The sequence below is a fragment of the Oryctolagus cuniculus genome, chromosome 10 (assembly GCF_051225735.1).
Source record: "Oryctolagus cuniculus isolate XC-2025 breed Fujian yellow rabbit chromosome 10, ASM5122573v1, whole genome shotgun sequence".
Lineage (NCBI taxonomy): Eukaryota > Metazoa > Chordata > Mammalia > Lagomorpha > Leporidae > Oryctolagus > Oryctolagus cuniculus.
Window position 1 is genome coordinate 54,940,499 of NC_142876.1, and position 288,358 is coordinate 55,228,856.

Sequence of the window (288,358 nt, forward strand, 5' to 3'; positions counted from 1 at the left end):
ATCCCAATCTGGCTTACGTCTCAGCTTCTGGCTTCAACTTTTCGCCCCCCATTCCCGGGCTAACTTGAGAACCCCAAAGTGGCTTTCGTTTCCGCCTTGGCCTGCCCTCCGCGGCTTCAATTTCCCTAACATTTTTCTCTACCCGGTATGTTTTCCCAAGCTTTCCTCCAACAATATTCCTCCCTCATTTCTCCTGGCCTCTCCCCACAGTCCGCGTCCGAGTCTGTTTGTTCTAGCTTTCACTTTCACTTTCGACCTTAGAGATTTCTCCCAGCTTCCCCCCGTAGTCCGTATCCGAGTCTATGCCTAGGCTTTCAACAGCTTCCTCCGGCACCTCTTTCGTCCGGCTTTTCCCTAGGCTGTTTGCTAGTCTCTCTCTCCGATATTTTCCCAATTCTTCCCGGTCTTTCCCTCCTAAGTTTGCTATCCGAGCTAGGTTTCCTATCCGAGTCACGGCACCATTATGTCGCTCCCCCTCTTCGCGGAGGAACGACACAGGACCCTGCGCTGTTCTTTCGTCTGCTCGGCCCTCCCCGGGTTTGCTGCTGGTTCTTCCCGGGTTGGCTACTCTCCCTTCCACCTCCGTGGAAGGGCAGTTCCCCCTGGCCACATTCCCCACTTCCGCAGGGGAGCGGCACACCACCGGCCGGTTCTCTCGGGGACTGCACGGGTTCCCTTAGATGTTCCCCATAGATGTTCCTGGTGCATGCCGTCTCTCTCCTCCTTTATAGTCCTCCTCCGCCAATCCCAACTCGGCTGAGTACGCTGCTCTCCAATCAGGAGCAAGTCCTACAGTTAATTGGTTGAACTGGAGGCAGCTGTGCGGAAGCTGTTTACTTCTCTCCCAGCGCCATATTGTGGGAGAGCAGATGCATAGAATAAGTCCTAATTCGAGTAACAGTCTAGTCCGGATTGCTCCCCACACTCCTCCACCCGGGAATTCTGAACAGAGCACCCAGGTCACATCCAGCACACACCTCTTGGAACTCATTAAAAGTACAGATGTCCCACTAAATCACAAAGACACAAATTAAAGAGAAAAACAACCAGACAAAAAAAGAAAAAATATACAAATGCCAAAAAATAAAGGAAAAACCCTAAGTAAGAGTAAGGAAGACACTATAAGCCCCCCAAAGGAACACTACAACTTTTCAATAATAGAATAATAGAAGATGAAGATGAAGAGATTGAGGATATGCCAGAAATGGAATTCAGAAAATTAATTATCAGATTACTTAGAAGCAATCAGAAGCAAATTCATGATCTAAATAAAAAGTGCTCCCAAGAAATTGAGATATTAAAGAGAAGTCAGAATGAAATACTAGAAATGAAGAATTCAATAGCTCAAGTAAAAAATGTGGTGGAAAGCCTGATCTACAGAATAGGTGAGACAGATGAAAAAATATCAGAACTAGATGACAAATTTCTGGAAATATTACAGTCAAACAAACAAAAAAAGAAATTAGAGAAGAATTAGAAGAAATTAGGTTGGAGGTCTACAAGATATTATCAGACGACCAAATCCTAGGAGTTCTGGAAGGCATGGAAAGAGAGAAAGGATTAGGAGGGCTTCTTAATGAAATAACAGCAGAAAACTTCCCCAATCTGGAGAAAAATGACATCCAAGAACAGGAAGTACACAGAACTCCCAATAGACACGACCAGAAAAGATCTTCACCACAACACATTGTAGTAAAACTCTCCACCATAAAACATAAAGAAAAGATCTTAAAATGTGCACGAGAGAAATGCCAAATCACATTCAGAGTAAAACCAATCAGACTCACTACAGACTTCTCATCAGAAACCCTACAGGCAAGAAGACGGTGGTGAGACATATTCCAAGTCTTAAGAGAAAAAAACTGTCAATACAGAATACTGTATTCTGGAAAGCTCTCATTTATGAGTGAAAGTGAAATAAAGATCTTTCACAACAAACAGAAATTAAAAGAATTTATAACTACTTGCCCAGCCCTACAAAAGATGTTCAAGGGTATGCTACACACAGAAACAGGAACATCACTAGGAAAGAAGATAGTTGCAGAAAATGACCCATTAGAAGTACAAATAAAACCCAAAATACAATACTAGAACTATTTACGGATACATGGCAGGGCAAAGTCAGTACTTAACAATCGTCACCCTCAATGTAAATGGTCTCAACTCCCCAGTTAAAAGACACAGACTGGTTGAATGGATTACAAAAGAAAACCAATGTATTTGCTGCCTATAACAAACAAAACTTGCAAACAAAGATGTGTGCAGACTGAAAGTGAAAGGCTGGAAAAAGATAATCCATTCTAACAGAAACTAAAAAAGAGCTGGTGTAGCCATCCTGATATCAGGCAAAATAGGCTTTACACAAAAGCTACATTAAAAGAGATGAAGAAGGACACTATATGATGCTTAAAGGATCAATTCAACAGGAAGATCTGACTATTATTAAAGTATATGCACCTAATTACAGGGCACCTGGCTATCTAAAAGAAATATTAATGGATTGAAAGGGAGATAATGACTCCAATACAATAATAATGGGGGACTTCAGTACCCTATGTTCACCAATCGACAGATCAACCAGACAGAAAATCAACAAAGAAACAACAGTTAATTGACATGATAGACCAAATAGACCTAGCAGGTATCTACAGAGCCTTCCACCCTACAGCCACAGACTACACATTCTTCTCAGCAGTACATGGAACTTTCCCTAGGATTGACCACATACTAGGCCATAAAGGAAGTCTCATCAATTTCAAAAAAAAAAAAATTGAAATCATACCATGCATCTTCTTGGACCACAATGGAATGAAGCTGCAAATCAGCAACTCAAGATCTCTAGAACATATGCAAACACATGGAGACTGAACAACATGCTCCTGAATGAACACTGAGTCATAGAAGAAATCAAAACAGAAGTAAAAAACTTTCTGGAAACAAATGAAGATTACAACACAACATATCAAAACTTATGGGATACAGCAAAAGCAGTGTTAAGAGGAATGTTTATAGCAATAGGTGCCTACATCAAGAAATTGGAAAGGCACCAAATAAATGAGTTATCAATAGAACTAGACAAGGATGCCCACTATCACCATTGATATTCAATATGGTCCTGGATGTTTTAGCCAAGAAAAAGACAAAGGGGGGGGGGGCTGGCGTTGTGACTCACTTGGTTAATCCACCTGCGGCGCTGGCATCCCATATGAGCACTGGGTTCTAGTCCCAGTTGCTCCTCTTCCAGTCCAGCTCTCTGCTGTGGCCCAGGAAAGTAGTGGAGGATGGCCCAAGTGCTTGGCCCCTGCACTCACATGGAAGACCAGGAAGAAGCACCTGGCTCCTGGCTTCGGATTGGCACAGTGCTGGCCGTGGCGGCCATTTGGGGAGTGAACCAATGGAGGGAAGACCTTTATCTCTGTCTCTCTCTCTTACTGTCTAACTCTACCTGTCAAATAAAAAAAGAAAGAAAGAAAGAAAAATACAAAGGGATTCAAATTGGGAAAGAGGAAGTGAACCTATCCCTATTTGCAAATGACATGATTCTATATACAGGAGATCCAAAAGACTCTACCAAGAGACTTGGAACTCATAGAAGAGTTTGTAAAATAGCTGGATATAAAATCAGCACTCAAAAATCAGCAGCCTTTGTATACAGAGATAATGCCACAGCAGAGAAAAAACTTCTAAAGTCAATCCCATTCACAATAGCTACAAAAAACATCAAATACCTTTGAATAAATTTAACCAAGGGTGTCCAAGATCTCTATGATGAGAATTACAAAAATTTAAAGAAGGAATTAGAAGAAGATACAAAATAATGGAAAAATCTTCCATGTTCTTGGATTAGAAGAATCAATATCATCAAAATGCCAATTCTTTGAGGAGCAATTTACAAATTCGATGTATTACCAATCAAAATACCAAAGACATTCTTCTCAGATCTAGAAAAAATGATGTTGAAATTCATTTGAAAAATATAGGAGACCTCAAATAGCTAAAGCAATCTTATACAACAAAAACCAAGCTGGAGGGATCACAATACTACAGGGCAGTTATAATCAAAACATCCTGGTACTGGTACAAAAATAGATAGATAAACCAATGAAACAGAATAGAAACATCAGAAATCAATCCAAGTATCTACAACCAACTTACATTTGACCAAGAAGCCAAAACCATTCTCTGGAGCAAGGACAGTCTCTTCAACAAATGGTGTTGGGAAAACCAGATTTCCACAAGCAGGAGTATAAAGCCAGATCCCTACCTTATACCTTACACAAAAATCCATTCAAAATGGATTAAAGACCTAAATCTCTGTCCTGATACCATCAAATTTTTAGAGTACATTGGAGAAACACTGCAAGACATTGGCACAGGCAAAGAGTTCCTGGAAAAGGCTCCAGAGGCACATGCAATCAAAGTCAAAATTAACAAATGGGGTTACATCAAATTGGGAAGCTTCTGTACTGCAAAAGAAACAGGAAAGTGAATAGGCAACTGAATGGGAGAAATTATTTGTAAACTATGCAAGTGATAAAGGATTAATAACCAGAATATATAAAGAGATATAGAAACTCCACAACAACAAAACAAATAATCCAGTTAAAAAATGGGAAAAGGACTTAAATAGACTTTTTTTTTAGAAAACTTTTATTTAAAAAATATAAATTTAAAAAGTACAGCTTTTGGATTATAGCAGTTTCTTCCCCCCATAACCACCCTCCCACCTGCAAACCATCCCATCTCCTACTTCCTCTCCAATCTCATTCTTCATTAAGATTCATTTTTAATTATCTTTATATACAGGAGATCAATTTAGTATATACTCAGTAAAGATTTCAACAGACTGCACGCACACAGACACACAAAGTATAGAGTACTATTTGAGTAGTAGTTTTACTGTTAATTCACATAGTACAACACATTAGGGACAGAGATCCTACATGAGGACTAAGTGCATAGTGACTCCTATTGCTCATTTAACAACTGACACTCTTATTTATGACATCGGTAATTACCCAACACTCTTGTCATGAGCTGCCAAAACTATGGAAGCCTCTTAAGTTCACAAACTGCGACCTTATTTAGACAAGGCCATAATCAAAGTGGAAGTTCTCTCCTGCCTTCAGAGAAAGGTACCTCCTTCTTTGATGGCCCATTCTTTCCACTAGGATCTCATTCACAGAGATCTTTCATTTAGGTCATTTTTTTTTTTCATAGTGTCTTGGCTTTCCCTGCCTGAAATGCTCTCATGGGCTTTTAAGCCAGATCCAAATGCCTTAAGGGCTGCTTCTGAGGCCAGGGTGCTATTTAGGGCATTTGCCATTCTATGAGTCTGCTGTGTGGCCTGCTTCCAATGTTGGGTCATTCTCTCCTTTTTAATTCTATCAATTATTATTAGCAGACACTGTAAATAGACATTTTTCAAAAGAAGAAATGCAAATGGCCAACAGATACATGAAAAAATGCTCATGATCATTAGCTGTCAGGGAAATGCAAATCAAAACCACAATGAGGTTTTGATTCTCACCCCAGTTAGAATGGCTTTCATACAGAAATCAACAAACAACAAATGCTGGTGTGGATGTGGGGAAAAGGTACCCTAATCCACTGTTGGTGGGAATGCAACCTGGTAAAACTACTATGGAAGAAAGTTTATTTATTTATTTTTTAAGATTTATTTTTTATTTATTTGAAAGGCATAGTTACAAAGAGGTAAAAGGAGAGAGAGAGACAGAGAGACAGAGATAGGTCTTTCATCCACTGGTTCACTCCCCAGATAGCTGCAATGGCCCTAGCTAACCCAATCCAAAGCCAGGAGCTAGGAGCTTGTTCTAGGTCTCCCATGTTTGTGCAGAGGCCCAAGGACTTGGACCATCTTCTGCTGCTTTCCCAAGCCATAGCAGAGAGCTAGATTGGAAGTAGAGCAGCTGGAACTTGAACTGGCACCCATAGGAAATGGTGGCACTACAGGCAGCGGCTTTACCCCATACTTCACAGCAACGGCCCCTGGAATATAGTTAAGAGATACCTCAGAAATCTGAATATAGTCCTACCATATGATCCAGCCATCCCACTCCTGGGAATTTACCAAGGGAAATTAAATCAACAAATAAAAGTGTTATCTGCACCCCCATGTTTATTGCAGCCCAGTACACAACAGCTAAGACATAGAATCAACCTAAAATGCCCATCAGCTGAAGACTGGATAAAGACATTATGGGATATGTACTTGATGTAATACTACACAGCAGTTTTAAAAAATGAAATCCGGTCATTTGCAACAAAATGGATGAATCTGGAAAGCAACATACTTAGTGAAATAAGCCAGTCCCAAAGGGACAAATACCATATATTCTCCCTGATCTGTGGTAACTAACATAGCACCTAAAAGGAAACCTATAGAAGTGAAATTGACAGTTTGAGAATCGAAGACTTGAATAGCCCTTGTCTTGACTGTTGAGGAACAGTTTTTTTTCCTTCTTAATACTATTGGTTGAACTCTTTACTTAACATATTATTAATCATATGTGTATAAAGTCAATTTAAAATAGATCCCAGTAAAAAATAAGAGTGGGAACAAGAGAGGCAGGAGCTGTATATTTCTGCATACATTTCTGCAAACTTAATTCTAAAGATACAGCTAAAAACTTTCCATGGGACTCCTAATCCCATTAAACTGGGTGGTAATAATGCCATCTTAAGTGTTAAAGTGATCATATTAAGTGTTAAACTGATCATATAGATAGGATGAAGTGTTAAAAGGAACATATAAATAAAATCAAGTGTATAGTAATAAGAATAATTAGAATTAAAAAGGAAAGAACATTCCAACATGGGAATCAGTCCACACAGCAGACCCATAGAATGACAATTGCTGTAAATAGCACTCTAACCTCAGAATCAGCCCTTAAAGCATTCTAGTCTGGCTTAAAAGCCCATGAGAAGGCCGGTGCCGTGGCTCACTTGGCTAATCCTCTGCCTGCGGCGCTGGTACCCAGGTTCTAGTCCTGGTTGGGATGCCAGGTACTAGTCCCGGTTGCTCCTTTTCCAGTCCAGCTCTCTGCTGTGGCCCAGGAGGGCAGTGGAGGATGGCCCAAGTGCTTAGCCTCCTGCACCCGCATGGGAGATGGGGAGGGCCCCGGCTCCTGGCTTCGGATCGGTGCAGTGCTGGCCATGGTGGCTATTAGGGGAGTGAACCAGCGGATGGAAGACCTTACTCTCTGTCTCTCTCTCACTGTCTATAACTCTCTCTCTCTATCTCTCTCTCTCACTATCTAACTCTGCCTGGCCAAAAAAAAAAAAAAAAAAAAAAAAAAAAAGCCCACGAGAGCATTTCAGGTATGGAAAGCCAAGACACTGTGGCAAAAAATATGTCCTACATGAAGGATCTACATGAGTGAGACCCCTGTGGAAAGAAGGGGCCATCAAAGAAGGAGGTACTTTGCTCTGAAGGCAGGAGAGAACTTGCATTCTGCTTATGAGCTTGTCTAAATACTGATGTAATTGTGGACTCAAAAGGCTTCCATAGCCTTGGCAGCTCATGTCAAGAGCCTTGGGAGATCACTGATGTCATACATCAGAGTGCTAATTATTATAGTAACAACAGGAGTCACTGTGCACTAACTCTCCATGCAGGACCTCTGTCCTTAATGAATTGTACTATGTGAATTAACTGTAAATCTTTTTGGCCGGCGCCGTGGCTCACTTTTCTAATCTTCCGCCTGCGGCGCCAGCACCCCAGGTTCTAGTCCCAGTTGGGGCGCCGGATTCTGTCCCTGTTGCTCATCTTCCAGTCCAGCTCTCTGCTGTGGCCCAGGAGGGCCATGGATGGGCCCTGCACCCGTATGGGAGACCAGGAAGAGGCACCTGGCTCCTGGCTTCGGATAGGCGCAGCACGCCAGCCACAGCACGCCAGCTTTAGCGGCCATTTGGGGGGGTGAACCAATGGAAAAGGAAGACCTTTCTCTCTGTCTCTTTCTAATTGTCTGACTCTGCCTGCCAAAAAAAAGAAAGAAAGAAAGAAAGAAAGAAAGAAAGAAAGAAAGAAAGAAAATGAAAATGTTGAATGGGACTGGGAATGGGAGAGGGAGGAGGAGGTGGGGTGAGAATAGTGGTGGGAGGATAGATATGGTGGGAAGAATCACTGTATTCCTAAAGTTGTACTTATGAAACTTGTACTTATTAAATAAAAGGTTTCTTTGGAAAAATATGTATGATTAAATTTCAAAGAAGTTACATCATTTGATGTCAGGAAATTGGAAATAAAAAGAATTAGAGGTAAATATCCCATTTTACCTTTGCATTCAAATGGCAAATCATTCAGTCTGAGGTCAAGAGCTAAGCCCAACAAAATTCATTGGCCACTTGGCCTTTCAGCATTGGATCATTTTTACTTGAGAGAGAAAGAGAGAGGCTCTGAGAGCAGGAGAGAGAAAGGGAGAGAGAGAGTGTGGGAGAAAGGGGAGGTGGAGGGGGGAGAGACAGAGAGAGAGAGAGAGAGAGAGAGAGAGAGAGAGAGAGAGAATCTTTCATCCATTTCTTTATTCCCCAAATGTCTGCAACTGATGGGACCAAGCTGTTGCCAGGATCCTGGAACTCAATCTGGGTTTCCCACATGGGTGGCAGAGACCCAAGTACTTGAGCTATTACCTGCTGGTTTCGAAAGTATGCATTAGCAAGAAGCTGGAATCAAGAGCAGAGCCAGTCTGATATAATAAGTGCCTCTCGTGCAGTTACTTAACCACTACACCAAATGCCCTCCCTGTTTTTGTATTTTTACAAGCAAAATTAAACATGGAATTTAAACATTTGCAAAATTTGCTTTGGTTAATTGATTGAGGTTTGTTTAGCATTGTAAAAATAGTGTAGAATAGGTAGTGTAATACAGCTTATAGTATTTAAATCACATTTACTGTGAATTGTTATTTTCACTAAATTGTACATTTTTATTAAACATTTCATGTTTCAGTTATAAAAAAGAAAACTGCAGTGACTATATTAATGTTAGACAAAATAAGTTTTAGGTTAGAGTATATTACAAAAGATAAAAAGGACCATTTTTAGATGACAGAGGGTCACCTCGTCAAGGAAACCTAATAATCTTACACATTTATGTCTCTGTTAGAAATAAAAATAGGTGAAGCAAAAGGTAACAGAACTGAAAGAACAGGTCAAATCCAAAACTGTATCTCCTAGTTGTATTTTGAAACACTCCTGTCTCAATAATTGATAGAATAAGTATACAGAATACCAGTGAGAGTATAGGAGGCTTGACATTATAAGCCTATTGGATGTAACTGACATTTTAGATTACTTCACTCTAAAACAACAGAATATATATTCTTTTGAAATGTACCTGAAACATTCACCAATTTAGATTATATTCTGGGTCATAAAATAAGTCTCAAATTTGAACAGATTCAAATCTTATAAAGTATGTTTTCTGACTACAATGGAATTAAATTAGAAAACAATAACAGGATGAGATATGGGGAATCTCCAAATATTTATAACCTAACTCACTCTGAAATAACTCCTGTATTAATGACAAAATCATACAAGAAAGTGCTTTAGACAAATGATTATGATAACAACATGTTAAGATTTGTGTGATGTTGCTAAGGCCAGTATGTGGTGCGAAATTTATAATACTATGTTTGAAAAAGATCTCAAATCAATTACTTCAACTTCTACCATAAGAAACTAGAAAAACAAGATAAAGAAAATTATAAAAATAAGAATATGAATTAGTGAACTTGAAAACAGAGTAATAGAAAAGAACAGCGCAGCCAAGAGCATGAGATACTTCTTTGACAACAACAATAAAACTGATGAACCTCTAGCTGCCCTGATTAGGAATAAAAGGACAGGTTAGAGAGTAGGGGAGGAGAAAACACAAACTGTAAATTAGGAATGAGAGAAGTGATGTTGCTACAGATACAATAGATATGAGCAATAAAATTAGGGGATGTCATGAACATCTTTGTGTCCACTGAGTCAACCTCCTAGATGAAATGGATGCAGTTACTTGAAACACATAAGACATCAAAACTCACTCAAGAAGAAATAGTTGTTGTTTTTTTATTTAAGGGAAAGGGTTTTTGGGGGAAACACGACAGACCGGAGGGAAGGGACAAAGGAAAAAGAGGGAGAAGGAGAGTGTAACGAGAGAGCAAGAGAGAAAGATCAAGAGACAAAGAGAGTGAGAGAGAGAGAGAGAAAGAGAGAGAGAGACCCCACGTGCTCAGGAACAGGTCTTCTTAAACCTTTGCTGTGGGGGCAGGCAGGGAAGTAGGAGCAGTGAATCCCATTAGGTTGGGTGTGGAGCTGACACTGGTGGTTGGGCCATGTGGACACCTGGCTTCCAGCAATGGCATAAATAGCTTTATTAAAGAATTCTAGGCCAAGGGTTTCACTGGTGAATGATTTCATCTGTGAATTCTTAAAAATGTCTGAGGAAGAAATAACACCAGTCATCTCGAAACTTTTGTAGAAAATCAAAGAAGAGGAAATATTTCCCAACTCATTTTACAGGGTCAGCATTATTATTTTATTAAAAATGAAACAGACAATACAAGGACTGAAAACAGATTTGTATTCTCATGAAATAGGTGCAAAATTCTAAGTTGGAAATGAATCAGAACATTAAAGGATTATATATAAAAATAGAAATCTTATGTACTGTTTTTTAATTTAAAGATATAACTAAATTGTGGCTCTGGGGCTAACTACCACATCCTTCAATAGGATATTGCCAAACCCTCCGCATTTGGTCTTTGACTCTGGCCACCATGGCATTGCTAGCCTGTCCTATTCTGTGTCCCAAGCTAGTTCATTCTGGACTGGTCACTTCTCTAATCAGATACTGAAAATCTAGAAAGTTCTCAGTCTGTCTTGGAAATTGATAACATTAAAGATTTTACACTAGCTCCTTTATAATAACAACTAGTATTTGTGGATGTTTGCCACTCCTAGGTACTTTTTATCTAGTAACTCATTTAATGCTCACAAAACCTTATAAGATGGGAATGATTTAGAGATGAAGAAATATTTACAGGAATATTGGCAGCCTGGCTCCAGAGCTCATGACATTATTATATTATTCTGCCTTAGAGATGAATCAGATTTCATCCTCAGATTGATATTATAGCTATTATTTTAGCTACTTTCACTTATACTTATTACTATTGAGGAGGTAATGACTTTTTAAGCTCTCTTCAATAGCTTACCTTCTCTTTTCTGCCACTCAGAGGGCAGAAAAGGTTTTTTTTTATAGTCACCTCCTCTCAAGAAAGAATCTCCCTTACTGCTCTGAAGCCCTTTCTTCTGTGTTAATTTATCCCAGGTGTATCTGAGTTCAGAACATTCTTTTTTTTTATAGCATCCTTATTAACCTCTCCACCTAAAACTGTATGGAGTCTTCTACAGGATGATAGTTGGAAAAACAAGACAGTGCTATTTACTCACTGTATTTTTTTTTAAAGATTTATGTATTTATTTGAAAGTCAGAGTTACACAGAGAGAGGAGAGGCAGAGAGAGAGAGAGAGAGAGAGGTCTTCCATCCACTGGTTCACTCTACAGTCAGGAGCTTCTTCTGGGTCTCCCACACTGGTGCAGGGGCCCAAGGACTTGGGCCATCTTCTATTGCTTTCCCAGGCCATAGCAGAGAGCCGGATGGGAAGTGAAGCAGCTGGGTCTCGAACCGGCGCCCATATGGGATGCTGGCGCTGTAGGCCAGTGCATTAACCTGCTGCATCACTGCGCTGGCCCCACTCGTTATATTGTAGTATCAAATGTCCTACCTTGAAATACAGCCAGTGATTAGACCTTGGTCTTGCTGTTTATTCTTCCTGCCCCTTTATATGTATATTATACAAACCTTAATTAAAGTTCCTTTAGTCACGGGTGAAACTAACATGAGTTACTTTAACCCCCAAAAAAGGCAGGGATGTATTTTTGGGCTATAAAATTACCCTAAGAAGAGTATAGGGATGTAAGTATTTCAAGAGCAGTCAGTCAGTCTGGCAAACAAATAGAACCAGGAAACAGAAAGCCTCCTTACTCTCGAGCTCTATCTCGAGGAAACTTGGTCTTTATTTCTGTGTCTACTTGTAAGTCTACTGCATTTTTCCTTCTTTGCAGGTCCAGATGGCAGCTAAAATATCTCAGCAGTTTGAGATTTAGATAATATTGACATGAGCTATATTCCATGCCCAGCAAGACTCGGGGCTTCTGTGAGATTTCTGTAGGCTTCTGACTGAGACAGTGGGTAGGGGAGTGCTGGGCTGATGTTCTCCTGGTCACCTCTGGCTCTGGTCCCTGTTTATGTATGTAGTAGATTTTTCTGAAGATTTTTGGGTTTATATCATAGCAATTAATCTGCACTTACTACTGGGGATACTTTCAGAGACTGAGAAATTCTTTTGTGCCTGCCTTTACGCAAAATGACCTTCTTCTTTAAACTTCCTTCCTGTGATTTTTTGTCCTCCTCCTTTCCTCAGGAGGGAAACATTTTTTTCTGGTGCTGTCTCCTTTGTTTCTGTTGGCTTCAGTACCTATGCCCTCTGGGTCGTGCATTCTGTCCTAACTAGCCCAGATAGGGCTGTGTCCCTTGATGATTGTATGAATTTTCTAGGGCTGCTGTAACAAAGTACCACTGAGTGGGTGGCTTAAAAACAGAAATTTATTTTCTTACATATTCAGAGGCCAGAAGTTCAAGATCAAGATGTCAGCAAGGCTGTATTCCTCTGACGTCCGTGAAGGAAGGTATATTCCAGGCCCCTGTGCTGATAGATTGCTGTCTTCTCCCTGTGCATTCACACCATCTTCCTTCTGAAAGTCTCTGTGTCCAGTGTTCTCATCTTAACAAGGACAGCAGTCATAGCAGATTAGGGCCCATCCTAATGACCTCAGTTTAATTTATTTACCTTGGTAAAGACTATATTGCCAAGTACAGTTACATTCTGGAATCCTGTAAGTATTTTGAGGAAGCTGGGGCCGGCACTGTGGTGCAGCAGGTTAAGCCATGGCCTGCAGTGCCAGCATCTCATATAGGTGCCCCACTTCTGATCTAGCTCCCTGCTATTGTGTCTGGGAAAATAGCAGAAGACGGCTCAAGTCCCTGGGTCTCTTCAGCCACATGGGAGACCTGTAAGAAGCTCCTGGCTCCTGGCTTCTGTCTGGCATAGCTCTAGCCATTGTGGCCATTTGGAGAGTGAACAAGGAGGTAGAAGATTTCTCTCTCTCTCTCTCTCTCTCTCTCTCTCTGAGTGTGTGTGTGTCTTCTTCTCTTTATCTGTAAATCTACCTTTCAAATAAATAAATAAATCTTATAAAAATAATTTGGAGGAAGGGCCACAATTCAGCCCATGGTGCTTTTTGTTAAGATAATATAATTTTTACTTTTGGTACACTTGCTTCAAAAAGGGGAAAAAAGTTCTCTTGCAGCAACCTAGTTTAAGTGAACGGCCTTGCTATTTAGAATTAGATCCCAATCCCAAATCCACAAAATGGAGAATCAGGTTAATATAGATTAGATTATATTTAAACTCTAGAACATCAGTTTTTTCCAAAGATCAGCTTATTTAGTACAACCAGATAGATGGCTGGGGTGGGGTGGGGAGCCTATCCTTATTCACTAGACAATTTCCAGTGAAATGAAATAGGAAGGGTTAGTCAGCTTTAGCATTATCTACCATTAGAAATACAGTGTAGGAGTAGGTGTAGTGATACTGCACTTGCTGCTTCGGGACTCCTATATTCTGTATCGGAGTGCCTGGGTTTGAGTCTTACCTTTGCTTCAGATCCAGATTTCTGCTAATATGCACCTTGGGAGGCAGCAGGTGATGGCTCAAGTCCTTGGGCCCCTGCCACCCATGGGAGACTGGATTGAGTTCCTGGCTCTTGGTTTCCCCCTGACCCAACCACAGCTGTTGTGGGTAAACTAGAGGTTGGAACATTCTTTGCCTTTCAAATAAATGTAAATTAAAAAATTTTAAGCCAGTAAACAATGAAATATATTTAAAAATTTTTAAAAAGAGCACTTTGGTATATTTTCCAATTTTACAAGTTAAAACTAACTTCTTTGGTAGAATGTACCCTTGAGAATTTATTACTTAGAAAATTTTATGATTGATCAGACTTAAAAGAAAAAGAGCTTGAAATGGCTATTTTATATCTTTATTTAATATCAAAGTAATTTGTGTATTTAAACTTCTAATATGAAGTCACAGAACTACAAAGCAAGATGAACTTATAGTTAAATATTGCAACTTACTTTGTCCAAAATTACCCAAGTACCATATAGATGTTAATGAATTCTCCAACTTGAGGAGACTTGTAGTAAAATTGCATCACTCTTTGCTTCTGTGTGCTGCTGTTAGAAGTGCTTATTTTTCCACCCATAGTTTTTTCCTTTAAATTGCTACCTTGTACCAAATAAGGAGATATGAATTTGCAAATGGCTTCATTTTACATGCCAGCAATAATTACACTTGCCAAGGAAAACTAACCTCAGCCACCTTAACAAAAATCAGTATCTCATATTTCTTCCTCTCACTTTATATTGTGTCTTTACAATTTATTTTTTTCTGTGACACATGTTAGAGCTTTACTGTGTCTGAGAGTGTCATGACGGGTATCTTTAATGACAGAGAAGTCATAATTATCTGGAAACATGGCCAGAGGTCACATATTTCTAAGTAGCAACATGCCATTACTTCTGGCTTGGAAGGCAGAGGCAAGCCCTTATGTCTCTGTCCCCCTCCAGTCCTTCCTTGCCTCGCATTATGGGTTGGTTGTATGGGTTTCAAGAAAGAGAAAGGCCCTGGTTCTCATTGTATATAGCCATGTACTAGGTGTAAGGTCTCGGGCAAGTTACTGGGCTTGCAAATTTGGTTTCTTCATCTGTAAATACAGTGAGTAAGATTATTATACTATTAAATGGGGTAGTATTTGCAATGTGCTTAGCCAAAACCTGGCATACAGTCAATGTTTAAAAAGTAGTATCAATAATTAATTGTAATCATAAGCATGATTTTCATTGAAGGCTTAAGGAAACAAGTTGTAGGGCGCATGGTCCTTGTCTTCAAGAAACTTACAGACTGAGTATGGGACTCAAAAAGGATCACTGGAGAGGGGTGGAAGGATTGGAGAAATACTGATAGAGGTCACCAAATTTCAATTAGATGGGAGGAATAAGTTCAAGAGACCAATTGTACATCACTATGACTGTAATTAATGACAAAAGATTACATACTTAGAGAATGCTAAGAGTAGAATTTTAAGTGTTTCACACAAAAATTATGAGGTCTGAGGTAACGTATATGTTAAATAGCCTGATTTAGCTATTCTACAACCAAAGCTCAATTATACACTATAAATATCTACAATAAGTGTTAATTGAAAAAAAGTGTTAGTATAAGTGTCTCTTTATAATAGGAAGACACTTGGTATTTAGTAGCTGATTCTTGGCATTTCCACTAAGTTCTGTGTTGTTCTTTTTAAAATTACGTAGTAAAGTTGATTCTTAACTTTGTATTTTAAGAACTGTATACCTGGAGCAAGGTCTTATACATGACTCCTGAGGATTACGGGTGTTAGCATTTTCTGCCCTGTATTTATTTCTGTCCCAACACTATGGACTGCCAGAGTCTTTATAGATGCTAGGAAGAGGACAGCCACGTGGGTATCATATCCCCTAAGATGGAGCATATTCGAGCTAGACAAGTGGTCAGTGCTTTAGCTCAGTGGTTTCTGAATCTTTCTGAATGCTGGTACTTAAATGTATCGAATATTTATATATATAATATACATCTCAATGTATAGTATGTTACATAATATCTCATTGTATAACAAACTTTATTATTACTGATAATTATAATTATTTTAAATAGTTTTAAGATAATTTCAGATTATTTTGACTAGCATCTGTCCAGAATTTTATAATATTGTTACTGGTTTTATTTTATTATTTATTAATTTATTGGAAAGGCTGGTTCACTCCCCAAATTTCTACAGCATTCCCTCACTGGGGTTGAATTTGGGAGCTAGGAATTCAGTACAGGTCTCTATGTGGGTGGCGTGTACCCAGCTACTTAAGCCAACGTCTGCTGGTTCCGAGAGTGCATTAGCTAGGAATTGGGAGCCATGACTCCTAGGAGCTGGGACTTGGACCCAAGCACTTAAATATAGGATGCAGGTGTATGTCCCAAGGGGTAGTCTATCCACTATACCAAATGCTTGCCCCTTGTTACTGTTTTCTAAATGAAGATAGGGCTGCTGCCAAAGAAGTTCTGCTATTTTATTTTTGTTTGGTGTTGTGCTTGCATTATTAGCAGTATCTTAAATTTGCCCCTGCTATGTCTTAATGTGTCTGTGAATTAACTTAGTAATCCATAAAGGTACTTAAATTGGGCACAAGTAGACAAAAATACAGTGTATATTGAAAACCAGTGAAAAATGAGAATGCCCTGTTCTTTTTCTACTTTCTACTAGAAAACTCCTGCTCCTCCTTTAGATTACCTTTGTTTGTTCGTTTGCTTTTTTGACAGGCAGAGTTAGACAGTGAGAGAGAGAGAGAGACAGAAAGAAAGGTCTTCCTTTTTCTGTTGGTTCACCCCACAAATGGCCACCACGGCTGGCGTGTTGCACCGATCTGAAGCCAGGAGCAAGGTGCTTCCTCCTGGTCTCCCATGTGGGTGCAGGGCCCAAGCACTTGGGCCATCCTCCACTGCCCTCCCGGGTCACCGCAGAGAGCTGGACTGGAAGAGGAGCAACCGGGACAGAATCTGGCGTCCTGACCAGGACTAGAACCTGGGGTGCTGGCACCACAGGCGGAGGATTAGCCAAGTGAGCCGAGGCGCCAGCCGTTTGTTTGTTTTTAAAGATTTATTTATTCATTTGAAAGTCAGAGTTACACAGAGAGAGGAGAGGCAGAGAGAGAGAGCTAGGTCTTCCATCTGATGGTTCACTCCCCAATTGGCCACAACGGCTGGAGCTGTGCCTATCCAAAGCCAGGAGCCAGGAACTTCCTCTGGGTCTCCCACGTGGGTTCAGAGGCCCAAGGACTTGGGCCATCCTCCACTTTCCCAGGCCACAGCAGAGATCTGGATTGGAAGTGGAGCAGCCGGGCCTTGAACAGGCATCCATATAGGATGCCAGTGCTTCAGGCCAGGCCGTCAACCCACTGTGCCACAGCGCCGGCCTCTGTGGGTTTTTTTTTTTTTTTAAGATTTACATATTTATTTGAAAGGCAGAGTTACACAGAAAGGAGAGGCAGAGAGAGGTCTTCCACCTGCTGGTTTACTCCCCAATTGGCTGCAACAGCCAGAGCTGTGCAAATTCGAAGTCAGGAGCCAGGAGCTTCCTCCAGGTCTCCCATGTGGGTGCAGGGGCTCAAGGACTTGGGCCATCTTCTACTGCTTTCCCAGGCCATAGCAGAGAGCTGGATTGGAAGTGGGGCAGCCGGGACTCAAACCAGCTCCCATATGGGATGCTGGCACTGCAGGCAGCAGTTTTACCTGCTACACCCTAAAGCTGGCCCTTAGATTACTTTTGGATCACATGGAACATATGTTCTTCCCTAATGTTGTTAAGAGAAATAGTCACAACATAATCCTTCAGTTTTTTTTTTTTTTTCTGAATTATTAACAGAGAATGCTGGAAGGAATTAAGAAAGTATCATTTTGTTTCTTGTAACAAAGAGAGACAAAGTGATGTATAGGACTGTGGAAGAGAAAGGTGGAAGTGAAATAGAGAGGTTGATTACCAGAGGAGGTGAGTCCTGGTAGAAAGGGATTAATAAGATCTTTTGAAGAGGTTTTACTATGTGCAGTTGAAGTGGCCTGTCCTCTGTATCTCACATTTTTTATTTTAGCTATATATTTTTGACTGAATAAAAATGCTACACTCTTTTAAATGTCTCAGTAACAGAAAGCTTATAGCAATATACACTCAAAATGACCTCCCTCGCTACTTGCCTAACTAAATCCTGCCAAGATCCAGATCCACTTCTTCCAAGTAGCTTGTATCAGACTGTATTTTCTAAAAATGGCAGTAGTAATATTTTCCATCTCACATGCTTTTCTTACAAGGTGACCTTGGTACTCTTCCTTTCACCAAAAAGGTTACACAGATGCAAATAAGTGCTTGAAAAGATGTTGACCATTTGTAGCTACTAGGGAAATGCAAAGTAAGACCACAATGAAATATTCCCAACATCCTTATTAGAACAGATGAAATGTAAAAATTATGACACCACCAAATGCTGGTGAAGATATAGAGAAACGGGATCTCCTCTACGTTAATTATGGGAATGTAAAATGGTACAGTCATTCTGGAAAATAATTTCGCATTTTCTTTTAAAACTAAACATATGCTTAACATACCCCTCAATCAAACTCCTTGGTATTTACCCACTGGAGTTGAAAACATGTTCACACAAAAGCCTTCACATAGATGTTCATGGTTGCCTTATTTGTAATAGCTCCAAACCATAAGCACCCAAATGTCCTACAATAGGTGAGTAGTCAGCAAACAGTGGTATATTCATCCTAGAAAATACTACTCAGTAATAGACAGGAATGGACTGGATGGATGGACCCTAAGGACATTCTGCTGAGTGAAAAACACTGATCTCAAAGGGTCACACACTGCATAACTTTGCTTCAATAACATTCTGGAATTGACACAATGATAGATATTGAGAACAAATTAATGGTTACCTGGGGTGAGGGATGGGGGTAGTGATCCGACTATAGTCTCATGGTGAGAGGTCTTTTGTGGTGATAGTTCTGCATCTTAATCTCAGTAACAGTTCCATGAATGTACACATGGAATAAAGAGGCACAGAAAATGATGATGTCAATTCCCTGATTTTAAGTAACTATGGTTACAAAGATATATTTATTGAGGGAAGCTAAGTGAAGATTATATATGGCTGTTTTGTACTATCTTTGCCATTTTATTTGATTCTTTAATTATTTCAAAATTATGTTTTCCAAGGTATCTACACTATTTTACATTTCCAATAGAAGTATATGAATGTTCTGGTTTTTCCAGATCTTTGCTAACACTTGGTGATTGTGTATTTTACTTTAGCTGTCTTAGTGGTGTGAAGTAGTCTCTCATTGTCATTTCGATTTGCATCCCAGATAGCTTGGGATATGGAGTATCTTTTCTTGTATATATTAGCCACTTGTCTGTCTTCTTTAAAGTCTGTCCATTCAAATCATTATTGAGCTCTCTCTCTCTCTCTCTCTCTCTATATATATATATATATATGTATACCTATATATATATATATGTTCTCTATATATTCTAGATGTAAGTCCCTAATGTGATTTGCAAATCATATAATCTCCCATCCTGTGGACTTTTTGCTTTTTCTTTAAGATTTATTTATTTATTTATTTATTTGAGAAGTAGAGTTACAGACAGAGAGATGGAGACAGAGAGAAAAGTCTTCCATCTGCTGGTTCACTCCCCAAATGACCACAATGACTGGAGCTAGGCCAATCCCAAGCCAGGAGCCATAAACTTCTTCCAGGTCTCCCACATGGGTGTAGGGACCCAAATACTTGGGCCATTTTCTACTGCTTTCCCAGGCCATTAGCAGAGAGTTGGACTGGAAGAGGAGCAGCTGGGACTTGAGCCAGCACCCATAAGGGATATGGTGCCACAGGCAGAAGCTTTACCTGCTACACCATAGCACCAGCCCATTTACTTTCTTAATAACGATCTTTGAAGGGAATATCATATGTTCTTAGAACTGTATCTACAAAGCACATTGAATCTGTTAAAAACTAATTAAAAATTAAAATTTAAAAAATTTTAAAAATTGTGTCCTTTGAATCACAGAAGTTTGATTTTAATGATGTCCCTTTTATCTATTTTTTCTTTTGTTGCTCATCCCTTTGATGTTATATCTAAGAATACACTACTTAAAGCAATGAATTTTATTTTTTTGTACTTTATGTTTATACCTTAATATTTGTTATTACTTGTAAGGACTATATTTTCTGAACATATTTTCCTATATATCATTGAATATGATTATAATAGCTTCTGCAAGTGTTTACTAAATGCAACTTCTGGGCCATCTCAGAGTTGATTTATGTTGATTATAGTGTCTTTTAAAACATATTGGTTTATTTATTTGAAAGGGAGAGTGATGGGGGCAGGTATGAGGGGAAGAGAGAAGAATCTTGGTTCAGTGGTTTACTTCCCAAATAGCTGGACCTAGGAAAGGCTAAAGCCAGGAACCAAGAGTTCCATCCAGTTTCCCATGTGGATGGCAGGTACTTGAGCACTTGAGCTATCATCTGCTGCTTCCCAGGAGCATTAGCAGAGTAGCCAGGACCTGAACTGACGCTCTGCTACAGGATGTGGCTGTCCCATGCAGCTGCTTAACTGGCTGTGCCACGATCCCACCCCTGCTCTTTGGTGACTGTAGGTCACTTTCTCTTATTTGTTCTTCTAGGCAGGGTCTTATAATGATGGACTGTGTTCTCATCTAGCACTTCAAGTCCTCTTCTTAGTTCATTTGTTTCCCTGTGGTTGTACCACTGAGATCTGCTGCATTTCCTTGCTTCTCTTCGATCAAAGGCCACTTTCAATTCCTAGAGGCCACCTGCATTCTTTGCCAAATGGCTCTTTCATTTGAAAGCCAGTAACGGAGCACTTTTTTATGCATTGTGATCTCTTCGGGCTTTAATCTCTGGCTTCTTCTGTCCCTACCTTAGGCCCACTTGGATAACATCCCTGTGTAAGTTCAACTGATTGAGGAGATCAACAAAATTTCTTTACACCAGTACATAGATTAGTATTTGAATAACTGAGTAAAGCTGTGCTTATGCTAGGCCTGAGGATCTTGGGGCCGTATTCAATTTTGTTTACCACAATTAGTACAGTTATACCCACTTTTAACTTTGTTAATGATTGCCTGGTATACCTTTTTCTTTTTTATTATTTTATTTTATTTTATTGACAGGCAGAGTGGACAGTGAGAGAGAGACACACAGAGAAAGGTCTTCTTTTGCCGTTGGTTCACCCTCCAATGGCTGCTGTGGCTGGCGCACTACAGCCGGTGCACCGCGCTGATCTGAAGGCAGGAGCCAGGTGCTTCTCCTGGTCTCCCGGAGTGCAGGGCCCAAGCACTTGGGCCATCCTCCACTGCACTCCCGGGCCACAGCAGAGAGCTGGCCTGGAAGAGGGGCAACCGGGACAGAATCCGGTGCCCTGACCGGGACTAGAACCCAGGGTGCCGGCACCACAGGCGGAGGATTAGCCTATTGAGCGGCGGCGCCAGCCACCTTTTTCTATAATACTGATTCCAAGAGGCAGCATTGTGGCATGGCAGGGAAAGCTGCTGCCTGAGATGCCAGCATCCCATATAATGCTAGTTTGTGTCCCAGCTGCCTCACTTCCCATCCAACTCCCTGCTAATGGCCTGGGAAAAACAGCAGAAGATAGCCCAAGTGCTTGGGCCTCTGCCACCCATGTGGCAAGTGAAACCCTTGGCTCATGGCTTGTGCCATCAGCATCAACAGAATACGGCAATGAAACATCTTTTTAAGAATTGTGGTAAATTAATTATCTACTTAAAAAACTATATATCTACCAGAAATATCATTTAAGAACAAAACTCTTGAATACTAAATGACATATGTTGATGAGAAGAAAACGGAACACTTCAGAAGAAAGGAGAGTGGTATGAGAAGTAATATTAATTGAAGAGACTGGTAAATATACTGGTGAATTTTTATAAGTATGAACTGTAGGAAGTAATACTAGAAATAATCTTGTGGGATGGTTATTTCCCCGTTTTGACAGATGAGGGTAAGAAGGGAAGAGAAGTGAAGTGTTAAACTTGTGTGAGGTCACACAGCTAGGAGAGTGTCTTTTTGTTCAGAAATGGTCTGCAACTCAAAAAGTACTAGCAATCTATGCTAATTTTTTGAGCCAATTTGTAATCCAAAGAGTTCTTGTGTCTATGCATTCTAGAATGTATAAGAAAAATTCAGTCAGGTCTAGCCTTTGAATTAAAGAGAGTATGGAGCAAGAAGGTCCTCTAAAAGTAAATTGTAACAACTTCTGTTACTTGGAATCCCAGTTGCACAGAATGTTTTTTTCCATCACTAGCACGATAACATAAACTTTGAGAAATATTAAATAACTGATGGTGATAAGCCCATGTTAAGAAATCAAAGGCTAGAAGAGAAACCAAACTGAATCAACAAAATTGCTCTTAGTATATAGCAAAATGTAGAGTTTCTCTATATTTAGGTATAAATTCTAAATAATAAAACACATGTGATGTTTTGTTTTTTAAAAAAGATCACCTGATTTGTTCTTTAGCCAGGCTTACAAGCTATAGTGTAATCTTTTAAAATTATAGGTAATTACAAAAAGGCACACTAAACCTCAGTTAATCACAGTTGTTTCAAAAATATGTCCCTTCTCTTAACAAAGCAGTAAACCAGCCAAAACTTGGATAAACTGGCATTTCCCTAGATCACATGTTTCATTCCTAAACACAATGCCCCTTGTGTTTCTTTCAGGTGTCCATACTTTCTCTGAAAAATAGAGCTCCCCTTCCAAAGCTTGAGCTTTATCTGCTCTTTGTTTGAAAATAAATGCATTGTTCATGTGTGGACTCGTAGCACAGGTGTTTTACCTCTCTTTTCCCAGTCAAGCAGATTTTTAAGCCTTCCTTGAAATCAGTGCAGTTCAGTTAAATCTCTGACATCCATTTTTCATTGCCATTTCCCTTTATGGTCATAGTATGTGCCCCAAATGCAACCAGATTGTCTTTCATTCCATTATGTTTACATTTTTAATTAATATCTTAAGAATTGCCAACATTCTGCTTCTTTCTCAGTTCTCAAATGCTAATTCCAGGACAAGCCAAAGTTTGGAATAAGCATTAGCTGTTCTGGCTGCTTTGTTTTTTCCCAAACTCCAACTGCTGTCTTAAGATACCCATTTGCTTCTGTGACTGGAAAGCACTGCCTGAAAGCTTTGCATGAAATTAAACTCCCTGGGGTGTAACTGAGCTAAATAAACCACAGAAGCCAGTATTGAAGCAACTCTTCCTGAGCAGGGCATGTGAAACACTGACGTTCTTAACACAGCAAGGATTGGTATTGGGTGTCAGGTAACTGATTCTGTCTTTCGAAGTATAGGGTTTCAACCCCTCATTTTATTTTCAAACAGTCACTTTCATGTTATTCCCCGGAGAATGCAGAGGGCATGATCTCACATCACTGGGCAAGCTATAGCTGAGAAGGGAGAAAGGGAGCAGAATTAAAGACTTCAGCTCTTCATTGCAAAAGATAGTAATTGATATTATTTGTCAAAGTGTCTCTGTTCTAGTTGTGACACATGAAATATCAAGAAATTTATTATTGTAATTCATGTCTCTAGGATTTATGCCTAATCTTTTTCTGTATTTCAGTAAAATATAGTGCATATTTTAGGTTTCATTATTCTTGTTGCTTTCATGACTAATGATTTTTAAAACTCATCTTCACTATAAATGTTAGAAATTTTATATGAAAATAGTAGGCAATCAATGAACACTTTAGCTTCTTTTTCTAATTGCAGTGTTTTACTTAACATAACAATGTACTCTGTTGTTTCAAAGAATATAACATTCCAAGTGTATATTTTTGATTCATTGTCCAATTTAGCAAACATAGCCAATGGAAACTTAATCCTGAAATATACTGTTCCATTTGGAGTGTCTGTAGAGTTCCTGTATAATACTGCAACTTCATTTTCTCTTATTGGATTTTATTTTTAAAAATTGGAAAGTCTCTGCACATTGGAGCCCCCACTGACTGGCTCACTAACTGAATGCCTGCAATGGGAGGAACAGGGTACTGAAGTCATCTCCTGCCCTCCGAAGTAGGAGCTGGAACTCAATCCTAGTCTCCCACATGGGTGGCAGGAACCCAGTTAGATGAGTTATCACTGCTACCTCCCAAGGTCGGTGTTAACAGAGTGCTGGAATTTGGAGCTGGAGCCAGATCTTTAACCCAGGCAAACTAGAAATCAATATTAAGATGATTTTATTGTATATTTTTGGATTGATAATTCTATGGAAAAGTTTAAATTAGAGTTTGGTATTCATATTATATACTGGCAATTCTCTGAAATGCTGTGGGCTATAGTTCAAGTATACTATAGAATGGAAGTCAGCATTTTGTGAAGGTATTAAAGAGATTTTATTTACAAGAGGTATATCATGCCCCTGACCATAAGAAAAAATGTTAATCAAGACATTTCAGTGTTTATAGAGATTTTGATATTGATGGCTGAGGTGAATTTGCTCATAGCATAATGTTGTACCTATACTCAAGCATTGTCTATTTTCTGTAGTTGTATGTAAGCATAGGTCATTTATTTATGTTAGAGCCAGCTAACACATATTTTGTATTCCCTTCAGACAGCAAAAGAAATATCTACCCACTACATGTGGGAAATATCACTATGAAATCCCTTGCTTGAGACAAAGAAGGGGGAGAAAACAGTTTTTGCATATTGAAGTTAAATTTTGCAGATATAATTTATCTAAAATGTCTAAAGAGTTTTAAGCTGTGAACATGTTAGTGGATTGATTCAACAAATGTTTTGTTACTTTTCAACTTTATTAAGGCATAATTAATTCATAATAAATTGCATCCACTTAAAGTATATAGTTTGTTGAGTTCTGACAACAATCAGAACCATAATTAGAACACAGAACATGTTTATCCTCTCCAAAGATTGCTTGTACTCCTTTGTTGTTCCCTTCTATCTTCTGTCCTCTATCCCTCTATATTCTATGCCTCAGCTATATTATGAGTATGTCCTCCAAATAATATGTGTTGAAAACTTAATCTCCAATGCAATCGTATTGAGAGGTGGGACCTTTAAGAGGTGGTTATTTCATGAAGTCCTTGCTCTAGCGGTCTTGTTATAAAAGTGAATTTGGTTTTCTTTCTCTATCACCCATGTGATTTTTTTTTTTTTTTTTGGACAGGCAGAGTGGACAGTGAGAGAGAGAAAGAGACAGAGAGAAAGGTCTTCCTTTTTGCCGTTGGTTCACCCTCCAGTGGCTGCCGCAGCTGGTGCGCTGCGGCTGGCGCACCGCGCTGCTCCGATTGCAGGAGCCAGGTTCTTCTCCTGGTCTCCCATGGGGTGCAGGGCCCAAGCACTTGGGCCATCCTCCGCTGCACTCCCGGGCCACAGCAGAGAGCTGGCCTGGAAGAGGGGCAACTGGGACAGAATCTGGCGCCCCGACCAGGACTAGAACCTGGTGTGCCGGCGCCGCTAGGCGGAGGATTAGCCTGTTGAGCCGCGGCGCCGGCTACCCATGTGATGTTATACACCGTGTTATGATGTACCAAAAATGTCCTCACCAGATGAAGCCCTTCAGTCTTGAACTTCCCAGCCTCCAGAACTATGAGCCAATGACATTTCTGTTCATTATGAATTACCCAGTCTGGGTATTCTGTTATAGCAGCACAAAATGGACTAAGAAACCCTTTCTCCTCTATCCCTTTAACCTTAACTTCTACAGAACTACCTTTTATTTGTATTTTATACAGATGAAATCATATAATATTTATTATTTTGCATTTGGCTTCTTTATTCCATATAACGATTTTAAGACTCATCTATATATATATATATATATATATATTTTTTTTTTTTTTGACAGGCAGAGTGAACAGTGAGAGAGAGAGACAGAGAGAAAGGTCTTCCTTTGCCGTTGGTTCACCCTCCAATGGCCGCCGCGGCCGGCGCACCGCGCTGATCCGATGGCAGGAGCCAGGAGCCAGGTGCTTTTCCTGGTCTCCCATGGGGTGCAGGGCCCAAGCACCTGGGCCATCCTCCACTGCACTCCCTGGCCACAGCAGAGGGCTGGCCTGGAAGAGGGGCAACTGGGACAGAATCCGGCGCCCCAACCGGGACTAGAACCCGGTGTGCCGGCGCTGCTAGGCGGAGGATTAGCCTAGTGAGCAGCGGCGCCGGCTACTCATCTATATATTTTTATATATATTATAGCTCCTCCATTTATATTGCTGAGTATTCCATTATGTAGATATACCACATTTTGTTATCCATTTACCTCTTACTGGACATTAGAGTCATTTCCAGTTGGGGGTTCACTCAACACATACTTATTGTGCACACATTGCTGTCCAACTAAATGTTTTTTTTAACAATAAAGGGAGATCATGATGAATGAAACAGAATCGAGGCCCAAATGAAGCTTTTTGAGGGGAGACTGAGAATATTATATAAATATGCAAGTAAAAAATAAACTAGGATAAGTGAGAAAGGAAGTCCTGCCTTGGTGGCAGATTCCCTTTTATAGAGGATGGCCAAGAAAGGCCTCACTGATGAGGTGACCTTTGTACAAGTCCTCAAGGAAGGAAGTGCATAGTCTATGCAGACATCTGGGTAAAGAGTACTGAGATATTTTTTCTCTATTCACAAAGAAAAAGCTCCAGTCCATCTTTTAAATTTTTTGAAAAATTCCTGACATTACAGAACTAAACTGAAATGTATTAATATTCCACTCTTACATTTCCGTGACAAACAGAAAAACTGGTGAGCCAAAAAAAAAAAAAAAAAAAAAAAAAAAAAAAAAACCCAAAAGGAAAAAAAAATAGGGAGAAGCTTATAAAACTAAATATGAATCTCAGTATTAACAGCTGAACAGAGAGAAGAATTAAAATGCTTTTAATTTAAAAATCACGAATAGATGATAAAAATGTGTAGAAATTGAAAATTTACAAATTATTTAAAACCTGGAATTTCTGACTGTTCAGCAACTACACAGATGGATCATGGGTGGTGATGAACAGCAGAAAGGGATTATGGATGAATCTGCATTGTCCTCCCCCCCAAAAGAAACCTTTTATTTAAGGAATACAAACTTCATGCATTTCATATGTACAACTTTAGGAATATAGTGATTCTTTATCTGCTCCCCATGACATTGATTAGCTATTGAACCAGGCTAATGCTGGCAGCAGATCCGGTGACGATAATCTGACTGGGTTCACAATTTTGACCTGCACCCCAGACATCTGACGGATCTCATTGATTTTGGCACCTCAATGCCCGATTATGCAGCCGATCAAATCATTTGGAATGGTGAGTTCATGAGAAGTAGTCTGGGCAGATGCATCTGGACCTGTCCAATAGCCTTTCACCTCTGGGAGCTGGAGTCAGTGCCACTGAATCCAGTATTGCCATGTGTCTTGGGAAAATGAGACTGGTGCATTGCCAGCTGGTACAGATTGGTCAAATCTGGCTGTTGAATGGCATACTGTCCTTGAATGGTATAGACCTCTAGAGATGGGCCCTCCAGGTCAGGGTTGAGACACATGGACTGGGTGGTGTGGGGAAAGTTTGCACTGTCGCTACCTGTGTTGTACCTGTCTTGACCACTTGCAGAGATGACTGAAGAACTGGACAGCTTGTGCAGGTACAGGATGGCCACACCCTTCCGAGGGACTCCAACATGACCATGCAGAGATGTTTGTCACACTCAGTGATGGATTGTGGGATGCCAGCAATAGTGATGGCCTGCTCAGTTGAGTTGGGGAGCATATCCTTTGCCGCCTGAACCTGAGCCCCTGTGCTCTCTTGTATTTTCTTGATCTTGCAACCACCTTTACCAATGAGCCACAGTGACTAGCAGGAACCACAGCCTCAGGGTAACTAGAGTTCTACTGGCAGCTGTGCTATTGGTCATAGAGCTGCTGATGTCCTTTTCTAGTTTGTCAATGATCATAGCAAATGCTTTGAAGATGGCATTAGTGGGTCCAGCCAAAGTGGTAATTTTCAGGACAAGCCCCTTCTGAGATGCTGATACGTGCACCATTCTCCCTGTGCTTCTTAAGCTTCTTAACAGATTTTCCTTTCTTTGCAATGATACTGTCAACTTCCTGACCATGCAGAAGTAGCAGGATGGTGAGGTGACGTTTAATCCACCTTCAGTCGTATCCCATACTGGAGTACCTGGGTTTGTATTTTGGCTCCCAGCTGATTCCAGCTCTCTGCTAATATGCACCCTGGGAAGCAGTCGGTGATAGCCCAAGTGCTTGGGTCTCTGCCTCCCACATGGAAGACCTGAATTGAGTTCCTTCTCTTGGCTTTGGACTGGCCTAACCCCTAGCTATAGTGGGCATTTTGGGAGTGAACAGCAAATAAAAGATCTCTCTGTCTCTATGCCTTTCAAATAAAGTTAAATTAAATTTAAAAAATTTTAAAAGGCAATTGATAGAGAAAATCTCAGTGTAGAGTCATCTACTACAACATTCACAAAAGGGGGCTCTTCACATTCCCTTGCTACAAGAGGTAATCTGGGTAATCCAGCACACCATCTGCTAGAGTATTTGCAAGTGTATTTTTGAAATGAATTCCTACAAGTGGTACTGCTGGATTAATAGGAAAATATATGTGTATGTAATTTTACTAGATATTACTATTTTCTTTTCTGAAGGAATATTATCTTTCATTTTTGCCAGCAATGTACAAGGCCTGTTTCTCCACTGTCTTGCTAATAGAGTATACTTTTTTTTTTTTTTTGACAGGCAGAGTTAGACGGTGAGAGAGAAAGAGAGACAGAAAGAAAGTTCTTCCTTTTTCCGTTGGTTCACCCCCCAAGTGGCTGCTACGACCGGTGCGTTGCGGCCGGCACGCTGCGCCAATCCGAAGCCAGGAGCCAGGTGCTTCCTCCTGGTCTTCCATGCGGGTACAGGGCCCAAGGACATGGCCATCCTCTATAGCACTCCCTGGCCACAGCAGAGAGCTGGACTAGAAGAGGAGCAACCGGGACTAGAACCCGGCGCCCCAACCGGACTAGAACCCGGGATGCTGGCGCCATAGGCGGAGGATTAGCCTAGTGAGCTGCAGCACTGGCCAGAGTATACTTTTAAACTTTTTGATTGCTGAAGCCAGCATTGTGGTGTGTGGGTTCAGCCATTGCCCGCAACACCAGTATTCCGTACGAGTGCTGGTTCATGTCCCAGCTGCTGCACTTCTGATCTAGCTCTCTGCTAATCTAGCAGTGGAAGATGGCCCAATGGAAGACCTCTCTGTCTGTCTCTCCCTTTCTCTATAACACTGTCCTTCAAATAAATAAATAAATCCTTAAAAAAGAAAGATATCTTTTTGATTGCTAATGCAAACGCTGAGAAATGGTATTTCAGTGTTGTTTTAATTGAAAATTGCCTTTAATATTAGGAAAAACTTAGAAGCAGCCTGTCAATCAAGAAGGGATGAATTTAATTATGGTGACTATAATCTGTGTTAATACATTCTGTGGAGTAGATCTATATGTACCATAATGATCTGTGAGATATGTTAAATGAAATAAAAAATAGTAGATCACTATAAAGTATGATCTCATTGTATATAAGCAAAGACTATTCATGTGTCTTTGAATTTGCACAGAAAATGTCTGGAAGATTACAAAAGAAAAACATATAAAACTGTACTGGGAAATGTGATTACAAGCTGAAGAGAGAGGTAAAGTTTCTTTACTTCTCATTTTATGTCCTTTTCAAACTGTTTGACAATTTTATGACAAATAGTATTGAATTAATTTGACTTATTTATTTGTTTATTTAAGTCAGCATTACAGGGATGGAGGGAGAGAGAGAGACAGAGAGAGAGAGAGAAATCCTCCATACTGGTTCACTCCCCTTTGGCCACAATGGTCAGGGTGGGCCAGGCGAAGCCAAAAGCCAGGAGTTTCATCCAGGTCTCTCCACATGGGTGACAGGGGCCCAAGCACTTGAGCCACCCTCTGCTGCTTTTACCAGGCTGTTAGCAGGGAGGTATTCCGGAAGTGGAGTAGCTGGAACACGAACCTGTGCCCACAGGGGATTCCAGCATTGCAAGTGGCAGCTTTATCCACTATGCCACAACACTGGCCCAATTTGATTTTTTAAGATGGTGTTGTTATCTATCTAACAGTGATCATTTCTCACTAGAGGTTTTTCTCTCATTGCATGCCTCATTCACTTGCTGAACCTCTTGGGGAAAAAATAATAGCTTAGAAGTGGCCCCCATATCTCAGGTACTGTAATGTACACTGATTCACAGTCTCACAGCTTCCCTTTAGCCTCAGTTCCTTCTGGCCTTACGTTCCACTGTGGAGACTCCAATATACCTAAGGCTCATGGTTACCCAAATGATGGCTAGGGCCTTATTGTTTCTGTGCAGTTACAGAAAAGCCTCTGGTTTAGGAGGAACTGGCAAATGAAATTGTGCATCTTTGGACTGACTTAATTTCTTCTATTTGACCAAATAATCTGGTACATTCATTGTTTTTCCATTTTATACAACACTGTTATGATCATAATCCAACTTTTGAAGAACAGTGTTGAAACCAATTTCACAGTTGAACATATGAATGCTAAAAGAATTAATAGAACTTATTGGATGGTCTCAGTGAAATAATTCTTTGGTTTGAGTATTAAATTTTCCTATAATAAATAAATACAAAAAGAAATACATGAATAACTGGAGAATATGCAGGTTCAGGTCTGCCACCTTCTTTCCCCCAGTAATATAGCAAATAGAATTCTAATAATGGATTTAAACCTCATCTTTTTCTTCGAATGGCAGTCAGAGAGAGTGAGAAAGAAAGAGAGAGAGAGAGAGGTCTCCTATCTGTTGGTTCACTCCCCAAATACAGTCAGGCTGGACCAGGCTGAAGCTGGGAGTTAGGAGCTCACGCTGGGTTTTCCATATGGTTAGCAGGGACCTAAGTACTTGAGCCATCACCTGTTTCCTCTTAGACTGTGCAACAGCAGGAAGCTAAAATCAGGAGTGGAACCAGATCTCAAACCCGAACACTCCAGTGTGAGATCTGGGTGGCCCAAGCAGTGTCTTAAGTGCTATACCAAATCCCAGCCTCTAAGCTTAATCTATTTCTATCTCATCAGCTTTTTTCCCAGATAAAGCAGAAAAAATATGCGTACTCCTCAAAATTTTAATTAACAGAATCTCACAAGACAAATACAAAAATACTGTGTACTCATCTACTGAGTAAATAATTTAAAGTGAATGTGAAGCACCTGGTGGAATAAATAAGATAATTATGAATTGGTGTGTTTCTTGAGAATTTTTGTTTTGTTTTGTTTTGTTTGGAAGACAGAGAGATAGAGACAGAGACAGACAGAGATCTTCCATCTGCTTGTTCACTTCCCAAATGTCTACAAACAACAGCCAGAGCTAGGCTAGGCCAAAGCCAGCTTCTTGGAACTCAATCGAGGTCTGCTGTGTGGGTAATGGGGGCCCAAATATCTGAGCCATCATCTGCTGCCTCCCAAGGTTAATATTAGTAGGAAGCTGGAATCTGAAGCAGAGCCAGAGCTCAAACCTAGGCTCTACAGTATGAGATGCCAGTGTACTAAGTGGTATCTTAACCACGGCGCCAAATGTCTGCTCTAATACCTTTTTGTTTCTCATAGAAGTTAGGTGTTCTGAAATCTCTGCCAGGAAATGGACATAACCTTTTCACTTTCAAATGCAGATTAACACTTGTCTACAAATTTTCCTAAATAGGTCATTCATTAATCTGACACTCTGTTTTATTTACACAGAGCAGGGTAAAATTTTAGCTTTTAGTTTTACATTCTACTTCGGCTCTGCTAGGAAGTATTCCATAGTCTTTAGCATAATCTTATTGTTGGTCTTTAATGAAAACACAATATGGACCAGTAATAGCGAACTCTGTATTATGATTGAGAAATCATTCAGTTCAGCTTCCTATTTTAGCTACTGCCAAGTCTTGATTGATGAGCCCACTCACCAAAAAGTTAATAATGTTTTCTTATAGTCAGAACATTCATATGCATCTATCGTAGATTTAGCATTGAAACTCAATTTTCTAGATTTTCCTTTACAAATAGTACCTTAGGCTCTTGAACACAGTGGCATAAGGAAAATGCAGGGCTCTTTCCTGCCACATCTGTCACCACCCTCCTTGCAGGCACCATCCTGGTTGGTGAGAGCCGTCTAGACCAGATATTGTCTGAAATTTGGGGCTTTTAAAAAAAGGGGCTATTTAGAAGGTATGTTGAAAATACTTTAAGCTTTTCTCTGCACCAAGACAACAAAGTAAACCTTTTGACAATCATAGAGAGTGAAGCACAACAAAACAAAACAACAAGACAGCCATTAGAGGCAGCTATTTGGGGATAAATAAGTCCCTTGTCCTCACACCAGCTTCTGTTGTTCCTGTGCTGGATGACTTCCAATTGTACACTGTACCCTTCTCTACCCAGTTTTCTGCCCAAGAGGACGACCTGTTTAGATTAAATCTGGTTTTCCAAGTGTGACCCCTGGACAAGCATCATCATCCTCACCTAGAACTTATTGAAAATGAAGATTTTTCAGACCTACTGAATAAAAAACTCTGGAAATGGGCCTGCAAATCAGTGTTTTAACACACTATCCAAGTGATTCTGCTAGATGCTTCACCTTTGAGAATCTTTTACTGCATGGTTAAGCTCTCTTGCATCCTCTGGTTGGATTTTGTCAGTGGGGAGCACCAATAGGAAATCTGCAGGAAGGAGGAATGTGCTGTTGGGCATTTATTTTTCCAGCTCTTTCCCTGTAAGGCCACCACTGATTGCTTGTATTCCTCTAAGAGGGCTACTTCTCCTGTCAGGAAGCCCTCTGATACATTATTTTCTGCAGGTAGTAGTAACCATTCTTCCTTTCAAGGCTCTTATGGTTGCTGGGCTCAAGAGATTCTACATTAGCTCTTACTAGCTTCTCTAAAATCTGCTCACATTTTTGTAAACAGTCCTTTTAATGTACTTTTCTCAATTGTTCAGTTTGACTATGACTGGACCATGACTGATCCATTTCCCAATGGCAATTGTTTGTACATCCATTTAAGCGACTCACTTTACTTCCAAGAATACCTTCCTTTTCATCATAGTGTTGTTGTGAGGGCTAAGCAAGTTAGTATGCTTATCACAGTGCATGGCTCATAGATGTTCGATATGCAGTAATTATTTGTAAAAGTATTACAGAGCCCTCACTGTGTGTCTCATGAATTAACAATATGTAAATGTCCTCAACTCCACTGCTTTCTCTCAACTGTTCACCTCTGCCTCTTGATCTCCCACTATTAAAGTTGATTTCCTTATTGATTAACTAATTTTAGGTAGAGGAATTATCAGCACTTCAAAAGAGGTCAGCAGTTTGGGGATCACTGATGAGTTAAACATTAAATCTTTTTTAAAAAGTACCATTAAGCTCAGTGATTAAATGTTGATTATTTTTTAGATGATGAAACATGTAGAAAGGTTTTCATTTCCTTGTGAACAGGTGTTGTTCGTTTTCATGGACTCAGAGTATGCTGGCACTACGGTGAATTTCTCCTCATAGGAAGTAACACAAGATGATACATATGGTCATCCAAACAGGCAAGAAGTTAGAAGAAAATGGGTGAGTCTTAACAGTGACTTTTATCTCAATATGTCTGTTCTACCCAGGCCTAGCTTCACTGGTGTGTGACCTGTGCTCAGAAAGGTTCAGGACTAATGTAATGATCTGTTTTAGAATTTTTAACTATTTTTTGATAATGGGCACCACGTTTTCATTTTGCACAGTATTCTAAATTATGTGTTTGGCTGTTGCCCTGCCATATTTACACTTGTTTGCAGTGACCTAATAAATATGGTCACCATCAAAAGTAAGGTCTAGGGGCCGGCATTGTGGTGCATAGCAGGTAAGCTGTCTGTTCCACCTGTGATCCAACACCGTGCTATTGGCCTGAGTAAAGCAGCAGAAGATGGCCCGAGTGTTTAGGCCCCCATTTCCCACATGAGACACCTTGATGAAACTCCTAGCTCCTGGCTTTGGCCTGGCCCAGCCCTGACCGTTATAGCCATCTAGGGAGTGAACCAGCAGATGGAAGATCTCTCTATGTATCTTTCTGTCTTTTTCTCTATATATCTCTGATTTTTAAATAAATGAATAAGTCTTAAAAAGTAAGGGTTACTACTATTATTATAGTTATTAATAAGTGCTTTGTTGATATGGATCTCTGGATGAAAGGTTTTGAACTCTCTCATCATATTAAGCAAATATATTTCTCTCAAATACAGAAAAATAGCATCATCTATATTATTATTTCTAATAAAATATAACAGGTAAGGAAAGAAATAAGACCTAAGATATACGGTCTTCAGGGTTATGTTGGAAACACTGAGGCTAACTTTTGGCTCTAAGAGGAATTGCTCTTCTATTGTTCCAGGAAACGAAGCCTTTAAGACCTTGACTCAAAGCTACAGACACAAAGAAAAAATTTCTTTCTGTGGAAAGTTTTTCTTTGAGAATAAAATAAGAAATCATATGTATCTATTATGGCTTGGCAACAGGTATATATATTACCTAAACAATAATAAAAAGAGACTATTTTCCCTGAAGAATCTAAAATCATTGAGGGGAATTGAATCTCTTTGGTTTGAAGAGAAACTTTCCCTACAGGCTGATACTTGTCTTTAGAAATGGAAGTAATTTCTGGTTAAAAATTATTTCCTGAAGGAATAAATATCTAATACCTGACATAAGGGTGCCTCAGAATGTCATTATTTCCATTTTTGACATCCAATGTACAAATCATGTGCCAATTGGGAGCCTTTCCCCAACATAGTGAAGAAACAGTCTCTTCAATTATGGTTTGCAGGTTAGGCTAACCAGTCCTTGTGGGACATAACACATGATATAATAATATAAATAATATACAGTTGGGTCCTTTCAAATAACTTACCCAATTGTATGTTCACAATACACAGAACCTTGCCATGGCAAGTCAAGAAATCTTACTACCCAAAGCAGCTGTGGGCTAAAAGAATGCCAGGGCTTGCAGAGACAGATATATTGGAGGCTTATAATGTGTGGGTAGAACTGCAAGACCTCATGCTGATGCACAGATATCACATCTAGAATTAAATGCAGAGGGCCTTTAAGTACCTTCTTAGCACCTAGAAGGTTACCCTGTACTCCTTTTTTTAGAGCAAATATTTCATAAAGCTATTCTCTCTTTTTTAAAATATTCATTTATTTATTTGAAAGAATTACAGAAAGAGAGAGAGAGATTGATTATCTTCCATCCACTGGTTCATTCCCTAGATGACTGCAATGGCCAGGGTTGGGTCAGGCTGAAGCCAGGAGCCAAAAGCTTTTTCCAGGTCTCCCACATGGATGCAGAGGCCGAAATACTTGAACTTCTACTCTACTTTCCCAGGACTTAAACCAGTGCTCAAATGGGATGCCAGAATTGCAAGCAATGGCTTAACCAGCTATGCCACAATGCTGGCTCCAAGCATGAAAGTCTTATAATTCGGGGTGGTGTTGTGGCATAATGAGTTAAGTCCTGGTTGCTCCTCTTCAGATGCAACTCCCTGCTGATGGCCCTGGGATGGCTCCTGGCTTCGGCCTGGCCCAGCCCCAGCCGTTGCAACCATTTGAGGAGTGAACCAGTGGGTGAAATCTCTCTCTCTCAGCCTTTCAAATAAATAAATATTAAAAAAAGAAAGTCTTGTAATTCACTGGGCATCAGATGGAATACTCAGAAAAGATGCTGTCTCAATGATGTGGCAATTTAACCTAGACTAACATCTATTCTGATCCAACCTAACAAAGCTTAAATGTGGGGTTGAAAGGATCAAATCATTTTCAAGTAAGTTAATTGGATCTCAGAACAGAGTTCAGAATTAAATTATGAATACAAACATATCCAGTATTCAACAAAATAAAATCACAAAGTATGGCATATTAGCATTGGACAGTAAAGATCACCAAGCATGCAAAGAATCAGACAAATATGACCCATAATAAGAAAAGGCAGTTTTAGGAACAGGTATATCACACAGCAGATTAAGCAGCTCATACCAAAGTGCTTGAGGTAGAGTCCCGCCTCCACTTTCAAATCCAGCATCCTTCTAATGATCCTGGGAGGCAGCAGATGACAGCCCAAGTACTTGGGTGACTGTGATTCTGGTGGGAGTCCTTTATACAGGTCCTGGTATGGCCAGCAAGTAGAGGATCTCTCTTCCTCCGTTTCTCCCTCTGTGTCACTCTGCTTTTCAAATAAATAAGTAAATAAATCTTTTTTTAAAGACAGTTATTAGGAACAGACTTAGAAATTATAAAAGTTAGAATTAGGTAGAGACATTGAAATAGTTATAACTATATATGTTTAAAAAGGTACTGAAAATAGTGGCCATGTCAAGTGGAGACAATACTAAAAAGACCCAAATTTGACTGCTATAACAAAAGAATGAATATCTCTGAGCTGAAACATGCATTGGATGAGAATAAGGACAGAATAGGCTCTGTGGTAGAAAATGTGGGCAATACTCATGAGAAAAATAATGCAGAGTGAAAAACAACACCGGACAGAACAGTATCCCACCAAATTCACGGCCACTTGGAACCTCAAAATGTGACTTTATTTGGAAAAAGAGTGTTTGCATAAATAATTAGTTAAGATGAAATCACACTGAATTAAGGTGGACTCTACCTCAGTGATTGGTGTCATTATGAAAAGGCCACGTACAGACATAAGGATGTGTAGACATAGAGGCAGAGGTTGGAGTGATGCATCTAAGCCATGGAATGCCAAGAATTGCTGACAATGACCAGAAACTGGAGACAGGCATGGGACAATTTTTTCTCACAATGTCCAGAGGAAACCCCCCTGTTGATAGCTTGATTTGAGTCCTCATGACTTAAACCTAAACCTTAAAATTTCCACCTCTTGATACCATTGCATTGAAGATTATGTTTCCAACTCATGAAGTTTGGGTGACACATTCAAACCAAAGTTTATACACAGAATCTTGGCAAAGAGTTGCAACTAATATAACAGCCAGGAGATAAAATGGAATTGTAAAAGACAATCCCCCCAAAATTTTAAGACAGGAAAAGAGGAAAATACGTACATAGAATAGGTGGGCCAGAGGCTGGAGCTGTGGCGTAGCCAATAAAGCCTCCACCTAGCAGTTGTGGCATTTCATATGGGTGCCGGTTTGAGTCCTGGCTGCTCCACTTCTGATTGAGCTCTCTGCTATGGCCTGGGAAATCAGTAGAAGATGGCCCAAGTCCTTGGGCCCTTGCACCCACGTGGGAGACCCAGAAGAAGCTCCTGGCTCCTGGCTTTGGATTGGTGCAGCTCTGGCCATTGCAGTCAACTGGGGACTGAACCAGCGGATGGAAGACCTCTCTCTCTGTCTGCCTCTCCTTCTCTCTCTGTGTAACTCTGATTTTCAAGTAAAATAAATAAATCTTTTAAAAATAATATGAAGATTAATGGAGATATTGACCATTTTTTGTTTAATGCAGATATAGTACATGCCAATTTTTCCATGTTGTACTTCTGGAATTATTGTGTTCTCTCAAAAATCAGACCAACTGAAAAATTGTTCTTCCTAGGTTGGAATAGAAATCCTGTTAAGACATTATGACTTTATTCAGGCAGAGTTTTTTGGCTTTGTTTTTTAAGCAAACAAAGCATAACACAGGATTCAGTTGAACTCTTAGCCTATTTTAAAACTTCTGCTCTATAAGTTTTTTATTGCTTTGTAACAAATAGCTACAAATGTGTTTTCTTAAAATAATATAGTTATTTTCACAGTTTTTTCCCCAAGATATGACCATTTCATTACTATATTCTATATCTGAGAAAACATATGCAATGTGTCTTTTTTATTTTTTATTTTATTTTAATTAATTAATTAATTAATTAATTTTTTTTTGACAGGCAGAGTTAGCCAGTGAGAGAGAGAGACAGAGAGAAAGGTCTTCCTTCTGTTGGTTCACCCCCAAAATGGCTGCTACGGGCTGGAGCTATGCCGATCCAAAGCCAGGAGCTGGGTGCTTCCTCCTGGTTTCCCATGCAAGTGCAAGGATCCAAGCACTTGTGCCATCCTCCACTGCCCTCCCGGGCCACAGCAGAGAGCTGGACTGGAAGAGGACCAACCAAGACAGAATCTGGCACCCCAATCGGGACTAGAACCCGGGGTGCCAGTGCCGCAGGCAGAGGATTAGCCATGTGAGCCGCAGCACCAGCCTGCATGTGTCTTTTTGAGACTGGCTTATTTCACTAAGCATAATGGTTTTCAGATGCATCTATTTTGTTGCAAGAAACAGGACTTCATTCTTTTCTATGGCTGAGCAGTATTCCAAAGTGTATATATACACCACTTTTTCTTTATCTAGACATCAGTTGATGGACATCTGGGTTGATTCCATATTTTAGCTATTGTGAATTAAGCTGCAATAATTATAGGGGATACAAATTACCCTTTAATATGTTCATTTTATATGGGTAAATTCCCAGGAGTGGGATTATTGGGTTATATGGTAGATCTACTTTCATACCTCTTCCATAATGGTTGTACTACTTTACATTATGACAAACAGTGGGTTAGGGTACCTTTTTCCCCACAGCCTCGTCAGTGTTTATTTTTGATTTATGGATGATAGCCAACCTAAATGAGATGAGGTGACATGTCATTGTGGCTTTTATTTGCATTTTCCTGATGGCTAGTGATCCTGAGCATTTTTTCATATGTCTGTTGGCCATTTGAATGTCATCCCTTAAAAATTGCCTGTTTGTGTCCTTTGCTCATTTCATAACTGGATTGTTTGTTCTGTTGTGGAATTTCTTGAGCTCTTTATAGATCCTGGATATTAATCCCCTACATGTTGCATAGTTTGAAATATTTTCTACCATTCTATTGGTTGCCTCTTCACCTTGTTGAGTGTTTCCTTTGCAGTGCAGAAGCTTCTTAGCTTGTTGTAATCCCATTTGTCCATCTTTGTCTTTATTGCCTGTGCTTCTGGGGTCTTTTCCAAGAAGTCTTTGCCTATGCCAATGTCTTAAATATTTTCCCTGAAGTTTTAAGCTAATAGCTTGATGTTATCATGACTTGATAACATCTACAAACAGGAATAATTTCATTTCCTATTTTTCCATTTGTATCCCTTTGATTTCTTTTTCTAGTCTAATGTCTCTGGCTAAAATGTTGAGAACTAATTGAATAGAAATGGTGAAAGTAGGTGTCCTTTTCTGCTTCTGGATCTTAGTGGACATGCTTTCTTTTTTTTAAAGATGTATGTGGGGAGCAACTCGGACTAGACTAAGTTACTGGAATTAAGACTTATTCTATGCATCTGCTCTCCCACAATATGGCGCTGGGAGAGAAGAAAACAGCTTCTACACAGCTGCCTCCAGTTCAGCCAATAAACTGTAGGACTTGCTCCTGATTGGAGGAGAGCAGCGTACTCGGCGTGTGGGCAGCCAAGTTAGGATTGGCAGAGGAGGACTATAAAGGAGGAGAGAGACGGCATGCACCAGGAACATCTAAGGGGAACATCTGAGGGAACACCTGTGCAGCCCCCGAGAGAGCCGGCCGGCGGTGTGCCGCTCCCCTGCGGAAGTGGGGAATGTGGCCAGGGGGAACTGCCCTTCCACGGAGGTGGAAGGGACAGTAGCCAACCCGGGAAGAACCAGCAGCAAACCCGGGGAGGGCCGAGCAGACGAAAGAACAGCGCAGGGTCCTGTGTCGTTCCTCCATGAAGAGGGGGAGCGACATAATGGTGTCGTGACTCGGATATGAAGCCTAGCCAGGGTTTAGTGTCATTCCTCCGTGAAGAGGGGGAGCGACAATGTATTTATTTATTTGAAAATCAGAGTTACAGAGAGAAGGAGAAGCAGAAAGAGAGAGGTCTTCCTTCCACTGGTTCACTCCCCAACTGGCCACAATGGCTGGAGCTGCATCCATCTGAAGCCAGAAGCCAGGAGCTTCTTCCAGGTCTCCCACGCTGGCGCAGATCCAAGGATTTGGGCCATCTCCTACTGCTTTCCCAGGCCACAGCAGAGAGCTGGATCAGATATGGAGCAACCAGGACTCAAACCTGTGGGGAGCAACTCGGACTAGACTAAGTTACTGGAATTAAGACTTATTCTATGCATCTGCTCTCCCACAATATGGCGCTGGGAGAGGAGTAAACAACTTTTACACAGCTGCCTCCAGTTCGACCAATAACCTCCAGGAGCTGATCCTGCTCCTGATTGGAGGAGAGCAGCGTACACGGCATGTGGGTAGCAGAGTTGGGATTGGTGGAAGAGGACTATAAAGGAGGAGAGAGACAACATGCACCAGGAACATCTAAGGGGAACATCCGGATAACATCTGAGCAGCCCCCGAGAGAGCCGGCCGGCGGTGTGCCGCTCCCCCGCGGAAGTGGAGAAAGTGGCAGGGGGAGCCGCCCTTCCACGGAGGTGGAAGGATCAGCAGCCAACCCGGGAAGAACCAGCAGCAAACCCGGGAAGGGCCGAGCAGACAAAAGAACAGCGCAGGGTCCTGTGTCATTCCTCCACGAATGGGGGAACGACAAAACCAGTGCCCATATGGGATGCCAGCACTGCAGGTGGTGGCTTTACCAACTACACCGCAGCGCCAGCCCCAGGAAATGCTTTAAATTTTTCCTCATTCAATATGATACTAGCAGTGGATTTATCATATATTGCCTTGATTATGTTGAGGAGTGTTTATTCTATTCCCGAATGCTTAAGGTTTTTATCATTAGAGGATGTTGTGTTTTAGTAAATGCATTCTCTAAATCTACTGAGATAATCATAAGGTTTTTATTCATTACTTTATTAATGTGATGCACTACATTTATTGATTTGCATATGTTGAATCATCACGCATACCAGGGATAAATCCTAATTGGTCTGGGTGAATGATCTTTCTGATATGTTGTTGGATTCCATTAGCTAGTATTTTGTTCAGGATTTTGAGTCTGTTCATCAAGGATATTGGTCTATAATCCTCTTTCTTTGTTTTATCTTTTTCTGGTTTTGGATTTTTTTTTAAAAAGATTTATTTATTTATTTAAAAGTCAGAGTTACACAGAAAGAGAAGGAGAGGAAGAGGCACAGAGTGAGTTCTTCCATCTGCTAGTTTACTCCCCAGTTGGTTGCAATGACTGGAGCTGTGCCAATCCAAAGCCAGGAGCCAGGAGCTTCTTCTGGTCTCACACATGGGTGCAGGGACCTAAGGACTTGGGCCATCTTCTACTGATTTCCCAGGCCACAGCACAGAGCTGGATTGGATGTGGAGCTGCTGGGACTTTAACTGTTGCTCATATGGGATATTGGCATTGCAGGTGGTAGCTCTGCTCACTACACCACAGTGTTGGCCCTTGGTTTTGGTATTAATGTGGTTCTGGCCTTATAGGAGGAGTTTGGGAGGATTCCCTCTGTTTCAATTGTTTTGAATAATTGGAGAAGAATTGCAATTGATTATTTTTTAAAATTTTGTTAAAATTAATTACTAAAGCCATCCAGTCTAGGCTTTTCTTTGTTGGGAGTGTGTTTATTACTGATTCAGTCTGTCTTGGTTATTGCTCTGTTTAGTTTTTTAGATCTTCATGACTCAATTTTGGTAGGTTGTGTTTGTCCAGGAATCTATCCATTTCTTCTAGATTTTCCAATTTTTTGGTATTTAGCTGTTTGTAGTAATTCCTGATGATTCTTTTTATTTCTGTTGTTACATTGCCTTTTTCAACTCTGATTTTATTTATTTGGGTCTTTCCCCCTTTTTTGGTTAGCTGGGCTAGTGGTATATCAATTTTGTTTATTTTTTCAAAAAACAAGCTCTTAATTTCATTGATTATTTTTGTATTTTTTGGTTTAAATTTTGTTTATTTCTTCTCTAACTTTAATTATTTTTTCTACTACTAATTTTGGGTTTGGTTTGTTGTTTTTCTAGGGCCTAGGATGCATTGGTAGATACTTTGTGTGATGCCTTTCCAATTTCTTGATGTAGGAAAATAATTGCTATAAACTTCTCTCTTAACACTGCTTTTGCTGTACATAGGGGTTGTTTTAGATTTATTTTATTTATTTGAAATAGTTAAAGAGAGAGAGGTGGAGAGAGAGAGAGAGAGAGAGAGAGAGAGAAAAGAGAGAGAGAGAGAGGTCTTCCATCCACTGGTTCACTCCCCAAATGGCCACAATGGCCAGAGCTGAGCTGATCCAAAGTCAGGAGCCAGGAGCTTCTTCAGGGTCTCCCATATAGGTGCAGGGGCCCAAGGACTTGGCCATCCACTGCTGCTTTTCCAGGCACATTTGCAGGGAGCTGGATCCAAAGTGGAGTAGCTGGGACATGAACTGGTGCCCATATGGGATGCCAACACTGCAGGCCGGGGCTTTAAGCTGCTGTGCCACAGTGCCGACCCCTCCCATAAGTTTTGATATGTTGTGTTGTCATCTTCATTCATTTCCAGGAATTTTTTGAGTTCCCTTTTGATTTCTTCTATGACCCACTGTTGATTCAGCAGTATGATGTCAGTCTTCATGTGATTGCATATTTTCTAGAGTTTCATAAATTATTAATTTCCAACTTCATTCCATGGTGGTCAGAAAAGGTACAAGGTATAATTTCAATGTTTCTGAATTTGCTAAGACTTGCTTTATGGCTTCTCATATAGACTATCCTAGAGAAAGTTTCAGGCACTGATGAGGAGAATGTATATTCCACAACTGTGGGATGAAATGTTTTGTAGATATCAATTATATCCATTTGGTCCATAAGGTAGACTAACTCTGTTTTTTGTTTGTTTGTTTGTTTTTTGCTTCTTTTTTTTAACTTTTATTTAATGAATATAAATTTCCAAAGTACAGCTTATGGATTACAATGGCTCCCCCCCCCCATAACTTCCCTCCCACCTGCAACCCTCCCCTTTCTTGCTCCCTCTCCCCTTCCATTCACATCAAGATTCATTTTCAATTCTCTTTATATACAGAAGATCAGTTTAGTATATATTAAGTAAGGATTTCAATAGTTCGCACCCACATAGAAACACAAAGTAAAAAATACTGTTTGAGTACTAGTTATAGCACTAAATCACAATGTACAGCACATTAAGGACAGAGATCCCTCATGAGGAGTAAGTGCACAGTGACTCCTGTTGTTGACTGAACAATTGACACTCTTGTTTATGGCATCAGTAATCACCTTAGGCTCTTGTCATGAGTTGCCAAGGCTATGGAAGCCTTTTGAGTTTGCTGACTCTGATCATATTTAGACAAGGTCATAGTCAAAGTGGAAGTTCTCTCCTCCCTTCAGAGAAAGGTACCTCCTTCTTTGATGACCTGTTCTTTCCACTGGGATCTCACTCACAGAGATCTTTCATTTAGGTCATTTTTTTTTTGCCAGAGTGTCTTGGCTTTCCATGCCTGAAATACTCTCATGGGCTTTTCAGCCAGATCCGCATGCCTTAAGGGCTGATTCTGAGGCCAGAGTGCTGTTTAGGACATCCGCCATTCTATGTAACTCTGTTTTTTTTTTGTTGTTGTTGTTGTTGTTGATTTTCTGTTTAATTGATCTGTCCATTGATGAAAGTGGGGTTTGAAGTCCCTCATTATTGCATTGGAGTCAGCATCTCCCTGTAGATCCATTAGCATTTGTTTTAAACAGCCAGGTGACCTGGCATTTGGTGATATACATTTATTATAGTCACAGCTACCTGTTGACTAACTTCTTTGTTTGTCTCTTTTAGTAGTTTTTCTGTTAAAGTCTATTTTGTCTGATATAAGGATGAGTAATCCTGCTCTTTTTTGCTTTCCATTAGCATGGAATTTCTTTTCCATTCTTTCATTTTCAGTCTGTGTGTATCTTTGTTGGTGAGATATGTTTCATATAGGCAGTAAATGGGTTTTGTTTTTAATCCATTCAGCAAGTCTATATTTTTTAATTGGAGAATTTAGGCCACTTACATTCAAGGTTATAATTGATAAGTAATGACTTGGTCCTATTGTTGCTCCCCCATTCGCAGAGGAACGACACAGGACCCTGCGCTGTTCTTTTGTCTGCTTGGCCCTTCCCGGGTTTGCTGCTGGTCCTTCCCGGGTTGGCTGCCGACCCCTCCACCTCTGTGGAGGGGTGGTACCCCCTGCCACTCTCACCGCTTCCGCGGAGGAGCGGCACACCGCTGGCCGGCTCTCTCGGGGGCTGCTCAGGTATTCCTTCAGATGTTCCCGGTGCATGTTGTCTCTCTCCTCCTTTATAGTCCTCTTCCACCAATCCCAACTCTGCTACCCACACGCCGAGCATGCTGCTCTCCTCCAATCAGGAGCAGGATCAGCTCCTGCAGTTTATCAGTCAAGTTGGTGAGAGGCAGCTGCGTAGAAGTTTACTCCTCTCCCAGCGCCATATTGTGGGAGAGCAGATGCATAGAATAAGTCTTAATTCCAGTAACTTAGTCTAGTCTCAGTTGCTCCCCACACCTATGATTTTTCTGTAAGTATTCCTATTGTTTGCTTTGGATTTCCTTTGTACTTTTAATAGGATATTTTCTGCCTTCATATTCTTTCATCATTTTCTGTTTCTGTGTGTAGCACATCCTTAAGAATCATTTGTAAGACTGGACAAAAATTCAATTTATGTTTATTTTGGAATGCCTTTATTTCACCTTAGTTCATAAATGAGAGTTTTGCTTGGTATTGTATTCTTGGTTGATAGTTTATTTTAGGACTTAGACTATGTCTCTCCATTCTCTCCTAGCCTGTAGGGTTTCTAATGAGAAATCGGTTGTTAGTCTAATTGGGGATCCTCTGAAGGTAATCTGGCATTTCTCTCATGCAAATTTTAGGATCTTTTCTTTATGCTTTACAGTTGAAAGTTTGACTATAATGTGTTGTGGTTAAGATCTTTTCTGATAATGTCTATTAGGACTTTTATGTGCTTCCTGTACTTAGATGTTCCTTTCTTTTTCCGAATTAGGGATGTTTTCTGCTACTGTTTTACTGAATAGGCCTTCTAATTCATTCTCTCTTTCCATGCCTTCAGAAGCTCCTAAGACATGTATGTTTAGTTGTTGGATAGTATCCCATAAATCTTGAACATTTTTTTCAGTTTTCTCTAATTTCCTTCTTTTTTTTGTCTATTTCTGACGATTTGTTTTCTAGCTCAGATATTCTTTCTTCTGCCTCACCAAGTCTGTTGTTGAGGCTTTTCACTGTATTTTCTATTTGTCATATTGAATTCTTCATTTCTAATATTTAGTTTGATTTCTCTTCAATATCTCTATATCTCAGAAAAATTTTTTCATTCATATCATGTATGGATTTCTTTATCTCATGAATTTGTTTTTCTGAGTGTCTGAGTAATTTCATGATCATTCTTTTGAATTCATTTGCAGGCATTTCATCAATTTCTTTATCTTCATATTCTAACCTTGAAGTGTTGTTGTATTATGTTTGGGAAGTGGTATTTTCTTCCTTGTTTTTGTTTCTTATATTTCTGTATTAATTTCAGGCATTTGTGGAAACACTTGTTGGTTTTCTCCTCTGATGGCTTTTGTCTTTGAATTATGTCTCTGTGGCTTAGTGGAGTGTCTGCTCCTTTGGTGGATATCCAGAGATGTGTGCTGGGTGGGGCCAGGGAGCTCTGATCAATGCTCAAGGGTGGGGTGAAAGTCTAGGGTAACATTCAAGTTGGGTGTGGTAGATCTCCTTTATTGTCAGCAGTAGGAAGGGTATGATCATATCTGTTGGCATAATCACGGCCTCACTTCCTGTCTTCCAAGGTGATTGATCCCTGGGGTTAGCCCACAGTGGCTACAACCACTGCCCATACAGGCACCTGAACCACACAAAGGATCTGTGTGATTCTCATTGTGAGCATGGAACCCTCTGCAATGACCCATCCCAGGCAATCAGGGAGCTTTTAGCCTCTGAGGCCAGACACAGTGATTTCCCAGAGACTCACACCCTATTGTACGGTCATAGAATTCCCACAGTCATAGCACGTAAGGATCCCACAATCACAGGGTGCAAAGGATCCACTCTCAACCATGTGGGCCTGCACCGTCCTTGGATAGAGCAGAGGCATTCCTAGAGACAGCTGCCTGTGTTGCTCTGCCTTGGCAGTTTGATCCTTGGAGTCTGTGATAGGGTGGGGGTATGGGAATGCCTCACAGTCCTGTGTGGGTGCCCAACCCCCTGCCAACCCTCCTGGGCAGACTCAAAGTCAGGAGGGAACATGGATTTTTCCCTTTGATAAAATGGCTATTCATACAAAAGAGAGCTGCTGCAGCCTGAACTGACTCGTTCTTCCTGCTTTTTGGAGGATGGTGAGAAAAAAAATTCTTTTCTTTTACAGGGCCCTACTAGGGCTCCAGGCTGGACTCAAAGTCAGTAGGGTCCACAAAGTTCTTCCTCAGGCAATGTCCCTAGGGAGCTGCTGCAGTCTGCTCTCACCTTGCTCTCAGAAGCTGGCATCTCCTCCAGTTTCCAGCTGCAGGAATCGTGAGTATGTCCCTGCTTGCTGCAGTGTGTTTGTATTGTCCACGCTGCTCCATGGGATCTCTCTTCTTTCTGTAGAATTTCCACTGCACACTTCTCTCCAATTCTCCCCTGGGAATGCACTTTCTCCATTTTTCTTCTGTTACCTTCCCCTGGTCAAAATCAGCCCGTCTTTTCTCTATTAAGATATCTTGGAAACTCTATCTCATGGCTTTTGTGTATCGAGAGTCTGGGAATGGATTAACTGTGTCCTCTGCTTAGGGTCTCACAAAGCTATTATCAAAGTACTGGGGAGGTGATCTGTTTTCAGGCTCACTCAAGTTTTTGGCCAAGCTAGTTTCTTTGTGATTGTAGCACTGGTGATCCTGGATCCTGTGTGATGTCAATTGGAGGCTTCCCTCAGCTGCTAGCAACAGCTTGCAAGTCCTTGACGCTGATCAGAGTTCCTTGCTATGTGAACTTTCCCAACATGGCTGTTTAATTCACAAAGCCTATAAGGAAAGTCTCCAGTGTAAGTCCACCAGCAAGACAGAGTGGTATATAACATAACATAAATATAGGAATGACAGGACTTCCCATTATCTTTGTCATATTTTATTGGTTAGAAGCTCACACTCAAGGGGAGGGGATTAGATAAAGCATAAACTCTAGAAGGCAGAGGTCATGTGGAATCAATTCACAATCTGTCTACAATATATACTTAAGAGGCATCAGGAAAAGCAGACCCTTAAATAAAATAGATAGAATCTAGCAATTTGTAAAAAGAGTTATACAATATGATGAAGTGGGATTTATTTCAAGTATAAAAACCTAGTCTAACATTTGAAAACCAAGTAATGGCATCCATAACATCAACATCCAAATGAAAAAGATCCCATAATCACATCAATAGATGTAGAAAAAGCATTTGAGAAACTGCAACACTCCTCCATGAAAAATTCTTAGTAAACCAGGAAGAGAGAATTACCTCAACTTGATAAGAATATCTGCAAAACATCTACAGCTAGCCTCATACTTACTGTTAAGGAACTGGAGGTTTTTCTACTAAGACCAGGAAAAAGACAACGATGTCCCCTCCTACCATGGCCTTTCAACATCATACTGGAAGTCCAATGTGACAACACAAGAAAAGGAAACAAAAGCCATGCTGACTTAAAGGAAGAAATAACTGTTCAGAGGAGACATTCTTATCTCTGTAGAAAATCTGATATAATTGACCAAAACCATTTCCTAGAACTAATAAGAAAGATTTCAGGACACAAGATTAATATACAATCAATTTCCTGTGTGCCAGAAATAAACAAGTGGAATTTGAAATTAAAAACACAATATTATTTATATTAGCACTTGCAAAAGTGAAACACTTAGGTATAAATCTAACAAAATATGTCTGAGATAGTCTGTGAGGAAAATCACAAAACAATCTATAGAATCAAAGAATTATGTAAATGGAGAGATATTTCATGTTCATGGCTTGGAAAATTCAATAATCTTAATAAATTAGTTCTTACCAACTTGACCTGTAGATTTAATGCAATCCCAATCAAAGTCCCAGCAAATTGTTTTGTGGTTTGTGAGAAATTGATTCTAAAGTTTACATGTAGACCCATAATAGCCAACATAACATTGAAAGAAAAGATCAAAGTAGGAGGATTGACATTACCCAATGTCAGAACTTATTATGGGCTTACAGTAACCAAGACAGTGTGGTATTGGCAAAAGAATGGATCAATGGACAGTATAGAGAGCCAAGAAATATACCCACATAAATAAGTAATCTGATCTTTGACAAAGGAACAAAGGCAATAATTGGAGGAAAGATTGACTCTTCAATAAATAGTACCAAAATGACTGAATGTACATATGCAAGAAGGATGAATCTAAACACAAAACCCCCACTCTTCACAAAAATTAACTCCAAATGTATCATGGATAAAGTGAAACATAAAAGTACAAATATCATGGAAGATAATAGGAGAAAACCTGTATGATCTTGGATTTGGTGATAACTTTTTAGATATGATATCAAGAACATTGATAAGCTAGACTTCATTAAAATGAAAAATTTCTGCATTTTGAAAGTTATTATTAAGAGAATGAAAAGGCCTGGATTATTAAGAGAATGAAAATAGCCTGGGAGACAATATTTGCAAAAGATATATCTGATAAATTACAGGTATCTAAAATATATAAAGAAGTCCTAAAACTTAACAATAACAAAGGCAGTGTCTGGTGCAGTGGTTAATACACTCCGTGGGCCATCTGAGTTTCATATTGGAATGCCAATGTCCCAGTACCAGATCCACCCCTGATTCTAGCTCCCTGCTAATGTACACCCTGGTAGGCAGCAGGTAAAAGCTCTCTGCCACCCATGTGGGAGACCCAGATTGAGTTCCAGGCTTCTTGCTTCAGTCTGGCCCCGGCCTAGCTGTTGTGGGCATTTAGGGAATGAACAAGGGATTAGGAGATCTCTATCTTTTCTGTTTCTCTGCCTTTAAAATAAAGAAAATTAAAAATAAAAATTTTTAAAGGGAAGAAAATTCAATGATTAATCACCTAATGATTTAAAAATTAGTCAAAAACCTTAAAACAGATACATCAGCAAATATGCATATGTCATCAGGGAAATGCAAATTGAAACAACAATAAAATACCACTGTATACCTAATAGACTGGCCAAATTCCAAAGCAACAGTAATTCACACTCATTGCTGGGGGAATGCAAGTTGTACAGCCAGTTTGGCAGTTTCCTACAAAATGAAAAATTCCAGTAGTTGTGCTTCATGGTATTTACCCAAATGAGTTGCACACATATCTGCACAAAAACTTGCATACAGACATTTATTGTTCATGCTTGCCAAAATTTGGAAGAAACCAAGATGTTCTTCAATAGAGGAATGAATAAGTTAGCTGTAGCACATGCAGAGAATGGAATATTATTTCACACTAAAGCAAAAATGAGCTATCAAGGTATGAAAAGAAATGGAGGAGGCTTAATTGTGTATTACCAAGTGGAGGAAGCTTATCTTAAGAGGCTACATACAGTGTGATTCCAACTGTATTGCATTCTGAAAAAGAAAATACTATGGAGAGAGTGAAAAGATAAGTAGCTGCCAAGTGTTAGTAAGGAGAAAGGGATAAATAGGAGGAGAACAGAGAATTTTCAGGGCAGTGAAATGATTCAGTGCTGTACTCATTATATAAATGTCATACATTTGCTTGGATCCATAGAATGTACTATAAGAGTGAAGTCTAAAGTAAGCTGTGAACTTTGGGTAATAATGATGTTGTCTCATTACATGTAACAAATGTATTGCTCTGGTGAGGGGTATGGTCTATACCTTTCCCTCAATTTTGTTGTGAACTTAAAATTACTCTAACAAATGAAGTCCAATAAAATTATTTTAAACAAGTAGTAATAACATAGCTATAATTCTAAACAAATAAAATATATGTAAGAATATGTATCGAATGATAAATTGGTTTGGTCACTTTTGTTTAAAGATTATTTTTAAACACACAAACTATTTGACTTAAATAATGTGTATATTAATTTATTGAATAATCGGACATTTTTGTGCTCTAATTATTTCCTGTGTAAATCTAATGTTTCCATTTTGGCTGTAAGTTTTGAAGACAGATATCTTTCTGATATGCACAAAATCTTTTACCTTATTATTGGAAACATGTGGGAATTCTGTGTTTAGAAGCCCGTGATGAATTAACTTACCACACTCCCCAAATGGCCACAGAGACTGGGGCTGGGCCAGTATAAAGCCAGGATCCAGGAGCTTTTTCTGGGTGTCCCATGTGGGTGCAAGGGGCCCAAGGACTTGGGCCATCCTCTGCTGCTTTCCCAGATGCATTAGTAGGGATCTGGATCAGATGTGGAGCAATAGGGACTCGAACTGGCACCTATATAGGATGTCAGCATTGCAGGCCATGGCTTAACCTGCTGTGCCACAGCAATTTATTGCACATTTAAAAATAAAAGTAAGAGACAGGTGTTATGATACAATGGGTCCCAAGCTGCTAGTTGGGATGCTTCCATCTCATATCAGAGTGCTGGTTTGCAAGTCCTGGCTACTCTGCTTCTAATCCAACTCCCTGCTGATAAACCTGGGATGCAACAGATGATGATGACTCAAGCACCTGAGTCCCTGCTACTCACAAGGCAGACCAAAGGGAGTATCCTGGCTCCTGGCTTTGGCCTGGCCCAGCCCTGGCTGTTGTAGACATTTGAAGAGTGAATCAATAGATAGGTGATTCCTCTCTGTCTCTCTCTCTGTTTCTACCTCTCTCTCTTTAGTCTGCCTTTCAAATTAATCAATCTTAAAAAAAAATGCTAAGGTGTTTTGGCTTCATCTATTTTCAATAAAACATTATTAGGTTCAACTCGGCTTGAAGTTCGGTAAAGTAATATGATTTACGATTTATTATAACAAATCTTTTAAATAGGAAAACTAAATGGTTGTATAAGGTTTTATGTTTGAAAAATTTTTTAGTTGTAGAAAATTTTATGTTAGTGAGAATCCATTATTATTGTTAAACGTAATTCATTTCCATTCTTAGAAGCTTTCTTTCTTTTTTTAAAAAAGGATTTATTTATTTATTTGAAAGAGCGACAGAGAGAGATAGCTTCCATCAGCTGGTTCACTCCCCAGATGGCTGCAATAGCCAGGTACCATAGCCAGGTGCCAAAATAAGGAGCTAAGAACTTTATCCTGGTCTCTCATTTGGGTGGCAGGGGCCGGCCTTAGTACTTGGGCCATCTTCCGCTGGCTTTCCAAGTACATTAACAGGGTTCTGGATTGAAAGCAGAACAGCCATATCCTATCTGAAATGGGACATCAATGTCTCAAGTGGTAGCTTAATCAGCTGTGCCACAACACTGGCTCCAGCTTTCTTTTTCTTTAAAAAAAAATTTTTTTTTTGACAGGCAGAGTGGACAGTGAGAGAGAGAGACAGAGAGAAAGGTCTTCCTTCCGTTGGTTCACCCCACAATGGCCGCTGCAGCTGGTGTACTGCGCTGATCCGAAGCCAGGAGCCAGGTGCTTCTCCTGGTCTCCCATGGGGTGCAGGGCCCAAGGACTTGGGCCATCCTCCACTGCACTCCCTGGCCACAGCAGAGAGCTGGACTGGAAGAGGAGCAACTGGGACAGAATCCGGTGCCCCTTCTGGGACTAGAACCTGGTGTGCCGGTGCCGCAGGCGGAGGATTAGCCTATTGAGCCACAGCACCGGCCTTTTAAAAATTTTTTTAAGAAGATTTTTTATTTATTTATTTAAGAGAGAGAGTCACAGACATAAAGAGGGAATGAGAGAAAAGTCTTCCATCCGCTGATTCACTCCCCAGATTATTGCAACAGCTGGAGCTGGGCTGATCTGAAGCCAGAGCCAGGAGCTTCTTCCATGTCTCCCAAATGTGTACAGTGGCCCAATCACTTGGGTCGTCTTCTGCTGCTTCCCCAGGCCATAAACAGAGAGCTGAATTGGAAGATCAGCAGCTGGGACAAGAATTGGTACCCACAAGGGATGCTGCTGCCTCGGACAGAGGCTTAGCCTATGGCACAGCACAAGCCCCACAGCTTTCTTTCTTGAAGGAGAGAAAGTTGTGTTACCAGAAATTGCACTTGAACTATTATCCTTCTTCTCCCTTTGCCACAACCTTTGGCAACTAGCCATATTAGTTTTTTTTTTTTTTTTGTGAAGTTTTTATTATGGACACTTTTTTTTTGTATTTAAAAGTAAGATTTATTTAAGTCAGAGATCTCCAGCCAGAGTGGCCTGGAGGGGGGATCCAAGAGAGGCAAAACCCAAAGGGGCTGGTGGTACTGGGGTTTTTAAACACAATTTTTTGGGGAAGAAAAAAATCTTATCAGTTACAAGACAAGGGCAAAATCCATCGAAAGACCTGATCTGTAATCTTTTTATCCTGTCTGAAAACAAAAGAGCCATCAGAAGGTTGGGATACCTAATTTTTTTTCTTACAGTAAACTGAGAACTCAGAAGAGTGGAGTCACCACTACCTTGATACTCTCTATATAAGACTGGAAGCTCCCAAGGAGTGGGGCAGGTGGTGCTTTGACCTTGCTAAAGAGAACTTTTGGGGTAAGAAAGCATTTTGCATCCTAAATTTCCACTGGGACCAAGCTGACTGCCTATTAACTCATCTGACTCCTCACATTATTATACTTAAAAATTAGTAGAAATTCCTTAATATCATCAAATATTCAATCTATTTTCAATTTCTCTAGCTGTCTCATTAAAACAAAAACAGAAACAAACAAAAAAATAATTGGGACCAGCACTGTGGTGTGGTTCATAAAACCACCTCGTACAATGCTGGAATCCCATATGGGCTCCAGTTTGTGTCCCAGCTGCTCCATTTCTGATTCAGCTCCCTGATGATGACCTGAGAAAAGCAGCAGAAGATGGCCCAAATGTTCAGTCCCCTGCCATCTATGTGGGAGACCCTGAAGCTCTTGGCTCCTGGCTTTGGCCTGGCCCAGTGGTGGCCATTGCAGCCATTTGAGGAGTGAACAAATGAATTTAGCTGTAAGGCTACCACACAACACACCAAACACCAGAGTTAAAGGAAAGGGTTATTGTCAGGTTGGGGGAAAACTGACAGGCTGGAGGGAGAGGGTGATAGAGGGCAGAAAATAGGGACTGAGAGAGAGAAAGAGGACAAGAGAGTGCTTATGAGGGAAGCAGGTCCTATTATAGTTTTGCAGGAGGTAGGGAAGTGGGGGCAACAAATCCTGTTACAGTGGTGGTGGAGCTGACGCTTATTGTAGGGCCATTAGTCACCTGACTTCTAGCAAGCCAGGCTGGGCTTAGGACCAAAGCTACTGTACAAGATGGCGACTGGGACCAGAGCCTAAGATGGTGCCCAGGGTTTAAGACGTGCCATTTTACTAACAGTATCAGGATTTGTGTACTAAGATAAGACACCTCTTCACAGGGAATAGTCTTTTATTATGCCAGAATAAGACTCAGATGGAATTTCTTATCCAAAATCCTGAGCCCTGAAAAAAGAAGGTGTTTTTTCTTATAAATGGTTTTAACCTCTTTGAATCCCTTATATGGTTACCTATATACATTTGATTGAATATTCTGATGTTATATGGTGGCCACAGTATTGATAATATACTGAGGTTGAGAACATAGGTACTGAATGTTTTTTTAAACATATACTGAGCCTAAGCTATCTGGCAAGGGTTAACATCACTTCTCTGTATTAACAAGCAGACCTGACATGGTTACATATAAGTAGATAGTAACTACAGTTGAAGCATTCATAGGAAAGCAGATAACAACTACATTTCATTCCCAGGACAGATTCCTCCCTTTTTCTTCTGACCTTGGGCAGGATTTTACTACAACTTTAATCATGTCAGTTAGAAACAAGGTTAATTAAAAGACAAAGGCCTCTCCCACAGAATGAAAAATCTCTCTGTCTCTGTCTGTCTCTCTGTACTCTGACTTCCAAATAAATATATAAATCTTAAAAAAATTTCTTTTAGTTATGTTTCAAACAAGGTTCATATATTGTACTTTCTTGGTGCATTTCAAATATATAGATCCCCTTTAATTTTTAAAATTATTAATTTTATTCATTTGAAAGGCTGAGCTACAAAGACAGAAGAGAAATGGGGAGAGAAAAAGATCTTCCATCCACTGGTTCACTCCCATATGGCCACAAGCCAAGGCTGGACCAGGCAGAAACCAGGAGCCAGGAGTTCCATCCAGGTCTCCCACATGGGTGACAGGGGCTCAAGCCCTAGGACATCTTCCACTGCCTTCCCTGACATACTAGCAAGAAGCTAGATTAGAAGTAGAGCAGCTGAGACTCTGACTGGTGCTCATATGGGATGCTGGCATTATAGGTGGTGTCTTTATCCACTGCACCGCAGCACTGGCCCCTTGTTTTATTTTAGATACTTTAATAGAATCCCTACCTTAAAATGATTAGAGACCCGGGGAAGTTGCCTAATCTATTCCATAACTTTCTTGTCCAACACCTAAATTATTTTGGGTAGAGATGTGCTCTCTGAGAAAGTTTTCGTTTTGATGAAATCTGATGTATTGCATTATCTTTTTCGTTGAGATACCTGAGATTGTGGAGTTATCTCCATGTGTAGAAAGGAGATGCCTTCATTTCATTACTGTGCACAATTGATTTAATGGCTGGAAAGTCCTCGTGTTCCAACTCCTTTAATTAGGACTTACTTTCACTCCTTACCTGCCAACAAGAGATTTTCTTTCTGAAATGTGAGGATTTACTTGAAATTTCAAAGAACTCATCTCAATGGAAGAATTTGTCTAGGGGAGTGATGTGTCCCTTCTGAGAAAGGACTTCTTTGAGATTCTTAGCCTCATCAGAAATCCAGTTATCCAGTGTTTATGTACTACTTTATATTGTCAAAGAGTAATTGGTGTTTTCCTTAGAACCCTGGACAAATTCCAACTCTGATAAATACATTCTACTTCCCTAAATTTCCCCTGCAATGTCAAATGGATTCAGTATCCTTAATTACCTGTCCCAACCTGTTGCTTGGTGCTGAAGTTCACCTATTAAGCAGCTTTTGCTTTTGGCCCTAGAGGAATCCAGGTAAAGATGGAAAACAACTGTGTATGTATGTGGTATGAAGGACTTTGAGTGTTCTAGAACTTAAGTTTGTCCTCTGATATGAAGAAACTAAAGAGCGACAGAGATAGACACACACGCACACACACACAGAGAGAGAGAGAGAGAGAGAGAGAGAAAGAGAGAGAGAGAGAGAGAGAGAGAGAGAGAGAAATATAGTCATTACAGAATTATGGTGCCTTTTATTTGGCCAATAAACTTTTATTAGGAAGTTTGTATGTGTGAGACATTGTTTAGGTATTTTGGGTGATCCAAAGATGAAGTTCTTGCCTTAGAAAATATGTACTTAATATTAGGCAGTGTTAATTATTTTTTTAGAGTCTTCCTTCTGGTAGACAAAACCTTGGCAAGTTACTAACTACTTTGATTTAGGTTTTATCATCTATAAAATGTAAGTAAATATCGATCTCAGATTATTTTGTAAACATGTTATGATTTAAAGCATTTAAGATATTGCCTGGCAAATGGTAAAGTGCTCAAAGGCTATTATTATGGATTTTTAAATGTATCACCTGGGTCAGCTGCTAGGAAAATGTTTATGTTATGGAAGATTGTGTTGGGTTGAGCATACAGATTGAGCTACCTTGACTCTGTTACAGAATCCTGGAGGGACAGCTCACTCACCATAAATGCCAGGGTTTCTGGAGAATCCCACACCCAAGTGCCTAGCAGACTGTCCATCTTGAATTTACTAGTTTTCTCATAAAGATCATAAAGTCAGGAGAAGGAATTGGTGTGTCCTCCTGTTCTCACCCCATTATCTAATTTAAAATCCTGAGTGGCGTTAGGGACTGAGATTTGGAAATTCAGACCTTTTAAAGCTGTTACAACAGGAGAAAATAAAAACTTTACTGTTTGACATTGGCACATATTCCAAAGTCCCTCCCTGTTTAATGAGCTTTTAGCTTTCATTCGAGACATGAGACACTTGAGGGAAAAAGTATTGCCACAAGGCTAATGATGACAACAGCTGCCAGCACACCTTCCATCAGAAGCAAGTGAAGACTTGAAACAAACCTGAGCACTGGTTTGTTTTAGAAGCATCACTGTGACATGCCTGTGCCGGCAGAAGTTCAGGATGCATTCCTTAACACTAGGGTTCTGAGAGAAGTGCTGGATGCCAGAAGCACAATGGTAATGAGAGCAATTGTGAAGCTGCCTTTAGATGGTGTTTTCATTATAGGCATGCTGGCTCTGAAAGTTTGGTGCAAGGAGCTATAAGAATGAACAGGATAATTCCTTTCATTTATCAGAGGTTATGGTCTGGCTAATTCATTCATTCATCCCCTTATCCCCTCTGTATTCAAAGGTTCTGTGTTGATGATTAAAACAACTAAAATGGTATCTTCAATGTTAGGTTATAAACTTCATATCCTATTCTGTGAATATTTTATAGAAAATCTCCTGGGATAATTTAAATCAAACCAACCAATCTACATATCCATTATCTATTACAAAAAGTCATGAACTTGACTTTCTCATATTGAGAATTTGCTATGTACAGAATACTAATCTATGTACTGAGGAAACCCTAAAAAGAAAATGGCTGGACTCTAATTACTAGATCGATGTGGGAGAAGATGAATTCATCAGCTTCACAAAAGGGAATCTGGGTATTTTTTTTTTTCCTGAAAAACTTACTTTGGGCCGACGCCATGGCTCAGTAGGCTAATCCTCCGCCTGCAGCGCCGGCACACCAGATTCTGGTCCCGGTCGGGGCGCCGGATTCTGTGCAGGTAGCCCCTCTTCCAGTCCAGTTCTCTGCTGTGGCCCGGGAGTGTAGTGGAGGATGGCCCAAGTGCTTGGGCCCTGCACCCCAAGGGAGACCAGGAGAAGCACCTGGCTCCTGCCTTCGGATCAGCGTGGTGCGCTGGCTGCAGCGCGCCGGCAGCGGCGGCCATTGGAGGGTGAACCAACAGCAAAAGCAAGACCTTTTTCTCTGTCTCTCTCTCTCACTGTCCACTCTGCCTGTCAAAAAAACCCAACAACAACAACAACAACAACAACAAAAACAAACAACAACAAAAAAAAAACCACAGAACTTGCTTTGCTTATAAACATGTGTCCCTTTACTAGGTCTTTCTTAATACCTGTGTACCAGGTACCTGTTTTTTTCTAAAAACTCTATATTGGTGAGTTATGTTCTGACCTTCATGGTGGTTTGTGGTCTTTTTTTTTAATTTGACAGGTAGAGTTATAGACAGTGACACAGAGAGAGAGAGACAGAGAGAAATGTTTTCCCTCCCAAATGGCCACTATGGCCAGTGCTGCGCCGATCCGAAGCCAGGAGCCAGGTGCTTCTTCCTGGTCTCCCATGCCGGTGCAGGGGCCCAAGCATTTGGGCCATCCTCCACTGCCCTCCTGGGCCACAGCAGAGAGCTGGACTGGAGGAGGAGCAACCGGGACTAGAACCCGGCGCCCATATGGGATGCCAGCGCCGCAGGTGGAGTATTAACCAAGTGAGCCACGGTGCCGGCCCAGTTGTGGTCTTTCCATAGAGATATTTGCTGTGGTCATTTTCTCCCCTTTGCTTTGAGTTACTGGTCGAAACTCATCTTCCCCCTTTCAGCATTTTAAAAGGTTATCATTCCGTAAGTATCTATGGAGATAAACAGTTTATAATTAGTATCTCCATTTTAAACCATATTTATTTTTCACATGTAGAATTAGAGAGTGCCTTGGGAACATTTGTACAATCCTGTTAAGGTCTGTGTTATTTATCAACGTTTTATTGGATAAGGAATGCTTTACATAGTGAAATGTGCTGGATTTCTAACTTGTAAAATATCTATGAACAAATGGGTTTTATTAAACTGTTAAAATCAATTTGATTTACTAAGAGAAAACTACAAATTCTATTTGTCCTCTGAAAAGCCGTTTACATTAGTTTGTAGCCACTCTTTTTTTCCTACCATGTTCTTAAGACAATAGGTAAATTTCATTCGACCTCTTTCCACATATAAACTATTCATTGTGTTTTGAAATATATGAAATTTACTCTTCTCTGTCCTTTCTATATGATCTGTCTTTATGTGTCTCCTTTAATATTTAGGCTTACAGTTCATATTCCTTTTTTTAAAAAGATTCTATTTATTTGAGAGAGAGACAGTTACAGACAGAGAGGGAAAGAGAAAAAAGGTCTTCCATCCTTTCTTTTTCTGGCAGTTTCATTTACCAGGCATTATACTTAGCCTTATAGCATACATCAGAGTAGCTGGAACTCAAAGCAGTGTCTCAAGTGGCACCTTAATCTCCTGTGCCACTATGCAGGGCCTCAAGTACTTGAACCACCATTTGCTGCCTTCCTAGGTGCATTAGCAGGGAGCTGGATTAGAAGTGGAGTAGCTGGGATTTGAATCAGCATTCTGATGTGGGATGTTGGGCTGCAAGAGACAACTTAATTCACTGTACCACCATGTTGGAATGAGAAAAAAAATTTAAATGAACAGAAGTCTATAGATGTGTGAGACAATACTGAAAGGTCTAATATTCATGTGATTAGAGTCTCAAGATTAGAAGAGAATGAGGAAGAAACATTTAAATAAATAATAACTGGAAACTTCTCAAATTTGGTGAAAGATATAAACTTCCAGATACAAGAAACCCAGTGAACCCTAAATGGAATGAACCCAAAGGAACAATGTATGCCTTGACATATCATAATTAAACTGCTAAAAGTTTAAGAGAAAATATTTTGAATGCAGCAAGAAGAAAGTAATATATTACTCAAATAGCTAGTTTTCTCATCAGAAACTGCTTGTGCAAGAAGACATTGAAAGTACATGTTTAAGCACTGAAAGAAAAGAATTTTCAATTCTGAATTCTATACCTATTGAAAATATCCTTCTAGGGTGAAGGTTAAATAAAGACATTTTCAGATGAATAAAAACTAATAGTTCCTATTAGTCCTATATAAAAGAATCACTAAATGAAATTTGTTATTAAATGAATACTAAGTGAATTTCATTATTCCGTGAAGAATTCTTGAGAGAGAAAGGAAATCATGCCAGAAACAAATGCTGAACAGGAATGAAGAGCCATGAAAATGGGCAAATACCTGGGTAAATATAATAGACTGCACTTTTCCTTTTAAGCTCTTTAAGGAATATTTAGTAGTTGATAGCAAAAACTAAAATATTATCTGACTGGTTTTCTTTTTGTTGTTGTTGTTGTTGTTGTTGTTTTATCTTTTATTTAATGAATATAAATTTCCAAAGTACGACTTATGGATTACAATGGCTTCCCCCCCATACCGTCCCTCCCACCCACAACCCTCCCCTTTCCCACTCCCTCTCCCCTTCCATTCACATCAAGATTCATTTTCAAGCCGGCGCCGTGGCTCAATAGGCTAATCCTCCACCTTGCGGCGCCGGCACACCGGGTTCTAGTCCCGGTTGGGGCGCCGGATTCTGTCCCGGTTGCCCCTCTTCCAGGCCAGCTCTCTGCTATGGCCAGGGAGTGCAGTGGAGGATGGCCCAGGTGCTTGGGCCCTGCACCCCATGGGAGACCAGGAAAAGCACCTGGATCCTGGCTCCTGCCATCGAATCAGCGCGGTGCGCCGGCTGCAGCGGCGGCCATTGGAGGGTGATCCAACGGCAAAAAGGAAGACCTTTCTCTCTGTCTCTCTCTCTCACTGTCCACTCTGCCTGTCAAAAAAAAAAAAAAAAAAAAAAAAAGATTCATTTTCGATTATCTTAATATACAGAAGATCAGCTTAGTATACATTAAGTAAGGATTTCAACAGTTTGCTCCCACACAGAAACATAAAGTGAAAAATAATAGATGATTTTTTTTAAATGATGATGAAATCAGATCAGACCTATTGATCTGACTGGTTTTCAACACATGTAGATGTAATATATGTCAATTACAACATGTAGTTTGAAAGGTAAAGGTATTTGTATTATGGAAAATGTTTTACATTGCATCTGAAATGGAAATATATTGATTATAAACATGCTAAGACAATTTAAGAAAATTTAAGTTTAAAAGATCTCATTACCCCTTGCCCCATTCATTTAACAAAGATAAGTTATAAAAATATAATAGAAAATTTTAAATGGGATACTAAAAAATGTTCAAATATGGGAGGGCATTTGGTACAGCAGTTAACCTGCTACTTGAGATACTTGTATCCCATATCAGAGTATCTGGATTTGGGTCCCAGTTCCACTTCCATTCCAGCTTCCTATTAATACACACCTAGGAGGTTGCAGGTGATGGCTTAATTACTTGGATTCCTGCCACCCATTTGGGAGACCCAGATTGAGTTGCCAGCTCCTGGCTTTGGCCTCAGCCCAGTCTAGTTGTTGCAGGCATTTTGGGAGTGAACCAATAGAAGACTGATCTCTCTCTGTTCTCTCTCTTTCAAATTAAATAAATGAAATTGTATAAATGCTCAAATAACCCAAAATAAGGAAAGAAAAGGTAACAGAGGAAGGAAAAACAAATTGATCTCTTTCTGTTCTCTCTTTTGAATTAAATAAATAAAATTTTATAAATGCTCAAATAACCCAAAATAAGGAAGGAAAAGGTAACAGAGGAAGTAAAAACATAGGGAACAGAAATTAAATAGTAAAATGGTATATTCAAATCAAAACATATCAATAGTAGCATTAAATGTAAATGACTTAAGCACACAAATTGAAAGACAAAGATAATCAGAATGGGTAAAAAGGCATCATTCAACTATAAGCTGACTACAAAAAACTTACTTCATGTATAAAGACATAGGAAGGTTAAATGTCAAAGAATGGAGATAAAGGATGACATTGTGATGTAGTGTGTAAAGCCGCCACCTGTGATGCCAGCATCCCTTATGGGTACTGGTTTGAGCCCTGGCTGCTCCACTTTTGATTCAGTTCCCTGCTAATGTGTGTGGGAAAGCAGTGGAAGATGGCCCAGGTGCTTGAGCTCCTGCACCAAAGTGGGAGACCTGGAGAAAGCTCCTGGCTCCTGGCTTCGGTCTGGCTCAGCCCTGGCTGCTGTAGTCATTTGCAGTGTGAACCAGTGGGTGGAAGACCCCTATCTCCCTTTCTCTGTCTATCCCTCTTTCTCTGTAACTCTGCCTTTCAAATAAATTAAAATAAATCTTAAAAATAAAGAATGGAAATAAGCATATCATGTGAATTCCTCCTCATATCTTTGAATTGCAATTCAGCTCACAGTCTTTGGGAAATAAGCCTTCTGATAACCTTCCCTTGCCATGTTATATCTTTATAGTTCTGTTTACATATATGTGACAAGGTAGTACAAGTATTTGTTCACTTGCCTGTTTTTCTCAATAGAATGTGAGCTCCTTAAAAAGAGGAACTGTTTTTTTTTTTTATTTCCATATCTTGAATCCTATCCCAGTATCTGACATAATATTCATCCATGCACGCTTGTGGAACAAGTGATTTACCTACTAAAATAGCTAATACACTTTTGATGATTTATCACTTATTTATGAGGTAAACACCTACCTTGGAGAATCTGGCACATGTTGTTCCTGATTTCATAAATTTCCCTTTATAATGAAGTGAGTGTCTGAAAGAAGTTGTGAAACTCTTGTGGCACAGCTTGTTCCCTTCTTATTCATAGACTCAGGCCCAGGCTCCAGAAACACTGGAATAAAGTTATGACTGTAATTATTAAGCAATCCTCTTAGAATTCCTAAGCATGACCAAGTGTTTGGCATACAGAATTAAATTTAGCTTAAAGCTCAAGGAATTCAAGCCCCCCAAATATTTTGGATTTTCTTTCCACATGTAATCAAATAAGTACTAGTATTTCTATATCATAAAAGTATCTCTTTGATAAAGCCTTGCTCAGAGTAGGTGCATAATAAATATTTGTTAAGTGAATTGGTTTCTGCCCATCCCCAGCATCTAGCAAAATTATAATAGCAAATGGCACCTACGCATAGATTCCTCTGTTTTTTCAATATATAAACATGATCCTGTAGTGCTTAGAGTGATAGACTATTAGACCTAGGATCTTTGAGTTTATCTTATTGAGCATCCCCAATTGAAGAAATTGAGGTCCAGAGAGATGAGAACTTGCTTGAGTTGAACCGTGTGAAACTGCTATTTTTATTTGTTAAAAATGGTCAATTTCATTTGTTGACATTTAAAAAAGTGTACATTACATATTAGGATACAGCACCCCTCCTAAGGGTGATAAAAACAAAAGAATTAATGTCTAGTGTAAAAATTAAAAATTAAACACCAAAAGGGCTAACTACCAAGTTGTAGAAGAGAGATTGTGTTCTTGTGGCTTTACCAGTTACACATGATCAGGGATTACATTTGAATCATAGGGGAAGATATAATGGCTTGCACTGAATATCAGGTTGGGAAGCTTGTAAAGAAATAATGGATTGATTGTGTTTTAAATCAATGAACTATGAACATTTCCTTACTGAGCTTTCAAAAAACTTGGTTTTAGAAGCTCATGCCAATTTAGCTGCTGTGGCTGTGTTTCAAAAGGCTAGAATTTCTCAAAACATTCTTGTTCCCTGAACCTTCTAGATCCTACCTAAAATAAAGAAATGTAATTAATTGAAAGTGAGGATTATTTTGTTTACTCTGTCCTGTCTTCATGGGAAGCTAGCCTTACCATGGAACTGCATTTCATTTTCAGAATGAGCTTTCAACAGGAAGCAGTGTGCTCATGCATGCATGACAGGAGAGGAATGTGCCTTGAGATGATATTTTCACCCAAGAAAGGGTTTTGGCTCAGGGATTTCTTTGGGAAATCTCATTATGATATTTTCCCTCTTGACACATGTGGTACAGTTGGCATTTTTCTTCAAACATGCATGCAATTCAACCCAAGCCACCCAGTGACCTTTTTCTCTTTTTTATCTCTTGTTTCTACAGTCTTCCCATCAAAAGAAATGTGACATTAGGTTTGGGGTCAGAGAAATTATCATGACTTGAGAAAATTCAGAGGTTTCTAATTTTAGAATCAGGGCCTATGAAGAACCACCCATAGATGAAATGGAACACAAATGCATTTTCCTGGACAGAGTAAATGTGTTTTTCTTTGTTCTTTACTTTTGGATTATTTAATTAGTTCAGTTCTTACCTTTGCCTCAAATGCTCAGGTAATTGTTTCTGCTCACTGTTTTTCTTTATGTTTACTGAAAAAAAAAATCAACACTGAGAAATGCTTTAAAAATGTCTCATGTTTCTAATTTTATTTTTGTTGTTTTTTTCTTTTATAAATTTCTTTTTATTTAAAATTCACCCATAGTAGTTGTTTATCTTTGTGAGTTTACATATAACATTTCAATACATGTATACAATATGTAATGATCATATCTGGGTAACTGGCATACTTATCATCTCAGACATATATTTTATCTATTTTGGGAACAGTCAAAATCCTCTCTACTAGCTGTTTTACAATATTCAGTTAGTGATTATCAATCATAGCTTTCATAGTACTCTATAGAATATTCCTATTATCCAACTGTATCCCTGTATGCATTAAGTATCTTCTGTCCGAACCTCCCCAGACTGTAGTAACCGCTAATCTCTTCTCTACTTCTGCTTCAGCTTTTCAGTTCCACATATAAGGGAGAACATGTGGCCTTTTTGTGTTTGGCTGATTTTACTTTACAGGGTTTCCTCCAGTTCTATCCATGTTGCTGCAAATGACAGAATTCCATTTTTTTAATAGCTGAATAATATTTCATTGTATTCAAATACCACCGTTTCTTTGTCCATTCATCAGAAATGGGTATTGGCTGGCGCCGTGTCTCACTTGGCTAATCCTCCGCTTGCGGTGCCCGCACCCCGGGTTCTAGTCCCGGTTGGGGCGCTGGGTACTAGTCCTGGTTGCTCCTCTTCCAGTCCAGCTCTCTGCTGTGGCCCGGGAGGGCAGTGGAGGATGGCCCAAGTGCTTGGGCTCCTGCACCCACATCGGAGACGGGGAGGAAGCACCCGGCTCCTGGCTTCGGAATTGCGATTTGCGCAGTGCTGGCCGTGGCGGCCATTTAGGGAGTGAACCAACAGAAGGAAGGCCTTTTTCTCTGTCTCTCTCTCACTGTCTATAACTCTCTCTCTGTGTCTTTCTTTCACTGTCTAACTCTGCCAGTCAAAAAAAAAAAAAAAAAAAAAAGAAAGAAAGAAATAGGTACTTAAGTTGATTCCACTTCTTACTACTGTGAATAACGGTGCAATAAACATGCAGAAAATGCAGAGGTTTCTTCAACACTGATTTCAATTCCTTTGAATATATACCTACTAGTGGGCTTGATGGATTATATGATAGTCCTATTTTTAGACTTCTGAGGGAACTCCATAATGGCTGAACTATTTTACATTTCAAGCAACAGAAAATTCCCTTCCCTCTGCTTCCTTACCAGAATTTGTTAATTTTTTGTGTTTTCTAAATGTCATTCCAAATGAGGAGAGATGATGCTTCATTGTAGTTTTGTTTACATTTCCCTGATGATTAGTGATACCAAACAGTTTTTTCATGTACTTGTTGGCTAGTTGTATATTTCTTTTTGAGTAGTGTCTGTTCAGGCAATTCACCCATTTTTAAATTGAATTATTTGTGAGGTTTTTTTTTTTGGCTATTGTTTGATTTCCTTATCTGTCTCTCTCTCTCACTGTCTAACTCTACCTGTCAAATAAAGAAAGAAAGAAATAAACAATTCAAATAATTAAAACAAAATAAAAATATTAATAATTCTAATCCATGAGCATTGGAGATCTTTTTTTGTGTGTGTGTGTACTTTTCAATTTGTTTCTTTTTCTTTTTTTTTTTTTTTATTTGACAGGTAGAGTTACAGACAGTGAGAGAGACAGAGAGAAAGGTCTTCCTTCCGTTGGTTCACTACCCAAATGGCTGCCATGGCCGGCGCTGCGCTGATCCAAAGCCAGGAGCCAGGTGCTTTTTCCTGGTCTCCCATGCCGGTGCAGGGGCCAAGCACTTGGGCCATCCTCCACTGCCCTCCCGGGCCACAGCAGAGAGCTGGACTGGAAGAGGAGCAACCGGGACTAGAACCCGGTGCCCATATGGGATGCTAGCGCCACAGGCGGAGGATTAACCAAGTGAGCCACGGCGCCAGCCCCTCAACTTGTTTCTTTACTATTTTATAGTTTTCAATGTAGTTATCATTTACTTCCTCACTTAAATTTATTCCTAGATACTTTATTTTATTTTTTGTAGTAAGTATGAATTAGATTACTTTCTCAGAAATTTTATTAGTTTTGTATAAAGAAGCACAGATAGTTACATGCTGACTGTGTATTTTGAAAGTTTATTGAGTTCGATTCTCAGTTCTGTTTTTTTGGTGGAGTCTTTAGGTTTTTCTATATATAAAATCATTTTGTCTTCAAAGAGGGCCAATTTGGCCTCTTTCTTTCCTATCTTGGTACCCTTTGCTTGCACTTCTTTTTCTTGTCATACTGTTCTAAGACTTCCAAATACTATATTGAATATGGATGGTGAAAATGGACACCCTTGTTTTGTTCTTTTTTTTAAGATTTTATTTATTTATTTGAGAGGTAGAGTTACAGACAGAGGGAGAGACAGAGAGAAAGGTCTTCCATCCGCTGGTTCACTACCTAAGTGGCTGCAATGGTTGGAGCTGGGCCCTTCTGAAACCAGGAACCAGGAGCTTCTTCTGGGTCTTGCACATGGGTGCAGGGACCCAAGCACTTGGGCCATCTTCTGCTGCTTTCCCAGGCCATAGCAGAGAGCTGGATCAGAAGTGGAGCAGCTGGGACTAGAACCGGCACCTATATGGGATGCCAGTGGGCAGGCGGAGGCTTAGCCCACTAAGCCACAGTGCCAGCCCCATTGTTTTCTTCTTGATCTTAGAGAAAACCACTTCAGCTTTTCCTCTTTTAGTATGATGTAGTCTTTAGATTTGTTGTATATGTATGGCCCATGTTGTGTTGAGGTACAGTCCTTCAGGACCTCATTTAAAATTTATTACTTTTTTTTTATCATGAAGGGATGTTGAATTTTACTGACTGCTTTATCTTTTGATTTGAATGTGTCATTTTTATCCTTCATTCTGTTGATATATTAAGTTTTTGATTTGCATGTGTTGAACCATCCTTGCATCCGTGGAATTATCTTTTTGATGTAATACTGGATTTGATTTGCCAGTATTTTATTGAGAATTTTTGTATCTGTGCTTCTCAGGAATATTGGTCTGTAGTTTCCTTTTTGTTGTCATGTCCTTGACTGGTTTTGGTATCCTGGTAGTAGTGGAAGAATGAGTTTGGAAAGATCCTCTCTCTTTCATAGCCTTGGAAAAGTTCGAGAAAAATTTGCCTTAGTTCTTTAAAAGTTCAGTGACATTCAGTAGTGAAACCATTGAGTCTTGAGCTTTTCTTTGTTGGAAACTTTTTGTTACTGATTTAATGTCTTTACTTGTTGTTGGTTTGTTTCAGTTTTCTATGTCTTCATTGTTCAGTTTTGGAAGGCTATATGTGCCTAGAATTCCATCCATTATCTCTAAGTCTTCCCATTTGTTGATATATAGTTGTTCATAATGATCCCTATGAAACCTTTACGTTTTTGTGGTTGTTTATGATTTTATTAAAGAAACTCAGATTTACTGGGCAGCCTATCTGATTAATTTTAAAGACAATAAAAAGGAATGTTTTATGGCTTCTTGCAAATATAGTCTATGTTTGTATGCACAATTTTATGTTCCAATAGTGCAGAACTTTCTGTTTTGTTCACTGGCAAATCCCTAGTATCAATATTCTGCTCGAAACAGCAGGGGCTCAATAAGTACTGATCAATAAGTATGGAAATAGAAATACTGACCTTGAGCTCTTTAAGAGGTAGCTATCTAGATTTATAAGAATTAATTTATGAAATATTCAATTATGGGGAATAGAGAAGACATAAAAAATTCTTATTCTGATGTAAAACAGAGAGGCAAATGCCTATGGGAAGATTTAACCCCAAGTCTGGCCTTTCAAATATGGGTGTCTTTCAGCCTTAAAATCTGAAGGAAATTGTAGAGCTCATTATAACAGGTGAATTACTTTTTGGCAAAAGGTCATCCAGCCTTCAATTAATCACCACTCATATGGTGGTTAAAGAATTCTTAGTAGTAAATAGTCTATTTTATGGGAAAATTCTGATTGCTAGAGTGTTTTATCTTTCTGAGCCAGACTTACTTGTCTGTTATTTCCATACACTGGCATTGATTCTTCTTTCTGAGACTGCATGTGATATGTCTGATGGGGGACCAAGCCAGACCTGATTTAAGATCTGATATCCTTTATGTTGGCACTAGTGTACATTTATTTTGGGATAAGGCTCAAACTAAATAATAAACCTTCCCAATTTTTGCCATATAATGTCTGAATTAATATGTTTAGCACCACCTAGTGTTTTTATCTCATTGTTTATGGGCATATAAATTGATAACACTTCTTTCCAGAGCTGTTTGTCCCTACATGTGAAATTGGCCTGTTGAATCCAGAAATTCCATTTTTAGAAATTTACTTTGGCCGGTGTCACGGCTCACTTGGCTAATCCTCTGCCTGCGGCGCCGGCACCCTGGGTTCTAGCCCTGGTTGGGGCGCCAGATTCTGTCCCGGTTGCCCCTCTTCCAGGCCAGCTCTCTGCTGTGTCCCGGGAGGGCAGTGGAGGATGGCCCAAGTGCTTGGGCCCTGCACCCGCATGGGAGACCAGGAGGAAGCAGCTGGCTCCTGGCTTCAGATTGGCGCAGCATGGCAGCCGTAGTGGCCGTTTGGGGGGTGAACCAATGGAAAGGAAGATCTTTCTCTCTCTCTCTCTCTCACTGTCTAAATCTGCCTGTCAAAAAAAAAAAAATAAAGAAAAAAGAAATTTACCATTAAGAAATACCTCCAAAATTGTACAAAAATAGAAAAATAAAGTGCCCATAGATGATCTGGGATACCCATTACAATTTTTTTAGGAACTTTCTTTTTATTGGTTAACTCATTTTTCTTAGGAACATGTATAGGTTTAGTATTTTTTTAAATTTATTTTTCAAGGAATACAAATTTCATAAGTAGAACTTTAGGAATGTAGTCATTCTTCCTACCATACCCACCCTCCCATCCACACTCCCACCTCTCGTCTTCCTCCCTCTCCCCTTCCCAGTCCCAGTCTCCATTAAGATTCATTTTCAATTACCTTCATTACAAAAATTTAAAAAAAATTTAAGTGTTCATCAATAGGAAATATCTAAAAAATTGAATATATTTACTCAATGGAAGAGAGTCATGAAAAGTAATGAGATAGAGCTAGGTATGATTATATCCAGTTGAACAATGTCCATGTTATATTATTAGTTCTTTGGAAAATTTTTTAAATTTCAAAAGTTTTAAATTTACATAACAAAAATTACAGTGTTGTACAAAGAGTTTCCATATACACCACACCCAGCTTCCTCTATTATATTTGTCACAATCCCTAAACCACTCTCAACTTCCCCTATATTTTAATCCAAACTCCCTGTATCCCTTCCACCACTCCCAGCCTCTAGTAATCAACATTATGTATTTATACAGATTTTTTTTAGCTTCCACATATGAGAGAGAATATGGGGTATTTGTCTTTCCATGTCTGACTTATTTCTCTCTCTCTTTTTTTTTTTTTTAGACAGGCAGAGTGGACAGTGAGAGAGAGAGACAGAGAGAAAGGTCTTCCTTTGCCATTGGTTCACCCTCCAATGGCCGCCATGGCCGGCACGCTGCAGCCGGCGCACCGCGCTGATCCAATGGCAGGAGCCAGGTACTTATCCTGGTCTCCCATGGGGTACAGGGCCCAAGTACTTGGGCCATCCTCCAATGCACTCCCTGGCCACAGCAGAGAGTTGGCCTGGAAGAGGGGCAACCGGGACAGAATCCGGTGCCCCAACCGGGACTAGAACCCGGTGTGCTGGTGCCACAAGGCGGAGGATTAGCCTAGTGAGCCGCGGCGCCAGCCCTGACTTATTTCTCTTAATGTGATGTCCTCTGGTTCCATGCATTTTGCTACAAATGACAGGATTTCATTCTTCTTTATGGCTAAATAGTATTCCAGTGTGTGTGTGTGTGTGTGTGTGTGTGTGTGTGTGACATTTTGTTTATCCATTCATCTGATGATGGACAACTTCCTTGATTCCATATCTTGGCTATTACAAACAGTACTGCAAGGCTGAAGGCATGGAGAGAGACAAAGGACTAGAAGGCCTTTTTAATGAAATACTAGCAGAAAACTTCCCAGGTTTGGAGAAAGAAAGAGACGTCCAAGTACAGGAAGCACACAGAACTCCCAATAGACATGGCCAGAAAAGATCCTCACAACACACATTGTAATCGAACTCACCACAGTGAAACATAAATAGAAGATTCTCAAATGTGCAAAAGAAATGTCAGATTACTTTCAGAGGATCTCCAATTAGACTCACAGCAGACTTCTCATCATAAACACTGCAGGCTAGGAGAGAATGGCGAGATATAGCCCATGTTCTAAGAGAAAAAACTGTCATCCAGAATATTATACCCTGCAAAGCTCTCATTTGTGAATGAAGGTGAAACAAAGACCTTTCATAATAAGCAGAAATTGAAAGAATGTGTCACCACTTGTCCAGCCCTGCAAAAGATGCTTAAAGATGTGTTACACACAGAAACACAGAAACACGGTCATCAATATGAAAGAAGGTAAAGGAAGAAAATCTCTCAGTAAAAGATCAAAGGAAGTTCAAAGTATAAATTAGGGATATCTTTGGAAAAATGGCAGGGCAAAGTCATTATTTATCAATAGTCACATTGAATGTAAATGGCCTCAACTCTCCAGTTAAAAGACACAGACTGGCTGAATGGATTAAAAAAAAAAACCATCGGCCAGCATCGCGGCTCATTAGGCTAATCCTCTGCCTGCGGCACTGGTACCCTGGGTTCTAGTCCTGGTTGGGGCACCGGATTCTGTCCCGGTTGCTCCTCTTGCAGTCTAGCTCTCTGCTGTGGCCCGGGAAGGCAGTAGATGAGACCAGGAGGAAGTACCTGGCTTCTGGCTTCTCATCGGTGCAAGTGTGCCGGCTGCAACGCACAGTAGCGGCCACTTGGGGGGTGAACCGACGGAAAAAGGAAGACCTTTCTCTCTGTCTCTGTCTCTCTCTCTCTCACTCTCACTGTCTATCTCTGCCTGTCAAAAAACAAACAAACAAAAAACTAGTGCTGCAGTAAATACAGTGGAGCAGGTATCTCTCTGATACAATGATTTCATGTCTTTAGAATATATATAGGAGTTCTGGGTCGCATGCTGATTTCCATAGTGACTGTACTAATTTTACATTCTTACCAACAGGATATAAGAATTTCCTTTTATCATTTCCTCACCAGCATTTGTTTCCTTTTGTCTTTTCTGAGAATAGCCATTCTAACAGGGGTGAGGTGATACTTCATTGTAGTTTTCATTTGCATTTCCCTGAGGTTATTGATATTGAGCATTTTTTTCATATATCTGTTGGCCATTTGTATTTCTGTTTCTGAGAAGTGTCTACTCAGATGTTCATTTCTTAACTAGTTTGGTTCATGATATATTACTAAATGAAAAAATAAATATCAGAAAAGTATGCATGACATTATTTAATTTTTTTAATTAATAGCATAATAATATGAGAGTACAGGGCCAGCACAATGGCACAGTAGGTGAATTCTCCACCTTTGTTGCCAGCATCCCAAATGGGCACTGGTTCTAGTCCCAGCTGCTCCTCTTCCAATTCAGCTTTCTTCCGTGGCCTGGGAAAGCAGTAGAAGATGGCCCAAGTCCTTGGGTCCCTGTACCAACATGGGAGACCAGGAAGATGCACCCGGCTCCTGGTTTCAGATCGGCACAGCTCTGGCCATTGTGGCCATTTGGAGAGTGAACCAGCGGATGGAAGACCTTTCTCTCTGTCTCTTCCTCTCACTGTCTGTAACTCTACCTCTCAAATAAATAAATAAAATATTTTTTAAATTATGAGAGTACTTCATGGAATGTAGAATTAAAAGTTCATGGAAAGTAGAATTAAAAGGTACATTTTTTTGATACAAAAAATTTTATGGTTTATTTATTCGAGAGAGAGAGAGAGAAAGAGAGAAAGAGAAAGTGAGAAAGAGAATCTGTTATCTTCACTTCCCAAGTGTCTGCAATAGCCAGGCTCTGCCAACCAAAGCTGGGAGCCTGGAACACCATCCAGGTTTCTACGTGTGTAGCAGGAACACAAATACTTGGACCATCATGTGCTGCCTTCCCAGGTACATTAGCAGAAAGCTGGATTGGAAGCAGAGTAGCTGATATGGCATGTGGGCTTCCCAAGCAATGGCTTAACCCACTGAGTCACGATGCTGATTCCTCCAAAATATCTTTTTTTTTTTTGACAGGCAGAGTGGACAGTAAGAGAGAGAGACAGAGAGAAAAGTCTTCCTTTTTCCTTTGGTTCACCCCCCAATGGCTGCTGCAGCTGGCACGCTGTGGCTGGTACGCTGCGGCCGGCACACCGCACTGATCTGAAGCCAGGAGCTAGGTGCTTCTCCTGATCTCCCATGTGGGTGCAGGGCCCAAGGACTTGAGCCATCCTCCACTGCACTCCCGGGCCACAGCAGAGAGCTGGACAGGAAGAGGAGTGAACGGGACAGAATCCGGTGCCCCGACCAGGACTAGAACCTGGGGTGCTGGTGCCGCAGGTGGAGGATTAGTCTATTGAGCCATGGTGCCGGCTCCCAAAAAATCTTGAAATCCATGCATATTGGGTATTCAAAAGTTCATGGAAAATATGTATTATGGAAAAACGATGCTGGGATTTTAAAATTATTATTTTTAATAATAATTTAAAAAATTTGTAAAAATTTTATTTATTTATTTGAGAGGTAGAGTTATAGACAGAGAGAGGTCTTCCATCCTCAAATAGCTGCAATGGCCAGAGCTGGGCCAATCTGAAACTGGGAGCCAGGAACTTCTCCTGGGTCTCCCATGTGGGTACAGGAGCCCAAGCACTTGGACCATCTTCCACTGCTTTCCCAGACCATTAGCAGAGAGCTGGATCAGAAGAGGAGCAGCTGGGACACAAACCGGCACCCACATGGTATGCCAGTGCTGCAATCAGAGGCTTAGCCCACTACTATGCCAGAGTGCTGACCCCTAAACTTATTTTGCACCAAAATAAACTTATATTTTAATTCCATTTCCTATTAATTTCTTGAAGTAAGTTTTTGTTGTCCATGTTGGAATATCATAGACAATTTTGAAAACTTGTATACCAAATGATTAATACTAGTGTCTGAGGGATAGCATTATGATGGACTCCTAATTTTTACTTAATATATTTCTGTATTCATTAAATATTTTTAAATGGGCAGATGTTATCTCTATATAGAGAATAAAACCAGACATTTAAAAATGTCACTTGAGGGGCTGGTGTTGTGGTTTAGTGGGTTAAGCTGCCTCCTGCAGTTCTGGCATTCCATGTGGGTGCAGGTTTGAGTCCTGGCTGTTCCACTTCCAATCCAGCTCTCTGCTAATGCAGCCGAGGATGGCCCAAGTCATTGGGCACCCACATGGAAGCCCTGGAAGAAGCTCCTGGATCCTGGCTTTGGCCTGACCCATTCCCAGTTATTGTGGCCATTTAAGGAGTGAACCAGTGGATGAAAGATCCCTCTCTCTCTCGCTCTCTCTCTCCCTCCATCCCTCCCTCCCTTTCAAATAAATAAATAAATCTTTCAAAAAAAATGTCACCTGGGCCGGTGCCACGGCTCACTAAGCTAATCCTCTGCCTGTGGCGCTGGCACCTCAGGTTCTAGTCCCGGTTGGGGCACCAGATTCTGTCCCGGTTGCTCCTCTTCCAGTCCAGCTCTCTGCTGTGGCCTGGGATGGCAGTGGAAGATGGCCCGAGTGCTTGGGTCTTGCACCCACATGGGAGACCAGGAGGAAGCACCTGGCTCCTGGCTTCAGATTGGCTCAGCGCACCGGCTGTAGCGGCCACTTGGGGGGTGAACCAACGAAGGAAGACCTTTCTCTCTATCTCTGTCTCACTGTCCACTCTGCCTGTCAAAAAAAAAAAAAAGTCACCTGAAAGAATTGTAGATTATTAAGACTGGAGTAGACCTTGAATTAAGTAGGAAGAATCTTTAAAATTAATATACTCTGGCTCCTTAATTTTAGATTTTTAGTTTTTTAAAAATATTTATTTGTAAGAGTTACAGAGAGAGAGAAAGAGATCTACCATTCACTGGTTCATTCTCTTAAAATGATTGCAATGGCTAGGGTTGTGCCAGGCCAAAGCCAGGACCCAGGAGTTTCATCTGGGTCTACCACATTTGGGCCATCTTTCTCTGCTTTTCCCAGGCCATTAACAGGGAACTGGATTTGAAGTGGAGCATCTAAGACTTGAACTGGCACTCATATGGGATGCCAACAGGGGTTGACTTTACCTGCAGCACCACAACACTGGCCCCTGACATCTTAATTTTATAGATTAGAAAACTGAGCTCTACGAATGTAAAATAAGTTACCCAAAGCCCCATGGTGGTAGCAAATCCATTTTAAAACCCCGATTTAGCACTCTGAATTATACCACAGTGCCTTTAAAAACTAAAGATTTTGAGAAGAATCAAGTAGAAAAGTATTTACTTATAAATATCTATACTTTTTCTTTTTAAAAAATGTCTCATCTTTAGAGTGATAAAATCTCACAAATTGTGTTTTTAAAATATGGAATATTAGAGATGATTAATATCAGTGTACTCAATCTCAGAAGAAGGCATTAAAGCTGAGTGATTTGTAGAAGATTGTATAGTACAATAGCAGCACAGCTGGAACCAGAACCCTGGTCTTTGGATTCCCAATGATTCATTAATTTTGCCACATTGCTTTCTACTGCATTAATTAAATATCTATTAGGTACTGCTGCTAAAAATATAGTAAGTGCAGTCCATACCTTCATAAAAGAAAATAAAACGTGCAATAAAATGTACATCCAAGAGACTTCAGCATAGAGAAGACCAATTAAGCTAAGAAAGCTTAATGAATTAACTCTCAAAATTTGATCAAATTCTTTCACCTTACATTAAAAATGGTACATAGGGGAACTTTCCTCCCAATCCTAATTAAATATATCAAGGCATTCTATATAGTTATATAGAATATCACAACCTTCTCAAAGAGAAGTGTTATTAATTCCTTAGGAAATGAAGACACAGAAGCATTAAATGGTTTGTGCATTAGTCACCATGAATAAGAATAACCCCAGAATGCTTTAGTTCTGCATGATTCCCAGAAAACCACACCTTTCATGGATCCAAATTAACTTTGGAGCACTCCTAGAAATGTGGACGTATCTAAAAAGTGAATAGATCATTGCACTTGATTTTAGGTTAAGTCAACCACAAATCTGACTGACTTGACTCATCTGAGCAGAATCCACCAAACTATGGCTTCTAATGTATTTTTCTTCTACCAGAACTGGGGAAACATTTATTATTCTGTGGGTGAGGCTGCCTACATCAGCAGCCAAGTCTACAACAGTTGAATGGAAACCACAAAATTAAAGGTGTTACTGGCACCAAGACCCAAACTAAAAATGCTGATCCAGGAATGACAATCTCTGAACACTTTCAGACAAGTTAGTAACACAATTAAGACCAGCTCCAGGCAGATCCTGTTTGTGTAACTGGCACTAGCACAGAACTTACTGTACAGTGCATATTCACTGACCTTGGCACTGGGGCTGTGTAAGCCCCTTTGTGCCCTGACTGTATTTTATGCAAATTTTAAGACGCAAAGCCATTTTTGTTCCTGGTTTATTTTCTTAATAATCATTAGATTATTCTTCCCTTAGCAGATTATCTTCATAGTAATTAAAATAAAGAAATAAGTAAGTATTTGATCCACTGGTATAGCTTTAAAACATTTTGATTCCTGGAAGAAATGCAGATCATTTCTTCCATTGTCTTCAGGTTTTCAGGTGTTGTAGTTTGGGTCCACCAAAAAGCAGGTTTATTGTGGAGGGAGCAAGAGGAGATAGGGAGAGCCTTAACTCACCAAGAAGACAGCAAAGAAAGGAAGTTTGGGTAGATGGAGTCTCAGTGCAATGCCAAGAAAGATTCGGTCAGTGCAATGGTTTGAATACTCCTAAACTTATGCAGCTAAATGCCAAAGTTATGAGTTGATGGTACTAAGAGAGTGGAAACTTAATCTGATTATGATGTTTAGGAGGTGGGTCTAGTGGGAGGTCCTTAGGTAACTGGGGGTGTGTCCACAGAAGCTAGTTCTTGAAAGAGTATTGGTTATATAAGCCTGAGCTGGGCCTAGCCATTCTTTCTCTGCTTTTTGGCTTACCTAGTGATACTTCCTCTACCTTTGCTCCTTCCTGTCATGTGATCATCTGTGCTGCCTAGGGATGCTACCAGTAATAACACCACCACCAAATATTGAACCAGTGGGACTGCTGAGTCTTGGACTTTGAGCTTCCAATACTGTGAGCCAAATAAACCTTTCTTCCTGAATAACTTGCCTTTGATATTTTATTGTAGTGGTGAAAAGCAGCCTAGCATAGCCAGATTCACAGGAAATCCTAGAATCAGAGTCACTGAGGAGTCCTGCAATATTGCCGGAATGGGCTACCTTCATACCTCTGCTGGGCTTGTGATAGGTAGGAGCAGCCCATGAGAAGTATGGCCTCAGGGCAAATGTAGCACTGGATCCGGAGGGACGGGCTCTGAGGCTATTGGTCAGTTATGTTGTCCATATAAGGGGATTTGACATGAGCATTTCCATGACTGCCATAATCTAACTCTTGTGTCACACAAATCTACTTTTTCACATAGGTTTGGGGAGCAACCCCTCCATAATTTCTTAGACCTTATATTTCTGTGAGTGAAATGGGATAAATAGGCAGGCAGCTAGATAGGTTTGTGCGAGCTGGAAGTACCAGCAAGCCACCCCTGCAATGTAATTGTATCCCCATACATGTCAATCAAAATGCCCCCTTCCTGGGATGCCCTTGCTTCATCTGGGACATAAGGGGGATACCATGAAAATGTGCATATTAAGCTCCACATGGGACTTGTGAAGGTAGCATAAAATTCTCAAGTGTCTTCCTGCCTGTAGAGGTACCATCTATCTCATAAAAGGGGCCAAAATTGGGCAGGTGCTCTCTGTCTTTTGCTGGGGGCCATGGCTGGATATGCTCCATAGCAAAGCTCTCACCTCCCTCATCCCTCCTCCCTTTGGGCAATCCTCTGGCCCACTGTCCACTCATGATGAATATTTCTCTGTGTGTGGCAACCCGCACTCACACATGTATGAAAATTCTCTTTCTCACTTTTTGAATAGATTTTCTTATCACCTTGTGTACCTTAACATGTCTGCACTTAGAATGCTTATCTTTTTGCAAAAACAAGAACCTCCATGGCATAAGATTAATACACCTGTGCACACATCAAGAGGACACTTAAAATAAGGATAGTGGCACCATGTTTGGCAGAGTGGCCATGGTCACGGATACGTCACTGAGCTTGTGATTGTCCATGAAGATAGCCTTTCTCCAAGATGATTTTTCAGGGGTCATATTGTGAACTAAATGAAAACGTTATGGAACCACCATCTTTAGATCTTTAGTGATAGCACTAATTTCATCTTCTCCATGAGTTTCATCATCTTCACTATGCAATATTGTTTTTGACTCACTGTGTTGGCTGTGAGGATAGACAGTTTTAAAGATTTCCACTTGGCCTTACCCACTACTATTGCTCTTACCCTGTAGGCCAAGGGCCTAATCTTGGGATTACTTCAATGCCAAGTTGCTGTGGCTGGTATCATAGGAATAATTATAGTATATACTCTGTGGTATTTAGTTCCAGTTCTGAAAATCTGCCCATGTCTGGGAAGGATTATATATGTCACAAGTGTGACTGCCCTTGGCCTCTCACTCTCGTTCTTGCCCATTTTAAAGAGATGTTAAATAGCACCCTTGCTGTGTAACTTTCTTTATTGCTCCTGGGAAAATCATGCTTTATCAACCATCTCCACAACTCTCTTAGAGCAAACCCCTTGGCTGCTTTGATCTAGCAAGTCACGATGTACTTGCAGCTTCCCAACTTCTGCAGTTAAGTGCTGTCAGCTGGTCACTGTTATGTTGGAGTACTTTGTCATCTCCAAGAATATGAAAGAGCCTAGCTCTGTAATGGCTTCTACAATCGTTCCTAGTTAGCAGAGGAGCAGTTATTGAACTTCTTAGTGCAGCTGCCCTTCTTAGTGCATCCCTGATGGTTTTGATGGATGATGTGTGTCTTCTGGGCCTTCTTGGTGTAACTTAACACTCTGGGGTGTCTTCTGGCCTTTCATAATATATGCATTATATCATGCCCACTTCCAAGACCAGGACTACTGTGAAGCAAGAGACCTGATCTTGTATGACCCTGAGTGTGAGTGGCTCCTTGAATGTTGCCTTCCAGATTGATCCCCTGTCTTTCTCTAGTTTTGGCCTTTCGCACTTCCCTTAGCTTCCTTATTCTTTCCTCTAGCATCTAAAGGATGATTTGGATGTTTCAACTTTTCTGTGTGTTGGTTATAATTTTTTTAAAAGTTTTATTATTTATTTGAGAGGCAGAGTTACAGACAGAGAGGGAGACAGCGAAAAAAGTCTTCCATCTGCTGGTTCACTTCCCAAATGGCTGCAATGGCTGGAGCTGAGGCAATCTGAAGCCAGGAACCAGGAGCTTCTTCCAGGTCTCTCACATGGGTGCAGGGACCCAAGCCCTTGGGCCATCCTCCACTATCTCCCCAGGCCATCAGCAGAGAATTGGATTGGAAGAGGAGCAGCCGGGACATGAACCAGTGCCCAGATAGGATGCCGGTGCTGCAGGCAGAGGCTTAGCCTACCACAGCATAGTGCTGTCCCCAGTTATCATTTTTTAAAAATATTATTTATTTATTTGGAAGGCAGAAAAAGAGGGAGAGGATAAGGAGGAAGACAAGGGAATATCTTCCATCTATTTGTTCTCTGTCCAAATGCTGCAAACCAGAGCTAGGCCAGGCTGAAGCCAGGAGTCTGGAACTCAATCCATGTCTCCCCTGTGGGTTTGAGGGACCCAACTACTTGAGCCATCATCTGCTGCCTCCTAGAATGTGCATTAGCAGGGAACTGGAATCAGAAGCAGAGCTGGGACTCAAACCAAGCACTCTGATATGGGACACAGGCATCTCAAGCTGCAGTACAACCTGCTGCACCACAAAGTCTTCTGTCTTTGTTATCATTTTGCTTGGCTTTTTAGAGCAGTGAACTTTCTGATACTTTGGGGTCCTTGCCGGGTTTTAAATTTCGTGTCTCAGGAAAGCACCTTCGTGCCAATGAATTCTTTCTTACCCAACCCAGTCTTACTTTCTGACTCCTTTGATCAAGCACCCTTACAATCCAATCTCAGGGTTACTTTCCTGTCTCCTGTTGGTACATGCTAACTAACTCTTGCAGCATTTCTGGCACGGAGTCTCTTTCTCACCAGACCCAGCCGGTCCTCATGTGGGTAACCAAGAGTGGAGGAGAGGGCAGCTCCCAAGGGAGGCATCTATTTCCTTCCAGAGGAGACATCCCTGCAGCATTTTCCAACACAGATGGAGGTGCTTCCTTTACTGGGGATGAGTAGACCTCCTTTGCAAGCTCTGAGGGCACAGGAGGATTGCACACCTACTGTCTTCAGGAGGCATTCATCCAAGGTTCCCATCTCATTTATCTTGGTACCAGTTTTTTTTCCTCAATGAGGGATCTGACTTTGTCATAACAGACTTGCTTTGGCTGACCCTTCGGATATCTCTGGAACTCTGCTGCTTTAACTATCAGATACTCAGCTTGTTGCTCTTGTTTTTTCCTTTCCCACAACAAGGGTTAAGAGCCTCCTGTGGAAGCAACTAAAGAGGTCCTTTTAAGTGCTTGTCAATAATCCTGTTTCTCAGTACGCCTCTGCAGGGCATCAATACAAGTCAGCAGCAACCATCAGCCTTGTTGTGTTAGTAGCCATTTTTCTGTATTTCAAATGCTAGAATGGCTGGACCTAAAGGGATGTTTCTTCCCCTGGGACATTTTTGCTGGTCATCTCTGGTGAAATCTTTAGGAATTTGATCCCCAGCTTGACCAGGAACTATCTATTCTCTACATACTGCACAAGATGGATCCTACCAAATCTACTCTTTAGAGAGTGAGACAATCCCAAATCCTCATCTTCCTCTCTGTGTTCTTAGATCACCCCCTTATCCATCCACCTAAGATAAATGCCAAGATGGGATTAGACATGAGAATTTTACTAGGGAAAGCAGCAGCAGGAGGATGAGAGACTCTACAGCACAACAATGTAGAAGGGAAAGAAGGGAGATAGGAAGATTAGGCCAGAGGGATCTCTAAGTGTGGTGCCAAACAAGATTTGGCCAGGTTCATGGGTAGTCTTCGAATCAAAGTCACAGGGCCGGCACTGTGGCGCACTGGGTTAATCTGCCTGCGGTGCCGGCATCCCATATGGGCACCAGTTCCAGTCCCGGTTGCTCCTCTTCGAGTCCAGCTCTCTGCTATGGCCTGGGATAGCAGTAGAGGATGGCCCAAGTGCTTGGGCCCCTGCACCTGTGTGGGAGACCTGGAAGAAACACCTGGTTCCTGGCTTTGGATTGGTGCAGCTCTGGCTGTTGTGGCCATTTGGGGAGTGAACGAATGGAAGACCTTTCTCTCTGTCTGTCTCTCTGTCTGTAACTCTACCTGTCAAATAAATAAATAAAATCTTTAAAAAAAGAATCAAAGTCACTAATGAGTCCTGCATTTTGCTGAAATGGGCAGCCTTAGTACCACTACGGTGCTGTCATTAGCTAGGAGCAACCCATTGAAAGTATGGCCAGGCAGTACTGGATCCAGAGAGACAGGATCTGGTGTGCTCATCACAACAGGGGGTCTGAGAGGGGAACCTTCATGACAGTCATACACAGCCACTCAGCTGCTGCTGATGTATAATCTTACCAGGCTACACATGTTTTTATTTTATAGTTGAAGATAGCTGAGAGATAAACTGTAGGTAATTTTGGCATATAGTATTTTTTTAAAGATTTATTTATTTATTTGAAAGTCAGAGTTACACAGAGAGAGAAAGAGAGGCAGAGAGAGAGGCTTCCATCCACTAGTTCACTCTCAATTGGCCTCAACGGCCAGAGCTGCTCCAATCCAAAGACAGGAACAAGGAGCCAGGAGCTTCTTCCGGGTCTCCCATGTGAGTGCAGGGGCCCAAGGACTTGGGCCATCTTCTGCTGCTTTCCCAGACCATAGCAGAGAGCTGGGTTGGAAGTGGAGCAGCCTGGTCTCAAACCGGTGCCCATATGGGATGCCGGCCTTGCAGGTGGTGGCTTTACCTGCCATGCCAAAGCATGCAGTGGAGGTGCGGTGGGGTGGGGGGGCTTTGTTCTTATTGTGTTATCAAGGGACATTCTTCAGATTCCTGTATGGCTGAGCTAAATCCAGTAACTTGGTACCTGTCTCTCTTCAAAGACACCTTGGACTTACAATGGAGATAAGGATGAGAAAGGAAGGATCACAACTTCAGTGACCCCTGTCAGGGCAGTAGGAGTTCCCTAAGTCTAATGAATAAACAGCTTTGTGATCAGGGTCAAAACAGAAACTCTGTGCTGAGGTCAACAGTTGGTTTATTCGGGAGTCTGTAAGCTCATGAGCACTATTAAGTTTGAATTTTTAAACTCTAACCAATAGGGCTGTAGAATATATGTAGTTTCTGAAGTTTATTTTTCTTTTGTGATATATTTACCATCCTGTGACCTGACAGCATATCATGAAACATTGTTATTGTACTTTCTTCTCCACTTCTTTTTGATGGTTACTCAACCTAAATGGTGTAAGGAAGGAGATTTTTGGAAGACACCAGCTCCAAGGCAGTTGAAAAGATTGCGTTGGAGAATTAACCACCTTAGCTTTCTAGGAGGGTCTGGCTCTTCAACAGTTTCATTCCATGACCCTCTCTGCCTAAACTTCTTTATTCTCAAACCCCTCCCCAAAAGAAATGCAACTTAATCCAAATTTTAAAAAATCAAAATAACATATAAAGCAAATGAATTCCATGTGGATGTCTTCATATTCTTGGAGTGGGAAGAACAATTGTAATTGTGTGTGTGTGTGTAAAATACTAGTGGAGCAAAATATGTGGAAGAAATTGGATGACTAGAGATTGAGAAAAAGGGGTAAAAGCTATGAAGCTTTTGAGTAGGAAGCTTTGATTTAGAAGTAGTGTTCTCTTTATACGGAAATAGTTACTTGCATCTCCATTGCTGAAATTAGACCCATTTATAATTATTCTTTCCATCTTCTTTCCCCTCCCCTCCTTTCCTACCCATTTTGTGTCAAAGTAACATTGTTTAAGAGAGATTTCGTTTCCCTAAAAGAGGCATCATAGAACAAGTCAAACCATTACTTCCTAATTATCAGCATTTAAAATAAATTATTCTTTTAAAAACCATTCTAGGGGTGGGCATTTTCCACAGCATTCCATATCACAATGGCCTAGTTTGAGTCTTAGCACCTCCACTTCCAATCCAGCTTTCTCCTGGTGCATACCTTGGGAGGCAGCAGCTGACGGCTCTAATACTTGGGTCCCTGACACTCACATGAAAGACCAGATTGAGTCCCAGGCTCCTGGATTTGGCCTGGCTTAGCCCTGTCTATTGCAGGGATTAGAGATATAAGCCAACAGTAGATTGAATATTTCTCTGTCTTTCAAATAAAATGAAAATAAGTGAATAATTTGTTTTTTGACAGGCAGAGTGGACAGTGAGAGAGAGAGAGACAGAGAGAAAGGTCTTCCTTTTGCCGTTGGTTCACCCCCCAATGGCCGCGCTGATCCGATGGCAGGAGCCAGGTACTTCTCCTGGTCTCCCATGGGGTGCAGGGCCCAAGTACTTGGGCCATCCTCCACTGCACTCCCTGGCCACAGCAGAGAGCTGGCCTGGAAGAGGGGCAACCGGGACAGAATCCGGTGCCCCGACCGGGACTAGAACCCGGTGTGCCGGCGCTGCAAGGCGGAGGATTAGCCTAGTGAGCCACGGTGCCGTGAATAAAAAAATTAAATCCCCCAGCATTCTAATCCAGAGAAAGACCAGCCATCAGGTAAGGGAACATAAAACCATGGCATATTCCCTTGTATCAGGAAGGGGCTGCTAATGAATTTTTCCTAAGAAGCTACAATGGTCTTATATTCAATCTTATAGATCTTACATTCCATCTCACAGAGACCTTAAATGTAATCCCAGTCCTGGTATCCAATAACAACCTCTCTTTTGAGGAGAAAACACCAATTATGAGGTGAGAAAACATCCCATATCTGACTTGGGAAGAAAAGAGAGAATAACCTTTGACAGCTGATGAGTTTTCCCTCAACACTCAGCTTTCTTGATTTTCCTAACTCAGCAGCCATTATTTTTGTTTCCTGTACTGATTTATACTCTTCTTCTCAACCTATGAATTTTTTTAAAGATGTATTTATTTACTTGAAAAGCAAAGTTACAGAGAGGCAGAGGCAGAGAGAGAGAGGAAGAGAGAGAAAATCTTCCATCCACTGGTTCACTCCCCAAATGGCTACAATGGCCAAGGCTGGGTTGATCTGAAGCCAGTAGCCAGGAACTTCTTCTAGGTCTCCCACATGGATGTAGGGTCTGTCTTCCACTCCTTTTCCAGGATTGGAAGTGGAGCAGCTGGAACTTGAACCGGCATGCGATGTGGGCACTGCAGGTGGTGGCTTTAATCACTACGCCACAGTGTTGGCCTCTCAACCTATGAATGTTGAAATGACTCTGAACTCATTTTTGGACTTCTCTTATAAATACACACTTTCCCTGTAAAAATTTATCCTAAGAGCTTTAAATAGCAGATCTATGATGGTGATTGTAAACATTTATCTTCAGCTTAGACCTTTCTCCTAAAGTTGAAGTTCATGTAGATAACTTTTTAAAAAATATCTTCTCTGGAATGTCTAATGGCTATTTCAGACCTAGCATGTTTGTGCACTCCTCACATATCCACAAACAGTCTTTCTCATCTTAATCAATAGCATCTCTTTGCTTCTATTTCAAGACAAAAGCCTCATCTTTGGATCTAAAGTGAGTCTCTTGTAGACAGCATAGTTTGAATTCTTACCATTTCTAGAGATTTATTTATTTATATGAAAGGCAGAATTACAGAGAGAGAGAGAGGGAGATACTGGGAGAGAGAGAGAAAGAGAGAAATCTTCCCTCCTCTGTTTTACTCTTCAAATGGCCACATCAGATGGGGCTGCTCCACTTCTAATCCAGCTCCTTGTTAATGTGCCTGGGAAAGCAACAGAGGATGGCTCAAGTCCTTGGGCCCCTGCACCCATGTAGAAGACCCAGAAGAAGCTCCTGGCTCCCAGTTTGTATCAGCCCAACTCAGGCTATTGTGGCCATTTGGGGAGTGAACCAGTAGAAGGAATCTCTCTCTCTCTCTCTCTCCCCCTTTATCTCCCTCCCTCCCTCCTCCTTTCTGTAACTCTGCCTTTCCAATAAAAAAAAATTAAAATAGAGTGTTGGGCTTTGTTCAACAGCCATTGAGTTACTTCCATATCAGTTGGATGTTTTATGAGAATTCTTTGTAAGCTTTTCTTAGAGCAAGTTTAGAATAACCTTATTCTGAGTTCAGTTTAGTTCTGCCATTGTTGCGTCACTTTTTTTTTGGAACTTCTATTGAATGTTCATGTACATATAAAGAATTATCCATTCTAATGATTATAACACAAATATCTTGGAAATCTTTTTGTTGTTTTTATTATTTTTTAACTTTTATTTAATGAATATAAATTTCCAAAGTACAGCTTATGGATTACAATGGCTTCCCCCCCATAACTTCCCTCCCACCCACAACCCTCCCCTTTCCCTCTCCCTCCCCCCTTCCATTCACATCAAGATTCATTTTCAATTCTCTTTATATACAGAAGATCAGTTTAGCATATATTAAGATTTCAACAGTTTACACCCACACAGAAACACAAAGTGAAAAATACTGTTTGAGTACTAGTTATAGCATTAAATCACAATGTACAGCACATTAAGGACAGAGATCCTACATGAGGAGTAAGTGCACAGTGACTCCTGTTGTTGACTTAACAAATTGACACTCTTGTTTATGGCATCAGTAATCACCCTAGGCTCTTGTCATAAGTCGCCAAGGCTATACACAGCAGACCCATAGAATGGCAGATGTCCTAAACAGCACTCTTTCCTCAGAATCAGCCCTTAAGGCACGCGGATCTGGCTGAAAAGCCCATGAGAGTATTACAGGCATGGAAAGCCAAAACACTATGGCAAAACAAACAAACAAACAAACAAAAAAAACACACACACACACAAAAAAAACAAAAAAAACCACCAAAAAACAAAAAACAAACAAACAAACAAAAAAACCCTACACGAAAGATCTCCGCGAGTGAGATCCCAGTGAAAAGAACAGGTCATCAAAGAAAGAGGTACCTTTCTCTGAAGGGAGGAGAGAACTTCCACTTTGACTACGACCTTGTCTAAATATGATCAGAGTTGGTGAACTCAAAAGGCTTCCATAGCCTTGGCGACTCATGACAAGAGCCTAGGGTGATTACTGATGTTGTTTTTATTACTTTTTAAAATTTATATAAAGGGAACAGATTTCATTTATTTCATATATGCAGTTTTAAGGGCATAATGATACTTCCTACACTACCCTTCCTTGCTCTCACCTTCCCTCCTCCTTTTCTTATTTTTCTTTTAATTTTTACAATGGCATACTTTCAGTTTACTTCATTATCACCAGATTGACCCTCCCCTAAATAAAGAAGTCATCAAGTAGTAAGTAGAAAAACTACTGATCCCTAAGAGTATAGACAAGGGCCATAAACAATAATCAAGTCTCAAAGTATCAATTTTGCTTATATATATTACTTTTTTGTACTCTGTATATTAGTTACCAAAAATCAAGAGAAACATATTTGTCTTTTGGGACTGGCTTATTTCACTAAGCATAATGGTCTCCAGTTACATTTATTTTGTTGTGAAATACAGGATTTCATTCTTTTTTACATCTGAGTAGTATTACATCATGTATATATACCACAATTTCTTTATCCAGTCATCAGTTGATTCCATATCTTAGCTATTGGGAGTTGAGCTGCTATAACCATGGAGGCACAGATAACTTTTTCATTTGCTGATCTCATTTCTTTTGGGTAAATTCAAAGGAGTTGAATGTGTGGGTTATATTGTAGATCTATTTTCAGATTTCTGAAGAATCTCCATACTGTCTTCAATAATAGTTGTACTAGTCTACATTCTCACCGACAGTATATTAGGGGACCTTTTCCCCCACACTTGGAATCCTTCTGGACTCAGACTTTTTCAGTTTATTTTTCTCCTGTAGTTCATTACTTTGTTTCATGGACTTTAAGCTAGTGTAACTTGATATTCAGAAACAGATTCAAGGGCACCTCATGTATATTTCTCTAGGTCTTTCTGTGTTTATCTTGTACACAGACTTATTTTGTACTTTGTCCCTTGCTTTTCCTGAATTCTATGATTCTATCTCAATTCAGAAATACTGCTATACTCTGCTTGCTATACTACTCTCCATATCGTGGTAAAAAAAAAAAAAAAGATAGTCTTTAGACAGGCAGAAATCCAGGATGATTGTTTCTCTTTCCTTGCAGAATGTTCTTGAATTGTCTGGTGTTCAATAATTGAAAATGGCCATTGCACATGTTTTCTTTAGGTTGTGGTAGGGTTAGCTGATTATCTTATCATATCCTGAGCAAAAATCAACTAAGATTCTTGGAAACTGTTTTCTAAGATACATCAAATAATATTTTAAAGAGGAACAGGCATGCTGATTAATACTATGCACTCAAAAATCTGACAGTTTGGTCTTTGCCTAATACTTACCAGGCAACAGACCAGACAAATGAGAAAACTTTGAGCCTACTTTCCTCAGCTTTAACATAAGAGTAAGTATTATCTACCCCTAGAATTGTTCCAGGAATTTAATGGGCAGTAGACCCCATGGATTTAGCACAATGCCTGGTACACATAAAATGCTAAATAAACATTATTATTGTTTTAGGTTAAGTTTCTTTTTTAAAATGACTTACATTAGTTTCTATTGCTGCTGTGACACATTACCACACAGTTAGTGGCTTAAAGCAGCACAAATTTATCATATTATTGTTCTGGAGCCCAGAGGTCCAAACAAAGATTCACTGGGTTAAAATAAAGGCATTGTTAGGATTTAATTCCTCCTGGAGGCTCTGAGGGAGAATATATTTCCTTGCCTTTTCCAGCATTACAGAGGTTGCCCACATACTTTGGCTTGTGTCCATCTTTCACTTCAAAGCCAAGAATGGAAAATTGGGTCCTCACATCACATTACCCCAACATTGTGTTTGGTGTCTTGTCTTGTTCTTTGATTCTGACTCTTTTGCTCCCTTCTTCATTTTTTAAAAAAGATTTATTTATTTACCTGAAAGGCAGAGTTATAGAGTGAGAAGACACGCGTACACACACACACACACACACACACACACACAGATCTTCCGTCTGCTGGTTCACTCCTCAAATGGCCACAATGGTCAGAACTAGACCGAAGACAGGAGCCAAGAGGTTTGTTTGGGTCTTCCACGTGGGTGCAAGAACCCAAGTACTTGGGCCACTTCTTTCCTTGGCATGTTAGCAGGAGCTAGATTGGAAGTAGAGCAGTAAGGACTTGAACCAGCACCCAGATGGGATGTTGGTGTCACAGGCAGTGGCTTAACCTGCTGCACAATGCCAGTCCCCTCACTTTTTCATTTATATGAATGCTAATTGAGGTCAGTGCTGTGGCATATCACAGTGGGTAAAGTTACCACCTGCAGTGCTGGCATCCCATACAGGTGTCAGTTCAAGTCCTGGCTGCTCCACTTCCAATCCAGCTTCCTGCAAATGTGCCTAGGAAAGCTGCAGAAGGTGGCACAAATCCTTGGGCCCCTAACACCCACGTGGGAGGCTGGAAGAAGCTCCAGGCTCCTGGCTTCAAATTCAGTCAGCTTCTTCCATTGTAGCCATTTGGGGAGTGAACCAGTGAAATGGAAGACCTCTCTCTGTCTCTGTCTCTGTCTCTGTGTGTCTGTCTGTCTCTCTTTGCCTCTTCCTCCTAAATAAATCTTTAAAAAAAAAAAAGAATGCTAATCATCACAATGGGCCCAACAAGATAATCCAAAATAATCTCCCCAAATCGGATTCTTCACTTAATCAGATTCACAGAATCCCTCTTACTGTGTAGGGGAAAATACAGGGTAGGATATGGACATCTTTGGGAAGCCATTGTTGTATCTACCATAGCATTGTAGAAAGCATTATTGAATATTTCCATTCTTCTTTTCCTCCCGTTAAGTCACTTGTTAAGTAACTACATGTAAAGATTATCTTTAACAGAAAGGTTACACATGGTCAATAAAGGAAAACAAGTTTAGAAAAAAAAAATCAGAGTAGTAAATGACAGAGTCTTGAACTTGGGTTCTAGTCCCAGAACTGTTTGTCAATAGCTGTTTATCTTTGAGAAAATAATTTACCTCTCTAAATTTCTGTTTTATTATAAGGGAAGATAACTTAGAAATCTGTTAGATCCCCCTTTTTCCATAATTTGATGAATCTTATGTATTCTGTGATTTGATTAAAGTAGAATATGAAGTGGATTCATTGTACAGTAGATTGAAACTCATGATCCAGAGTGTCCTGCAGGTTTTCAGGGAGCAGCAGGCCTTTGGTGAAGGAGACCTAGCCTCTGATTTTGCTATCAGAGAAGGACTACAAATCTAATTGTACCTGAGGTAATATAGCCCAAGCAGAACCAAACAGGCCACTACGGGAAGGCCCAGGGGTCAGAAAGCAGAGATGAGAAGAGAAACAAAGGGCTGGCACAGGTTCAGTGCACAAGAAGAATACCTCTAACAGTGTTCCAAGGGATTCCAACCAAGGTGCAGGTAAAAGCCCCATCATCAAACACTTGCAAAGCTCTTCTCTGAGGAATGGGATGGAAAAACAGACAGACAATGACTCAGAGCCTTAGCTGTGTGTGTGGGAGCCACTTGAAATAAACTGTCAAAGGGGAGAGGTGGATTGCAACAGTTTCCTCCAATGGTCCCGTAGGTATAGGGTGGAGATAGAGGTTACAGCCAAAAGTATTGTCAGTGATCAAGGAGGTGCCTTCAGGTAATAATCAGCATGTGGGCCTCTGTGCCCAAAAGGGGGGTGGGGGAAAATGACTCTTCTGGGGTTTTGTCAGCTGCCCAGGTGCCCCACTGAGAACTAGATTTTGTTGTGGCAAAAGGGCCAGAAAAGCCTTTCCTCTTGATCTGACCTATCACCTGATAATTTTCACCATGTCTCTGGCTTGAAATTGATAGTGGGTCATAGGTTACATGTTGGAAGCAGCAGGGAGGATGTCAGCCACACTTCACAGTGAATGTAATGAAGAGGTCAAACTCATTTTTCCAGGGTTCTGTCAGATCATGAGGAAGCCCAGACAGCAATGCAAAGTAATGGATCATTAGAAATGGCCCCAATTGTTTGGCTGGAGTTAATATGACCAGTATTGCTGAGAACACATATATCCCTGTGCAAGGAAAGGAAAACTTCCCTCCCTGTTGTTAAAGAAAGAAGGGAGTGGAATAGGCTTTGGCATAGCAGTTAAGATGCTCCATGAAATGGCTACATCCCGTATCAGAGCTTCTGGTTCAATTTCTGGCTCTGCTTCCCATCCATCTTTCTGTTAATGTGCACCCTGGAAAGGCAGTTGATGATGGCTCAGGTAATTGGGTCCCTGCTGACCATGTGAATTCCAGAAAATTTTCCTTATAATCTATTTGTTAGTTGTGCCATATATTATATCAAATTCCTGGAACGTGTAACTAAAATAATTTTGGGTGGTTTTACCCCCTAGCACTGGCACATCAGATAGGTAGATTTATGAACTATATATTCACAAGGAATTTAGTAAGAAAATTGGTAAAAATCATGTTATCATGGATTGCTCTAACAAGTTGGTCAAACTGTATATTTGGTAGGTAAGAGCAATATTTATATTATCCTTTGCTATGAGAAACAGGAAACAATATTAGTAGTGTAATTTTTTGAATATTTATTTATTTATTTGAAAGGCAAAGTTAAAAAGCAGCAGGGGTTGGAGGGTGGGGAGAGAAAGAGAGAGTCTTTCATCTGCTGGTTCACTCCCCAGATGGCGGCAAAGGCCAGAGCTGAGCAGATCTAAAGCCAGGAGTCAGGAGCTTCTTCTGGGTCTCCTACACAGGTACAGGGGCCCAAAGACTTGGGCCATATTCTACTGCTTTCCCAGGCCACAGCAGAAAGCTGGACTCAAACCGGCACCCATATGGGATGCTGGCACTGCAGGCAGTTGCTTTACTCGCTAAGCCACAGCACCTGCATCTAGTGGTGTAAATTTACTCTAAGCTAGAAAGGGCCTTCTCATGCCTTATTCATTGGCAGAATGACAGACTTCTTTTTGTTGATCCTGCTTCAGGGTTGGTTGCTTCTAAATTCCATTCTCAGTGGGTGGGATGCATGGTTGCAATGTATGAATCTTATTGAGAATTAGAGCCTGTATTCTTTTCTGGAACCTGAAAAGCCCAGTGGGAGGCAGAGGAGTTACAGGAGAGGGTATTACAGAAAAATCTTTCTAACAGCGGCAGTAGACTGATTTGCCAGTGGCAGTAGATCAGTTTGTAGCAAAAGTTGCAATAAAACTGGGTTCAGAGGGTAGAAATGGCAGCCACATTGCAAGCAATGAAGGTTGCCTGAAGATTGAGTTCCTGGGGGCAGTGTGAATGGCAGAGCATTCAGTCTTCTTTGATAGCATTCATGATCGTCTCACTGGATGAGTTTGGTAGTGTGATTTTGGTCTTTGTTCCTGTCAGTGTAGCTCCAAGTCTAGCTTTCCACCTTCTTATTGATTGTGTATGCTACCTAATATCTTCTAACTGGGTTATTTTGCGCTTTGGTTCTGCCAGACTTTGATTTCTGCACCTTAGAACTCTGAATCTAATGGTTACTTCTGGGGACCTTGTTACAATATAGATTCCATGGCCTAGACATCTTTAATCAGAATATTTGACATTGGGATATAGAAATCTAGTTATTGAAAATATTATTAGGCCAGCGCTGGCACCCTGGGTTCTAGTCCTGGTTGGGGCGCCAGATTCTGTCCCGGTTGCTCCTCTTCCAGTCCAGCTCTCTGCTGTGGCCCGGGAGGGCAGTGGAGGATGGCCCAAGTGCTTGGGCCCTGCACCCACATGGGAGACCAGGAAGAAGCGTCTGGCTCCTGGCTTTGGATCAGCGTAGCGCGCCAGCTGTAGTGGCCATTTGGGGAGTGAACCAATGGAAGGAAGACCTTTTTCTCAGTCTCTCTCTCTCACTGTCTAACTCTTCCTGTCAAAAAAAAAAAAAAAAAAAGAAAAAAAAAAAAGAAAGAAAACATTGTGAATCAACCAAGAGTTTCCTTTCTTTAGCAAATGACAAGAAACCCCAAATTAAGAGAATGGATTGACTCAATAATTAAAAGTCTAGGGAGTAGATATTCAGGCTGTACTAAGTTCAGAGCTTAAGCAGTGCCTTCAGGATTTAGTTTCTCTATTTCCTGGTTCTATCTTCTGTAGTGTTTTCTTTGGTCTCAGATTTAATGTGGTAGCAAAATGGTAGCAGCAACTGCAGATATCCTCTCAGATTGTGTTGCAGTTGGCAGAACTATTATCTTTGTTCTGGAAACTATGGCTTTGATGGAGCTCCATATCTAAAACCATTACTCTGGCCAAGAGGATGCAAAGCTCTCATTAGTTGACCTGAGTCTCTTTGCCCCCTCTGCAGCCCAGACTCTCTTGAGAATACTTTTTCTTTGCAGATACAGTTTTTGTTAACTGTCTTTCCTGAGGACTATTAGGCATCCTCATGTTTGCACTTGTGTTGAATGCTCATTTCTACATTTAACCATGAACAGATTGAATACCTACTTACTAGAGCTAGTAATAGGCAAAGTGGATTTAAAATTGAACAAGATGTAGTCCTTATTTTAAAATAGCATAGATTCTAGTGAGACAGACATGAAATAACCCAGCTAGTGTTTAAATACATTTGATTATGGAACATCGCCAACATCTCCTAAAAGTTTGACATTATTCTAGTGTTGAGTATATAACAGTGAATAATATAAATAAAATAAAGTACTTGTTTTGATAGAGCTTACAGTCTAAGGAAATAATACAGAGACAATCAATAAACCAGTAAATAACATGGGAGAAAGTGATAAGTACAATGGAAAATAGTTAGATCAGATGTCTTTGAGAGAGTAGCAGAGATGTGGAGGAGGTAAAGGGCTGAACATATGGATTTTCACAGGGAAGAAATTATAGGAAGAGAAAGTATTGGGTATAAAGGGCCTGAAGTAGGACCATGCTTGGCCAGTGTAGCTTGAGCAGGATTTGGTAGTTGGAGATTTGTTTAGGAATGTTGTGAGGGACTAGATTATATGCAGTCTTGTAAATAATTGTCATGCCTCTAAGATGCACATAATTTGGGGATTCTGAGCAGAGAAAGGACAAGATACACCTTGTTTTCAAGGAATCCTGTTGTTTGAAGGGAGACAAAATGGAAGCTAAGAGGCTGTTGGAAGGGTACTGTAATAATCTAAGAGAGAATGGGTAGTTTTTAAGAAGTGATTGAATTCCAGATAGTTTCTGAAAGCATTTCTAATGAGATTTGCTGAAGGATTATGAGGTGTGAGAGAGAGAGGAGTACAGTGTGACTCCAAGCTTTTTGACTTGAGCAACTGCAAGAATGATGTTGCCATTTACTGATATAGTGCTGAAGGAGTTGAATAATCTGCCTATTAGATATCCTACTGCATATGTTAAGTAGGCAACTGGGTATTCTAGTCTAGAGTTCTGATTAGATGTTTGGAATAGGACTATGTATTTGGGCGCCATTCTGATAGATAGCATTTAAAATTATGAAATTTGATGAGATCACATAGAAAGTGAGTAAATGGAGCATACAAAGGAGTTCTCCAGGTTTTATTTATTATTTTAAAAAATATTTAGTTGAAAGAGTGACAGAGAGAGGGAGACATAGATTTTCTATCTGGTGATTCACTCACCAAATGGCCAGAACAACTGGGTCTGGGCCAGGTCAAAGTCGGGAACTGGGAACTCCATCCTGGTCTCGCACATGGGTGATTGAGACACAAGTATGTGACTCATCTTCTGCTGCTTCCTGAGGCACATTAGCAGAAAACTAGATCAGAGGCAGGGCAGCCAATACTCGAACTGGTTCTCATCTATGGGACAATGGTGTTGTAAGTGGCAGCTTAACATGCTGTGCCACAATATTGCCCCAACCTGCAGGTTATAGAGCTTAGGCTGATGAGGACAAACAGCAAAGGTGATGGAGTAGTAGCTGTCAGTAAGACTTGAGAATGAAGAAAGGTGATATCTAGAAGCAAAGAGATGAAAGAGCTTCAAGAAGGAAGGGATTATATCACATGCTGCACCTGCGCAAGTTCAATAAAATGAGGACTAAGGATTGACCATTGTTTATGACTGTGTAAAAGATATCTGTGACATTGTTAAGAGTAATTTTGCTAGGAGAGTCAAGACTGATAAAGGATTAATAACCAGAAACTACAAAGAGATCAAGAAACTCCACAACAACAGAACAAACAACCCACTTAAGAGATGGGCCAAGAACCTAAATAGACGTTTTTCAAAAGAGGAAATCCAAATGGCCAACAGACACATGAAAAAATGTTCAGGATCACTAGCCATCAGGGAAACACAAATCAAAACCACAATGAGGTTTCATCTCACCCTGGTTAGAATGGCTTTCATACAGAAATCAACAAACAACAAATGCTGGTGAGGATGTGGGGAAAAAGACACATTGATTCACTGTTGGTGGGAATGCAAACTGGTAAAGCCACTAGGGAAGACAGTTTGAAGAACCTCAGAAATCTGAATATAGCCCTACCATATGACCCAGCCATCCTACTCCTTGGAATTTATCCAAAGGAAATTAAATTGGCAAACAAACAAGCTGTCTGCACATTAATGTTTATTGCAGCTCAATTCACAATAGCTAAGACATGGAATCAGCCTAAATGCCCATCAATGGAAGACTGGATAAAGAAATTAGAGATATGTACTCTATGAAATACTACACAGTGGTTAAAAAAAAAAAAGAAATCTGGTCATTTGCAACAAAATGGAGGAATCTGGAAAACACCATGCTGAGTGAAATAAGCCAGTCCCAAAGGGACAGATATCATATGTTCTCCCTGATCTGTGACAACTAACTGAACACCTAAAAAGAAACCTGTAGAAGTGAAACTGACACTATGAGAAGCAATGACTTGATCATCCCTTGTCCTGACTGTCGAGGAACAGCCGACTATTTTATTCTTTTTAGTATTTTCTTGTTCTAATGAATACCATTCATTGAACTCTTTACTTTACACACAATTGTTCTTAGGTGTTTAAATACAACTGAAAATTGATCCCTGTTAAAAATAAGAATGAGACTAGGAGATGGAGGAGATGTACAGTTGGGCACATGTTCCCTCAGACTTACCCCTAAGGGTAAAGCTAAAAACTTGCCATGGGACTCCAAATCCCATTAAGTTGGCAGATACTAATGCCATCTTACTAGTTAAAGAGATCAGTTTCAGTTCATAACTGATCATAAAGATAGGATTGTCAAAGAGATCACATAAATAAGGCCAAGTGTCTGCTAATAATAATTGATAGAATTAAAAAGGAGAGAATGATCCAACATGGGAAGCAGGCCACACAGCAGACTCATAGAATGACAAATGCCCTAAACAGCACTCTGGCCTCAGAATCAGCCCTTAAGGCCTTTGGATCTGGCTAAAAAGCCCATGAAAACATTTCAGGCAAGAAAAGCTAAGACACTGTGGCAAAAAATGACCTACATGAAAGATCTTTATGAGTGAAATCCCAGTGGAAAGAAGGGGCCATCAAAAAAGTAGGTACCTTTCTCTGAAGGGAGGAGAGAACTTCCACTTTGCTTATGGTCCTGTCAAAATAATGTCGGAGTTTGTGAATTCAAGAGGCTTCCATAGCTTTGACAGCTCATGACAAGGGCCTCGAGTGATCACTGGCGTCATAAATAAGAGTGTCAGTTGTTAAATCAACAACAGGAGTCACTGTGCACCTGCTCCCCATGTAGGACCTCTGTCCTTAATGTGTTGTACTATGAGAATTACCAGTAAAACTAGTCTTCAACAGTACTTTATACTTTGTGTGTCTGTGTGGATGCAAACTGTTGAAATCTTTATTTAATATAGAGTTGATCTTCTGTCTGTAAAGATAACTTTTGGAATATTTTAAGTGGGAGTTTGTGGTTGATGAAATTTTCATTTTCCAAAGAGAAGCTTAGAAGTGGCATTGAAGATTGAAATAGGGATAGAGTGACACCATCAAAACAGAGGATTGTTCTAGGAATCCAGGAGAAAAGTGATAAAGTACTGAGTTTAGGCAAATGATCAAAGAAGGCTCAGTTAGGCAAGATGTACAGAAGGTAGGTTCTACAAGGTTTGATTCTGATTGGAAGTTATGTTGGAATGAACAAGGAAGAAATACAACAGCACTTTCACTTCTTTCTTTAGGTATTACATGAATGTTGACATCATTAGATCTTATAGGAGGAGATTCTAAATTGAGAAATCTTTTAGACATTATGAATTTGCAATTTCAAAAAAGTTTTAAGCTGGAGATTTGGGAATCATAAGATAAAAATGTTGACTAAATCATGGATTTGGATTAAGTCACTTGGAGAAAGAGCAAAAGTTCTTAATTTGAGGTGCAGCTGGAGGAAAACATCCAACTGGACAGTCTGGTTCCACTTTAATTCTATGACTATATGCCTTAAGTGAAACTTCCATGGAAGAATGACAGGTTTATAGCTCCCACTTTTCCTCTTTTCAAACTTATTACAATGCTTTTCTTACATAAAGTGATGAGTTTTGCATTTAATTAACTGAGAAAATAGAAGTAATCACAAGATGACTATCTGAGTTTCTCATCATCAAATCAACTAGCTACCTGGCATTGGTACCTACATGCTCTACTTTTTATTCCTGTGGCAATAGGTACACTCTGTTAGCCATTGCCTCATTCCAGTTGTGTTCTGGATCTTGTCTCCCCTTCTACTCAAGGACTTGGCTACTGCAACCATCCCCTTTCTCTTCTGCATCGGTTTTCTCTTCTTTATTCATCATATCCATCCCCATCCTGTCATGTTACATCTCATCTGAAAAAGGTCTCTCTGAAAAAGACCAAATGGTGAAAAAGGTCTCTCTTGACCCCAGAATCCCAATCTGACTCCCTGTTTCTCAAGTTTCTGGCTCTGTTTTGTAAACATTTTCTTGGGAATAATTTTCTGTGTTTATCCTTTTCACTCTCTCATCTCCTCTTATTTCTGGAACATACTCCAACCAGGTTCTTCCACCCTGATTCCACTGAAACCAGTCTTTAGTTAGCAAAGATCTCTTTCTTGCTAAATTCAATGAATAATACTAATCTCCATCTTACTCAGCAGCATCTGACACAGTTGCTAACTCCATCTTCTTGAAACACTCTTTTTTGGTTATTGTTATTGTTGGCTTTCAGAACCTCATGGTTTTCTGGTTTTCTTCATGCCTCATTAGCTGCCTCATTCTTATTCTCCTTCCCTGGGTTTTTATATTCTACTGAAATTGAAAGGATGAAATACTCCAGAACTGAGTCCTCAGGTTTTTCTTCTCTGTTTCCTCTCCTCCCTAGGTGATGTAATGCAGAGTCATGGCTTTAAATAACATCTGGTCAAATATCACATCTCAGACAGGTCTGTCTTCCCTATCAGTCTCCTAGCTGGCTGTGTTTTTTCATGGCAATTATCACTACTTGAAATCATGGACATATATCTTTATATTTTATATTTAAACATCATTTATTTAGTCATTTTATTTGAGGGTCAAATAGACAGAGACAGACTGATCTTTCTCCTATTGGTTTACTCTCCAAATGCCCACAACAACCAGAGCTGGTCCAGGTCAAAGCCAGAAGCCTGGAATTCAATCTGGGTCTTTCATGTGGGTGTCAGGGATTCTAGTATTTGAGCCATCATCTAGGGGGCAAATTAGTTGAAAAGCTGGATTAGAACCAAATGCAGCCCCATATATTTCTTTTTTAGAAAAAAAAAAAAGATTTATTTATTTATTTGGAAGTCAGAGTTACACAGAGAGAAGGAGAGGCAGAGAGAGAGAGAGAGAGAGAGAGAGAGAGAGAGGGAAAGAGAGGTCTTCTATCCAATGATTCACTCCCCAAATGGCCATAACGGCTGGAGCTGGGCCAATCTGAATCCAGGAGCCAGGAGCTTCTTTCAGGTCTCCCATGTGGGTGCAGGGGCTCAAGGACTTGGGCTATCTTCTACTGCTTTTCCAGGCCACAGCAGAGAGCTGGATCAGAAGTGGAGCAGCCAGGATTCGAACCAGCACCCAAACGGGATGCCAGCACTGCAGGCAGCGGCTATACCCACTATGCCACAGTGCCGGCCCCACCATATATTTCTTTAAACTTAATTATTGTCTGTCTTCTTCATGATAATAGGGATTTTGTCTGTTTTGTTCTTTTGTGTATCTCTAGCAACTAAAACAATGCCTAGCATATGATGGGGTCTTTTAAAAATATTTAATAAATGGGTGCTCTTAAGAGGCTCAATAGCTTTTTTTCTTATTATTCATTCCCAAAAGGAAAGATGCATTTGTTTTAGAGTGAAAACACACAGATATAAGAGCCAAGAAAGACCACCTGGGAATACAGCATTTAAGAGGCAAACAAGAAAAGGGATCCTGAAAAGCAGGCTGAGAACCAATAGAAAGAAAAAGGAGAAACCATGAGGTGACATAAGTAAAATATCAAACTAATGAATTAAGGTAAAGGCAGAAGAGCCACGGTGCCGGCACACCGTGTTCTAGTCCTGGTCGGGGTGCTGGATTCTGTCCCGGTTGCCCCTCTTCCAGGCCAGCTCTCTGCTGTGGCCAGGGAGTGCAGTGGAGGATGGCCCAAGTGCTTGGGCCCTGCACCCCATGGGAGACCAGGAGAAGTACCTGGCTCCTGGCTTCGGATCCAGTGGCCGCAGCGGCCATTGGAGGGTGAGCCAACGGCAAAAGGAAGACCTTTCTCTCTCTCTCTCTCTCTCACTGTCCACTCTGCCTGTCAAAAAAAAAAAAAAAAAAAAGAGAGAGAGAGAGAGTATTTAGGTTGGATAGGAAAGGACAAGTGTATTTTCATGTGGTAAGTGAACAACTTTTTGTTATTCAGGAACTGTGGCAAAAAGAACAAAGTAAAGTAAAACCCCAATCTAGCTGATGGGGCTTTGCTGGGAAGGAGAGATTCTGGTGCTTGGAAGGCAAAGTACGAGATGCTGCTTGGAAGTACAGGATGGTTTTGAGGTGTGTGCTAGGATCAGGGCAGTTCTGGTGAGGGTTGAGAAAGAAAAGAGGTGAGCTAGAAATAAAGTGGTTTTTTTTTTTTTTTTAGAAAATACATAAATAATCATGAACAGAATGTTAGTATAAATATGTACTAAAGGTCAAATATGGTGAAGTGTCAGATAAAAGTGAGGGATATGTTAGTGGGACCTGGAGGAAAGGCAATCCTTGTTATAATTTGGCAAATGATTTGGCTGCATTTTGATTTTATGATCTAGTTTTTGTGGAGTGTTGAAGTTACAAACAATGAGGAGATTACTAAGCAAAGTATTGAAGAAGTGGTTTGATTCCTCCTGAGTTCTTATAAACTGTGAGATGAGAGAGAGGAATTAAACAAAGAATTGTTAAGTAAGGCTAGGACCAGAACTTGAAGACTTGGAAAATTCTCAGCCTATCCGTATTCCAAAAAATGGGAAATAAATGTGTTTTGTTTAAGCTCCCTGGTTTATGGTTTTGCTCTATCAGCTTGATCAGGCCAAGATAGATTTTGGTAACCAGCAGCACCTGGAGAGGGACAACTCACAGCATGGTATCCTGGATATATCCACACTGCCACCCCTCTGCTTAGTTCAGAGTTTTGCTCCAAATAAAAATGGTCTTGAAACTGGTTCTTCAAAAGATCGAGTCTCTTACTTGGCCATCGCTAGGGGACCAATTGTCAAGGTAGTTGATTTCAGAGGGGAGGAAGGTCTTCTGGGATAAGGGGTAGGGCCCAAGTGAAAGGCCATTTGGCCTAGAAATGGCTACTATCTCCGTCTGACTCAGGGAGGAGAATGTAGTATATCTTTCATCCTGCCTTGAAGGGAGGTTTTTAAGCACAGAAATGTGGAAATGGGCAAGTAATTCAAGAGCCTCAGGGTAAGGTAGAGGTGCCAAGACTACCCAGAGGTGGGAGTTTATAGGAGGCGGAAAGACATCCTGAGGACAAGTTTATACAAGAACTGCGCAGGGAAGGACATAAAAGGAGGTGAGGCAAGAAGCCTCAAGATTAACTTGGCATCTTCCAAATCTTTTTGAGAAAATCCCCTACTGAGGCTGTCAAAAAGCCTTCCTGTGCTTTCCTAAGATGCTTGCACTTGCCCCAAGCCTGCTTCCTTGCTGGATGTGCAACCTGAACCAGTCTTTAGATGCTTGGCCTTGGCAGTGTCTGAAGTAAATCATTTCTTGCTCAGCACTTCCTCCTTGGTGGGAGGGGACAGGACTCTTCTGAGCAAGTGCTGGTGTAGTTAATGCAGAGCTGTGGCCCTTCCTGGTAATTTTTGGGGGAACAAAGCAAAATGAACTTCTTCCTTCAGGCATTCTCCTCCCCTGCAACTTGCACTCACGTTGGAGACCCTGTTGATTCACTAACCACACTAAATGTACAATTCTGTACTTCACTTGTCTATTGAGATACATAAGGCTTCAAAAGAAAGTACTATGTTTCAGATAAAGGTGTATGGATTAGTAAATTTACTGGACTTTTGTCCTTTAATTATTTTTTAGAATTCTCACTAGAGCAGCCATTTAACACTTCTTTAGTTTAAAAAGCATTAATAGGCTTATGCTTCCAAAACCTGCAAAAGGAAATGTGTTTACTAAATGATGAATGTTATTTAGCCTTTATAAGGAGTTTGCAAAATCCTTAACAAGGAGTACTATGTCCCACTGACTAGGCTCCACAGATGAAGCTAGAAACTTTAACACTATCCCTGTAATCTAGTTTTTGTCAATGCACCAAAATTTTGTGAAATATATCTTGTTATTACTATTTGGTGGTGTTTACTATAAATGTACCTGCCGTACATACCTCAGCTTGTTGAAGAGCAACTAGTTTTCTAATGCTTTCCATGACAAAAGTTATCTAGATAGCCTTGAAATGTGGAGGGCATCTAAACCTAGTATATGAAATCATTCCTATGACCGGTGTTGTGGCTTAGCAGGTAAAGCCACCGCCTGCAGTGCCGGCATCCCATATGAGCACTGGTTCGAGTCCTGGCTGCTCCACTTCCGATCCAGTGCTCTGCTATGGCCTGGGAAAGCAGTAGAAGAAGGCCCAAGTCCTTGGGCCCCTGTGCCTGCACCCACATGGGAGACCTGAAAGAAGTTCGTGACTCCTGGCTTCGGATCAGTGCAGCTCTGGCTGTGTGGCCATCTGGGTAGTGAACCAGCAGATGGAAGACCTCTCTCTTTCTCTCTCTTTGCCCCTCTGTAATTCTGCCTTTCAAATAAATAAATAAATCTTAAAAAAAAAAAAAGAAATCATGCCTAGAAAAGCAAATTAAAGCTAGTAATTTTTGGACAATCTTGTAATATCAAAAGAATGAGATACTTGGAGAATTTCTTCTTACCACCTTATAGACAGTTCTACTTGAAGTAAAATGACATTGTTAGCTGGCTTGCATATGGGATAATAGAGACAATGTAATTTCCAGAGAGCTGATAAATTGTGCTGCTTGTGCAAGAAATCTACTGCTTATAAGCATGATTTTTTTTGCAGCACATATCAACAAATAAAGATGATTCTTCTTAAGTAGTCTGGTTACCTTGATTCACAGTTTTCAAAGTATTTTGGACCAATCATATCAACTTTCTTAAGAACTTGTTAGAAATGCAGATTCTTGGGGGCCTATGTTGTGGTGTGGTGGGCTAAGACTTTGTCTGCTGTGCTGGCATCCCATTTGCGCTCTGGTTCTAGTGCTGGCTGCTTCTCTTCTGATCCTGCTATGGCCTGGGAAAGCAGTAGAAAATGGTCCAAATGCTTGGGCCCCTGCACCCATATGGGAGATTCGGAAGAAGCTCCTGGTTCCTGACTTTGGACTGACCCAGCTCCAGACATTGCAAACATTTAGGGAGTGAACCAATGGGTGAAAGACTTTTTTCTCTATCTCTAACTCTACCTCTCAAATAAATAAATCTTAAAAAAAAAAAAAAAAGAAATGTTCAGATGCCTACTGAACAGAAACTCTAGTTCTGGGGCTCAAAAAATCTTTCTAACTAGTCTTCCAGGTGATTCTGATGCTTGTCAAGGTTTGGAAACCACTGTCTTGAACTCAAATCAGTATAGAAGCTAAAAGTGCTTTTATCAGTCCTAAAAACTAAAGCCTTTATGTTGGGAGATCCTGTCACATTAAATGTACCTGGTCAGATTTTATTTTTTTTTAAACATTTATTTTATTTATTTGAAAGACAGAGTTACAGAGAGAGATAGAGACAGAGAGAGATATTTTCCATCCGCTGGTTCACCCCCTAGATGGCCGCAATGACTAGAGCTCTGCCGATCAGAAGCCAGGAGCCAGGAGCCAGGAGTTTCTTCCGGATCTCCACGTGGGTACAGGGGCCCAAGCACTTGGGCCGTCTTCTACTGCTTTCCCAGGCCACAGCAGAGAGCTGGATCAGAAGAGGAGTAGCCAGGACTAGAACTGGTGCTCATATGGGATGCCGGCACTTCAGGCCAGGGCATTAACCTGCTGCACCACAGTGACGGCCCTGGTCAGATTTTCTATAGAGAAAATGTTTTGTCTGGATAAGATGGGAAACTGCTGATACTTTTTTCTTTTTAAAAATTTTTTTTAATATTTTTAAATTTTTTAAGAGTTCTCTTTTGTAAATCTTTGTTTTAAGACTTTTTACTTGAAAGACACAGTGACTGAGAGAAGGAAATACACAGATATCTTCCATCCACTGGTTCACTTCCCAAATGGCCACAATCTCTGGAGCTGGACCAAGTTGAAGTTAAGAGCCAGGAACTCTAACCAGGTCTCACACAGGGTTCAAGGACCCAGCTTGGGCCATCTTAGGCACTAGCAGGCGGCTGTACTGGAAGCAGAGCATCAACTAGAACTGGTGCTCATATGGAATGCTGGCATCTCAGGCAGCGGCTTAACCTGCTGCACCACAACGCTGGCTGATACTTTCTTTTTCTTTCTTTCTTTCTTTCTTTCTTTCTTTCTTTCTTTCTTTCTTTCTTTCTTTCTTTCTTTCTTTCTTTCTTTCTTTCTTTCTTTCTCTCTCTCTCTCTCTCTCTCTTTTTCTTTCTTTCTCTCTCTCTCTTTTTCTTTCTTTCTCTCTCTCTCTCTCTTTCTTTCTCTCTCTCTCTTTCTCTTTCTTTCTTTCTTTCTCCCCTCTCCTTCCTTCCTTCCTTCCTTCCTTCCTTCCTTCCTTCCTTCCTTCCTTCCTTCCTTCCTTCCTTCCTTCCTTCCTTCCTTCCTTCCTTTCTCTCTCTCTCTCTCTTTCTCTCTTTCTTTCTTTCTCTCTTTCTCTCTCTCTTTCTCTCTTTCTTTCCAGGCAGAGTTAGACAGTGAGAGAGACAGACAGAGAGAAAGGTCTTCCTTCTGTTGGCTCACCCCCCAAATGGCCGCTACAGCCAGTGTGCTGCGGCTGACACGATGCACCAATGCGAAGCCAGGAGCCAGGTGCTTCTCCTGGTCTGCCATGCGGGTGCAGGGCCCAAGCACTTGGGCCATCCTCCACTGCCTTCCCAGGCCACAGTAGAGAGCTGGACTGCAAGAGGAGCAACCAGGACAGAATCTGGTGCCCCAATCGGGACTAGAACTCAGGGTGCTGGGACCGCAGGAGGAGGATTAGCCTAGCGAGCCATGGCACCAGCCAATACTTTTTTTCATTGATTAATTCAACAAATGTTTTCTGAGTGCTTGCATACTGCACACCAATCAAAAGCAGGCAAAGACAGAAAAGACCTCTGTTTCATAAGCTACCATTCTGAGCTAAATATATAATGTGATAATTTAGTCGAAGAACTCAAACTGCCTGGCAGAAGACTATAAGAAGAAAGTTTCCATAATAATAATTTGTTGTTGTGGGTGAAAATTGCTCAGTCCTTAGAGCAAATAAATTCTTTCTAGGCTTGCCCTGATCATAGACTAATGCTATGTCACACTGAAATAGCACAACCACGCAAAATGTTAACAAGCCAGTCAATCAGTTGCCAAAGGACTGGATTTTATCCCATACCATTGACAAAACTGACCAGTAGTGTTGGAATTATGTCAATTTAGCATGAAACTGATGTGCAAGATTATGTCTGCAGAAAACCACTGGTGGATGAAAAGGAACTTTTGGAATATGAATGAACCAGCTTGGCTGTTGCCTGATTTTGCTGCTACCTGATATCCAGGTAGCATTTTTTTTCAGTGCTTTAGTTTATTTTATAATATACAGAAGCTACCTGTATAAAAGGTAACTGTGTTAACAATAAGAGATGATATAAAGCAAATTTAAGGTTAATAATACATAACTTCATGAAATTTTCTTGGGTGCTAGGAAATAAAGATTAGCTCTAGTTTTCATCAAATTTAGTGATCTCTTTTGAGGCAAAATAGGAAACAAAATATATATTAGATTCTTTATGAATTTCTTGAATTTATTAATATATAGGGTAGCAGCATACCAACCTTAAAAAGAAGACATGTTATTAAAATGAGTTTTAATAAAGAATCTGAATTTATTTATTCGTGTAAAGGAACTAAATTTTTGCATTTCTGTCACCATGAACATCTTTACAAGTAATTATTAAACACTGGTTGGCATATGAAGTGTCTATGAGCAGTTTGTATGTTAACCAGTTACTGTTCTTGCTTCCAAAGATGCATCCTTTCTTAGATATAATAAAAAATGAATGATAAAATAAAACAAAAATTGTTTAAAAAATAAAAATGAGGGGCTGGCATTGCAGCATTGTGGGTAAAGCCACCCCTAGCAATGCTGGAATCCTATATAGGCATCAGTTCTTGTCCTGGCTGTTCCATTTCTGATCCAACTCCCTGCTAATGGCCTGGGAAAAAGCAGCAGAAGATGGCCTGAGTGCTTAGGCCCCTGCTCCACATATGGGAGAACTAGAATAAGCTTCTGGCTCCTGGTTTTGGCCTGGCCCAGTCTCGGCTGTTGCAACCATCTTGGGAGTGAACCAGTGGATGGAAGATGTCTCTCTCTCTATCTTTTTTAAAAAAGATAAATATTCATTTTTTATAAAATAATTCTTAAAATGTTTATTTATATTTATTTGAAAAGCCAAGCAACTGAGGGTGGGGGAGGAGAGAGAAAGAGATTTTTCCATTTGCTATTTCATACCTTGAAAGCCTAGAGCAACCAGGATTGGGCCAGGCTGAAGCTAGGAGCCCAGAATTCCATCTTCATCTCCCAGGTGTATGACAAGGACCCAAGTACTTAAGCCATCATCTACTGTTTTTTAGGATGCATTAACAGGAAGCTAGATTGGAAGTGGAGGAGCTGGAAGTTGAACCAGCAAATTGGTCAAATATTGGTTGTGTCAGATGATTAAATATAATATTTTTTGCTAAGAGCTAACAAAAGCAAGGCATATATTCTTTTATCCTTTCCTTCATCCTCAAGAAAGAGGTGTTTTTAGTTAAATGTTTATATGTTTGCTTCTCTTTATTGCAAAACTAAATTCTTCCCCTGAGGTCTGGATTCAATCATTCAGAACATGTTGTCATTCAAGATATATTCTTTCTAGAGGTTGGGAATTGTGAACAAAAAAATGCAGCACACTTGTTCTCATGGTGCTTAACGTTTAGCCTGTAGAGAAATGAAAAAGCAATTATGCTATAGCAAAATGTATTAAGGGATAGTCGAGTTCTGTGAGAGTACTTGGAGGGGAACACCTAACTTGAAACTGAGAATTTAAGGAGGCTTTCTGGAAGAAGGAACTTCCATGTGGACAGGGGAAAGATGATTAGGAGCTAGTTAGGCCAAAGAGAGGAGCAAGAATGATCAAGGTAAATTGAATAATGTATGGAAATCTGGTTATTTTTATTGAATTGTAAATATCTCAGCTTGACTGGATTGTAATGTGAGGCATGAGAGGAATGTGAAGTATTCAGAGACCATGATCATGAAGGTACATTTATGTTAGGTTGAGGTGTGTAGAGGCTATTCCATATACCATGGCCAATTAATGAAAGATTTTAAGGGGCACGGGATGTGGCATGATCAGATTTTAAATTTAGTGAAATTGCATTGGACAGAAAGTTGGAGATGATTGCAGTAAAACTGGTAATAGGCATGAAGAAAGTCATATCAGGCCATACGAAAGTCTGAAATGCAACAGGGAAAAATCACAAAATCTCAAACCTACAGAATAATCTTCCCTGACTCCATGCCCCCCTTCCTGGACACATTGGTCAGCCCTACCCACATGGCTTTTCTGGACTCAGCCCATGCTTCAGTTTTCATAGGCTGAAGTCCTGTGTTGCAGGCGGGTAGTTCTGCAGTGGTGGTCCTGCCCTTCTGGCTCCACAAGGTATTGCGACAGACAGTTCTGACCCCATATTTCTGTTCATCGTTGCTCTATTGGGGGCTGTCTATGGTAGCTCTGCCCATTCAGGAAGTTTCTACCTGGATATCCAGCGTGTCTGAGACATCCTTTGAAATCCAGATAGAAGCTTCCATTCCTCCATGGCTCTTAGATTCTGTGTGCCTGCAGAATTAGCACCATGTAGACGCTGCCAAGATTTATGGCTTTTGTCCCCGGAAGCAGTGGGTTGAACAATACCCACCTGGGCCTGCTTGAACCACAGTTAGGATGGCCAAAGTGAATGGCATTGGAATGCAGATTGGTGTGCCAGACAGCGCTGAGCAGCAAACCCTTGGAAGGCACCCCAGGCTGGTTCCCATTCTTCATTTCTAGAGTTCTGGGTCTGTGGTGGGAGGGGCAGCTTGGAAGATCTGTGAAATTCCTTTGAGGTCTTTCTCCCATTGTTTTGATGATCCCTTCTGTTAGTACTAAGCTCTTTAGCTAAGGGTTGCTGCTCTGCCACACCCTTGATTTCCTCTCCTGGAAAGGCTTTCATTCTCCACCATATGGCTGACATAAGCCAGGTAGAGAGCTAGTTATTGAACAGTGGAGTTGAGAGCTTGACAGCAGTCTCTGTGCCTTAGCCATGCACCATTAAAACTCCATCCCTACAGTGCCAATTTAGCACAGCCAATTTCCCGTGATGCACCTGAGCCTCCTCCATTGTGCCAAAGACACCACGATGAACACGTGTATGCTGAACTCCACGTGGAGATGCCATGAAACCTTCTCAGAGATCACCACGTGCACTGAACCCCACCCGGACCTCACCCCACATCTATTTTCAGTTAGAGCACCACTCTCTGACCAATAAAAAGAGCCAGTGAACTGCGGTGGGGGTGGTTCTCTTTCATGAGGTTGCTGCATTCACTTCCGCGTATGTAGTATCTCCACCACTTTAAATAAATCCTGCTCCCATTCTTGCACTCCATCTATGTCTCTGCTTTAAATTCTTCTCTGTTGCTGGAATAAATCCACCTGGGGACCCACATTCATCCCTCTACTGCCAACAACATGGCAAGGCCGAGAATTTCCTAAATCTTTCCATTTTGTTTTCCTTTTAAGAATAGGTTCTATCTGTAAATCATTTTTTTTTTTTGACAGGCAGAGTGGACAGTGAGAGAGAGAGACAGAGAGAATGGTCTTCCTTTGCTGTTGGTTCACCCTCCAGTGGCCGCCGCGGCCGGCACGCTGCAGCCGGTGCACCGTGCTGATCCGATGGCAAGAGCCAGGTACTCCTCCTGGTCTTCCATGGGGTGCAGGGCCCAAGGACTTGGGCCATCCTCCACTGCACTCCCTGGCCACAGCAGAGAGCTGGCCTGGAAGAGGGGCAACTGGGACAGAATCCGACCGGGACTAGAACCCGATGTGCCGGCGCCGCAAGGCGGAGGATTAGCCTAGTGAGCCGAGGCGCCGGCCCTCCAGTGTACATTTCTATCCACATGCTGGTCCTAACCATTTAGGTAATCTCTGAGAAGTTCCAGACTTTGTCTAGATTTCTCTTCTTATGAACTAAAATCACCCTTAATGCTTCATTCATGGCAATACAAGCATTTTCCAAAATTTACTTCAGAACTCTCCCATCCACTGCACACTACACAGTTCCAAAGCTGCTTTTGCATTTTGAAGTATTTGTATACCAGCAACTCTACTTCTTGATGTGAATTTTCTGGTTCAGTCCATTTTCTGCTATTATAACAAAATACCTGAGACTAGGTACTTTAAAAAAAAACTCTTTATAGAGTTGAGGACAGTGCCGCGGCTCACTTGGCTAATCCTCCGCCTGCAGCGCCGGCACCCTGGGTTCTAGTACTGGTTGGGGCGCCGGATTCTGTCCCGGTTGCTCTTCTTCCAGTCCAGCTCTCTGCTGTGGCCTGGGAAGGCAGTGGAGGATGGCCCAAGTGCTTGGGCCCTGCACCCGCATGGTAGACCAGGAGAAGCACCTGGCTCCTGGCTTCGGATGAGCGCAACACACTGGCCGGCCATGACGGCCATTTGTGGGTTGAACCAATGGAAGGAAGACCTTTCTCTCTGTCTCTCTCTCTCACTATCTAACTCTGCCTGTCAAAAAAAAAAAAAAAAGAAGAAGAAGAAGAAGAAAGTCAGAGTCAGAGTTGAGCAAATGAAGTCTGGTTTTGAAGGAGAAAAATTAATTTAACAGTAAAGGAGTTTACTTATTTATTCTTTTTTTTATTTTTTTTATTTTTTTTTATTTTTTGACAGGCAGAGTGGACAGTGAGAGAGAGAGAGACAGAGAGAAAGGTCTTCCTTTTTGCCGTTGGTTCACCCTCCAATGGCCGCCGCGGCCGGTGCGCTGCGGCCGGCGCACCGCGCTGATCCGATGGCAGGAGCCAGGAGCCAGGTGCTTTTCCTGGTCTCCCATGGGGTGCAGGGCCCAAGCACCTGGGCCATCCTCCACTGCACTCCCTGGCCACAGCAGAGGGCTGGCCTGGAAGAGGGGCAACCGGGACAGAATCCGGAGCCCCGACCGGGACTAGAACCCGGTGTGCCGGCGCCGCTAGGCGGAGGATTAGCCTAGTGAGCCGCGGCGCCGGCCTACTTATTTATTCTTAAACAGTGATGTAGGTTGAGCCGGAGCTGACATAAAACTTGATGGGAAGACATCAGTAGAAAGGCAAGAGTGTGAAGACCTGTGAATGTTAAAGGCAGGATTCAGAAAACAGTGGAGGGGAATAGCCTGAGGTAGGAGGCATCCCTTGTCTATTGTAGCCAGAGGGAAGGATCTGGGAATTCTGAGTTTTGTGAGTTTGTTGAGGACATTTGATGGACCTGATTTTCTCTATTGAATAGGATAAGTGAGCATGAGAGGTGGTTTTGGAGTTGGAAGTCTATGGAAAGTAGATTTGTATTTTCATACTGCAGCCCAAAGGAAAAAATAAAATAAAATAATGAAAAAGTTCGGCCAGTTAAACTGCAATGTGCATAAAAATTTCAGAGATAGTAAAATACATAAAATAAGGATCTGGGAAGAACTCGGCCGCGAGACTCCCGTGCATGCTGCTTGGTCCCAGCGCTTGCCTCATCCACGTGCTCCCTCCTGTTGGCCATTCCTCATGGCCCTCGGAGAAGTCATCGCTGCTGCCACCACCACCACCACAGCTGTCCAGAAGGAAATTAGAAACACTATGAGGCCACTGTCACCGCCAAACCGAAGAATGAAGGTAAAGAAGGTAAAGGAGATAAAAACAGGCACAGAGAGAAGAGCGAGAATGAATCTGAAAAAAGAGAGCTGGTATTCAAAGAGGATGGATAAGATTGTGTTCAAGTAATCAAAATGCTGGGAAATGGACGATTAGAAGAAATGTGTTTTGATGGTGTAAAGAGGTTGTGTCACATCAGAGAGAAATTGAGAAAAAAGGTTTGGATAAATATCTCAGACATTAACAAGGTTGGTCTTCAAGACTATCAGGATAACAAAGCTAACGTAACTTTAAAATACAATGCAGATGAAGCTGGAAGTCTGAAGGCATATGGCAAGCTTCCAGAGCATGCGAAAATCAATGAAACTGATACATTTGGTCCTGGAGATGGTGGTGAAATCCAGTTTGATGACACTGGAGATGATGATGAAGACACTGAATAGTTAAATGGAACTCAACATTTTATATTCCAGGTTTTCAGAACATTGTTCTGCAGTTTGGATTTTAGCCATGACCCTTAAAGAAGATTCAAATTTCATTAGCATGATTGCAGTTTGTTAAGGCAGATTGATTTATTTCTTTGAAAACTGATAATGCTGAATGACCTTAAGTGAGATGTTAAGCCCACCTTGTTCTTTTGATGTAATGGAGCTTATGAGTAGAAGACCACAATTATTTAAAAAACAAAATGCATTACTGCCTTTCCTGCTTTGACCATTTCCAGTAAGTAAATAGATGTTTTGAATTAAAAAATACATAAAATGGCATCTTGGAAACAAATGAAATAAGTTCTAGATAAGATGCAAAAGCAGTAAAGAAAATCCACCCGCATTAGCAAAACAGAAAATCTGTATGAAACTCATGTTAATTAGCATGAAAAGAGATGTGGCTATGTGATGGCTGTGTAGGCATGAAATAGCAAATAAATCAATAAGTAGTAACAAATAGGAAATAACAAAGACTGGGAAAGAACATAATTTAGAAAAAATATAATCAAAAAGGACAACAAAATTTTTCATGAGTGTTTTGTATATGTAAGGATTTAGCAAACACAGGACACAGTTATAATAAGTTCTCAAATAGCAGAATGAAATGAAAAGGGAAGTCATAAAGCTAAAGAACTAGGACCAATAGGGGCAGGCATTGTGGCCCAGTGGCTTAAACTGTCACTTAGATGCCCACATCCCATATCCAGAGTGTCTGAGATCAAGTCCTGCCTCCACTTGTGATCCAACTTCCTGTGAATGCATCAACACAAACGTTGATAAACTAAGCAGATAGTGACTCAGGTACTTGAGTCCCGGCCACCCGTGTGTTCAACCTTGGTTGGAGTAGTTCCAGGCTTCTAGCTTTAGCCTGGTCCAGTCCCTGCTTTTGCTGGCATTTGGGGAGCAAACTAGCAGATAGAAGATGTCTCCCTCTCACTTGCTGTCTCTCTTTTTGTTGCTCTTTCAAATAAATAAAAATGAATAATTAAGCATCAAAAAGAAACAGAACCAACACTATTATAGAACTTATTTATTTATTTGAGAGGAATAGAATTCCCATTGGCTGTCTCATTCAGTAAATGCTTGCAACAGTTGCAGCTTCTGGTGCTGGGCCATGTTGAAGACTGAAGCCTGAAGCCTGAAGCCAAGAACTTAATTGAGGTCTTCCTTGTGGGTGGCAGTAACTTCACTAAGAGATATCACTGCTGTCTCTTAGGGTCTGCCTCAGGAGGAAGCTGAAGTCAGGAGCTGGATGCAGGCATTAAGTTCAGATATTCTGATTATGGGATGTTGGCATTTAACTGCTAGGCCAAATGCTTGCATCTAGAACTAATTTATATGGTAGAGTGATGAGCAGATTACACATAGCTTAAAACTGAATTATTGGGGCCGGCACTGTGGCATAGCTGGTAAAGCTGCTGCCTGCAGTGCCAGCATCCCATATGGGTGCCAGTTTGAGACCCGACTGCTCCACTTCTGATCCAGCTCTCTGCTATGGCCTGGGAAAACAGTACAAGATGGCCCAAGTGCTTGGGCCCCTGCACCCATGTGGGAGACCCATAAGCTCCTGGCTCCTAGCTTCAGCTCCGGCCGTTGTGGCCAATTGAGGAGTGAACCATCATATGGAAGACCTCTCTCTACCTCTCCTCTCTCTGTGTAACTCTTTCAAATAAATAAATAAATAAATCTTAAAAAAATAATTAGAGAAAGACAATATGGAGAGACAAAGCTGGTATAGCAGCTTTGGTATACTAAAGTAGAAAACTCAGCAAATAGCATGAATATGTATTAATAAATATAATATAGGGGCCGGCACCATGGTGCACTTGGTTAATCCTCTGCCTGCAGCACCAGCATCCCATATGGGCACCGGTTCTAGTCCTGATTGCTTCTCTTCCTGTCCAGCTCTCTGCTGTGGCCTTGGAAAATAGTGGAGGATGGCCCAAGGACTTGGGCACCTGCATGGGAGACCAGGAAGAAGCACCTGGCTCCTGGCTTTGGATCGGCACAGCTCCTGCCATTGCAGCCATTGTGGGGGTGAACCAATGGAAGAAAGACCTTTCTTTCTGTCTCTCTTTCTCACTGTCTGTAACTATACCTGTCAAATAAATAAATTAAATCTTTAAAAAATAAATATGATATAGAAATATATGCATAGATAGTATATATAGAACATATATATTCTGTATAGTAGATTGAATGTTAGAAGACAATGGAGGGATGAAAACATAACCCAAGAATGTAATACCCAGCCAAATTGTCATTCATATATAAAAGTAACAGAAAGTTCTTCCTAAACATCCAAGAATTCAGCCAACATAGTACATTTGAAGCCATGTTGGGAGAAAAGTCTGTTTGATGAAATGTTGATAAACTAAGAATAAATTAATTATCATGTCAGAAAAAGATATGATAATAAAATAGGAAGTTACTATTGAATTTATTTAAATTCTGATCTAAGATCTAACAACTGTAGGAATTTCAGCTGTAGAAACAAATGTGAATGTTATAAAGCCTGACAGCACAACAACAGGAGTCACTGTGTACTTACTTCTCATGTGGGATCTGTCCTTAGTGTGTTGTCCAATGTGAAATAATGCTATAACTAGTACTGAAACAGTAATTTTTCACTTTGTGTTTCTGTGTGGGTGCAAACTGATGAAATCTTTACTTAATATACATTGAATTGATCTTCTGTATATAAAGATAATTGAAAATGAATCTTGATGTGAATGGAATGGGAGAGGGAGCGGGAGATGGGAGGGGTGTGAGTGGGAGGGAAATTATGGGGGAGGGGAGCCATTGTAATCCATTAACTGTACTTTGAAAATTTATATTTACTAAATAAAAAATTAAAAAAATAAAGCCTGACAGCATAAAAACAGTAACTAACCCAACTAATGATGTGAGAGGAAGGGAAAGCTTGCAAACTTTCATATCTTGTTTAGGGAAGAGTCAGTTGATACTGTCTATATTAAACAGGTAGTTTAATCATTATTGAATGACCCTGTTGCTCACGTAGCCCCTTAATAATGCCCTATTCATTGTTTGAAAAGCACATCCGAGGGATAAATCAACACAAGCTAACTGTTAATTGAGAAACAAGTGTCAGCTAAGCATTATACCAGGTTACTTTGGGGGATTACCAAGCTGAGAACATAGTTCCTGCCTTTGAATAGCTTCCAATTTACTTATTTCCCTTCAACAAGCTCATCTAAGAATTATGCTTATCCTGATAACTGATTAGGCTCAGGTCTGTGATGAACTATCTTGGCAGGATGGGAAGTCCCTACTGGCTTTCCTTGCACACTTCCAGGGGTTTATGTTGCATTTATTTTGGGCTCCAAGGCATCATCATTAGCATCTGTAGCATTCTAGGATTTTGAGAAGCGGATCAGTTACCTTGCTGGCAAGAAGACTGTGTAATGAAGATAGGAGTTTGTAGGCTTTCACATTTGGGACAAGTATAGTACAGGAAATGTAAATGCACTCGATCTTGAATTAACCAGCACTGCCAACTCAGTAGACTTTTCAATATATACAATGATAAACACTGAAGAAGAAGAAAATTGACACTAGGAAAGGCTCTTGTCAGGGATATGAAAATCACACTCAGAGCTTATTCAGGACGTGACAACAAATTCCACCCCATGCTGTTTTACTTCTCTATCACCATCTCTTTTTCCTTACAGTGACATAACTCAATCCCAAGTGCAGAGCAGGTGAATGTTTGCTGGATAGATAGAAAAATACTCCAAAAAAGAAATCAAAGACATTAAATTTTAAATTTGTAGCATTTCACTACTAAAAGAACTTAGGTGCTTTAGTGTTTTGTTTTTGTTTTTTGGTTTTTTTTGTCGTTTTTTTTTTGTTTGTTTGTTTGTTTTTTTTTTTTTTTTTTTTTTTGACAGGCAGAGTTAGACAGTGAGAGAGAGAGAGAGAAAGGTCTTCCTTCCGTTGGTTCATCCCCCAAATGGCTGCTACGGCCAGCGCGCTGCGCTGATCTGAAGCCAGGAGCCAGGTGCTTCTTCCTGGTCTCCCATGCGGGTGCAGGGCCCAAGGACTTGGGCCATCCTCCACTGCCTTCCCGGGCCACAGCAGAGAGCTGTACTGGAAGAGGAACAACCGGGACAGAATCTGGCGCCCCAACCGGGACTAGAACCCTGGGGTTCCAGTGACGCAAGCGGAGCCGCAGCGCCAGTCAGGTGCTTTACTTTTAAGGAGACTTTTGACATCAATGATTGATAAAGATGTCTGTTTATGAATTCTGGGCAAAACTCAAGGAAGCCTTTACTTATCTTTATCTTACTTATCTTTATCTCCCCATAGTTGGTAGTAATTTTACTAAGGATCCCAAGTTACTGCCATTTGTACTCCTAGAGTCTGGCAGGGTGGGGGTCTTGTGTCTGTCCCATGCTATATTGGCACCATGCTGGTTCCCTGACCTTTGCTTAGCCCCCTTGTTTAGTGTGCTGCTTTGGAAGCTCCTGACGTAGAACTTGGCATTCTCCCTAGATATAACTTTTGACGTTTCTTCTGAGCCATGCACATCTTCATTCTTCAGGAAGGAGGAACTTGTCCCCTTGGTCTGACCTGGAGCCTTGTAAATTTATCAGCATGATTCTTCCTCACTCATATTCCCACTAAGGTGGAAGAACCAGACATCCTGATTCTGAAATGTCTTTGCCCAGGTTATCCTTCAGCTATATAAATAGGTAAAGGAACTGTTCAACTATTTGTTGAACAGTTAGTATGGCAGATGGCAAGGCACAGGGTCACACTGATATGGAGTAAGGTATGCTACATTTGACTTATTCTATTTATTTAAGTGAACAGATTTGGATTCATCATAGTCCTTGGCTCATAAAATGCTACCATCATTTCATGAATGATTCTCTTTATTTATACTTTCAATAATATAATGGCAATGAATTTATGGCTCAATAACAAATAGCTTGCCAATAACTTCTATCTACCTGTGTACTTCTTTTCTGTTTATTTTTAAATTCCCCCTCTCACTGATGACAGTCTGTGAAGCTGTGAATTGAGGTATCTTTTACATAAATACAATCCAATTTTTAAAATAACAAAACCCAAAATTTTCCCTGTGCCAAATTTCCAGATGCAGCCATTCACAAATGCAGTTTCATGAGTTACATGACAGAGAACTTAAGACCTGGTGTAGAAATTCTACCAAGCAGATGTGTGACTAAGAACTGAAGCAGTTATAGCTTTGACCTTGGTTTGTAGGGGCACACTGGTGTGGTATTACAGGACTTGTGCCTGATGCACCAGAACTCATAAAAGACAAAGACAGTAAAAGCTGGTGTGTGTGTTTAGTTTCATAAATCAGAGGGTAATTTAAGGGTGAGAGATACTTTTAACATTTACAAATTAGAACTATTTTTCTCTTGTAAATAGTTCAGAAGATGTATGATTCATATGATTCCTCCTTTATGTTTCTTATTAGCACTGGATTGCAAGCAGGTTGACATCCTTCTAGTCTGTGAGCAATTAGCTCTAACCAGACTTTCTTTTTTCTCCATTAAGTTTCTGGTCATTTAAGACAAATAGGTAAAGGGGCCCATTAGTTTAGTGATTTAGTTGTTTGTTGATCTAGACCAGCAGAGGAATTCCTACCCCCCCACCCCCACCCTGCAGCTGGCTGTAGTGTTATGCTCTTGCCTGAGCATGCCTGGGTCTGGAAAGAAAATTGTGCCTTACTCTGCAAAGTACTTTTCCATCTTGTCACTTCTCAAGGCCTGGTGACTTGCTAGTTTAGAATATTTCACTTAGGCTATAGTTGTTCTTGAATATAAAAAAATACATGACCATGTCTGTAGAATTAAAGCTAAATTTTGTCCTTGCAAAGAAGTTGATTATAAATAAACTGTGAAGGGAAAGCCATGATCATTCTTAACCTTAAACAATATTTTTTTATATTTTCAAGCAGTACAGTCATTAATAATGGAGATTTATTCCTTTGAGTTGCATGTGTAAGGGAGATTTAGTGAACCTTTCACCTCACTGCAATGTCTCTGCTCTTATCAGGCCATTAGCGCCACCTAGCGTATCATATGCACATGGACACAAAGTCAATCTTCGGACAAATCATCCCAAAATTTTCAAACCTTTGGGGAGGTTCTGGTAGGCCCACCTGGCACAAATTCCTCTATGATTCCTACTTGCAGCATCAATACTATTTTTAATGAAGTTGAAAACAGGAAATATAAGAGAAAATGTTAAAGAAAACAGTAAATAAGCAGCAAGATTATGTGGAAGTTGTACAGGGAGCCTGGGGAAGAGAATCAGCATTTGTTACATACTTACTGTGTGCCAGGCTATGTATGCTGCTTACATTTTCTTAGAACTGGGGAAATGCAGTTTGTAATTTTTCTATCTCACCAAACCTTTGGTCCAAATAAATGACAAAGCAGGCTGATGGTGTTTTGTGACTAAAGGCCTTTATCAGAACCTACCAAATCATTGTTGGAAGACTATTCTACAAAGGTCTCTGACATGGCTAGTGAATAGAGGCACTGACGTCCCTTTGTTCCAGACCGTCTTTTCACAGACGTTTTTATAGTGAAAAGTCTTGGAAGTAGTGTCTCCCTCCAGAGCAGAAGTTTGCTTTTGTCCAGCATAATATAGATAGTATCTCCCTCTGGAGCAAAGATAGGCATATTTGCTTGTAGCCCATCATAACATTTGGGCCTCCTAAGCTTGGGTTTGTTCAGCTGTGATGCAGACCCACAGTGTGTGGGCAGCATGAACCTGGCTATCTCCACCTTGCCCCTGTGGGACTCAAGGGGTCAGGAAAACTGTTGCAGACATGAAGATTGCGATGCTTCTTGTGGCTTCAGTAATGAAGTTCTTTTATCTGGCCAGAAATCCTGTATCTTCTAGCAGCATCTGTGAAACCATGGCAGGCTAACTTGTTGGCATCCGGATCTGTTTACCAGTAGGGTAAAATCTCAGACCCTTGCAGTTCTTTTTTTTTTTTCTTTTTCCCAAGTGGACATGTGTATAGTGATGTTCATAGAAACATTATTCATTATATCCAAAAGTGAAAATGATCCAAAATGTCTGTCAACAGATAAATAGATAAATAAAATTCAGCACAAGAGTATTCTAAAGTTCATGGGAAATGGAACAAAAAGATAAGTTTATTTTGGTGCAAAAGACCTTGACATCTGTGCTTAGCCTTTTGATAGTATGCATTTCCATTAACTTCTTAAAGACTTCTTAGGTGTGTGGGCTTCAGTCTTTTGCCTCAAAATAAACTTATCGTTTCATTCCATTTTCCACGAGCTTGTTAAAATCTTATCATGTAGCATTTGTGTTACCATTTACAGTGTACATATATAATTCCCTAACATTGGCATTTTAGTAGTGGGGCTGGCGCTGTGGTATAGTGGGTAAAGTTGCAGCCTGCAGTGCCGGCATCCCATATGGGTGTTGGTTTGAGTTCCAGCTGCTCCACTTTCCATCCAGCTCTGCTATGGCCTGTGAAAGCAGTAGAAGATGGCCCAAGTCCATGGGCCGGGGCATCTACATGAGAGACCTGGAAGAAACTCCTGGCTCCTGCCTTCAGATTGGCCCAGCTCTGGCCATTGTGGCCATCTGGGGAGTGAACCAGCAGATGGAAGTTCTCTCTCTCTCTGTCTCTGCTTCTCTGTAACTCTGCCTTTCAAATAAATAAATAAATCTTTTAAAAAAAAGCAGTAGTAGGTTAGTATGTGTATGCTTGTTAAAATGCAGATGCTCTAGCCACAACTCTGGTGATTGTTTTGAAAAAATAGTATCTATTTATTTATATTTGTTTTGAGAGATAGAAAGAAAGATCTTTATCCACTGGTTCACTCCCCAAGTGCCCTAACACCCAGAGCCAGGCCAGGCCAAAGCCAGGATCCTGTAACTCAATCCAAGTTCCCCACATGGATGGCAGGGACCCAAGTACTTGAGCTATTACCTGATTCCCCCAATGTATACATTATCAGGAAGTTGGAATCTGTAGTGGAGGTAGGACTCAAACTCAGGTACTCCAATATGGGATACAGGTGTACCAAGAAGAGATTCTAATGTACCATATCTGGGCTGGATTTTTGTATTCTACACTTAAAAAAAGATTTTTTTATGTTATTTGAAAGTCAGAGTTACACAGAGAAGGAGAGGCAGAGAGAGAGAGAGAGGTCTTTCATCCGCTGGTTCACTCCTCCATTGGCCGCAATGGCCGGAGCTGCACCAATCTGAAGCCAGGAGACTGGAGCTTCTTCCATATTTCCCATGTGGGTACAGGAGCCCAAAGACTTGGGCCATCTACTGCTTTCCCAGGCCATAGCAGAGAGCTGGATTGGAAGTGGAGCAGCTGGGACTCCAACTGGTGCCCATATGGGATTCCAGCCAGGGCTTTAAACCGCAGTGCCATAGTGCCAGCCCTTGTCTTCTACACTTACAATGTGAATGCTTGTGATTCTGATTCTGGTGTCTGAAAAACTTAAAAAGAAAAATACATTTATTTATTTGAAAGACAGAGTAACAGAACATTTCTCAAATAGCCAGAACATCCACAGTTAGGCCAGGCTGAGGCCAGGAGCCAGGAACTCCATTCACGTCTCCCACGTGGGCGGCAGGAACCGAAGCACTTTAGCTGTCATCCTCTGCCCTTCCAGGCACATTAACAAGGAGCTGGATCAGATGTTTTGAGAATCCAGAATTTGAAACAGCACTCAGAAATGGGATGCAGTCTTAGCCCATTGCACCATAACACCCATATGAAGAAGTGTGTCTTTGAGACATAGAAGGCTCTCAAGAAAATGAATGACATAAGACAAATAAGTGATTTGTTCAACTGTGATACCTCTGGTAATATGAGTGGGTTGTTTCAAATTAGGTTGCTAATGTTGTTAGTTTTTTTTTAACTTTAATAAGTATAAATTTCCAAAGTACAGCTTTTGGATTACAGTGGCTTTTCCCCCCCATAACTTCCCTCCCACCTGCAACCCTCCCATCTCTTGCTCCCTCTCCCCTTCCATTCACATCAAGATTCATTTTCAATTCTCTTTATATACAGAAGATCGATTTAGTATATATTAAGTAAAGATTTCATCAGTTTGCACCCACACAGAAACACAAAGTGTAAAGTACTGTTTGAGTACTAGTTATAGCATTAATTCACATTGTACAGCACATTAAGGACAGAGATCCCATAAGAGGAGTAAGTGCACAGTGACTCCTGTTGTTGACTTAATAATTGACACTCTTGCTTATGGCGTCAGTAATCACCCTAGGCTCTTGTCATGAGTTGCCAAGGCTATGGAAGGCTGTTGAGTTTGCCAACTCCAATCTTATTTAGATAAGGTCATAGTCAAAGTGGAAGTTCTCTCCTCCCTTTAGAGAAAGGTACCTCTTTCTTTGTTAGTTTGTTTAAAGAATAAGTGAAAGCCATAAGATATAGGGCTATTTGTGACTTCTCAGGGTGCAGGCTAATAAATGGTGGCAGAATCAGTTTTATTTTCTTTTTATTTATTCAAGAAATACTTGTTGAGGGCTAAGAATAGCACTACATCTTTCTCTTTACATTGTTTTCAATTCTTGAAAGTAGATTTTCATAAAATTCTGAAAGATATGGATCTACTCTTTCTTAATTCAGTTCTAAAACATTTCATTGAGTGCTCAAAAACAACAACAACAACAACTCACAGTATCATCCTTTTATACGTGTGAAAACTATTGGGCAGAGGTTAAATGAGTTGCCAAAAATCAAAGTAGGAAGTGATCCAACTGAGAACTGAATCTTGACTTTCTGATTCCCACTTTCTAGTCTTTGTACAGAACTACCTCCCAGATAATTCCCACAGAGATCCTAGAAATAGCCATCTTCCTTACTGCATCTTGGATATAATTTGATTTTGATGAAATACGATTTACACATACATTTTCAGGACAAAGGACCTCCTATTGTGTAAGCATGGTGCACCTGTGCAGCAAAGGGAAAAATTGACATCCTTATAATGCCATAAAAATATCCCAAAGGAAAATATGGAGTTCTGTTTTCAAAATGAAGTGGTGTCTGCATGAAGTGGTGTGTGCAATAAGCAGAGCCAAGCATCATTCCAGAGCATCATTCTCCATTCCCCAAGACATGCACATTGAATTGTCTTACCAGCCTTCAAAATGCCCAGTGGGAGGTGGGAATGTAAAACAGCAGTGCAGAACAGGCCCGGTAATGTAGAACAGTGCTGCTGTGTTCATTCTGAAGGGGACTTGGGAACCACACCTTTGGTTTCTTGTTCCCAAGTACCATGCCAACCATTGCTCTGGGTTTCCTGCCTTTCCCAGAGACTCCTCTAGATTTTGTATTTTCCAGGGCACCCAGACCCTGTCTGGCTTTCAATACATGTTCAGTAACAACAATAACACAGAAGTGACTGTTTATTCAGATGGAAATTAACATGGATGAGATAACATTCTGGATTTCTGTTTCCCACCCCTAAGATTGTGGGTATAAGCAACAAGGGAGAGAATAGATTTAATACACATTGCTATAGCTGATAGAGATTAGGAAAACCTACCATATGGTAGGTTCTTTACTGTTTTCAAAATGCTTCCACATGTATTAGCCCCGTTAATTAAAGTGAGCACAGATATTTATTTTATTTTACAAAATAGGACTCAAAGAAATTGTTTTCCCTAATGTTTCAATAATTGAACTTGTTCAAATTTGAACCTGTTTTTTTTTTTCCTCCCTCTCCCTCTTTAAATTCACTCTAGATAGAGTGAAGTTTAAATTCTCCTCTAGCCAGAAAATGGGTACCATGTTAGAATCGTTGCTCCATAGCAGGGTGCTGTGATGAGCAGGTTGTTTGACTCTAAGCTCTGCCTACTGCTTGCTAGGGTATGAACTTAATCAAGGTGTTTAACCTATCCATAACTCAATTTCTGTGTGTTGGTCAGGACTTTTGGTTATGTGGACAAAGCCTGGAGCTGAACTATCTATCCCTGGACCCTGGTGGTTGTAACTGGAAAGGTGAGGGTATAGCAGAGCACATGGAAACCAAGATCTTATGGCAACTGGGCTTCTCTCTGTTCATCCTCTCTGCTTCCCATGGCCCCAGTGTGATTCCCTCCCACTGCAGTTCTGCCTCTCTGTGCTGGATGTCAGTAGTGAAGTGCTGACATGTGCATAGTTTAGCTATGAGAGGAAGGGAGATGTCACCTGAGTTACAATTCACATAAATCTACTCAAGAGTTTCATTCTTCTGTCATGTCACTGAGAGACTGTGGTCAGAAGTTTAAGATACTGTGATGGCCCAGCTTGGGTCACTGGTCTTGGGGAGCACAGGACATGACACTGACTTCACCTATGCCACATGCCTAGAGTGGAGGGCAAATTTCCTTTTTCTTGAACTGGAATGTCCATCTTCTCATGTCCGTGGACACTGGTGTTTCTGATTCTCATCTCTTCAGACTCTGAGAATTACATCAATAGCCACCTGTCTTTGCAGTTCCCCAGTCCCTGAAGTTCTCACGTTTGGACTAAGAATTGTACCACTGGCCTTCTTGGTTCTGCAGCTTGCAGATGGCAGATAGTGGGACTTCTCAGTTTCCATAATTGTGTGAGCCAATTATCATAATAATCCCCCTCTTATATATCTATATATCCTATTCTATTTCTCTTGAGTATCCTGTCTAGTATAGTTAGGTGTTTTACCAACATCTTAAATTCAATGGACAAAACCCAAAGCGTTAATCTTCCTCCTCAAACATGTTCCTTCTCCTTATTCAAGTTAATGTTAATTCCTGTTACTCAGTGGTTCAGACCAGAAACATGGGAGTCATCTTCAGCTTTTCCCTCTCCTTTCTCAGTCTAGTCTCATTTAAATAATTACTAGAGCTGTTGGTTTTACCTCTGCAATCTCTCAGATGATTTTTATTCTGTTTTCCCATTGTTAACACTTTTGTTCCTACTTTCATCTCTCTTTTACATGTTTACTTTTATTTGTTTTCATTTACTTGAAAGGCAGAGTGATGGAGGAGAGAAGAGAAAGAGAAAGAGAGAGAGAGAGAGAGAGATGTTCCATTTGTTAGTTCACTCCCCCAGTGCCCACAACAGCCAGGACTGGGTCTAGGTCAAAGACAGGAGGCTGGGACTCCTGGGTCTCTCATATGGATGGCAGGTATCCAAGCACTTGAGCCATCATCTTCTAATTCCCAGAATGCATTAACAGAAGTTGGATAAAAAATGGAGTGCCCGAACTCAAACCAGCACTCCAATATGAGATGCAGGTATTCCAAGTGGTGATTTAACCCTCTGTACTACAATGCCCACCCCTCATCTCTCCTTTTAGACTACTGAGATAGAATTTCATACTGCTTCATGAGGAATTTTTCTATAATGTAAATTTCTTCTCCAATTGAAACTCTTCAGTGGCTCTCTTTATTTATTTATAGAAGATGAACACGAGAAGTCCTTCATGGGGCAGGAGGTAGGCCCAGTGGTTAAGATGTCTTGCCTCCCATACCTGAGAACATCATGCCTATGAAAAGGCACAGGATTAGAATAATTGCATTCTAGGCTGGGATCTCCCATGAGCTACTAGCTATTACCACTGACAAAGTCACATTTTCCTCTGATCTTTGGGGTACACTGGAGGAAATTAATGCATTGAATCAGATTAGTTTTATTAGAGTATAACATGATTTGTAAAGTTATAACATATAATTGCTTAATTTGTACATATAAATTATAACTCTAGACTCTTCTAGAATTTATTCTTGGAGGGCTTCATCTTACAACTTTGCTGTTAGGAAGCATCTTGTCATTTAAAAGATTATTAAATCTATTGTGAATAAATTTGATTATCATGTTTAATTTCCATTATTTATACATAAATGGATGGTGAGTGGACTTTACATTTTTATTTTGTTTTTAAAGACTTTCAAAATGAATTTTATATATTAGAGGAATTTTATTTTATTATCCAAATATAATTATTTTGGGGACCAAGGCCGGCGCTGCAGCTCACTAGGCTAATCCTCTACCTAGCGGTGCCAGCACACCGGGTTCTAGTCCCGGTCGGGGTGCTGGATTCTTTCCCGGTTGCCCCTCTTCCAGGCCAGCTCTCTGCTGTGGCCAGGGAAGGCAGTGGAGGATGGCCCAAGTGCTTGGGTCCTGCACCCCATGGGAGACCAGGAGAAGCACCTGGCTCCTGCCATTGGATCAGCACGGTGCGCCGGCCGCAGCGCGCCAGCCGCGGCGGCCATTGGAGGGTGAACCAACGGCAAAAGGAAGACCTTTCTCTCTGTCTCTCTCTCACACTGTCCACTCTGCCTGTCAAAAAAAAAAAAAAAAAAAAACAACAACAACAACAAAAACCTAAAGTTTAAAGCTTATCACTTACTATTTCCAACCGGATTGGATTTCTTCAGAAAAGGAGATGTGGGTGTTTGATACAGTGGTTAAAATGCTGTTTGAGATGCCTGCAGCCCATATTGTAGTGCCTGGTTTCAAGACCCTACTCTAGTCCTGATTCCAGCTTCCTGCTAATGCACATTCTGAGAGGCAGCAGAGGATGACTCAAGTGCTTGGGTCCCTGCTCCACATGTGGGAAACCGGATATAGTCCCAGGCTCCTAGCTTTGACTTGGCCTGTCTCTGGCTTTTGTGGACATATGGGGGAAGTAAACTAGAAGATGGAAAATCTTTTTCTGTCCATGTATCAGTCTCTGTTGCTCTGCCTTCTAAGTACATAAAAATTAGCTAAAAAAAAAAATAAAAAAGAAAGAAAAAAAGTAGGGGAGAAGGAAGGTTAGTATAATGAAATGTGTAAATTTTTTCTTACAGGACTTATTCCTGTAAGATGAAGAACTCTATTTTCATATCTAAGTTTATTTTGAATTTCTGATTGGCAAAAGACTGAGATAAATCCCCACAAGATCTGATTACAACAAATTCTTGGACAAATGCTTATCTCTAATTAATAGTATTTTCATTCACACTAATTATGTGGTTGTATGACATAGCTTTGCAAACTGTTTCATAGCCTGGTAAAACTGAACTGATTTAATACAGTGATTTCCCCAATGAATTTGAGGATAGTCCCAAAGATAGAATCCAGAGAGTCAGCTGATGTTATTTGGGAAAATGGTTGTTACGGTCAATCCAGGAACATGTCATCAGATTTCTTGCACAGTTCTGTTTCTGGGAGACGGAAACCGATCTCTCTCTGTGATTAACCTTTGGCTCCAATAGTTCTTGCAATCCTGTGTCTGTTCATAGACAAAAGGAAACAGCGAGGTGTCAGAGCCTCTGCAGCCATTCCAATCACCTCTGCTCCTCTAGGACCAAAACAGACGTAACTAAGTCCACATTTTTTATGCTGGTTCATTTTTCCTTCTTGAGTTTCTGTTTTACTGTGTAACCAGCAGAAACAGGTCACTTTATGTTCTCTGGACCCAAAGATGAATTCCCACTGATTCCCATGACTCTTGCAGATATCACGAGTCTCCTGTACACTGCGCTCTGCTGAGGCCATGGCATCCCCATGACTGTCCCTCCCGCCCGGTGTTTACCGCTTCAGCACCTGCTCTCCTACATGCTGGCAGAGCATTTGCAGCAGAAACTGCAGGGGAATCCCCCCAGAAATCCTGTCCTGTATGTCATCTTTCACTGATTAGAATCCAAGGAAAAGACCCTCAGTTCTTTGTTACAGAACCAGATTTAACTCTTAACTAGAAATTGACTCTGTGAGCTTTAACTCTTAGGCAGTCACTGCTTGTCCATACCACCAACCTGTTTAGTAATAAGAGAAAAGGACTCCTTTGCTATGGTTTTACTTTTAACCTTCACTTTGGCCCCAAGTCCTAGATATTAAAATGGGATTTAAAGTCTTTTTTTGTTTTGTTTTTGAGTTTGTAGCCAAGCCAGGCAGACGTGTTTGTTCCCTAGTGGGCAATAAGCTGAAGTCTAGATTTATTTTTATTTTCAAGGTCTGGTTTGGAGGCTTAATATGGGATATTAGGTGATCATGAATGTAAAGTAATTGTGCAACCACACATGTCTGATTTATTTTAAAAGAATTATGAAGAGAAAAATCTCAGCAGTACCTTTTGGTTGTACTGGTACATTACTTAATATCTGCTTGGTAAACTCTTTTCAAGTTGAATCTCCCTTTGTACATAATAGGAGATACATAAATGTTGGCTAAGATCTCAAATATAAACTACATTAACATGTTCTATTCAGATATCTGTTTTAGAGGCTTTGCATACTTTTAATGATGGGCTTGCTTTGTAGATTGATTTTCCCTATGTTTAGAGATACTTGTTAAAAAGTGAAACGGAGTAGGCATTTGGCATAGCAGTTAAGCTGCTGCTTAGGATGCCTACACCCCTGTATCAGAGTACTTTGATTTGAGTCCCAGCTGTGCTTCAAGTTCCAGCTTCCTGCTTATGTGCACCCTGGGAGGCAGCAGATGATGTCTTAGTAAATTGGGTCCCTGCTGCCCACAGAGGAGACACTGATTGGGTTCCAGACTTTTGGCTTTAGCTGGCCCAGCCCTGGCTGTTACAGACATTGTCCAGGTTGGGGAGTGGGGAAGGAGCCTGGGAGTAGGGGAGGGGCGGTGAGCCAGCAGCTAGAAGATCTCTCATTGTCTCTATGCCTTTTAAATTAATAGAATAAAAAAATTTAAATGAAACAAGATCTGTATCCCAATGAAGTCTTCCTTTCTTTTGGGTGAATTAGCAAATGAAGCTTCCAGGGAAGACTAAGGTCAGCCCTCACTGCCCTCCCCCACCTGACCCCAGTTTGGTGCTTTGGCTTCAAGCTGAGCTGCCTTTGGCTCCTTCAGAGGATTTGCAATCCTTGGAAGGATCTCTTGAGTTTGCTAAGTGCCTCCTGTGCATTGACTGACACATTCCTTTGGCAGTGAGTAGGTGGGGTGGGAGTATTTCTATATAGTTTGCTCAGGTTTGGACACTGCAAGGAATCTTAAGAGTTTTGCTTTAGAAAGCAAATAGCTCAGTTTTGTAAACACCAGAGGATCAACAGGAGAAAGTTATCCAAACCCCAGAGGAAAAGCAGGCACTTTTAAGGACAGAACCACCCCTTTCCTCTTTTTCCTTTTAACTTATTTCAGAACCATAAATGTCTTCTCCACTTGGATTGCCTTGCTATACCTACCTGTGGTCAAGCTCTTGCTCAAGTACTAGTGAAACCTGAAAGAACCCAAAGGTGAAAACACAGTCTAGTATCTCCCTCTGGTGGAAGTTTTTAGAAATCCATGTACACTTTTTTGTTTTGTTTTGCCAAATTAAAGGGTGATTTTCAGAAATAAGTTTACAGGGGTCGGCGCTGTGGCATAGCAGTTTAAAGCCCTGGCCTGAAGCACCGGCATCCCATATGGACGCCGGTTCTAGTCCTGGCTGCTCCTCTTCCCATCCAACTCTCTGCTACCTGTTGGGAAACAGTGGAAGATGGCCCAAGACCTTGGGCCCCTGCACCCACATGGGAGAATTGGAAGAAGCTCCTGGCTCCTGGCTTCGGATTGACACAGCTCCGGCCATTGTGCCCATCTCGAAAGCAAACCAGTGGATGGAAGACCTCTCTCTCTGTCTCTACCTCTCTCTGTAACTCTGTCTTTCAAATAAAGAAAATAAATCTTTTTTTTTTTTTAACAGGCAGAGTGGACAGTGAGAGAGAGAGACAGAGAGAAAGGTCATCCTTTTGCCATTGGTTCACCTTCCAATGGCCGCCGCGGCTGGCGCACTGCGCGCTGGCACATCGTGCTGATCTGAAGCCAGGAGCCAGGTGCTTCTCCTGGTCTCCCATGGGGTACAGGGCCCAAGCACTTGGGCCATCCTCCACTGCACTCCCAGGCCACAGCAGAGGGCTGGCCTGGAAGAGGGGCAACCGGGACAGAATCCAGCACCCCGACCGGGACTAGAACCTGGTGTGCTGGCGCCGCTAGGCGGAGGATTAGCCTATTGAGCTGCGGCGCCGGCCAAGAAAATCATACAATATTCTCAGTATTTTATATAATAATTAAAATTCTTAAGTTACATATTCACTCTAAATCTTCTGTTTCATTTCAAAGAATTCACCCTCACGTTGAAAGTCTACATAAAGAGATCATTGAAACAAAACAGCCTACTGTCCCTCCAACCCTTACCAGTAGATGAAAGAAGCAACTCATCCATGCCTATTTCCATTCAAATGGAGAAGACCCAAGTGTGGATGGTTGAAATTTTGTCATTTGTAATTAACTGCTGGGCAGGATTCACTTGAAATTTTCTTCCTTCACCTTTAACCATAATCAAGAGGAGGCTTAATTTTGGCTTCAATACACAGGTGGACAACTTTTTTAGAGTGAAAGAGTGGATGGGACACTCCAGTGACTTCCTCTGGGGCTCTGTTCCCTGGGTAGCTACAAGCTCTGCATACTTTCCTTGTTCTTAAAAACCCAGTCAATGGCTGCCGCATTGCTCCCTCCCAATGGAACAGTGCAGAACTGTGTCTGCTTTCTTTGTCTTTCATAGAAGCTGGTGTTGGAGCAGAAGCCATTACTTCTCTTCCAAGGAATCTTCTTCCCATGACCAGATTCATAGGCTAGTGTTAATTTTTTACCACACATTTTGCCCTTTGACATTTCTAATGTTAACTGCAGCTCCATTACTTTTTTTACATTAATTTTTCTTTCTGTTAAACGTATCTACTATCTGGTTATAGCTAGTAAAGAACCCACTTGTAGTACAGTTAGGCTTAAGCAAATGTCTTTTTTCTGATACTTAGCCCAGCAGTTAATTACAAATGACAAAATTTCAATCATCCAAGCTTGGGTCTTCTGCATTAGAATGGAAATGAAGATGGACAAAAGGTTTACTTCTTTCATTACAGGTCAGGCGTGGAGGCACTAGGATGGCATGAGTGCCATCTTTCAATTTTAAATTAGTATATGGCAAAATTGACCTTTTTGGGAAGAGTTTTCCCTCTTCCACAACATCAGATAAATGTTAGCCTATAGTATGTAGTGTTTTGAGACTGGCTCCTTTCACAAGTAGCATAATGTCTTTGATATTCCTTCCTGCTATTGCACTCAAAGTGGATACACTTTTGTATGTTTTCTGTTGTGAATTGAATATTTGTGTCTGTCCCCAAATTCATATTTTGAAAGCCTAACCCCCAGTGTGGTGACATTGCTGGTGGGGGATGGTGATTGGACTCATTAGGTTTGGATGAGGTGATGAGGATGGAGCCCCCAGTGGCATTAGCATCCTTATAAGAAGAGGGAGAGACACCAGAGGACCCCCCTCTCTTTGTGAGGATATAGCGAGAAGGCTGCTCTCTGCAAGCCAGAAAGGAGTCTTCACTGAGAACTGAATCCTGGGTGCCTTGCTCTTCGACTTGCTGGTCTCTAGAACTGTGAGGAAGAAATGTTACGTAAGCCACCCTGTCTGTGGTGCTTGTTGCAGCAGCCCAGAATGACAAAGACGGTATCAACAGTTGGTTCCTTTTTGTTGTTCAGTTGTGTTCCAGGGGAAGGGTGTTCCTTCATTTACCTCTTGAAGTATGTTTCAATTGTCTCCAGATTTGGTGATTATGGAATTGCTGTCAGCATTTGTGTAGAGGTTTTAATTTTCATCTCTCTAGAGTGACTAAGAGTGGCATCGATGAATAATATAAGTACATATTTAACTTGGTAATGAACTGCCAAACTGTTTTCTAGAGTGGCTGTATCATTTTGAATTCTCATACCATATTTGTACCACCCAGTACTTGGTACTGTCATAATTTTTTTAAAAAATTACTTCTTTTTATTTATTTGAAAGTCAGAAAGAGATGGGGTGGGAGGCGAGAGATAGAGAGAGAGAAACAGATCTTCTACCTGCTGGTCACTCCCCAAATGCCTGCAACAGCCATTGCTGGGCTAAGCTGCAGCCAGGAGCCAGGAACTCAATCTGTGTCTCCCCTGTGGGTAGTGGGGACCCAAATACTAGAGCCATCATTTGTTGCCTCCCAGGGTGCACATGAGTAGGAAGCTGGAACTGGAAAGCAGAACTGTGATTTGAACCCAGGCACTTCATTCCACATGGGATATGGCTTCCCATGCAGCATCCCAACCACTGTGCCAAATGTTGACCCTGTCATAACATTTTTTTTTTAAATAGAGAGCTCACAGTCTTTTTTTTTTTTTTTTTTTTTGACAGGTAGAGTTATAGACAGTGAGAGAGAGAGAGAGAGACAGAGAGAAAGGTCTTCCTTCCATTGGTTCACCCCCCAAATGGCCACTATGGCTGGCACTGTGCCAATCCGAAGCCAGGAGCCAGGTGCCTCCTCCTGGTCTCCCATGCGGGTACAGGGGCACAAGCACCTGGGCCATCCTCTACTGCCCTCCCGCGCCACAGCAGAGAGCTGGACTGGAAGAGGAGCAACCGGGACTAGAACCCAGCGGCCATATGGGATGCCGGCGCCACAGGTGGAGGATTAACTAAGTGAGCCACGGCACCGGCTCCATTTCATGACTTTTTTTTAAAGACTTATTTTATTCATTTGAAAGACAGAGTTACAGAGAGAGGTCTTCCATTCCATTGGTTCACTCCCCAAATGACTGCAACGCCAAAGCTGTGTTGATCCAAAGCCAGGAGCCGGGAGCTTCTTTCAGGTCTCCCACATGGATGCAGGGCCCAGACACTTGGGCCATCTTCTACTGCTTTGCCAGGCCATAGCAGAGAGATGGATTGGAAGAGGAGCAGCTGGGACTCGAAACTGTGCCCATGTGGGATGCCGGCACTGCAGGCTGGGGCTTTAACCTGCTGCACCACAGCACAGGCCCCCTGTCATGACTTTTTAGTTCAGTAATCCTAATAGGTATCTTGTCATATCTTTTATCCTGGTTTTAATTTGCATTTCCCTAATAGCTAATGATTTCACTTCTTTTCATGTGCTTATTTGCCATTCCTAAATTCTTTTGCCAATTTAAGAAAATTGTTTTCCCCTCCTTGTAATCAGGTTTTGAGAGTTCTTTATATATCCTGGATACAAGCTCTTTTGTAGATATTTGATTTGTAAATATTTTATTCCACAATATAGGTTGTCCTTTAGTTCTGTTAACACTGTTTCCAATGGAGGAAATGGTTTCTATTTTTTTTTAGAATTGTGGCTTTTATATAATATTTATATAATAAAATTATTGTTTTAACCATTTTAAGTACAAAGTTTAGTGTCATTAATTATAGTCGCAGTATCAGGCAGCCATCACCACTATTTCTAAATTTTTGTGATCACCTGAAGAAAAACTCTGTACTTACTAAACAATAACTCCATGTTGCCCCTTCTCCCCTAGGCTTGTAACCTTTATTCTACTTTCTACCCATGAATTCGCCTATTCTAGATACCTTATATGAGGGGAGCCATACAATACTTGTGTCTGGGTTACTTCATCAAGCATAATGTTTAGAAGGTTCAATGGTGTTGCAGCATATATCAGAATATCATTCTTTTTAAAGGATAAAGAATGTTCCATTGTATGTATATACAGTATTTTATGTATCTGTTCATCTGTTGATGACCACTTGGACTGTTTCTACCTTTTAATTATTGTGACTAATGCTGCAATGAACATTGGTGTACTAGTATCTGAGTTCCATCTATCAGTTATTTTGGCTACATTCTTGGGAGTGGAATTTCTGTGTCATATGACAATCCTATGTTTAGCTTTTTGAGGAGTTTCAGAGGAAAAGCTTTTGATGCAATTCAATTTAATGATTTTTTAATGTGTTTTCAGCATCATGTATAAGACTTCTTTGCCTATGCTTATGAAGATTTTCTCTTATGTTTTCTTCTAAAAGTTTATAGATTTATGCTTTACAGTTACACTTGATCTTAGCCAAAAGGCCAAGAAGTGATCTGCTTTACATTTAAATCTATGATCCGTTTCATTTTTCTATGAAGTATAAGGTTTAGGCTGAGTTTTTTTTTGTTGTTTTTTTTTTTTTTTTGCATACAATGTCAAAGTGTTCCACCACCATTTGTTGAAAAGAATATCCTTTTTCCTTTGAAATCTTAGTGCATTTTCCAGATCAATTGCTCATGTTTGTGTGCATCTTTATTTTGTTCTGCTGATTTCTGGAGTTTCCCTTCTCTGATAATACACTGTCCCAATTACCTTATGTTTATAGTAATTTTAAAATATAGTATAAATTCTCCAACTTTGTTCTCAATTTTCTTTTCTTTTATTTGACAGGCAGAGTTAGACAGTGAGAGAGACAGAGAGAAAGGTCTTCCTTCCATTGGTTCACCCCCCAAATGGCTGCTATGACCAGCGCGCTGCGCCGATCCAAAGCCAGGAGCCAGGTGCCTCCTCCTGGTCTCCCATGCAGGTGCAGGGGCCCAAGCACCTGGGCCATCCTCCACTGCCTTCCCTGGCCACAGCAGAGAGCTGGACTGGAAGAGGAGCAACCAGGACTAGAACCTGGCGGCCATATGGGATGCCGGTGTCGGCAGAGGATTAACCAAGTGAGCCACGGTGCTGGTCCCTGTTCTTCATTTTCAAAAATAATTTTTGCTATTGTATTTCCTTCATTTCTTCGTGTAGATTATGCACCAGTTTGTCTTTAGTCACAGAAAATTCTTCTGGGATTTTGATTAGAATCATGTGAATTCTATAGTTCAATTGGGGAAAATTGACATATATTGACTATATTGAGTCTTTTAATTATTGTTGTTTTTTAAAGATTTATTGATTTTGAAAGTCAGACTGAGAGAGGGAGAGGGGAGGCAAAGAGAAAGAGATCTGCCATCTGCTGGTTCACTCTCCAAATAGGCTCAACGGCCAGGGCTGGGCCAGACCAAAGCCAGGAACCAGGAGCTTCATCAGGGTTTCCCACATGGGTGGCAGGGTCCCAAGCACTTGGGCTGTCTTCTGTTGCTTTCCCAGGCACATTAGCAAGGGGCTGGATTGGAAGTGGAACAGGTGATACTTGAACTGGCACACATAAGGAATGCTGGCATAGTTAGTGGCAGCTGATCCAGCTGCACCACAATGCTGGCCCCAAGTATATTGAGTCTTTCAACTTCTGAATACAGTTTGTGTCTCTGTTTATAGTTTTAGCACATAGAACCTGCACACTTTTGTTAGGTTTATATCTGCTATTTAATTCTTTTGATGCTATTCTAAATAATATAGTTTATAAAATGCTGGTGTTTAGTTGTTCACTCCTGGTGTTTAGAAATATGATTGTTTTTTGGGATTCTAATTTAGAATCTTGAAAACTGGACAGTAGACACCCTGAAAAGTAGCTGACTTGAGATATGTTGACAGTACCTTAGCTGACAGGACTGTCAGGCAAAGGGCACTGATTCTAATAAATTGTGGGACAGACTGGTGGGTGAGTGTGCAAGTGGGCAAGTGTCTGGGAACAGTGGAGGGGAGTGGAACTCATGCATGTGCTCCAAACAGAGCCTGTGTATGATTAGATACCTATCAAATGAAGGCATCATGAAGAGTTCATGTTAGAGATTCACTGAGAAAACTGTTACTGAATCTCCATAAGATGGCTGTCTCTTAATAAGTTAAGAGAAATTCAGCATAGCATTGGAGACAAGGCAGAAATGCAAAAACTGGCAACTCTGACTGAGAGCAGCCACTCAGGTCTCAGCCTCAGTGGAGATGTCACTTCTCCAGAACTTTCATCCTCTCTACTGGATTATATTTGATTCCTGATCTGGTCTGTATGTCACTGGGCCACAAGCAGTACTGAAGGCAGGGATTGTGTTTGGTTAACCAGTGTGCACACAGTGCCAGAATGTTGCCTGCCACTTATTACACATTCATTAATATATACAATAAATTAAATAGGTGCAGAAAAATTGCATTCTTGCTATAAAGCTATCCTACCACCTCTAAAATTCCACAAAAATTATCCATAAACAAAAAAGTTTTCTAATGAAGATAAATATGGTAAAACAGTTTTTCCAGTGTTTGAAAATATTTTGTCAGAGCTGACCAAAGATGAAATGGACTGTTTGGGGAGATGAGTTTCCTGGCATGGGAGGTGGGGGAGTTTGTGTCTAAATTGAATGGCCACATTGAAGAGACCAATGTAAATCTTCTTTAAAGTTCTTTCCAATCCTGAGCATTTGATAATGTTTATTATACTTATTAAATAAATAATAGAACTGAGTACAACATTCAACTCTTCGGTTAATGTAAGGCTCATCTTACATCTCACTGAAAGCATAATCTAAACAAGCCAGAAGCATCCATAGAAATGTTCTAAAGTAATTTGTGATCATTTGTGCCCATTTGTGATAATTCTGTCAATTCCAATGTGATTATTTCTCATGAGTGGTAATTTATCATTGCAACAGAGAGGTGAGTCAGAATTAACCTGTTAGGGAAATAAAGAATCAGTTTCTGAGATCAATGTTAGGGAAACCAACTAGACAAAGTGTCATGTCATGGGAATCACCTGGGGTCTTATTAAAATGTAGATTCTGTTTCAATGGGTTTGGGATGGGCTTAGGAGTCTGCATATCTCACAAGATCTCAAGTGGTGCCAATCTGCTGGCTCACAAACTTCATTTGGGTAGAAGAATCCTAACCTGAAGTGTTGGTCTTGAAGGGCAGATGGGGAGTGAGGGGGGAAAGGACAGGGTGGCAGTTAGCAGTGGTCTGAACTTCAGGGCATTTTAGAGCCACCTGGGGAGCTAAATCCTCAGAATCCCTTTGGGGTGAGATTCAGCCCTCGGTTGAATATTTTTTGAAATCTCTGGGTGACTCCAGGATATAGCAAGGGTTGAGATTCATTGCAGGAGAGGGAGGTGGCAGAACCAGGCAGAAGCTGACATCTGTTAAGGATAGGCTTGTTGAACAGAAAGAAGAAATAAAGGGTTTATTTAGGTTACAGGTAAATTCTGTTTGCATATGCTGACCTCATTTTAATACTAGCTTTCAATAGGTGTGGTTTGAAAATAATTTGTACTTTAAAGCAAATCTTTTTCTTTTGTGGTTGAGGAAATAGCTATCCCCTATCACTTCCTCCCAACTGTTAAATTATTAATTTAACAGCCATTGATGGGGGAATGTGACATTAGCTCATGGAATTAGGTAAGGAAAAGATGATAGGGCTCGCTAGCAATGAATATCCTATGCTGGCAGAGGCTTTCCTGTTCTCTAACCTGTTGGCTTTCTGGAGCCATAAAGCTTAGAAAAGTTGGCTCAATTGAGAGCTTCTAAAAAGGTGTGGACATCAATACAGGAATTTTTATTTTCACTCCCCCAAACCAACTTACTACATAGCAGAGAGGACCTGTTTTTTCTGTATCATCATATCTGACCCATTGCTAAACATCCAAATTCAAACAATCACACCCTGGTGAGAATTACACTCTTTTCTTTAGTAATTTACTGCTTCCTTCTCCTGCAAATCTAGTAAACCAAATAACAATGGAGTGAGAGGAGAGAAGGAATTGTTCTCATCTTTAAAATAAGAAACACCATGCTTTGGCATAAAGCAGCACTAACTGGCTTCTGTAAACATCAGCAATCCTGTCACAGACAGCTGCACGCTGATGGAGCCCCCACCCCGGGAAATGTGTATGCAGTTCAGACATACACACTGGACCCAGGCAGCAACAATGGAGAATAGGATCCGGAGGTCTTTTCCCAGGTTTTATCTTTAGCAGGCATCAATGTCGAGTGTAGTAAGTCAGCTACTAAGTTCTCCCAGAAAGAGCCTGGCTTCCTCTGTTTGTATGGAATTTCCTCCAAGTGTGTAGCTGGAGAGACCCAACTCCACAAAGAACAACGATACAGGACGGGATTAATGTCACCTGTCTTTCCTCGTCTGATTTGCCCCTGGGGAATAACAAACACTTCAAACCATATGAAACAATTCTAAGCAACTAGATAGCAACAGCTTTTTAAATTCCCATTTTTTTAATTTAAAAAGTGTACTTGCGTATTATAAAAAAATACCAAAAATATGAGCTTTACTGATGCTTGCAAAGTGAAGGTGAATTACTCCACCATGAAAAAGTTATTTTGGAAATTATAATGAACCTGACCATTTGTATAAATGTCATTCCTGTTTGTGGAGGATGAACACAGATATTTGGCTTGTTTGGATTGACAAAAATTAGGAAATAGCTTGGGTATCATGAACTTTTGATTGAAAATGGCACTGCAGTATTATGAAAAGTTAATTAATAGGAACTGGAAGGAACAGCTTATGGAGGCAGAAGTGTACAGACATGAAAGCCAGAAGGTACATTAAGGATTTCGTAGTCCAGCAGGTCACCAATTTGGGGTTCAGAATCCCCTGGGGGGGCTTGCTAAAGCACAGGTTGCTGGGCCACACCTCCAGAGTACAATTCAGCAGGTCTTGAGAAACTGCATTTCTAACAAATCTTAGATGCTGCTGCCCCCGCTGCTGCTGGTCTTAGGATCAGACTTTGAGAAACTGTGGGGTCATCCTGTCGCATTTTACACTTGAGGCACCTGAATCCTGAAGAAGTCAAGGATCTGGCCTTGTTTTAGTCTCTGCTCCTACTTTGGGTAAACTCCTCCAGGTGAGTACTTTTGCTCAAGGATGTTGTTTTAATAATTGTAGCTCTGGCATCAGCATCTCCTGATATGAACTATCACATTAATTATGTTCATCAACATACAAACATGCAGTGATAGTATTGATCTTAAGAAGACTGAATGGAACATCAACCCACATCCCACTCCAGCTCTGCCCTACAGAAAAATATGCCCAGAAGTCTTCAATGGATACCCACTACTCTACTCCTCTGTTCCAGGGCTTTCTTTTTATTTACTTATTTGACAGATAGAGTTAGACAGTGAGAAAGACAGAGAGAAAGGTCCTCCTTCCATTGGTTCACCCCCAAATGACTGCTATGGCAGGTGCTAAGCCAATCCAAAGCCAGGAGCCAGGTGCTTCCTCCTGGTCTCCTATGCAGGTGCAGGGGCCCAAGCATTTGGGTCATCCTCCGCTGCCTTCCTGGGCCACAACAGAGAGCTGGACTGGAAGAAGAGCAACCGGGACTAGAACCCGGTGCCCATATTGGATGCCGACGCTGCAGGCGGAAGATTAACCAAATGAGCCACGGTGCCAGCCCTGTTCCAGGGCTTTCTTGAATTCACTCTAGTAGGGCTCTCATCCTAGTGTTTTTTTTTTATATACTCAAACAACATTTTTGTTTTTCAAGATTTATTTTTATTTATTTGAAAGGCAGATTTACAGAGAGAAAGAGATCTTCCATCCACAAGTTTACTCCTCAAATGGCTGCAACAGCTGGGGTTGTGCCAGCTTGAACCCAGAAGACTGGAACTTCTTCCAGGTTTCCTACATGGGTTTAGGGACCCAAGCACTTGGGTAACCCTCTGTTGCTTTCCCAGGAACAATTGCAGGGAGTGGATCAGAAGTGGAGCAGCTGCCGGCGCCGCGGCTCACTAGGCTAATCCTCCGCCTAGCGGCGCCGGCACACCGGGTTCTAGTCCCAGTCGGGGCGCCGGATTCTGTCCCGGTTGCCCCTCTTCCAGGCCAGCCCTCTGCTGTGGCCAGGGAGTGCAGTGGAGGATGGCCCAGGTGCTTGGGCCCTGCACCCCATGGGAGACCAGGAAAAGCACCTGGCTCCTGGCTCCTGCCATCGGATCAGCGCGCTGCGCCGGCCGCAGCGCGCCGGCCGCGGCGGCCATTGGAGGGTGAACCAACGGCAAAGGAAGACCTTTCTCTCCGTCTCTCTCTCTCACTGTCCACTCTGCCTGTCAAAATAAAAAAAAAAAAAAAAAAAAAAGAAGTGGAGCAGCTGGGATCAAGTTCCCCAGTAATCTTCACTTGCCAAACACAATGGTCAGTTCTCAAGTTTGTCTCACTTATCTATCAGCAGCATATTTAGGTGGAGTAATTCACCTCTCTCTGCATAAAACGCCCTCATTTTTAAAAATTTTGATTAATTAGTTTAAATTATTTTGAAGGCAGAGAGACAGAGGGAGGGAGAGAGAGAGGTAGGGAGACAGAGACAGAAACAGAAACAGAGACTCTGAGAGACACTGGTTCACTTCCCAAATGGCCCACAATAGCCTGGCCTGGACCAAGCTGACACTAAGAGTCTGAAACTCCACCTGAGTGCCTCACAAGGGCGAGAGGAACCTACCAGTCTGAACCATCACCTGCTGCCTCCCAGGGTGCGCGTTAGCAGGAAGCTCGAATCAGTAACGGAACTGGGACTCAAACCTAGGTGCTTTGATATGGGATGCGGGTGTCCCATGCTGTGTCTTAACTACTGTACCAAGTACCTTTCCTTCTTTCTTCGTTATTGGCTCTAGGACATGGCTGTCTCGGTTCTCCTTCAAGGTCACCAACCAGTCTTCTTTGTTGATTCTTCCTCCTTTTATTTACTTCTAAACATTGGAGTTCTCCAGAGCACCATCCTTAGGCTTGTTTTTATCTACACTAACTCTCCAGGTGCTCTCATCCAGGAAGACTATCTAGAGATAATTTGTAAATTCATGTCTCCAACATGGACCTCTTCTCCTAAACTCCAAATTCCCACACAGATAGTCTTCACAGTGCACCATAGTAATGGCCCATAAAAATGACCATGCAGGCTGACACTGCGCCAAGCAGTCTTAATCATCAATGAGAAAAAACTATCATTGTTCCAGAACTGCTGAAATTCTGTCAAAATATTGAACTCTCTCACTGTTGATTATAAATGAATTAGAAAATCGAAAGGTAAAAACTAATACTTTAAAACTAACATTTATTTACTTTAGTATGCTAAGACATTAGAAACATTGGGACTGAAAGTTTCATTTCTTTAAAAACTGCTTATTAAGAGTGGTTTGAACAGTGATTACCTTCTTGTAGTCAGCATTCAGTATAGAGTAAAAAGCTTTTTTATGCCTTGGCAAATTATTTTTTTAAAGATTTATTTAGTTGAAAGTCAGAGCTACAGAGAGAGAGAGAGAGAGAGAGAAGGAGAGGCAGAGAGTGAGGTCTTCCATCTGCTGGTTCACTCCCCAATTGGCCGCAATGGCCAGAGCTGGGCTGATCTGAAGCCAGGAGCCAGGAGCTCCCTCTAGTTCTCCCATGCAGGCACAGCGGCCCAAGGACTTGGGCCACCTTCTACTTCTTTCTCAGGCCACAGCAGAGAGGTGGATCAGAAGAGGAGCAGCCGGGGTCTCACAGGTGGGGGCTCTACCTGCTGTGCCACAGCACTGGCCCCTTGATAAATTATTATATTCCTTTCAAAGTTTGTATCAGCTCCATACTTGTTAACCTTTGCCCTTTCAATGTTGTGAAATATCCCTGAGATTTTTTTAAGAAAGCTTTTATTTGATAAATGTAGCTTTCATAAGTACAACTTCTGGATTATAGTGGCTCTTCCCCCCATTCCTGCCCTCCCACCCACAAACCATTCCAACTCTTACTCCCTCTCCCATTCTTCATTAAAATTCATTTTTAATTACTTTATATACAGAAGATCAACTCCATACTAAGTAAAGATTTCAACAGTTTGCACTCACACAGACACACAAAGTATAAAGTACTGTTTGAAGACTAGTTTTACCGTTAATTCTCATAGTACAACTCATTAAGGACAGAGGTCCTACATGGGGAGCAAATACACATGACTCCTGTTGTTGAGTTAACAATTGACACTCTTATTTATGATATCAGTGATCACCCAAGACTCTTGTCATGAGCTGCCAAGACTATGGAAGCCTCTTGAGTCCACAAACTCCGAAATTATTTAGACAAGGCCATAAGCATGTGGAAATCCAATTTTCCCAGCACCATTTGTTGAATAGACTGTCCTTGCTACAGGAATTGGTTTTAGCTCCTTGGTCAAATACAAGTTGGTTGTAGATGTTTGGATTGATTTCTGGTGTTTCTATTCAGTTCCATTGTCTATCCATCTGTTTCTGTGCTGGTACCAGGCTGTTTTGATTGCAATGCCCTGTAGCATGTCTTGAAATCTGGTATTGTGATGTCTCTGGCTCTATTTTTGTGGTATAATTTTGCTTTAGCTATTCAAGGTCTCCTGTGCCTCCATATGAATTTCAGCATCATTTTTTCCAGATCTGAGAAGAATGTTTTTGTATTTTGATTGGTATCACTTTGAATCTATAAATTGCTTTTGGGAGAATGGACATTTTGATGATATTTATTCTTCCAATCCATGAGCATGGAAGATTTTTCCATTTTTTGGTATCCTCTTGTATTTCTTTCTTTAAGATTTTGTAATTCTCATTGTAGAGATCTTTAACGTCCTTGGTTAAGTTTATTCTGAGGTATTTGTTTTTATTTGTAACTATTGTGAATGGGATTGATTTTAGAAGTTCTTTCTCAGTTGTGGCATTGCCTGTGTATACAAAGGCTATTGATTTTTGTGTATTGATTTTATATGCTGCTTCTTTACCAAACTTTTCTAAGAGTTCCAATAGTCTCTTAGTAGAGTTCTTTGGATCCCCTAAATAAAAAATCTTATTGTTTGCAAATAGGGATAGTTTGATTTCTTCCTTCCCAATTGGTATCCTTTGATTTCTTTTCTTGCCTAATGGCTCTGGCTAAAACTTCCAGTAACATATTGAATAGCAATGATGAGAGTGGGCATCCCTGTCTGGTATCATTCTCAGTGGGAGTGCTTCCAACTTTTCCCCATTCAATATGATGCTGGCCGTGGGTTTTCATATGCTCTAGGGATTCCTGAGTTGCTAATTTTCAGCTTCATTCCATTGTGGTCTGAGAAGATGCATGGTATGATTTCGATTCTTTTGAATTTGCTGAAACTTGCTTTATGGCCTAGTATGTGGTCAATCCTAGAGAAAGCTCCATGCCTGCTGAGAAGAATGTGTTTTCTGCAACTGTAGGATGAAAAGTTCTGTAGATATCTGTTAGGTCCATTTGGTCTATAGTTTCTATTAAATCTGCTGTTTCCTTGTTGATTTTCTGTCTGGTTGATCTGTCCATTGCTGAAAGTGGAGTATTGAAGTCCCCTGATACTATTGTATTGGAGTCTAAGTCTCCTTTTAAGTCCCTTAACATATTTTTTAAATAGCCCGGTGCCCTGTAATTAGGTGCATATATGTTTATAATAGTTACATCTTCCTTTTGAATTGGTCCCTTAATCATTATATAGTGCCCCTCTTTGTCTCTTAAAAATTTTTGTGTTAAAGTCTATTTTGTCTGATATTAAGATGGCTATTCCAGCTCTTTTTTGGTTTCTCTTGGCATGGAATATATTTCTCCAGCCTTTCACATTCAGTCTGCCTGCACCTTTGTTGGAGAGATGTGTTTCTTGTAAGCAGTAAATAGATGGGTTTGTTTTTTAATCAATTCAGCCAGTCTGTGTCTTTTAACTGGAGAGTTGAGGCCATTTACATTCAATGTGACTATTGATAAATAATGACTTTGCCCTGCCATTTTTCCAAAGATATCCCTAATTTATACTTTGAACTTCCTTTGATCTTTTACTGAGAGATTTTCTTCCTTTACCTTCTTTCCTATTGATGACCGTGTTTCTGTGTTTCTATGTGTAACACATCTTTAAGCATCTTTTGCAGGGCTGGGCAAGTGGTGACACATTCTTTCAATTTCTGTTTATTATGAAAGGTCTTTATTTCACCTTCATTCACAAATGAGAGCTTTGCAGGATATAATATTCTGGATGACAGTTTTTTTCTCTTAGGACATGGGCTATATCTCGCCATTCTCTCCTAGCCTGCAGTGTTTATGATGAGAAGTCCGCTGTGAGTCTAATTGGAGATCCTCTGAAAGTAATCTGACATTTCTTTTGCACATTTGAGAATCTTCTATTTATGTTTCACTGTGGTGAGTTCGATTACAATGTGTGTTGTGAGGATCTTTTCTGGCCATGTCTATTGGGAGTTCTGTGTGCTTCCTGTACTTGGACATCTCTTTCTTTCTCCAAACCTGGAAAGTTTTCTGTTAGTATTTCATTAAAAAGTCCTTCTAATCCTTTGTCTCTCTCCATGCCTTCAGGAACTCCTCACTTTCCAGCACTGGTCCGTAGACTCTCGGCTGTTGGAGTCCCAAGCTGTGGGTGCCCATGCTGTCCACATAGATCCACTATGTCCCTCTAATTTTAGTAGTTTCTTTTTCTCTAACTCTCCCCTGAGACTACACTATCTCTACTTTTTTTAAAACTATCTTCTTCTGGGCTAGAGCAGTAAGCTCGCTCCCCATTCTGCCATCTTGGAGAAACCCCTGAGAATTCTTTTAATGTGATATATTTTGTCCAAATCTTTTCCTCTGGGGCATTGTCACTTTTTTTGCTTCTATCATTCCCTCCTTTAGGTCAATACACTGAGCTTCACTGGCATCTGTGGCTGTATCTGTGGTCCCTCAAACAGTATCAGTCTCAACACCTGCAGTTCAGCTATTTCTACTATTATTCTAATTATATTTCATTTGAATTTCACTTCCACTGTTATCACTTTTTTTTCTTTGCTGTCTCTCCATCTTTGATGGTCAGTTTCCTCTTTCGATTATCAGTTTTTGTGGAATTTCAGTGTTGGTTTTATTACTGGGAGACCAGAGGCAACACAATGATTCTTTGCTTTCTATGTGTTGAACTGAATGACAGATTGGCAGTGGCAAGGGTCTGGCAGATTCTAAAAGAAGTGATGTGATTTGGTTATTAATCATGAAATCCTTTATGCCCAGAGTGACTGCTGGACTAAGGAATATGAAGTTGTACTTTATGCACAGTTAGTTTACTGTAGCAACTCAAATTTTTAAAAAAGATTTATTTTATTTATTTGATAGGCAGAGTTACAGAAAGAAAGAGGGAGAGACTGAGAGAGAGAGAGAGAGAGAGAGAGAGAGCGCAAGCGAGCTTCCATCTGTGACCCACTCCCCAAATGGCTGCAATGGCTAGGGCTGGGCCAGGCCAAAGTCATGAGCCAGGAGCTTTTTCTGGATCTCCCACATGGTGGTAGGGGCCCCAGGACCTAGGCCATTCTCTTCTGTTTTCCCAGGCACATTAGCAGTGAGCTGGATGGGAAGTGGAGCAGCTGGAACTCAAACAGGCACCCGTATGGGATGCTGGTGTCTCAGGTGGTGGCTTTACCTGCTATGCCACAATGCCAGCCTCGCCAAGTGGAATTTGAACTGTGTTATTGGGACACTGTTGTTATTTGACTAAAATTTGTGCACGTTGGAATCCTGCAAGAGAAGATTGCCTGTGTCCAGTCGCCTACTTGGACCACCTCTTGAATGTTTAATAAATGTGTCACACTTAATGTGTCCAAAATTCAACTTTTAATTTTTCTATCCTCCAACTTAAAATTCTTCTTCTCTTGTTAAATGGCAGCTCTACTATTCCAGTTATTTAAATGAAGGTCTTGGGGTCATTTCTGACTCCTCACTTTGTCTTTGACTGAACATCTAAACCATTAGCTAATCTTCTCAACTCTGCTCAAAATGTAACCAGAATGCTGTTTTTTCTCACTCTTTTGATCCTGAACTGGGCCATCATCACCTCTTACATTGCCTCATACCTGACCATCTTGCTTCTGCCCTACTGCCTCTACATCTATTCTCTACAACAATCCGAATGACCCTTTAAAAAATGTGAGTTGATCTTATGCCTCCTCTGCTAAAATTCCTTCCATGGCTTTTCTGTTTCAATTAGAGTGAAAGCTGAGTCCTAAAATGGGCTTCAAGACCTTGTGTCATCCCACGCAAGGTATATGCTCTCATCTCCTTTCACACAGTCTCCTGCTTGTTCTGCTCTAGCTGCACTGACTTCCTTGCTCCTGCCTGGAAAGGCCAACCATACTTTGCCTCAGGATCTTGGCTCTTGTTTTACCCTCTGTCTGGTATATTTCTTTCCCATACCACTATGCCACAGCACTGGCCCCAAATATCACATTTTTAAGCTACACTAAATAAAATGGTAATGCCCATTCCACTTCTCATTTGGGCATTCTTTTTTCCCTTCTACTGTTTTTTTCCACAGCTTTAGTCATTATTTAGCATATTACATATTAACATATTCATTTGTATATTTCCTATGTCCCTAAATTGTTAGTGTCATGAGGGCAAGGACTTGATCTGTTTTCTCCAAAGCTTTATACTCAGAGCTCAGAACATTGCCTGGATCATAATAGGTCCTCAACAAATGTTTGTTGAATGAATGAGTATTGCTGACCTGTGGAAGTTCCATGTTTCTAACTAGAATAATGAACAGAGCAATGACTTTAGTGTTTTGCTTGGTTCTGATTGGTGATGGGGTGCTGTCCTAGAAGTGTAAGAAGATATTGAAACAATCCCAGAATAATTAGTTTTCCCTGTAGAGCATATCCATCTTGATTGGGAACAAACTTCTTCTGGTGACCATTTTGCTAGCAGATTTACCTTATTAAACAAATCTAAATGAATCATTTCCTTTGTATAAATAAATTAAAGCAAGACCAGTCTTTTTTTAATTATTTATTTATTTATTGACAGGCAGAGTGGACAGTGAGAGAGAGAGACAGAGAGAAAGGTCTTCCTTTGCCGTTGGTTCACCCTCCAATGGCCGCCGTGGCCGGTGCACCGTGCCGATCCGATGGCAGGAGTCAGGTGCTTCTCCTGGTTTCCCATGGGGTGCAGGGCCCAAGGACTTGGGCCATCCTCCACTGCACTCCCGGGCCACAGCAGAGAGCTGGCCTGGAAGAGGGGCAACCGGGACAGAATCCGGCGCCCCGACCGGGACTAGAACCTGGTGTGCTGGCGCTGCAAGGCGGAGGATTAGCCTAGTGAGCCGCAGTGCTGGCCTGCAAGACCAGTCTTTATGATTAAGCTATTTTAGTTTTCATTTATTTGTTTTGGAATGATACGGGGAAATGGTAGGAGGAAAAAGGCCAATGCTATGAAATCTGGAGATGACCTGACCACATGTACAGTGACAGTCTGTGCAAAGGACTGATGGAAAAGGAATCAAGTAGGGACTGGAAATATGGTGTTGGTCTAGACTGACCTCCCTCCGTGGGAATTTCTATCAGGAACCTCTTAATAGACACATTTTCTTGGAGGACCCACCCTTTATCCCAGCCATTGCTAGGTCTATCCAGGTGCAATCTAGCATTGTCCTTAGCTTCACTGTTTGTTTCTGACTTTCTGTCCCAGGGCTTCTCTGTGTCACTTAATGGATGCCCATATAAACCTGTGCGGAATCATATACGCCTGCTGATGTAAGGGCAGCCCTTGGTTAATGGGAGATGGGGACTGGTAGATAAATGTTCCTCTCTTTCATCTCTTGGGTGAACAGTTCTGAGATGCACCCTTCATCTTAGAAAATTCCAGAGCATCAGCTGTCCACAGCAGTGAAGGCTTGCATGGACTGCACTTTTCTCTCCCCGCTTTATACTCTCCCCAGTCTCTCCCTCCAGCTCCTTGGGATCACAAGCAAAAATAAAAGCCATTTCCAACAGACTGTGTCTCAGCTTCAATTTTTTGGAGGGCATCTTGGCTAAGATAGGGATTATACAGAAAGCCTTTTTTGGAATACTTGTGCTAAATGCTGTAGGGAACCCAACTTTCTACAAATACACTTAAGTCTGAGATGCTCCCTTCTTGATGAAAAGTGCTCCATTAGCCCTCTTTGGTTTGTATAACAGAGACATAGATCCTTAAATGTAGAAATTAAAGCAAGGTCCTTTACACTCAGACCAGACCTGCCTCTTGAACAAATCTAAACCAGTCTTGTTATTTTTCCCAAACGTGCCATCTACAGTTTTGCCTCTGTGTGTGTGTGTGTGTGTGTGTGTGCTTCTCTCACAGATTAACTCATATCTCATGTTCTTATAGCAGTCTTCCTCAAACACTTAGCTTGCAATGATCCTGCACCCTTGGTGCCTTTTTTTTCTTCTGGATTACTCATTTAATACTTATTCTATGTTGCCTTAGGTTATTATTTATCTCTTTATTTACATTTTCTAACTCAACTTTATTATAGTCATCTGTGGGAATAGATTATATCTTACAATTGAATATCTCCAGCAGCACCTCACACAATGCTCTTGAACAATAAATGCTACTGATTCTGAGACTGACATTGTGAGGACATGTTCTAAACCAGTGTTTATCAAAGTGTAATCATGGAGTATTAATAGGCATTATAAGAACAACAGCATTCTGTGTTCAATGAACTTGAGAAGCCCTGAAGGATTGCCCTGAGTCTTTAAGTTAACCAACCTTCACTGCAGGTCTCTAAGAGGAAAACACAATGTACAGTTTCCTCAAACTTACTTGGCTGTAGAAAATTTTTTGTGAAGCATGTTCTTAGGCTAATGCACTGAAATACGTGTTTAAATTTCTAAATACATCACTTGTTCACACTACTTAGAAATTCCCTGGATCCAGTGCAGAGTGGGGGTTTAGGGGATGGTTGCAAGTCAGAGAGAGAAATACTATATGACATGAGAGAGGCTTATAGTATGCTCGAGGAGACAAAATATCCACATCCTAAAAGCCACTAATGTAGATGTGTCAGGGAATCAGAGAAAGATGCTCTTAGTCTGCAGGAAGATCCTGAAGGGGAAGCTATGAGGATATCCACTTTGGGTTGGAAATGGGTTTGCAAGGAGGTGACTGACCTCTGAGGAACAAACAATATATGATTCTGGTGTACTTCAAGAAATTATTTAATGGGCATCTTACACAAGGCTGGTCTTATAATTTAATTCAACTACATTAGTTAAGGAATATTCCAAAGAGCACTTTGAGAGAAGAGAGATAAGATAGAGTTCCTTAGGGCAGAAATCTCCCCCAGTTTTGCTCTGTGTTGGTAGCAGATAGTCACCTATCTAAGCAATGTCAAAGACCTAGTGAGAGGTGCATCACTTTGAAGGTTGCTTATAGAGGGAGTTTAGTCTGTATACTTTTTTTATATATAAATAAAAGAGCACTTGAAGAACAAAATATTGATTTTAGGGTGAAGCCTTCCTATCTATTTAAAATGTCAGAGAGCTGCCTCTCTAGGGATTATTTCCAACATTGTGACAACTCTTGAGAGCAGTCTGGCAATGATGGTTTGGAGAGGGCAGATACCCTGGGACTTCCCTGCCTTGATCCACAACCCCAAGGCTGCTGCTGGAGGGTTGAGCCAGAGGTACCAGGCCAGTCAGTTTGCTGTCAACACCATGCAGCTGGCCCTGTCCTTTGTCCCTCTTATTCCTGACCTCCCCTTGCTTCCCCTTTCTTTTCTCTTCAAATGCTCTCCTGCTAACTTGAGAGTCATATGGTCTTTATGACAGGAAGGTCTATGATCTCTGGTTGCCAGCCTCTTGAGAAAATCTGGTTTCTTTGCATCAATTCTTACCTCCTGAGTATTGGCTTTTGAACAGTGAGCAGCCTTGATCTTGTTTTCTGTAATAGCACTAACTCTAAATTAAGTTTGGAGTTTTAATTTTTGACTATTTTATAGGACTGCATATTTAGAGTATTGGGTTGAGTTGGCTTTTTGGATAGTAGAGCAAGACTTTTTTGGAACGATTGCATTTTTATCAGAGAGGGACTAGAAAAGCTAATAGATCTCTCAATTCTTCTCAAAGGTAGAACAGCATCAGCCCATAGCAAGTTAGAGTGGGAGAAAATGATAGTGTTATTTTTTTTTCACTTTTTGAGTCTTCCTTTTGTAGCAAGATGCAAATTCTTCTGGAAGGAGTAGCAAATTACACTCTGTGGGGGGTCTTCAAAACATTAGTATATCTGAAGAATCTTTTCTTAAAAATAAGTTATATTCAGAACAGTAAAGATTCAAATCAAATGAAAGCAAGCCCCTCTCTTCACTTATCAAAACTCGCTGTTACCCAATTCAACTAAAGCATCTCTGTCGGTATGTGTTTTGTGTCTAGCATTGGAAAGGAAGATTATTGATGGTGATGATGATGGTACCTTTGGAAATGGACATGAACCCCCTGTTTTCTTTTCTTTTCTTTTCTTTTTTTGACAGGCAGAGTGGACAGTGAGAGAGAGAGAGAGACAGAGAGAAAGGTCTTCCTTTGCCATTGGTTCACCCTCTAATGGCTGCTGTGGCCAGCGCGCTGCGGCCGGCGCACTGCGCTGATCCGAAGCCAGGAGCCAGGTGCTTCTCCTGGTCTCCCATGAGGTGCAGGGCCCAAGGACTTGGGCCATCCTCCACTGCACTCCCGGGTCACAGCAGAGAGCTGGCCTGGAAGAGGGGCAACCGGGACAGAATCTGGTGCCCTGACCAGGACTAGAACCTGGTGTGCTGGCGCTGCAAGGCGGAGGATTAGCCTAGTGAGCCACCGTGCCGGTGTCCCCCTGTTTCCTTAAAAGCCATTTGGTGAGATGTTACGATGGTGTCTGAGAATTCTTAAACATATCTCTAGGATTAGGGCTTCTTTGCTCTTTACTTTGTTAGTGGACATAAAGGGTCTGTGTAGTGTTGCCAAATAATCATCCTTAAGGGGGCATTGCTCAGAAGAAAGCTTTGTTTACCTGTGACAAGTAAATGAGATAGTGGAATTAAGTAACTGCCTCTCCGAGAAGCAGTTTGACAGGAGTTTTATAGCAAGGGTTAGAAGAATATCCAGGACGTGGAAAACCGGGAGGAGGACCTTTCCTGCTTGCAATAGACATCTTTATACATTTTATATTCAGAAATTGCATGAAAACTAGTTTCTTGAAGCTTCAACTTTTCCTGGTTTGTGGTTGTCTGGCCCCCTTTGACTACAGTGTTACAAGATATTCTTTCTCAAGTGGTATTATGGCACAGTGGGTTAAGCTTTTCAATGTTGGCATCCCATTTTGGAGCTCTGGTTCCAGTCCTGGCTGCTCTGCTTCCAGTCTAGCTTTCTGCTAATGTACTTGGGAAGGCACTAGATGATGGCCCAGGTACTCCCATGTGGGAGACCATGATGGAGTTCCTGGCTCCTGGCTTCAGGCTGGCCCAGATCTGTGTGTTGCAGTCATTTGGAAAAGTAAACCAGTGGATGGAAGAGCTCTGTCTGTCCCTTCATCTCTGTCATTCTGCCTTTCAGATAAATAATAAATAATCTTATAAATAGTGTTCCTGGAGCATCTTCCCTCCAAAAAAACAAGCTCCAGTGAGTAAACCATTTTAGATTCTCTGTCAGTGTTTCAGTGCACCTCTTTTGCATAAATTCTAAACTCTTGGTTTAGCTACTTTATGTTTTTATAATAATTTTTTATTTACATATCTCCATTTTTTGAAAGACAGAGCTAGATCTTCCATCCACTTCCCAGGACCTGGAACTCAGTGTCTCCCATATGGATGGTAGGGATCCAACTACTTTTGCCATTATCTGCTGCCTCCCAAGATGCACATTAGCAGGAAGCTGGATCAGAAGCAGAGTAGCCAGGATTCAAACCAAGTGCTCTGATATGGGATCTGGGCATTCCAAACAAGGGCTTAACCACAGTGCCAAACATCTGTTCCTAGCCACCTTCTTTTAGTGGTGGATAGATTAATAAATGCTTGGGCTCTCCAAGGATGCCCATTTCATTCTTGGGCACAGCTAACTATAAGAAAGGTCTTAATTGGCCTAAATAAGTAATAGCCCACTCTTTCTCACCTTCTGGTTGAAGAGACCATGTGTATTTAAGTGTAGAGGCCTCTGCTTTTCCTTTTCTTTAAGTTGTTCCCCTTATGGTTGAGGGAGATAATTTTTCATTTTTCTGGCCATTAGCTCTGTAGGTTTGAGTGGTCATGGTGTCAATATTACGACCAGCAGGGGGAAGGGTAATGTGGGAGGAGGAGAAAGAGAGAGAGAGAGAGAGAGAGAGAGAGAGACATATTTTCACAAAATATGACAAATGACTTCAAAAAAATCTACGAAAATGAGGACTCTAGATTTTACTGCACCCTCTCCCCAATCCACACAAACACACGATAGAGAATCTGTTATAAAATGAAATGTGGGATCATAGTGGGTTTGTTTATTTTATCAAAAGCATCAAAATAGAAAGCATTAAAGATACATGGTCTGCATCTGTAAAGCTTCTGCCTTTATTGGCTTTTGTATTCTTTGCTGTGAAAGGCCCTTAGGTTTCTGTGTAAGGACCCTAAGTTGGACTCGTTCTCAGTACATCATTTTTTTTTTTTTATGAAAGGCCCAAGTATGGCATTACTTCACCCTACAGTCCCCACAAGGTCTGGGCAATGTTCTTGGAAACACAAAGATGATCTCACACAGTTGGAAGAGAGGCTGCATAATAAAATAATGGTCCTTCTCTCTCTCTCTCTCTCTTAGGCCACTGCACACTGCTAAAATATATTGCTTTTTGACCTTTTGGCTAGGATCCCATGTAGAACAACTAAAATATTAGCTTCTTGTCAGCTTCACCACATTCAAGGCTATAATTTTTGACAGCTGTAAGAAATCTTGTGCTTTGTGGGGGCTCGGATGAGCTGTCTTTGTAGAGGCCCCTTTGTGATAGCTGAATTTGTCCAAAAGACTGGATTTTAGGATATCTACTCCAGTAATCCACATAATTCTTGAATCATCACTGCCATGTTTGCCTGATTTCCCCCGGCAGGGGTTGTCTAACCTGTGCTTGAACACCACTGCTGAAGAGGAGGCTCTGAAGAAGCCTATTCCATTTTTATTTGCTTATTGTTTGTCTATGACAAAGTTCTTCCATGTTGAGTTGGAATCTGCCTCCCAGAAGCTCACATTCATTAATGCTAATTCTCCACTTTTGGGTCTATGCATGGTAAGTTGAATCCTGATCAAATTTTTTACCTGATTGAAGATAGCTCTTATGTTCCCAAGTCTTATCCTTAGGTTAAATAATTTAGTCCCTTGAATTCATTCTCTTAAAATTTGGATTTAGGTTCTTTTAGCAAGACTATCTTAAACATACTCTAAAATGTTTATCTGGTGCTGGATTTGGTATGGAGTTTCCCACCTTCTTGTTCTCAATCGTATATATTTATCAGCCCAACATAAAGTGTAATTAGACTTCTGTTGGAGTTGTATCATGCTGTTGATGCAATTTAGTTTAGTATTAATTAAAATTTCAAAGTCTCTTATATTGTTACTGTCATTAAACTAGTGCACTCGATTTTTGGACATACTTATAGGATTTTTTAAGATTCATTTTATTTATTTGAAAGGCATAAGAGTGACAGGAAAAGAGAGAGGAGGTAAAGAGGGTGGTGGGGAGGGAGAGAGAGAGAGAGAGAATGAATCTTCTATCTGCTGGTTCACTCCCAAATGGCTGAAACAGCCAGGAGCCAGGTCGGGGCCAGGCTGAAACCATGAGCTAGAAACTCTGTCTGGGTCTCTCATCTTGGTGGCAGGGACCCAAGCACTTAGGGCATTTTATGCTGCTTTCCCAGGTGCATCTGCAGGAAGCCAGATCAGAAGCAGAGCAGTTGGGTCTTGAACCAGCACTCTGATATGGAGATACTGGCATCACACAGCAGGTTGCCACAATGCCGATTCCTACTTATAGGATCTTATATTTACTTACTCATTCTAGATTTTATGTGTTAGTTTTGGTCCTCTATTCTGTTCTCTCACAGATCTTTCTGAATCTTGATTCTTTTATCAACAATATTTTCTGTTGTTTCTGACTTTTTGTATTCTACAGATTTGATAAGCGTACTTTTTATGTTTCATCTTCCTCATTGACGTTAAAGGAGCAGAGCTAGACAGAGGGCAAGTGGAAAATACTGTCCAATAATGCAGTAACCTTGCCACTTAATAGTAATGAATTCTATGCCTTACTAGTAGAACAAGCCTTTATGTATTAAACCTGAAGTGATGGGAAAAATCTAAAGTCTCAGGAATCCTTGCTGGTTTACGATATGCCTCCTGATTTTAAAGAAGGAAGACATTAAAGGCAGCATTTAAAGCAAAAGTAAGACAACACATATTGGTATATAAAAATGTTCAAAAGGTAGCCAAGATTTCATTTAGGGCTTTGGTCACTTCCCAAAACCTCAATTGTTCTTTTATTAAAAAAAGACAAAAATGAACAAACACAAATCTTAGTGAAGAATAAAGTTTTCTAAGTTGAGTTTTTCGATCATCTGGTTTATTTAATTGGTGTCTAAAGATGTGGCTTTCTTTAACCAACCCCATATGTATGTTTCTCACTTCCCTCCCCTTAAAATTAATTGCCATAATTCTTAACAGTGACAGAAACCCCTATGTGAGAGGTAGAAAGGAACTCAATTTCAGCTGGTACATTCTGACTGAATAAATGGAAGAAGTGAGCTTCAAGAGATAAACTTGAAGGATGAGTCAAATTTTCCAATTAGGAAAGGATTGAGCACAACTCTCCATGCTAAAGATTTCCAGGTAAGTTCAAGAGGGAGGAAAAAAAAAAAAACAAAACTAGAGCTGTGTTTCATAAGGAAGCAATAATTCTCTTCTGATTAATGACTGTCCATAGGCAACATTGCCAGGACAGACAAATTGCAGTACTATGTTCCAGCTTTTAAAAAACTCCTTTCATCAGTTGGATACTTAAATCTACTTTAAATTATCTAATTAATGAGATGCAAGCCAGTGTGCATGATCAGGAGTGGGATCATAGCACTTTATTTTCCTTTTGTTTATGCAGCGTCATAGTTACATTTTTGGCCATGTTTTATAGCGTGATGACTGGACTGCAAATAAATTCCTAGTCAAGTTTTTTATGGATGGTTGATAAAATAACTTTGGAGTGTAGTTTAAGATCTAGTTGTGTTCTGCTATATGTACACATACACACACACACACATACATTTACATACACCATCTCTCTCTCTCAAATACATTTATTACACCATCTATCCTTGCAGATTTTTCACCTTTAAGGCCTGGTTGGTCAGTGTGACATAGATGGGTCAAAATCATTGCTACTGCCACAGAAATTCTCCACTTTAACCATTGTCAACTCTTTGTAGATCTCCAAAGCCTGTGTGCTCTTGCCTTTGACTGCAATGACCTCTCTTTGCTGTTCAGTAATTCATATTCAGCCTTCAAAATGAGATTGATGTGCCTTTTAGGAGTTTTTCCTTGGTTCTTAGCTCTTACTGAAATGCCTTTGTGCTTATCATTTATATATCAAGCATCACCTGATTATAAATGTTGACTTTCATTTACTATTGTATACCTATATGTTATTTATAATAATTGAGACATAATAGATGTTCAGCAGATGTATTTTCTGAAAATTATTTATTCATAAAGCAGAGTAGCACAGAGAGGAAGAGAAAGAGGTATCTTCCATTTTATTGGTTTATTCCCCAAGTGGCTGTAGCAGCCAGGGTTGGGCCAGGCTGACACTAGGAGCCAGGAACTCCGTCTGGTTCTTCCAAGTGGGTATCAAGGGGTCAAGTACTTGAGCCATTTTCTGCTGCCTTCCCAGGCTCATTAGCATGGAGCTAGACTGGAAGCAGAGCAGCTGCATCTTGAACAGGCACTTAGATATGGGATGCTGGCATTGCAAGTGGCAGCTTTACCTTTGGTACCATGATACTAGACCCAGCAAATGTAATTACTGCCCAGACTAGAATAAGTACTTGAATTGTATATTCTCATGGAGCACTGAACTTCTTTGTAGAACCTTTCAGATTTGTGATTACATACTTATGTGAGTGATTGATGTCTACTCTTCTCCTAGGCCACAGGCTCCATGCAGTCAGTGACTGCATCTAGTTTTTCATTGTCCTGTTCCTGGCACAGTGCCCACCACAGGGTATATACTCAGTAACTATTTGTTAAATCAATGACAACTTGAATGAGTAGATGAATGGATCTCTGTGAAATATATCAATGAAGGAAGGAATACCCATAGATTTTAGTTCAGTGGTTGTAAAGTGAGAATGCTATAGAAAAAAAGTAAGAAAGTAAGAGAGTGTCTTGAAAACTGAACTGGAATACTAAAGGACATGGTGGGAAGGAGACATCATGGTGAGGATGGAGCAGGAAGGGTGAGGCCCTGATAAAAGGAGGGTAGTACAGTAACAGAGTTTATACCTTAGACTGGGGCTGTGAGGCACTGACATGAAGGCTACAGGGAAGGGGGAGGCAGGTAGGATGGACATGATTGGGGTTTACCTAAACTTGAAGTTGAAGTTTCAAATGGACTTTGGCTTCAAGATTTTTTTTTCGTGACTTCAGCAGCTTCCCTTCCAAAGGTAGTGTGACACTGTAAAAAGACAATCTGATTCCAAAATGCAGCCAGAGTACTAGGTGTCTGACTTTTAAAAGACATTGGGCAATTCTGAGCCATAGGTTTTTCATTTGTAAGAGGACAGTCATATTCATCTTGACAACTTGTGTGCTTTTAAATGAAATAATGTTCCTAGTGTATCTTACTCAGTATCTGGCTCAGAGCAATTACTGAACAAATGGTAGTAATATTAATATTGACCACACTTAACCTTTGTGGAACTTTTGAGTGGTTCTGTTCTTGTCTCTACATTGTTCAGTATTTTACATCAACAATTTGAAGTATTCTTATCAAATTTAAAGACATGGAATTGAGAAAAAAAAGTTAATATGTTAGTTGACAGCCTCAGGAGCCCTGGAAATCTCAACAACCTAGAAGAATAAGCTAAAGCCAGCATGATAAAATTAATAGGAGTAAATTTAGACTCTTGCTTTTGTGTTTAAAGAATCAGCTGAAACCAGAACAAGGGAGACCTTGCCTAATAGTTTATAAGAGAAAGAGAAAGGCTCAGGGGTATTATCTGACTGTCAGCTTAACAAAAGCCAACTGGGTTAAGGCTGCCAAAAAGCTAATGTGGTCTGAGGTCATGTGATGGAAATAGAGTATCCAGAAGAAAAGAAGTAATCATCCAAGTGTCCCCGAACTGGTCAGACAACATCAAGGGAGTTGTGCTCAGTTCTTGGCCTGTGCTTTAAGAGCGAGAGAGAGATCTGGAAGAAGGTTAACAAGAGGGTCAGAGTTCTGGAAATCATATGAGCAATGGTCAAAAGCACCAGGGATGTTTAGTCTGGAAAAGAGGAGGCTGGAGAAGTATAGGTTAGGGGTGGAAAGTGGGTGGTAGGGAGCATGCTGCAGCCTTTAAATATTTGAAGAGTTTTCATTTGTAGAGGAATCAGACATGTTCTGCAGTGTTTCAAAGGATGGAAGGAAGATTATGATTGGAAATTATAAGAAAGGAAAATCTTGGCAAATGTATGTTAAAGTATACTCATTTTAGCATACTCAGTTGCATTTGTAAACCTTCACTATCTGCCAAGCTCTCTGGCTAAGATTTTCTTACAGATGACTTATTAAATCTTCACGTTAACTATGTAAGGTGGGTATTATTGTTTTCATTTTATAGATGGGGAAACGGAAGCTAAGATTGAAGAGTTGATTGGCCTAAGACCTAAGATTCAGTGGTGAAGCTGGGGCTGTGTTCCAGCTCAGACCCTGATGACTGGAGCTCCTGTGACTTGGGAATGATGGTGTGGCTCACAGAGGGTTTCCTGGGACCCAGGAGTTTCAGAGCTAAAACGTGACAAGCTTGAATGATGGTCACCCTAACTTCATAGTGTGTCTCCCACACCCTGAGATGGAGAACTTTGCTACTTTCTTGGTGGAAAGAAGGGGCCATCAAAGAAGGAGGTACCTTTCTCTGAAGGGAGGAGAGAATTTCCACTTTGATTATGGCCCTTTCTAAATAATTTCGGAGTTTGTGGACTCAAGAGGCTTCCATAGCCTTGGCAGCTCATGACAAGAGCCTTGGGTGATCACTGACGTCATAAATAAGAGTGTCAATTGTTAACAACAGGAGTCATGTGTATTTGCTCCTCATCTAGGACCTTTGTCCTTAATGTGTTGTACTATGAGAATTAACAGTAAAACTAGTCTTCAAACAGTACTTTATACTTTGTGTGTCTGTGTGAGTGCAAACTGTTGAAATCTTTACTTAGTATGGAGTTGATCTTCTGTATATAAATATAATTAAAAATCAATTTTTATGAAGAATGGGATGGAAGAGGGAGTAGGAAGTGGGATGGTTTGTGGATGGGAGGGCGGGGGAAGAATGGCTATAATCCAAAAGTTGTACTTATGAAATTTATATTTATTAAATGAAAGCTTTCTATAAAAAAAGAAACCTAGTATTATAGTTCAGTGCCTGGCTCTGGCTCAAGTTTCAAAAACACTTCCAGAAAAATTTAACTGTTAAGATATGAAGGTGGTCTTCTCTAAATGGCACTGAGCTTCCAGTTCCTGGATGTAATCAAAGATGCTGGATGCCACCCCTCAGAGTTGTTGAAGAGGAGAATTCACTATTGGGCTTGTCAGTGAAGACTGTTTCTAGGATCCCTTCTATCTCTGTCATTCTGTGATTTAGACAGAGAGGTGTCCTTGGACCCTGAAGATGTATCCCAGGCTCTTTAAACAAAATAAGAAGAACTTTTATTTGACTGGTTATAGATGGTGTCTCAAGAAAGACTTAGACACTGATTTGTTATACACACACACACACACAACACACATACACCATTATATAATTAACATATTTATTAATTTTAAACTCATTTCAAAATGAGGAGAAACAAACATGTCAGTCCTTTGGAATGCACTCATCAGTGAAATTTCATCTCATCAAAGGTGTTTAAAGGCCTCATGACTGAGTGTCTGGGAGACCATTAGTACTTGAGAAAGATCTTTAAACTTTACTAGACCACTGAAATTTTTCCTGTATCTATATAGTGTTGTCCTGGAGAAGCCTTCTTTTTTCTTGTAGCCTACACTGAAGTAAAACTGATAGAGAGTGAACAGAGTAAAGTGGCCATCATACTACATTTTCCCCATGTAAATTAGGAGGTTCTTAGTGATTCTCTGCTATTGTACTTGGAGAATCCCAAGGGGCCTGAGACTCCAATGTAGTACTTTACCACCTGGTGAGTTTCTGCTGTCAGTGTAAGGAGATGCCCTCATGTCTTTGGCAATAATAAGAGGCAGATGGCCAACACAGGAAATTCTCAACTGGAAAAATGGAAAACAGAACCAAAATTTTTAAAGAAAATGTGATAACCTACAAAAGTCCACATTTTATCCCTTCTATGTCCTTATTCTATGTAAACCTTCTCTGTGAGGACTCAAGGAAGAATTACTTTTCATTTAGCATGCTCCTGTCTGTGTTACTATGTTGTTCTTCTATTTCTGTTTCCTGCACTAATAGCTAAAACTGATGTGGAATCAAGCTCTATAATCAGTGTTTTCACTTTACTCCTCATGGCAACAAAGTCATCTCCTTTTTATGAGTGAGAAGAGTGAGCCTTAGAGATGTTAAATATCTTGTCGGAATTCACACAACTGGTGATAGAAAGCTATTTTTTAAAAAAATTAATTTTTAAATTGCCAAATAAAAATTATTTACGTTTGTTGTATACAACATGTTGTGTGTGTGTGTGTGTGTGTGTGTGTGTATTCCTTGTGGAATAGCTTAATAAAGTTTATTAACATATTCATTATTTCACATGCTTTTAATTTTTGTATTGTGGTGAGAATACTTAAAACTTACTCTCAGCAATTTTCAAGAATATGGTACATTGCTATTTACTATATATATATATAGCATATACTATATATACTATAGTTATCATATTGTACAATAGAGCTCTTGAACTCATCCCTCTTGTCTACTGAAATTTTGTAGCTTTTGATCAACATCTTCACACTCCCACATCACAGCCTCTGTTAATCACTAATCTCCTCTCTCTACTTCTGAGTTCAGCCTTTCAGGTTCCACATAAGTGAATTCATGTGGTATCTGGCTTTTTGTTCCTGGCTTATTTCACTAAAGATACTGTCTTCTGGGCTTATCCATGTTGTTGCAAATGACTGAATAGTATTCCATCACACACACATATGTGTATATATACTTTTTCTTTATCCATTCATCTAGTAATGGACACTTAGGTTACTCCATGTTTTGATATTATAAATAAGTGCAAAGAGTATTGAAATGCAGAAAGCTCTTCCACATACTGATTTTATTTCCTTTGAACATGCCACAAAAATGGAATTGGTAGATCATGAGGCAGTTATATTTTTTATATTTTGAGGAACCTCCATACTGGTTTCTTTTTTTTTTTTTTTTTTTTAAAGATTCATTTGTTTGAGAGGCAGAGTTATAGACAGAGAGGGAGAGACAGAGAGAGGTCTTTCATCAGCTGGTTCACTCTCCAAATGACTGCAACAGTCGGAGCTGGGCCGATCCGAAGCCAGGAGCCAGGAGCTTCTTCTGGGTCTCCCATTTGGGTGCAAGGGCCCACACACTTGGGCCATCTTCTACTGCTTTCCCAGGCCATCAGCAGGGACTTGAACCAGTGCCCGTATGGGATACTGGCACTGCAGGCAGAGGCTTTACCTGCTGTACCATATTGTACTCTTTTTTTTTTTTTTTTTTTGACAGGCAGAGTGGACAGTGAGAGAGAGAGACAGAGAGAAAGGTCTTCCTTTTGCCGTTGTTTTACCCTCCAATGGCCGCCACGGCTGGCGCGCTGTGGCCGGCGCACCGCGCTGATCCGATGGCAGGAGCCAGGAGCCAGGTGCTTTTCCTGGTCTCCCATGGGGTGCAGGGCCCAAGCACCTGGGCCATCCTCCACTGCACTCCCTGGCCACAGCAGAGAGCCGGCCTGGAAGAGGGGCAACCGGGACAGAATCCAGCGCCCCAACCGGGACTAGAACCCGGTGTGCCGGCGCCACTAGGCAGAGGATTAGCCTAGTGAGCCGCGGGGCGGCCATATTGTACTCTTAATGGCTGTACACATTTACATTTCTACCAACAGAAGAAAAGGGATGCTTTATTTCATATCTTTGCCAACACTTACTATCTTTTGTCTTTTTGTTAATAACTGTTCTAACAGGTATGAAATGATGTCTCATTGTACTTGTAATTTCCATTACCTTAATGATTAGTGTTATTGAGCATTTTTACCTATGTAGGTCTTTTTTGTTCTGTTTTGTTTGAGAAATGTTTATTCAGATCCTTTGCCCATTTAAAAATCAATTTGTTACTGTGCTGTTGAGTTGCTTGTGCTTCTTATATATATTTTAGAATTAACTCTTATCAGATGTATGGTTTGCAATATTTTTTCCTATTATACAGGTTTTCTCTTCATTCTGTTATTTCCTCTGCTTTACAGAAGGCTTTTAGTTTGGTATAATTCCATTTGTCTATTTGTTGTTGTTTTAGTTGTTGTCTGTGCTTTTTGGGTTATTTACAAAAAAATCATTGCCCAGGTCAATGTCGTGGAACTCTCTCTGTTTTCTTCTAGTTGTTTTACAGATTCAGGTTTTAAGCCTTTAATCTATTTTGAATTTACTTTTGAATCTAGTTTGAAATTAAGGGCCTAATTTCATTCCTCCTCATATAGCTATCCTTTTTTCTTAACCTCATTTATTGAAGATACTTTCTTTTACCCATTGTGTGCTCTTGGCACCTTTGTCAAAAATAAATATACAGGGCTGGTGCTGTGATGTAGTGGGCTGAGAGTCCATCTGGGGTGCTGGCATCCCCTATGGGCACTGGTTCTAGTTCTGGCTCCTTCTCTTTCAATCCAGCTCTCTGCTATGGCCTGGGAAAGCAGTAGAAGATGGCCCAAATACTTGGGCCTCTGCACCCACATGGGAGACCCAGAAGAAGCTCCTGGCTTCGGATGGGCTCAGCTTCAGCTGATGCGGCCATTTAGGGAGTGAACCAGCAGATGGAAGACCTCTATTTCTGTCTGTCTGTCTGTCTCTCTCTGTAACTCTATCTCTCAGATAAATGAATAAGATCTTTTTAAAAATCATCTCAAATGCATGGATTTATTTCTGTGCTCTCTATTCTGTTTCGTTGATCTTCGCATGTTTTCATGCTGGCACTGTTGCTGTTTCGGTTACTACAGCTTGTGTAATTGGAAGTCAGGCAGTGTGATCACTTCAGCTGAATTCTTTTTACTCTTGATTGCTGTGGCTATTTGGGTCTTTGTGTTTAGAAATGAATTTTAGGGTTTTTTCTATATTAAAAATGTCCTTAGTCACTTCGCAGAGCTTAAATTGAATTTTTAAATTGCTTTGGGTGGTTTAGACATTGTAACCATATTAATTCTTCCAATTGATGAGCATGGGCTATCTTTCCATTTAGTTCTGTCTTTAATTTTTTTCACTAATATTTTATAGTTTTCAGTATACAGGTCTTTCACCTAATTGATTAAATTTATTGTTAGTTTTTTTTTTTTTTCCCTAGCAATCTCAAATGGTATTGTTCTCTTTACACCATTCCATTTTTGGATAGTTTGTTGTGAGTTTACAGTAATTCTACTGATTTTTGTATGCTGATTTACATCCTGCAAATTTACTGAAATCATTTATTAGTTCTAATAATTTTTTGGTTGTCTTAAGGGTTTCCTGTATCAACTATCATGTAATCTGCAAATGTGAACATTCTAACTTCCTCCTTTTCAATTGAGATGCTGGTTCACTCCCCAAATGGCCACAACAGCCATAGCTGAGCTGATCTGAAGCCAGGAGCCAGGAGCTTCTTCTGGGTCTCCTACGTGGGTGCAGGGGCCCAAGGACTTGAGCCATCCTTACTGCCTTCTCATGCCATAGCAGAGAGCTGGATCAGAAACAGAGCAGCCAGGACTTGAACCGGTGTCCATATGGAATGCTGGCACTGAAGGTGGCAGCTTTACCTGTTATGCCACAGTGCTGGCCCCAAGAAACCAAATCTTAGTTTCATTGATCTTTAGTATTGTTTTTCCATTTATTATTGGAAAAAATCAGAGCATGATACTTAGTTTCTCTATATTTATAAAATTTCTGAAATTCCTCCTGTTATTGATTTCTAGTTTTATACCATTGTGGTTGGAAAAGATACTTAATATAATTTTAGTCTTAACATTTGTCAAGATTTGTTTTGTGGATTAACATATGATCTATCATAGAGATTGTTCTTTTTGTGTGAGAAGAATATGTATTCTGAATGTGTATTCTGCTGCTGTTTGGTGCTATTTGTCTGTGAAGTCCATTTGGTCTAAAATGTAGTTTGAGTCTGATGTGTGCATATTGGTTGTTTTTTTTTTTTTTTTTTTTGGTGTGGACATCTGTCAGAGCTGAAAGTAGAGCATTGAAATCCCTTGTTGTTATTGTAGTGCAGTTTCTCTCTCCATTCACATCTATTCATATTTGCCTTATATATTTATGGGCTCCAAGGTTGGGTACATAGATATTTATAACACTTATATTCTCTTGATGAATTGACCTCTTTATCATTATATAATGACCTTCTTTAACTCATTTTATAGTATTTTATTTAAAGACTATTTTGCTTTATGTAAGTTTCGCTGTCTTGCCTCTCTTTAGGTTTCCATTTGCTTGGAATATATTTTTGCACCTCTTTACTTCCAATCAATGTGTGTCTTTAGGCAGCATATAGTTGAGTCTTTTTCTTTTTCTTTTTTTTAAGATTTATTAATTTCAAAGGCAGAATTACACCAAGAGAGGAGAGGCAGAGAGAGAGGTAGAGAGAGAGAGAAAGAGGGAGAGAGAGAGAGAAAGAGAGAGAGAGAGAGTCTTACATCTGCTGGTTCACTCCCCAAATGGCTGCAACTGTGGAGCTGCACTGATCTGAAGCCAGGAACTAGGAGCTTCTTCTGGGTCTCCCATGGGGGTGCAGGGGTCCAAGGACTTGGGTCATCTTATGCTGTTTTCCCAGGCCATAGCTGAGAGCTGGATCAGAAAAGGAGCAGCAGGGACTCAAACTGGCATATGGGATGCCAGCACTGCAGGTGGTGGCTTTACCTACTATGTCACAGTGACGGCCCCACCATATATTTTTCAAACTTAATTATTATCTGTCTTCTTTATGATAATAGAGATTTTATCTGTTTTTTTTTTTTTATGTATCTCTAGTGAGAAAAACAGTGCCTAGCACTGTTTTATTTTTAAAAATAATAAATGGGTGCTCTGAAGGGGCTCCATAGCTCTTTTTCTTATTATTTATTCCAAAAAGAGAAGAACTATTTGTTTTTAGAGTGAAAACACAAAGATATCAAAGCCAAGATAAATAAATAAATAAATCTTAAAGACGGGGGAGGGGCTGGCACAGTGGTATTGTGGGTAAAGCTGCCCCCTGAAGTGCCGGCATCCCATATGGGCTGCTCCTCTTCTGATCCAGCTCTCTGCTATGGCCTGGGAAAGCTAGAGAAGATGGCCCAAGTCCTTGGGCCCCTGTGCCCGCATGGGAGACCTGGAAGAAACTCCTGGTTCCTGGCTTCTGATCAGCGCAGCTCTGGCCATTGCGGCATTTTGGGGAGTGAACCAGCAGATGCAAGACTCTCTCTCTCTCTCTCTCTCTCTCTGCCTCTGCCTCTCTGTAACTCTGCCTTTCAAATTAATAAATAAATCTTAAAAATAAAAAAAGTCACTTTGTGTCTTTTGACTGGGGAATAAGATCTTGGAATTGAATCCAATTCGCTCAAAGGCTGTTTTCTTTACACTATTCTCCTCTGCTTTAATGTGACCCAAATCTTTCCTTCTTCCCAAAGCATAACTAAAATATAAAATAGTTTTCTTAGGATTTCCAAGCTTTAATACTTGTGAGTCATTATTTTGTTCTTCGAGACATCTTTTCTACAACTTTCTTTCCTGAGATACTTTAATCCTTAAACCTTACAGAAGCTTTACTTTAGATCAGAGCCTGGATCCTTAATGATTAAAAGCCTTCAATGGTCATTTTCAATTGCTCCTTATCTGTGTCCTCCTAACCAGAATCATTGCTTGGCTTCTCCTAAGGAAATATCTTCATTGCCTCTCAAGCCAGCCTTCATTCACTTATCACTGGACATTATCATGCCTTGACATGAATATAATGCCATTTCATAAAAGTTTCCTGCACTGGACCAGAAAGAATGAAATTTAGCACCTGTCTCCAACATAGCCATTAAAGACTGAATCTTTTCCTGCCTAAAGTTCTCCAACATTTGCAGGTGTGTGCATATGGCCTTAGATCCCTGGGAATCAGGGAGACCTCAGTACCACTCTTAATCATCCAGTACCTTAAAGCACTATGATCAGGACAGAGAGAAGGAAGGGATCAACATGTGTGTAGCAAGAGAGCAGTCCTGCATCCAATGGGCAAAGCTTTGCATTTATTATGTTTCAAAGCTCTTTGCTCAACCAAACTTCAAATATTTCCATTTCATCCAAAGCCCTATTTTGAGAGGCAAGATCATCATTACAGGCATTATTTATTTTAGCTTTAGGGTTTAATTGTTGCACAGTCATGGAGGTACTCTCTTTTGCTGGAGCTGCAGGGCTTGCTGCCCCATTGTCACAATAACATAGATTTCTCTTTTTATCTGGAGGAGTGTAGGCAATAACTAAGGTACCATTGTGTTGCTTGTGCTGTTCCTACATTTTGATGATCAATCTTTAAATATTAACTATTCACACAATTCTCTTAGTTTTTTTTTATCCCATTCTTTCTTTTTTTCATTCTTTCTGTTTCTTTTTCGTTCTTGGACTAAACAGGAGAGGGAGGAGGAAGGGGGGGAATGGGTGGGAGGATGAGTATGGTGGGAAAAATTACCATGTTCCTAATGTTGTATTTATGAGATACATACAAATATATACAAATAAAAAAATTAGCTGTTCACTCTCACGTAGTATAGTAATGAGGGGAGGGATGATCCCTTGGTCTACCTCCTTGCCCGTGACTTGGCAAGAGCATTTGCTACTGGATCACAAGGGTGCTTATATTTTAGAATCTAATTCATGAGACCTTTTTTATTTTTCCCCTTCTAGAAAACTGAATTTCTATCATCATACTGTTCTTCATCCCCCAAATTATTGTGTCCTGGATTTGATTTTACCCTACTTATAAGCTTGGAACCTATTTACTCTACTTACAAGTTATCCAATATTTCATGGACATTGGCAGAAGGTGCAGGATTCCTGAGGCAAAGAATTTTTACTCATGGCACAACAAACAGCAGAATCATCAGTATTTTGGTGCTGATTCTTCACTACACACTAGACCCATGATGGTGACTTAATAGTTGCCAATGGATTCTGTGCTCACATTGGATTTGTATTATAGCTTAAGGCCTGGAACCTTCTGAGAAATCAGAAAACAGAATAGTTTTCCCCCCTTTAGGGAATTAATAGTTTGTTAGGCCATGGTCACCTTGACTTCTTAATTGCTCACATAAGTAGCTATAGAAACTTCTCAGTATCAGGAAAGGCATAAACCTTATAGTATAGCACCCTCTGCAAGAATGTGCAGGTACATTAAAGGCTTATGATGGACTGCCTCTCCCAAAAGTGATGGAGAGAATGTAATAGAAGGCACTTTCAGACTGTGTCCATATAATGCTTATTTAAGTCAATAAAGAGTTGGTTCCTAGAGCAGCAATAGGGCCCAAAGAAAATGTTCAGGGCCCACATATGAGATTTCTGATGCAACTCTATAGAGATATAAGGAAATGTTTTTCTTTTTATTGTTATTTCTTATTATGACTCTTTTAGAATGGTCTGTGGCTGCTTTTCTATGTAGTAGCATCCCAAGTACTTTGAGGCAAGGGCACTGACTTCCAACTGGCTATGCATTGGGTGATCCTGCTTTAGTTTTTGCTGTTATCTTCTAATTGGAACGTCATCTATTTAGTTATTAAAAGCAGTGAGTGGGGCAGGCATTTGGCCCCATGGTTAAGATGTTGGTTGAGATACTTGCATCCCATATTGAAGGTGGCCCCATGGTTAAGATGTTAGGTTTGATGCCTGCATCTGGCTCTTGATTATGACTTTGTGCTAATGCAGGTCCTGAGAAGCAGTGATGAGGGCTCAAATAATTGCATTCTTACCACCCCCATGGGAGACCAAGGTTGAATTCCCAGTACTGGCTTCTGTTCCAGTCAGGAATCATTGTGGGCCAGAGTGAGCTGGAAGACAGGCGCTCTTTCCTTCTCCTTCTCCATCTCTGGCTCTCTCTGGCTCGCTCTCTCTCTCTCTCTCTCTCACACACACACACACACACAAACACAAACACATACATAACAGTGAAGCATTTTAAGGCCAGAGAAGACCAGGCTCATATATAAACTCTGATTTCAACTAGGAGAAACACTGAGTATTAGAAACAACATGAGTTAACTATCATATAATTGCTTATTTAGTGGATATGAAATATATATGCCATAAAATGCTGTTGCTTTTTTTTGCAGAGTTTCAAAGTAAACAACTCAAAATAGTCTCTATGGTAGTCTTATTGGTGGAGTGATCAACAAGGGATAGCTTTCAGGGTAGAAATTTAGAGTGTTGAAATCCCAGACACCCAACCATAGCACTATAGTTCCCAGGAGGAGGTTTGGTCTTGGCAGGGCTGATCTAATGAATATTGTGAGGTAAGCAGTCAACTGCCAGTGCTATTTACATATTATACAGGTTTCATCCCCAAAATAACTCCCAATAGCCCATGCTGGTGCTAAAGGTTCAACATTAGTGATTTAGATTCTTAAATAGTGCCCTATTAAGACACAAACACACCCAAGGTGAAAATTTTTATTAGCTAACCAATCCCTTCTTGAAGAAAACTTCTGAAGGTCTGTGGTATAATGGAGGAAAACTAGAATCAGTGATAATGGAGAAAATGGGTCAATGAAATTTCTTGTGTAGACATAAATTTTCATGCTCCTTTGGGTAAATACCAAAATTGCTGAATTATATGGGATGAGTATATTTAGCTTTTGTAAAAACTTCCAAAATGTCTTCTAAAGTGGCTGTACCATTTTTAGTTTCTGTCAGCGATGAATGAGAGTTCTTATTGCTCCACATGTTTGTTGTCATTTAGTAATGTCAGTGGTCTGGATTTTGACCTTTCTAATAGGTATCTCATTGTTGTTTTAATTTGAATTTCCCTAATGACATAAGACATGGGGCATCCTTTATATGTTTATTTGTCATCTCTGTATCTTCTCTGGTGAAGTGTCTGTTAAGTTCTTTGGCCCACCTTTCAGCTGGGTCGTTTTTTTCAGCTGGGTTGTTTTTGAGTTCTTTGTGTCTTTATCTTCTGCAATTTTTTTTTTAACCATTCTGCGGCATATCTTATTCTCTTGATAGTGTCTTTCACAGAGGAAAAAAAATTCTATTTTAATGGCCTCCAGCTAGTTAATTCTTTGCTTTATAAATTATTTCTTTGGTGTTACAGCTAAAAAGCCATGGCCCAGGCCAAGGTCATCTAAGTGTTGTCTTCTAATATTTTTATAGTTTTGAATTTTATATCTATGGCAATATTCATTTAGGGTAAATATTTGTGAAAAGCAATGTTTTTTAATTTTTAAATTTATCCCCCCCCCCAAAGAAACCTTTTATTTAAGGAATACAGACTTCATGCATTTCATAAGTACAACTTTAGGAATGTAGTGATTCTCCCCACTATACCTGCCCTCCCACCCACTCTCCCACCCTCCTCCTCTTCCCTCTCCCATTCCCAGTCCCATTCTCCACTAAGATCCATTTCTATTAACTTATTTTTTTTTTTTAATTTCCAAAGTACGACTCATGGGTTACAATGGCTTCCCCCCCCCATACCGTCCCTCCCACCCACAACCCTCCCCTTTCCCACTCCCTCTCCCCTTCCATTCACATCAAGATTCATTTTCGATTATCTTAATATACAGAAGATCAGCTTAGTATACCTTAAGTAAGGATTTCAACAGTTTGCTCCCACACAGAAACATAAAGTGAAAAATAATAGATGATTTTTTTAAATGATGATGAAATCAGATCAGACCTATTGTCATGTTTAATCCCAGTGAGAGTCAAGTTGGGAATTGAAAATTTCTTTTTTTTTTTTTTTTTACAGAAGATCAGTTTAGTGTACATTAAGTAAAGATTTCAATCGTTTGCACCCCCATAGAAACACAAAGTGAAATATACTGTTTGAGTACTCGTTATAGCATTAAGCCTCAGTGTACAGCACATTAAGGACAGAGATCCTACATGAGGAGTAAGTGCACAGTGACTCCTGTTGTTGACTTTACAAATTGACACTCCTGTTTATGGCATCAGTAATCTCCCTATGCACCAGTCATGAGTTTCCAAGGCTATGGAAGCCCCTTGAGTTCTCCGACTCTTATCTTGTTTAGACACGGTCATAGTCAAAGTGGAGGTTCTCTCCTCCCTTCAGAGAAAGGCACCTCCCTCTTTGAAGACCTGTTCTTTCCACTGGGATCTCACTCACAGAGATCTTTTTGCCAGAATGTCTTGGCTTTCCATGCCTGAAATACTCTCATGGGCTTTTCAGCCAGATCCGAGTGCCTTTAGGGCTGATTCTGAGGCCAGAGTGCTATTTAGGACATCCGCCATTCTATGAGTCTGCTGAGTATCTCACTTCCCATGTTGGATCACTCTCCCCTTTATTTATTCTATCGGTTAGTGTTAGCAGATACTAGACTTGTTTATGTGCTCCCTTTGACTCTTAGTCCTTTCATTATGATCAATTGTGAACTGAAATTGATCACTTGGAATAGTGAGATGGCATTGGCACATGCCACCTTGATGGGATTGAATTGGAATCCCCTGGTATGTTTCCAACTCTACCAATTGGGGCAAGTCAGCCCGAGCATGCCCCAAATTATACATCTCTTCCCTCTCTTATTCCCACTCTTATGTTTAACAGGGATCACATTTCAGTTAATTTTCAACACTTAAGAATAACTGTGTGATAATTACAGAATTAAACCAGTCATATTAAGTAGAACAGACAAAAAAAATACTATGAGGGATAATGTATTAAGTTGTCCATTAGCAGTCAGGGCTATGCTGATCAAGTCACCATTTCTCATAGTGTCCATTTCACTTCAGGAGGTTTCCTTTTTGGTGTTCAGTCAGTTGTCACCGATCAGGGAGAACATATGGTATTTGTCCCTTTGGGACTGGCTTACTTCACTCAGCATGATGTGTTCCAGATTCCTCCATTTTGTTGCAAATGACTGGATTTCGTTGTTTCTTACTGCAGTATAGTATTCTAAAGAATACATATCCCATAATTTCTTTATCCAGTCTACCATTGATGGGCATTTAGGTTGGTTCCAGGTCTTGGCTATTGTGAATTGTGCTGCAATAAACATTAGGGTGCAGACCGCTTTTTTGTTTATCAATTTAAACTCCTTTGGGTAAATTCCAAGGAGTGGGATGGCTGGGTTGAACGGTAGGGTTATATTCAGGTTTCTGAGGAATCTCCAGACTGATTTCCATAGTGGCTTGACCAGTTTGCATTCCCACCAACAGTGGGTTAGTGTCCCTTTTTCCCCACATCCTCGCCAGCATCTGTTGTTGGTATTTCTATTAACTTATACACAGAAGACCAACTCTTATACTAAGTAGAGGTTCAACAATCTGCACAGTAAAAAAAAAACAAAGCAAAACAAAACAAAACACTTTTCCTCAACTGTCAAGACAAGGACTGTTCAAAGTCATTTCATCTTGAAGTTAATTTCACTTCTTTTTTTTTTTTTAGAAACTTAATTAACTTTAATTAAGCACCGAAGAATGGTACATCTTTTGGGAACATTTAGAATAGTTATAATAAAGCTCTTTGGGGACAGAGGTCCTGCATGAGAAGTTAGTGCACTTGTTATTAATTTAACTAACACTTTTATGTATGATGTCATTGATCACCCAAGGTTCTTGACATGAGCTACCTAGGTTATGAAAGCCTTTTGATTCCACAAACTGTCAGTATTTAGACAAGGCCATAAGCAAAGTGGAAGTTATCTCCTCCCTTTGGAGAAAAGTATTTCCTTCTTTGATGACTACTTCTTTCCACTGGGGTCTCACCCACTGAGATCCTTCATGTAGGACTTTTTTTTTTTTGCCACAGTGTCTTGGCTTTCCATGCCTGAAATGCTCTCAGGGCTTTTCAGCGAGACCAGAATACCTTAAGGGCTGATTCTGAGGTCAGAGGTCTATTTAAAATAATTATCATTCTGTAAGTCTGCTGTGTGGATTGGAAAAGCAGTGTTTTAAGCTTTTTCATTATTATGATGTCTGCTGTGACAGAAAGAGAGAGAGATCTTCATCCACTGGTTATCTCCCCAAGTATTTTCAATATCTAGGACTGGGCCAGGCTGAAGCCACAAGCACAGAACTACATCCAGGTTTCCCACATGAGTGGCAGAGACAAGTACTTCAGCCATCACCTGATGTCCCAAGTTTCACATTAGCAGGAAGCTGGATTGGAAGTAGAGGTGGAACTAAAACCTAGGCATTTTGATATGGGCTGTGGCTCTCCCAAGTGGTGACTTAATTCCTGCAACATAACTAACCTACCCCTAAATTATTTCACTTAACAAACTGACCTCCAGTTCTATCTCTTTTAAATGTCAGGATTTAATTATTATGGATGAATAATATTGCATTATATATGTTTGTACACCACATTTTCTTTGTCCATTGATCTATCAGATTATGGAGATGGCTTCTGCAGTGCCAGACCATCCTGGCTATTGTGAATAATGCTGCAGTGAATGTGAGAGTACAGATACCTCTTTGATATGTTGATTTTAGTTCCTTTGGATATATACCCAGAAGTGAGACACTTGAATTATATGGTAGATCTATTTGTAGGGTCTTTAAAAATATTTATTTATTTATTTATTCATTTTTCAGTCTTTCATTCTAAAGGCAGAATAACCGAGAGGGAGAAATAGAGGAAGAGATCTTTCATTTGCTGGTGCTCTCCCCAAATGCCTGCAACAGCCAGGGCTAGGCCAGGCAGAAGCCAGGATCCAGGAACTTCATGTGGGTCTCTGATGTAGATGGCAGGAACTGTTACTTGAGCCATCACTGGCTGCTTTCCAGGGGCATTACTAGAGAGGCAGGTCAGAGGCAGAGCAGCTGGGACTTAAACTGGCATTCTGATATGGGATGGGGGCATTCCAAACAGCTATTTGATCATTTATGCCACAGTGTCCACCATAATTTTTTTTTTGAGGAACTGCGTACTATTCTCCAAAGTGGCTTTACTAATTCACCTTCCCATTAATAATGTATAAGGATTCCCTATTCTTCACATCCTTGTTAACATTAAAAAAAATCTTTTTGTGAATAGCTATTCTAACTAGAGTGAGAAGATATCTCATTGTAGTTTTTTTAAACAGATTTATTTATTTGAAAGGCAGATTTACACAGAAAGGCAGAGACAGAAAGAGAGAGAGAGAGAGAGAGAGAGAGAGAGAAACAGAGAGAGTCTTCCATTCACTGGTTCTCTCCCTAGATGGCTGCAACAGTTGAGCTCTGCCAATTCAAAGCCAAGAGCCAGGATTCTTCCGGGTCTCCCATGTGGGTGCAGAGGCCCAAGGACGTGGGCCATCTCTACTGCTTTTCCAGGCCATAGCAGAGAGCCAGATCAGAAGTAGAGCAGCCAGGACTCGAATGGGTGCCCATACAGGATGCCAGCACTTCAGGTCGTGGCTTTACCCTCTATAGTATAGCCCTGGCTCCTCATGGAGGTTTTGATTTACATTTCTCTGATGGCTGGTGATATTGAGCACTTTTCGTGTATTTCTTTGTCATTTGTATTTCTTTTTTTGATAAATATATATTTGATCTTTTATCCATTTCTTGATTTTTTCTTGTTGGATTTATATATTCTAATATCAATCCTTTGACAGATGATAGTTTGCAAATATTTTCTCTCATTCTATCAATTGTCTCTTCACTCTCTTGATTGTTAGATTTGTTGTGCAGAGGCTTCTTAGCTTGATATAATACGTTTATTTAGTTTTGCATTTGTTGCTTAGGCTTTTGTGGTCATATCCAAAAATTGTTGCTTATACTTATATCTTTTTTTTAAGATTTATTTATGCATTTGAAAGTAAGAGTTACACAGAGAGAGGAGAGACACAGAGAGAGAGGTCTTCTAACTGCTGGTTCACTCCCCAATTGGCTGCAATGACCAGAGCTGTGCCGATCCGAAGCCAGGAGCCAGGAACTTCTTCCAGGTCTCCCATGTGGGTGCAGGGGCCCAAGGACTAGGGCCATCCTCCACTGCCTTCTGGGGCTGTATGTAGCAGAAAGCTGCATCAGAAGTGGAGACAGCTGAGTCTTAAACCTGCGCCCATATGGGATGCCGGTGCTTCAGGCCAGGGAGTTAACCCACTGTGCCACAGCGCTGGCCCCTATACTTGTATCTAGAAATGATTTTGCTATGCTTTCTTCTAGTGGTTTCATAGTTTCAAGTCAGTTTTTTTTAAATATATATTTATTTAAAAGAGTTACACAGAGAGAGGAGAGGCAGAGAGAGAGAGAGAGAAAGAGAGAGAGAGAGAGAGAGAGAGAGAGAGAAAGGTCTTCCATCTGCTGGTTCACCCCCCAATTTGCCACAAAGGACGGAGCTGCACTGATCCAAAGCCAGGAGCTAGGAGCTTCTTCCAGCTCTCCCATGTGGGTGCAGGGCCCAAACACTTGGGCCATCTTCTACTGCTTTCCCATGTCATAGCAGAGAGCTGGATTGGAAGTGGAGCAGCCAGGTCTCAAACTGGCATCTATATGGGATGCTGGTGCTTCAGGCCAGGATGTTAACCCGGTGCACCACAGTGACAGCCCCTCAGGTCAGGTTTTACACTTAGGTCTTTGATTAATTTTGAGTTGATTTTCATACAATGTGAGTGTGTGTGTGTGTCTGTATGTGTGTTGTGGTGTGTACTGGGGGGGGGGGTCAAGTTTCCATCTTCTGCATATGGCTATCCAGTTTTCCCAGTACTGTTTATTCAAGAGGTTATCCATTCTCTAATGTATTTTTTGTGCCTTTCTCAAGAATCAGCCATCGATGAATGAATTCATTTCTGGAATCTCTGTTTTATTCCATTGGTCTATGTGTAAGTTGCTGAATTTAATTTTTAAATGTGTGTATTCTGACTGCTCCATCAACTGGCTGTTTCTTCATCTAGCTCTCTCATCTCAGGCCTTCCTATTTCCCGAGACACAGCGATATTAAAATCGGGCCAATTAATAACCCTACTGTGGCCTCTAGGTGGTCAAGTGAAAGGCAGAGTCACAAATCTGTCACTTTGAAAGCTAGAATAAACTTGATGAGGAAGGCATGTAGAAAGGCAAGACAGGCTGAAAGCTAACCATCTCTCTGTGCCAAACAGTTCACCAAGTTCTTAAGGCAAAGGAAAACTTCTGGAAGGAAATTGCGAGTGCTACTCCAGCGAACACATGAATCACAACGTAGTGAAACAGGCTTATTGCTGATATGGAGAACACTTTATTGGTCTGGATAGAAGATAAAACCAGCCACAACATTCCCTTAAGCCAAAGCATAACCCAGAGAAAGGTTCTAACTCTCTTTAATTCTGTGAAGGCTGAGAAAGCTAAGGAAGCTGCAGAAGAAAAATTGGAAGCTAGTAGAGTTGTGTTCATGAGATTTAGGGACTCGAGCCGGTGCCCATATGGGATGCTGGTACTGCAGAAGCCATCTCCATGATCTGAAAGGGCAAGGTGATGTAGTGAGTGCTGATGTGGAAGCTTCAGGAAGTTATCCAGAAGAGCTAAATAAGGTCATTGGTGAAGATGGTTGCAGTAAACAAAAGATTTACAATGTAGATGCAACACATCTTGTATAGCAAGAAGATGCCATCTAGGACTTTCATAGCCATAGAGGAGAAAGCAATGTCTTAATTAAAAGCTTCAAAGGACAGGCTCGTCACTTGTGAAGAGCTAATGCAGCTGAGGATTTTGTTGAAGCTAGTGCTCACTTACCACTCTGGGAATCCTAGGCCCTTAACAATTACAGTAAACCTACTCTGCCTGTGCTCCAGAAGTGGACAACAAATTCGGTATAATTGCACACTTGAACATGATTTACTAAGTATTTTCATCCTACTTTTGAGACCTACTGCTCAGAAGAAAAGATTCTTCTTGAAATGTTACTGCCCATTGACAATGCACTGTGTCATCTGAGAGTTCTGATGGAGATGTACAATAAGATGATGATTTTCTTTTTTAAACAGCTTTATTGAGACAAAATCACATACCATACAATTCATCTACTTAAAATGTGTAATCCAAAGATTCTTCATATGCTCACGATTTTGTAGCCATTAATTCAAACAGTTTTAGAATATTTTATCAGACAAGAAAAAACCTCTTAACCGTTAGTAGTCATGTGCCATTACTCCCATTCTCACCCATTCTCTTACCCCTATTGCCAGGCTCCAAGCAATCAATTATCTACTTTTTGTCTCTCTCTGTTTTCCTATTGTGTACATTTAAAAATATTCCTGCAGTCTACCTGTAACTACCCATCCTTTGAACACAGTCTTCCTTCTTCCCCTTCCTTTTAAGCATCCAGGCCTCTGGTAACTGCATTCTATTCTACTCATTATTTTTTAAATTTTTCACTATTAAACAATAGTTATCTATTTAAGCAAAGTGACAAAACATTTTAAAGACAAATGCAGAAAGTTACATAGCTGAAGGGAAAAAAAGTACTTAGATCTTGTAAACACATGACTCAGTTTTTCTAAAAGAGCTTAATAAAGACAACATGAGCTTATTATTTTCATACCTGCTATACAACATCCATTTGGCAGCCCATGAGTCAAGCAATAATTTTGACTTTTCAGTCTTATTATTTAAGAAATATATTTCATAAGGCTATGGCTACCATAACAGATCCTCTGATAGATATGGTCAAAGCAAATAAGAAATTTTCTGGAAAAGATTCACCTCCAAATGTCATTAAGGACATTTGTGACTCATGACAGGAGGTCAAAATATCAACAGTCACAGGAGTTTGAAAGAAGTTAATTTCAATCCTCATGGCTTGAGGGATTCAGACTTCATTGGAGGAAGTCATAGTAGCTGTGGTAAAAATATCAAGAGTGCTAAAAGTGATAAGTGGGGCCTGAAGATGTGACTGGGCTGCTGCTATCTGGTGATAAAGTGTTAATGGATGAGGAGTTGCTTATAGCAAAGGAAGTTGTTATTGAGATGGAATCTACTCCTGGTGAAGGTGCTGTGAACATTGTTGAAATGACAACAAAAGATTTAAAATACACATATTACATAAACTTAGTTGGTAAGACATTGGCAGTATTTGAAAGGATTTATTGCAGCTTTGAAGAAAGTTGTATTGTTGATAAAATGCTAACAGCATTGGATTCTAGAGAGAAAGCTTTTGTAAAAGAAAGAATCAGTTGTTGGAGCATATATCATTGTTGTCTAATTTAAAGAAATTGCTAGAGCTACCTCATCTTTAACAACTACTGTTCTAACCCATCACATCCATCAAGGAAAGGCCTTCCAATAGCAAGAGATTAGGACCTGTGAAGTCTTAGATCATCATTAGCATTTTTAGTAGAAGACTATTTTTAATTAAGTATGTACTTTAAAAAAATTACATAAAGCTATTGCACATTTACATGACTACAGTATAGTATAAAAATACATTTTACACTCGGAGACAAGATGTTGAAGTGATTCATTTTATTGCAATATTAACTTTATTATGGTAGCCTGGAAGTGAACCTGTGATATCTCTGAGGTATTCCTGTAGTATCTTTTCAAGTCAAATAGTATCAGTCTCTCAGATTTGTTCTCCTCCAATATTGTATTAAATAGTCTGGGTCTTTTACATTACATTCCCATATAAACTTCTTTAAACTTTTTTTATTTTTTAAGATTTTTTTTTTTTTTTGACAGGCAGAGTGGACAGTGAGAGAGAGAGACAGAGAGAGAAAGGTCTTCCTTTTGCCGTTGGTTCACCCTCCAATGGCCGCCGCTGCAGCCGGCGCACCGCGCTGATCCGATGGCAGGAGCCAGGATCCAGGTGCTTTTCCTGGTCTCCCATGGGGTGCAGGGCCCAAGCACCTGGGCCATCCTCCACTGCACTCCCTGGCCATAGCAGAGAGCTGGCCTGGAAGAGGGGCAACCGGGACAGAATCCGGCGCCCCGACCGGGACTAGAACCCGGTGTGCCGGCGCCGCAAGGTGGAGGATTAGCCTATTGAGCCACGGCGCCGGCCAAGATTTTCTTTATTTATTTGAGAGGTAGAGTTACAGACAGTGAGAGGAAGAGACAGAGAGAAATATCTTCCAACCGCTGGTTCACCCCCCAATGGCCACCATGGCCACAATGGCCGGAGCTGGGCTGATCAGAAGCCAGGAGCCAGGAGTTTCTTCTGGGTCTCCCACGTGCGTGCAGAGGCCTAACTGCTTGGGCCATCTTCTGCTACTTTCCCAGGCCATAGCAGAGCTGGATGGAAAGAGGAGCCGCCAGGACTAGAACCAGCACCCATATGAAATGACAGCACTGCAGGTGGAGGATTAACCTACTGTGCTACAGCGCCAGCCTATCCCATATAAACTTTTGAACTAGTTTGTCAACATCCACAAAATAACTTGCTGTCATTTTGATTGGAATTGCCTTGAATTTATATATCATGTTGAAAGGATTGACATCTTGACAATATTGAGTTTTCAATCATGGACATTGAATATATCTCCTTTATTTAGTATTTTGATTTCTTTCAACAGGGTTTTGTAGTTTTCCTCATATAGATTTTGTGCATATTAAGTGTTTCATTTACAGTGGTACTAATATGAATGGTATTGTGTTTCTAATTTCAAATGCCATCTGTTAATTGCTAGTGTATAAGAAAGTGATTGACTTTTTTTGTATTAACTTTATGTCCTGCAACCCTGCTATATTGCTTATTAGTACCAGGAATATTTTTGCACAGCCAATGATATCATCTATAAGCAATTTTATTTCTTCCTTCTTAATATGTATTCCTTTTGTTTCCTTTTCTTATATATTGCATTAGTTAGGACTTTAAGTATGTTGTTAAAAAGCAGTGGTAAGAGGGGGACATCTTTGCCTTGTTCCTGATCTTAGGGAAAAAAAGCTTTGAGTTAGTGGTAGAGAGAGAGAGAGAGAGAGAGAGAGAGAGAGAGAGAGAGAGAGAAAGAGATAGAGAGATCTTCCATCCACTGGTTCACTCCCAAGATGGTCACAACTGGGAGTAGGCAAGGCCAAAGCCAGGAACCAGGAGATCCACCTGGTCTTCCATGTGTGTGTGTTGGGGCCCAAGGAGTTGGACCATATTTTGCTGCTTTTCCGAGCCCATAAGCAGGGAGCTAGATCAGAAGTGGAGCAGCCTGGACACAAACTGGTGCCCATTGCCACAGCTGTAGGCAGCAACTTACCTGCCATACCACAATGCTGGTCCCAATGGAATTACTTCTACTTTCATTTTATTAGTGGTTAGTATGATGTACTGATGTCCAGCAATTTACCTTTAGAATTTTTAAAAATTTATTTCAGTAGTCAGTGTTGTGGTGCAGCAGGTTAAGCCACTACTTGGGACACCTTCCGTATCAGAGTGCTGATTAGAGTCTTGACTGATCTGCTTCCTCTCCAGCTTCTTGCTAATGTGTGGAGGAAAGTAGCAGATGATGGCCCAAGTGCCTGAGCCTCTGCCACTATCTAGGGGATCCAGGTGGAATTCCTGGCTCCTGGTTTCAGCCTGGAGGAGTGAGCCAGCAGATGGATGATATCTATCTATATCTCTGTCTCAATCTCTCTCTCTCTCTCTCTCAGTAGCTCTACATTTCAAAAAATAAATAAGTCATTAAAAAGTAAAAATGTAATTTAGTTTTAACCTATACGTGTCTTTATACTTAAAGCATATTTCTTGTAGACAACATATAGTTTGATTTTGTTTCTTGAGTCACTTTGAAAATCTCTTTTTATTTATTTATATCTATTTTATTTGAAAGATAGAGTGACAGAGAGGGAGAGGGAGAGGGAGAGGAAGAGGGGCAGAGGGAGAGAGAGAGAGAGAGAGAGAGAAACTCTTCCAAATCCTTCAATAACTAGGGCTAGGCCAAGCTGAAGCCAGGAGCCAGGAACTCAATCCAGGTCTCCTACATGGGTGTCAGGGACTCAACTACTTGGGCCATCATCCCAGTCACATTGGCAGGAAGCTATATTGGAAGCAGAGCTGAGACTTGAACTAGGCACTCTGATATGGGATGTGCACATCCCAAGTGGTGGCTCAACCTGCTGCATCACAGCACCTACTGCCCGTTAATTGCTGCATTTAGACTTTTGGTGTTCAAAGTGATTATCAATATAGCTCAATTAACATCTACCATATTTGTTACTGAGTTCTATTTGTTGTTCTTATTTATTGTTCCTATTTTTGTCTTCCATTTTTTTCTGCATTTATGTCTTAATTGAACATTTTTCATGATTCCATTCTTTCTCCTTTATTAGAATACCAGTTAGACTTTTAAAAAATTCAGTGGTTGCTCTAAAATATACATTTTAATGAATCCAAGTCCACTTTCAAATAGCACTATACCATTTCATGGTAACATGAATATCTAATTATCGCAAAATAATCCTAATTCTGTCACTTGTGTCATTAACTTTTGAATCATATATGTGTATATATATATGAATATATCATTGCTATTATAATTTGAACAAATCATTATCTTTCAGAGCAATTAAGATCATGACAAATACAGTTTATATTTTACCTTCACTTATCCTTTCTGATGTTCTTTCTTTCTATAGGTTGAAGTTTCTGACGTTTATCATTCTTTTTAAAGATTTATTTATTTATTTGAAAGGCAGATTTACACAGAAAGGCAGAGACAGAGAGAGAGAGAGAGAGAGAGAGGTCTTCCATCCGTTGGTGCACTCCCCAGATGACTGCAATGGTTGGAGCTGTGCCAACCCAAAGCCAGGAGCCAGGAGCTTCTTCTGAGTCTCTCACATGGGTGCAGGGGCCCAAGGACTCGGGCCATCTTCTACTGCTTTCCCACACCATAATAGAGAGCTGGATCAGGAATGGAGCAGCCGGGACTCGAACTGGTACCCGTACAGGATACTGGCATGGCAGGCAGCGGCTTTACCCACTACACCACAGCATCAGCCGCCGTTTATAATTTTTTTAAAAAGATTTTATTATTTATTTTATTTTTATTTTTTATTTTATTTATTTATTTTTTTTGACAGGCAGAGTGGACAGTGAGAGAAAGAGACAGAGAGAAAGGTCTTCCTTTGCCGTTGGTTCACCCTCCAATGGCCGCCGCGGCCAGCGCGCTGCGGCCGGTGCACCGCGCTGATCTGAAGCCAGGAGCCAGGTGCTTCTCCTGGTCTCCCATGGGGTGCAGGGCCCAAGCACTTGGGCCATCCTCCACTGCACTCCCTGGCCACAGCAGAGAGTTGGCCTGGAAGAGGGGCAACCGGGACAGAATCCGGTGCCCCGACCGGGACTAGAACCCGGTGTGCCGGCGCCGCAAGGCGGAGGATTAGCCTAGTGAGCTGCGGCGCTGGCCTTTATTATTTATTTGAGCAGTAGAGTTACAGACAAAGAGAAAGGTCTTCCATCTGCTGGTTCACTCCCCAAATTGCTGCAATGGCTAGAGCTGAGCCAATCTGAAGCCAGGAGACAGGATCTTTTTCTGGGTTTCATAGGTGGGTGCAGGGGCCTAAGCACTTGGGCCATTTTCAACTGCTTTCCCAGGTCATAGTAGAGAGTTGGATCAGAAGAGAAGCAGCCAGGACTAGAACTGGCTCCCATACAGGATGCCAGTGCCGCAGGCAGAGGATTAACCTACTATGCCACAGCACCGGCTCCCTGACTTTCATCATTTTATTTCGCACTAAAGACTTAACACTTCTTGTGAAACAAGTCTACCAGAAACATATTCTTCCGATTTTTGTTGGTCTGAGAAAGTACTTAATGCCTTTGACTTGTAAAAAGATAATTTCCTAGGGTACAGAATTTGTGGTTGGTAAACTTTCCACACAAAGTATTTCAATTTTCTTTCTCCTTGCATGGTTTCTAAGGAGAAGTCAGATGTGTAATATTTATCTTTGCTCTGGATTTTTCCTCTGGCTTCTTTCACAAGTATTTTTTGTATTTGATTTTCTGTTTCTGACAATTATATGCCTAGGTGTAATTTTCTTTTTCGAATTCGTTCTGTTCTCTGAGCTTCCTATATCTATGGTTTGGTGTCTGATATTACTTTGGAAAATTCTCAATCACTGTTGTTTATTCCTCATTTCTTTCTTTTTTTTTAAGATTTTATTTATTTATTTGAGAGGTAGAGTTACAGACAATGAGAGGGAGAGACAGAGAGAAAGGTCTTCCTTCCGTTGGTTCACTCCCCAGATGGCCGCAATGGCTGGAGCTGCACCGATCTGAAGCCAGGAGCCAGGTGCTTCTTCCCGATCTCCCATACAGGTGCAGGGGCCCAAGCACTTGGGCTATCTTCTGCTGCTTTCCCAGGCCATAGCAGAGAGCTGGATTGGAAGTGGAGCAGCCGGGACTAGAACCAGTGCCCAAATGGGATGCCGGTGCCACAGGCAGAGGATTAACCTACTTCGCGATGGTGCCGGTCCTCCTCGTTTCTTTTCCTATGGGTATTTTCATTGTGTATATTGTATACATTTGGTATTTTTTTCATAGTTTTTGTATATTCTGTTCTTTCAGTCTTTTTTTTTCTTTGCTTTTCAGTTTTGATGGTTTTTATTGATATATCCCCAAGATCAGAGATTTTTTTTTTGCCGTTAGTTATATCTTGTCTACAAATAAACCCATCAAAGCATTTTTTATTTCTGTTACTGTATTTTTTTTAATTTTTTTATTTGACAGGTAGAGTTATAGACAGTGAGAGAAAGACAGAGAGAAAGGTCTTCCTTCCATTGGATCACTCCCCAGATGGCCGCTATGGCCGGAGCTGCGCTGATCTGAAGCCAGGAGCTGGGTGCTTCCTCCCGGTCTCCGTGCGGGTGCAGAGCCCAAGCACTTGGGCCATCCTTCATTGCCCTCCTGGGCCACAGCAGAGAGCTGGACTGGAAGAGGAGCAACCAGGACTAGTAGCCGGCACCCCAACTGGGACTAGAACCTGGTGTGCTGGCGCCGCAGCGGAGGATTAGCCAAGTGAGCCACGGCACCAGCCTGTTACTGTGTTTTTAATCTCTAAAATTTATTTCTGGTTCTTTCTTAGTAACTGCATCTCTGTGCTTACCTCTCAGCCCTGTTCTTGCATGCTGTTCACTTTGTCTTTCAGCATCTTTAGCTTCTTAATCATGATTGTTCCTGGTGTGATAATTCCAATCTCCCTGCTTTATCTCTGAGTCTGGTTCTTGTGCTTGCTTTGTCTCTTTACACCATGTTTATTATACTTTTAGTAAATCTTGTAATTTTTTTAAAAGATTTATTTGAAAGACAGAGTTTAAGAGGTAGCGACAGAGAGAGAGATCTACATCTGGTGGTTCATTCCCCAGATGTCCGCAATAGCCGATCCGAAGCCAGGAGCCAGGAGCTTCTTCCGGGTCTCCCACACGGATGCAGGAGCATATGGACCTGGGCCATGTTCTACTGCTATCCCAGGCCACAGCAGAGAGCTGGATCGGAAGAGGAGCAGCTGGGACTAGAACCGGTGCCCACATGGGATGCTGGCACTCCAGACCAGGGCCCTAACCCGCTGCGCCACAGCACTGCCCCCCCTCTTTTTTTAAAGATTTATTTTACTTATTTGAAAGACAGAGTTACAGAGAGAGGTAAAGATAGAGAGGTACTTTTTTTTAAATGCCAGACAAACTATACTAGGAATAGTATACTAATTAGGCCATTATCAATGTGGTAGCAAGAAGTAAAAGGAGGGAATGGGTTCTATAGTCCTATGAGTAGGCCTCAGTCTTCCAGTGAACCTGGACCTCTGGACTGTTTACTTCATACATGTTACTCATTTGAACAGGATAGCTAGAGTGGACTGGAGTTGGGTCTTTCCTGCCTACTTTTAGCTAGGCTCTGATGAAACCCCAGCCGATTAGGTACTGGTTAACTAGTTTCTCCTGAGAGGCCTGTTAAGAACAGAATTCTCTGGCATATCAAAATGTATCTGGCATATCCCCTGCTGGAAGTGTGATTTTTCTTTAATACTTAGTGTGAAAACATAGTTGAGCTCTTGGAAAGAAAAATCACAAAAGTCTGGGGGCCCTGATGACAGAGTCTCTGTGTGTTTTTTTTTTTTTTTTTTCCCTTAGACTTTTCTACACTGAGCCTCCAGCAATTTGTCAGTTGTAGCTTAGATTTTCTTACCTTGGCACCACTTTCTGTGGGGATTATTGAGCCTGGGTTTCTGTGTGGCTTGTTATGATTCTCTGTGCTGCCCATTGGTTGGTCACTCCAATTTGTGGGGCAGTGGTTTGTGTGTCTCTCTGATGGATCTAAGAAAAGTTGTTGATTTTTCAGTTTGTTTGCTTTTTTGTTTATTTGTTGATGGGATAGAATGCTAACTTCCAGTTTTTTTACATGTCAGACGGAAATCAGAAGTCCTCTAATGCTTCATTTTCTAAAAGTTTAGAGACTTGGACTGCTACCCTCATCATCATCTAAACAGAATAGTTTTTTTTATCACCTTCAAGAAAGTTATCTTTGCAATCAGTTGCAAGTCCATCTTGCACAAACGTTTGTAGGATATCTGATTACCTGTCTTTTCACTCTTCCTCTTTCTTACATTAGTCACTGCATGCTGTCAGTTGTCCCCTGTCTGTAACGTTGATGCTTTCCTTTTCATATCTCCTTCTCCTGCTTTGTTCAGACTCTGGTCCAAGGCATTGTGGTGTCCTGATAGGTGTTCCTGCTTTCAGTCTCCTAAGATGGCAGCTAGATTAAATTTTTTAAAACTCTGCTTTTATCTTGTAACTTTTCTACAAAAGCTCTGTATTTCCCCCTTTTCTTACAAAAGATAGTCAAAATTTCTGAACCCAGCATTCCAAGCATCTAGGTTGGTCCCAATAGCCACCACAGAGAATCGTGGCAGGCCAGAGTAGAAATGCAGGCTCATTAATCCTCACAGGAAGTGGTGCCAAGGTAGGGAAATCTAAGCTGTAACTGACAAATTGCTGGCAGTTATTAAGTTGTTATCTCTCAGTTTAACCCCTGCTATATTCCCCACCCTGTAGGGCTGGACTGGGACTTTGCAGGCCTCATTTCTACTTTGCCAGCTGGATCCCTGTTGGCTCTATTAATGGGGGAACTTGAGGGAGATTGAAGAGGGGATTTGTTGCTTCTGCTTTTGCTTTCTGTCTGCATGTGGATGTGGGTGTAGCTCCAGTCCCCTTTCTTCATCCTGGCAGCTGCATGGCCATCCTACAGCAGCAGCTGAATCTAATTTGCCATTTGTTCCCCACTTGCAGAACCTGTCCCATTGACTCCGCTTAGAGACTCTAGCCCCAGTCCTTCCTCAGAGGTTTGGGTTCCAGGCAGATGGTTCCTTCTTTTAGGCTTAAGCCTTATCTCTTCTTTTTGTCCTCAGTTATATCTGTGATAACTGACTCTTTATTTGTTTATTTGAAAGGCAGGGTTACAGAGAGGCAGAGAGAGAGAGAGAGAGAGAGAGAGAGAGAAAGTCTTCCATCCGCTGGTTCACTCCCCAGATGGCCACAATGGCCAGAGCTTGGCCGATCTGAAGCCAGGAGCTAGGAGTTTCCCCCAGGTCTCCCATGTAAGAGCTGGGGCCCAAGGACCTGGGCCCTCCTCTTCTGCTTTCCCAGGCCATAGCAGAGAGCGGGATTGGAAATGGAGCAGCCAGGACTCGAACCAGTGCCCTTATGAAATGTTGTCACCACAAGTGGTGGCTTTACCTGCTAGACCACAGCACCAGCCGTGATAACAGATAATTGATTCTTGAAGCCGCTGCTTCCATGATACCCTAATTCAGGAACAGATCTAGTTCCTTTATACTTTATACTTAGTTGACAGTACTTTATACTTAGTTGACAGTTCTTTATATTGAATTCTTTCTGTTGAAATAATTGGTGTGGTTTCCAATATAGGCACCAAAACATTGCTATGGCTATTCAAACTCTATTTTCCAAAATGAACTCAGCTTCAATGAGGAAAGATTATTCTTTCCATGCACCCTAAGTGAGGTTTTTTTTTCCTTTCCCAAATTTGTAAGCTTACTTACATTGTCACCCCTACCTGCAAATACTAACCAACCTCTGCCAATCTGAATCTTGTTTTCCAAAGTCCAGGTAAAATCCTCAGTGTTTTCTGAAACTGTGTCTGGCCACTCTATTCCCCAGTTATTGCTCCCTAGCTCATAGGACTCATTTGACACTTAGTCCCATACAGTCAGCCTCCTCGTACCCTCATTAATGTGCAGATATGTTGTGTTCCGTTGGTTGGTTTGTAAGCCAGTTGTTTAGGAACCCAAGTGCCTTTCCCCAAAGGAACAATGTTACATGTCATTGTTAAGGCCATGCTAGAATGAGATAGAGATTTCCAGTTTGCTCCATATGAGCTTGTTTAATTCAAAGTGGAACTGAACTGTCAAGATTCAGGACTGCAACTGAGTAATGATATGTAATGTTATCATTCTGGAAAAGTTTGACACAGGATCCCAAATTATTATGCCGCCCTGCCCATGAGAATGGGGTCTCCATGGTTCTAGTGAGGACTCAGCAATAGCATCTCCTATCAGATCAACATAAGGAGAGAGAGTTGAAAGCTCTGGTGGGGAGGTACTGCATGCATGCTCCTTTGTTTGAGTGTTGGGGTCTTTATGCCATGAACTGCCTGGGCCACCTAGAGGTTGGCACTTTTCCATGTGATATTTCTTCCTCCCAAGACCTCTAGAAGGGCAGGACTGTACCTTAGTCCTTACACAGTGCTCAGTATACCACTTGGGCATAATAGTCCTAGTTTTCCCAAAACACACCTCCTGTATATAGGATATATCGGAAAAGGAGGACCCAGTACCCAGGTAATAATAGTCTACCTACTGGAAATGCAGTAAAACCCATTTTCTCTACATAGAACATCATTAAGATTGGAGTTCTGGTGGAACTATTTAGTATATGTGCTGCCGAAGTGAGCACTCTGGTGGAACTATTTAAAAAAAAATAAAGCTTCCCTTAATGGAAGAGGGGAAAAGAGGACAGGAGTTGTTCTCAACTGGAGTGTTCTTTTGAGAATCTGACCTCGATCCCCTTTATTGCATGATGGAAGCAGAATGGCCCAGGGATCAGTCAGACCTGCATTCAAAACCCACTTTCATTGTTTTCTAATGTGAAACATAGCTAAGTTATTTATTTCTTTGAATTTCAGTTTACTCATCTATAACATGGTGAAAGTAATATTAATTCATGCAGTTATTTTTAGGAATGAAAAGATAACATGAGGTGTCTGGTATAGAGCCTGACATATAATAGGTACTTTATTCAATGAATGTTAGTTCTTTTTATCTTTCTTTTCTTTTCTTTTTTTTTTAAAGATTTATTTATTTTTATTTGAAAGACAGAGTTACACAGAGAGAGGAGAGGCAGAGAGAGAGAGAGAGAAATGTCTTCCATCCGATGGTTCACTCCCCAGTTGGCCCCAATTGGAGCTGTGCCAATCTGAAGCCAGGAGCTAGGAACTTCTTCTGGGTCTCCCAAGTGGGTGCAGGGGCCCAAGGACTTGGGCCATCTTCTATGGCTTTCTCAGGCCATAGCAGAGAGCTGGATCGGAAGTGGAGCAGCCCATAGGGGATGCCGACACCTCAGGCCAGTGCGTTAACCCACTGCGCCACAGCGATGGCTCCACTTTTCTTTCTTTCTTTTTTTTTTTTTTCATAGAGTTATTTTATTTACTTGAAAGGCAGAGTTACAAATATTTATTTATTTATTCGAAATGCAGAGTGATGAACAAAGAGGGAGAGATGAGAGAGGGAAAGAGAAAAATATCTTCTGTCTGCTGTTTCATTCCCTAAATAGCTTTAACAGCCAGGACTGGGATGGGCTGAAGCCAGGAGCAGAAACTCCATCCTAGTCTCCCACATGGGTGACAGGGAATCAAGTACTTGGGCCATCATCTGCTGCTTTCTCAGGCAGGTCAGCAGGAAGCCAGATCAGAAGTGGAATAGCCAGTTTTTGAACTGGCACTTTGATATGGAATGCTATATCACAACAGTGGCCCCTCTTTAAAGTCTTCTTTTTCTTTTCTTTCTTTCTTGCTTTCTTTTATTTGACAAGTTGAGATTATAGCTACTTACAGTGTATAAATTATGTTTTGATACATGTATACATTATGGAATGACTAATTCAAGTTATTTAACATTGCATTACCTCACATTCTTTTCATTTTTGAGGTAAAAACATTTAACATCTACTCTTAGCAATGTGCATTATATTGTTACTAACTGTAGTCTCCATGATGTACAATAGATCTCTTGAAATTTCTCTTGAACGCCCATATAACTGAAAAGTTGTGTCCTTTGACCAATATTCTCCAGTTACCCTTCCCCAAACCTCTGGGAACTACTATTTTACTCTTTCTATGAATTTGACTTTTTTACACTCCATGTTTAGCTGAGACCCTGTGTTATTGGTCTTTCTGTGCTTGGCTTATTTCATTTAACATTATGTCCTCAAAGTTTATCCATATTGTGGCAAATGACAGGGATTTTCGTTTTTAAGGCTGAAGAGTATTCCATTTTTTCTTTATCCATTCATCCACTGATTGGAACTTACATGGATTCCATATCTTGGATATTGTGAATAATGCTTCAATGAACATGGGAGTTCAGATATCTTTCTTATGCTTGGATGTATGCCTAGTAGTGGTATTGCTGGGTCATATGGCAGAACTATTTTTAGTTTTTGAGAAACATTCATTCTGTTTCCCATAATGGCTGTACTCATTTACATTCCCACCAACAATGCAAAGTTTCCTTTTCTCCACATCCTTACCAGTATTTGTCTGTTTAAAGAGTTTCAATCCAATGAATTTTAAAATAATATGCATACCCACTGTGAATGCTAATAAAAGTTGACCGAATTTCCCAGATACCTTCAAGAAGAAAGTAAGAACGTATCTTGGAAGGTCATTGTCTTCGTCTTCCTTGTTTTTGGTTAAAGGAAGTAATAAACTGCTGCAAATTTCTATTTCTTGCTCTATTGCTGGTTCACACTTACAGACCATCAGAGGTTATTCAAGACAATGAACAAATGCTTCTTGGAAAACTGCCCACTAGAAATGCAAAACAAACCCTTTACAGACTACACTGATAACAGTCTTTATCTCCAGAACTACCTTGTATCTCTCTGCAATATAAGTATTTGTTCATCAAATGAAATTTTTACTCTTTAATAACTCTATCCATCCAGTAGAAGAAACTATTAAGGAAAATAGACTTGAGTAATCATTTACCCATATCTTTTTTTTTTTTTTTTTTTTTGTGAATCAGTTTTGTCATGGAGCAAGACAGCATAGATGTGGATCACAAAAGGTTGTTCGTATATTTGTAAATGTTCTTGAATTTATTTAGAGAAATGTACCAAAGACAGGCAGTTATTTGGCACATTGGTTAAGACATTGCTTGGAATGTACCATTGCATATTAGATGCTTGGGTTGGAGTCCTAGCACCCCTTCCAATCCAGTTTCCTGATAATATGCAGCCTAGGAGATGCATGTGATGGCTCAAGTAGTTGGGTCCATGCCACTCATGTAGGAGACCTGAATTGAGTTCCCAGCTCCCAGTTTTGTCCTGGCCCAGTCAAGGCTGTGTGGGCATTTGGGGGAGTGAATCAGCAGATGGGAAGTCTCTATTTGTCTGTCTGTCTGTCTGTCTGCCTTTAAAATAAGTAAAAAAGAATAAATAAACATTAAAAAATGTACTGAAGTAGAACCAGCATTGTAGTGTATTGGGTGAAGTTACCACTTGTGATGATACTGGCATTCTATATCAGAGTGCCAGTTGAAGTCTTGGCTGCTCTGTTTCTATTCCAGCTCCTTACTAATGTGCCTGGGAAAGCAGTGAATGATAGCCCAATTACTTGGGCCTCTGCCACTTCTCTGGGAAACCCAGATGGAGTTCTGTATTCCCGGTTTTTGCAAGGCCCTGCTCTGGCTGTTGTGACCATTTGGGGAGTGAAGCAGAGGAAGATTTTCTCTCTCTCTCTCTCTTTCATTCTCTCTCTCTCTTTATCTCTGCCTTTTAAATAAATAAATAAATAAATAAATCTTCTTAAAAATAGTTCCAAAGATACGGTTCAGTGGAAACAAGCCTAAAGCTAGTCCCAATCAACATTATCTTTTATAATTAAACCTTAAAAGCATACAATTTCATTTTTATGCATCCTTTTTCTTTATAGCTTGTATTTCCAAACTATTCAGGATTTTTACCCACAAATTTTCATATTTATCAAAAATCATTTCCCCAATTATATTCCTATCTTCCCTAGTCTCTTTCTTAAAAAAAAAAAAAAAAAAAAAAGCAGCACCTCTCCTACTCTGGTGATAGGAATGTAGGATGGACCAAACTATGAAGGGCAACTGCCCATATTTATCAAGTTAAAATATATTTTTAAAACATTTTTATTTATTTATTTGACAGGTAGAGTTACAGTGTGAAAGAGAGACAGAGAGAAAGGTCTTCCTTCCGTTGGTTCACTCCCCAAATGGCCACAACGACCTGAGCTACGCTGATCTGAAGGCAGGAGCCAGGTACTTATCCTGGTCTCCCATGGGGTACAGGGCCCAAGCACTTGGGCCATCCTCCACTGCCTTCCCAGGCCACAGCAGAGAGCAGAACTGGAAGAGGAGCAACCAGGACTAGAATCCAGCGCCCACATGAGATGCCAGCACCACAGGTGGAGGATTAACCCGGTGCACCTTCTGTGTAGGCAGCAGCTTTTCATTCCACTGGTGCTAGGACTGGCTCCGCCTACACTGGACTGCAGCTCTCTTGACAGCCCCAAGGCTGAGTCCTCCCAGGAGCCTTCTCGGGTGCATACCTTGTTTGATGAATTTGAATTGATAGGAAGCATGCAAACATTTTCCTAAATGGCTAGAGTATTAGCACAAGAGTTCATTTCAGATAACTGCCCCCTACCTCAAGCTGACCTTTTTTGAATATATTAAGATATTCAAGTTTGCAACTCCTGAGAAGGGAGAAGCATGATGAAACTGCGGAATAAATCTTGAAATCTGTGAAATCTTCATCTTTGGGAGCTAGCGTGACTTTGGATAAAATGCTGTTACCTAAATGGCATGCTGAAATTCTAATTCTTCTTTCTAGGGAACAGACAGGGAAAACATTCAATGATGCAATAGGCTGTGGAATTGCCCGAGTTTTGGGAAATATGTGATATGTTAAAAGAGCTGTGACCCCAGGGATGGTGATGCACCAGACCAGCTGTGGACCAAGACTTATTCCTGGCTCTGGGGTGTTCAGTTTCCCAATATGAACAATGCAGAAGAGTAAATTTTCTACAAGTTCATTTTCCAAACCTGCTGCATTTGTACGTACCATTTGAGACTTTTTATTTTTTCAATTTTTCAGGTATGTTCATAATTGCTCTTTGAAGCATTTTTATAATGACTGCTTTAAAATTCTTATCAGATAACTCCTGCATCTGTGTCATTTCAGTGTCGGCCTGTGTTGATTGTCTTTTCTCATTCTAGTTGAGATTTTCCTTGCTCTTAATGTGATGAGTGATTTTTGTTTGTATCTTGGACATTTTGAGTATGATGTTACGGAACTCTGGATCTTATTTAAATTTTCTATTTTAACAGGTCTCCTCTGATTCCATACTGGAAAGGGAGAGGGGCCCTGTCTTGTGACTGCCAAGTTGAGGTGTCAGTCCAGCTCCCAATTCAGCCTCCACTGATCCTTGGCAGGGGGGCTTTGAAACTAGTGGAGAACTGGAGTCAGGCTTCCTGTTTGAACCCTGCCACCATCACTCTGGCCTGCAGGGGGAGAGGCATCTTGTTATTACTTTTCTGTGACCTCTAATGACATTGAGGGGACTAAGGGGCTCATAACCTTGAGGGGTGGTGAAAGTCCTGGCTTCTCTTGGGCTTCCTCTGACTCCGCTGTAGTCAGCAAAAATGGAGTACCTGGATCATGATGGGAGTAGTATACTGCAATGATATAGTAGTTCTCATCTTTTTGCTTCACTTTAGGTACACTTTTACATGCTCACAGAAGTAGAAAGAAGAGTATGATTAATTCCTTATACCCATTATCCAATTCAACAATTATATCTTGTGAATCTGGTTTCATCTATCTCTCCTAAACATCCTTTTTTTGTTCATATATTTTATAGAAAATCCCAGATATTATTCTATTTAGGATACATACTTCATGTAGAATTTAAAAACCTAGACTCTCAATTCCATTATCATTCTTAGCAAAAATAATCATCATTCTTTAATATCATTTTACATCATTCATCATTCAAATTTTCATAGTTGTGTAAAAAAAGCCTTTCCTTACAGCTGACTTTTCAAATTGCACTCTCATCTTAAAAACAAACAAAAACTAACAATTGCTCTCCCATTGGTAGTTGTTGCCTGTATTTCAACAGTAATGTTGAATGAATAAATGACCCCTCTACTTTCATCAGAGTGATCTTTTAATGATCTTTTAATAAATTTCAAAGCACCTTTCTGTGAATAAATGCTCTTGTTTTACACATTAAGCTTCAAATCTGATTATAACCTTATAAATTTTGTCTCCTGGTTATTTCCCCAACACATCTCCAACCACCTTCCTGCACATTTACTCCAGCAACATTGGTTTCCTTCTTGCACCTCAAATATGCCAAGCATGCTCCAATTTCATGGCCATGCCTAGCTGTTCCTCACAGCTGGAACATTCATTCCTCAGTTCCTCCCCTGCCCCTTCTCTTTCTAGTTTCTGTCTAGAAGCCTCCTCTTCAGGTCAGCCTCCCCTGACAGACTTACTGTAGAGTAGAAGCTTAACTCAATGCTCTTTTCTCTCTCACTGTGATATTTTTTCTCTGTAAGTCTTCTCACCAAAGGACATTTATTTATTAGTTTACTTCTTTATTATTGTCTATTCCCTAGAATGTAAGACCCAGAAGACATCCATTTATGTAACTCTAGTTCAATAATATTGTTGAATGAAGAGATGCATTAATCCAAGAGTGGAGTCTTCTTGCTTTCCAGATGAAGACACTGAGAACCAGAGAGAGCAAGTTTCTTGTTCAGTTGGTGGCTGCTATCCTCTGGAGTCCCAGTTCACATGAAATTGTACTACATGGGGGCTGGCTTTGTGGCATAGCAGGTAAAGCCACTGCCTGCGATGCCGGCATCCCACGTGGGCTCACATTCATGTCCCAGCTGCTCCAGTTCCCACCCAGCTCCCTGCTAGTGGCCTGGAAAAGCAGCAGAAGATGGCTTAAGTGTTTGGGCCCCTGCCACCACCTGGAAGACTCACATGAAGCTCCTGCTTCCTGACTTTGGCCTGGCCCAGTCCTGGCTGTTGCAGCCATCTAGGGAGTGAACGAGTGGATGGAAGATTCTCTCTCTCTCTCTCTCTCTCTTCTGCGTGCGCGAGCACTTTTACTCTTTAATAAAAAATAAATAAATCTTTAAAAAATTTTACTACATGGCACTGCCACAGGGCACTGAAAACCTATGAATCCTATTTCCTGCCCGATATAAATGTAGAGCTTGCCGTGGCTTTTACTTCACATCTGTAACAATAGTGCAAGCTGGCTGGCACTTTCCAGGATTTCCCAAAGGGGAGAGAGGAGCAGAACACCTCTGCTGGTTTCTCCTTTGAAACGGAGACTTTGCAACGTCAGCTGCTGTGCCATTGTTGGACAACAATACGTGTCTCAGTGGCAAGGAAAAGTTCCCACACTCAGTGCTTACCAGACGCCTGGCTGGTGAGCCCTGGTCTCCCATTACTCCTGGGTTCCTTGTTTCTTTTTCCTCTCTCTTTGTTATGTCATCTATTCATGACTGGGGCAAGATGCCATGCTATTCTTTCTCAATTCTGGGTCTGTCTGTTATTAGCTATTCTCCTTGGGTGCCCTATTCATGAAAACCTAGCCACCCCCAGTTGCAGTAGGTGAATTACGTGGAAAAGTTCAAGGCACATTTTTCCTGCTGGGTCTGTGTGTTTCCTGTGATTCAGCAATCTTCAGAAGGAGCTCTTCATCTCATTACACCATCATGGCCTGTGTCTATGAGGCTAAAGGAGCTAAGAGAAATCCAAATGTTGTGGTTGTTCTCAGGGAATGCTAAGCAAAGTTCTACACTGGGTTTGTTTGGTCCATCTCTGGTTTTCAGAGTCTTAAAAATAGAAATGTTCCAATGGTCAGAGCATGTTGGTAAAGAAACTTCAGCATGGGATTCTCAGGGCACTTTGTTAAACTTTAATATTTCTCCACGTGCACCTTCCCTTCCCCTAGTTCTGACAGTTGCCTGAGCTTCTCTGCTTTCTGGACCTCTGTTTCACCACTCGGTAACAACACAGTATAACAACCAATCTAGTAAAAAAAAAAAATCCAGTGTTTTGTTTGTGATTTTAGCTATTTTTAAATGGGAGCTGAATGCAGACAGAGCGTCTTTTCATCTGTGCAGCTTAAATTGAGCAGCAGGAATCCAATTCATTTAATATATGTATGGCCCTTTCACCTGTGAAGTTGTAGACTTTTTTCCCTCAGTTCAGAAGTTATATACAGACAGTCCTCACCCTAAAATGGTCTGACTTATGATTTTTTGACTTTATGATGGTGTGAAGGTGACGCACATTCAGTAGCAACCATACTTTGAATTATGATCTTTTCACAGGTGAGCAGTAAGTGCACTCTCCTGTGATGACAGGCAGCAGCAGTGAGCTTCAGCTCCAGTCACCCTGTGATCTTGATGGGAAGCGACCAATGCTTTTCAGCGTACCATGCTGCTGTACTGGGAGCCTCAGTAGATGAGCTATAGCCAATGCATGTTCCACTTAGGATATTTTCCAATTGGGATGTAACTGCCTTATTAGTTGAGGAGCATCTGTATCAGTATAGATATGTGAGTGCTCTGTGTGTATGTGTGTGAAGCAAAGAACTGGGCTGAGTCCTGAAATGCCTTCTGAAATGTTTCATCATCAGATAAAATGGAAGCAGTGCAATATTGTTTGTTTCTTAAGATACTTTTAAAAAGATATTTATTTATTTGAAAGGCAGAAGGATGAGGGGAAAGGGGAGAGAGAGCTTCCATTCACTGGTTCACTCCTCACATTCCCATAACAGCTAGACTAGGCTAGGCTGAAGCCAGGAGTCAGGAACTCCATCTGAATCTCCCATATAAGCGGCAGAAGCCCCGGTATAAGGGCTATTTTCTGCTGTATTCCCAGGTTCGTTGGCAGGAAGTTGGATTGGAAGTGGAGGGGCCAGTACTCAAGCTGGTGCTCTGATACGCGTGTTGCAAGTGTGGTTTAACAAGGCCACAACACTGGCCCCTGTTTAAGATACTTAACCTGTAAGTATTGTATCTTAAAGTTATACTGATTTACAGTATTATGTCATAAACTTAGAGATTTAGAGTGTAGAAGCTGTGCTTTGGAGACAAATGACCTGATGCAAACTCCTGTTGTACTTCTATGTTTTTTGATTTGGAGGAAGCTTCTTTACCTTTCTGAGCTTTATGCAAACAAATTAGTAATAATATTAACCTCCCAGGGTAAATATGAGGATTGTATAATGTATATGCATAAAAATATATAAAATGTTTAGTATGGCTCTGATATATGGTAACTGTTCAATAAATGTCAATTTTAATTTTTTTAAAGATTTATTTATTTATTTATTTGAAAGATAGAGTAACAGAGAGACAGAGAGATCTTTTGTCTGCTGGAGACCTCCCCAAATGGCTGCAATGGCTAGGGCTGAGTCAAGCCAAAGCCAGGAGCTTGGAACTCAATATGGGTCTCCCATGTGGGTGGCAAGCACTTGGGCCATCTTCTGCTGCTTTCCCAGGTACATCAGCAGGGAGCTGGTTTGGAAGTGGTGCATTCTAGACTCAAATCCATACTACAATATAGGATGCTGGTGTCACAAGCTATGGCTTAACCCACTGCATCAGAAGGCCACCTCCTAGCATTAATTTATGATGTGATTAATAATTATATAACATCATGGAATCATACAATAGAATGGATGTTTTCTAATACATCCCTTCTTCTTTAGAGTCTTATTGATGTTTCCTATTTTTGCCTAATTTCACACCTTCTCCAAAAGAAATGTCCCCAAATATGAATGCCTATGGTACCCTTTGAAAGAAATCTCTTTATTGTTTGCTGGTCTTTCAGTATACCCCCCGGTACTCACTTTTTAGGGGACTTCATGTCACATTTCTATATTTCTTCTATTTAGTTCAAGCAGTTTCTGAGAATGTGGAAATGGGACCAATTATCATATGGGGTTTACACTCCTTGCTCATCCTTGTAAATGAGTAAAACTAAACTATAATGCACACCATGGGCATGGGAGGAGAAAAAGTAGCATGGAGGAGGGTGGAGAGGAGAAGGAATGTGGAAGTATAAGTTTATGAGTCACTTTTGAGTTTGTATGCATGTGACAAATTCCAAATCACAGGGGGTTAGGCACGATCAAGCTTTGCTTATCTCATGTGGGGAAATTTCTTAAAAAGGTGACTCTGGAGTTAGGATAGCACTTTCTGGTCATCTGTGACAAGACTCCCCCTATTGCCTTTCCATCATCCTTGATGTGAGGCTTTGGGCTATGAGTTCTCTTTATGACCCTTGCTGGGTATCAGACCTACAGTCTTTACGTCCATATTTTTAGGACACAATACATAGACCAGATACAGGTTAACCAGTTAAATTTGAATCTTAGATATTATAAAAACTGTATAGGACCTACTTACACTAAAAATTAATTGTCATTTGTATAAAACTGAGATTCAATAAGGTATCCAGTAATTTTTTTTTCTTAGTAAATCCAACAACCTGACACAATTTAGTCAGAAAGAAGGAAGAAGGAGGGAGGGCAGATGGTCCCAGGGTTGTCCCTGCCAATTGAGTAAGGCCATTTTACGCACTTTTATTTACATCTCATTGGTTATTGCTGGTTGCAAAGGAGAACACATGAATGCCTAGAAGAAAATTGACATTCTGTTAGTAAAGAGGAAGGAGAGGGACGATACTGGGTAGATAACAAATATTTCTCATCTCAACATGCAGAATATGTTTCGGAGCATTTGTCAGGTAGATGAAAATAGGGATCAGAATCTCAGTGTTTTCAACATTTTTCTTTAATTAAAAGTTCATTTATTTGAAAGGCAGAGTGAAAGAGAGAGAGGGGGAGAGAGCAAGAGAGACCTTCCATCTGCTGATTCACTCCCCAAATGTCAGCAATAGCAGAAGTAGGCCAGACCAAAGCCAGGATCCAGGAAGTTCATCTGTATTTTCACATGAGTGGCAAGAATCCAAGCACTTGGACCATCATCAGCTGCCTCCTAGTACATTAGCAGGAATCTGAATCAGAAGCATGGAGTAGCCAGGACTAAAACTAGGCAGTCCGATATGGGATGTGGATGTAACTTAACCTGCTGTACCTCAGTACCTGCCCCTGAGCATTTTCTTAACTGGGGACATCTTAGAATCTCTCTTCTATTCTCTTCAGGCTAATAGTATAAGGTACTACAAAGTAAGAATATTAAGACATTGTCCATTTTTCTTGAATACTCTTCAGATATTTTTTTGAATGGGGTAAAATATAAACTAAGTTGAAAAATAAAGCACATTAAGGTTTGTTTTAGGGGTATGCCTAACTGCAGAGTGAGGGGCAGGTATTTTGGACATTTGTTTTTGGTCTCTCTGCTAAATATTAATCTATTTACTATAATTCCATCAGCATATCCTGAGGTGCAAGTATAAACCACAAATAAACAACAGCCTTAAGCCAAAAGGCTTCAGTTCAACCAAGACAAAAACTGAGCTTTCTAATCTATGATCCATCATATTCTCTTGGCCCTTAGGATAATTCAATTTATGCCAAGAGGTTTTCTAATAAGAATTAATTTATTGTTAATAAGTACAGTGATTTATTGTTAAAAAGTAACAGGTATTTTTAAAGATTAATGTATTTAATATATTTGAAAGGCAGAGGGACAGAAGGAGATACATACACACACACTAACACACATGCACAGAAGAAGAGAGGGAGAGAGGGAGAGAGGGACATATCTCCTAATCACTGATTAATACCTGCAATAGCTAGGATTGGACCAGGCAAAAGCCAGGAGCCTGGAACTTCATCTAAATCTCCTATGTTGTTAGCAGGGGGCCAAGAACTTGAGCTGTGACCTGATTTTTCTAGGGTGCACTATATCAGGAAGCTGGAATCAGGAGCAGAACCAGGATTCAAACCTAGGCACTCTGATGTTGGATATGGGCATCCAGGCATTTAATCGCTGTGTCACATGCTCACCCCAGGCATTTTAGTGTACCACAGGAAGAGGATATTTACACTGGTCAAAGGCAACACTAGTCAGCAAACAAAAAACCAATTAAATTTTTTTTTAAGATTTTATTTATTTGACAGGTAGAGTTACAGACAGTGAGAGAGAGAGAGAGAGAAAGGTCTTCCTTCTGTTGGTTCACTCCCCAAATGGCCGCAACGGCTAGAGCTGTGGTGATCCAAAGTCAGGAGTTGGGAGCCAGGAGCCTCCTCACATTCTCCCATGCGGGTGCAGGGGCCTAAGCACTTGAGCCATCCTCCACTGCTTTCCCAGGCCATAGTAGAGAGATGGACTGGAAGAAGAGCAACTGGGACTAGAACCCAGTGCCCACATGGGAGAAGTAACCCAGTGCACCATGGCGCTGTCCCCTAAAATATATTTCTTTTTAGATCCAGAAATTTTCTTCTAAGAACATGGGATGCCGGTGCCACAGGCGGAGGATTAACCTAGTGCGCCACAGTGCAGCCCCCCCCCAATTAATTTTTTTTAAATGGCATATTTGAACTCTTAGAAAGCTTATATCTACAAATGACAGTTTTCAAAGAATTCTAGCAATAGATACAAAACTGATATAGTACTTTGGCATTGAGAAACTTACATGTAGCTTTGATCTTGGTATGTAGCATATCTTGGCTACAGGACTAATCAACAGCAATGGAATGAGACACAATAATACCCAGCAATACACCTTTCGAGATGTGGCTTTCTAACCAAGCCAAGTAAACTGGGCCTTGCAGGAAGAGAAGTATCTGGTGATAAAGCCAAGCACACAGTCCACTCAAAGCATCTCTCCAAGAGGGCTGTCCAGAGAAATGAACCCAAGTAATTGCCCAAGTTTCTGGGCGTGAAGGTTATAAATAAAGTAGAAGGTGAAGCATCCTACAGGTTTGCTGAAGATCCAGAATATAATGAGGAGGAATAGTGTGCATTCAGGCTTTGAAGCTTTCTGTGGTTGGAGAGATGCAGTTAAGAGCCCTGTGCTTGTCTGGACAAGGGCCAAGGGCCAAGGAGACACAGTGTGGTGTTAAGAAGCATGCTTAACCCTGTTTGCCTGGGACTCAGTCCTGAAACATGGGGCCTTTGGTACAGAACTGGTAAAGCTCTGGTTACTTGTGAAGAAAAGGGTGTTTGAAGTCACAGGTGGACTCTGCGCCCAACAGGCCTATGTAGTGAAGAATCATCAGGTAACAGATCTGAGTGGGACCTCAGAAGTGGAATATCTAGGAAAACTTTTAAACTCAACTTAGATCTTCCTAGTCTACCCTCAGCTGGCAGTCTCTTCCTGAATACTTTTTAGATGCTTTGTATATTTAATTATTATCATGCTTCTAGAGACATTTTAAAATGAGAAGTTATAAGAAATTCTCTCTCTCTCTCTCTCACTGTCCACTCTACCTGTCAAAAAATTTTTTTTAAAAAATGAGAAGTTATAAAAAAGAAACTTTTATTTTGGTCTATGCAAGAACAAGGTCCCTTGCATGCATTTAATATCTATGATAATACTATTATTATTATAACATAATTATTTAAATATCAGTGTCAAAAGAAATAGAGATGTGCTGGGAAGATGACAGCATGTATAACCAGAAGATCGGGGTTGGAGTCCCAGCTCTACCATGTTTGAATTGTTTGACCTTGCCTGATTAAGAGTCTCCTAGAGAATAGGTGACCTACTCAATACAACAGAGCATTGCAATGACCTTGAATCTGTGCCCCCAGAAAGCCAAGCCCATATGCTGAGTTCCTCAGACCTCTTTCTTAATAAACTGTAATTCTCTTAGGTGTTGCCTAACATAGTACTAATGTTAAAACAGAAATCTGGGGATCCTACTGATACTCTTCAGACTATCATGACACCAAAGAATTTAAAGAGGCCCATATCTTGATGACATATCTCCTTAGCTAAAAAATGTGCATATTATTACTATGCATCTGCAGCACAGCCTGTAACTTCTCAGTTCACTTTAACTGCAGTCCCATGACTGACACAGATGTTATTGCTCCCCAATTACAGTGTTTTCTGCTTGGAGGCATCTTGTCCTCTGTAATATATCATGGGCTGGAGCCCCAGTGCTAAACATTAGCTAGTAATTTATGATCTTACCTTCTGAGGCAGAGAGGGCAGCCATAGCTCACTTTGGACTTGGAAAAGCACTCCAGGTTTTCCCTCAGCTCTTTTTTCCCCTCTTTTATTTTTCTGAATTTGCTCATTACTCTATCTTTTCAATTTAGGGATGGCCTGGATCCTGCCATGTAAATCAAAGAAGAGAGGGCCTGACTCAGCCGTGTAGCCTGGGTCACCTGGAACCCATTATGATACAGGATCATAAACACCTCCATTTTCCCTTCAGAGAGAGACCAGAACCACTGAAGTTAAGCTACCTGCATAAGAGTTGAGTGCGATCAGCTGTACTTAATCTTTAAATGTCCAACCCACTGATAACCTTTGGTTTGCTTTGATAACTGTGAAATAAATTCTCACTGCATTGGATACCGGCATTCTGGTTTCTATTCAAGGCTGTGGTGCAGATGCCATGGAATCCTAAACTGGACAGCAGTCCTTGGAGATCTCTGGGGCCAGTTACTGGCTTTCAGGCACTTAATTTCCAAGCTTCCCTCTGCCCACTCTAAATTTCCTTAGGGAGTGACATGGCATTTTTGCATTACCAAGCTTTAGACACTCTATGGGGTAAAAACCATTTGGAGGTGGGGGAGAGAGGAGAAAAAGAAAAACCCTTCAAATTTAAAGCTTTACAACAAGGTGTAACAGAAACAACACAGTCTGACTTTAAAGCAACTTGGGTTTAAATCTAACTCTCCTATTGTTTCCCACTGTCCTCCCATCCCTATGCCCCAGCAGTGAGATCTTAGGAAAGAGATGGCTTTTGGCCTTGTTTTTTTTCCCTGTAAAATGAAGGGCATGGTCAGTGCTTCTCAAATATGAATGTAAACATGAGACTCTTGGGGATCTTGTTAAAAGGCAGGTTCTGATTCAGTAGGGCTGGAGTGGGGCCTTAGAGTTTACTTTTCTAAAAAGAAGAGGCCAAGTTTGTGGTCCTGACGACCCACACTTCGACTATTAAAGGAGCAAAGCAGAGGTTCTGGTTAAATTGCACAGAAGCAATTAAAAATATGATGACTTCACTTTAAACCAATTATCTTAGGATCTCTGATCATGCAGCTCAGGCATTGAGAGTCTGAAAAACTCCCAGATGATTTTGGAGCACATTCATGGCTGAAAACCATAAGCCCAGATCAGTAGTTCTTTTTTTTAATTTTTTAAAATTTTTTGACAGGCAGAGTGGACAGTGAGAGAGAGAGACAGAAAGGCCTTCCTTTGCCGTTGGTTCACCCTCCAATGGCCGCAGCGGCCAGCGCGCTGCGGCCGGCGCACCGTGCTGATCTGAAGCCAGGAGCCAGGTGCTTCTCCTGGTCTCCCATGGGGTGCAGGGCCCAAGGACTTGGGCCATCCTCCACTGTACTCTCTGACCACAGCAGAGAGCTGGCCTGGAAGAGGAGCAACCGGGACAGAATCCAGCGCCCCGACCGGGACTAGAACCCGGTGTGCCGGCGCTGCAAGGCGGAGGATTAGCCTAGTGAGCCGCAGCGCCGGCCTCAGATCAGTAGTTCTTAAAGCTTGACTGTGCATTGTACTCCCCAGAAGAGCTCATTAAAACACAGGTTGTTAGGCCCCATCACCAGAGTTTTTGATTCACTGTGTCTGGGGTGGGACACCAGACTTTTCATTTCTCAGGTGAAGCTGATCCTGCTCATTTGGGGACTACACTTGGAGAACCACTGACCTCTTAGACCCTCTTCAGCTCCTTGTGCAGATTATACCATCAGGGTGCTCTTTTCTTCCCATAGCACTCTATTTAAATAGTCCAGACCATTTGTGACTATAATATATACTCAGTTGAACTGAGGCATATGTCTAAAACATGAACTATTTTTTTCATTTACTTTTCAACTGTGAGTGTACTTCAAATGTTTATGGAAAAATGTAATCAGAAGATAAGCTTATTTTGGTAGAAGATTTTTTGAAATCCTCACATAGATTTTTTCATCATAAGCATTTTCCATGAACTTTTGAAGCACTCTCATACTACTACTTGCTTTGTTCTAGTTATATACCTAAAATATGACCCTTACAAAAACTGTAGAAAAGAAATATAAATGTAATGAAGAAATTTAAAAATTTCCCACATAATTAATATTTTCATTCAGTGTTTTCTTTCTATGCAAAAGTATATTTTTATGGTTGTCACAGTGGTCTGTATATAGTTTTGCTTCTTGCATAATTAAGTGTGGGCTCTAAAGTGACTCTACCATTTGACAAGCCAGGGGGTCTTGGTGAAGTTCCTACCTCTCTGGTTGAATTTTTCTCATCTGTAAAATGTAGGTAGTAAGAGTACTTACCTTGTAGATTTTAGATATTTTCTGAGGATTTAATTCATACACACATACACACACATTTAGCTGTTAAAAGAATACATGACTCATAACAGTCTATAAATATTCTTTTTATTATTATTTAACTTACTATAAGAATTTTCCCATGCCATTTAAAAACACTTCATAAATATAACCTTATCTAAATCTTGAAACCAGTATAGTCACTAGTATAACTATACCTACTATAATTTATTTATGCATTTTCTTATTTTTGTCTATTATACTGTTCTGAAAACCTTTACAAGATATTTTTGCTGGCAGGAATTTCTTACAGGTAATAATTAAATCTAAGGTTCTACTAAGGTCCAAAGTAATAATTAGTGACCAAATTAATTATAAGAAAATGTAGATTCAGGGGGCCAGCATTGTATTGTTAAGCCACATCCCAGTTGCTCCACTTCTTTTTTTTTAACTTTTATTTAGTAAATATAAATTTCCAAAATACAGTTTATGGATTACAATGGCTTCCCCACCCATAACTTCCCTCCCACTCACACCCCTCCCATCTCCCGCTCCCTCTCCCATTCCATTCACATCAAGATTCATTTTCAATTATCTTTACATACAGAAGATCTATTTAGTATATATTAAGTAAAGATTTCAACTGTTTCAGTACTAGTTATAGCATTACTTCACATTGGACAACACATTAAGGACAGATCCCACATGAGAAGTAAGTACACAGTGACTCCTGTTGTTGACTTAACAATTTGACACTCTTGTTTATGGCGTCAGTAATCTCCCTAGGCTCTAGTCACGAGTTGCCAAGGCTATGGAAGCCTTTTGAGTTCACCGACTTTGATCTTATTCAGACAGGGTCATAGTCACAGGATCCAGCTCCTAGCTAATGTGCCTGGAAAAAGGAGTGGAATATGGATGGCTTAAGTATTTGGACCCTGCCATCCATGTGAGAGACCCGGATGGAGTTCCAGGCTCCTGGCTTTGGCCTGGCCCAGCCCCAGCCATTGCATCCAACTGGGGGGGGGGGCAGTGAACCAGCAGATGGGAGATCTCTGTCTCCCCTTTACCAGCTCTGCCTTTCAAGTAAATAAAATAAATCTTTTTAAAAAAAAACATGAAAATTCAGATTCAGGGTTCTTCATGCATATATATGCCCTTTTGATGGTGTATTTCTGGAATTCAGGAAGATTCAAGGCTGTGATTTGTTAATATTAGCCAAATTTTACCCATTTCTATTTGTGCTGGAAATGGAAGTAGATAGAAAGCTTGTTTCTATTTATTCCTCATCCACAGTCCTTTACTCACTCAACAAAAATCAAAGGGTGTTGTGGGGCACCACAAAGAGAGGAAAGCCTCCTCCTTCTCCTAACGTTATATTTAAGTTGTAGAGGTCCAAGTAAAGCAAAGCTGGCTGGGCATCCATATGAGCCACACGTGTTAGGCCTGGCTGGTTATTTAAAAGGAAACATTATAAACATGGTTTGTAAAAATAGTGTTTTACTTAAAGGTGTGTAGGAAATAACTGTATGGCAGCAGGTAGGAGAGGAAGAGGATTTCTAGCTGGCAAGGGAACTGAATATGTGAAATAAAAGAAAATGAGGCAAGTCAAGGCTCACCCTGGGATTCTGTATTGAGTCACTGGATAGATGAGAATGTTATTTACTGAAATCATGAACAGTGGATTGAAGGACTGAAGGATTGGAGATGCATGCATTGATTTAGTTCCTAGTTTTTATTGCTTGCATTCTATGTATCAGGCCCTGTTCTAGCATTAAGAATATAACAATGAACACAAGACACCACAATTCCTGCCATAATTTAGTCTTAGGCTAGAGGAGGAAAGTAGACAATAAAAAACAAAGTATGTGGCATGTCCAATATTGATAAATCAGGAAAAGAGGATGAGGAATGCTAGGTTGAGGAGTTATAATTTTATGTAGGCTTGTTATGGAAAACCTTACTCAGAGGTATTATTTGACTGAAGTCTTCAAGGATATGAGAGAGCAAGTACTTGTATCTGCGAGCAAGGCAGGGAGGAACATGCAGGGGGAAAGCAAGTGCGAAGCCATCTGCATTGGGAGCCTCTTGGCCAATGTGGTCTGAGTCAAGCGAAGAGAGAAGTCAGAGATAAGGTCAGAGAAATTAGGTAGGGCCTTGTGTACATTATCATGCCTTAGGCTTTTACTTAGAGCAGCATGGGTAGACACTGAAGGGTTATGGCAAATATTTTAAAAATATCATTATGACCAGGCTCATTTTTAAAATGTACATTAAAAATATTACACTGATGGGCCGGTGCCACAGCTCACTAGGCTAATCCTCCGCCTGCGGCGCTGGCACACCAGGTTCTAGTCCTGGTCGGGGCGCCAGATTCTGTCCCAGTTGCCCCTCTTCCAGGCCAGCTCTCTGCTGTGGCCCGGGAGTGCAGTGGAGGATGGCCCAAGTCCTTGGACCCTGCACCCCATGGGAGACCAGGAGAAGCACCTGGCTCCTGGCTTTGGATCAGCGCTGTGTGCCAGCCGCAGCGTGCCGGCCGCAGCGGCCATTGGAGGGTGAACCAATGGCAAAAGGAAGACCTTTCTCTCTCTCTCTCTCTCTCTCTCTCACTGTCTACTCTGCCTGTCAAAAAAAAAAAAAACATAAAAAAAAATTACACTGATGTACCTTTAAAAAATATCACTCTGACCAAGTTCAGCTTTTGACATGCCAAGTTTGAGGAATCATGAGACATCCAAATGGGTTGTTCAAAAAGACCCAATTGTGGGTCATCTGTAGTCCAGTGCTAACTAAAACATCAAGTTATGGGGATGGCAGGACCATCCAAGAGAGTATACAGAGTGCAAAGCACAGCGACCCTGGAAGTGTCTTTAATGGGTTGAGAGAAGGGGAGCAGTGATGGCAGAAAGTAGGAGAGAACTCAGGAGATAGGGTATCAGGAAGGCTAGGGAAGAGCCTGAGAAAGATTGGGGTTATGTAGGGCCCAAACCATGCCACGAGGTCACACAAAGACAGAAAGGGATCATCGGATTAAATAATACAGGCAACATTTTTGACTTGGCAAAAGCAGCTTCAGAGGCATGCTGATGGGATGCCAGCAGAGGAAAGTAGAAGTTAAAGAACTGAGCAAGGGTAACCCTTCCAGGTTTGCCTGTGAAGGGGAATAATTGAGAAGGTAGCAGCTGCAGGAAAGATTTTATAAGGTGGAAAAGATTCAAGGATGAAGTACATGTTGATGAAAAACAAGGTACTCCTGAAGAGAAGGAAGTTTAAATCCAAGAGAGGCCTTGGTAGTGTTTTAGCCACATCCATAATTGCAGTGGATACGTGGGGGTAATATGTTTCTGATGGGTTATGCATGGGGAGTGGAAGGGAGTGATGGAAACTACTTACCATTGCCTGATATAGAGGATGGACCTGTCCTTGAATGTGCCTTCTTTTCCGCTTGCAAATTGTAAGTTGACCTCATCTGACAGGATCTGGCCTGATATGGAAAGAAAAGTCATTTCCATCCCATCCTCTTATGCTGATCATTAATTCAGTTCAATGTATATTTTGAAACTGTACAAACCCAGCTTTTTTTTTTATCTAGCAAAGTGTGATACTTGGTGATAAGTTCTAATTTACTGGCAATGCCATCTTTAAAGGATATGTTAGGACTTGCATTCTTGGAGAGAGAAGTGAAAGGAAGTTAACTGCTAAACAGCTTGTTTAAGCAAGGGGGTGGAAGACTCATATCACTGTCAGAGAGCTGCATTTGGTTCCACAAAATGTTATACACAGGAAAAGAGGCTGGAGGATCCAAAAATAGTTGACCCTTGAAGTTAAGCCATTGCCTTTTCAAGTCTAAAGTCGCAGATACAAAATTGTATTAATTAGTGTCTGGGGAAACATTTACTTCTTAACATTTAAAAAAAAGCTGTAACTGTAGATTCCTGTTTATGAGATTTCAAGACTTCTCCAAACTGGAACTCTCAAAACGTTACATTATAAATTATTTGGAATTTTCTCTTTGTAGAATCAAGCATGTCAAGCATTCCGTATGTCATATGATTCAGGCATCTAGTAAAGCCTTCCCTTCTTGTGCTTAGTTGTAAAAAGATGAAGACATTTGCTGGGTTTCCCTGTTGCTTTAATCAGTGGGCATCCGACAGGTGCTTTCATTTTCCTGGCCTTGAAATCTTTCTGGATGGGATGTGGGAGAAAAAAATTGCAAATGCCTTTAGTTCACAAATAAATCTTTGTTCCCTTTCTTCTCTGTTTCTTTTTGGATTCTTAGCACACTGCCTTCCTATTCCCCTTCAACACACACTCACATGTACATGTGCACCTCCAAAGTTCTTGTTCTTTTTCTCCTATCCAGGGTGGGAAGAAGCTCTCAACATGAGCAAGCTGATTTGCAGCCACCATCCCTGCCATGGGTGTGGGCACGACCTGACTGTCCTCAGTTTCTATAGCACACAGGTATGGATGAGATCACGTGTCATCAATACCCGGGTTCTGCTGCCCATAATTGTCTCCCCTTCACCAGGCTGGAGCTTGGTATCCTGCATTCCTGGCGGTTCCCAAGACCATCTTGGCATTTTACCAGACTGTATCGGTGCCAGCTGGGATGGGCCCAGTGGGTGTCTGGGTGCTCTACTTGGGCACTTGCTATACTCAGCAGGGCTCCCTCCATGCTCTGAGTTTCCTTCACCATATTCCTCCCAGCCAGGGAGAGTACTTTCTGGGCACAGTGGCTATTTTTCAGTTTTCTTTGGCTTTCCTCTCTAATCCCATCTCGTCAGAGCCGATCAAAAACTGAGCTAACAAGGTGGGTGGAAAGCCTGATGTCCCCAATTCCCTGCTTTTCTGCAGGTCACAAGGACCTCTCGTTCCTCTTAAGTCTAGTACACAAGGCCTCAGGCTGAGCAAAGCCATGCAAAAGATCAGAATCCCAGATTACGTGTATACTTTGATGTCACAATTTTTTAGTGTCCTAAGGTACAATGTGAATTGGAATAAAACAATTCTTAGCTTCTACTTTGTGCTCTATACTGTTAGGTACTTATATTTGTTTTTTCATTTAATTCTTACAACCTTTGATATTACACTGTATTTATGTATTTATTTATTTTATTACACTTGATCTTTGCCAAAAGGCCGAGAAGTGATATATTTATTTATTTTGAAAGTCACAGTTGTAGAGAGAGAGGGAGAGGCAGACCTTCCATCCACTAGTTCACTCCCGTATGGCCACAATGGCCCAGGCTGGGCCAGGCCAAAGCCAGGAGCCAGGAGCTTCTTCTGGGTCTCCTGTCTGGATCTTCTTCTGGCTCAGGTACTTGGACCATCATCTGCTGCTTTCCCAGACCATTAACAGGGAACTGGATCAGAAGTGGAACAGCTGGGACACAAACTGGCACCCACATGGGATGCTAGCAATGCAGACAGCTGCTTTACCTGCCATGCCTCAAGGCCGGCCCCATGTTTATATTTATTATTATTCCCCTTTTAGACATGAGGAAACTGAGGCTCAGCAGAGAGAAGAAATTCACATACTGAGGATCGCAGAGCTGATAAGGGTGGAATTAGGATCTGGTTCCAGAATCCGTGTTCACCTTCTCAAACATTGCCTCCCTCTCTGGAGAACAAGTTACTTTCATTTTAGCAAAACATATCATTGCTTTTAAGAGGAAAAACAGGTCTAAAAAACATAAATAACTTAATTTTTCTGTAAACCTAAAAGTGCTAAAAAAATTAGCTCTATCAATTAAAACAAAGGAGCATAAACACTTCTGGTGAGAATAAGTGGTGTGCTTATTCATCAGAATCTTCCCTCTTATTTTAGATATTTTAAGAAGAGTGGAATGGCACAGTTCTTGTGCAAATGTCCAGAAGGCATTGCGTGTGTGAAGATGACACCATGAGAAGTGGCGAGGAACCACTGTACCTCTGTGCATGGAGTTTGTGGTATCCTCATCCACAGTGGATCTGCAGGTTAGTCGAATATTTGTGTAGCCTCGTGATTCTGTACCTGCTGGACGAATAAACAACCATGCAGACTTTGTGGCTGCTGATCTGACACTTTTCAGCCACACTAAATCGTCTTAGAAGAGTCTTTCCAAGGAACTTAATATTTTTGTAGAAGATCTTTTATTCTTGTTCCAGAAGCCAAAACCCTTGAGTTGCTGCGCTGTTGAATGAAATATAATATGTGAGAGTTAATCTTGCAGTAATTCCTGTAACTATGACTGGGGAAAGGGAAGGGAGGGGAGCTTCACAGACAGCTCACGACCACAGGGCTCTGGTGGGAGGGAGGCGGTGCACAGGATGCAGAAAAGCCGTCTGCAGCCACGCAGAGCCACTTTCCTGATGAGGGACAATACTGATGATCGGTTCTATTGCTAACCCATAGCTGCTAGAGGAAGTCATTTCACCTTTCTGTGTCAAATGTTCTAGTTTGCCTTTGGCATGAGAAGGGATGAGGGGTATGCTTATACTTGAGTTTCCAAGGGGGCTTTCTGAGCTTGTTTCCTTTTTCATTCTTCAAGGCTTCATATTCAGTTATTATTCAGACTTTTATTTTTAGCAAATGGAGCAAGTGATTTAATGAATAAATGACTCAGAGGTGCTGCGGGAACCTAGGAATCCTTAGGCTGCCTCCCTCCCTCCTAAAACCCAGAACTCTTTCACAAATGTGGGAGCACTTCCTCTCTTCCCTAGACCCTGAGCTCCTATGGGAGCCAAAATGCCACACTGAATGCAATTGTAATGAAGTGTCAATACTTTTCAAAAGGCACTTAAGAGAGATGGTGTAAAAAAAACCAACCAAACAAACAAACAAAAAAACAGTAAAAAGGGTTCCTCTTTCCAATATCTCAATCTTTTGTTAGAAGTAGCTTTACTCTTCTCATTCCTCTTTTTAAAGAAGGTAATCTTTGGTGCCATCCCTCCTATTTTTCCCTCTGTCACTGGCCCTAAGTGCTGCCATGGGAGGGAATGTGGTAAAAATGCTGTCATGAGCATTCATTTCCACTGTTACTGATATGGTGCTTACTGTTGCTGTGGTACCTTTCTCATGTATTTTTGTTTTGTTTTGTTTTGTTTTTTACTGCTTTTGTGCTATGGCAGACATACAAGGCAATGGAACAGATATGCTAGGTCTAGGAATTCCCTGACTTTAAGGAAAAGTAAATGATAGATATTGTATGGAAATTAGTACTGATGCCCATATCTACAGGTTTCCTTTTTATGTAGAAAACCAGTTTTGATCAATAATTTTGACATACCTTCAAAGCTGGTAGAAGTCAAATTACCTATGAAATAGCAATTTTCTCTCACTTAGTTTAGAATCAACATAATAAGAGTAATGTTGAATGCCCAACCCTAGTAGCAATCCAAATAAATCTCACAAGAACAGGAAATGAAATGGAAATCCAAATATAAGCTGTGCCCTAAAGTTGCCATCAATAATCCCTGAAATGAAAACAATGCAATTAGAATATTGTTTGGGTTGCCCTTCCACCTGATAACTGAACAAGGAATCAGCCTATTTTCATCATTTCCAGTTCAAGAGCTGACAAGATGGAGAAAGTCCAACAGAAACTGGCCAGTGACGTTTGCTCCTTTGTCAATGGCAAAATCATGTAGCAATTTCCTGGCCTGCAAAAACATCCCAATAAATCTCCTGTGTATACCATTAGGAAGAAGTTTTTTGGTGCTGGGTGGACTTCAGAAGGCTGCTAACCTTGAGCGGCTCGGCGGTTATCCTGCTCTTATTGCTCAATGGAAAATTCAGCGGAATCACTAAGTAACAGGAGCCTAGGTTCAGAGTCATAAATCTCCGGAGATGCTTACTGACATCCACTGTGCTCTGCCGAGTGAGTTGAACAAGGTCACTCTTGCTGAGCTTCCTTTGAGTTGGAGGCTGCAGCTTACTGTCAGGGCGAGAGCCAGGTTCTTAATCACTGAGAAAACTGGAAGGTGAAGGATGGGGAGGCCATGAAAGGTAACTGTTAGGCCTCGTCCCAGAGTCACATGGAGCCTGGAGGGAAAGCCATGCACAGAATGGTGGCCTTTGGGGTTCCCTGCACCACCTCTGAGATCCTGTTGGGGATCTGTTGTTTAACCTCGTTACTCAGTCCTTTACAAACTCCCTATTATTCATTGACTCAAATATAAACCTCTGGCCACTATCTTCAGTCTTCTCATTTGACCTCAAACATCTGAGCGTATCTCTGATTCATTCTCATAGTGATCCTCTTTTGATATCTGCATCTGGATTTCTCCCTTCTAAAGCTTTGCCACCTATTGATGGAATGGGTAAGTTCGTAAGTTCCCTTCCTTTGAATTTGTTGTGAATTTGGTGACAAAAATGCAAAAAGCAAGACTAGCTGGGGCCAGAGGCATACTGGAAGCCCACTTATAGCAACAGTGGGAGAAGGGTTGAGAATTCAAGTAAGGTAATGGATCAATCAACAGAAAGATTGGGTTCCCTTTTCCTTTGGAGGTGGATGGTGCCTTACAGCTGCTGCAGAGTTGCAAAGGGAGGAGTAGGAACTCCAGATCACTGGAGGTCTACACTTACAGTTTATAAATACTTACATGCTATCTCATTTGATCCTCTCTTCAATATCACAAGGTAGACAAAGCAGACATTAATATTCCTGTTTTTGAGGTGATATAACTGAGTCTTTGAGAGATTACATGACTTTGACCAGCAAGTTTGAGCCCAGTTGTTGTGATTGTCAACTACATGAGGGATTTTCAAAAACTTTATGAAAAATGCACACTGTGAAAAACCTGTGCATGGATCTCAAATTTCTCTATGCCAAAATAAATGTATCTTTTGATTCTGTTTTCCATGAACTTTTAAAAGTACCCTTGACTATATCGTATGCTAGAATTGTTAGCAGTTTCTCATGTAAAGGCCCAGATTACAAGTATTTGAGGCTTCATGGGCCACATGGTCTCTGTCATAACCACTCAACTCTGCCATGGGCAAAGCAGACACAGATAGTAGAGAAACAAATGGTGTGGCAGTGTGCCAGTCAAGCCCTATTTACTAAATAGGTGGTAGGTCATATATGGGCTGTGGGCTACAATTTGTAGACCACTGTTGTGAGTCATAAAGCTATAATTGGCCTGATGTCAAGAGTTAGAATTCACAGGCTTTAAAATATTTTTGTACATTGAATTCTCAAACTGTAGACATTAAATAATAGAGTGTAAGGAATATAGCCTAACCTGATGTGATTCTTACAACAAGGAAACGACACAGGGAAGTGATCCAGTAGAGAGGTTACTTAATAATGAAGTGGCAGGTGCTCAGTAGACACTTACTGTGGATGAGGGGAGGGAACAATGTGAGTGGTTGGTTTTCCAGGTTCCTCTGCAATGTCACTGCCCTCGGACCCCTGAGGCTTTTTCCTCATCTCTTTACTGATCACACCTCTGCAGAGCGGTAAGCCCTGCAGTTTTTATCCTGAGCCTTCTCGCAGAAACTGTCATCTCCTTTCCGATATGACAACTGTCTCAGACTCTGCTTCCTGCAGAGAGGATGCAAGCTCTACCCGGAGATCCGGACAGAAAGCCCCTGCAGGAAGAGGAGCTGGGAGACCTAATAGGAACAGGGCTTTCCTCCTTCACCTACCTGAGACTTTAGCCTAGTGACTACCATTTGGTAGCACATTTCCACTCACATGGCTGCCTGGCGCTGCCACTAAGGAGCAGAAATAGGACAAACGCAAAGACCAGAAACTCACTCTTTGATCATTGTAAATTTTTGTTTATTCTCAGAACAAAGGATTTCATGGTAGGCTCTTGGAATCTAAAACTCCTTCTTATTTTCCTTAATCTACATTTACCAATCACATCTCAGCCCTGTTGTTCTTTGCCGTTTCCTTCTACTATGATGTTTTCCTATCATCCCTCTCCCTACCTCTCCATGACCCAGTTCCTGCCCATATTTAAGGTTCAATTCAGAAACTTTAAAGAGTTGCTTCCTTCTTCTGGAGCTTTCTGTGGGTACTTCTATATTACCTGTTTTTACTCATTTAGCCTTTTATTGTATGCTACCTTTTTATTTTATTTATTTATTTTTTGACAGGCAGAGTAGACAGTGAGAGAGAGAGACAGAGAGAAAGGTCTTTCTTTGCCGTTGGTTCACCCTCCAATGGCCGCCGTGGCTGGCGCCCTGCGGCCGGCGCGCTGCGCTGATCCGAAGCCAGGAGCCAGGTGCTTCTCCTGGTCTCCCATGGGGTGCAGGGCCCAAGCACTTGGGCCATCCTCCACTGCACTCCCAGGCCACAGCAGAGAGCTGGCCTGGAAGGGGGGCAACTGGGATAGAATCTGGCGTCCCGACCGGGACTAGAACCCGGTGTGCCGGCGCCGCAAAGTGGAGAATTAGCCTAGTGAGCCGCGGTGCCGGCCTGTATGCTACCTTATGATCTCCCATGCTAACTCACTTTTCACGTGTATCTTGTTCTGCCATGGTAATTTAGCTACTTCAAATCATTGACTTGGTTTTAACTTTTCTGTAACTTCTTACACAATGCTAGACTCATGCTATGACCACCTGTTAAGTGCGTTATACCCATAACTATGCTCTTTCAATGGGCCTGAAACATGGAGGTTCTTTTCTTTCTGCCTTTCATTTTTCTTGGGCTCAACCTCCCTTACTAGGCTACATGGTTTGCTACTATCTTCTTTTCTTTCTGGCTTGTTGAACTAATTTCCCTCTGGCCTAGGTTGGAAGATATGAATGACGGCACTTTTAAACTAATCATTGTCCATGGCACCTCAGCCATCATGTTTGTTCAGGTCTAAATGGTCAAATTTAATCAGTGCTCTGAAATTCATGACATCTAGTTTTGCTCACAGCTACATTTTCTCACTTTGTGTCTGGCACATGATGGGTGTACAATAATTATTGGTTAAATGAAGGGATGAGTGAACAGGTATTATCTTTACCTGGTCCTAGACGAACCCCTTACTCTGTAGGAAGGGTGCTGATGGTCTGGAAGTGAGGAGATGGCTTTAGTTGTCACTCCTTGGCATTCTTCTCTCACTCGATGCCTGTTATACCTCATGCAAGTGGACTGTTTGATAGCCTGCTCCAGTGTACCAAATCCCCATGTATCAGATCAGCGTTGTTCTCCCAACAGGCATGGAACAGAGACCAATACATAAAGTCACTTTCTGAGAAAATATCTCCTAATCTAATCCACAGAGCTTGCTTCTTGAGATGTTTCCTATCTTGATCCATCAAAAATTTGAAATCCATCTATAGAGTAGGTCACACACACCATAATTTCTCAGTAGTGATCAATATTTGCTGTTTTGATTATTAAAATAAAACATAATTTAAGGACACCATTTCTTACACACATACACAACATATATGTGTATATACACACATATCCTCACACATATATGTGTATTTATTTAAACACTTGTATGTGTATGTATATATGATTATTCTTATGGCAAAATAGTCAATTTTTCTGAATAGTGTTTTAGTGAAAGTATTTTCCTCTTTTGGATCTCAGAATAGTACACTAGAGAAGGGGCCCAGCTGTGTTTGCTTACTTGGCTCTTGTTCATATTTACCACAAGGTGGCAGTACAGCAGATCCTACTTATTAGGGCTTTAGATAACTATTCAGTAGAGACAGTAGAGAGAGATTTTTTTCCCCTTCAAGTTTCCGAAGTCTAAGATCATATCCATATATCCTAACTTGTAGCTAAGTGTATTTTCAAATTAAACACATAGCCATATAAGTCCAAATTCTTTCACACTCATAAAAACTCTCATTTACAACTTGCCCTATATGACAGGGTGAATATTCTATTCACTATTAAATTAACCATGTATGAATGGTATGCATTAATAATTAAGGAACTCCTCGTAAAAGTGGGCAAACCGAATTCTCAAAAGTATTAATGCAACTTTTAAGGCAGTATACACAGAATAACCTATTTCAGTGGTGGTGCTATTGCCAATGAGATGCCCCAGTAGTTTTGAGTTGGGATGGGAAGAAAATCCAGGAGGAAGGTCTCAGTGCAGCTGAGGGGAGAGGTGCATAGAGAAGTTATCAATCATTGCTTTTTTGTAACAAAGGTTTACTGAGCACTAATTGTCTAAGAGCTGGATTTTGCTTTTTAAAAGCTTATGATCCAAAGGTGTAGGCAACAGAGCAAAAAAAAAAAAGAATAGCAAACACATGAGAAGACAAGTACCTCTACCAGTATCTGAAAGGAAAGGGGGAAGGAAGGAAGGAAGAAACGTTGATTTGCTATGTTTTTCCAAGGGATGAGAGAAGAAAGTAGAAACAGGAAGTGGGGACTTCAAAAGATCATGTCACAATAATAAGCAGACTCGGGTTCTTGTCTGAGCTCTGCCCATTCTAAGCCATTTCATTTTCCTCTTGTGCAAAAAGAAGTTTTTAGACTGGGTCTTAGTCTTGGAACCATTACAGAAATATGCCAATAGTTGACATCAATGGTACTTTTACAGGAGGATTTGTGTTGAAGTAAGTAAAGAAAGCAAATTTTTATATCTCATCTCCTTCTTCCCCTCAAAGAGACACATTGTATATGAGTATATAAAGGCTATTAGTAGCCTAAAAAGAATAAACTGGTTTAACTTTGTTTAACCTGACATTTCAACCTTAATTTAACTATAGGACACAGTTCCTCCCTGCCACTCTAAGAAATTCCAATTAATGTGGTGTAGCACATTAGTGATCTTTGGTAGATGTGGGAACTTTATCTTAAAGAAGTCTTTAAAGTCTTTTATGGTTCCAGGATTCTGGATCAAAAGTTTCAGGAGGGAAAGGAGGCATGTATGACTTCTTTATCTGTAGAACATGACATATAGTAACTGACCAATGATGTTTACAAAATGAGTGAATGAACTTTTGTAGCAACATTTTTTTCTCCTTGTTCCTTCTAGAAAGAATCACAGGCTGTGTCTATCTTCCTTCTGAAATTATGTATTCACAAATTAAAGCAATACCAGCTAGAGAGAGGAAAAAGTGACCTCTTAGGAGAAAACACAGGGAAATTATGTCAATTATTTCTTGGCAAGGTAAAAGTATGATTGCCTTAAAGATATTTGACCCTGATAGGACTGCATTTCTATTTTCCTTGTTGTTTTCATGAGTCAGAGTCTTACTCAGATCCATCTAGAAAACAAACAAAATAAAATGAAAAGGAATGAAATGACTGACAACTCTATTCTGAAGATCAAAGAGAAAAAAGAACCCCAAGATGGAAATAATCAGAGATTTTTAAGACAACATGAGGTATGTAGTGATGAAGGGTAAAGAGAGAAATCCCACAGAAATAGGAAGCTCCCTGAAGGATGGGGAGAGAATGACCAAATGGTTGGCCTCCCAAACTGAGAATGTTTTAGAAGCTGGGGGAATGAGTTGAGTTAGGTAGAGGAACTGCTCCAGATGTTAGAATGAATCTGGGGGTGCTCTAATGGTGTCTTCTGTGGTTAAAATAAAAACTTTTCTCAGAGACTAGATGGTGCCATTCTATTTTTAGAGTCCTGATAAAGGAGGGGGCAAAGTGCTAAAACACCAACTCTACTGATAGGACAAGTACTCTGGAGTGCTATGAGACTAGCAATGTTAAGTAGTATACATACCTGCTACTTAGGAAGCACCTTTGGTTAAGGCAAGTTTTGGAAGGTGCCTGCTGAAATGCAGTGTGTGAGCAGAGGAGAAATAATGCATCCATGAGTAATCATAGTCACACTGCAGAGAACAGGATCCTAGGAAGTTGCACACGGACAAATAAATTGTATTGGGGAAAGAGCAGCTGAGAAGTGTAGGGTGACGCTATCCTGGGAGTTAGGAATCAGGTGCTTGCAGAAGGCTTGAGGGGGATTCTGAATAGAAGATGTGGGAAACATCAAATGTATATTTTATCTACTTTATGATTTTGTTTGTAACAGATATTAAAAGAGACTGTCAATTAGAAAATGAAAGGACTTGAAGAACAGTCTAGGTCTCCTCATTTTTTCCTTATCTCAACTGTTCTTATCTTATTAGTTAGTTGTATCTAATACAATAAAGTATAATGTTTATAATTATTAAAAATTTTTGCACATATATGCACAATTATGTTGAATATCCATACAAATATATTTGTTATTTTAAAAGTAAATTAAGTCAAATTCAAGGATTAAAGTTACTATACTTATTTGTTCTTCTTTACTTGCATTTCAATATGATTTTTTTTTAAAGATTTTATTTTGGGGGCTGGTGCTGTGGTATAGTGGGTAAAGCCAATGCCTGCAGTGCCGGCATCCCATATGGACACCAGTTCAAGACCCAGCTGCTCCACTTCCAATCCAGCTCCCTGCTATGGCCTGGAAAAGCAGTAGAAGATGGCCCAAGTCATTGGGCTTCTGTACCATTATAGGAGACCCAGAAGAAGCTCCTGGCTCCAGGTTTCAGATTGGCCTAAGTCCAGCTATTGCGGCCATTTGGAGAGTGAACCAGTGGGTGGAAGAGTTCCCTCTCTCTCTCTCTTTCTCTCTCTCTCTCTCTATCTCTCCCCTCCTCTGTCATTCTGCCTTTCAAACAAGTAAAATAAATCTTTTTTTAAAAAAAGATTTATTTATTTATTTGAAGGGCAGAGTGATAGCCAAAGGCAGAGAGAGAGAGAGATATCTTCCACCCACTGGGTCATTCCCATAATGGATGCAATGATTGGGGCTTGGCCAGACAGAAACCAGAAACTCCATCTGGGTCTCCCACTTAGATGGCAAGGGCACAAACACTCGGGCCATCTTCCACTACTTCCCTAGGTGCATTAGCGGAGATCGGAAGTGGAGCAGCTGGGACACAAACTGGTGCTCCAAAGTGGGATGCCAGTTTCTCAAACAGTGGCTTAACCCATTGTGCCAGCTCTCCAATATGGTTTCTTCCACCCCACCCCATAAAGTTTCTTAATAGAAGAAAAAGGAATAGAGTTGCAGTTGGCCCTCTAGAATTGCATATAACTGGTAGCCTATAACATTTCCAGTGGAGAATGTATATTCTTGTATACATATTGCAGAACTTCATTTCGTGCCCTATAAATATGTTTCAAGAACCCAACAAGCATGTGTTCTTTTTTTTTTAAAGATTTATTTTATTTGAAAGGCAGAATTATAGAGAAGCAGAGGCAGAGAGAGAAAGGTCTTCCCTCTGCTGGATGTCTCCCCAAACGGCTGCAGGCCAGAGCTTGGCTGATCCAATACCAGGAGCTAGGAGCTTCTTCCAGGTTTCCCCCGTGGGTTCAGAGGCCCAAGCACTTGGGCCATCACCCACTGCCTTCCCAAGTCATAGCAAAAAGCTGGATTGGAAGTGGAGCAGCTGCCTCCATATGGGATGACAGCACTGCAGGCATTGGCTTTACCTGCTATGCCACAGCACTGGCCCCAAATATATATTCTTAATGTCAAAGTGAAGTGTTCTTTTTTTCCACCAAAAATGACTACTCAAAATATGTATTTCCTCTGCTTATTACAGTTTTATTTTAGGCAAAAAGAAAAAAAACCTATTAGTTTGGATTAAAGGACATAATTTATACTTCTGTCCTTGGTAACCCTGAAGATTTAAATGTTATGTCAGCTTTTCAACTTTCTAAGCAAAAAGAAATTCAAGCCTAAAATAAATTTTCATGAAGGAGCATTAATAGCTTCTTCAGGTTCTGACATAACCATCTACCTTAGCAAAACAACCAAAAAGTAGGAGGTATCCATGTGTAGGTTTGTTACAATGTTACAATTATGTGTAGCATTTCAGGTGATAGAGAGGTACCACTTCAACCAAAAAAATAGTGCTGAGTCTTAGGCTCTAGAAGAAGTCCTCAAGAAGTATTATGTGATCTGAACTAAAAATTATTCCATCATTCAATTTATTGAACACTCACAATGTGCCATTTACTTGCATGGGGGATATGGAAAAGAGCAGAAACACAATTCTTGCCCTGTGGAACTTTTAAATTCATAATATGTCAAGATATAACACTTCTTTTATTCTATATATATAATATATATATATAAATAAGATGCTTCACCATATTCAGTGGTATTAGATTCTGCTTTCAAAACTAAATACATTTAAATGTTCTAAACAAAATAAAAAAAAAGTATTATGTGATCTCTACTGACAGACAAGAATCTTTCACAAGAGGGAAGACATAGGACCCACTATAAGTATATGGTAAACAGAGTAATTATTACCAAGAAATGTCCATGTCCTAGTTCCCAGACCTGTAAATTTGTTAGCTTACATGAAGAAAGGGACTTTGCATGCGTAATTAAGTTAAGGAACTTGTAATAGGGAGGTTGTCCTGGTGGGCTCAATATAATCACTAGCATCTTCGTTAATGGGAGACAAAAGGGTCAAAGTCAGAAGAAGAAAGGTGGCAACAGAAGCAGAGGTTGGAATGATGCACTCTGAGGATAAAGAAAGAGGTCCCAAAGAAAAGAATAAAGGTTAAAGTGCCTAGAAGCTGGAAAAGACAGGAATGGATTATCACTTGGAGTTTCCAGGATTGTAGCCCTGCCAACACCTTAGTTTTAGCCTAGTGGTATCCATGTTAGACTTCTGACCTGAAGAAGTGTCAAATGACAAATATATTGTTTCCAGCTATTCAGTCTGTGGCGATTTGTTATACCAGCAATGGGACACTAATACCTTTGTAATATAAAGTTCCCTTCCTCTTCTAAGAAAACTCTGAAGAGTTAATGTGGTGAGGTAGAAAGAGAAGGTAGAGTTAGCATGCCATTGTTTATTTTTGCCCTAGAAACCTTTTATTTAAGGTATACAAACTTCATTCATTTCATAAATACAACTTTAGGAACATAGCTATTCTTCCTACCCTACCTGCCCTCCCTCTGGCACTCCCACCTTTCTTCGTCCTCCCTCTACTATTCTGATTCTTATTTTTTACTAAGATCTATTTTCAATTAACTTTATACATGTAAGATTAACTCTATACTAAGAGTTCATCAAATAGTGTGAAAAAAAAAAAAAACTGTTCCTCAACAGTTGAGACAAGGGCTGCTCCAAGTCATCGCATCTCAAAGTGTCAATTTCACTTCTATAGAGTGAAATAGAATGCTTTATTAGTTACTGAGATCAAGGAGAACATACGGTATTTGTCCTTTTGGAACTGGCTTATTTCACTACATATAATGTTTTTTAGTTTCATCCATTTTGTTGCAACCAATAGGATTTTGGAGTTTTTTTTTAACCACTGAGTAGAATTTCATGTTGTATATATTCCATAATTTCTTTATCCAGTCTTCAGTTGATGGACATTTGGGTTGGTCTCATATCTTAGCTATCGTGAATTGAGCTGCAATAAACATTGAGGTACAGATAATTCTTTTATATGCGGATCTCATTTCCCTTGGATAAAATTCTCAGGAGTGGGATGGCTGGGTCATAGAGTATATCTATATTCAGATTTCTGAGATATTTCCATACTGTCTTCCACAGTGGCTTTACCAATTTACATTCCCCAAAACAGCAGATTAGAGTACCTTTTCCCCCACATCCTCTCCAGCATTTGTTGTTTGTTGATTTATGTGTGAAAGCCATTCTAACAGGGGTGAAGTAAAACCTCATTGTGGTTTTGATTTTGCATTCCCCTAATGGTTAGTGCTATCTGAAGGATTTTTTTCATGTGTCTGTTGGCCATTTGGATTTCTTCCTTTGAAAAATGCCTGTTTAAGTCTTTGCCCATTTTTTAACTCTGTTGTTTGTTTTGTTGTTGTTGTTTGCTTTTTCAGTTTCTTGAGTTCTTTATGCATTCTGGTTATTAGTCCTTTATCAGTTTTATTGTTTGCAAATAATTTCTCCCATTCTGTTGGTTGCCTCTTTGCTTTACTGAGTGTTTCTTTTGCAGTGCAGAAGCTTCTCAATTTGATGTAATCCCATTTGTCAATTTTGGCTTTGATTACCTGTGCCTTCGGGATCTTTTCCAAGAACTCTTTGCCTATGCCAATGTCTTACAGGGTTTCCCCAATGTTTTATAATAATTTGATGATATTGTGTCATAGATTTAGGTCTTTAATCCATTTTGAGTGGATTTTTGTGTAAAGTGCAAGATAGAGTCTTGTTTCATACGTGTGCGTATGGAGATCCAGTTTTCCCAGTACTCTTTGTTGAAGAGATTGTCCTTGCTCCAGGAATTGATTTTAGCTCCTTTGTCAAAGATAAATTAGTTGTAGATGTGTGGGTTGATTTCTGGCATTTCTATTCTATTCCTTTGGTCTATCCATCTGTTTTTGTGCCAGTACCAGGGTATTTTGTTATAGCTGCCCTTTAGTGTATCTTGAAATGTGGTATTGTGATGCTTCTGGCTTTGTTTTTTTTTTTTTTTTTTTTTTTTGGTATAAGATTGCGTTAGCTATTCTGGATTTCTTGTGTTTCCATATGAATTTCAGCATCATTTTTTCTATATCTGGAAAGAATGTTCTTGGTATTTTGATTAAGTATACCATTGTTTGAATTCTGATTTTGGTACTTCCGGTATGTGTGGCCTTAAAGTTATTTAACTTCTTTGACCCTAACTGTCTTCATCATGAAAAGGTAAGAGTTAAATATGTACGATCTGTAAAATACCAAGCACAATGCTTGGATGAATGCTTTCAAGAAAAACTATCAAAAAATGTTATGTCCACTCTCCACTAGATTGTTGAAAATTTGTTGCAAGAAAAGGACCCATTTAGCAATTTCTGCCTTGTATTAGGAGCACCCAGAGCTTTCTGAAAGATGCACATCCTAGTCTCTCAGAGAGAGTCAAGTCAAAAAAGCCAGCTTAGAGACTGTCCAAACCTGCAAGGCAACAAAAGCTGAGGTATGCTCCCTGGGGGTGAAGGTTGAAGGCCTCTCCTATGAACTTCTGGCCTTTCCTGTCTCACCTGTCTGTGACCTAGGGACAGCCCTAGCTCACCGCCAGCAGCACTGTGCTGACTCGTGGGCAGGTGCAAAGCCTTTGTGTTCACAGATGGGGTGTCATAGTAGGCAGCAGCAACTGCTTAGGTTTTGAAGATTAAATCTCAGGCTGTGGGCTCCACCACAACGCCTGTGCCTGTTTGCTTGTCTAGGCTCCTAGGTGTGTTCAGCACTAGCAAATTGGGGTTCTACATTTCCAGGTGTGGGCTTGGGTGACCTCAAGAACATGAACTGCTTTATAAAGCAAAGTGGAGTTATCCCAGAAAGGCAGTACTTTGTTAGGGAAAAACACATTTGAAATCATCATACTTAAGAAATGAAGATGGTTTCTTTCCTTTTGCTCGAAATCTCATGATTCCGAGCAAGGCACAGGAAGTATAGATCATTGCTGCTAATTTTTTTTGGGAGATCCATTAAAAATTTTTCACCATCTCATGTATGTATTTTGAAGAAAATTAGTCTTTGCTTGCATTGTTTCCTCTAACCCTTTTTTTTTTAAAGATTTATTTAAGGGGCTGGCACTGTGACGTAGCAGGTAAAACTACTGCCTGCAGTGCTGACATCCTGTATGGGCATTGGTTTGTTTCCCATCCACTCCACATCCAATCCAGCTCTCTGCTATGACCTGGGAAAGCAAGGAAAGATGGCCCAAGTCCTTGGTCCCATGCACCCACTTGGGAGACCCGGAGAAAGCTCCTGGCTCCTGGCTTCAGATCGGCACAGCTCCGTTGCAGCCATCTGGGGAGTGAACCAGCGAATAGAAGACCTCTCTGTCTCTTTCTTTCTGTCTCTCTCTACCTCTGCCTCTCTGTAGCTCTGCCTTTCAAATAAATAAATTAATTTTTAAAAAATTTATTTAATTATTTAAAAAAGCAGAGTTACACAGAAAAGGAAACACACAGACACACACACACACACACACACACACACACACAGGTGGGGGAGGGGGAGGGGAGGGGAAGGGGAAGGAGAAAATAGAGAGGGAGAGAGAGAGTAATCTCCTATCTGCTGGTTCACTCTCCAAAGAGCTGCAAAGACAAGAGCTGGGCCAGTCTGAAAGCAGGAGCTGGGAACTTTATTCAGGTGTTCTATGTGGGTGCAGGGGCCCAATCAGTTAGGCCATTTTCCACTGCTTTCCCACGCACATTAGCAGGGAGCTGGATCGATGTCACAGATGGTGTTTTAACCTGCTATACTACAATGCCAGTCCCATATTTCCTCTAATCTGTAAGTAAAAACTTCTGGTAAGTTTTAGTAGATTCAAAGAACAAAATTCAGTGCTGTAATCACTGTGGATATTCAGATGTCCTAAATCCTAATCTCAATTCCAGCACATTCTACCCATGGAAAAATTAATTAGACCTGTATTTAATAATCCACATAATTTTTCTGCTGTTCCATATGGTTAACAGGCATATTCCTATAAATTCCTGTCTCATGATTACTTGTATACTACCAAGCCGTATTTCAATGGCTTTTTGCTTATAATCCCTTTAGTTCAGAGTGGTCTGTAAGTATCATTGTCATGGTCCAGATTAATTTGTTTCATCAAACACACTATAAATTCTGATCCCCGAAAAAATAGATACCAAAATGGGAAAGAAGTGCAAGGATTTATTTGGGGAATGCCTGTGATGTAAAAAAAGGACGGAGAGGGTCAGGAGTAGCCAGTGGGCGTCTTTAGACCAAGATGCAGACCAAAAAGAAGATTGAGTAGAAAGGGCTCCAGACATAGGGCTGGCCATGCATTATGACATAGTGGGTTAAGTCACTGCCTGGGATGCTGGCATCCCATATGAGTGCTGTGTTCAAGTCCTGGCTACTCTACTTCTTCTTTGTTTTTGTTTTTTTTTTTTTGTTTGTTTTGTTTTGTTTTGTTTTTTGGACAGGCAGAGTGGACAGTGAGAGAGAGAGACAGAGAGAAAGGTCTTCCGTTGCTGTTGGTTCACCCTCCAATGGCCGCCGCAGCCGGCGCGCTGTGGCCGGCACACTGTGCTGATCTGAAGGCAGGAGCCAGGTACTTCTCCTAGTCTCCCATGGGGTGCAGAGCCCAAGCACTTGGACCGTCCTCTGCTGCACTCCTGGGCCACAGCAGAGGGCTGGCCTGGAAGAGGGGCAACCGGGACAGAATCCGGCGCCACAGGCAGAGGATTAGCCTATTGAGCCGCGGCACTGGCCTACTCCACTTCTGATTCAGGGAGACTCATATTGAATTATTGGCTCCTGACTTCTGTCTGGCCCTGCTCCAACTGTTGTGGCCCTTTGGGGAGTGAACCAGTGGGTGGAAAATCTTTCTCTCTGTAACTCTGGCTTTCAAATAAATAAATAAAATCTTAAAGAAAGAAAAAAAGGAAGGAAGAGAGGGAGGGAGGGAGGGGAGGAGAAGGAAGGAAGAAAGGAAGGAAGGAGGAAAGAAAGAGCCTCAGACTGTAGAACATTTTCAAGAATGCTTTGGCCAGGCTGATGGGGCATCCTTGAGCCTCTGGCACCTCTTAGAGGAGCCTTGGTTCTCATAGGAATGGGCCTGTACTAGTTCTTTGCTATGATTAGTCATTGATCAGGAGCAAGTTGTTGGAAGTATGGCTTAGACTTGAACATGGTAGTGGATATAGAAAGGCAATATCTGTGGCTATCAGTCAACTGTGCCCCTATAACAGAAGATCTGAGTGATGCATATTCATGACCACTCCTTGCTCACCCATACATACTAACACATATCAAGAAGCAAGGGGCCGGTGCCGTGGCTCACTTGGTTGATCCTCTGCCTGCAGTGCTGGCATCCCATATGGGCGCCGGCTTCTAGTCCTGGTTGCTTCTCTTCCAGTCCAGCTTTCTGCTGTGACCCAGGGAGGGCAGTCCCTGCACTCACATGGGAGGCCTTGGGCCCCTGCACTCACATGGGAGGCCGGGAGGAAGCACCTGGGTCCTGGCTTCAGATCAGTGCAGCGCTGGCCATAGTGGCCATTTGGGGGTGGGGGGGTGAACCAACGGAAGGAAGACCTTTCTCTCTCTCTCTCTCTCTCTCACTAACTCTGTCTGTCAAAAAAAAAAAAAAAAAAAAGAAGGATCTATGTGTTGACTCTGCACCCAGTTCCTGGGATCCGGTACTTATAGCCCTATTTTATTTCCCAGATCCTAGACATGCTTAGTCACCCTTTAGGGTTTCCTACCAGAGTTGTTCCTGGGCCCCAAATGTATTGGTTCTGTGAGAATTTCTAGGATGAGGACTTGGTTTGTCTATGTGAAGAAAGGGGAAGGCTGAGAAAGCAAACTACATTCTTGACCTCTGGGATTCTGGGTTTAAAGAGAGGGAATTGGTAGGTTCAGGGTCTGTGATGGGAATGTAAGCAGTGGTTGGGAAGAGGCACATGGAGCACTTGCCAGAATCAGATAACCAGTCATAGAGACTGGGTTTGTCATTCTAGGGGAAATATGGGGAACTGGGAGGGAACTGTCAGGCCCATCATTCTGACTCCTGTCCAGGCACCCTTATACCACCAAGGCCTGCTGCCCTCTGGGTAGCCTCTGTGTCTACCACCCTATCACCAGATAACTCCTCAGCTGCCAGCTTATGTCTGAAACTCCTTTAATGAGCATAAAGCCTTAGAAAGTTTGAAAATACTCCTCTTATTCTCTACTCTAGGGTCAATTGCTTGGTGTGTCCATCCTGTCTCTGGATTGGGAGTTCTTTTAATGTACAGGCTGTGTAAATTTCAATTTCTAGCACTTGGTACGAAGTTGGTTTTCCCTAACTTTGTGTTGAATAGAATTGGATGGATGCAGCTATTTCTGGGAGAGATGGCATCTCGACCAAGAATTGCTTGGGAGGGAATAAACCTCAGAATGTAGATCTGTGGGTATTCAGATGTCCTGAATCCACATCTCACCACAGCACTTTCTACCTGTGAGGCCATAGATGGATGCTTTAACCTTTCAGCATTTTCATTTCCTCCTTGTAAAATGAGGCCAAAGTACCTGCCCAGATAACCTCTGCATTGCTGTAAGCTTACTATGATAAGGAAAGGACTTTGAAAATATTAAAGTGATGGATAAACTACTATTTTTTTCTTGTTTTGTAGGGATATAAGAGTTAGTTTAAAGGGAACCAGTGCCTGAAGCCAGGAGAAGCTTCAGGGAGGGGGTTTTAGAAATACCCAGGTCCACATGGACATGGAATTATTTTGTGTCCTACAGCACTAGAATGGCTGGTTTCAGGAAATTCTCAATTGTGTTTAAAAACCACAGCTTTACTATACAAAATATGAAGTAGTCCATGGTTCACTTTTAATCAGTCAGTTCCTCAAATAGTACTTCAACCTTTCAACCTTCAATAAACAGAAATGAATGGTGTTCCTCAGTATATATTGCTGTAATGGTAAAACTCAACAACATGGCCACTCTAGAAAGTGGTGGCTGACTGAAGCACCCTACTCCTCTTTAGCCCTTTATGAATTACCCTTTGTGTGCAGGTATATTACCATTTTGACTCCTGCTGGAAAGGAAGAGAACAAAGAGTTTTCATGACATCTCACCACTTTTTAATTTAGACCTCTTAAAAGGAATTCTACAAAAAAAAAAAAAAAAAAAAAAACCACTTGGATGGAGGTTAAAAGCTTGGAGTCAGACAGATATGGTTTAATCCTGGCCTTTGTATGTGCTAGTATTGTGATCTTGAATAAGCAAATAACTTATCTTGGACCCACTATTATTCAATGTTTTCATTGCAATAGCTCCACATTCAGAGTTCAAAGAGGGAAAACTTCTGGAATTGGATTGTGCCCCAAGGACCTTCCCAAGTAGTTGCTGACGCTCAGATTTGTTAAGAGAGGTTTGTAGTTTTCAGCACAGAGACTGTCACCATACTAAGCAATCAAGAATACTATTAGCTTTACAGACGTGTCACTTATGAAGTGTTCTCATCTATTTCATTCGATTCTCCCATTAACTCCATAAAGACTCACTTTACAAATAAAGAGAATAACACTCAGGGAATGTGTCATTTGCTATGAAGTTACCCAGGCTGTCTAATGTCATCAGAGTTCATCAGTGACCACCCCTGCCTCAATCAAGCAAACCTTTCCCCAGCAGTGATTATTAAGAAAAAGCTATAGGAGTGGAGGAACACAGCAATATGAATTCCCTGCTGAAGAATAACAAGGTGGGGACTCCTGCCACGTGATGAGAAAAGTGGCAAAGACTCCAGATTCCATTTTTTTTCCTTTCTTTTGCTTCAGTGAGCCAATCTATGACCTGAGAGTATTTTTAAGACCTTTATAACCTTATTATTTTCTCATCTGTGGCAGACATGAGTATTTAGATTAGAAATTAGAAAGAATCATGTTGGTTAGTTGATATTTTGAGTAGTTTTAACGTATTTTCCCTTGTAGAATTATAATATTACATTAGCAAAAATTTATAAAATTATTTAGGACCTGTAATATTGATGACAGTATCAGTGATTTTATTTTCCTAGTCCAATTTCTTTTATCATCTCACATCACTCGAGAACCTCCTCCCTTTTCCATTTTCATTGTGTATGATCTTACCATGCTTTACAACCCAGTTTTACACTCCTTTGGAGATGCTTTCTCCAGCCAAGAGAAGAGACATTGTCTTTGTTGATTTGGGAGGAGTTTGAGGTTCACGTTAACATACGAATGTGTACAACTACAAAAGATAAGCTCCTTCAGATGTAGGATGCCTCTCAGTGCAATCAGAAAATGCACATCAGGAGAAACAATGGAAAGGGGTGCTTCTGGGGTTCATTGCAGGATCACTTTGAAGCACAGGCATGAGCTCTCTTCCCATGGTGAGAGGGGGGGCACGTGACATTGTGAAATGAGGAACGATGAGCCCTGAATACACAATAAGATTGGGTAGGAGAATGAGTATGAAAAAAAAGAAGTTGTAGAATTCACTTTAATTTTACAAAGTGAAGAAGTGAGATAATACCTTAAGTCAAGGAAAGCCACGTTCCTAAGTCAAGGAGAGGGCACGTTCAGAGAGTAAAGAATGTAGGCATGGTCATTTGTTTACTCATTCATTCATTTTCCTATCTAGAAAGAATTTTTGAATGCATGTATGTACTTAATATGTCCCCAAGGGCTTCTTTCTGGGAGAAGATGAAGGCACAGTCTCCAGCTGTAGGGGACATTTGGTTGTTGAGGTAATAGATTGGAAAGCACTTAGCAACCTGTGGACAAATTCAGAAAAACCTGGTGTTGTCTGTGCTGAGGAACCATGAAGAGAAAAGAGGACTGACAGGTGAAGGGAAATTTCAAATATGCTGATAATTTGTCTAAGGCATCTGTGCATAGAATTCATTTAAAGCAAATGCTCAGGAAAACACCTTGTTTTCAGTACTCTAGCCATCCTTGTTAACATTCTTTGATGATACCAATAAGAGAGTCACTTGAGTTTTGCCCTTGTCCAGATTTAGTAGCAAAATGAGTCCTAGCATGCAGATAGTTCTGGCAGATCTAGTTTTATGAAATAAAAACTCTTCATTCCTTGTAGAAAAAAACTGTTAGTTATTATTTAATGAATGTGATTTTAGCAGAAGTCCCAGAACCTTTAAGATGGGTGAACTGTGGTTTTAGGCGCTCCAAATTTGGGGCGGGGGGAGGCATAGGCTGCTCCTGTGTTTGACTTCAGCAGCAGATGTTTTATTTGTAAGACCCTTTGGCTGGCTGGCGCCGTGGCTCACTAGGTTAATCCTCCACCTGTGGCACCGGCATCCCATATGGGCACCGGGTTCTAGTCCCTGTTGCTCCTCTTCCAGTCCAGCTATCTGCTGTGGCACAGGAGGGCAGTGGAGGATGTCCCAAGTGCTTGGGCCCTGCACCCACATGGGAGACCAGGAGAAGCACCTGGCTCTTGGGGAGTAAACCAATGGAAGGAAGACCTTTCTCTCTGTCTCTCTGTCTCAAAAAAAAAAAAAAAAAAAAACCTTTGTCAACACTAGGTTATGCTGCTAAGGAAAAGAGCCAACAAGCCTAGAAATGTGCGTGTGAATTGTTCAATATAATAAATACCTACTGGATTGAACTAAGGCGGGATAGAAGAGCTTCCAGGTGCCTTTTCCCCTCCAAATGACTTTTGCTGTGCCTAGTAACAGAATACTTAAGCTGACATTGTGCCAAGGTTTAGCTGTTGGTCATATATTTTCTAGATAAATAACATTAGCTCCTCTTTTGGATTTCAAATGGGAAAAGGATCTCAAATTTGTGATGGGGTCCTGAGGACCTTCTTAAGTAGTGCTGACAAATCTCTGGGTGGGCTACAGATAGTCTTGATGTTAGAAATTGGGAAATCTAGCTCCACAAATGTGCACACATACTCTCAAATCTCATGAGATCATTCAGTAAAATGTATTTTTTCATATTTTTACAATATCTTCCTGGGTGACCAGAATATTAGCCATTAGTTATATACTTGGATTGAGTGATAAACAAATAAACAAAAAACTCTATGGCTTTAATATTAAAACAGAAGAAATCAAAATCAAAACAGAATTTATTTTCCCTTGTCCTTTTCATTCCTCCTGCCCCTCACATACATATGTCCATTGCACTCACAGTCATTAGTCCTATTTACATCTTGTTTTAGAGGCCAGTGGGAACTGAAGGCCTATGTCCATTCATATCCTATATTTTGACATGAGTGGTCCCAGAAGTTTATGTTAGATTTGGATCTCCTTACAAATAAGGCTAGCTAAATATGGGTCTGAAATAACCTTTGCAAGATCTTGGGAAAAAAGGAGCAATGCTGACAGGACATTACCTGGCTCCCTTTCCCACCCATCTGCCCATCCCTGTCTACTGAGCAAATGATTTGCAAGTAAGCTATGAAGAGAACTGCCCCACCAGAGGCTTTAAACTATATATAATGACAACTTGCAAGAGCAGCAGAAAAGTAACAGGTTCAAAAGGACAGAGAAGAAAATGCTCCAAATCTGTGGCAACAGGATTTCGCTGAAATTTACAAGATTCTTGGGATGTCTTTGATTCATGCACTGATTTCCCAACACTTTGAAACCATTTCAAATGGTGTTAAAAGAAATGAAAGCTTTTCTCTGTAAGGAAAAATTAAAAAAAATCTACTTTTATAGACAAATTGAAAAATGACTTTTGCTTAAGTTTGTTTTCTTAAGCTAAGTGCTTCCTTTTTAAATTTGGAGGATGGTTATAAGAATCTCTGTCTCTGTGTCTGACTCTTTTTCTCTCTTTCTCTTGCTTGTTCTTTCTGTTTTAACTACAAATGAAAAACATAGTTTGTGCTTTAGCCAAAGGAATTTAAGGATGAGTATTTCAGGAGAGGAAGTAGTGCAGCTGGTTATGTTAATCTTTCACTGTAAGAGTTGAACTCAGTGTCAGTTTTTCTTCTTGTAGAAAATGAACAGAACTTAAAGTGTTAAAAAAAATCTCTCCTCCCTCTCCCCAATCTCAAATATTCAGATCTGGTACCTGTAAGCTTGATATGTTTTCTGGTGTCCTCCTTCACATATACTAAGTATCTAATGTAACTAGAGATGAAAATCAGATTATTAGGTATGAAATGCTTCCCCATTCATTCTCATTCAGTAAATGTCTGTGTAATTGCGACTATGAGCCACCTTGCAATTGCAGTTTTAAGTCAGTTTCTCTGAACAATTTTCCCTTATTGTCTCTGCCTCAATATTCCTACTCACTGTTGAGAGCAATAAAAAGCAGACTGAAGGGGGCATTAGGTATGCAGAACAATGATTTTAGTGTGGAAGTAGGGATGTGGGTTAAGTGGTGGGAAAGACACTTTCTTTTTTTCTTTTTCTTTTTGACAGGCAGAGTGGACAGTGAGAGAGAGAGAGAGAGAGAGAGACAGAGAGAAAGGTCTTCCTTTTGCCATTGGTTCACCCTCCAATGGCCGCCGCAGCCGGCACATCGCGCTGATCCAAAACCAGGAGCCAAGTGCTTTTTCTGGTCTCCCACGTGGGTGCAGGGCCCAAGGACCTGGGCCATCCTCCACTGCACTCCCGGGCCATAGCAGAGAGCTGGCCTGGAAGAGGGGCAACCAGGACAGAATCCAGTGCCCCGACTGGAACTAGAATCTGGTGTGCCGGTGCCACAGGCGGAGGATTAGCCTATTGAGCCGCGGTGCTGGCCAGAAACACACTTTCATTCCCTATTCGACTCTACGTGTAGTTACTGGTTTGAGTACCTTTGAAATTCCTCTTTTCATCAGGTCTCAGTTTCTTTGGGTTGAGTTTAGTAATTTAGTTAGTGATGATAGTGTAAGAATACATTATTTTCTGTTTGAATTATCCTGACATGAAAGAAATACTTTGTTAAAAAAAAAAAAAGAATAAATTGGAGACTATTAAGAGAGGGTGTGGCATATTGGAAGAATAGTAGTCTGAGAGTCAAGAGTTCTAGTTTGTCTCTACAAGGACATCGCAATGAGTCTTTCAATAGGTTCCTTAGTGGCTCCGAGTTGTTTTCTCAATGTAACATGACCAAGTTGTATTAAATGACCTCTAAGTTCCCTGAGCGATTTGATTGAATTGACCTTATTCTGCCTTCCACCTTTTGGATTCCCATAGCTTCATGTTTTGATTCATTCTGCAGATATTTACTAAATGACTACTTTGTGCTGAGCCTCGTCTAGTATATGGGGAGTTCACATTGAGTAAACCTGGCAAATTTCTCTTTTATGGAGATCATATTACAGTGTGGATAGATAATCAATGTGGAAACAAATACATCTATAGATGGTCACTGAATTGCTACAGTTTGACCTATGAGTTTGAAACTTTAGAGTGATGTAAAAGCAATACACATTCAGTGGAAACTGTACTTCAACTTTTGGAATTTTGATGTTTTCCCAGGCTAGTAAAATGCATGGTATGATCTTCTGCCATGATGCTGGGCACAGCAAATGAAACTCCTGGTTAGCCCCACTATCAGGAAGGAAGCAACTGACACTCTACAGTGTGCAATGTTGTCTTCCTTTGGTATTTGGTAAGGTAAGCAGATAAGATGCATTTCCACTTATAATATTTTCAATTAACCATAGGTTTATTGGACTTCATCCCACCATAGCTTGAAGAGTACCTCTATGTGTCAATGATAAGAGATACAAAGAAAAAAAATAGAGCTCCATATATGAATAGAGACTAGCAGTGGTGGGGGCAGCAGAGCTATCTTAGACAAGGCAGTCAGGGAAAGTCTGTTTCATAATATGACATCTGGATAAAGTCTTCAAGAAAGTGAAGGAGCAAGACCTGCAGATATCTCAGGGAAGAACAATCTAAGTAGAAGAAAAGCAAATGCAAAGGACCTAAGGTGGGAATATGCTTTATTTACTCAAAGCTTAACACAGATGCTGGAGGCTGGATCAGAATCAGAGTAAGAATGAAGAACATGAACTTGGAGAAATGCACTGGAACAGGGCAGATCACGGCAGTCCATAAAAAGTCTTCTAGCTTTTTCTCTAAGTGAGATGAGAAGCCATCGGAGGATTTGGGGCTGAGGGGTGATATGACTCGATGTGCTTTTAAAAGGCATCACTCAGCTGCATGTTGACACTGGTTTGTAGAGGACTAGAAGCCAAAGCAGTGAGACTAATTAGGAAATTCTACCAATAATGCAGACCAGAACTGATGACAACATGAATCAATCACTGGGTAGCAATGGAGTTTGTGACAAGTGTTTAAATTCTCAATATATTTTGAAAGTAGGGTCAGTTGGGCTTGCTAGTGGATTGAAATGTATGTGAGAAAAAGATAAGTATCCTGGATTACTCCAGTGTTTTTGTGCTGGCCTAGTGGAGATTAGGGTTACTGTTTGCAGAAGACTGCTGAAGAAGATTCTGTTTTTGTTTTATTTTATTAAAGTTTATTTATTTATTTGTATTTGAAAGACAGAGAAACAAAGAGCAATTTGAGTTCACTGCCAAAATGCTGAAATGGAACGAGGTGAAAGTCAGGAGCCAGGAACTCCATCCAAGTCTTCCTGGTAGGCAACAGGGACCTAAGTACTAGATATCATCTGCTATCTTCTAGGGTACTCATTAGCAAGAAGGATGATCCCAAGCACTTTCATATGGATGCAGCATCCCAAGCAGTGGCTTAATGTGCTGCACCGCAGTGCCTGTTGCAAACAGGTTTTGGATGGAAAAGAATTCAAACAAACAAAAACCCTTGGATTTAGGCATGTTAAGTTTGAGATGCTTAATAAATATCCAATTAGAGATGTTAGACATTTGAATCTGAAGATCAGGAGAAAAGTTCAGGCTGGATAGATATATTTTTGAGGATTTTCTTTGTATTGATATTGTTTAAAGTCATAGACTAGATGAGATCATCTACAGCCTAGCCTATAATTCTTTATTTTACTTCTTTTTTTTTTTAAGATTTATTTATTTATTTGAAAGTCAGAGTTGCAGAGAGAGGGGGAGAGACATCTTCCATCTGCTGGTTCACCCTCCAGATGGCTGCCAACAGCCAGTGATGGGTCAGACCAAAGCCAGGAACCAGAAGCTTCATCCAGGCCTCCTACATGGGTGCATGGACCCAACAACTTGAGCCATCCTCCACTGCTTTTCCCAGGCCATTAACAGGGGGCTGGATTGGAAGCAGAACAGCCTAGACACAAACCAGTGCTAATATGGGATTCCAGCATCACAAGCAGCACCTCTATCTGCTGTGCAACAACACCTGCCCTCTACCCAAAAGTTCTTAAGCTTGTTTTGCATATTACTATCATTGTAAGAGCTTTAAAAATGCATGGAACACAGATTCACATCCTAGGCCAATTAGCATAACTCCAGGGATCAGTCTCAGGCACTAGGAGTTGTAAAGAGCTCTTGGAGTTATTCTAATATAATCATTGTTGAAAATCACTGACCTTCAGCGTGAGTATTGATGACCAAAGGAAGACTTCTGTTTCCTGCTCCTCTAAGCTTAGAGATCAATAAATTGGGGGGAACCGACAAAGGAGACCAAGCTGGAGCACGCAGTGAGGTAGCAGGAGAGCATTGAGTTCTGGCCACCAAATGAAACTGTTTTGTGAGGGTGAAAGTTTGGTGTAGCAGCTAAGGTGCTGCCCGGGGTGCCGGCATCACATATCAGAATGCCTGGGCTTAATGGGGCCAGTGCTGTGGCTCACTTGGCTAATCCTCCGCCTGCGGCACTGGCATCCCATATGGGCACTGGGTTCCAATCCCAGTTCCTCCTCTTCCAGTCCAGTTCTCTGCTGTGGCCTGGGGAGGGCAGTGGAGGATGTCCCAAGTGCTTGGGTCCCTGCACCCGTATGGGAGACCAGGAGGAAGTACCTGGCTCCTGGCTTCGGATTGGCGCAGCGCCGACTGTAGCGGCCATTTGGGGAGTGAACCAACAACAGAAGGAAGATCTTTCTCTCTCTCTCTCTCACTGTCTATAACTCTACCTGTCAAATAAATAAATAAATATTAAAAAAGAATGCCTGTGTTTAAATTCAAGATCTGGCTCCGCTTCTCATTCTAACTTTCTGCTAATCCAGTGACTCAAATACTTGGGCTCCTGCCACCCACATGGGAGACCCAGATTGAAATCCTAGCTCCTGGCTTTAGACTGACGCTATAGGCATTTGGGAAGTGAAAGACAGATGGAAGATTTCTTTCTGTCTGACTGTCTGTCTCTGTCTCTGTCTTTCAAATAAATAAAAACATTTTAAAAGAAACTTTCAAGAAGGACAGAATAATCATCTTTGTAAAATGTTGCTTTAGACATGAAGGAATGAGTAGTGATCACTGAATTAGATAGTGTGGAGGTCAGTGGTGACTTTGATGGAAGTAATTTTGATGTAGTGGAAGCAAACCCTGATTCTGTTGCTTTAGAGATAATGAGAGGAGTGAAATTGAAAACCATGAATAAAAGAATTCAGAGAAATGAGGTAGAAGCTGGATGAGACAAGGGAGGGCTTTTTTTTTTTTTGAAATGGGAGATACGATGGTTTGGATGGTGATGGCAAGAGGAAGAACAATGGGTGATACAGGGGTTGTTGTAGAGATGATCACTAGAAGAGTGGACTCCTTGAGAAGTTCTGAGGGAGTGGGATCCAGCGCACAGGCAAAGGAATTGGTCTTCAGTTGGTTGCTGCTTTTTGGCAGCAAAGAGAATACAGACCATATGGATATAAATGTGGATGACCTGGTGGGTTTGGTGGTGGGAGTGTGCAGAAGTTATTCTCAGTGTTGGAGGTTTGAAATGTACAAGTTCTAAATGAGTAAATTGCATAGAAGCTTGAGAATATGGATGTCTGTAGTCTTCAGAGGCATATAAATAGCAATGTCAGAGAAACAGAACATAAAAAGATGATTTATTAATGTAACTATCACACAAACGCTTAAAATCATGTTTTGAATAGTTTTCATTCAATGGGAAATATTAGTATATTGTTCAATGAAAAAGACATGATTCCTATTGGCATGAATAGTATGCACCAAATGTTAAAAATACTGAGGCATATTAACATGTAGAAAAAGATAGCAAAATTTTACCTGGATTATGGGACTAACAGTGATTTATTTTCTTCTTTTTCACTATATTGTTAGCTTTATATAATAATTATATATTAAAACAAGTTACATAAAATAGAATTAATTCAAAGCAAAAATACAAAAATAAATTATTTTTTTCTACTCAGAGTAGTTGTTCACAATGGAAGTGTAGAATTATGGAATCTGACTCTATGGGTTAGGTTAAGATTTATAATGAACTCAGAAGACATCTGCTCAATGATTCTGGTTTGGCTTACACATGGAAAATATGTGATGACTAAAGGGGTAACCAGATGAGTTATTTTTTACCTCAGCATGGAATTATAATCACATCTTTTATAAATCAATCCCTGGTTTGTAATTGTGGTTGAATTTTTTGTTGGTTTGTCAATGTAAAATGTTTAGTGTACTTATAGTCTTTGCCAACCAAGGGTGTTTCTGTTTCTTCTTCCTACTTTGGTTCTGAGATTTTTTTCTCCTTCTATCTTCATTTTAAACACTGATTATGGTACTACTTCTTGATTAATCAGATCACCATAAATAAGGCACCAAACCTATCAATGTAATACTATTTTTAGTAAAATAGAGCCAAGTACTCTGAACTGGTTTTCCAAGGTCATGTCACAAAATGAGGGTGGATGTGTCAGTCATTATGGCTAACTGATTGTTGGATGTCACCAGCATTTGGTGGCCTGATGCTTGTGAACAATAAATCATTCTGCTCAATATAGGGTCTCATTTAATCTACAATAAAATGAAGTAGAAGAATGTGCCATAGAGATGAGAAATTTTGGAGGAGTATATGGACAGAGAGGCCTTTGAGCAAATAATTGGCAATAAAGCACACATGGGGGATTAAACATGACTAGCTGCACAGATAAAGGCAAAGAGAAGGAAGAATTATGGTGAGTTCCAGGAAAATGAAGTATGTTCTCCCTTTTCCCTGCTATAGAATCAGAAAAAGTGGTAGACCTGGTATCACAAAAAGATTTAAGTGATCAATCAATAGTTAGGGCATGATGCCATCAATCCTTCAAAGATGCTATTTATAGTCATAGGCCAAGATTCTGAAGACTGACAGGAGTCATGGGGGCAAGAGGCAGCATTTTATAGAGGACATCAAACAAGACAGTCAGCAGTTCCAAAGCCTGAATCAAACTCAGTATGTGCTCCAAGAAAGAGTACAAGTTCAGCAGTGGGTTTTTCTCATGGAGGTTACTTAGAAAAAACAATGAAAGTTAAATGTTGGATGCAGAGGTGCTATATAATACAGTCTGTCAAATATATTTATGTATTATATATGTTTACATAGTATATTCTGTAAGTTTCGAGGGCTGATCAAAAGGGAAGAATTTTGGAGATGTTGCTATCCTAAGATAAGTACTGCTGGGTGAATTAAGGAGTTCAGGAGCAGTGAGCTCTGTACTTAGTGCAGTCATCAAAGTTGATTGTGGTGTATTGCTGCCAGCAGACCTCTCACACCAGCAGGTGCCAGGCACAGAGAGCACCGCTCCCTCAGACATTGACCTGGTGGTAGGGAATATGCTGACGCATCCTGTTTACTCCAGGAATGAACAGGCAGGCTAATGCCCTACTCCTCGAGGAGCAGCCCACGTACCATAAAGGTTTTATAGCTATTCAAGATAGACTTCAGGTTCATTCTTTCCAGATTCATTCACAGGGAGGGAGAAGGAAAGGGAGGAGATGGCAACAGTAGAGCAATGTTTAACTCAACAGATTCCAATGTCTCGGCAGTGAAGATGATCAACCCCTCTCACCCCCGCCCTCCCCCCACCCTGTTGGCTGCACAAACAGAAAAAGTCAAGAGTGGGCAACCTGCCAGTTGTTCCAGCCAGCAGCTGAACTGAAACAGACCTGCCCAGGAAGGGAGGGGGAGGAATATAGCCAAGGAAACATAAGAAGGAAAAAAATGGCAATAGTTTTGCTGCTGCTCAGTATTTGTTAAAATGCAACTTAGAATGCCATTGACATGTTGTTATTATTATTACTCTAACTCTGTTAGCTAAAATGTACTAAGTGTTACACATCAGGTTTAGTATTTAAATGTACTATGTACTTTCTCACCTGTTCCTTTCAACTTTATGGGCTAGGTTCTATTCGTATCTCCATTTGTGGCAGAGGAAACTGAGGTTGAATAACCTGCTATTAAGTGGAGGAGTCAGGATTGGATGAACAGTCTGTTAGATGTGATTGAAACTTGAGGCCTCTGGCACCAAAAGTCAAGGAACCATGTGGGCACCAAAGATTTACGTTTGTAGGTCCTCAGAATGGAAAGCAGTCAATCTTTTGGCTACTGTGCCCTTTGGAAAAATGGTTTCATGTTTTGCTATAGAATAGATTTTATTTTCTCTGTTTTAAGGATAAATCAGAAATTAAATTTAGGTCTGGCTGATTCCAAAATCTGTTTCGATGAGAACTTAACCAGGAAAAGGAAGCAGAAAGGAATCTCCATTTTCAGGGAAGATGGCGGCAGGATGGAGTTTCATCAAGAGGTCAAATTCACAAATAGTTCAGATCTCGTTTGAAGCGATAATTTCAACTTCTTCCCATGATTAGTTGTGACAAATATGTTTTGATTTGAGGGAGATTTTCCTTGAAGCTGCTAATAAACAATGCAAATCTTAAGATATGTGGGAAAGAATATAAATCCTAGTACTAATTTGTGAATTATTTTACATTATATAAAGCACTTTCTTAAACTGTGCAATGGCTTGGCCAGTTCAGCTTTATGGATTTCCCAATACTTGTTTTTTACAATGAGGAAAACCAAACCCAATCCATAAATATTTATTGCATTGTGACCATAGCAGCCACTACCATTCGTATATCAGGGACTTTTTAACAGGCATTATCTCGTTGGCTGTGTACAAAGTCATGGAATAGACAGCCTATTTTGACCAACAAGGAAATCGATCTTCAGAGTGTTTTGGTGGTGTGCCAAGGACACAAAGCTAACAATCGAAAAAGCAAGATTTCTCATGCTTGACCAGTGTTCTTTCTCCTGCATTAAATCTGTTTTCCCTCAAGGGTCAAAGGAAGAAAGTTGGATAATCAACCTCTTGGTAATTTAGAATTGGCTGGAGAACATGAGGTCTTTAATATTGACCTCCTTGCATGCTTTTACATATACTGAAACCGAGACAGGGAGTAAGTGACTTATTCATGTTAGTCTTTCAACTAATTCTTATATGAATATTGAATTTTCTTTTCCAATTTCCAGTTCTTGGGTGCTAGTGACTAATTTCCCTGTAGACAGATTTCAGTAACAGGAGGTGAAGCAAATATGGCAAATTAGAAAAGAAAGGGAGAAAAGAATGAGGGGAGAAATAAAAGGCAGGAGGGAAATTCAAATAAACAAATGCATCAACAATGAAGAGACAAGAAAAGGAATTTCCACTTATATTTTGCTCAAGGTAAAAACCTGAGTAAAGAGAGATGAAAGAAATTACCAGATAAATGAAGTACACTCTCTTGGGCACTTCTTTTCCTTGAATCACCTTAAATCTAGCATCAAAACAAGATCTCAAGGTTCAGTCCATTTAAATATGTACTTAGAGATAACATTTATGAATCTTGACTAACTTCTGTTGTCCTTGCTCCTCTCCAAAGGCCTGCATTTTAATGACCTGACTACTTCACTACCCTTGAAGTCCTGCCTCTCCCATTCCTTTTAGCTGCAGTGCCATTCCAGATGCTTAAGCCAGTTAACATTTTGATAAAAGCAAATAAAAGGGATCCCTGATCTGTGGGTCTACACTGCCTTGTGGCTTGTTCTTCAAGCGTTTGCTGTCATTTTTGAGTATTAAAACCAAGTTTTTTTCTTATTCCTCAGCAGCTCAGGTCCCCTAACTGACCCTTATCCTACATTTTGTCAAACAGCGGCTTCTCACAAAGAAGACCAAAACAGAGCTGAAGTTATTGTTGCATTTGTTCAGTCTGGAGATGGTTTGCTTTCCCTTCTGTAAATTTTCTGATCTTTTTTTTGGTCATTAGGTGGCTGTCACAATGGAGAAACATGGCTGAATCATTCAACAGTGGTTACACAGCAGCATTTAGGAAGACTCTGGAGATTACACCGCTGAACTCTGTAATGTGGATTACAATTCATTGTCCACTTCTCAGGCAGCAGTCAAGGGTGCCCAAATCAAACCAAGAAAATAGATTCTATTCCTAAATTGAGAGCCCACAGAAATAGATATGGGTAATAATCTGATTATCTGAATTTATGATTAATTACTCTCGAGTTATTTTAATAATATTTAAGATCCCTAAGAGGTCTACAATGTAAACACAGGGTTCTTCCCCCAAATAGTACACATTTTTCCTCAAGAAGACTACATGGAGTCTTCAGTGGCTCTGTTTTGATCCACCACCTGCCTGGTCTTGTAATCCTTCCAGGCAAGGAGTTTTAGGGCCTTGGTGGCATTGTATAACTCTTCTGCATTGTCTGAACTATAGCTAACAGGATTCTTCCTATTTTTGTGACCCCTTGAAAGATGTGAAGTGAAGCAGGATAAAGACAGAAGAAAACCCACAATTTTCCCTAACAAGGCTTTTGTCTGCAAACCGTGACACTGTTTTCTCCTTGAAATGTGTAATCTTAACAATTCCTAGGGGTAAACTAATGTGCTAAGGTGAATCCTGGGTAATGTCACTATCTTCAAGACAGGTGTCACTTTATCAAGGTCCCAAGACTCTGTTTAATTTACAGGTAGCAGTCAGAAGATTTTATGCTGCAAATTCAGTACCAGTCATTGGGATTCACCTGTGACCTTTCTGCATACCTGCATAGAGTGGAAAACATCGTGTTCTAATGCTTTAGCACCACTCATCAGGCATGATTTGGTGCTAGGCAATTGAATTTGGGATATTGAATGAATTGAGTAGCTCCAAACAAAATGAAGTACTGTATCTTACTTGTGATGTCAGTGAAAGTGACTCAGCCTCCAAAGACGTTGCATCTCTTTCCTAGTTTTCTTCCAGGTTCTATTTATATAAGAGTTCATTTGCAAAACTTCCAGGCTTTAGCTCATAAAAGTATTGTTTAAGATGATGTTGAGGAAAGGCTGACCATACCTATTGTTGATAATACTGGGTGTATTATGTCAAGTCCCTACAATGGGAGGGTACTTGAAAAAGTTCATGAAAAAGTGGAAATAAAAGATAAGTTTAATTTGGTGCAGAAAGTTTTGAAATCTGTGTGTGGCTTTTTCATGAACTTTTTAAAGACTTCTCATATTCATTGATTTCAAGTTTGTTTTGTCATGAATTTTTTGAATACTCTTATGTTTGGCTGAGTCTGTTTGCAACAGTGTGGAGCCTAAAATCAGGGTGATAATTCTAGATGCATGGTTGACTTGTTACAGTTTGCAAGGAGAGAGTTAATAGTCCCCAGAAGGAATTGATCTCATTGTCATTAGTCAATGGCTATACCTTAGGTCATGAAAGATTGAGAATCTCTGAAAAACTTTCTAATTTGGTGCATTTTTTCTTCCTTTCCTGATGATTAGAGCTGTTATTAATAGCAAAGTTTCTGAGTAAGTGGCAGAACTTTGCAAAGCTCCTAAATAATAGCCCCAGTGTATTCATTTGCTATTACTGCATAACAACTTACCAAAACATGAGCAATTTAAAAGCATCCACATTTGTTATCTCAGTTTATATGGGCCGAGAGCATACATATTGCTTGTCTAGGTCTTATGCTCAGGGTTTCTCAAGACTGAAATCAAGGTGTGGCCTGATGGCATTCTCACATGAAAACTCTACTGGGGAAGAATCTATTTCCAAGCTCACTAAATTTGTTGGAATAATTCACTTCCTTGTAGTTGTAAGACTGAGGGCTGCAGCTTCTTACAAGGTGTTGGTTGGAGGCCACCCTCAATCCCTAGCAACTATTTGCAGGTCCTGGAGGCTGTCTCCGGTTCCTTGCCTTAAGACTTTTTCTAACATGGCTGATTACTTCATAAAGCCAGGAAGGACAGTCTTTTAGACTTAGAGCTTGGTAATAAAGTACATAACCTTTGTTATATTAGCTAGAAGCAAGTCACAGGTCCTGACCATAGTCAAGGGGGAAAGATTACACAAAGGCACAAACACCAAGAAATGAAGATCATGAGGGACCAACTGTAGACTGTTCAATATACCCATTAAAATTTTGTGTCAATAGAGGCCAGCGCCATGGCTCACTAGGCTAATCCTCCGCCTGAGGTACCAGCACCCTGGGTTCTAGACCTGGTTGGGGTGCCGGATTCTGTCCCGGTTGCTCCTCTTCCAGTCCAGCTCTCTGCTGTGGCCCGGGAGTGCAGTGGAGGATGGCCCAAGTGCTTGGGCCCTGCACCTGCGTGGGAGACCAGGAGGAAGCACCTGGCTCCTGGCTTCGGATTGGCACAGTGCACTGGCCATAGTGGCCATTTGGGGGGTGAACCAATGGAAGGAAGACCTTTCTCTCTCTCTCTCTCTCTCTCTCTCTGTCTGTCTAACTCTGCCTGTCAAAAAAATAAATAAAATAAAAAAATTTTGTGTCATTAGAGCAATAAGTTGGCAGGCCCTAAGTTGGTAACCAATCAAATAGTTTTTTTTTAAACTTTTATTTAATGAATATAGATTTCCAAAGTACAGCTTATGGATTACAATGGCTTCCCCCCCATAACGTCCCTCCCACCCGCAACCCTCCCCTTTCCCACTCCCTCTCCCCTTCCATTCACATCAAGATTCATTTTCATTTCTCTTTATATACAAAAGATCAGTTTAGCATACATTAAGTAAAAATTTCAACAGTTTGCTCCCACACAGAAACATAAAGTGAAAAAATACTGTTTGAGTACTAGTTATAGCATTAAATCTCAATGTACAGCACACTAAGGACAGAGATCCTACATGAGGAATAACTGCACAGTGACTCCTGTTGTTGACTTAACAAATTGACACTCTTGTTTATGGCATCAGTAATCAACCTAGGCTCTTGTCATGAGCTGCCAAGGCTATGGAAGCCCCCTGAGTTCACTGACTCTGATAATTTTTAGACAAGGCCATGGTCAAAGTGGAAGTTCTTTCCTCCCTTCAGAGAAAGGTACCTCCTTCTTTGATGACCCGTCTTTCCACTGGGATCTCACTTGCGGAGGTCTTTCATTTAGTTTTTTTTTTTTTTTTTCTCCAGAGTGTCTTGGCTTTCCATGCCTGAAATACTCTCATGGGCTTTTCAGCCGGATCCGATAGTTTTTAAAAAGATTTATTTATTTATTTGAAAGTCAGAGTTACACAGAGAGAGCAGAGGCAGAGAGAGAGAGAGAGAGAGAGAGAGAGAGAGGTCCTCCATCCGATGGTTCACTCACCAGTTGGCCACAATGGCTGGAGCTGCACCGATCTGGAGCCAGGAGCTTCTTCTGGGTCTCCCACATAGGTGCACTGCTTTCCCAGGCCATAGCAGAGAGCTGGATCGGAAGTGGAGCAGCCGGGTCTTGAACCAGTGCCCATATGGGATACCGGTGCTTCAGGCCAGGGCGTTAACCCACTGCGCCACAGCGCTGGCCCCCAAGTAAGTTTTTTTTTTACATTGGTAGAGTCATAGTTCTTCAGCAGGGAAAAGGGTCAGTTTACCTCAGGAATAGGCAAGCAGTAAGTAGGACACATTACAAATCATAGCAAGGGTAGATGTGTGAAATCCATTCAAGGGGTCCTGTGCTTTAGGCCCTTATCCATGTCCCACCTTGACAGCTTTATCAGGGTCATCTTTTTACAGGTGATATATGAATCAGAGACACCCTTGAAATTTTCATAAAGCTTACTCACCCATGAGTGTATTGGCCGGGTTGTCCTTGCTTGTTTTGCCTGGCAGAGGTAGACAATCTCACATAAAACTTTCGTTAAGTTTCCCCAGTATTTCTAAGCAGCTGCCATTAGAGCACCAGAGATCATCCTTATGCCATTTACATCTGGATTTCTCCCAGTATCACTTTTCTGACTCTGGAGCCAATCACTAGCATTCTATAAAAGCTTCTTTGAGCTTCTCCAACAACGTATCTCTTGGATTATCATTAGGACTGGGATCTCAGATGGTGCCACCTGTCTGACAGATAGAGCTGCAGGGATTTCCTTTATCCTCCCTGGCACCCCCATTTGTATGAACTCCTGTCTTCCTAAGAGCCACCTTCTTAGGAAGCTTTAGAGGGTGTGAAAATCTTTTCATTTGCTGACAATTCTGAATTGGGTTCCTGTTGGGGTCAAGAACTCTTATTTACAAAACATTCCAAAATTCTAGGCTACTTTCCAGGACATATCTAAAATCAGTGAAATTATCCTTTTATTTCTAACTAACTGACAAGCTCTTGTGCATATAATAAGTTTTTCCATCTGGACAGATTTTGCTTCTGGTAAAAGGTAATATTCTTATCTGATACATTACTGTATCAGTTTAAGATGTGGTCTATCAACAAACAAGATTAAGTCCAGACTTTTTAAAGGAGTGTATTTGTCCATTTTCCATTACGATAATGAAATACTCAAGGCTGGGTACCATATAAAGAAAAGAGGTCTATTGAGTTCACCGTTCTGGAGGTTCAAGGGCATGATACCAGCATTGGCTCAGCTCTAATACAGGCCTCAAGGTAGATGGCATCATGGGGAAGCATACGCAAGAGGGAGAGATCACATGGCAAGACAGGAAGCCACAGAGATATTCAGGGCAGAGACCCACTATTGAGAAAGAATGAGCCAATTTTTCAAAGGGAATGACCTCCAGCGGTCTAATTACTTCCACTAGGCCCCACCCCTTAAAGGTCTCACCAACTCTTAACCTTGCCATGCTGGGGACCAAGCTCTTCTGGCACACAAAACTTTTAGGGACACACTCAAACCATCTACAAACTGTAACAAAGGTTTTAAATGTAATTAGTACATAACTTATAAACAGAAAGTAAATAGTCATGAATTTCTCCTGTTTCAGTCTGTTGAAATGTATCAGGATTTTAAAGTACTTCAATGAATAAAAATGTTTGAAGAAGATAATGGGATTTCATACAAGGTAAGCCTGTCTTGATAAAAAATGTTGTGTATTTTCAGTGAGCAGAAAAGAGTGAACAGCATGAGAGACATTTAAATTTAAAGGAGACCCTCAGTCCAAGGGGGCATATGCCTGCACTGATTTGTCTGCTATGGCTATTGACAAGGTGGATAGGCTATTATGAGAATACCAAAGGTGTGTCCAGATCGCTTGTATAATTAGGTAGAAAGAATGGGAGGTTGTTGAATAGCTCATAACTTATAAAAGACTTGTTCATGGTTGCTTTCTTAGGGGAGAGGTTTACTTACCAAGAATTTTGTTTAGTTTTGTAGTGGGGGGCAGTGAGAAAAATTGAGAACTCATTGCATTTGGGTCACTGAGACTGAAGAAGCTTCTTAATTGTCTCTGGCCTAGTGAAGTTCTGAGTAGCCTGTGGCTGGTTAGGAGTAATGGATTTACTTCCTTGGGAAAATCATACTTCAGATCAGGGAATCTTTTTCTGTAAAGAACCAAATAGTAAATATCTTAGGCTTTGTGAGGCATAAGCTGTCTGTCACAACTCTTCAGCTCAGTTGATGTAGTCTTAAAGTAATCTTAGATACTATACTGATATAAATGAATGGGTATGTCTGCATTCCAGTGAACTTTTATTCACAAAAGCAGGCAGCAGGCTGGATTTGGTTAGCAGCTGTAGTTTTTCAATACGTCTTCTCTGTAATGAAGCTACTTTGACATTTTGCCTTGTCTTTGGAAATCTTAAACCTTTATGAACATAAAACAGTAAGTACATGGAGTTGGTATTAGAGTTTGCCTTACGTTAGCACATAATCAAGGGTCATTCATACATTTCATAAAAGGAGAACCACTGGAAAAATTGAAGTCCTTATGATTCTAGTTGAGAGTTTATGATGTTTGGTACATAACAGTCCAAGTATATGGTTGACTTTTTTTAGAGAAGGCAAGCAATTAGTAACTACTTTGATATAAAAAGACACTAAACAGTGAAAAGCACGGATCTACAACTGCATAACATGAGTATTAAGGGGCAATCTCAGAGTTTGGTACTATAGGGAAGCCCTGAATGGCGATTTTATTTATGGCTCTGTGGTCCTGATGCATCTACATTTGCCTATTGGGATCCTGAGGAGGGCAGGAGTGTTAGAAAGACCAGGATAAAATATGATGACTCCTTTCTCCACTAGAATTTCCAGTTTTAGCCCTTCTTTAGCTTATAATTTAAGATGGTTTTGTGCGGATTTTAGGAGAAATGGGTAAATGTGGGTAATGAAATGTGTTAAATGAACTGTGCAGGTAAGAAAGTCTACACTGGATTCTGATGTATCTCCAGTATTGTCAAGTGCTAGATCCCTGAAAAAAATCAACAAGACAACTTGTAAATAAGACATCCCAGTTTTTCTTTAACCTAGTGTGGGAGAACATTACTTTGGAAGAGTTTTATTAGTGTCTTAGAGGGTGGAAAGGCAAAGTTGGGGCACTTATGAGTCCTTGGAATATAGATTAAGGTAAATTTTGCAATGTAAAGATTTGATTAGAATTGGAGAAGAATCATGATTCAATACTTTAGGACTGGTGGACATAGAAAGTGTCTTGAGAAGTACATTATCACTTCAAAGTATCTTGTAGGGCCGGCGCCATGGCTCACTAGGCTAATCCTCCGCCTTGCAGCGCCAGCACACCGGGTTCTAGTCCCGGTCGGGGCGCCGGATTCTGTCCCGGTTGCCTCTCTTCCAGGCCAGCTCTCTGCTATGGCCTGGGAGTGCAGTGGAGGATGGCCCAAGTCCTTGGGCCCTGCACCCGCATGGGAGACCAGGAGAAGCACCTGGCTCCTGGCTTCGGATCAGCGCGATGCACTGGCCATAGCGCGCCGGCCGTGGCGGCCATTGGAGGGTGAACCAATGGCAAAAAGGAAGACCTTTCTCTCTGTCTCTCTCTCTCACTGTCAACTCTGCCTGTCCAAAAAAAAAAAAAAAGTATCTTGTAGAAATGAAAAATTTGATGTTCATTAAAATCACAGTCATTGTGAAGCAGGTTCCCTGTGCACTGGTTACCCACTTTTCTGAGTCCAGTAGATAGAACACCCACATACAATTTACATGAAGTGATTTATTACCTTCAGATAGGCAACAGGGGATAACAGAAGCATAATATTTATCTTGAATCATTCCCCTAGGCTTAGGAAAGCTTCCTTGGGTGAATAGAGTCTTGTCTGTGCCTGCTTCACTGATAGTCCAGCTGTGGGATCCAGGAAAATCAGCCTTCCTGGGTTTTATGGGGAAATGTTACTTGTTGGGCTAAGGCATTGAAGGATGTCCTCTTTATAGGGAAAATTAGAACAGAACCTGTGTTATTCTGGCCAGTGGCTCCCTATCTCAGGGTGTTTGATTCCCAGGACATTGTACAGTTTTTCTTGAGAATTGCACTTGAGAAAGAAAACTGGGTTGATTCAAAGGCACCTAGAGAACTATGCTACAGTTATTTGAATGTTTATCTTCCAGAGCAAGGATTTCCTAGAATAGTAAGGTCATTTTGATTAAAACAGCAAAATACTAATGCAATGTTAATACAATCAGTTAGCTGTGTGGATGAAGATGGTTTCAGTCCTAACTTCTCATGCTTGAACTTCTGGCTTGATTTCTGATCTGCTATCCTTGTACTTAAAGGACCTGGGCACTGCTGACCTGCAAGGACTATATCCTGTCTTTTACTCTTTGCAGCTGGTACGCCAAGGTTTTCCACAGGACCATATTCCCCACTTTCTACTTGGCCCCTTCATAATGCAGTTATTTGTTCTACCATTGTTCTTCTTGGCACATTTCCTTGTATTTGACCACATGATTATGAAAACTTATTTTTCTAAACAGAATGTATTTATTTATTTGATAGGAAGAGAGGTAAAAAGTGACAGAAAGAGACAAAGAGAGAGAGGTACAGAGATAATGAGAGAGAGCTCCCATTAGCTGTTTCACTTCCCAAATGCCTGAAATGGCTGGGGCTGGGCCAAGGTCAAAGCTGGGATTCAGATCTCCCATGTGGATGGAAGGAACCCAGTTACCTAAAACATTACTCCTTCTTCTGAGGGTATGCATTAGCAGGAAACTGCAGTCAGGAGCTGGAGCTGGGAATCAAACCCAGGGCATTCCAATTTGAGATGCAGCCATCTTAACTGTGGGGGCCAATTGCCTGCTTCTATCAAAACCTCTGATTGTAATCTTCCAGATACTTCAGCATGACATAGTAGAATTGAATCTTACTCTTTTTTATCAGCTATGCTACACTTATCCCTGCCTTATTCTTCCTTTTGTTGTCCCTGTTGGGGCCTTTCATAATTTTTTGGCTCGCACATGGGCATGGACTTAAATACTTGAGCTATCACTTGCTGACTCCTAGCATACCCATTGGCAGGAATACTGGATCAGAAACAGAGGTGGAACTTGAACCATATTACACTGAAATGGGATGTGTGGTTTAACCTGCTGCATTTCAATGTCTGCCCATATCAAGAAATATTTTAAACTCACCTATATCAAGGCATTCATGTTGGATGATACCTGATAATATATCATTTCCAATAGTATTTGCATCATAGCTGAATTAAGTCAGGAGCCCAGAACTCAACTAGGGTCTCCCATGTGAATGACAGGGACCCAAGTACTTGAGCCTTCATCTGCTGCCTCCTAGGGTGTGTATTATTAGGAAGCTAAGATCAGAATTGGAGGAACTGGGACTCAGCCAAGTCTTCTGATATGGGATGAGACATCCCAAGTGGCAACTTTAACTGATGCCTCAAATGTCAGCCCTAGAGTAACACATTTTTGTTTTTTCTTTGTTAACATCAGCTTGATATATCTTGTTTCACCTTTGTTTTCAATTTTTTCTGTGTTACTTTGTTTTTACATGTACAGTATTTTACCCTTATCCACAGTTTAGCTTTGCATGTTTTTAGTCAACTAGTGTCTGAATTATCATTGGAAAATTCTAGAAGTAAACAATTCTTAAATTTTCAATTGCATGCCATTCTGGAGTTGTGTGATGAAATCCCACACCATCCCACTGCATCCCATACAGGCCATAAGTCATCCTTTTGTATAGTGTATACACTGTACATATCACCCACCTGTTAGGCACTCAGTAGCCATCTCAGTTATCAGATTGGCTATGGTATTGGAGTTCTTATGTTAAAGGAACCCTTATTTTACTTAATAATGGACCCAAAATACAAGAGTAGTGATGTTCACAATTGGAATATGCCAAAAAGAAATTGTAAAGTACTCCCTTTAAATAAATAGGTAGAAATTCAAGAAGAGAGACCATATTAACATAACTTTTATTATAGTATAATGTTGCATTTGTTTTTGTATTTTCAGTTATTGCTATTAATTTATTATTGTGCTTAATTTTTTGTGAAGATTTTATTTATTTATTTGAAAGTGAGAGAGACAGAAGAGAGAGAGAGGAATCTTTCATATGCTCATTCACAACCCAGATGGCTGCAACGGCCAGAGCTGGGCCAGGCCAAAGCCAGGAGCCAGGAGCTTCAACTGGGTCTCCCACATGGGTGACAAGGGTCCAAATAATTGGGCCATCTTTTGCTGCTTTTTCCCAGGACATTAACAGGGAGCTGTATCAGAGGCAGAGCATCCAGGACATGAACCAGCACCCATATTGAATGCTAGTGTTGCATTCAGTGATTTTACCTGCTATGCCACAATGCTGGCCCCATATTGTGCTTAATTTTTAAATTAAGCTTTATCACAAGGCTGGGCCTTTGTTACAGCAGTGAAGCCACTGCTTGAGGTGCTTGTATCCCAAGTAGAGTACCTGGATTCAAGTCCTGGTTTCTCCAGTTCTTATCTGGCTTCCTAATAATGTACACCTTAGAAGGCAGCAGATGGGCCGGCGCCGCAGCTCAATAGGCTAATCCGCCGCTTTGCGGCGCCGACACACCGGGTTCTAGTCCCGGTCGGGGCGCCGGATTCTGTCCCGGTTGCTCCTCTTCCAGGCCAGCTCTCTGCTGTGGCCCAGGATGGCAGTGGAGGATGGCCCAAGTGCTTGGGCCCTGCACCTGCATGGGAGACCAGGAGAAGCACCTGGCTCCTGCCTTTGGATCAGTGCGGTGCGCTGGCCACAGCGTGCTGGCCGTGGTGGCCATTGGAGGGTGAACCAACGGCAAAGGAAGACCTTTCTCTCTGTCTCTCTCTCTCTCACTGTCCACTCTGCCTGTAAAAAAAAAAAAGAAGAAGAAGAAGAAGAAGGCAGCAGATGATGATTCAAGTAGTTGGGCTCCTGTCACTCATGTGAGAAAGCCAGATTGAGTTTTGGGCTCCTAGCTTTGGCCTGGCTCCCCATTGGCTGTTGTGGGCATTTGAGGAATAAATGAGCAGGTAGCTCTCTGTCTCTCTGCCTTTCAAATAAAATGAAAATGGGTATTTAAAAATTTACAAATGCATTTCTAATTTTACTCTTCATCACAGGACTGTATGTACTGGAGAAAAGCATAGCATAAATAGGGTTCTGATCTATGTGGTTTCAGGCATCCACTGGGGATCTTGGAATGGATCCTCTACAGATAAGGTGGGACTACTGTACCATATCTATAGAAAATATAGCTGGATTTTATTCTTCCACCATCTGACTGGGAAACAACACAGCCATATTTCTTGTGATTAGATGTGGCTGAATTTGTTCTTCACTACTTAATTTAAAGCTTCATCTTTTTACTTGTTGAACATTATGGTTAGTTGTGCATCAAGCCTGTGATTATAAAGTAAATTAAAATTATGTTATTGCAAAAATTAAAGGAAATGGGGCCATATCTGTGGTATAGCAGGAACAATGGCAACAGCATTCCATATGGGCACTGTTTGAGTCCTGGCTGCTCTACTTCTGATCCAACTTCCTGTTAATGTGCCTGGAAAAGCAGCAGAGGATGGTCCAAGTCCTTGGGCCCCTGCACCCACATGGGACAACCAGAAAAAGCTCCTGGCTCCTGGCCTAGGATTGGCCCAGCTCTAACTATTACAGTCATTTCGGGAGTGAGCCAGCAGATGGAAGATCTCTCTCTCTCTCTTTCTCTCTCTGTCTCTGCCTCTCTCTTTCAGTAACTCTGCCTTTCAAATAAAATAAATAAATATTTTTTAAAAAGTTAAAGGAAAAAAAAAGAAAGGAAGAAGTGGGGGCTGAGAGAGGGGGAAAAGAAGTATGGTTAGCTTCTTGGAATCATATCTGTGAAATATATAAATCTATTACCTTTATATTAATAAAAATTTTTAAAAAGCTTCATCTTCCATAGGAAATTTCTCATTTTTCTTGTCCTCTCCCCCTAATTTCCTCTTCTCTTCCCTTTCTTCCTCTTTTTATTTCTTCTTTCCTGTTTTCTGTTATTAATCACGTTGTCTCTATTTCCTTTCCTAGTGGTTTAGAATGCTGAATATCCTTTATGCCTTTAAAGTTTAAAGCACATATTTAAATTTATCTTATTATTTAGACATCTGGAGTCATTTCTTGTTTATATCAACCTCTGCTCCTATTTTCCTTGCAGAAGTCAAGTGTGTTTTTAGTTTTCTCTTTCTTCCAATCTGCCTATCACCTTTCATGTTCATATCGTGATGGTTAATTTTATGTGTTGACTGGACTAATGGCTTACCAAATAACTGGCAAAAAATTGTTTCTAGAAGTTCCTGTGAGGGTGTTCCTGGAAGAGATTTGCGTTTAAGTCGATACACATAAAAAAGAAGGCTCACTCTCCCCACAGTGAGTGGTCATCATTCAATCCTTGAGGGTCTGAAGAGAACAAGATGAAGGAAGGTTGTATTTACTTCCTGTTTGAGCTGGGACCTCCATCTGCTGTTGATATCAGCGCTGCTGGTTCTTGAGTCTTTAAACTTGGACTGAGACTTCCAGCACCAGCCCCACTGGTTCTTGGGCCTTCAGACTAGGCCTTGATTGTATCACTGGCTTTTCCAATCCTCCAGCCTACAGAAGGCAGACCATGAAACTTTCCATCCTCCATAGTTATATAAGCCAGTTCCTGTAAAGAAGCTTCTCCTATTTATGTGCATGCATCCAATCGGTTCTGTTCTGCAGAACCTTAAGTAATACAGATATTTCCCACGATTTTTAGTCACAGACTATTATTTAATTTTATGTGCCAATAATTACTTAGATAATTGTAAAATATATTGGTTCCTTTTCTTACATTTGTAAATTTCTATTACTGCATTTTAAAATTTTTATGCAGTATTTAAGTGACTCTTTAGAGAGAATGGTGTAAGTATTTGAGTATTTGTATGCCTATACATTTCAAAATCTAAACTCCTATATCAATACTAATTTGACTGGGTATATTATAGGGGCAAGGACCCCAAAATTATGTTGTGGGGATTGAGAGCTCCAATTGGGCTCAGAGAGGCCAATGGCTATCCTAGTCCAGCTTCTTATCTTCCCACATGTAAGAATACACTGGGAGTTGTAGATAGATGTGAGCAGAAAAGCAGGATTTATTGAAAGGCAGAAAGATAGTACATACTCAGATGTGAGTGCAGGCAACCTGGAGAGAGAATTGTGGTGGGGCTGCAGTGCGTGTGGCAATCTCTGAGAGGCATCAAGACATCGGGTGCATGATGAAAAGTGAGGCTTAGCTGCATATCGAGGAGTCAGTGTGACAAGTCTTCAGCCATGTTGAATTCTCATGGAAGGTAATGGGATTTGGGTGGCACACATGACTTTAATGTTGGCAATCTTTATTTAGTTCCTTGTCCATCACTACTCCCTGCTTAGCCCACATTGGGATTAAGATTCTAAGTTCATATTTTCTTTAAAGCTATTGTTTCTATATGACCTAGTCTTTGATAATAATAAAATAAATGAATAACAAAAATATGATAAAAACTAAGCTGACTGGAATTTAAGAGATGCTCTTCTAATTAACCTTTGGATCAAAGAAGCAATAAAAACTGAAATTCCAAGGTAACTGAGAAATAATATAAAGGAGAATACTTCATACCAGAATAGATTAAACTCAGAATAAACCTTATTGCTGCTAGTATCTTAATTATTGATGAATTAGGACTGAAAACAGAGGAGATGCTGTTGGCAGCTGCATTGGCTTTGGGAAGATAGGACTGCAGAAATGCATGGAAGCCACCATCTTTATTGCTGCTAACACTTTTACTGTTAAATTTAGTATTTAAGGCTTTGAATCATTTGGAATTTACTGCGGTTCAAGATGTCAGGATAGATGTAATTTCATTTCCCCAAAAAAATCCAGTTATTTTGACAACATTTCTTTCATAATCCACAGTTCCTCTCTAATGTAAAATTTTGCAAGACTCATAGAATGAATTCACAAATAAATTTTGGTCGATTTTTTCACCATCATATTTTTTATCTTTTAGAATAATTTTAAGTAATTTTTAAAGTTCCCAAAATGAACCAATTGAGAATTTTAATGGAAAGGTTTATACATATAATATCACGGGGAATTAATATCAACTGTATTATTTCACCCTAAGAACAAGGTATTTATTATTATTAAAATTGATTTAGACTTCTGGTTCTGCTGCAATTATATAAAGAGTTTGGATGTTATCACTCCCATCCTCAAAACAATAAAAAAATCAAACAAACTGAAAACCAACAACTCTTCTTAGTTCCATCAGAGAATTAAGGTCCCAGGGCAAACCAGTGTCCCCAAAACTGGAGAGAAAGGAGAATCACAGCTTACTGGGAGCAGAAGCTGCTAGAACCAGGAAGTGAAACTGCCAAGTTTAGATGAGCCTGATTGTTAAAAGGTTGGTGGGCATCTAGCTACTCACTATCCCCTCCACAGCCACCTCCGCCCCCCTCGCCCCCACCCTGCCAGCCAACACACACACACACACACACACACACGCATATTTTGGTGAGTTTTTCCTCCAGAAGCCCTATCAAATTCTCTGTCACATTGAAAACTAGAAAAAAAATCCCCTTGTACCTCCAGAAAGGGGAGAAGGAAGTAGCCACTTTGAAATTAGCCAAAGTGTTCTGTTCTCTGCCTGATCACAAATGGTTTTGTTTTTCCAGAATCTAACCAAGGTGAGGGAAGGGAAATATCCAACTCCAATCCCCACTAATCATTCTGTTTTACCTGGGGCCAGAGAAAGGCAGAACCTGAGAAGCATTTGTGAAGGCCACAACCTAGGGACACGGGCCCCCTAAAGAAACCTCACTGTAGGATTATAGAATGCTCCCCACCCATCCCCACCATGTCAGTAAGGCTCCTGTATGATAACAGGATTACATAGGAAAGAACTACAAGGTTCAGACTCTATTTAAGTAAGACTTTCTATGGAAATCCAAAGAGGACTGAGGAGGCAAAAATAAATTCACTGTAGGAAACTGCAGCCTCAGACACAACTACAGCAAATAGTGAACAGAGTCTAATTCCTAGCTAGATAAACATAAACACTCACAGTAAGGGCCTATCTACCTCAATTCCTTTTACATAATACATCATGTTTGGCTTTTAATAAAATTTGGAAAGCATGATAATAGTAACACACACACACCCAGTCTGAAGAGACAATGGAAGCCATATGACCAGACGCAGATATGGCAGAGATTTTGGAATTACCAGACTACAAAGTTAAAATAACTTAAGATTAACATGCAGAGGGCTCTAGAAGTGGGTAACATGCAAGAACAGATGAGCAATATAAGCAGAAATATGGAAGCTTTGAAAAATAAAAAAAAGGAAAGGATAGAAATAAAAAACGTGATAACAAAAATAATGAATGCCTCTGACAAGCTTATCAGTGAAATGGTTGCTGCAGAAAAAACCAGTGAGCTTCAAAAGGTGTCAATAGAAACTTTCCAAGCTGAAAAAAGAAACCCTGTACAAAATATCAAAGAGCTGTGAAATAATATAATAGATAATATGCATAATAAGAATACCAGAGGAAGAAGAAAAAAGGAAAATAAATATTTGAAAAATAAATGGCTGCAAATTTCCCACAATTAATAACAGTGAACCATAGATCCATAAAACTCAGAGAACATCAAACAGGATAAATATCTAAAAATGTATGTGCACACATATCATATTCAACCTGCAGAAGACCCAAGACAAAAAAGAAAACCTTCATAGAAAGCCAGAGATTGGGGGGTAAGATGGCAGGGAGGAGCAGGATCTTACCTACAGAGGAATAAGGATAAAAATGTATTGAGGTTCTCTTCATAAGCTATGCAAGCAAAGTTGAGAATGGATAGAAGTATTTCAAGTCTTGGGAAAAAAAATCATCAACCTAAAGTTTTTTTTTTTTTTTTTTTTTTGACAGGCAGAGTGGACAGTGAGAGAGAGAGACAGAGAGAAAGGTCTTCCTTTGCTGTTGGTTCACCCTCCAATGGCCGCCACGACCGGCGCACTGCGGCCGGCGCACCGCGCTGATCCGATGGCAGGAGCCAGGTACTTATCCTGGTCTCCCATGGGGTGCAGGGCCCAAGGACTTGGGCCATCCCCCACTGCACTCCCGGGCCACAGCAGAGAGCTGGCCTAGAAGAGGGGCAACCGGGACAGAATCCGGCGCCCTGACCGGGACTAAAACCTGGAGGATTAGCCTAATGAGCCACCGCGCCGGCTAACCTAAAGTTCTGATTGCAGTGAAATTATTCTTCAAAAGTCATGGAGAAATGAAGACTTTCTAAGACAAACAAAAACTTAGCGTTTTTTTTTGTTGTTGTTGTTAGTAGACCTAGCAATTTTTGCAAGAAATGTTCAAACAAGTTGGTCAGAGAGACAGAAAAGTTTACATAGATCAGAAACTTTGATCTGCACGAAGAAAGGAGGAGTGCTAGAGAAGAAATAAGTAAAAGTGTTTATTTTCTTATCCTTAATTGATCTAATAGATAACTTCAAAACAATAATAATAATATCAGCAATGTGTTGGACCACTGAAATGAATGGCGACAATGTTGTAAGGAAAGAGAGTGAGGAATGGGGAATTCTGTCACAAGTTTCCTATTCTACCCATGAAGTGGCATTGTGTTGATTCAAGGCAGATTGTAATTAGTTTACGTGTATATTGAAAACTTTAGGAAAACTAGAAATATTAGAAAAGAATTACAACTGACATACTAAGAGGAGAGAAAATGAATCAAAATGCTCAGCTCAAACCAGGAAAGTCAGAAAAAGAAAAAATTTTAAAAGAACAACAAATATAAAGCAGTTAAAATATGTTTTCTATGCTTCCAATTGTATCAGCAATCACTTTGGATATGTGAATGACCTAAATACACCAATTTTAAACAAAAGATCGGTCAGTTGCTAGGTGCCAGGACACTGTGTGGGTTGCTCTTGATCCTGGATCTTGTTCTGGCGCGGAGGGCACAAGTCTGGTGTCATTGGGTGTCTTGGTGTTGGGTGGGCAGCATATTGGGGCCCACATGAGCCAGTGGCGTCATGCCCACAGTTGTTGGGGCAGGGACACCCCACTTCCCGACCTTCCTCAAGCAGGAAGAATCATGGCACCACATCCCAGAGAAGTGGAAAGACTGTGTTCCAGTTGGATAGTGGATGGCTGCCACTCATTTCACTGCTTTCAGAGTTTCCTTTGCAAAAGAGTTTTGCAAATAAATCTTGCTCCAGGAGAATGCTTTTTCCTTTTAGACCTTTCCAGATAATGACAAAATAATTGGTGCCAACTGTACTCATGGTTTAAACAGGTAAGGCTACTTTGCAGGTGTTGAATTGATGTACAAGGCTTGAGGCTGGATGATGAATTATTCACGAGGTGTTGAGGACATTGCTTAGAAAGGTAAAACTATGTTGAAGACTTGCAACATGGTTCTATCAGAAGGAGTCAGAATTCCAGGGCATCCAGGTAAGGTGGTTTTGAAGACTCAGAAAGGTCTCGTGGACTCAACCAGGACATACCTGTAACCTACGTAAGAGCCACTGCTACCCAGCACTTTCTTGGCACATTGGTATAACCAGACCCCAAATTTGCAGCATTCAGTCAGGAAATGTTCACAAAGTCACATTTATTAAAGAGGCTACCTTCATCTTCCTGGTCGCCCTGGGGAGAACTTGTCGCAGAAGAGACACACTTGGAATGCGAAGTCAAAAGGCAGTCCTGCAGTCTGCAGGAGAAGGTGGTATTGCAACACTTAGCACAGACTGGCCTACCGCCTACTGAGGATGGAGCCAGCGATGCAGACTGGCCTAGGAATTCTCCTGGAGACTGGAACCAGTCCAAAGCAAGCTCAAATGACTTTTAATTAAATTGGGTCAAATAAGGGTTTTTAAATCTATTTTATTACTCCTTTATATGTTCAAACTCAAAGATTAATATTTACCTCTTTTCTGATAAATTTGCCATAATTTCACCACTGCAGGAAAAAAATCTGTCATTTCAGTCTTAAATTTTTCTAAGGGTAGATATTTTAGAACTAAAGTTTTAAGAACTTGACTTGCAAATTATTTTTTAAAGTTCTTTCTTAGTTTTGTATTTCCTTCTGACTAGACTTGTGATATGATTGTGTATGTACAGAAATTTTTACTGTTCTTGTCATTCTCTCTCATTGAACCAGACATTATGGGTATTGTTTCTTCCCTAAATGTTCAAAATTTCTATTAAAATCTACTAAAGAGAAAAAAAAAAACAGAGATTGACAGAGTGGTTAAAAAAAGAGACTCAACTATATATTGTCTACAAGAAACTTAATTAAGAATTTATATCTAATTAAATTTCTTCATTATAGTTCTGGCGCTTATTTTTAAAAATGTTTTTCAAAGTTTTTAGATTTTTTATGTTGCTATTCTGAATGTATAATAGTTGTTTTGATTGCAAGTCACAGGAAACAACTTTAATAAAATAGACTATCAGAGTATCTCATGGAACTAAAAGAAGGAAAGACAAGTAGCCTGGTCCTGTCTCTTCTCTGCTAGAGCCCTGCAGAGCTGCACAGGACGAAGCCCTTCCTTCCCTTTTTATTCTGTCCCTGTAGTCTCTAGAAGATATAGTAGCTGTGTGAGTGTGTGCGTGTGTGTGTGTGGTGTCTAGTTAGTTGTTTTAAATACCATTTTCCCTTTTCCACAACCCAGATTGTTTCTGATAGAAACATCACACAAACAGAATGGAAACAGATGGAAACCAAGTGTGGAGAGCCCAACATTTAGACACAATCCATGAAATATGTATTTGTAAGGAAGCCCCAGGGAAAGGGACTCAGAAGGGAAAAACATAACGCTTGAAAATAAACCCAAAAGCAGGACGCTGGAGAGCCCCAGAGATGATAAAAACATATACAGTTGGTTAGTGGGCCAAACAAGTGAGGTATGTACACTGGAAATTGGTCTGAGAGCTATGCTTCACACAAACATAATAAAATTAAGCAGAACTTACCCTGGATAAAATCTTTAGTTCTTATTTAATATAATGCCTTGATTATATAATACTAAATATTATTGAAAAATTTGTAAATGCAGCTCTTGAGTAGGCAGACATATTAGGATTTTATTCAGCTGCAAGAACCAGAAAAGCTTATGTTAGTGATTTTAAAAAATGGAATTAATTTGTCTCTCATGCAAGAGCATTGCATGTGGGTAAAGTACTGACTGTGGCTCAACCAGTTGATGCTGTCAGGACCGAGGTCTTGCTGATGCTTTTGGCCTTTCCCTAGTGCTCACAGAATGTCTTCGGCCATCAGGGTCCTGGTCAAAGGAGGAAGAAGGAGGAAAGGATTGTGCCCTGTGGGCTGCTCAGGTTATCAGAGAAAGAAAAAGTTGTAAGAGAAGGTTTTTTTTTTTTTTTTCAGAAATTTCCCTAGAATTTTGACAAGGTTTATGTGATAAAGCTTTTTTTGGAGATACTATCCCCAGGTATCAAGAGTGAAATAAAGGAGGATGAGTGAGTAAGGAAGCAAAGAGAACTTGATAGATTCTCTAGCAGTCACTGCTTCTTTGCACAAGGCTGTAAGACACAACCCTTATTTGAACAAGTCTACCCTTTTGGTCACATGAAATAACCAACCAACCACAATGGCTACCTGGAAAGATTATGCCTTAGAACAGTCCAGTAGATGGAGCAATGGAAGGAGACTTTATCTTCTGGTTTTGTCCCAGGTTTTATCTCTCATTGATTTAAATTCTTCCCGTAGGAAGTGAATTTCCTAATCTTTCTGAGTTGTTACCTGGCACTTTTAATTTGTATTTTATTATTTACTTGAAAAGCAGAGAAACACACACACAAAAAGAGACAATCCTATCTCCTGATTAATTCTCCAAATGTCTACTATGGCTAAAACAATTGGGGCAGACCAGGTCAAAAATGGGAGTTAGGAACTCAATGTGGGCCTCTCACATGGGTGATAGGACCCCAATTACTTGAGTTGTCACCTCTTGTCACCTAGGGCCAAGAAGCTGGACTCTGGAGCCAGAGCCAGAGCTGGGACTCAAAGCTGGACACTTTGATAAGAGATGCAAGTATCACAGGCAGCTACTTAATGCCTGCTCCAACCCAGCCTTTTTAACAGCTAGTGGGGAAGTCAATTTCCATATCCTGAAATGTGGTCCTTCTTCAGGCTTTGGAAATGATGGGAGGAGTCAGGAACTCTGGATGCTGGATTTAGGCAATACAAACTCTTACTATGTGGAATTCTGAACCACAGAAAGAGTTAAGATACAGCAAGTGGCGGAGGGCCTGAGGGGAAGCTGCTGCTGAGATAATGAGAGGAAACACACAGGACATTATCTAACACAATATTAGAAGACTCCTGATTACAGCTTACTAGCTAGAGCTGTGTCACATGGCCACTGTTAGCTGGGCAGGAGCTGGGAATGTGAGTAGCTTTTCTGGAGCTGAGCCAAAGATTTGGATTTGGTTGGCAAGAATAACGGGGTAATCGACATTAGGGAAGTGACAGTGAGTATTCCAGACAGTGAATTCTGTTGTATACAAAAGAAACCAATTTCCCTAAAGGGGGGGTGGGGAGGGGAGAAAATTGGTGGAAAAAAAATGCTAGCAGTATTAGGAAGGCTCAGTAGGAAGGCTGAGTTTCTGGTTCCTGCTTATTTGGAAGAAAGCAAAAGCTAAAAACACAGGTAGCCAGAACCACATCAAAGTCAGACCAGACTCAGAGGATAGCACAGCTGTGATCTTGTTGCTGCTGGCCCTAGACATGGGATATCGTCGTTGATGCTGCTGCCACTGTATACTGGATGCTGCTGTCTTTGTCAGTAGAGTGAATTAGTTACATATTTACAGGTTCTTCTTCAGAATCAAATTCCAAGGCAAGCACATCTAATTAGTTGAACCAGGTGCTCATGTTCTCACTGGAGGAGTCAGGGATAAAAATTACTTGGCACATTTAGTTTCCATGGAGGTGGACATGACGTTGGCTCCCACAAGACATATTCTCCATACTAATTAAAGGGTTCAGATGCTGAACAGCTGAAAGCAAATAGCACATTACCACCATGGCTTACCACGTTGGCTACTCAACATCCACTTACACGCTAACCCACACTCAAGCTCACATTCTTCCCCTTAAACATGTTCCAACTGATAGGCTGCAGTTCTCTTAGACAACGAAAACATGCTCTGCTCTCAAAGAGAAACATCTCAAGATCTGCCCTACATCCATCTGTCTTTGTTCCTACATCCATCTCCAAGCACAGAGTCTTTGGCTGATGCCCATTCCTCATCTCAGTGCCCGAGATGGTATTGAGTCAATAGTCTGGATCACGTGGGCTGGAACATAAATTCAGTCATCTCCCACACTTGTTGTATGAGAAATCTCTCTTGGCTCTCTTCACACCCCCTCAATTTATCCTGTCCTGTCTCAGGTGCTCTTGGCCATTGGTGTTGCTTGAACTGCTGCTGTTAAACTGTGGTTGGGTTCAGAATTATTGCACATGAGTGCAACTTACTGGGGAGCAGTGATCTGTAGTATGGATCTACAAGACTCCTGAATAGTGATGAGTGGCTTGGCTTCTTTGTCAGAGATCTGGAAGGAATAAGAATAGACAATAAAGGACAAAAGGGAAAGGGGATGCAGACCCATGAGTGTGGTCATCAATGATATCACTTGCTAAGTCTCACAGTAATACCTGCAAAGAGCATCCATGACCTTGAAATCCCCCAAATTCTTTTTCTCATGTTCCATGTCTAGTTCATTTGTAATCTTACTGAGTCTACTTTCAAATTATATCTGAGATCCAACTACCTCTTAAAGACTCCCAAACCCCCTACAAGTCCCCCATAATTTGGCTCCCTGCAGTTCTCTATCTCATCTGTTCTCCACTGAATTCACTCTACTCCAGTTATGTCGGCCACTTGCTGCTCCCCCAGTGTACTCGACACACATGCATGCCTGGATCTCTGCAGTGGCTCTTTCTTTCCTTCCCCAGGATCTCTAAGTTTCAGGCTTGAATCAAACGTCACCTTTTCAGTGAAGCCAAATCTGAAATACTATGGAAAATTTCAGTCCCTCCAATAACTCCTTAGCCCTCAACTTGTTATATTTTTCTCTGTACTTGTAGATACCTTCTATAGAATTTACTTCTTTGTAATATTTTTTGTCCACATCCCTACACTATAGTGTAAGCTCCATATGAGGAGGGACTGTTTGTTGGCTTTGACATTGCTGAATCCTTGTCATTTGGTGTCATTTGGTGTGATAGGGAGTTGATAAAAGTTTGTGAATGGATGAATGTACTTGAGTGGGGCTGTAAGCTTCCAGCTGGTGCCAGCATATAGTATGACCTTCCTATAAACTGTGTTCAGTCAGTATTTCAAAGGGAAGCCATCAATGAGAACAGGCCTGGGTTGAAGGAAGAGTGGTCTGAGAAGGCCTTCTGAGAGAGAGAGATGGTTGTGTGCGCTGGTACTCTCTAGACTTTGTCTGAAATGGCATAAAGTGTTATTGTAGAATCAGCAAGGAAACTGAGGTCCTGGGAATTAAGGAGACGTGTCTAAGGCCACATGGCTATTCCCAAAAAGGTCATCAATATCATTACTTTTGTTACAGCAAGATAAAAATGAAAATGATTTTACAAATACATGGTGAGTGGGCCCAACATGTGGGTGTACATCTAAAAATTCCCCAAATTCATAACAGTCTTGTCTGTCTAGTTTCAAAGAAGGTTCTACATTTCTGCCCTTTTGAGTGGTATGACACCATCAGGATGGCAATGGCAGCTAAGAAAACACAGAAAACACGTAGCATGGAAAAAGACACAGTCACAACAAAGGCTGGCTTTCCTTATCAGTGTGAACCCGAGAACCCAGTGAGTGCCCCCAAATATACATCGATGATGATGCTGTGAGTCACCGCGTGACTCACAGCTCACTGCCCACTACAAAACAGAAACAGGAGGAGTGATTTACTGCCTAGGCCAAAAGGACTTGAAAGAACTTTCCCACCCACCATATGAGTGATATATCAAATTAGGGATAAGGCGCCATCCCTTTTTTCTTCCTGGAGTGGATTAGTTCTCCCTCTTAGTGTGTCTCCCCCAGAGACACAAGGCCAGATAAGCCTCGGGCTTGACTAATAATCCTCTCCCAGGGAACCATTCTATTCTTGTACCTGTGTACTGGGGCTCATTCTGCAACAAAGCTAAGCCATCAGAGTGCCTCAGCACACAAAAATGTACTTCATCACTCCTCAGAGCAAGATGGCTTCTTGGATCAATGTTTTATTCCTCCCCTCCCTCGCCTGTGACACTAAACAGACCCATAGTAAACCGTCCTCGACTGCACAAGTCAGCAATTAGACTCAGGGCTAAGGCTTGTTTTCCAAAACTGTTGCTGTGTTTTACTTGTTAAAGTCAAGGACCTGGAGGCCACATCTGAGGGCATAGAGAAGATTAGTGGAAATGCTCATGTTTCTAAAGAAATAACGCTTCTGTTTTACAGATTCATTCCTGTTCCTGAGCGGGGCTACTGTCTTACCATGTGATCTGTGTGCATGGGTTGGTGTTGTTATTCCTGCTCTACCCAGGAGGGTCCCGATGAGGCTGGGAGACTCTGCCTGAGGGCGTGAGGTGAGTTTTGCACAGGTGCTGGGAATGCACACTCTGAAGTTCCTCTCTACCTCATGCAGACTGTGCCTGACAGCTACCCAGGCCCTCCTTCAGGCTCAGAGCACCCTTCCACATACTGATGCTGACACAGGCCTTGTGGTGACAGGAGACTGTCCAGCACTGAGAAGACAGCACTGTTAAAATTGTCTTTTACTTCCATTGCGAGTCCCTGTCTCGGGAGCCATGGGCTCTGTAAGGGAACACCCAGTTAGGAAAGTGTTCTTTTCTTGCCCAAACTATTCCCTCCCACAATAATGGCAAACCCCTACAGGTGCTGTGAAGGCATCTTCTGTCTAGGGTCTCCAGAGCTGCTTGGGGATCACCTGGGTGCACATGGTGTCTGGTGGGTAATTGCAGAGTGCCCTGGTCCTGCTGCTGCAGAGGCCACCTGGCTGGATTGCACAACCAAGATTACTTGAATGATCCTGTGGATGAAAAGCAATTGGGTGAGTATTTTCCTGGTGAAAATGTAGATGCTGAAAATTGGAAAATACTGCTGCTTTGGTGAGGTAAGCTCTGGAGCTCACCTGTAGCAGAATTTCTCCCTTCATTGAGATGTCTTTGCTGTGCTCATTACTCCTTAAATAAGCATCAGTTGAATTCCTACTTGGTGTTGGGTGTTAAGCTAGACTTGAGATACAGAGATAAATGCTGCCTGACATACAGCAAGAAGAACCAGAGGACTAAGGCAAACCTACATCTGTTCAGAGTGGAGTAAACTAGGGAAATGAAAACAAAGTTCAAGTCCAAAGGGCAGAAGGAAGACCAAGAATCAAGACCTTGTACACTTGATAGGGTTGGAGCTGAGGTTTCTGAGGTTTGCTTATCTTGGCTTAGATCAGTACACTCTCCTGTTGAAACATCAAATAGCGTCTTCATTTTGGTCAGCTTGTTGGAATGAATTTCTTTTTTTTTACTTTTAAAAATTAATAAAATTTAAAAATTGACAAATAGAACTCACTTCTAATTGGGAACATTCTACTCATAGTTTAAATTTGTTGTATGTCCTTGGTATTAGTTAATCTAAACTATTGACTGATTGATTCAGCTTAAAGATCATTGATGAAATGGCATGTCAGGAATTTGCTTCAGAGTAATCCAATGGGCGGAGTAAACGGGGTATGGGTGAGGAAGACAGGCCATGAACTGACAATTAAACTGGGTAATGTGTGTACAAAAGTTCATTATTTTATTCTCTCTGCTCAGCCAGAAACGGAAATTTGAAAAGAACCACACCTGCTTCTGACATTTTCTGGTTGTGTGACATTTGACAAATTCTTAACTATTCTAGCCTTCTGTGTTCATTGTAATTAGTTACAATGGAATGAAGATGTCAGGGGAAAAATGTGGTGTTCTACAGAAATGTCCTAATCACCAATGAAATTAAAATTTTATTTATTTTGCTTTATCTGTAGACTAAATTATATCATAAATATGTAAATATAAACATTGTATTAGATATTCAGTGCTTGTTTTCAGGAAATGATGAGGCTAGAAAATATGATTTAAATATGTGTGATCCAGACAAGAGGAACAGGAATAGAAATATAAAATGAAAATTAAAGAGCATCTGGGGCCGGCACTGTAGTGTAAAGCCGCTGCCTGCAGTGCTGGCATCCCATATGGGCACCAGTTCAAGTCCTGGCTGCTCCACTTCCAATCCAGTTCTCTGCTATGGCCTGGGAAAGCAGTAGAAGATGGCCCAAGGCCTTGGGCCCCTGCACCCTCATTGGATACCCAGATCGGCACAGCTCCAGCCATTGCAGCCATCTGGGGAGTGAGCCAGCTAATGGAAGATCTCTCTCTCTCTCTCTCTCTCTCTCTCTGCCTCTCCTTCTCTCTCTGTGTAACTGTGACTTTCAAGTAAAATAAAAAAATCTTTTTAAAAAAAGAAAATTAAAGAGCATCTTCAGAGCATTGATAAGATAACTTCTAGAAGTAGGTTTTTAACCAAGGAGGCCAAATGATGAAGGAAAGCCATAAAAATGGTTAACCATTGTTTTGAAAGATTTCCCTCAACAGAGAGCAAAGAGATTTTAAATGAGTGTGGGAGCACAGAACAATCAATTAGAGGACTGGATGTTGAAAAGAGGATCTTGAAGCTGGAAAGTCTTTTGCATTGAATAACCTAAAGGTAATGCTCAAAGGAGTGAGTCTGACATCTGAGAAAAGTTAGTGGATTAAACACATACTCATATCTGCTTCTTCCCTAAGTCCCATCAAATGACAATAAAGGAACACTTAAAAAGGCTAAACCCACAAAAAGGGAACGATTATAAGATAAGGCGGCAAAATGAAATTTAGGAAGTCGGAAAGCCAGTGGAGATGAGTGGCATTCTTATCAGACCTGAAAAAGCAGAATCCTAAGCTAGCCGTGAGAAAAGCCGAAATCCAACTGATTTACACGGAAGAGTCCCCAAGACTCAGGCACTGGCAGTGCTAGATTCTTCTGGAAGTGAAAGTGAAAGAGCAAAGTGAATGGGAGGACTGGTTCAAAGTCTGTGTGTCCAGGTCCCAGGTTGGCTATTTGTTCCTTCACCCTGGGAAACGAATATTCTCTGAAAAGGATAAGAGGGGGACTCCAGGCTCATTCGAGGATGATGTATGGGACAGAAGACAGGGAGCCTTGGGTAACATTTCATTTTGGATTCTGAGCCACCTTTCTTCCTTCATGCCTCAGAATATTGGTCTTTGTCTTACAAAGATGTGATTGGGGATTTCCCGCCTAGGATTTTTGATTGGCTTAAGAGAAAATGCCTAAACATATTTTGAAATGCCTTCATTTAAACAACCCAGAAGACAGGTAAAGCTTAGAATAAATATACTATTCTCCCACACTTAGAGGTTTTTAGTGCTTCTATTTTAAATATGAATATTCAATCAATAAATATAACAGAGTATCCATAGAGATCAAAATATGGAGAAAAATGCAACATGAAGGAAAAAAAGGCACGGGTTTTAAAAAACATGTCCATGAACTTTTTTACATTTTCCCATCAAAAGGTAGAGTCTACACCCTCTGTTTTTGAATATGAGCTGGCCTTAGCAACTTGCTTCTAAAGAATATTCTGCAATTATATTGGTCAGCTTTTTGTCACTAAAATGAAATGCCTAAGGTAAGCTACTTACGAAGGAAGGAGATTTTTTTTTTTTTTTTGACAGGCAGAGTGGACAGTGAGAGAGAGAGACAGAGAGAAAGGTCTTCCTTTGCCGTTGGTTCACCCTCCAATGGCCGCCGCAGCCGGCACACCGCGCTGATCTGAAGCCAGGAGCCAGGTGCTTATCTTGGTCTCCCATGGGGTGCAGGGCCCAAGCACTTGGGCCATCCTCCACTGCACTCCCGGGCCACAGCAGAGAGCTGGCCTGAAAGAGGGGCAACCGGGACAGAATCCAGCGCCCCAACCAGGACTAGAACCCGGTGTGCTGGCGCCACAAGGCAGAGGATTAGCCTAGTAAGCCGCGGCGCCGGCCGGAAGGAGATTTATTTTGGCTCATGGTTGTGGGGGTTCACAGTGAAAAACCAGGCAGATCGCATTGATTCTACTTTCTGGTGATGTTGGAGGATGGCAATGGTGGAGAGCATTTGGAGGAAGGATCACTTGGCAAGGCAGGAAGCAGAGACTCAGGCTTTTATAGTCAGCTCTCTCATGAGCACTACCTACTAAGTGCACCCTCCAGTGCCCTACAGACGCCCCACTAGGCCCACCTCCTACACACAGTATATAGATTAAGTTATCACCCTCTTAGTACCATTCACTGATGACTTTCAGACTTTGCATGAATCCAGGAGCCATATCGAACTCAAACCATAGCAGTGAGGAAACTAAGCTTTGTGCTTTTTGAGGCCAGGTCATAAAGGCTAATGTAGCTATCACGTGATTCTTTCTCAATACGTCCCCCATGGAATGCAATCATGATTCTGTGAAGAAGGCAAGTGGCTATGTGAAAAGATAGAGCAGGATACTAGCCAGTAGTCAGCATCAGTGGCCAGATGTGTGCGTGAGTGAGCCTTCACGTGATTACATTCCCCCAGCTTTGGAGCCGCCCAGCTTCACTTTAGCAAGTCCAGCAGAATGAGCTTTCCTCAGAGGGTCCTGCCTAAACTACAGACTCATACACAATCAATACTATTGTTGTGTTAATGCAAGAATTCTTGAAGTCGTTTATCGTGCAGCAATAGAAAACTCGAACATAGAGATTCTGTAGGGAGAAGAAATTTTCAGAATTCACAATCAACTCTTCTTTTGGTCAAAATGAAGTGAGAGGAATTATCCTCCTTCCTGGAACAGCTGAAAGTCTGGATAAAATATATACAACAAGACATTGGACATCAAACAATGAAAAACATTGATCCCTGAGAAAAGAGACCAATGAGGTAAATTCCACAGTTGCCGCAGATTGCTACCAGGGAAAGTTCCCAGAGTGTGTCTTAGGGACAAGGAAGCAGGGCATAGCCCAGTGGACTCCTTAAACTGAGACAGAGCAAAAACAAGCGACAAGAGAGTCTAATGCTTTTGTGGTGGAGTACAGAGATAAGAGAGACTCACAGAGAAAGGGAGCTCAGGAGATCTGAGAAGGCACATCCTCTCAGCTGAGTATGGATCAGGGCATGCCTGTGAGGAAAATACTCAAGGCCAGGGGAAAAGCACCCAAAGGGATTACAGTGGACAGTGCTCTCACAGCTGATAATAGGTATAGAAATAAATATGTCCCCACCAGCTAGAATGGAAAATCTCACAATTCATCAGACATCAGGTAGAGTGCAAAGGAAGGTTTGCTTCAGTAGTGGTACAAAGTTAGCCTTAGATTAAATATTTCTCTTGTCTCATGCAGTAAATCCTTTTTAAAAAAGATTTATTTATTTATTTGAAGGTCAGAGTTACACAGAGAGAGGAGAGGCAGAGAGAGAGAGAGGTCTTCCATCCGCTGGTTCACTCCTGAATTGGCTGCAATGGCCAGAGCTGTGCTGATCCGAAGCCAGGAGCCAGGAGCTTCCTCCAGGTCTCCCACGCGGGCGCAGGGGTCCAAGCACTTGGGCCATCTTCTAATCACGCAGTAAATCTTAAAAGCACAATCTGAGAGATTTAACATATTTCTAAGTGACTTAATTGTACCCCAGGATAAACAAAAAGTATTTAGGAGTAAAACAATATTCTAAAACCCAAGAAGTAAAATTTGTCATTTGTAGCTGTGGGGAGCAACTGGGAGCAACTCGGACTAGACTAAGTTACTGGAATTAAGACTTATTCTATGCATCTGCTCTCCCACAATATGGCGCTGGGAGAGGAGGAACTAGCTTCTACACAGCTGCCTCCAGTTCAACCAATAAACAGCAGGACCTGCTCCTGATTGGAGGAGAGCCGCGTACTCGGCAGGTGGGTAGCAGAGTTGGGATTGGTGGAAGAGGACTATAAAGGAGGAGAGAGACAACATGCACCAGGAACATCTAAGAGGAACACCTGTGCAGCCCCCGAGAGAGCCGGCCGGCGGTGTGCCGCTCCCCCGCGGAAGTGGGGAAAGTGGCAGGGGGAACCGCCCTTTCACGGAGGTGGAAGGGACTGTAGCCAACCCAGGAAGAACCAGCAGCAAACCCGGGGAGGGCCGAGCAGACAAAAGAACAGCGCAGGGTCCTGTGTCGTTCCTCCACGAAGAGGGGAGCAACAGTAGCAAGTAGTAGAAAGTTTTCAGGAGAGGCTGACATTGTGGCATAATGAACAAAGCTGCTGCCTACAATGCTGGCATCCCATATAAGCGCCAGTTCAATTCCTGGCTGCTCCACTTCCTATCCAGCTCCCTGCTGATGGTGGGAAAGCAGCAGAAGATGGTCCAAGTCACTGGGCCTCTCCTACCCATGTGGGAGACCTAGAAGAAGCTCCTGGATGCCAGCTTCAGTCTGGTCCAGCCCTGGCTATTGCATTCATTTAGAGAGTGAATCAGCAGATAGAAGATTCTCTCTAACTCTGCCTTTCTTTCTTTCTTTTCTTTTTTTTTTGTAATTTTTTTTATTTGACAGAGTTAGTGAGAGAGAGAGAGAGACAGAAAGAAAGGTCTTCCTTCCATTGGTTTACCCCCCAAATGGCCACTACGGCTGGAACTACGCCGATCCAAAGCCAGGAGCCAGTTGCTTCCTCCATGTCTCCCATGCAGGTGCAGGGGCCCAAGCACCTGGGCCATCCTCCACTGCCTTCCTGGGCCACAGCAGAGAGCTGGACTGGAAGAGGAGCAACCGAGACTAGAACCTGGTACCTGGATTAACCAAGTGAGCCATGGTGCCACCCAACTCTGCCTTTCAAACAAATAAAGAAAATCTTTTTTAAAAAGTTATCAGCAATACAAAGATGCAGGAAAATATAACCCATAATGAGAAGAAAAATCGATCAAAACTGTCTCAGAAGATAAAAATAGCAGATGAGTACATTAAAGAAGTTATTTTAACTATATTCTACAGGTTCAAGAAGTAGGATGAAAGATTGAACAAGTTGAATAGTGACATGGAAGACATAAAAGAACCAAAATAGAATGTTTAGAATCAAAAGATACACATTTTTTGGTATAACAAAAATACCATATAGAATTAGTACATATTAGAAATTGCAGAAGAAGAAGTTAGTGAAGTTAAAGATATCATATTAGAAATTGTCCAAAATGAAAAGCACAGAAAAAAAAAAGGACTGAAAAGAATGCAGAGTATTAGTGAGCAGTAGGATGACTACTCAACCAAATAAGTGGGCAATTCAAGCCTCTGAAGAGGGAGAAAGGTGTAGCAAAAAAAAAAAAAAGATTTGAAGAAATAGTGGTGGCAAATTTTCTGATTTTGGTAAAAATTATAAGCTGCAGATCCAGGAAGCTAAATGAACCAAAGCAAGGCAGACAAGAAAAAAAAATCCCCCAAAGCATATTATAGTCAAATTTCATAAAGCCAATGCAATGGAAAAAGTTTTAAAAGTAGCCAGAGCCTCAGGGCCAGTGCTGTGACATAGAGGTAAGGCTGCCGTCTGCAGTGGCAGCATCCCATATGGGCGCTGGTTGGGGACTGGCTGCTCCACTTCCAATCCAGCTCAGCTATTGCTTGGGAATGCAGTAGCAGATGGCCCTAGTCCTTGGGCCCCTGCACCCTTATGGGAGACCTGGAAGAAACTCTTGGCTCCTGGCTTTGTATTGACACAGCTCTGGCCACTGTAGCTATTTGGGGAGTGAATCAGCAGATGGAAGAATGAAAGATTCTCTCTCTCTCTCTCTCTCTCTCTCTCTCTCTCTCTGCCTCTGCCTCTCTATGACTCTGTGTTTCAAATAAATAAATAAAAAATCTTAAAAAAAAAAAGATACCTGGAGCATCAAGAAACATGAATATAAGAGGAAAGATAAGGGTAAGAGTAGAGAGTAGATTTTTCACAAACAATAAAAGTTAGAATAGCATTAATAAACTGAAAGAAACAATTTTCAGTTGAAAAGAATATCATTTAAAATTCTATAGTAAAGTGAAACATTAGCATCAGGTCTGCACAATAAGAAATGTTAAAGGGAGTTCTTCAAGTAAAAGAGGGAAATCCTGATTTAAACAAAATGAAGAAGAGCATGAGAAATGGTAAATACAGAAATAGAGAAGAATAATTATATATTTTAAGAGATAATTGAGGCCGGCGCCGTGACTCACTTGGCTAATCCTCTGCCTGCGGCACCGGCACTCAGGTTCTAGTCCCGGTTGGGGCACTGGATTCTGTCCTGGTTGTTCCTCTTCCAGTCCAGCTCTCTGCTGTGGCCTGGGAGGGTGGTGGAGGATGGCCCAAGTGCTTGGGCCCTGCACCCGCATGGGAGACCAGGAGAAGTACCTGGCTCCTGGCTTCGGATCAGCATGGTGCGCTGGCCACAGCGGCCATTGGGGAAAAGGAAGACCTTTCTCTCTGTCTCTCTCTCTCTCTCACTGTCCACTCTGCCTGTCAAAAAGGAACAGAACAAAACAAAACAAAAAAAGAGATAATTGAATTGTTCATAACAAAATCAGTAACAGCATATTTTGGCACTCATAGCATATATAGAACTAATATGTATGACAACAGCGTTAAGTCAGCGAAGGAAGTAACGGGAGTATGGGGTTAGAAGGTTCTTACACTGTGTGTGACATAAAATATCACTTGAAGGCAGTCTGAAACCCAGATCATGAATTTTATAAGCCCTAAACTAATCACCAAATTAAACAATAAAGAATTATGGATAATTAGGGAAAATAGAAAATAAAGAAATGTTCATTTCAAAAGAAAGAAGAAAAAGAGAACAAAAGCCAAAAATGAAAAATAGAAATATAGCAAAAAGTATGGCCAGAATTGTTCCATGTTTAAACAAACCATATAAAATATATGTTTATAAAATATATGTATATGAAAAATAAATATACAATTAAACCAAATTATATTAAAATTACATTAAATGTGATGTTTTAACCATCCAGTTAAAAGCCAAAGATTCTAAGATTGGATAAAAAAGCAAAAGCTCTAAAATCAGGCATAAAATGAAAACATCTGCTTGTATCACTTCAATCCAGCATTGTAATGAAAGTTCTGATCAGGACACTTAAGCAAAAAAAAAAAAAAAAAAGAAGAAAAGTAAAAGGTAACCATACTGGAAAGGATGAATTAAAGCAATTTCTATTTGCAAATGACATGATCTAGTATATAAATAAGCATAAAGAATCCCTCTAAATCTAGTGGCTCTCAACATCCGTGCTGCAGGATATAAGATTAATATATAAAATCAATTATTTTTCTATCCCCCAGCAGTGAACAATCAAAAATGGATTATCAAAATAATTTCATGCACATTAGTTTCAAAAACAAGTATGTAGGAATAAATTTAAGAAGTATAGAAGTTTTACTTTGAAAACTAGAAAACACAGTTGAGTGAAAATAAGAAAGCTCTAAATAAGTGGAAATATATCCCATACTTATGAAGTAGAAGATTTACTATTGTCAAAATAGCAATAGTAGCCAAAATTACCTACAGATAAGATTTAATTCTTATCAAAATGTCAGCTGCTCTTAAATTGGTCCCAAGATTCACTTGGAAATGAGAAAACATGAATATCCAAAATGATGTTGAAAAGAAAGAATAAAGTAGGAAAACATACTTGTGATTTCAAAACTGATGATGCAGCCTCCTGATACCTTGATTGTAGCTCAAAGAAGCCCATTTCAGATTTTTGATTCCAGAATGATAAACTAATAATAAATATGTAATATTTTAAGCAAAAAAAAAAAAAAACTTGACTACAAAGCTACATAATCAACACAATGTAGCACTGTGTGAGGATACAAATGTAGATCAATGAAGTAGAATTGGAAATTCAGAAATAAACCTTTAACTTTTTGATCAGTTGATTTTTTTTAATAGGCAGAGTGGACAATGAGAGAGAGAGACAGAGAAAGGTCTTCCTTTGCCGTTGGTTCACCCTCCAATGGCCGCCGCGGCCGGCCCGCTGCGGCCGGCACACTGCGCTGATCCGAAGCCAGGAGCCAGGTACTTATCCTGGTCTCCCATGGGGTGCAGGGCCCAAGCACTTGGGCCATCCTCCACTGCACTCCCTGGCCACAGCAGAGAGCTGGCCTGGAAGAGGAGCAACCGGGACAGAATCCGGTGCCCCGACTGGCACTAGAATCCGTGTGCCAGCACCGCAAGGTGGAGGATTAGCCTATTGAGCCGCGGTGCCAGCTGATCAGTTGATTTTTTGACAAGATCATTCAATGAGAGAAAGAAGAAATGATGCTAAAATAACTACATAGCCACATGTAAAAAAAAAAAAAAAGTTAGACTCCTACCTCATACCACCAGCAGTTCAAAATGGATTAAAGACCAGAATGTCCAAATTCAAACTACACAACATGAGGGTAAATCTTTATGGCTTTGGATTAGGCAATAATTTATTAACTGTGACATCAAAAATACAAGTGGCAAAAGAAAAGAAGCTAAACTGGACTTCATCAAAGTATCTGTGCTGCAAAGGGCAGCATCAACAAAGTGAAAGCCCACAGAATAGAGGACAATATCTGCAAACCATACAGCTAATAAGAGACTTGGATCCAGAATATATAAAGAAAACTGACAAATTATCACTGAAAAATAACCTAGTTAAAAGTGGACAAAGGATAGCAATGGACATTTTCTCCAAGATATACCAAGGGTCAATAAGAACTTGAAAAGTTGCTCAACATCATTCATCATCAAAGAAATGTAAATCAAAAATACAATGAGATATAGTCATTTTGTATATTTAGGGTGGATATAATAAAAGATACAGAGAATAACATGTATTTACAAAAATGGAGGAATTAGAACCATCATAAATTACTGGTAGAATGTAAATTGGTGCAACTGCTATCGAAAGTAGTGTGGCAATTCCTCAAAAAGTTAAACAGAGTTAACCATATGATCCAACAATTCCCACTCTACCTATCTAAAAGAAATAAAAGCATACATCCACACAAAATATACCTAAGTGTTCATGTAAGTATTATTCATAATAGCCATGAAATGGAAACAACTCAACTGTCCATCAACTGACAAATGGATAAACAAAATTTGATGTGTTTGTACTGTTGAACAACATTCAGCCATAAAAAGGATTGAAGTACTGATGCATGCTACAATGAGGGTGAACCTGAAAATGTTATGTCAAGAGAAAAAAGCCAGACATAAAAACTCCCATTATTGCATGATTCCATTTATGTAAATTGTCCAGAATAGACAATCCACAGAGATATAATGTCCATTAGTGGCTGCCTAGCTCGGTTGGCAGAGAGGGAATGCGGAGTGACCACTAATGAGTATGAAGTTTCTTTTTGGGGTGATAAAGATGTTCTACATTTAGATTATGGAGATATTTGCTAATCTTTATAAGTATGTTAAAACATTTGGGTTGTGGGCAAATCTTATGGTATGAAAATTATATCTCATAAAATATTAAAATAGATGCATAAGTAAAAAATGGAAGTTCACAATAATCTTGTCCCAAAAAAATTATCAAATATTTTGGCAAATATTTATTGGACTTTTTCTTTGCATTTATCACAATATATGCCTATTTTATGATTATTATTTAAAATTTTTCAATTATATTTTGTTTATTTAGAAGTCAGAGAGAAGGACACAGAAACACAGAGAGATCTCCCATCTACTGATTCACTCTCCAGATTTCCACAACACAGGCTGGCACAGGCTGAAGCCAGGAGCTGGAAACTCAATCCAGGTCTCCCATTAGAGTGACAGGGACCCAACCACTTGAGCCATCACTTGCCACCTACCAGGGTGTGCATTAGCAAGGAACTTGAACTGGGAGTGGAGCTGAGCCTTCAACCCAGGCACTCCAACATGAGATGTAGTCATCTAAGCAGGGTCGTTATCACTGCACCAAACATCCACCCCAGTTATTATTTTACATACAGATACTGTTTCAACATTTAAAAAAATTCATTGTTAGTAGCGTTTTTCTTATATCAATATACACAGATCTCAGTATGTATCAAGGCCACATTAATCCTTTGCATTAGTATTTCATAGTTTAAATTTTTTGATTTTTAATTATTCTCTTTTCAAACAAATCTCCAGTGAATATTTTTACACAGTTAACTCTCAGCAGTTGTGTGTTTCTATAGGATGCCTTCTTTAAACTAGGATTGTCTTCAAAGTTATTTTTATGAGAAACTGGGAGACTCTTATTAGTTGCTGCTAGACACATAACAAACTGGAAGTTCTCTATATTTACATTTTAACTCTTAATCCCTATCAGTTATCTGAAGTTTTCTTTAAATATATAAATTACCCTTTGGAAAAGGAGAAGGATTTTCCCTATCCACCATTGCTTTCACTCTTATAGAATGTATCAATAACGAGATAACTTACCACATGTTATCTGACTAACTGGCATTTTAGGAATAGCTACTAAAAAATAAAATGCTAGCTCAAATAGTTAAAGCCCAAAAATTAACCTTTTTTTCAGGTTACAAAGTATGCTTTATTTAATTAAAGCTCAGATACACCGGTGTACACATCCTGTCCTGTGCATTGCTAACTTGTGTAGCCAACCTTGACATAATTGACTTCTGTTGGGCACTGCAGCATTATCACACTTGGCAGTCAATATGGAATGGGTCTCTGCAGTTTCTGCTCTTTCTTTTGTTTTTAAAGACTTTTTAAAAAAAGATTTATTTATTTACTTGAAAGAGTTACACAGAGAAAGGAGAGGCAGAGTTAAAGTGTGTGTGAGAGAGAGAGAGGAGTCTTCCATCCACTGGTTCACTCCCCAGTTGGCCACAATGGCCAGAGCTGGGCTGATCCAAAGCCAGGAACCAGGAGCTTTCTCCTGGTCTCCCACACAGGTGCAGGGGCCCAAGGACTTGGGCCATCTTCCACTGCTTTCCCAAGCCATAGCAGACAGTTGGATAGGAAGTGGAGCAGCTGGGACTCAAACCGGCGCCTATATGGGATGCCGGCTCCGCAGGCAGTGGCCCCTTTAAATACTTTTATAAAATTGTATTTGAGAGTGAGAGACAGAGACAGTGTCAGAGAAACTTCCCATCTATGGTTCATTCTCCAAATGCCTGCAACAGCCAGAGCTGCGCCAAGTTGAAGCCAGGAGACTGGAACTCAATCCAGATCTCCCACATGAGTAAGGATCCAATCACTTGAGCCATCACCCGCTGCCTTTGCTTTCCATGGCATCTTTGAGCAGGATTCACAAGTGGAGCTGAGATGTGAACCCAAGCACTAGTACAGGATGTGGGTGTCGCAACTAGTGTCTTAGCTGGCAAGCCAAATACCCACCTTTCTTGCTTTATTTCCTTAGGGAAGCCAAGATATTGGTCAAACAACTGACTAAAAATTAATTTCTAAATAGTAATTATACTCGATTTTTAAAGGAAAATGCAACACTGAAGGCAACATGTAGATCGATCCCTTTTTAAAAAAATATTTATTTATTCATTTGAAAGGCAGAGTTACAGAGAGGCAGAGAGAGAGGTCTTTCATTTGCTGGTTCACTCCCCAGGTGGCTGAAACTGCCAGAGCTTGGCCAATCCCACACAGGTGCAGAGGTCCAAGCACTTGGGCCATTTACTGCCTTCCCAGGCCATAGCAGAGAGCTGGATCAGAAATGGAGCAGCAGGGACTCAAGTCAGCACCTGTATGGGATGCGGCACTCTACCTACTATGCCACAGCTCCAGCCCCTAGATCGATTCTTACAACTTTATATATGTATGTGACCTCATCAAAAGCATTCCCGTTTTAATTAATTTGCTAAGAGTTAATTATTAGCTAATCTGTGTCTATTTTGTAAGTTAAGACATATATGTGAGATGATAGATAAATAACATTTATTATAGTTATTTCTATTATATAATGAATAAAACACATATGCCTATATAATGTATACACTCACATATGGAAATCTTAATCTTAGAGCCTCATAATACCATCACCCATTTCTTTAGTGTTTCCTCCATTTTTTACTTAGACTAAATTTAAAATGCTTACTAAGGAAGAAAGAATAGACCCATCCCTGTCTGCTAAGAAAGAAAGAATGGACATATCCATATTCTCCAGAATACATTTATATCAAAACGTGAGGAAGCAAAACCAACTGCATTTGTTTAAAAGCAGAAGAGTGACAGAGCTTCCCAGCCAGGCCAATGAAAGGACACCTGGCAAAACCAATAATAAACAAGTACCAGGATATTTCATCTTATACCACAGTGTTTTTGCCTGCAGCTTTTATGGCTTTATGCTGCTTTATTGACTGAAGCCCTTAAAGTTTTCTTCTAAATTATTCACATTGGTTTTTAGGGCTATTTCAGTTACAACGTGTGAATGTAGAAGTGGAAAAGTTATGAGACATGATCTTCTGAGGAGTTTCTAATTATGATCCAGAAAACTTCCTCTTAGTGTATGAATAAATATTTGTTGTATTGTATGGGTATTTTCAAAATGTTCATGGAAAATGAAGTTTATCCTTTTAAAAAAATGATTTGGCCAGTGCCGTGGCTCAATAGGCTAATCCTCTGCCTTGCAGCACCGGCACACTGGGTTCTAGTCCCGGTCAGGGCACCAGATTCTGTCCCGGTTGCCCCTCTTCCAGGACAGCTCTCTGCTGTGGCCCAGAAGTGCAGTGGAGAATGGCCCAAGTTCTTGGGCCCTGCACCCCATGGGAGACCAGGAGGAAGCACCTGGCTCCTGCCTTCAGATCAGTGCGGTACACCGGCCACAGCGCGCCGGCCGCGGCGGCCATTGGAGGGTGAACCAACGGCAAAGGAAGACCTTTCTCTCTGTCTCTCTCTCACTGTCCACTCTGCCTGTCAAAAAAAAAAAAAAAAAAGAAAGAAAGAAAAAAATGATTTATTTATTTGAAAAGCAGAGTTAGACAGAAACAAGGAGAGACAGAGAGATCTTCTATCCACTGGTTCACTCCCCAAATGGCTACAATGTCTAGGAGTGGGCCAGGCAGAAGCCAGGAGCCAGGAGCTTCTTCCAGGTTTCCCCTGTGCTTGGCAGCAGCCCAAGCACTTGTGCCATCTTCCACTGCTTTCCCCAGGCCATTAACAGGGAGCTGGATCAGAATTAGAGCAGTCAGGACATGAACCGGTGTCCATATGGGATGCCAGCCTTGTAGGTGATGGCTTACCCCATTACACCACATTGTCTACCCCACTTTATCTTTTTCAAAAAAGATTTATTTAGGGGGCAGCATTGCAGTGCAGCATGTTAAGCTGCCACCCATGATGCTGGCATCCCATATGAGCACTGGTTTTCCCAGTTGCTCCACTTCCAATCCAGTTCCTGCTAGTTCTCCTGGGAAAGCATCAAAAGATGGCTCAACTACTTGGGCCTGTTCCACTTATGGGAGAAATGGATGGAGTTTCTGGCTCCTGGCTTCATCCTGATCCAGCCTGGGCCATTGTAACCAGGATGTGGGAGTCAACCTTCTGTGCTGCAATGCCTGCCCCATACCTTTTCTTTTAATTTCATTTTCCATGAACTTTTTGAAGGACCTTATACAATTCGGTCATGAAATTCTTGCAAAAGTGGCATGACCCTCTGCAGAGATTTGAGCTGTTCCCTGGGAAGATGTGCATTTTACCTGTTCTCCAGTTAAGCTATGCATTACAGTGAACAAGTAGTGACACATTTTATGTCCTTATATGATAATATGGAAACTTGACTGTGGCACAAGTAACATTTTCCCAGGTCTCAGCCATGACCATTAACATTCCTCCAAAATTACAAAGGTCCTGGCATGTATCTCCAAGGTAGAAATGTAGAATCCTCCTAGTTGACTTTGAAGGTGGTCAGATTTCATGATTCATCGATGTTCAATTGGATAGGACTTTAGAATAATCTGGTTTAAAGCTATCATCAAAAAGTAATATGTTGAAGCTGAGGGGGCTGGTGAGATAAGTTCCAGGTCAGATGGATTAGTGGCTGAGGCAGAACAGGAATCCATGTTTTCTCCCTGCTTCACTCCCGGTCCTTTTGGTCTTTTGTTTTTTGAAGGCTTTCAAATGAGCTAGCTGATCTGTCAAGGTTCTTCCCAGCCTTGGGATTATGTGGAGGAGATTAAAACTGAGGAATTTTATAATCCTGGCCTTATTTCCTTTGAGTGCTATAAAATACCACAGAAATTATTTCACAATTAGCAATTTATTCTTGTCAATGAGCTGGATCATGCCATTGTTCGGAGAACGCGACTTTGAGGCTGTGCACTTTCCTGCGTACATTTGGTCCTGTGCTTTGTGAAAAGATACCAGGGAACTAGCTGTTCCTATATAAGAATGTTATAGAATATTATAGGTGAGTTTCTCGTTGGAGAGACTAGTTAATTCACAGGAAACAAAGAGTATTACTATTATTTGAAAGACTTGGAACATAGCATTGGCATTCTGAGTCCTGCTTATTTTATGGGGCTTGAGTAGATGATTAACTATCTCCAAGTTCAGAGGAATGGTGTGAGTCATTAAGACAAGAACACTGCCCACGGCATCCCATCGTGACTAGCACGAATGATAGTCACCTGATTAGATGATACTGTTTCAGCAGCGCTGACATAGTGGCCATTCACTGTTCATTTAGTCCATTCCTGACCTGAACATAGAGGTTGATTTTTCAGAAGATAACTTTAGCATTTTGGCTTAAAATTGAGAAAAATGCTTAATTTCAGTTGCCATCAAAGAAATGCAAATCAAAACCGCAATGGAATAAAAAGATCACCACAGTTAGAATGGCTATTATTAAAAAGAAATATAATAACAAGTGCTGGTAAGGATGTGAAGAAAAAGGGATCCTTATGTACTATTGATGGGAACACAAATTAGTGCAACCATTATGGAGAATGATATGGAAGGCCCTCAAAAAACTAAAAACAGACCCACCATATGACCCAGCTATCCCATATTGCATATGTAGCTCTCCCCATATCTGAAGGAAATGAAATCAGTTGACAATAGCCAAGATATGGAATCAACCTCGGTGTGCATCAATGGATGAATAAAGAAAAGGTGGTGCATATGCACAGTGGAATATTATTCAGCCTTAAGAAGAATGACATTCTGACGTTTGCAGCAAAATGGATTGACCTGGAGATCATTATGTTAAGTGATATAAGCCACGGAAAGACAAACACTACATGTTGTCTCTCATATGTGGAAGTTTAAAAATAAGGTAGAAATGAACTTAAGATCATGATTACTAGAGGCTGGCAAGGGTGGTGGTTGTAGGGTTGAAAAAGATTGGATATTGAGTACCAAAATACAGTAACATGGAGTGACTATCAGTCACAATCACACACTATATTCTGAATAAAGGACAGAAACTAGGATCCGGTAGGCTCTAAACACACAGAAATGATAAAGAAATGAAAGCTGAGTTGCCTGGCTTGATCAATTCATGCTGGGGAAATGGTGTACTTTACCCTGGAAAAATGTACAATTGTTACATGTTAATATAAAACTGTAAATTTATAAAAAAAAATTGTGGATCAGAGGATTGGTGATTGAGAAACACTTTTAGCCCCTGGGAAATACAGATTTCTTCTTGGATCAAGTGCCACCAGACTTCATATTATTAGTAGTATTAATAGTATTGATAGTATTGCTAATATTATTATTAAGTTTCATCATTCATGGCAGGGGTCTCTAGAAAGGCAAAGGGATGTCCTCACTCAGAAAGTTGCATAGGTACCAAGCAAGCTGAGCATCTTAGCATCTCCACTCGTGCCACTCTTGTTTCTCCTGAGAGAAATAATCCAAGAAAATCTGCAACACCAGAAATGTACAGCACCATTTTTGAGAGATATGTGACATTCTTTCATCTTATTTTCTGACCCTATGTGCTATTTTAAAGCCTGTGCTCACCAAGAAACCACAGAGGAAGAAGAGGTGCGCAGAGGCACAAATGCTAGAGGTTTTAAGTTATCTATTGAGCAATCAATCCATGAGCGGAGTATAAATAGATTCACTTGCTTCCTGGTTGTATTGGTCCTTTACAAGATCAGTTTTTTAACAATTGCTCCTTCTTTGGCATGAAGATATCCCTAAATATTATCATTCTCCCTTGCTGAGGGAGCTACAGCTGCTCTGATATTGCCCAGAAAGAATCCTCTTCTCTCAGTACCTTCATTTGTTGCTTGAGAAAAAAAAAGCAACTTCCTTCCTAGGGGAACCCCAATCTTTAGTTATATTTATATTTTGAAGCTGAACTTTGTGAGTTCTGTCAAATTGTCACTCACTGTAACAGAACTCCTCTATAATCTTAAGAAGAGGAAAAATGGCCAGAGGAAATTAATTGGCTGACATAGACTGGAGCCCGAACCCATCTCAATGTACTCATTTGTTGTTCACACCTTTCTTCATTCCATGTGTTGGTCAGATGTTTTCTTCATGCGTGGCAGCCTGAGGGTTCTGTGCTGGGGCCTCTCTCTCAGACTGACTTGGAGTTCCTTTGGCCCCCCAGTAAGGGCATTGGGCCTAATCATGACAAGATGATGAGTTGGCTTCACCCACAAAGTGGAACAGGGTCCGTTGGCTGAGAAAAGTCAGTGTTGAAGCTGAGGGCAGAGTTGGCTCATGGAACATTTTATCTGTTCTCCGAGTTTCTTGTCCCAGTACGTCAACAAATTTGTTTTCACTTAAAGACTTTCCCACACGAGTGTCTGCCAAGTTCAGATGACTGCTTTTTTAGATTGATCTTGGTTTTCTTGGAACAAGAGCTAAGATTATATAATAAACTCAGTTGGTCTCAGTGAGAAAAAGTTGGGAGATTCTATTTTCATATACGTCAGACAGGTCTGGACATAGAAGGAAGAAAGGCCTGGAAACTGGGTGGGTGGGAGTGGGAGGAAGGAAGTAGAGAAGTCTCACTGGGGTCTATTTTTCCCACTCATGTTTGGGGCTCTCTGTCATTTGGAAGTGTGGCACTGGACTGCAGTGCTCTGTATGGAGACGGACTCTGATCACCCTCTCAGTTGATTTAAAATAGTCCAGTTTATTAGAAAAGGATGTCTGGGTTCTTGATTTCTAGATTGGTAGAGATGTTTCCAGCATCCGGAGCAGCTCCAAAGTACAAATTTATGGACTAGAGGACTCCTTTCCTCCAAAGCTTGGAAAGTACACCATTCTGCTAACCTCACTTGCTTGGAATTACTTAAAGAGGCTATGCAAATGTAAGACGTGGCTTCCATGATGGGAGGCATTGGTTGATTGCTATAAGGCACTTTGTGTTGCTGGACATTGGTTTTGGGCCTTGGGCCATGGGAGAGTAAAATGAAAGGAACCTGGAAGTTTATCTTGTCTGAAACTAAAGCACAGGGAACTGAGGTGGACACTGATTTCTCACTGGTGCTCAGGCTTTCTGGGGAGGAAATGGATGCCCACCCACCATGCCCACAATTAGAGAGCAGCATTGCCTTAGGATCTCACTAACTTTTGCTGATGCCAGCCAAGTGTCTGTTGCCACTGCTACAGTTGGGGAGGGGGACCCAGTAAACACACTTTTCATTTTTTATTTTATTTTTTATTTATTTGACAGGTAGAGTTATAGACAGTGAGAGAGAGAAACAGAAAGGTCTTCCTTCCATTGGTTCACTCCCCAAATGGCCACTATGATTGGCGCTGCGCCAGTCTGAAGCCAGGAGCCAGGTGCTTCCTCCTGGTCTCCCATGTGGGTGCAGGGCCCAAGCACTTGGGCCATCCTCTGCTGCCCTCCCAGGCCACAGCAGAGAGCTGGACTTGAAGAGGAGTAACCGAGACCAGAACCGCAGCCCATATAGGATACTGGTGCCACAGGCGGAGGATTAACCAAGTGAGCCATGGCACCTGCCCCCACACTTTTCTTTTTAAAAATTTATTCATGTATTTGAAAGGTAGAGTTACAGAGAGAGGGGAGAGGGAGGGAGAGAGAGAGAGAGAACTTCCATTCTCTGGTTCACTCCCCAAATGGCCACAACTGGAGCAAGGCAGTTCAGAAGCCAGGAGCCAGGAGCTTCCTCCAGGTCTCCCATGTGGGTGCAGGGGCCCAAGTACATGGGCCATCTTCTGATGCCCTCACAGGCACATCAACAAGAATCGGAAGCGGAGCAGCAGGGACTGCAACTGGCGCCCATATGGGCCCCAGCTTTACCCGCTGTGCCACAACACCAGCCCCAACACACTTTTCTTTTTTTTTTTTTTACCAACTTTATGACATAAGGTAAAGAGTAAGTCCCATGGAAAACAAGCTGTTAGAAACTTAGATATGCAGTGAAAATGGGCATCTTAATGCTAATACTTGGTACTTAGAATTAGATGAACCCACCCAGGCCCAGGCAGCACTGCACATCTGCAGGTTGCTCTCTGGGGAACCTGCCCTGTAAAGCTTCTAGCATGGAGGAAAATGTTCTTGCCACATGTGGCTTGCTCCCAAGAGGAAGAAAAAGACAAGAATATCCTGAAGCGTGCGTGTCCAGATCCCCTCCCAGACCACTGAATCAGGTAAATCACTCTATCCCACGGTGAAAAGGAAAGGGTAGGTCAAGAAGCCAGAAGTGCCTAGGGGAAAATCCTTCCCATGAGAACCCAGGGGAGTGGGGGAGGATATCTTCCTTCTTCTAACAAGTTTTCTTGGTTTAGACACCAAAATTTTCATGATGGACACCATCAACAGTAAGAACATTTTGGCTTTTTCAGTCATATTTGAGAGACTCTATATCATAACAACAGGGGAGATAAATGTTTAAAGGGTACGATTTTCCTCATTATTGTCAGTTTTTTCAGCCTGGATGCCAGGAGTTTTTTTTTTTTGTTTGTTTGTTTGTTTTGGTTTTTTTTGAATCAGTACATTATCCCATAAAGCAATGCATGGGTCAGTTTGAGACAAAGAGAATAAAGTCATGAACTACAAAATAAATTTTTGTAGAATTACATGTCATCAAAAATGGGGTCTGTCAGTTTGAGACTTTAAAAATACTCACAGTTCATAAAGAGTTCATAACCTAATTGAGAAGACAAAATGACTAACACAGGAGAAATAGACGTTGGCAAATATCGCATTTTATGGTAATGAAAGCTAAGTCTGTTAATTTATGAGTGGGTAGGATTAAAGCGAAAGTGCAATGAAAGTGAGTCTTGATGTACACAGATGGGGAGAGGAGAATGTGAGTACAGTGGCCTTGACCTGATGGTCATTTGGTTAAAAACCCATAGAAACATGCTGCAGACTGGCTCTCTGCTGGGCCCAAGGTTTAACGTGAAATATGATGTTGCTGCTTCTGCTGCTGTTGATGGAAGGAAGATAAATGTTGTGACAGACGCCCATGAAGTTTTTGGCAAGAAATGAGATTCCATTTAGTATGATGCATTTCAAGAGAATGACCTTTAGCATCATGCAGATGTGGCATGTTTTTGGCTCATTGCTGAACTGTGGAGTCTGAGATACATACAAATGTGGAAGGCATCAGGTTGAAATGCAAGACAATAACTCTTGGCCAACGTAATTGACAAAATGAAAATTGCAACAATTCCTCACCTACATGTTGAAACAACAGAAAGACCACAAAATGTCAGGAAGTTCTTTTTTCAGAAAAAAAAGAAAAGAAAAAGTGAGGAAAACATTTAAATGTCTGATTAAAGGCTGTTGATATTGCTACTTCTCTTTTGAACCCAAAATCAAGTGCATAGCCTCTTTGATGTGATAAGAAGTGTACTCTGGTCCTTATTCATTCACTAAAACTGCAGTGAGGGTCAATGAGATGCCCCAGCAAGTTCTCCTATAGCCCTTCTAATGCCCATTGGTATAACTCCAAAGATCACGTTAGTAAATACCTAGTTGCTTGCTTTCAGCTTCTTTTCCTTTCAGTTTAAATATTCCTACAATTGACACTCTTATTTATGACATCAGTAATCACCCAATACTTACTGTCTTAATCAGTTGTCCATCCAAGTTGTAAAAAGAGTTCTCCATTATCTATAAGATAAAATCAAGTTCATTAATTCAATATTCAAAGTGATGTTTAAGACGGAACTTTTAAAAAAACATTTAATTCGGTGGGCGCTGCAGCTCACTAGACTAATCCTCCGCCTGCAGCACCGGCACCCCGGGTTCTAGTCCCGGTTGGGGCGCCAGATTCTGTCCCGGTTGCTCCTCTTCCAGTCCAGCTCTCTGCTGTGGCCCGGAAAGGCAGTGGAGGATGGCATAAGTGCTTGGGCCCTCCACCTGCATGGGAGACCAGGAGGAAGCACCTGGCTTCTGGCTTTAGATCAGTGCAGCACGCCGGCCACAACGCGTTGGCCATAGCGGCCACTTGGAAGGTGAACCAATGGAAAAAGGAAGACCTTTCTCTCTGTCTCTCTCTCTTTCTCACTGTCTAACTTTGCCTGTCAAAAAAAAAAAAAAGTTTAATTCTTCCACTTCATCACACAAATTCTTCAGCAAACCAAGCTAATTTCCTCAATCTATCTCCAAACACTTCTTTTCCTTTTTAAAGATTTATTTTATTCCTTTATTGGAAAGGCAGAACATCAGAGGGAGAGGGAAGGAGAAAGAGAGAGAGGGAGAGAGAGAGAGAATCTCCCATCATCTGGTTCACTCCCCAGATGACCCAGGTAGGACTAGGCTGAAGCCAGGAGCTGGGAATTCCATCCTGGTCTCCCACATGGGTGATAGGGACCGAAGTACCTGGGCCATTTTCTGCTACTTTCCCGGGTGCACTAGCTGAGGACTGGACCAGAAGCGAAACAGCTGGGACTCAATCTGGTGCTCAGATATGGGACGCCTGTGTCTCCAGTGGCAGCTTAACCTGCTGTGGCACAACATTCCCCCTCAAACACTTTTTTAAACTTTCCAACCCCTAGGGCTTTGCTCAGCCTCGTTTCTCTTATCTCTCCCCTCTCTCTATATAAATTCTTTTCACAAGTTAAAATTCACATGTCACTGAATTTCAGCTCAAATCCACATACCGCATGAAATTCTGCCTAAATTCTATGGTTTAAATTTTTTTTTCTGTAGCACTCATGTGTCATTTACTATATTTCAAGTGTACTGATGATTGAATGCTCATGTTTATACATTTTACCTCTTAAAAAGATTCTTCGGGGCAGAGACTTGCCTTCATTCTTCCTATGTCTAGCAAAATTCTTCCATGTAATAGATTCCAGTGATGAAGATTGGCTATTTAGCCAAATGGTTAAGACACATTCATCCTACATCAGAGTGTTTGCGTTCTACTCAGCTCTGTCTCCTGACCAAGTTTCTTGCTGGTACAAATCCTGAGAGACAGCAGTGATGGTTCAAGTAATTGGATTCCTGTCACTCACTTGGAAGACCTGAACTGCATTCCGTTCTCCTGGCTTTAGCCATGGCACAGCCCAACTGTTGTGAGCATTTGGAGAGTGAACCAGCAGATGGGAGCTCTGACTCTTTGCCTCACAGATAAACACATTTTAAAAGATTTAAAGAAACTTTCTTCAGAAGAAGGGAAAATGATGAATTTTCTTAGAGGTGAGCACTGTAGTCCTGAGGTAGTACTGCATTTTTGAACTACAAGATAATGAAAACATAACATAAAATATTGATGGTTACAGCTAAACTTCACTTAAAGAGGACTTATAACCTCATAGAATACATAAGAAAATAAGAAAATCTGATTTCTGGAACTTTAGAAATGGGTTTCTATTTCTAGAACCTTAGAAAAATAATAAATTAAAACTAAATGATATATAAAGAATAAAATAATAAATATCAGAAAATAAAATAACTGAAGAGAAAAAATAGAGCCTTAAAAGTTGATCTTCCTTTATTTGAAATGACTAGTACTAGAAAGTTAGTAAAGCCGTAACAAGAATGATCAGGAAAAAGAGAGAAAGCATAATAGCCAGCATCAGAAATGAAAAAGATGACATCACTACAGATGCTATAGCCAATATAAAGATAAAAATGAGGGGGTGAGTGAGTGGCCTAGCAGTTAAGACTGGTTCAGATGCCCCTGTCTCACATTCGAGTGCCTGGGTTTGACTCCTGTGTTTGACTAGCTTCCTGCTAAGGCAGACCCTGGAAAGTAGCAATGATGATTTAAATGATTGGGTTCCTATCATCCTGGTGGGGGAACTGGATTGAATTCCTTCAGCCCTTCACCTCTCAAATGAATAAATATTTTTAAAAAATTAATAAAGGTATTTTAGAAATCTTTATCAAAGATTAAATAGATGGATAGCCCGCTAGATAAGTTAAAAATAATACCAAAAATTAGAAAATCTTAACCATCTTATAATTATTAATTAAATTGAATTCATAATTCAAAACTGTCCATGAAGAAAACTAACCCAGATGGTTTTGCTGATGAATTCTACCAAATGTGAAAGCAATCATATCAAACTTATATAAATTCTTTGTGAGAACAGAAAGAATAAAGAAGATCCGATTTACTTCATAAGCCAGTATAACTTTATTTTCTCTTTATTTCTTTTAAAATTCAAAATAATTTTGAACTTATAGAAATGTTATAAAAATAGTAGAGAAACTCTACATAATTCTTGTTTTAAAGCTAATGCCTTTAAATTTATTTATTTATTTGAGAGAGAGAAAGAGAGGAGAGAGATTCCATCCATTGGTTCACTCTCCAAATGCCCACAGGAAATGAGGCTGGACCACTGCCAAAGCCAGGGACTGGGAACTCAACCCAAGTTTCCCACATAGGTGGCAGGAACTCAATCACTTAAAACATCACTGCTACCTGCCTAGGTCTGCATTAGTAAGAAACTGAAGTCAGGAGCCAGAGGCAGCTGTCAAACAGGCATCTTAATTGTTCAGCCAAACACTACATACACACGCACACACACACACACACACACAATTTGAAATCCAGGCATAATTTTTTGAAAGTACTTATTTGCCATGAACTTTTCAAGTATACCTCATATATGTTTCACAATACTACTTGGCCTATGCACTAATAGACATGTCCAAAAATGTTCATGGTAGTATTGTTCACAATAAACTCAAACTGGAAAAATCCTAGGGAACTATCAAAACTAAAATACATAACTGAATGTGATGTATTTACACATTACACAAGACGATGTATGTAAGAAGCAAGCTACAGCTACTTGCAACAATAGGGATGAATCTCACATACATCTTGATTGGGCTTCAAACTTGGAGCCCACAAGGACAGACCTATTACCTGTACTTTTCTCTTACTGTGTCCAACCTTGATGATTCTGGTGATCTGAAGAAATTTAAGACACTCTTTGCCATGGAGTTCCGTGCGCTGTGGCCCAGGACTCGGAGAAGCTGAAGAAAGAGGCTTGGTGGGAGCTGAAAGAGCTGCAGGCCACCTGACTGCTGTCCCATAGCAACAACAGGATCCAGCAGATCAGGTTGAGTGTCCACGAGCTGGAACTGCATCTGGTGCTTCAAAATGACTTTCAGAGCCGACTATTATATTCCTGCCTCCCAAAGTTTGAGCAAATTTCTCTTGTAGGGAATCCAAATGGCCAATGGACACATGAAAAAATGTTCAGGATCACTAGCCATCAGGGAAATGCAAATCAAAACTACAATGAGGTTTCACCTTACCCCAGTTAGAATGGCTTACATACATCAATCAACTAACAACAGATGCTGGCGAGGATGTGGGGAAAAATGGACACTAATCCACTGTTGGTGGGAATGCAAACTGGTAAAGCCACTATGGAAGTGAGTTTGGAGATTGCTCAGAAACCTGAATATAACCCTACCATACAACCCAGCCATCCCACTCCTTGGAATTTACCCAGAGGAAATTAAATTGGCAAATAAAAGAGCTGTCTGCACCTCAGTGTTTGTTGCAGCTCAATTCACAATAGCTAAGACTTGGAATCAACCTAAATGCCCATCAACAGAAGACTGGATAAAGAAATTATGGGATATGTACTCTATAGAATACTATACAGAAGTAAAAAAAAATGAAATCCAGTCATTTGCAACGAAATGGAGGAATCTGGAAAACATCATGCTGAGTGAAATAAGCCAGTCCCAAAGGGACAAATTTCCCAATTTCTAGCTATATGACTTTGAGAAAATTATGTAATGTCATTATTAGTAATGTGGGAATAATAATACCTTCTACTTCATAGGTTTTATGAGCATTAGATAAGATATTTATATTAGCATTGTGTCTGGCATGCAAGCACACAAATAAAGGTTTGTTTTCATCATTATCCTAAGCATATGACTAGATTATGTGACATTGTGCTTTACATGAGGTAACAAGAATGAGTATGATGATAAATTATAATAAGGATAGCTACCTTTTTGAGCACTTACTGTGTTTCAGGTATTTTTTGTTATAAGCAATTTTCATTTTTCAATTTTTAAAATTTTTTTGAGTTGAAACTCAAAGAAACCCAACTCTGCCAATGAACTGAGGCAGTGTGGATTATTCAGAGGAAGCTCACTGGGCTGTTTCACTAACTTTAAGAATGACCAAGATGCAGCGAGGACCAGGGTTCACTGCAAACAAGATGGCAAAGCTACCGGCCCCCCTTTTGCACATGTCTCCCTTCAGCTTGTCTCTGTACTGCTATTTTAATTCTTGCCATTGCATACCCTTTCTCCACATAGCAAGAACCACGGCAAGCAGCCATCAGTGTCTGATCTCACTTCTGTGTTTCTAGCTCCTCAGATAGGTTGCCTCTCTTCCCTTCTAAAACAAAAGTTTGGGGTAAGGATTAATTAGTCCTGGTTGGCTTGATCATCAGCTATGCCAGTGACTTAAAGAGCAGAATCTTACAAGTCAACATCATTTGTGTATAGGTTCATTCCTAGAGAACGAGGCAGCCATCATGTGTTACAGGGCCATGTATAATACGGAAAATAAACCAAATAACAAAATGCATGCATTGCCCTGGTATAAACCCTGCATCTGCGGGAAAAGTGTCATCATTTATCTCTGTTCCAGGACTTTCATTTTAATGATCCTGTTTCCTGGTAGACAAAGATAGGCGGATCAACCAGATCAAGGGTGAAAGACAGACCGAGGCTGTATTACTTCACTGAATCATATTCTAATGCAGGATATCTAATAAGCAGAGGGAAAGAATAGATACTTAGGATTCAGCAATCATTTTAGAAAATAGGTTTTGAAAACAAATGTGCCCATGAACTATAGAAAGTGTCCCTGTCTAGTTTTTCAACTATACAGCATCTCTGAAAATTAAAGCAGGTAGAGTAACAACCTATAACCACCCTTAGATGGTTTGCCAAATGATTTTCGTAAAACTATTTAGGGAATTTACAGAAATTCATCTTTAGATTGAAGGATCTTCTTGTGTGGTTAAAATATGAGTTTCCTGAAATTAAGTTCCAACGGGAAAAGAATGTAGTTTGGGTTGTGGGTCAAGTTCGGGGTATCTGGCAAATGAAGAGAGAATGAGGTCACAGTGAAGCACACTTAATTCAGGAAAAAAAAGTGCCTCATTTCCCAGAATGTTTGCTAGGGAAAGGTGGAAGGAAAATGGAGAACTACCCACACAGAATCCTGCTAGATTACACTTGGTGTCCTATTACTATGCCTAAAAGATGATTTATAATGGTAACATTTAATATCAGAAATTTATTCATAACTGACTTTTGATGATTCAAAGCAAAAAAGGATAAACATATCATTAGACAATTATTCCTACATGGCCTTGGATATTAGCCTGTAATATAACACAAATGTTAGCATGCATATATGTTATTCTGCATTTTTTTAAAGTTGAAATTTAATTAGGTGACCCATTTATTATATCTGTGTAAATCCTGCTTCATTCTTTTTGATGGCTAAAGGGTATTTTAGAATATTTGAATATGGATTATCATAATTAATGAGAAACACATTTGCTGGATATTTTTAGATATCCAACCTTATGCTATAGCAAATAATTCAAAGTGAATATTCCTTTGCACATTCTATTTTGTTCATGCATATTTTATATCATTAATTCACATAAATATAATTATTTTATCAAAGTGTATGTACAGTTTTAATTTTGGTAGGCAGTAAAACTTACTGTCCATGGAGGTTTTATCAATTGACATCTGATCCAGTATTGGGTACTCATACCCTGATTAACAAAGTGTGTTATTAGATTTGTTTCTCATGGTCAACAAGCTAGGTAAAAAACAAAAAGTGTTTTAATTTATTTGTTTATGAGTGAGGCTGAACAATTTCTTTTCTATTAACTGCTTATATATAACTTATGTTCATTTTTCTATGGATTTTAAAAATTGTGTTGTAGGAGCTTTTTATGTATTAAGGACACTAACCTTATATCAAAAATGAGTTGAAATTTAAAAAAAATATAGTTCATAGTTTGTGTTTGATTGTGTTTATGATCTGTTACTTTGCATATTATAGACGTTTTAAGTAGTTGGATTTAATCCATATTTTCTTTTATGGTTTCCTCACTCAGAAATGATAAAACCTATCTCTGTTGTTTTGTTATGGTTTCATTTATTTATTTTTTTAAGATTTATTTTATTTATTTGAAAGACAAAGTTACAGAGAGAGGTAGAAACAGAGAGAAAGATCTTCCAGCCTCTGGTTTATTCCCCAGATGGCTGCAACGGCTGGAGCTGCACCGATCCAAAACCAGGAGCCAGGAGCTTCTTCCAGGTCTCCAACGTGGGTGCAGGACCCCAAGGACTTGGGCCATCTTCTACTGCTATCCCAGGCCATAGCAGAGAGCTAGATCGGAAGAGGAGCAGCTGGGACTAGAACCAGTGTCCATATGGGATGCTGGTGCTTTAGTCCAGGGCTTTAACCCACTGTGCCACAGTGCCAGCCCCTCATTTTGTTACATGGAATTAATTTTATAGTGTATTAAGTTGGTATTCAATTAATTAATTATCAATCTCAGGTTTTGATCTAGTTATCTCAATGTTAAGTATCGAGTAAGCAATCTTTTCTCACTGATATGAAATGGTATTTATAAAAGATTAACTCATGGGGTCAGCATTGTGGCATAGTTTGTATCCTGGCTGCTCCACTTCCAATCCAGCTCCCTACTTGGAAAACCAATGGAGGATATCTCGAGTGCTTGGAAGAAGCTCCTGGCTCCTGGCTTTGGTCTGGCCCAGTCCTAGCCATTGTGGCCATCTAGGGAGTGAACCAGCGGATGGATGATATTTCTCTCTCTCTGTCTCTCCCTCTCACACTAAAACTCTGACTTTCAAATAAATAAATACATCTTTTTAAAAAGATTAATTCATAATGTTTATTGTAGTCTTACTATAGTCTTACTATTCTGTACCATTTCTATGATGTTCCTCATTATATTGCATCTGTCTATACATGAATCAACCATGCTAGGGTAGACAGAATAAAGTCACTCCCTTCTACCTCTGCTCTGAAAGATGTCCACACCCTAAACCCTGGTAGCTATAAATGTGTTACTTTAGTTTAAGAAGAGGAGATTTTCTTTTTGTTATATAGAAAGCTTTTATTTAATAAATATAAATTTCATAAGTACTTTTGGATTATAGTGGTTCTTCCCCCCAAACCTGCCCTCCCACCCCCAAACCATCCCACTTCCTACTCCCTCTCCCATCCCATTCTTCATTAAGATTCATTTTAATTATCTTTATATACAGAATATCAACTCTATACTAAGTAAAGATTTCAACAGTTTGCACCCACACAGACACACAAAGTATAAAGTACTGTTTGAAGACTAGTTTTACCGTTAATTCTCATGGTACAACACATTAAGGACAGAGGTCCTACATGGGGAGCAAGTGCATAGTGACTCCTGTTGTTGATTTAACAATTTTTTAAAAGATTTGCTTATTTGAAAGTCAGAGTTACACACACACACACACACTCACAGAGAGAGAGAGAGAGAGAGAGGTCTTCCAACCGCTGGTTCACTCCCCAATTGGCCACAATGGCTGGAGCTATGCTGATCCGAAGCCAGGAGCCAGGAGCTTTTCCAGGTCTCCCATGTGGGTGCAGGGGCCCAAGGACTTGTGCCATCTTCTACTGCTTTCCCAGGCCATAGCAGAGAGCCGGATCAGAAGTAGAGCAGCCGGGACTCGAACTGGTGCCCATATGGGATGCCAGCACTGCAGGTGCAGGCTTTATCCACTGCACCACAGCGCTGTCCCCCATTGGTGCTATTTTAATATTTTTAAACACTGCTCCTGCTGTATAACTTCTTTTTCAACTCTGAATTGTCCTGTCTGTGCTTTTCAGGTTTTTAAATATTTTTATTTTTATTTATTTGGCAGGCAGAGAGAGAAAGTGAGCACTTCTATCTTCCTGCTAACTCCCTAAATTCCCACAATGCCCATAGCTAGGCGATGCTGCAGCTGGGAGCTAGGAACTCTATGCAGGTCTCCCACACGTCTAGCAAGGACCCGAGAACTTGAATCATTGCTTACTGTCTCCCCGAGTGCAAATTAGCAGGAAGCTGGATTCAGGATTGGAGCTTGGACTCTGACCCAAGCACTCTGGTATGGAATGTGGGCATCTTTTTATTTTTCTTCCTTTCTTTTTTTAAGGGAAGCAGATTTCATGTATTTCATATATACAGAATTAGTAACATAGTGATACTTCCACCTACCCTCCCTCCTACCCACCCATGCTCCCACCTTCCTCCTCCTTCCTCTCCTATTCCCTCTCTTAATTTTTACAATGCTCTACTTTCAGTTTACTTTATACTTATAAAATTAACCCTACACTGAGTAAAGAGTTCAACAAAAAATGTGAGCAAAAATTTTTTTTAAAGATTTTATTATTTATCTGAGGCAGAGTTACAGACAGAGAGAAAGATCTTCCATGTGCTGGTCCACAAACAGGCGGAGCTGGGCAGATCTGAAGCCAGGAGCTTCTTCGGGTCTCCTGTGTGGGTGCAGGGACCAAAGCACTTGGGCCATCTTCCACTGCTTTCCCAGACCATAAGCAGAGAGCTAGATTGGAAGGGGAGCAGCTGGGACTCGAACCGACGCTCATATGGATGCCAACGCCACAGGCAGAGGCTTAGCCTACTGCACTATAGTGCTGGCCTCAAATGTGGGCATCTTAATTGGAGTCTTAGCCACTAAACCAAACACTTGCCTCTCCATTTGAAGTTTTGTATCAGCTTTTTTATTATTTTGATGACATCACTGTTGTTCTTGTAAAGATTATTTCTATCTATTTTCTCTATTTCTGTCTATTTTTATTTGCTATTTAGTTGTCTTTCCTTCAAATACATCTTGTATTTGTGTGCATGCAGAGTAATGATTGCACAAATTTTATATGTACACTAACCTTATGAATTATAGTTTGAAATGGTTGATTTATCTTTCCCCTTCAGGTAATTAATCATAACTCCCATAAATAAGATGATTTTCCTCTTCTTTTCTAATTTTTCTTTTTCTAATATCATGGGTTTCTTTTGATAGATTCATCCTTAAAAGGGATGAAAGCCTACCTTATTTTCTTTTCCCTAAACTTGAAAGAGGATAGTTTTTGTGTTCCATAAAATTGGCATTAGCTTTTACGTGGATGTAGATTTATTTTTTCATATTAAAAACATTGACTTCTCTGACAGGGATAACCAACTGTGCCTCAAAAAGCATTTTCCCTTTCCTTCTTGGAAACGTAGACTATATATCCCAGCCTTCTCTGCAATTAGGTCAGGCCATGTTGCTCAGTTCTCTCCAAGAGACTATAAGCCAAAAGGATGCATGTGACTTCTCAGGTTAGCTATAAAAACTACTTGGTTAATCCTCCACCTGCAGCACCAGCATCCCATATGGGTGCCGGTTCTAGTCCTGGCTGCTCCTCTTCCAGTCCAGCTCTCTGCTTTGGCCCGGAAGGGCAGTGGAGGATGGCCCAAATGCTTGGGCTCCTGAACCCGTGTGAGAGACCGGGAGGAAGCACCTGGCTTCGGACCGGCATAGCTCTGGACACAGAGGCCATTTGTAGTTTAGCTATAAAAACCTCCCCAACAGTCTCTCCTAACTCTGCCGCCTGCTGGCTGGCAATGGCAAGATCCTAGGGATTGCAGAGGCACAGATGGAGAGTCCTTTAGTTGCAGTATGGAAAGAGTTGCAGCT

The 288,358-nt window shown here is 40.7% G+C and overlaps 1 long non-coding RNA gene and 2 pseudogenes across 1 annotated transcript; 2 read left to right on the forward strand and 1 right to left on the reverse strand.

Annotated features, from left to right (window-relative positions):
* Nucleotides 1–27,000: 27,000 nt before the first annotated feature.
* Nucleotides 27,001–30,193, reverse strand: LOC100345081 (poly(rC)-binding protein 2-like; annotated as a pseudogene).
* A 3,164-nt stretch (nucleotides 30,194–33,357) lies between these two features.
* Nucleotides 33,358–203,179, forward strand: LOC149123771 (uncharacterized). The gene is made up of 3 exons (XR_016214601.1): nucleotides 33,358–33,478; nucleotides 201,584–201,684; nucleotides 203,051–203,179. It is a non-coding gene; the product is annotated as an uncharacterized LOC149123771 (long non-coding RNA).
* LOC100344826 (eukaryotic translation initiation factor 1A, X-chromosomal-like) lies at nucleotides 105,525–108,485 on the forward strand (annotated as a pseudogene).
* Nucleotides 203,180–288,358: the final 85,179 nt, after the last annotated feature.